A 288,358-nucleotide genomic window follows, 5' to 3' on the forward strand; every position below is an offset into this window, starting at 1 on the left:
GACAGAGAGAGAGGGGACAGAGAGAGTGGGGGGACAGTGAGAAGGGGACAGAGAGAGGGGGACAGAGAGAGAGGGCGACAGAGAGAGGGGGGACAGAGAGAGGGGTACAGAGAGAGGGTGGACAGAGAGAGGGGTACAGAGAGAGAGGGGGGCCAGAACGAGGGGGGCAGAGAGAGTAGGGAGACAGAGACGGGGTAACGGGAGAGGGGACAGAAAGAGATGGGGACAGAGAGAGAGGGGACAGAGTGAGTGGAGGGACAGTGAGAAGGGGACAGAGAGAGGAGGACAGAGAGAGGGGGCAACAGAGAGAGGGGGGACAGAGAGAGAGAGGGGAGACAGAGAGAGGGGGACAGAGATGAGGGACAGAGAGGGAGTGTCAGGGATGGGGGTGGGAGAGAGGGGAAGAGAGGGGGTGTCAGAGAAAGGGGGACAGAGAGAAGGGTCGACAGAGAGTGGGGGCGACAGAGAGTCGGGTACAGAGAGGGGTGACATCGAGAGGGCGAGACAGAGAGAGGGGGACAAAGAGGAGGGCAGAGATGGGTGATAGCGAGATGGCGGGGGGCAGAGAGGGGGGAAAAAGGTGGGGACAGGGAGAAAGAGGGATAGAGAGAGAGGAAAGTGAAAGGGGGTACAGAGAGAGGGGGCAGAGAGAGGGGGACAGAGAGAGGGGGTACAGAGAGAGGGGAGAGAGAGTTGGGGGGCAGAGAGAGTGGAATAGAGAGAAGGGGACAGAGAGAGGGGGCAGAGAGAGGGGCCCAGAGAGAGGGGGAGGGCAGGGAGAGGGGGACAGAGAGAGTGGGACAGAGAGAAGGGGACAGAGAGAGAGAGGGGGACAGAGAGGGTGAGACGGGGGGATAGCGGGAGGGGGGAACTGAGAGGGGTGACAGCGAAAGGGCGGGAAAAAGAGAAAGGGGTGACAGATTGGGCAGAAGAGATAGGTGGGACAGGCAGAGTCAAGGGTGGACAGAGAGAGGGAGACAGACAGAGGGGGGACAGAGAGAGGGGGGGCAGCGAGGGGTAATAGAGAGAGGAGGGTAGAGAGAGGGGGACAGAGAGGGGGACAGACAGAGGGGGACAGAGAGAGGGGGACTGAGAAGGGGTTCAGAGGTGGGGGACAGAGCGATTGGGACAGAGAGAGAGGGGAGAGAGAGGCGGTACGGCGTGACAGTGAGCGGAGCACAGGGATAGGGGGACAGAGAGGGGGACAGAGAGAGAGGGGGACAGAGAGAGAGGGGGACAGCGAGAAGGAGATAGAGAGAGAGGGGACAGAGAGAGAGAGGGAACAGAGAGAGGGGACAGAGAGAGCGAGGGGATAGAGAGAGAGAGGGGACAGAGGGGAGAGACAGAGTGTGGGGACAAAGAGAGGGAGCCAGACAGAGGTGGACAGAGAGAGGGGGACAGAGAGGGGTTTCAGAGAGGGGGGGTCAGACAGAGTGGGGACAGGGAGATTGGGAGAGAGAGAGGCAGGCCAGAGGGTGGGATAGAGAGGGGGAGCAGAGAGAGGGGGGCACAGAGAGTGGTTGGACAGTGAGGGGGCAGACAGAGAGAATGGGGACGGAAACAGGGGGTAAACAGAAAGAGGGGGACAGAGAGAGGGGGTGACAGAGAAATGGGAACAGAGAGAAGGGATGTAGAAAGAGGAGACAGAGTGGGGGGATAGAGAGAGGGTGAAGAGAGAGAGAGAGGGGACAGAGAGATGGAGACAGAGAGAGATGGGGACAGAGAAAGGGTACAGAGAGATAGGGGGCAGAACGAGGGGGGTAACAGTGAGATATGGGGGACAGAGAGGGGGGACAGGGAGGGGAGTGGACAGAAAGAGGGGGAAAGAGAGCGCGGGTGACAGAGAAAGGGGAACAAGAGAGAGGGGATAGAGAGAGAGGGGGCAGAGAGAGGGGATAGAGAGAGAAGGGGGACAGAGAGAGGGGGATCGAGAGAGAGGGGGACAGAGAGAGGGGATAGAGAGAGAAGGGGGACAGAGAGAGGGGGGGACAGAGAGAGGGTGACAGACAGAGGGGGACAGAGAGGGGATAGAGAGAGATGGGGGATAGAGAGAGAGAGGTGACAGAGAGAGAGTGGGGACAGAGAGGGGATACCGAGAGAGTGGGACAGAGAGAGGGTGGCAGTGAGAAGAGGACAGAGGTTTGGGGACACAGAGAGAGGGGGACAGAGAGATGGGGACAGAGAGAGGGGGAGATAGAGAGTGGGGGACAGAGAGGGGTACTGAGAGAAGGGGACAGAGAGAGGGGGACAGTGAGAAGGGGACAGAGGTTTGGGGCCACAGAGAGAGGGGGACAGAGAGATGGGGACAGAGAGAGGGGGACAGAGAGAGAGGGGGACAGAGAGGAAGGGGTACAGTGAGGGAGGACAGAGAGAGGAGTGACAGAGAGAGAGGCGACAGAGAAAGGGAGGGCAAAGAGAGGGGGAGAGAGAGGTGGGGGACAGAGTGGGGGGACACAGAGAGAGAGTAGATAGAGAGAGAGGGGACAGAGGGAGCGAGGTGACAAAGAGAGAGTGTGGACAGAGAGGGGGTACAGAGAGAAGGGGACAGAGAGAGGGGCACAGAGAGAGTTGGACAGAGAGTGGGGGCAGTGAAAAGGGGACAGAGAAATGGGGACACAGAGAGAGGGGGACAAAGAGAGGGAGGACAGAGAGAGGGGAACAGAGAGATGGGGACCGAGAGTGGTGACAGAAAGAGGGGGGATAGAGTGGGGTGGACAGAGGGAGTGGGACAGAGGGGGGGACAGAGAGAGGGGGATAGAGAGAGGGGGGGATGGTAAGAGGGGACAGAGAGAAGGATGGGTGCAGAGAGAGGGTACAGAGAGGGGTGAGACAGAGAGAGTGCGGCAGAAAGAGGGGGGACAGAGAGAGGGGGGACAGAGAGATGGGGGACAGAGAGAGGGGGACAGAGAGTGGGGGACAGAGGAAGGGGGACGGAGAGAGAGGGGGATAGAGAGAAGGATGGGTGCAGAGAGAGGGTACAGAGAGGGGTGAGACAGAGAGAGTGCGGCAGAAAGAGGGGGGACAGAGAGAGGGGGCAGACTGAGAGAGAGGGACAGAGAGGGGGTATAGAGGTGGGGAAGAGATAGGTGGGACAGACAGAGGGGCCAGAGAGAGGGGTAACAGAGAGAGGTGGACAGACAGAGGGGGGAGAGAGAGAGGGTGACAGAGAGATGGGGGAAAGTGAGTCGGCAGTGAGGCGGGACAGAGAGGGGGGAGAGTGAGAGAGACCGGGGGACAGAGAGATGAGCAGTGAAGGGGACAGAGAGGGGGAGGTCAGAGAGAGCAGAACAGAGAGACTGGGACAGAGAGAAGTGGCGGACTAAGAGAGGGGGGACAGAGTGAGGGTCAGAGAGAGGTTGAGAGAGAGAGAGGACAGAGAGCCGGGGGGACAGAGAGGGGTACGGGGGGAAGGGAAAGGGGGCAGAGAGTGGGGGACAGATAGAGGGGGAGAGAGAGAGGGTGACAGAGAGATGGGGACAGAGGGGGGGGGGCAGAGAAGGTGTGACAGAGAGAGGGGCGGACAGAGAGAGGGGGAAAGAGAGAGGAGGGACAGAGACGGGGGATAGAAAAGGGGGACAGAGAGGGGGGCAGATAGAGGGGGACAGACAGAGGTGGGACAGAGAATGGTGGGACAGGGGGACAGAGTGAGGCGGGACAGAGGGCAGGAAGGGAGGGACAGAGAGGGGGCACCGAGAGAGTGGGGACAGAAAGAGTGGGGTACAGAGAGAGGGGGACAGAGAGAGGGGGGACGGTGAGAGGCGACAGAGAGAAGGATGGATGCAGAGAGAGGGTACAGAGAGGGGTGAGACAGAGAGAGTGGGGACAGAGAGAGGGGGACAGAGAGAGATGGGGCAGGGAGAGGGGTACAGAGTGGGTGGACAGAGAGAGGGGGAGAGACAGAGGGGGACAGAGAGAGGGGACAGAGGGGGACAGAGAGAGGGGGTCAGAGAAAGGGGGAACAGAGAGGGGGGAGAGAGAGAGGCGGGACAGACGGTTGTCAGAGAATGGAGTACAGGGAGAGCGGGGGGGGCAGAGAGAGTGGGGACAGAGACGGGGGAACAGAGAGAGGGGGGACAGAGAGAAGGAGGCAGAGAGAAGAGGACAGAGAGAGGGGGAGAGAGACAGAGGGGCCAGTGAGAGGTGGGGACAGAGAGAGAGGCAGGGCAGAGAGAGGGGCGGACAGAGAGAGTGGGACAGAGAGGGGGACAGAGACGGTGAGAGAGGGGCACAGAGAGAGGGAGAACAGAGAGAGGGGGACAGAAAGGGGGGATAGTGGGGGTGCCGAGACAGGGTGGGACAGACAGTGGGGCCAGAGAGGGGGGACAGAGAGAGGGGGACAGAGAAGGAGGGGCACAGTGAGAGGGGCGACAGAGAGATGGGCGACAGAGAGGGAGGGTCACAGTAAGAGGGGCGACAGAGAAAGGGGCTAGAGAGGGGGACAGAGAGAGAAGTGTGACAGCGAGAGGTGAACAGACAGAGAGTGAGACAGAGAGAGGGGGGAGAGAGGGAGGGCGACAGAGAGATGGGGGACAGAGAGGGGAGACAGAGGGGGAACAGTGAGGGGTGACACAGAGCCGGTGGCAGAGAGAGGGGGGGGGGGGGTTGACAGAGAGAATGTGGACAGAGAGAATGGTACAGAGAGAGAGGGGGGCCAGAACGAGGTGGGACAGAGAGAGTAGGGGGACAGAGAGAGGTGCAGAGAGAGGCGGGAGACAGCGGGGGACAGAGAGATGGGATCAGAGAGGGGGTACATAGAGGGGGTACAGCGAGAGGTGGGGACAGAAATAGGGGGAGAGAGAGCAGGGGTGACAGAGACGGGGGGACAGAGAGAGGGCGGGACAGATAGAGAGGACAGAGAGGGGGGACGTGGGGAAGAGATAGGTGGGACAGACAGAGGGGCCAGAGAGAGGGGGGACAGAGAGAGGGGGGCAGAGAGACGGGAAGAGTGAGAGAGACAGGAGACAGAGAGGGGGACAGAGAGAGAGGGGGGCAGAGAGAGGGGTGAAAGACAGGGGGGACAGAGAGAGTTGGACAGAGGGGGGCAATAGAGAGAGGGGGCCAGTGAGAGGGGGGACAGAGAGAGGGGGGCAGATTGGGGGAAGAGATAGGTGGGACCGACAGAGGAGCCAGAGAGAGGGGTGTACAGAGAGAGGGAGACAGACAGAGGGGGGACAGAGGGAGGGTGGCAGAGAGGATGGACAGGGAGAGAGGGTGTAGAGAGAGGGGTACAGAGAGTGGGGACAGAGAGAGGGGGATAGACAGAGGGGTTGCAGAGGTGGGGACAGAGAGATGGGGACAGAGAGAGGGGGTGACAGAGAGAGGGGGACAGAGAGAGGGGACTTAGAGAGAGAGAGACAGAGAGAAGGGGGAACTGAGAGAGGGGACAGAGAGAGAGAGCGAGACAGAGAGAGGGGGGACAGAGAGAGGGTGGACAGAGGGAGGAGACATAGGGAGAGGGGTCAGAGGGATGGGCGACAGAGAGAGGGTGGACCAAGAGAGGGAGACAGAGAGAAGGGGGGACTGAGAGAGGGGGACAGAGAGAGAGGGGACAGAGAGAGAGCGAGACAGAGAGAGGGGGACAGATAGAGGGCGTACAGAGAGGTATGACAGCGAGAGGGCGAGACAGAGAGAGGGGGACAGAGAGAGGGGGAGAGTGAGGGGGGACGGAGAGAGGGGTGAAAGAGAGGGGGGACAGGGAGAGTGGGACAGAGGGGGGTGATAGAGAGAGGGGGCCAGAGAGAGGAGGACAGAGAGAGAGGGGATAGAGTGGGGGGAAGAGATAGGTGGGACCGACAGAGGAGCCAGAGAGAGGGGTGGACAGAGAGAGGGAGACAGACAGAGGGGGGACAGAGGGAGGGTGGCAGAGAGGATGGACAGGGAGAGAGGGTGCAGAGAGAGGGGTACAGAGAGGGGGGACAGATGGAGGGACTGTGAGAGGGGGAGAGAGAGAGTGGGGACAGAAAGAGAGCGGGACAGAGAGAGGCATGGACAGAGAGAGGGGGATGGAGAGAGGGGGACAGAGAGAAGGATGGGTGCAGAGAGAGGGTATAGGGGGGGGAACAGAGAGAGTGGGGACAGAAAGAGGCGGAACAGAGAGACGGGTGGACAGAGAGAGGGTGACAGAGGGGGGCGACAGAGAGAGAGGGGACAGAGAGGGTGGTGACAGAGAGTGGGGTACGGACAGAGGTGGACAGAGAGAGAGGGCGAGACAGAGAAAGGTGTGGACAGAGAAGGGTGACTGAGCGAGGCGTGGACAGGGGGGGGTCAGTGAGAGGTGGTACAGAGAGTGGAGAAAGAGAGAGGGTGGACAGAGAGAGGTACAGAGAGACAGAGAGAGTTGGACAGAGAGATGGGGGATGGGGGGGGAGAGGGGGACAGAGAGAGAGGGGGACAGAGAGAGGGACAGAGAAGGATACAGAAGGGGTCAGAGAGAGAGAGGGGCAGAGAAAGGGTTACAGAGAGGGTGGACAGAGAGAGGAGGACAGACAAAAGGGGCAGAGAGAGAGGGACAAAGAGGGGGGACAGAGAGAGGGGGGTCAGATAAAGGGGGACAGAGAGAGGGGGATAGGGAGAGGCGTGTCAGAGCGGGAATAGAGGGGTGGACCGAGAGAGTGGGCTCAGAAAGAGGAGGGACAGAGAGAGAGGGCGACAGAGAGAGGGGGGCAGAGAGAGGGGACAGAGAGAGGGGCACAGAGAGATGGGGACAGAGAGAGGGAGAGAGAGGCAGGACGGGGGGGACAGAGAGTGGAGTACAGGGAGGGGGGACAGAGAGGGGGACAGATAGAAGGGGGACTGAGAGAGGGGGACAGAGAGAGGAGGGACGGAGAGAGAGCGAGACTGAGAGAGGGGGACAGAAGGGGGGCACAGAGATGGGTGACAGCGAGTTGGCGGCACAGAGTGAGAGCAACAGAGAGAGGGAGAGTGAGGGGAGACAGATAGAGGAGTGAAAGACAGGGGGGACAGGGAGAGTGGGACAGAGGGGGGCGATAGAGAGAGGGGGCCAGAGAGAGGGGGGACAGAGAGAGAGGGGACAGAGTGGTTGGAAGAGATAGGTGGGGCAGACAGAGGAGCCAGAGAGAGGGGTGCACAGAGAGAGGGAGACAGACAGAGGGGGGAAAGAGGGAGGGTGGCAGAGAGGATGGACAGGGAGAGAGGGTGTAGAGAGAGGGTTTACAGAGGTGGGGACAGAGAGATGGGGACAGAGAGAGGGGGTGACAGGGAGAGGGGGACAGAGAGAGGGGACATAGAGAGAGGGGGACAGAGAGAAGGGGGGACAGAGAGAGGGGGGACAGAAATGGGGGGTGACAGAGAGAGGGGGATAGAGAGAGGAGACATAGAGAGAGGGGGACAGAGAGAAGGGGGGACTGAGAGAGGGGGACAGAGAGAGCGGGGACAGAGAGAGAGCAAGACAGAGAGTGGGGCAGACAGGTGTGACAGCGAGAGGGTGAGACAAAGAGAGGGGGACAGAGAGGGGTGTTAGAAACAAAACTCACTTATAAATCAGCCGGAGACAAAGCCATGGAAACAAGGACAATTTATTACAAAATTGCAAGTCTGGGCACCCCTACTGCTAGCCTGGCATGGAGTGCGAGGATATCAGTTATACAATCATTTTTGTAGTCTGTGTGCCACAAGCTCACATTCCTTACCCTATCATAATCATTTATTTCATTTCATTTTCTTATTCAGCCGAACCTTAAGATGATTACTTCACTTGTTTTTCTCTTTCCTTATCTCAGTAGCAGGTTGTCCCGTGACCTTGGATGTCTGGGTTCTTTGTCTTGTTACTACAAGCTTTATTGTGAAAATACCCTTACTTTCTGCTACAACATTCCATAGTTATTTTCTAGCTTAAAACTATTTTCTTTAAAACTACTTCTTTAAAAGACCCCCTATATTCAATAAAGTCTTAGCCTTAAGTATACTACATGCTACAAGAATTCCATAACCGTTTGGATAATGTCTCACCCCTCCCCATCTACAGAAATTTCACTCCACTTGCACTTACAACAATTACATTTCTATATCGCCTGCAGAAAACTACATTTCTTATTTCCCACAATTCCCACTCTTTTTTTCTAAAATCTGTAGTTTCTACACTTACTAAGTCTCCTTCAATGTATTTTCTAATTTCCTGCTCTCTTACGTTTTCTTGGCTATGAGGTTCACAATCTTATATATTGCAAGAAACAGCTTCAAATGCATTAGGCAGGTGAGCAATGAGCACTGAAACATGTACATAGTTATACCTTTGCGCTGTATGAGGTCACCTCTCCCAGCTACGTGACTTCCCTTTATCTAAATTAAACTCCACTTCTATTTTCTTTACTGCATCTCTAGTATAGTTTATTAATCTTTGTTGGTTATAAGAAAAATGTAGTTTATCCAATCTACATTTTAGTTAATTGTTACCCACCAAAATAGGGATGATTCAAAACCTGCTGCAATCTGGTTGCGGACCTTAAACTCGTCAGGAACCCCTATGGAGTCAAGATAAATCCTGTCATCAAAGGAAGTCCCCAATATCGATCTCTTGCTTCGCTCATCCTCCTTCACTACCTTCTCCTCTTTCACAAATGCCAAGTTAAATGGAATTGCCATTGTACAATTGCACTAGTGTCTCGCCAACTAGAGGGCATAGTGGGTCTTCAAATCTTCCCACCACAGTGCCACCACAAATCCGCTCGGGGTACTTTTAAGGCTGAATAGTTCCTTCCCCACTCTGTCTCGGAAACTGATTCAATTTCCAAGCATAGCGTTAGGTCTCCTAGAAATCGGAACTGGTCTGTTCCATTCCTCTGTACACAGGAGGTATGATTCCCAACCACATTCGCAAACATATGGGGAGTTTTTAATTCTCTCCCCTTTAGGGAAGGAAACACAGACAGCAATGACCGGCAACCGGGGTTTCTCCACGCCGTCTTATCCTGGTACAGGGCTATCATGCATAGTATACCGGTCATGTCTTGCTTCCACCCGCGCGGAAAGGGAACCATCCGAGCCACCGGTCCACCTGAGGCACATGCAGAGCAATTGCTTTTTTTTTAGATTACTTTAGATTAGATTAGATTAGATTACTTTACAGTGTGGAAACAGGCCCTTCGGCCCAACAAGTCCACACCGACCCGCCGAAGCGCAATCCACCCATACCTCTACATTTACCCCTTACCTAACACTACGGACAATTTAGCATGGCCAATTCACCTGACCTGCACATCTTTGGACTGTGGGAGGCAATCGGAGCACCCGGAGGAAACCCACGCAGACACGGGGAGAATGTGCAAATTCCACACAGTCAGTCGCCTGAGGCGGGAATTGAACCCAGGTCTCTGGCGCTGTGAGGCAGCAGTGCTAACCACTGTGCCATCGTGCCGCCCTTTATGCTTTTTACCGTATATTTCACCCATTCCATCCAGGCATTTGTATTCCTGTATTCAGTTTCTATTTCAAGGGTCTGTCTTAGTTCTTTGACCTCTATAACTTTTACCAGATTCGGGTCACTGTCAAGGATATAAGGTTCTTGTTCTTTTTGCTTTCCCTTTTCTACCATTATTTGAAAGCAGCAGCCAACAAAACACTTCCCAGGGTACCTCCCAGTCACTGCACCCCTACATATTTTCAGGGGGACCTCAGGGGCTTCCATTAAGATCATAAAGTTGTTGCTGAGGGGTCGACTCCCATTTTCACGGGGAGGAAGAAAGCGAGCAGGAAAGGATTCTTCAGAGGAGGTATTTTTAATAGTGAGGTATATCGGGTTGCATTTCTCATCAGTACATTCCGGGGACGGGCGGAAGGGATCGCTATGAATAATGATGCCAGGTGGCGATCCTTGTACACCAAATGTTTCCTGCATCTGCATCTGGAGACTGATGGATTGTAAAGGAACTATATTCTCTCTGATCCTTTACATCTCCACAATCTACTAGGCTGCAAACATCACTCTTTATTACCTGCGGGTATTCAGATTCAGGGATTTTTTAATAGTTTCAAACATGCCACCCCTATTTCGTAAAGCCTTAACACCAAGAGGATGAACTGGTCACTCTATTCATGGTGGAGAAAGTGAGGTCTGCAGATGCTGGAGATCAAAGTTGAAACTTTATTGCTGGAACAGCACAGCAGGTCAGGCAGCATCCAGGGAACAGGAGATTCGACGTTTCGGGCACAGGCCCTGAAGAAGGGCCTGTGCCCGAAACGTCGAATCTCCTGTTCCCTGGATGCTGCCTGACCTGCTGTGCTGTTCCAGCAATAAACTCTATTCATAGTACCTATTTGATAATAATACCCCCGTACTCACCCACCCCTTTCTCTCGCGTCTGGGAAAGGTGAACCCACACAGCACTTACAATTAATGGCAGCAGTTTTAAAAGTCTCTTATTTCAGTTCAGTCTTTCTGCTCAGCTTGATTTTCAGAGGTCCTCTGTAGGATTAACTTGCCACTCCGCCAAGGAAGAAGGAGCGTCCACCGAACCCTTAGCGCGAGTGTGATGGCTCCACCCTTTTTCAGCAGTTCGAATGGCTGTTTCGGTAGTGAGGAAGGTTAGGGACGGTCCCTCCCAGCTTGGTATCTTTCCAGGTTTTGATCAGGACCCATTCACCCGGCTGTATTCGATGTACGGAAAACTCAAGTGGAGGTGTCTGGGTCAACAGACCCTTCTTCCTAAGGACAGACAAAAAAATAACCCGTGTGTCACAATATAATTATTTTTAAAAAACTTATCATTGAACTCTACAGTTGGTAATTCCCCTCTTGCTTCTAGAGTGTTCCCCTTCTGATGCCCAGGTACATGGACAATAGCTATTTCCCGGAGTAATTCCAAACTTTTCAACATTTGTCCTATCAACTCTTCATGTATTAATTCCTTTCCCCGGCTATTGATTAGAACACGTTCTTGCCGTATTTTACCGAAGGTATGGACCACCCCGTAGGCATATTTAGAGTCAGTGTAAATTGTCCCATTCCGATTTTCTAATCGCTTTAAGGACTGGTTTAAGGCATATAATTTGCAAGTTTGGGCTGACCACGTCACCGGTCAGCCTCAACTGTGTGGTTTTCACTACCGTCTACTACTGCATATCCATTATGTCTTAGAACATTAGAACATAGAAGAATACAGCGCAGTACAGGCCCTTCGGCCCTCGATGTTGCGCCGATCCAAGCCCACCTAACCTACACTAGCCCACTATCCTCCATATGCCTATCTAATGCCCGCTTAAATGCCCATAATGAGGGAGAGTCCACCACTGCTACTGGCAGGGCATTCCATGAACTCACGACTCGCTGAGTAAAGAACCTACCCCTAACATCTGTCCTATACCTACCCCCCCCCTAATTTAAAGCTATGCCCCCTTGTAATAGCTGACTCCATACGTGGAAAAAGATTCTCACTGTCGACCCTATCTAAACCTTTAATCATCTTATACACCTCTATCAAGTCACCCCTAAACCTTCTTTTCTCCAATGAAAACAACCCCAAGTGCCTCAGCCTTTCCTCATACGATCTTTCTACCATACCAGGCAACTTCCTGGTAAACCTCCTCTGCACCCGTTCCAGTGCCTCCACATCCTTCCTATAGTATGGCGACCAAAACTGCACACAATACTCCAGATGTGGCCGCACCAGAGTCCTATACAACTGCAACATGACCTCAGTACTCCGGAACTCAATTCCTCTACCAATAAAAGCCAGTACGCCATATGCCTTCTTCACCGCACTATTTACCTGGGTGGCAACTTTCAAAGATTTGTGTACATGGACACCAAGATCCCTCTGCTCATCCACACTACCAAATATCCGACCGTTAGCCCAGTACCCCATCTTTTTATTACCCTTACCAAAGTGAATCACCTCACACTTAGCTACATTGAACTCCATTTGCCACCTTTCTGCCCAGTTCTGCAGCTTATCTATATCCCGCTGTAACCTGCCACATCCTTCCTCACTGTCTACAACTCCTCCGACTTTCGTATTATCCGCAAACTTACTCACCCAACCTTCTAACCCCTCCTCCAGGTCATTTATAAAAATGACAAACAACAATGGTCCCAAAACAGATCCTTGCGGAACACCGCTAGTGACGGCACTCCAAGATGAACCTTTGCCATCAACTACTACCCTCTGTCTTCTTCCAGCCAGCCAACTCCTAATCCAAACCTCCAACTCACCCTCAATGCCATACCTCCGTATTTTTTGCAGTAGTCTACCATGGGGAACCTTATCAAACGCCTTACTAAAATCCATATACACCACATCTACTGCTTTCCCCTCGTCCACCTCCTTAGTCACCTTCTCAAAGAATTCAATAAGGTTTGTGGGGCACGACCTGCCCTTCACAAAACCATGCTGACTATCCTTGATCACATTATTCCTATCCAGATGTTCATAAATCCTATCCCTTACAATTCTCTCTAAGATTTTGCCCACAACAGAAGTGAGACTCACCGGCCTATAGTTACTAGGGTTATCCCTACTCCCCTTCTTGAACAAGGGAACCACATTTGCTAGCCTCCAATCTTCGGGCACTACTCCTGTAGACAACGAGGACATAAAAATCAAGGCCAATGGCTCTGCAATCTCCTCCCTTACTTCCCAGAGAATCCTAGGATAAATGCCATCAGGCCCAGGAGACTTATCTATTTTCACCCTTTCCAGAATTTCCAACACCTCTTCTCTACATACCTCAAAGCCATCCATTCTACTTAATTGTGACTCAGTACTCACATTGACAACAATGTCCTGTTCCTGATTGAATACTGACGAAAAGTATTCATTCAGTGTCTCCCCAATCTCTTCAGCCTCCACACGCAACTTCCCACTGCTATCCTTGACTGGACCTATTCCTACCCTGATCATTCTTTTATTCCTGACATACCTATAGAAAGCCTTAGGGTTTTCCCTAATCATACCAACTAAGGACCTTTCATGACCCCTCCTTGCTGCTCTTAGCTCTCTCTTCAGGTCCTTCCTGGCTACCTTATAACTCTCAATCGCCCCAATTGAACCTTCACGCCTCATCTTTACATAGGCTGCCCTCTTCCATTTAACAAGGGATTCCAATTCCTTATTAAACCACGGCTCCCTCACACGACCCTTTCCTCCCTGCCTGACGGGCACATACTTATCAAGGACACTCAATAGTTGCTCCTTGAACAAGCTCCACATATCAATTACACCCTTGCCTTGAAGCTTACTTTTCCAGGCCACACATCCTAAGTCATGCCTCACAGCATCATAATTTCCCTGCCCCCATCTATAACTCTTGCCCTGTAGTGCACACTTATCCCTCTCCATCACTAGAGTAAAGTACTTCTTCCTTGTATTACTCTTGACGACCCATTTATAAACAGCCTACCTCCTTCATATAGGAGAATATCCTTTAAGTCTGCTCTTGTTCTGGTCTGATACTCGATAATATCTAAGCAGTCATGTTCTACTTCTCGCATGTCTAGGGGTTCTCTCTTCCACATGAAGGTGGCTGAGTTCAAACAAGCATCTGTTGTTAACACCAGGTCGTCTCTCTCCATAAGGGTAGCTTCATATTTTAGAGTTCTTGAGTCCGTCAACCATCTTCCTGCCTTTTGATTTAACACAGTTCTGACTTGATGGGGAGTGCTAACAACCAGCGCTCCTCCGAAGGTTAGTTTGTGGCTCTCCTCTACTAGAATGGCAGTGGCCGCGACCGCCTGTATGCACTCAGGCCAACCTCTCGAGACAGGGTCTAAAATTTTGTACAGGAAGGCTATGGGTTGTTTCTTTCCTCCTGTTTTCTGGGTTAGCATTCCTACTGCTGCTCTATTATTTACTGTCACAAAAAGGTGGAAGGGTTTCTCAAGGGAAGGGAGGGCTAACACGGGAGCTTGCATCAAGCTTCGTTTAATTCCTGATATCCCTCCTTTTCTTTTTCTGTCCATTGTAGTTTTTCATGTTCAGATTCTGTCAATTTGTAATATAACCCCTTCGTTTTCTGGGCGTATGCTTCTATCCATAATCTACAATAGCCCACTAGCTCCAAGAACTTCTGTAACTCCCTTTTGGTGGTCAGTAGGGGTAGTTCTGTTATTCCTTTAATCCTTTTGGGGTTAATGCGCCTAGTGCCTTCACTGATGAGGTGTCCTTAAGTATTTTACCTCTCTTTTTCTACATATTGTAACTTATTCTTGGATACTTTTAGACGCTGTTTCCCTAGGAAATCTAACAGTCTGTTGGTAGCCTCGCTCACCTCATTTCCGTTTAGTCCAGATACAAGTAGATCATCCACATATTGTAACAGTATCGTCCTCTTGGGCATTGTAAATTGTTCAAGGACTTGCTCCAGTACTTGTCCAAATAAATTAGGTGATTCCGTGAATCCCTGGGGAAGTATCGTCCAGCGGAACTGATGTTTTGTACCCGTGTATGGATCCTCCCATTCGAAACCAAACATGTCACGGCTTTCTGTGCTAGAGGACAAGCCCAGAATGCATCTTTTAAATCTATCACACTAAACCAGCGATGGTCACACAGTATTTTACCTAACAAAGTATATGGATTGGGTACCACCGGGTGCCGTGTTCGAACCAATTGACTTACTGCTCTAAGATCCTGCACCAGACGATAGGTTCCATCTGGTTTGCGGACAGGCAATATGAGTATTAAAGGGTGACATGCATGGTTCCAATAACCCAGTTTTTATCAACGAATCTATAACTGGTCATAGAACTATTTTATTTTCTTGTTTCAGCGTAATCCTTATCGGATCAATATTTAACCGACCTGGATTACCATCTTTTGCCCATACATCAGGATGGATTTGTTTTTCATCACTCGGTGTTAACATTGGCCATTTTTACAGTCCCATTATGATTTTCTACCTCTATTTTTAGGCCTAATTTAATAATCAAATCTCTACCCAGTAAATTGCTCCTGAGGTCAGGGATATATAAGAACTGTCCTGTTATTTCTTCACTACTTCCCGTAATTAAAGTTGGCTCAAAAATGGGTACTAAAAATGCTTCATCTTTTTTACTCCAAAAACCCTGATTCTTTGGTTAGTTAATTTAATGCCAGTAGGTCTAAAACTTAGGAATGACCGGGCCGCTCCCGTATCTACCAAAAATACTGTCTCCTCCCCTTTTGGTCCCACCTTTAGATTTACCAAGGGTTCCTGGTGGGTCTCAAGAGGAAGGAACCCCTGACTCCTCTAAACTTCATCTAAGGTCATTAGGGAAACCGCTTCCCTTTCTCGTGCTAATTCCAGACATTCCCGTTTAAAATGCCTTACTTTCCAGCAATGATAACACCCTGCCTGTTGCTTCCTTTCTCGGGTATCTGACCCTTGTCTTTCGTATCCTCCCCTATCCCTTGATCCCATTCTTCTTTTTGTCATTTCTTCTACTGCTGCCACCATCATTTTGGCTTTCTGTTTCTGCTTCTCATCTTCCCTTTACATATACACTTTCTGTGCCTCACGTAACAGTTCTTCCATCTGTCTTTCACTCCATCCATCTAATTTCTGTAATTTCTTTTGTATGTCTGGCCATGATTTAGTTACAAACTGGACATTTAAGAGCCCCTGTGCTACCGGATTATCGGGATCCATTCCCGAATACTTCCTTGTGGCCTCCTTGAGCCTTTGAAGAAATGCAGAAGGGGTTTCATCCTTCTCTTGTCGTACTCAAAGGGCTTAACAAAGTCTTGTTATCTAGGTACTGCCTCTTTAATTCCTAATATTACCATTTCTCAGAGATCTCGCATTGACTCCCTATCATCTCTGTCATTATTTTTCCAATGTGGGTCAACATTTGAGAATTTATGCTAAACTTTTCACTTTCTTTTTGAAGACCCTAACTTCACTGATGGTTAAGGGAGTATTTACATATCCGATTTCATCTTCCCCAATCGGAACCTCTCTTAAGGGACATAATTTTACATTTTACATTATCTCTGCCCCTCCTTTATGTGTGGTGGCTCGAGTGATTCTGAGCCCCCCCACCCCCCCCCCAGGTTCCGCATCTTTTAGCTCAGAGTCCGTTCCCCTTTCTATGTCTGGACTCGGTTCTACTTCAGGAGCTGTAGGCTCATTCCGGGGAGTAGTATATGGGGGCGGCAAACACATTAAGGGATCCCATTGTGGCTTCCCATTTTCATTCTTTTTCTTTTGTTCTTTCGCTAATTCCTCCGTATTCATGGGACATAATTTTACTCCTGCGCTCCCAATCCAACAAGCCGCATAATCGGACTCTTTTTGACTGTAGGTCCTTTTCGATTGATATATATATTAAAATCTTGACACAGCCAATCCTCATCAGACCCATACTTAGGCCAAAAAAAGAATACCAGGCGCCTTAATACTTTCTCTAGTCCAATCGAAACAACAATATTTTATCAACATTTAATTGTAAGAAAAGAACTGCTTTGAACATGTTGATTCTCTTTTGTCTTTTCTATTTCAACAATATTCATCACTGTACAATAATGACAATTATTATAATTCCTTTATGTACCAAATGTCATTGACTGCATCATTTGTTCACTTTCATGCTCACTTTCATTATCTATTAACTTTCTTCCAAATTCTGACACAAATGTCAGAACTCTGATCACAATATTAATCATCTAAATTAATATAATGTGTCTCTATGAGGAAACCATGTGATAGAAATTCATATTTTAGATTAGATTAGATTAGATTACTTTACAGTGTGGAAACAGGCCCTTCGGCCCAACAAGTCCACACCGACCCGCCGAAGCGCAAACCACCCATACCCCTACATTTACCCCTTACCTAACACTACGGACAATTTAGCATGGCCAATTCACCTGACCTGCACATCTTTGGACTGTGGGAGGAAACCAGAGCACCCGGAGGAAACCCACGCAGACACGGGGAGAATGTGCAAACTCCACACAGTCAGTCGCCTGAGGCGGGAATTGAACCCGGGTCTCTGGCGCTGCGAGGCAGCAGTGCTAACCACTGTGCCACCATGCCGCCCACCATATTTCTTGTGTTACCTGCATTTTTTAGTTAAGAAAGAAATAATTGTTCTATAATCAGTGATTGGTTCAATTTTTCTTCAATTCATAAAGCTAGTTATTATATTTTATTCCACAATTTACCAATTTTAATAAATATCCAATCAACATCACAGCAAAGTGTTTTTGTAATATTGAATCATTTTAATTGCTCATATAACAACATTAATTATCAAGTCATTGTCATGGTAATAATTGTGCAATTATTTAAGAAAGTCTTTTAACAAGTAAAGTGAGATTCACATTTTAATTTGACCAATTGTTTCTGAGTACCAACACTGCAATACGAAACTTTATTTTCAGGTCATGTTTCCCACACTGGATCCAAGGACTTCCCATCCAACATTAATTGTAAATGTCTAATGTTTGCTGATCTGAATGATCTCCGTAATCACAGACTTTAAATTCACAGACCTGCAATTACTTTTCACTGCAATCATTCCTGTTTGTTTGCACATATTCCTCAGTCACATAGCAAAACGAGATTTCTCATTATTTCTAAATTCATTGATCGAATTTTATATTTCAGTTGTTGCTCATACCTAATAATTACTCAATCCAGTTTTTACCGTAAATGTGGAATTACGGCTCTTTACATGAATAACTAAATATATTTTAGTGTACAATCTCTCAATCATTGTTAATATTAATTCTTATTTTACCTGCGGAAACATAGTTGAATTCATTTAAATATATTTCACTTCGATGCAAACATTTATTTTATTTCTAATCACAATAAGATTTAAATATTTTTCATGCAACAAAACGTAAAATTCTTGCGTTTTGTTAAGTCAAATGAAAAAGAATTAACAGCTCTGTATTGTCTTATTAAACAATGACAATGCATTTTGAATTTTTCGAAGTTGAGCATTTTTGCAAAGAATGATGTTGTCTTCAGCTGAATAATCGCATTGAATGACTAATTCACAGAATCTGCTGTTTATTCTCTTCGAGTTCCCAAGAAACCAAATTAACAAATTCTGCTGGGGTTCTAAATTCCTGGAAAGTATTTGAGAATGTTGCAGTCTTAAAGATGAAGAAGTCAATGTGATTGTACTGATTTTTTTTATTGGAAAGAGCTTAATTCAAACATTTCAGGCACATAAATCACTATTCTGCTGTGTTACAAAGATGAAAAGCAAGTCCATTTCTTCATTAGTAAATAAACAAATGTCACTTCCCGTTATTCTTAGCTAATTCCCAAATTTGTAATTAAACAATGCAATTCACCTGAATATTGTTGTGTCCTTTGATCATATTAATTTTCTAATTATTGTTCATTCATGATATGTTAGGGATTTTTATTTTTTGTTTTCCATTCACCTATTCATATTGAATGTAAGATTGATACGCTTTGGCAACATCAGAGAGTGTTCATTTGAAATTTGACTTTGCACGTCTCTCACTTATCTCACTTCTTGCATGGGGCTGTGCATTGAGAACAGAGGATCAGTGGTTAGCACTCGTGTCTTACAGTGTTATGCACTTGGGTTTGATTCCATCCTCGGCCACATGTTTGCGTGGAGTTTGCATGTTCTGGTTTTCTCCCACAATCCAAAGATATGCAGGTTAGGTAAATTGGCCATGCTAAGCTGCACGTTCTGTTCAGGGATGTGTAGGTTATGTGCATTAGTCAGGGGTAAATGTCCAGTAATCTGAGAGCAGAATGGTGCTGAGTGGATTATTCTTTGGAACGTCAGTGTAGACTTGTTGGGCCAAATGGCCTGTTTCCATACAGTAGGGATTCCATAAACTTTAAATTGTGTTTCGCTAAACATAACTGCCAATTTTTAAAAATGTTGCATTTAAAACTTATCTTTAACTGTCAATTGTCAATCTTGTAAAATATCTCAATGTTACTGAAATCAATGTTCAAACAAAACACTGCACATAAAGCCACACAAAGATCTTCATGACCATCTAATTACTGTTCAGTGGAATAATCACAGTAAAATTTTATTGTTTCTGAGATCAATCCCCACTATCACAGTAAAGATCTGGTTATCATTCCCTTCAATAAATGCAATCGTTGTCCCTCTGATATTTCAGTTCAGTAGTTATACACCACACTGGCTGTTCAAAGCATGGTTATTCTTTATTATGAAGGGCCAAGGGTTCTAACGGCAAGAGATGTTGTTCAATCTGATTTGTTGCATGTTCTCAAACAAGTTTTCACTATAAATATTGCAAAAAATGTGTTAATTTGGTCTTGTTCAACTGCTGATGCTAACATTTTCAGTTCATGTTCATTAAGCATATTTGGAGAAAGTGAGGAAAGCTGTGGTGTTGGAAAAGGGCAGGCACATTCAAAGAGCAGGAGTATCGAAAAGATTCCTGATGAAGGGCTCATTCCCAAAACGTCGATTCTGCTTCTCCTCGAATGCTGCCTGACCTGCTGTGCTTTTCCGGCACCTCGCTCTTTTGACATTAGAAATATTTGAATGAATATTCAGAGATAATACTAAAAGTTGCCTCTGTCAATTTAATTTACTGTGCGTTCTATTCCCTGAAGTTCTCATGTTAATTGCCCCTCTTCTTAAATCTGATACAAATCTCAAAATACAGAACATATTAAAATTCACATGAATTATAAATTTGCATTCTCGACAAGAAAACCAATGGAAGGCGATATAGAATTCTTGAACAGCCTACACATTTGAATGAAAAAGCAATTCCTTCCAAAAAATGTTTGCACGCCTGTATCTTTCTTTCAATTCAATAATCCTGCAAATAGTTTATAATTGTCAGTTGATCTCTCTGAATGAGTACCTAACCAATGTCAATGTATACAGCTGAAACATTAACAACAGATTGATGATTGGATGTTAAAGATCTTATTTGAAGTCAACAAATGTTTGGAATTTTCTAGAATTCCATGAGGAAACATTCTTGAATCATAAGAATGAGATATGTGAGAGATGTGCAAACCTTATTTTTAAATGAACACACTCCAATATTGTCAAAGCATTTCAACCTTATGGTCAAAATGAACAGGTGAATGGAAAAATAAAAACAATTTTCTGACTATTCATAATTTGGAGGAGAAAGTGAGGACTGCAGATGCTGGAGAAGGGCTCATGCCCGAAACATCGATTCTCCTGCTCCTTGGATGCTGCCTGACCTGCTGCACTTTTCCAGCAACACATTTTCAGCTATTCATAAATTGAACAATAATTACAAATTCACTTTGATCAAAGAACAGAGTATTATTTAGATGAATCACAACATTTAGTTACAAAGAAGGTAACCAGCTGACTGACAAGTAATAGGTGGTAGCATTTGTTAGTTTACTGAAGAAGATATCAACTTTATTTCAAATTTATAGCACGAGAGAATAATTTTTAATGTGTTTCAATTGTTTGGACTTTCCCTTTTGCAACAAAAAATAGATCAATCTCATTACTTAGACATCGTAATCTTTAATTCTGCAACATTTTCAAGTTTCTCCAGGAACTTATAAGCAACAGAATTAGAGACAGGTATCCACACTATCCGAAAGTAAAGCATTATTATGAAACGTTTTTTATAAGCTGTAAATGCGTAAATTGAAGAAGCATTAATTTATACGGGAAACATTTCCCCTTTTCTCGTAAAAGTGAAAATCCTCTTCAGATATCTTTCAGTTAGAGAAAACAGGGACAAATGTAAGTCTTTTGTAAAAGCAAAGTGGCTAAAGCGAACTTTCCAAAAGTGGGGGATACCTGTACACATATTTCTTGGTAACCTGTCACAAATAAGTATCAGATTTTGTGATTATTGGTATAATAGATAGCAGCAGATCTAATGTTGAATTGAAAAGCAATTCAATCTGTGCTTAGGTACTCTCTAATCAACATTCAGAGCGACTCTTGATATATTTCTGTTGAAGGTGTGATTTGAAACATTCCCTCAGGTCTAGTAATAGAGACACTGCCACAGCTACACAAGTTCCTTTCATAATGTTCCCACTCAGGACAGGCAGGACTGTAATATTATGTTTAATGTGTTACTCAAATGAAAACTAATCAGTTGTTTATTGTAGTAATTTGAATGGGAATTAATTAGGTAGTTTCTGTGTGTAATGGACTGGAAATTAAACAATATTTTACAATAACAATAGAATAAAGGAATGGTGGTCTTAAATAAACAGGAATCTCATGACAATTCTTTGAAAGACAAATTGACAAAACTGCGTGATCATTGTACTTTGATTTTAAAAATGCATCAGTCATTCAATGTGAATATTCAGCTGAAGACAATTTCCCTTCATTTCAAGAATGTACAACTTCCACAAATTCAAACTGAACAGTCATTGAAAAAGGAAGGAACAAGCAGATGTTAATTCTATTTTCTGTACATAAACGGGCGGTGAATTTTTCATAAGTTATATATATGTAAAAAGGAAACTCTTATTGTGGTTCGAAATACAATAAATGTTAGCATGAAGTGAACTATAATCAAATCAATTCAACTGTGTTCTCTCAGTTAAAATACAGTTCAATATTCAAAGTAATCGAGTGATTGTACACTGCAATATCTTTACATTAATTCAGTACTGAGACATAATTCCACATTTATACCCATTATAGTAAAGCAAACTACTGCCAGGAGTCAGAGCAGGTAGGGGAGATCCTTAATGAGTACTTGGCTTCAGTATTCACGAGTGAGTGGGATCTTGTTCCTTGTGAGGACAGCGTGAAACAGGCTGATATTGTCGAACAGGTTGATATTAAGATGGAGAATGTGCTGATCATATTGAAAAACCATGGGGATAGATAAGTCTCCTCGGCCAGAAAGGATATAACTTAGGTTGTTATGGGAAGCGAGGGAAGGGGTTACTGTGTTTTGGCGATGATCTTTGCATCCTCACTGTCAGCTGGAGTCATACCAGATGATTGGGGCGTAGCAAACATTATTCCCTTATTCAAGAAAGGCAATTGAGATAATCCTGGGAATCATCGATGAGTCAGTCTTACATTAGTTGTGGGGAAATTATTGGAGAGGATGCAGAGAGACTGGATTTATAATTATTTGGAAAAGCATAGATTGATTAGAGATGGTCAGCATGGCTTTGTGAGCAGCAGGTTATGCTTCAGAAACCTTATTGAATTATTTGAGACAAATTATGTGACAAACACATTGGTGAGGACAGAGCAGTGGATGTGGTGTTTATGGATTTTAGCAATGTGTTTGGTAAGGTTCCCCATGGAAGGCTTATTCAGAAATGAGGCACGGGATACAGGGTTATCCTGATAACATGATTCAATGTTGAGACATTTGTGTTATAGACTGCAAGGGGGTGAGTGAGAGAGAAATAAATAAAAAAAAGCAGAAAGGAAAGGAACTGGTGAGCAGAGGAGCTCCAACTAGTTTCTCATCCCGCCAACATCGTACTGGGTGAGCTGGAACGTAGACTAGTCAAGCAACAGCCTGACACAGTTACACACGTAGAATCATACCTTACAATGTCCCAGACACCACCATGACCATCCTTGTATATCCTATCCCACCAGCAGGACATGGATGTAACGGAAATGCTGGAACATGCAGGGCTATGGACTAAGGTCTGCAGAATGGGATCAATGTGATTTATTTGACATTTCTCCAGAATATTAAACTCCAGTCCAATTTGAAAATTTATTAACATCATCAGACTTAAACTCCAAATGTCAGAAAAAAAATCAGAAACTTACAGCGCATGTCGAGGTCACTTGGCCCATCCTGTATGTGTTTAGGCTTTACAACTTTCTCTACTCACCGATGAAAGCAACAATTTCAGACTGTGTACTCTGCCCTCTATGTTGTTATAATCTGTTTTTATAATGTATTTCTTTGACAGCTGCACACCTTGTTTCCTGGTTTCTTTCCCAGCCCTAACTCCATTCCCCGTGGCCTTGAGGGACTACCATTTCTGTTATTTAATCTCTCCTGCCTTCCCCCGTGTGACAGACTGTCTTTTTGTCCTTGTCTCACCCCTACCTTGCTCACAACCTGTTCCATTTCTGATGGTTCCCAGACCTCTGTGGCTTCACTGCGCCCCCTAGGTCAGTGGCGTGAGTTTTGAATTCTCTTTCTCCAGAAATAATTGGAAATCTTTCTGGCTGCAGTTTCCCCCAGATTTTATTTTAAAACACAGAGCATTTGTGTCAGGAGGAGGCCATTCATCCACAATTCCGAGCATTTGGATGTAATCTGTGACCTGTCCACAGATGTGCAGCTTCACTGGATTGATCATGTTAACATAGCCTGTAGTGTGCAGGTTTTGTGTGTTGGGTTAGCCATGATAAATGTGGGGTTATGGGGGTAGGGTGGGAGAGCAGTTCATTGTAGGCTCGATGGGCCAAATAGCCTCTTTCTGCCCCTACGGGATTCTGTGATTGTAACTAGTTGTGATTGTCGTCACATTTTCCTCAGCCAGGTTCATTCAGCTCAGGTACACACGCTGTCTTGGTGTTTCTGTGGGTGCTCACTCACTCCTTTCCTTCAGTTTTACAGCAATTTCACATGGTACGTGAGAGTGAGAATGAATTTGTAAACACAAATACTCCAACCAGACCCCCTCACAGGTCAGGAGCTGTTTCTGCTGCTAATGTCGCTTAAGGTTCAGTCATACATCTTACAAGGTTACAATCAACAGGAATGGCTAAACAGCTTAAAACTCTTTTCTCAAGAAAAGAGGAAGCTGAGAGACAACCTGATACAAGCAGGAAGCTTTGTGCCTGTGTTTTCAGAGAGTTCAAGTTGAAATAATTGATTTCGAAGCATGTTTCATTGCCCCAGAACATCAAAGTTGCTATCAAAATGTGCATATTTATTTCTGTCTATCTGTCTAAGTTAACAATCAGATGGACAGGTCAGTGTCTAAGTGTCTGAGTGTCTTCCCAAATCCCCGATTGAATCTGCCTCCCCCATAAACTCAGATGCCTCACCACTCCCTGGGTCACAGAGAAACTCTGCCGCTACAATGAGAGCTTTCTTTGCTGTCACCTCTCCTCATGCTTCTGCCTAATCCCACTTCCCTTCATTAAATCCCAGTTGCCTCTTGTCCACCCACATGGGCATGTTGAAGGGCATGACAGGAGATTGGATTGAAACTGAGAATTCAATAGCCAGAATGAAATAGGAAGAAGGAAATAAACGGGGTTTGTGGCTCTCAGGGATACAGTCTCCAGGCTGAGTCCTTTGTGGGCATTCCCGCAGTAATACGAGACAGCATTCCATGATGAGAGTTAAACCCGAATGGCAGGAGAGGGAGCCACTGAACATTAGCAGGTTTGGTTCAAACACAGGTTTGTTCAGTCAGTAACAGTGTGTTAGACATGGAGGTGAAGTTAGCAATGAAGGGAAATGTTGCCACAAGCTGCAGATGGACAACCTACATTGGAACAGGAGGAGGCCATTCAACCCTCAACCATCCTCTGCCATTCAATTAGATCATGGCTGATTTGTGGCCTAACTTACAATTTTCAAAACTCTCTGAACTCATCAATAAACTCCTCTGCAACAGACAAGATCAATATTGAAAAACTAAACATCTACAAATGCTGGGAAATCAGAAACAAAAACAGACATTGCTGGAAAAAGTTAGCAGATCTGGCAGCATCTGTGGAGAGTGAAACTTTGGGTCCAGTGATCAGTCAGGTGACCAGCTGCAGCTGACCATTCTGCCTTTTCTTTAACACTCTCTGGAACAGGTTCTGGTGCGAGGGGAATGAGATTGTCAATAACAACTGAGAAAACAGGAGGACGTGCTCAATCAGAATAAAATTCATTTTGGTCTTTCACTTTTAATTCAAAGGCAAACATTATTCATTATTATTTCAGAAATAATAGGCCAGAAATCAACTCTTCATGTCATTGGGTCTTGGAAACTGTGTTAATTCTGACCTGGTCCAGCCGACATGTGAATCCAGACCCTGAATAATGGGGTTGACTCTAAACCGTCTTCTAGGCAGTTAGAATGGATGACAAATGCTGCCCCAGCAAGTGATGCTGTGATCCCATGAACAAACAAAATAAATCCAATTGCTGTGGTTACTTGTGAACTCGCTGGTGTTTCATCAAGCTGGATAGCTGAGTGAATTGCTTTCCACACTCAGAGCAGGAGAATGGCCTCTCCCCAGTGTGTATTCGCTGGAGTACAGTGAGGCTGGATGGTGTTCTGAACCCAGTCCACAGTGAGAGCACCTGAATGGTCTCTCACTGGTCTCCTGTGACCGGGGGAGATGATATTCACCATCCTGGGGGATGGTGGGTACAGATACCTCCAAGAGGGATCCAGTGAGAGTTGATTGGGACAAACTGTTCACATTCATGAAAGAATCAATAATGATGAGGCACTGATGTAAAGGGATTGACAAAGGAAGCAATGGGACATGGGACAAAACGTTTTCATGCAGAGGAAGTTTATGGTCAGGAATGCACTGCCAAAGAGTGCAGTGGAACCAGGTACAATGAAGAGAATAGAATTGAACAGTTACTGGAAGAGGGCGAATGGGAAGATTTATGGGGTAAAAGTAGAAGAATGGCATTCAGTGAGGTGATCCTTTGGAGAGCCGATGAGCCAATCAGCTTCCTTTTGCATCGTAACAATTCTGTGAACATTTCATTCTGAGCCCTCTAAGGCCCTCTAGGGAAATATCAGGGCAATGTTTGGAAAGACGTCAAACTGAATGAGAGTCTCAGTGAACAAAAGCGAGGCACAGATACAGAGAGGTTTTAGGATAGATTGACTCAAATGTTACCAATTTGCACGGCCACCAACAATACAGCAGTTACAAATGGGAGTCAACAAGAGAGTGGAATTAGAGCAGCAAATAAATCTTAAACATTTATGCAGCTAAAGGGGATACTGGGTAAAGATACCGCAGTTGGTGCTTATTTCATTCCAGACACACCAGCCAGGGAGCACATCGTCCTATATCTATCCTATTGGGCTCTTGAAGAATTTTGTTCATTTCAAGTGTTTCATATTTCCGACCTCCAGAGAAGACAGCTTCATGCTCCTCAATCTCTCCTGACAGGGCAAAGGTGCTGTTAGAATTCAAATCACTGAGGCGTGTCACTGACTGCTTCAAGGATTGCAATTGGCAATTGAGACTGTAAGGTTACTGTATAAAATATCTTCAATTGTATTGGCAGATTGCTGGACACATGCGGGGCTTTAAGAAAAAGAACTTAACTTACAGGTATTGAGTGTCAGAGCACCTACTGTTGCATGGGCATCCTGTTTAGATACAATCTATTGATAATTGTTAGAATTGACTTATACTGACTCCATAGACGTGGTCAGAACATTATAACGGTCATCGAAGCTAACACATTTCCCATAGGTTAAGAGTCGCAAATGATAGCGTAGGAACAAGTTTGGCTAGTAAAGTCCAGTTATCCAAATCATTCAAATTTACTTTCAGAAACAAGTGAGAGAAAGCCACATTATTGCATTAGTCCAAATATAGAATTTCAGGAGAACTGAAGGAAGAGCTGGTGTTGGGAGCTGTAGTAATGAAGGAGATAAACTTGTTTTACAGAGAGAGAGTTCACAGATGGGAAACTCAGCTTTAACATCACATTTAACACACCCAATTCCGCAGGTCCTGAACATCATACATAACATGGAAGGGGAAAGCAGCATTTCCAGCCCAGAGAAACCATTCGTGTTGTGCATGTGGTTAAGGATTTAACTGGTCATGTGATCTAGGAAGACACCATTCTGACGGAACCAGGGTGAGGGTATGTAAACGTGGGGACTGTGGGAAGGAATTCACTTACCTCTCCCAGCAGGACACTCACTGACACAGTCACACTGGGGAGAGGTTGGTCACCTACTCCATGTATGGGAAGGGATTTACTCGCACTTTCAAACTGATGAGGCACCAGAGAGTGCATAGATGACTGAGATCTGCTCTGTATGAGAGAAAGGATTCATTCAAATCTTTCTCCTGCAGAGACACCAGTGCATTCCCATGGGGCAGAGGCGATTCACCTGCTCCATATGCGGGAAAGGATTCACTCAGTCTTCTGATCTGCTGAGACTCCAGCGAGCCCACACAGGGGAGAAGCCATTCAGATGCTCAGTGTGGGAGAAGGGATTCAGTGATTTATCCCGCCTGCTGAGACACCAGCAGGTTCACACTGGGTAGGAGCTGTTTCCCTCTCTGTGTGACAAGGGATTTGCTGAGTCTTCAACACGACTGAGAGCCCAGTGAATGCACACAGGGAAGTGGTCATCCACCTGCTCCGTGTGGGGTAGAGTTCACATATCACTGCAGGACTCTGATTCTGATGTTACTGTTCATCAGAATTAGGGCTGGACCTTGTTCATGATGACACTGTTGGAGTATTGATGTTGTTGTTGTTAATCACATTAACTGGGCTGGTGTTGACTGAATTTATATTGCCACTTTCTGAACCTCAGGGTGTCTCTCTGGGCACAAGGCTCCACAAAAAGCAATGTGACAATGAGCAGGGATCGTCTCTTTTGACTTAAATTCTGATTGTAGCACTGCTGCTTCACAGCACCAGGTATAAGGTTAGAGTCCAGCCTTGGTCAACGGCCTGTGTGGAGTTCCCACATTCTCCCCATGATAGTGTGTGTCCTCTCCAGGTGCTCTGGTTTTCTCGCACAGTCTTAAGATGTGCAGGTTAGGTGGATCAGTCGTGCTAAATTGCCCACAGTGACCAGGAATGTACAGACTAGGTAGATCAGCCATGGGAAATTCAGTATTACAGGGATGGAGTGCTCTGGGCGTGATGTTCTTCAGATGGTCGGTGGGGTTTGATGGGCCAATGCTCTCCTTCCACACTGTTGGGATTCTATTCTATGATTGAGGATAAAGGCTTCACAGCAGGGTGTCCTTGGAGAAGGAGCATGTGGTGTGTATCAATGCTCTCGATGCCTTTAGATAGAGGTGGGCACCGCAGGGGATACAGTGCTTTATCTCCACCGCTGCCCCCTCCTCCCCCCCAACTCTACTTTGATTTAGTCCCTTCTCACTCTGTCACTTGTAATGGTTTGCTTGGCGCGGAATGGGCTTTGTTTATAAATATTCAATTGGTAACACAAATGGTTTACTGCTGGTGATTATAGGTTAACAAAAAGAAAAATGATGTAATGATGATTTTGATGGTGCGAAGGTTGCTGTGATAACACTTCTGGGTAGGAGAAATGGGGAATAAAGAACACTCCACAGCTCACAGAATGAGAACTGAAAAGCAGTTAAATCAAACCAAAGGTTCAGACAGGGAGGGAATATTTCCCTGGAGTTTGAGTAACTGGAAAGTGATGGTGTCCGGGAAGAGACAGGATTTTGTTCTAAAGTGCATTTGAAATTTTAAAAACTGTTATATTCAGATATTTTCAATTCTTTTACATTTATTTATTGTGGAATAAACTTTAACACAAGCAAATTTTTTTTTTAAAATGTAAAAGACAAATTGTTAAATAAAATCCATCAAACCATCCCTCACTGAAAACTGATGTGGACATGCAATCTCCTGGAGAATCCCTGCCATGCCTACTTCTTCCTACCCAGGCTCCATGGCTATATATGTACTTGGAAGATAGCAGCAGGAGGTGGCCATTCGATTGTGCTCCACAATTCAATGGGAAACAGCTGACCATCCAGCTCAGTCTCCTGTTCCTGCTGTGCTCCAATCCCCTTTGATGACTTTACCTCGAAGAACTATATCTAAGTCCTCCTTTGGCTTCACTGCCTTTTGTTCTAGTGATGTTGCGGTGTTACTGTGTGGGTGTAGGCAGGGGTAATGTGATGGTGCTGCCTCCTGGAGGATGCACTCAGCATCCATCATCATCCTGCAGTAACATCAACCGGGTTTCAGCAACTAGAGATAGAAACCATTTCCAGGATATGGGCATCACTGGCTCAGCCAGCATTTATTCCCCATCTCTAGGTACCCTTAAGAAGATGGTAGTGAGCTGCCGTCTTGAACCAATCGCATCCATTTGGCGCAGATAGACCGACAATGCTGGGAGGTAGAGTGTTGCAGGATTTTGGCCGAGTAATTCCCCATCTTTGGTTTGTCAAATTCTGGATAGCTCAATCACGATTGGCACATGATTTTGAGATTTCAGTCTGCAAATCTTCACCATCTAGCACCCTATATAAATGAATAGGTACAGATTAGAAATTCAGAACAGATAATTCTAGTTTCTCTGGAATATTTTTCCCCTTTGTTCCTCCAAAGCTGTAACCCTCCAGCCCACTTACTCTCTCCCATCATTCTGACTCTGCTGCCCCTAATGTAAACCCTCCCCATTCTCATGGAGTTGTTGATAAACAGATCCATGCCACCACTTCCCGTCCCTGGTTAGACTCTGCACCCTTTCTGGGTTCAATTCCTTTCCCTTCAGTTGCTGCAAGTCAATAATGTAACAGCAGAATGAAACAAAAGGAAACAGAAAGGGAGGTGGCAGATTCTGGACAGAAGAGGAACCTTCAGTCTAGGAGAATGGGTCAGATCCTTCCTTGTTTCCCATTGGTCGATTCCCAGTGTTATGACAAGTTGGGAATGGAACTTGGTCCCATGTGGGTGTGCTGACACTTTGACTCCCCCAACAGATCAACAAGCAGATGAATTTCTTCGCCAGCCAATCAAAGTGTGAAATGCTTTCCGCTAGTTACCCCAAAGCACATGCTCCAAAACACGCCCATATTCTGTACATGTACAGTGCTGGGTTTCCCCACACACGTGTGGTCCCTGCCTCAAGGATTGTGGGAGTTGTAGTCCCCATGAAGCCTCTGGAGACCTGTCTCTGAAAAGTGAAAGAAAGTGTGGGGTGGAGGGTGTTTTGTATCGGATCACCATTCAGGTACACAGGATATGTGGGCTGTGACTGGGTTTTACTGAGACATCCGCTTAGACAACCCGATTTCTGACGTAAGAAATACAAATTCAGCCAATTGCGTGGTGGGGAGGTTAATAAAGGGCAGCAGATTTCAAGCAGAGGTGTCTCAGTGGCTAGCACTGCTGCCTCACAGCTTCAGGGACCCGGGTTTGATTCCAGCCTTAGGCAACTGTGTGGAGTTTACACATTCTCCCCATGTCTGCGTGGTTTTGTTCGGTGCTCCAGTTTCCTCCCACAGTCCAAAGATGTGCAGGTGAGGTGGATTAGTCATGCCAAATTGCCCACTGGGTCCATGCATGAGCCGGTTAGGCAATTAACAATGGGAAATGCAGGGTTACAGGGAATGGATGGGTCTAAATGGGATGCTCTTCATAGGGTGTGGACTCGATGGGTGAATACCCTTTTTCTGTACTATAGGGACTATTCTATTCTCATGAAGAAGAAGGTACCTATCTCGATGTGTTTGAATCTGTGGAATTCGCTATTCAAAATGCGGTGGATGCCAGGACATGAGAGCAAATTTAATGAAGAGATACAGATTTTTAATTTGCAATGAGTTGAAGGGTGAGAGAGAACAGGCGGGAAAATCCAGCTGAGACCGAGGTGAGCTCAATCCTCATGGTATTAAATGGTGGAGCTGGTTTGAAGAGCTGCATTGCCTCTCCTGTGCCCAGTGCTTATCTTCTTACGGTAATGACTGGAAAGCTGAATCCAAAACTCACCACCTTCACCAAAGATTTTCGGAAAAAGCAGGATAGTTAGGTGGATTAGCGTTCCAAACTTAGATAGTGAGGAAGCATGTAGGAGATAATAATTTTGCAATTTTAAACTGAGGGGAGACAGTGATTTATGGTTTTAGATTGTATAGGATATTCACAGCGTCCAGAATACTCCGTTGTGAATATTTATCCTGTACTTTATTACAAAGCCAAGGTCTCTGACAATGAAACCCAAAACACCCAGGAAACTTCGCCTCACCTCGTAATCTGATAAAAGACTTGTGATAAGTCTGGTTGAATTTAGAACACAGATGGAAAGCGGGAAGATTAAATCCAATCCCAAGAGCCTGTGCTTAAACAAAGGAGACTACAATAGGATGAGGCAGGAGTCGGTTAATGTAGACTGGAAGCAAAGACTTTATGGTGGGACAGTTGACAGACAGTGGAGGAATATCAAAGAATTTTTCGAAGTGCTCAGCAAAAGCACATATCAGTGAAAAGGAAGGACTGTCGGAAACGGAGTAATCTGCCATGGGTGTCTAACGAAATAAGGGAGTCTATCAAAGTGAAATAGAAGGTATACAATTGGCAAAGACACCAAGAAAAAAGTTAGGAGATTAGAAAAACTTCAAAGATCAACAGAAAGCTTGATGGGATTGGGGATAAAAAGCGATTATTAGCTATCCCCAGGGCAGGAATAGCTGTTTACCCTGCTAGAGGGAAACCTATTGTTTGGGGAACATATGGCCTCTGTAATTGTTGAAGCACTTAACTGTTACCACAGAGATAATCCTGATCAAGTTAAAACTCACAGCACACTCCAAAAGCTTGTACTTCCAAATAAACCTGTTGGACTATAACCTGGTGATGTGTGGTTTTTAAACTTTGTCCACCCCACCCCAACCCCGGCTCCTCCACATCAGAATCCTGATAGACAGCCCCTCTGAAACTGAAGCGCCTGTCAGGTACTTGAGGGAGCCAAGGGGTCGTGGGGGGGAGGGGTGTGTGGTTTAACCACAAAGAGCTGAACTGAACTAGACTTTTTAACTGCTGTTGTCATGGAGATAATTCTGAGAGACAGTCACTATACAAAGTTACAAATCACAAAAGTAGAAGAATGGGAGCCGTAGATTGGACCCGATGCTGCCGAAAGGCGTTTTGCACGTAAAATATCCAGGTAACTACCATGTCTCATCAATAAAGTCTCAAAGAAGACCTTTCAGAGTTCTGTGCCTAGTTATTCCTATCCAGCAGGGATCAGGAATATTATGACACAGCAGTCAGTCTTTACAGTGGAGAACACGAAGAACATGCCAGTAATTGATAAGGAGACTGAGGAAGGTGAGGACTTTGAAACAACCATTATCATGAAAGAGTTAGAGCTGGGCAAGTTAATGGAGCTAAAGGTACACAAGTCTCATTGCCCTGATGGAATACATCCCAGGATACCAACAGACTTAGTGGGAGAAATAGCAAATACACTTAGAGTTGTAGAATCCTACAGCAGAGACAGGCGCTTTGGCCCAAACTGGCCCATGCCGATCAGAATGTCCATCCACGTGAACCCCATTTCCCTGCACTTGGTCCATCTGCTTCCGACCCTTTGCTATCCATGTATTTGTCCAAATGCCTTTTACAAGTTGTTAATGCACCCACCTCAACCACTTCCACTGGCAGCTCATTCCATATACATACCACCCTCTGTGTAAAACAGTTGCCCCTCAGCTTCCCTTTTATTTTTTCTCCTCTAATTATAAACTGATGCCCTCCAGTCCTTGGTTCCCTGGGAAAAAGACTGAGTGTATTCACCTTACCCATGCCTCTCATGATCTTATACACTTCTGTAAAATATTCCCCCTCGGTTTCCTCTGCTCTAAACAAAAAGTTCCAAAGCTTGTCCAACCTCTCCCTGTAACTCAGACCCCTGAGCCCTGGCATCATCCTTGTAAATTTCTTCTGCACCTTTCCAGTTTAATAACTGAAACCTACACTGCACTCATCACATTTCCCGTGTTTCCCCACGGCACTAGAACCGACGTGACAACGCCAATGGATTACAATCCATGATCAATAATTCACTCCATTACAACAATCCCATTTTCATAGCTTTTTCCATGATGCAGGAATCCTTTTGTCTTTCTGGTTTCATGGTAAATTGCCCTCATACAAAACAAATCTGTGGCTTAACTGTTCCTGGGAAATGTGCCATGATTTTTTAGACTTTCAAAAACCAATGAAATCTCTCTCCACTGCCACCACGCTAACATGGACTTCGCTAACTCAGTACTTTTTTCCAGTCACACTGATATTTGAAATATTAATCCATGGGCAGAATGCACACCTGTCCATCCAGATGAAAAGGCCAATGATATTCAGATCGGCACGGATCCAGTAACATGAAATTCAATTTGAATTTCTCAACTACAAATCCCCCCTTTCAGTACTCTACAACAGAGAAAACAGAAAGTGCTGGAGATCCTCAGCAGGTCTGGCAGCATCTGAAATGGTGACAGATGCAGGAAACATTGCAGCCTTGAAGAAGTGTTTAGATGATCACACCAGGCATGTGTGCTTGATGACCAATATGGAGAAGACGGAGGCATTGTATTCAACAGTTTTATACCAGAGACTCTGACGCCATTTCATTCTGTATTTCTCCGAGATTCCCTCTTCTCAGAAGCAGGCAGGAATGGGAAGCAGTGGAGAATGTAAATGATGTGTGACCTTCCTAGTGAGAGGACTCGAGTACAGGAGCAGGGATCCCTTTCTGGAAGAGCCTTGGTGAGACCACACCTGGAGTACTATGTGTACCTTTTTCCCCTTTCCCAAGGAGAGCTATCCTGGTTATTGAGAGTGAGTAAAGGTGGGTCATCAGCCTGACTCCTGGGATGTGAAGATAGTTGAGGGTTGCAGATCCTGGAAGTCAGGGTCAATACAATGTGGATCTGGAAAAGCGCAGCAGGTCAGGCAGCATCAGAGGAGCAGAAAGGTTGATGATTTGGTCAGGACCCTTTGTCAGTCCCGATGAATAGTCCTGACCCGAAACGTCAACTTTCCAACCCCATCATGTTCATGCTGGTTATCAAGCTCCTATTTATTGTAGTCCCATGTTCTGGCACTCAGCGTGTAACTGATATTGTAGTGCTTGGTGTGACTTCTTCAACGCTGCAGTGTTTCCTGCATCTGTCACCATTTCAGATGCTGCCAGACCAGCTGAGGATCTCCAGCACGTTTTGGTTTTATTGCAGATTTCCACCATTTTGCTAAAGCACATGGAGACAGAGAGCTGTACAGCTCCAGATTTTGTTGACTCTGATTCCTGGGATGTCAGGACTGATGGATGAACAGGGACTCAATCTTCGTTTAATCCTCCTTTCCTTTGGCTTTCTGAGCTGCTGGCTACATCACTCATATTCTACCTCCCATTCCCTGACCTGAATCTGACCCATCTCAACCTACACTTTAATTCACATACCCCTGCCAGACTAGTTACAACCTCACCAATGGGACTGGCAATAGCCCCCACCAGGGGATTTCTCCCAGCTCTGCCCAGGGGTAACCGGTCAGGCTGGTACAGGTCCCACCCAGAAACAGTCCCAGTGCCTGAAGAATCTAAAGCCTTCTTTGGTACGCCATTTCCCCAACCACATATCCAGCTGATCTGCCCTCTCACTAGCACATGGCACTGGGTGCAAGTCTCGCGTTATTACGTTTCAAGAGCTACATTTTAATGCATCCCTGATCTCCCTATATCCAGCTTTCAGGCCCTCATCCCTTTGTTTAGCAATGTCATTGGTATCTATGTGTTCCACAACCACTGACTTTACCCTCCAGCTCCAGAATATCCTGCAGCCGCTCCATGATATCGCGGATCCTAGCTCCAGGAAGTAACGTACCATCCTGGATTCATGTCTGTGGCCACAGCAATGCCCGCCCTAACCCTGATCATTGAATCCCCTGTCACTATAGCCGTGTTTCCTCTCTTTCCTCCCACTCCGTGCAGCAGAGCTCTCTGTGGTGTCATGAACCTGGCTGTTGCTGATTTCCCGAGAAGCCACCCCACCCATTCCCACCCTTACAGAATCCCAGGCAGTATACAGTATCTGTTTGAGAAGAGGATGACCACTGGGAACTCCTGCACTCCCTTCCTGAGCCTTTTACTTGATCTGATGGTCATCCATTCCCTTTCTTCCTGTGTAACCCTCACCTGCAGTGTGACGGACTCACTAAACGTGCTGTCCATAACATTCTCAGTATCGCAGATGCTCCACAGTGAGTCTACTCACAACTCCAACTCTGAAAAGCAGTTTCCCAATAACTGCAGATGGGAACCCTTCCTGCACACATAGCCGTCAGGGACACTGGAAGCATCCCTTATTTCCCACATTGTGCAAGAGGAGCACACCACGGCTCTGAGGTGCCCTGTCACAACATCTCTCTACATTCATCTAGTTACTCCCATTAAAAGAATTTAAATGAGTGAGCAATCTTCCTTCACTTTAAACATGTCCATTAGAATAACAAAAAAAATCTTTACTTAAGCTGATATGTCATACTTTAAAAACTTAAATACTCCGCAGGTATCACTGACAAATTGGCTGTTCCCATTGGGACTGTGAATTTCTGAAAGGCCTGAACTAAAACGGAGTTTCAGCTTCACCTTCTCCCTGTCTCACCTCACTATTTACACCCAACTCCAAAACACTCTCATTGAGCCAAACAGCACTTTTAGTGCAGCCCTGCCATTTTCATTGTCTGCTCACACCTACACTTCCCTCAGCCTCCTGTACTGTTCCAATGCATCTCAATGGGAGCTCAGGACCAGTATTGCATCTTTCAATTCAGCCCTTTGTAACCCCAGAGTCAAAATGGACCAGCAGTTTCTGAATGAACAGACAGTTGTCAGAATCTGGAAAGTTCCACCTGAAATGGTGCTGGAATTTGAGTCCACAAGGAATTTCAATGAGAAATTTGCAGAGAATTGGAAGTAGGGAGTTTACAGATTAACATTATAAAGTGGATGATTGAGACTAAATCTGAAAGTTCCTGCAAAAAGACGAGGTGTAATTTGGATAAATCTGTGCTCTCTCTCAAGCCAATACCTCCTTCCACAGCTGCAGAGCCAAGAATTGAACACATACCCCAAGGGTGATCCAACCATGGACTTGAACATCTTTCTGCTTTTGGTTTGACAAAAATATTGAAGATATTTTCCCACAGACAGAACAGACAAACCTTTTTCCTTCCACAGTTTAATGCCAATGATATTCCGATCCTGATGACTCCGCTGACTGTAGAAGCTTGTTTATTGAGATCCCAGTCTCAATTATTCTCAATTAATATCCTATAAAATGAATTCACAAAACAAAGCTCACAGTCAGTGCAAGAACACTTCTCTTGGTATGTGTTTGATGTGTAAATGCTCCTCTTCAAATCACCCCTCCCCCACCCAGGAAGAGGACACGTGCATGCTCCTTGTGGTACATTACCCTAAATAAAGATGGCAGCCATAACCCAGGTCCTCACTGCCTGAGGCCCAAGCCATCTTCCCCTTTGCTGCAAACGTGGGACCAAGAGTTTCTAATTCAGACTAACGACCTGCACAGAGTGTAACTAAACCCTCCCAGTCTACACTGATACATTTCATCCGGTTTCTGCTGCCACTTTCCCCTTTCCGCCTCCTGAACACACCAAGGGTCATCATGGGTCCAGTGACCCTTCCTCAGAACCGATGACAGCTGGGAAAATTAGAATCCCTTCAGGAAACAGGCCCTTCGGCACAACAATTCCACACTCACCCTCCGAAGTTAATCCCACCCAGACCCATTCCCCTATCCTATTACTCTCCATTTCCCCAGACTAATGCACATCCCTGAACACGACGAGAAATTTAGCTGGGCTAATTCACTTGACCTACACATCTTTGGACTGCAGGAGATAGGGGTTAAAGAGTAACTAATAGGTGGGGACAGAGCCCAAAGAGAGACAGGAACATTTGGAAAGACAAAGGAGTGGGAAGTTGGAAAGCTGTTAATGGAGGAGACAGGAACCTTCTAGCATCTCAGTGGCGGTGGTGGAAATAGTGTCTGATGATCTACATTGTGCCTGCAAAAAAGATCCTGAGCTTCCAGTTGCCTGCTCTTTAACACACAAGACTGTTCCCTGTCCAACATTTCTGTCTCATGCTTACTGCAGTGTTCCAGTGAAGCTTGATGCAAGCTGGAAGAACACTTCATAACATACAAAATGGCTTCCTATTTCAAAGACTGCAATTTCCCCTCACATGTGGTCAACAATGCCCTCCAGTGTATCTCCTCCACTTCCCACACCACTGCCCTTGAACCCCACCCCTCCAAATGCAACAAAGATGGAATCCCACCATCCTCACCTTCCACCCAGATACAACGCATCATCCTCTGCTATTTCCACCATCAGATCCAACCACCTGAGATATATTTCCGTCCCCACCCCTTTCAGCATCCCACAGAGACCATACCTTGTGACTTCCACGTTAGATCATGCTCCCCACCAACCCATCCTCCACTCCAGGCACCTTCGCTTGTCACTGCAAGAGGTGGAAAACCTGTGCCCACACCTTCCCCTCACCTCCATCCAAGGCACCACAGGATCCTCCCACATCCAGCATAGATTTCCCTGCCCACCCAAACACCTCAGCTTTAGATTAGATTAGATTAGATTAGATTACTTACAGTGTGGAAACAGGCCCTTCGGCCCAACAAATCCACACCGCCCCGCCGAAGCGCAACCCACCCATATCCCTACATGTACACCTTACCTAACACTACGGGCAATTTAGCATGGCCAATTCACCTGACCTGCACATCTTTGGACTGTGGGAGGAAACCGGAGCACCCAGAGGAAACCCACGCAGACACGGGGAGAACGTGCAAACTCCACACAGTCAGTCGCCTGAGGCGGGAATTGAACCCGGGTCTCTGGCGCTGTGAGGCAGCAGTGCCAACCACTGTGCCACCGTGCCACCCACCTATTGTGTCCTTTGCTCTCAGGATGCCAAATTGTGGAATATTTCAGGGAACATTTCTGGGACACATGCACCAACCAACCCCATCGCCCTATGGCCAACCACTTCAGCTACTCGCCCCTCCCCCCAGCCGCCACGCTGCCAAGGACATGCAAGTCCTCCACCACAAAATCCAAGCCACCCGACAGCTGGACGAAGAATACCTTGGGAACTTTCAACCACACGGCATCAAGGTTTCCTCATCTCCCCTCCCCCACCTTATCTCAGATTCAACCCTCCAACTCGGCACAGCCCTCTTGAACAGTCCCACCTGTCCATCTTCCTTTCCAATTATCCATTCCACCCTCTCACCACTACCCCCATCTCACCACTACTCCCATCTACAACCATCTATTGCCTCCCTAGCTCCTTTCCACCAACCCCAAACACCCCTCCCTATTTATCTCTCAGCCATATTCCACCACCCACATTTCTGATGAAGTGCTGACATGCCCAATATGTCAATTCTCCTGCTCCTTGGATGCTGCCTGACCTGCTGTGCTTTTCCAGCGCCACACTTTAACATAAGCTGGAAGAACAACACCTCATCTCCCACTTGGGGACCCTGCAATCCTCTGGCTTCAACATCAAATTCAATAATTTTAGGTCCTGAACTCTCCCACGTCCTAGTATCTTTGCCCCCTACCCCACATACCAGGCCTTGTTATTACGTAGCCCTCCATTACACATTACCTATGGTTAGCCACTAACAGTCCCCATATACAGCTATTCACCCTCCCCCTCAGATCGTTATCCACTCCTTTGTCCAACTGCTCTTATCTCTCTCTTTGGACTCTATCCCCACCTATCATTTACTCCTTAACCCCTACCTTCTGCATAAAAAGCGATGTTTATTTCTCAGTAACGTCAGTTCCTGAGGAAGTGTCACTAAATCGAAAATGCGAACCGATTTCTCTTCACAGATGCTGCCAGATCTGCTGAGCTTTTCCAGTACCATCTGGTTGTTGTGTGTGATTTACAGCATCCACAGTTCTTTTGGTTCTAATTTACTCGGAGTATCTAATTCAGGTCCAGCAGACTGAAACAGTGTTTATCAATCTTCCCAATCCACACTAACTCCATCTCTCTCCCAGTATCTGCTGTCTCTCCCACTCCTTCACATTCAGTCCCCCCTCACAGTGACACTGCGCCTGGAAGACTGATGGTCATGTGTTGGCCTGCTGGACCCACCCCTCATTCAGTCCCATTGGCTGGAGGACCACGCCTATTGGTCTGAAGCTGTGTCAATCAGCCAGGCCCCATTGTGACCTGAGTGGTGGATCCTCCCAGGTGCATCAAAGGCTGAGGGGTGACCTCATAGAGGTTTATAAAATCATGAGGGGCATGGGTAGGATAAATAGACAAGGTCGTTTCCCTGGGGTAGGGGAGTCCAGAATGAGAGGGCATAGGTTTAAGATGAGAGGGGAAGAATTTAAAATGGATTTGTGGGACAATTTGTTTTCCCCCACTGAGGTTGGTGCGTGTATGGAAACTTCTGTCAGGAAGTGAAGGATGTTGGTACAATTATACCATTTGGCATCTGGATGGGTATATGAATAGGAAGGGTGCAGAGTGATATGTGCCAAGTGTTGGCAAATGGGTCTAGACTAGGTTGGGATATCTGGTCAGCATGGACCAGTTTAACCAAAGGGTTTATTTTCATGCTGTACATCTCTACGGCTCTGCCCTGTGATGAGCTTCATCATTCACAGTGAATGGGTCAGTATCACAGAGCACAGGGGCTGGGGGCTATTCCGCCCGTTGGGGCTGTACTCTCTCCCTCTGGAGATGGTGCCAGTCAGTCCCAACTCACCTCCCATTTGGACATAGACCTCCAAATCCTTCCTTAAAAATGTTAAATTTCAAATTTGTTTTGACAATAACTACTGAATCTGCATCCAGCTGTCTTTCAAACTGTTCCAGATGCTCAGAACTTAGTGAGTAAAATAATTTTCACATTTTTCTTTGCATTATTTGCCAGTTACCTGAAAATAGTTACTAAAATTTGTGACGTTAAAAATTTATCACTCTGTCTCTCTGTAAATGAAATACCCTGGAAACAAATCAACTCCTGGTCGAAATCACTGCTTAACCTTCTCAGCTCCAAGGAGAATTGCCTGACCTTCTGCTAACTCTCCATAAAAGAGAAACCTATCTTAATTTTAATTTATTAGTGTCATAGAGATGTACAGCACAAAAACAGACCCTTCAGTCCAACTTGTCCATGCTGACCAGATATCCTAAATTAATCTCGTTCCATATGCTAGCACTTGGCCCCATAGCCTTCTAAATCTTTCCCAATCACATATCCAATGAGATGCCTTTTAAATGTTGTAACTGTACCAGCCTCCACACTTTCTCTGGCAGCTCATTCCATACACATACCACGTTCAGCTTGAAACTTTGCCCCTAATATCCCTTTTCAATCTTTTCCTGCACGCCTGTGCTTTCTAGTTTTGGACTCACCTAAACAGGAATAAGACCCTGGCTGTTTACCCTATCCATGCCCCTCACGATTTTATCAACCTCTATGGTCACCTCTCAGCATCTGATTCTCCAGTGAAAACAGCCTCAGTCTATTCAGCCTCAACCCTGGCAACATCTTTGCATCTTTTCTGAATCCTTTCAAGTTTCACAATATCATTCCAATAGCGGGGAGACCAGGACTGAAAGCAGAATTCCAGAAGTGGCTGAATGAATGTCCTGTACAGCCGCAAAATGACGTCACAACTCCTGTACTCAATGCACAGACCAATAAAGGCAAGTACACCAAACACTTTCTTCACTACCCTGCCTATCTATGATTTCACTTTCAAGGAACTATGAAACTGCACTCCAAGGTGTCTTTGTTCAGCAACACTCCCCAGGACCTTCCCATTAAGTGTATAAGTCCCACCCTGATTTGCTTTTCCAAAATGCAGAACCTCACATATATCTAAATTAAACTTCATCTGCCACTCCTCAGCCCATTTGATCGGAGTCTCATTGTACTCTCAGGTAACTTTGCTGTCCATTGCACCTCCAATTTTGGTGTCTATTGTAAACCTACTAACCATAGCTCCTATATTCACATAGAAATCATTTATATAAATGGCAAAAAGCAGTGGACCCAGCACCCAGCCTGACAGCATATTGCTCATCACAGGCTTCCAGTCCAAAAAGCAGCCTCCACTATGACACTGACTACTCAGCAAGGTTAGAGCTCGTGGCATACAGGGAGAACCAACCATTTGGATACAGAACTGGCTCAAAGGCAGAAGACAGAGGGTAGTGATGGAGGGTTGCTTTTCAGACTGGAGGCCTGTGACTAGTGGAGTGTTACAAGGATCACTGCTGGATCCACTACCTTTTGTCATTTATATCAATGACTTGGATGTGAACATAGGAGGTATAGTTAGTGAGATGACACCAAAACTGGAGGTGTAGTGGACAGTGAAAAAGATTACCTCAGAGTACAATGGGATCTTGATCCGATAGGTGAATGGGCTGAGGAGTGGCATTTTGGGAAAGCAAATCTTAGCAGGACTTATACACTTAATGCTAAGGTCCTGAGAAGTGTTACTGAACAAAGACCTTGGAGTGCAGGTAGATAGGATAGTGAAGGTGGCATTTGGTATGCTTTCCTTTATCGGACAAAGTATTGAGTACAGGAGTTATGAGATCATCTTGCGGTTGTACAGGACATTGGTTAGGCCACTTTTGGAACGTTGCGTACAAATCTGGTCTCCCTCCTATTGGAAGGATGTTGTGAAACTTGAAAGGATTCAGAAAAGATTTACAAGAACATTGCCAGGGTTGGAGGATTTGAGCTAGGCTGGGGGTTGAATAGAGATTGAATATACTGGGGCTGTTTTCCCTGCAGCGTCGGAGGCTGAGAGGTGATCTTATCTATGTATATAAAAACATGAGGTGCATGGATAGGATAAATAGACAAAGTCTTTTCCCTGGCGTGGGGGATCCCAGCACTAGAGAGCATAGGTTTATGGTATGAGGGGAAAGACTTTAAAGAGACTTGAGAGGCAACATTTTCACACAGAGGGTGGTACGTGTATAGAATGAGCTGCCAGAGGAAGTGGTGGAGGCCATTACGATTGCAACATTTAAAAGGCATCTTCATGTGTATATGACTAGGAAGGATATGGGCCGGGTGCTGACAGGTGGGACTAGATTGCATTGGGATATCTGATCAGCATGTACTGGTTGGACCGGGTCTCTGTTTCTGTGCTGTCCATCTATGACTCTTTGACCTTCCAGCCAATTCCGTATCCAAACAGCTAGTTCCGCCAGAATTCTATGGTGTTGAACCTGCTAACCAGTGTGTTATGTGAAACCTTGTGTCTTTCTCAAGTCCAAGTTAATGATTTCAATGCACAAAGCCATGCTCCCTAATAATTTCTTGCTTTTCCACTGACATGTAAATCCTGTCCCTGAGAATCCCTTCCAACAACTTATCTGCCACTGACTTCAGGCTCACCGGTCTATAGTTCCCTGGCTTTTCCTTACCATCTTTCACAAATAATGGCACCAGTCTTCCAGCACCTCACCTGTGGCGATCGATGATACAAATATCGCAGCGAGGGGCCCAGCAAAAGCTTCCCTAATTACCCACAAAGTTCTGGGATACACCTGATCAGATTCCAGGGATTTATCCACCTTTATGCATTTTAATACATCCAGTACCTCCTCCTCTGTAATATGTACACTTGCCAAGTTATCACTATTTATTTCTCCAACTTCTCTAACATCCATACCCCCTTTCAGTAAAAACTGACATGAAATACTTACAGAATCTCTCCCACCTCCTGCTGTTCCATAGACAGTCTTGTTGATCTTTGAGGGTCGCTATTCTCTGCCTAGTTATTCTTTTGTCTTTAGTGTATTTGTAGAATCTCTTTGGATTCTCCTTAAACCTATTTCCCAAAGCTATCTCATGTCCCCTTTTTTGCCTCCTGGTTTCCCGCGAGTATACTCCTACTGCCCTTATAGTCCTCTAGGGATTCACACAGTGGTCTGTACCTGCTATATCCTTCCTTCATTTTCTTGACCAGAGCCTCAATTTCACAGGTCACGTAGCAATCTCAATGCCTCCCAGCCTTGGCCTTAACAGGAACATACTGTCTGTGTACTCTCATTGTCGCAGGCCTATGGAGGCAATGGCAGATGAGGACAGAGAAACAATCATTATCAGTAAAGAGGTAGTGTTGGGAAAGCTAACAACTCATCCTTATCTCTATAATTCCTCTCTAGCCTCAGAACTATCACTATCTCTGCATCAAAAACATCTCAATCTCTGCAACATCCTCCAATCTCTAATCTCCTCCAGTCTCAACACCCTCTCTATCTTTAATCTTGTCCACCCTCACAAATCTCTGTGATGTGCCTTTCTTTAATTCCAGCCTTCAGGATAACCTATTTTTATTTCAGATTCCTGCACCCAGAGCTCCACAATGTCCCGCTTAACCTCTGTCACATTTTCCTCCAAAAAACATTAATCAATCACGTATCATCTATTCTAATATCACCTTCTCTGACCTGGTTTCTATTGTGGCTTGTCATATTCCTATATTACGCGTCTGTGGTCTACATGACAGAAAACGGTTTTGTGGTCCATTGGGTTTATGGTGTAAAGAAATCTCCCAGCTAGCTATTTTAATCCCATTTTCCAGCACAGAACCCATAGACCTGTCAGCCTTGGCCTTGCAAGTGTGTTCCTAAATAGATTTTAAATGCCATCAGGATTTCTGTCTCTCACTCTCTTCCAGACAGTTTAGTGCAACTGTTGCTCTATGCTATCACCCACAGGGTTCAGAGCAGCTGGGTCTGCGTGAACCACAGATCGCCCACACATTGTGAAGGTTGGCAGGGTCCCTGAGAGGGGGCACAGGAGATTTACCAGGATGGTTCAAGGAATGGGGGATTTTAGTTGCAGAATTTGTGGGGCATTTTTAACATTAATTGTTCACGTGACATGTGTGTTGCTAATACACATCAAGAATAACCATCCACAATTAATGGACTCTCCTTTTCAACCTCTCCCCTTGCCTGCGCTGTGGTAATATTCAGGTTAACCACTACCAGACATCTCTGTCTAATGAGAGAGCAGTCCTATGGTCGGGTAGGACAATGCTGACTTGATCTTTTACACAGTGATGCCACTGTGCCTCGAGGGTGGGGAGAGGGAATGCTGAAGGTGATGGATGGGAAACCATTCAGGTACAGGTGTTTTATCCTGGAGGATGTTCACTTTAATATTGTTTGGGGGGGGGGGGGGGGGGGGGTGCACTGATGCAGGCAAGTGGAGAATATTCCAACACAACCCTGATGTGTACCTGATAGAGAGCAAACAGACATTGGGGGATCAGCGGTTTGGAAAAATTGAGATTGTTCTCCTTGTAGCAAAGGAAATTTGGGGAGCTGTGACAAAGCAGTTTACAAAAGTTACATGTTATAATAATAAACCTTACACCCATCAGTTCATTATGCAAGGATTACAGGACACATGTTGAAGATTTGGGAAGATCTATTGAGAGGATGGTTTGATTCAAAGGAGAACTTTTATTCAGCAAATGGTATTGATCTGGAACACAATACTCTCACACAATATGAATATCCAGGTCCTGATGAATGGAGTAATTCTGTCAGAGTTTGGCATTACAATGACTGAGATTATCATCTGAATATCTGCTTGTAGTACAAGTTTCTAAAATCCGTCACTGTCAGTTCAAGTTTGAAACTCATACAATCCCCTCCTCCTGGCCCAGGATGACTGTAGCAGGCACTTCAAGGGCAAATCTATGTGGGTTTCTATGAGTTTCCACCTTGGGACTTCATGTGACTGAACATGGGAAGAATGTCCCAAGATTCAGTGAGATATGGAGAGCAGGATTTGCTTCCTTTTCTTTCCTTCCGTTCTGCTGCTGTGCCTCCTCAATAAGACATGGGGTGTGAAAGGCTCATGCAGCTTGATGGGCAAGATGTCTCCATTCTGACCAATGGGCAGCAAGCTCCTCCCAGTCATGAAGCAGAGTATCCCTGAAAGATAGCAACTGCGCATGCTTCCCACTGCCCAGTGCTCACAGTACATGTTTCGAATAATGAGGGGGGAAATCTCCGAGAAAAGGCATAACAGGAAAGTTCCAAAAGGATTATAAATGGTTTACAGAGAGATATTCACAGGAAACGTGGGCAACAAGTTGGCAAATAGAGTATAACTTGGGATAAACTGTAGAAAGCTGCACCACAAAGGGACTGGGGGAAAATGAACAGGAAACACAGAAAACTAGCACATAGTTACAACATGGAATCAGGAAGGGGAATGGAATGCTGTCCCTTATTTCAAAGAGTTTGCAATATAAGAGTTTGGAGTATATACCTTAGAGCAACTAAACAAATGGCGAGTGAGACCACATCTGGAGTAACGTGAACAGATTTGGTCGCTTTAGTTAACGAAATAGAGCAGTTTATTGGAGGCATTTCAGAGAAGATCCATTGGGATGATCCCTGTTTTGAAGGGATTATCCTGTAAGCAAAGGCTGAATAAGTTGGGAATCTACTCACTGGACTTTGGAAGAATGAGAGGTGATCTCTTTGAAACATACAGGATTCTGTCGAGGTTTGACAGGGTAAAGATGGAGAGGATGTGTCCCATTACGGGTGAGTCTTGAACCAGATTCTGGGTCAGTTGCGGAATCAAGGGTTCTGTTTCAGATTTGTCAAGTTAAAGGCAACACCGACACAGGTTAGGGTTTCAGTAGCAATGGAGCTGGGGTGAGAAGGAGACAAGCAACGTTTTAGAGATTGGAATTCCTGGTGTTTGTGATTGTGTAGATGCCTGATCAGAAGGTCACCTTGGGGTCAGATATGAAAGCAATATTGTGAAGAACGTAGTTCTGCCTCAGACACTTCCCAGTGAGAGGGAGGGACACAGCAGTAAGGGAAATGAATTTGGAATAGCAACTGAAGGCATTGGGTTTAACAATTGCAGTGTTTCATTGGAGTGAATTGCAGCTAATCTAAGCATGGTAAGCAGTTTGATAACTGAGTAACAGTGGAGTAATGGAGACGGATGATGGGGAGGGAGAGCTGGACATTGTCAGTGTACACGTGAAACCTAACAGTGCTTTTGGGGGATGTTACCTCCTGGCTGTATATAGGTGAGAAACAGGATGGACCAAGGATAGATCCTGGATGGAGACCAAATACAAAGAACTCAGAAAGGAAAGGGAGAGTGGAGATGGAGCAAGATTTTCCAATGACGGTGAGGTCAAATATTAGTTTTTCGCAGAATGGGAGAGAAGGACATAACCAGAAAAGACAGACAGACAGATCATGGAACAATATCTGTGAATTGGCAAGGGGGGTGGGGAGGGGCGGTGACAAGCAGGAGGATGAGACAGAGATTTGGAATGTCCATGATTTAGCTACACTAGGGTAAATGGTCAAGCTGACCTCTAATAAGGCTTGACAAGAAACTCTAGGAAATGCAACTTTAGGACTATAATGAGGAGCACCCTTGTGAGGCAGTTTGGCTCGGTGGGCTAGTGGAGAGGGAGGGAAGAAACAGAGGCAGCTGATCGGATTGTCTCAATGTTATTGACAGAGAAACTCCATGTGCTCCTCACTCTTGTTGTTGGAGGGGAGGATGGAGGAGACACGATAATGGACATTGTTTTCGAAATAAAAAAATAAACAAAACCTGTGATAGTGATTCTAAAAATAAGTAAACAAACCTGTCGTATTTATCATTTATCAAGAATATTAAAATATATAACTGAAGTTCAGATTTGAATCTTAAATCAGTAGAGGGTGGCTCTGAAGTCAAGGAAAAAAAAACTGGAATGAAGAATCTACTATTTGCCATGGAACCATTGTCAATGGCAGAAAAAAACATCCCCAATGTCCTTGAGGGAAAGAAACCTGACAGTGGCCCACCCAATCACTCATTGCATTTATCACTGCACAGTCTCAACAAAGGAATGAAACTGGATGGACCACATTACATCTACAATGCACTGGAAAATACAACCACACAATCAGCCCTCTTGACCCTGCAACTTCCGCCTCACTGTGGGCCAACAACAGCAGCAGAACTGTACTCCAGCCCAATCTGAAAACTCACGACTTGGTATATCTCCCACTCAACCATTAACATCAAGCCAGGGGAATCAACCCTGGTTCAATGGTGAATGCAGGAGGGCATGCCAGCAGTACCAGGCATACCTAAAAATGAGGTGCCAACCTGGTGCAGCTACCAAACCTGCATGGCCAAACAGCACAAGCAACACCAAATAGAACTAAGTGATCCCATAACCAATGGATTAGATCTGAGTTCTGCAGTTCTGCCACACCCAGTCAAGAATAGTGATGGACAACAACTCACTGGAGGAAGCATCACAGATATCCCCACCCTTACCAATGGAGGGGTCTGACACATTCATGCAACAGATAAGAGGACAGCATTAGCAGTGATTTTCAGCCAGCAGAGCCAAGTGGATGAGCCTTCTCCATTGGTCCCTGACATCACAGATATGAATCAACTTGGTTGAAAACTCATTTCAAATCAGATCAAAAAATGGATAAGTAGTGTAACGGCTATGGGCCCTGCCAATATTCTGGCAATAGTACTGATGGCTGTGCTTCAGAATTTGCTGCCCACCAAGGCAAGTATTGCTCCAGCACTGGCACCTACCGACTTTGTGGAACATTGCTCAGGGATATTCCAACACAAAAACACAGGGCAGATCCAACTCAGCCAACATCCTTCCATCACTCCACACTCGCTCAGCAATGAAGTGATGGAAGGTGTCATCAACTGTGCTGTCAAGCACATGCTCAGCAATAACCTGCTCAGGTTCTGCCAAGGCCACTCAGTTCCTGAGCTTGTTACAGACTTGATTCACAAACTGACAAACAGCTGAATCCCAGAGATGAGATGAGGATGACAGGCCAGACCCCCTCCAAGACCACTACTTCGACTTCAGTGATATCACCTGACCTCACCACAGTCTCAGCTCATTTGCTGAAACTCTCATTCATTCCTTTTGTTAACTCTAGATTTCATTATCTTAACCCACTCCTGGCCAGCATCCCACATTCACCCTCCCGATAATCTCAAGAATATTGAAAACTCTACTGCCGAAGTGCTCACTTGCACCAAAATTTGCTGATCAATCAAAAGACTCCCATTTATAAGCAACAACAATTTACTTTCGCACCTTTGAATTAATTCCTGGCTGTAATCATTCCTATCTCCCTGCACCACACACCTTTTCATATCTCAATAACTCATTTTAGTTCAGACTCTCAATGATGTGTTTATTTTTGAGTTCACCTGTGTGACTGTTTCTATAGACTCCAAGGGAACATGGTCTGGAATCCCCACTCTAACCCTCTAAGATCTACTTTCTTCCTTTAAGGCATTCTTGAAAACTGCTTTTTTGGCAATGGTTTTGGTCACTGGACACAATATTCTCCATCTGTAGCCTTATGTCAAAAGTTCTCAATAATATTTTTGTGAAATTAAAACCATGATGATTTGTACAGATATCTTCTACTCTACAATATCGCTGAGTGAATAATCTGTAATGTCTCTTACCCAACCACGTTGTGGGAGCACCTTCACCATACAAACTGCAGCTGTACAAGGAAGTCAAACATCAGGAGAAAGTGAGGTCTGCAGAAGCTGGAGATCAAAGTTGAAACTTTATTGCTGGAACAGCACAGCAGGTCAGGCAGCATCCAGGGAACAGGAGATTCGACGTTTCGGGCACAGGCCCTTCTTCAGGAATGAGCAGAGAGTGTTCAGCAGGAGAAGATAAAAGGTAGGGAGGAGGGACTTGGAGGAGGGGCGTTGGAAATGTGATAGGTGGAAAGAGGTCAAGGTGAGGGTGATAGGTCGGAGTAGGATGGAGGCGGAGAGGTCAAGAAGAAGACTGCAGGTCAGGAAGGCGGTGCCGGGCTGGAGGGATCCGGCTGAGACAAGGTGGGGGGAGGGGGGATGAAGAAACTGGTGAAGTCCAAGTTCATCCCCTGCGGTTGGAGGGTTCCCAGTCGGAAGATAAGACGCTCCTCCTCCGACCGTCGGGTTGTTGTGGTTTGGCGGTGGATGAGTCCAATGACCTGCATATCCTCGGTGGAGTGGGAGGGGGAGTTGAAATGCTGTGCTACAGGTTGGTTGGGTTGGTTCGTCCGGGTGGCCCAGAGGTGCTCTCTGAATCGCTCCGCAAGTAGGCGGCCTGTTTCCCCAATATAGAGGAGGCCACACCGGCTGCAGCGGATGCAGTAGATGATGTGGGTGGAGATGCAGGTGAATCTGTGGCGGATATGGAAGTTTCCTTTGGGGCCTTGGAGAGAAGTGAGGGGGGGAGGTGTGGGCGCAAGTGTTGCACCTCCTGCGGTTGCAAGGGAAGGTGCCAGGAGTGGAGGTTGGGTCGGTGGGGGGTGTGGATCTGACAAGGGAGTCGCGGAGGGAGTGGTCTCTACGGAATTCAGCAGGAGGATATGATCACTGGTTTCTGTGGAAGGAGAAATACACAGTTGATGTTTCAGGGAGTGCAATATGAATTACAGGGAATGAAAATGGTGCAGAATTTCATTGTCAAAAATTGAAGGAAAATGCACTCACTTATTGGAAAAAAGAATTCTTGACTGTCAAAGATATTGTGGAAAAAATAACCTGATAATGGAACAGCATATGGTCAGGAGCCGGTGTGAAGAAGGGCTTATGCCCGAAACGTCGATTCTCCTGTTCTTTGGATACTGCCTGACCTGCTGTGCTTTTCCAGCAACACATTTTCAGCTCTGATCTCCAGCATCTGCAGCCCTCACTTTCTCCAGATTACTCAACGAGGCATTTTCCCATTTGCTGCAAAAACGGTACTGTAAGTTTCAAATTTGTATTTTCCGATGTGTACCAAATGATTGTAAAACCTCTCAGACCATAACAACACCATTTCCCTCCCGCTTCCTGCTGTTTATTTCTTTGCTTGCCGACAGCCCTCCGCACACACACACTCTGAACATCCGCGCCCACCGCGAGGATGATCACGTGGTTATAGTCTAGTCCCGCCCTCATTCACTAATTGGTCAGAGGACCAACTGCCCCGCCAGGTCCTCCAGCTCCTCCCCTGCCTTTCCATTGGTCCGCCGCTGATATCAATCACTTCTTCGGTCCAATCTGTCGATGACAACCAGATATCCTAACCTAATCTATCTAAATTAAATCCTATCTGCCACTCCTCAGCCCATTGGCCCATCTGATCAATATCCCATTGTATTCTGAGATAACCTTCTTCATTGTTCACAATACCAACTATTGGCTGGAGCTTGCGCACTACTGCTTCGTGGCTTTTGTTGCTGTTTCTCAGTTACAAGAGTGAGGGACAAAGTTAAAAATCACACAACCACCTGATGAAGGACCAGCAAAGTCGTGCTTCCAAATAAACCTGTTGGATTATAACCTGGTGTTCTGTGAATTTTAATTTTGTCCATCCTAATTCAACACCAGCACCTCCAAGTCCGAGAGAAGGAGGAATGCATAACATAAGAACAAAAGATCTTGGAAAAGGAGAAGGCCGTCCTGCCCTTCGAGCCTGCTCTACCATTCAATAAGATCTTGGCTGATCATTTTGTGGATGCAGAACCATTTACCCACGTTCTCACTGTATTCCGTAATTAATTATTTCTTTTTTTAAAAAACTAACTTAGCTTTAAAAACATTCATTGAACTAGCATCAACTACTTCCCTGGGTAATGCACTCCATCGAGATCAAGATGTTCCTTCTCAATTCACTCCTACATTTGCTGCCTCTAACCTTGTGGTGATGCCCTCTTGTCCTAGCTTCACCTGCCAGTGGAAACATCCTCTCTACTTATATTTTATTCATTCCATTTATTATTTTATATCTTTCTATTCTTCTGAATTCCTATGAATATAATCCCAATCTACCCAGTCTCTGTTAAGCCAAACCCCTCACCTCCGGAATCAACATAGTTAACCTCCTCTGCACCCCCCTCTAGTGCCAGTACATTCTTGAGCACGTAAGGAGATAAAAACTGCATGCAGTACTCCAGGTGTGGCCTCACCAGCACCCACTATAGCTAGAACATAACCTCTGCTTTTAAACACAATCCCTTTAGCAATGAAGGACAAAATTCAATTTGCCTTCTGAACTGATTGTTGTACCTGGTGACCAACCTTCCTGCAGAAGGATGTTCAGGTGCCTCTGCATAGCAAATAATGTAACTTTTTTAAAATTCAAGTAATAATCTTTTTATTAATGTTACTCCAATCAAAGAGTATGACTTTACATTTATGAACATAATATTCCACTTGCCAAACCATTGCCCACTCACACAATGTATCTGTTCCTCTGCAAAGTTTGCCAGTCCTCGGCACACTTTGTCCTGCTACTCATCTCAGTCTCATATGCAAACTTTGACACCCTATATGTGGTCCCCAACTCCAAATCATCTGTATCAATTCTAAATAATTGCAGTCCCAACACTGATCCTAGAGGCATACTACTAGTTACTGATTGCCAGTCAGAATAAGGCTTATTTACCCCACTCTTTGCTTCCTGTTAGTCAACCAGTCTTCTATCCATGCTAATACTCTATCCCATGCACCCTTATATAATGCAACAGCCACTTGCGTGGCACCTTGTTGAAGGCCTTTTGGAAATCCGGGTACACCGCATCCACTGGGTCCCCGTTGTCCACCTTGCTCGAAATGTCTTCATAGAATTCCAAACGATTTGTCAAGCATGACCTGCCTTTCATGAATCCATGCTCTGTCTGCCCAATGGGACAATTTCTATCGAGATTCCCTGCTATTTCTTCCTTGATAATAGACCCAAGCATCTTTCCAACTACAGAGAATAAACTAACTAGTGTAGAATTCCCTCTCTTTTGTCCACCGCCTTTTCTTACAGTCCTTCCTTTTCACTGGAATATGCCTTTGCTGAGCACTTCCTAAAATGTCTTTGAAAATCTTTCACTGCTCATCAACTGTCCCACCATAAAATTTTTGTTTCCAGTCTACTTTGTCCAGGTTCTCCCTCATTCTATTTTAGTTCCCCGTGTTCAAGCACAGGACCAAGATATTAGATTTTATCTTCACACTCTCCATATGTATTCTAACTTCAACCATACAGTGATCACTTCTTTCAAGAGGATCCCTAACTCTGAGGTCATTAATTATTCCTGTCTCATTGCACAGGGGCCAGATCTTGGATAGCTTGCTCCTTCTCGGTTACATTTCATACTGTTCAAAAAAACTATCATGGATACACTTAATGAACTCCTCAAAGCTACCCTGACTGAGCTGGTTCGACCAATCTACAATCACCCACGGAAAGAGACATGCCATTTTTACAGGCATTAGTTATTTCTTTGTTTATTGCCCATCCCAATGTGATGTTATTATTTGGCCTACACACTGCGCCTATCAGTGACTTTCTTGTTAGAATTTTGAAAGCATCATTCCTGTTTCTCCTAATGTACAGCAATAACAACAACTACTTGCTTTGTATGGAATCTTTCACAATGGCAAATCTCCTAAGGTGCTTCATGGATGATCAAAACATTGATTAAGGAGAATGATTTTAAAATACATCTTAAAAGAGGATAGAGAAGGTTAGGGAGGGTTTTCCACAGACTTCTGCCTTCGACAGCTCCAATTGTGGAGTGATGCAGGTGGGGTGGGTTGAAAAGGGAATGTGCAAAGGGGAAATGGAGGAGCGTAGGGCAGTGCATAAGGTCTTAAGGATAGAGGAGGTTTCAGACTGAGTCTGTCTGTCATAGACAGTATGGCTGCCTCATGGAATTTGAAGCACCGCAATGGGCCCATGCATGTCATGTTAGTCAAGGATAGTATAACGGTGGCTGAGAGAACATTTGATGAGGACTTGTCTACTGAAGTAGTGTGGGCTGAGGTTAGAAACAGGAGAGGTGAGATCACACTGCTTGGATTTTTTATAGGCCACCACAGAGTTCCAGGGAGGGGGAAGAGGGGATTAGCAAAATTACTCTGGGTAGGAGTGAAAGTAACATGGTGGTCATTATGGGGGAATTTAACTTCCCCAACATTGACTGGAAATGCTATAACTCTAGTACGTCGGATGGATCAGTTTTTGTCCAATGTGTACAGGAGGGTTTCCTGACATAGTATGTCAAAGGGCCGACAAGAGGGTAGGCCACATTGGATCTGGTGTTTGGTCATGAACTGGACTAGGTGTTTGATTTAGTTGTAGGTGAGCACTTTGGAGAGAGTGATCATAATTCAGTTATGTTTAGTTTAGCGATGAAAAGAGATAGGTACATGCCACAGGTGAAGACTTATCGATGGGGCAGTGGCAATTATAATGCAATTCAGCAAGAATTAGGATGCATAGGATGGGGTAGCAAAATGCAGTGGATGCAGACAATGGAAATGTGGAGCTGGTTTAAGGAACAGATATTGCGTGTCCTTGATAGGTATGTCCCTGTCAGGCAGGGGGGAAGTGATAAGGTAAGGGAACCGTGGTTTACCACAGAAATTGCATCTCTTGTTAGGAAGAAGTAGGAGGCTTATGTGTTGATGAGACAAATGGTACAGATGAGGCGATGGAGACTTACAGATCAGCTAGGAAGGATTTAAAGAGAGTTAAGAAGAGCAAAGAGAGGACACGAGCGGTCTTTAGCGAATAGAATAAAGGAGAACTCTAAAGCTTTCTATAGGTATGTGAGGAATAAAGGATAGGGTAGGAATAGGGCCAATCTAAGACAGACGTGGGAAGTTGAGTGTGGACACTGTGGAAATCGGAGAGGTGCTAAACGAACATTTCTCATTGGTTTTCACTCAGGAAAATTAGAATATTGTAGATAATAATGAGGTAGAAGATGTTAGACTAGAAAGGATCGAAGTTAGTTATGAACAGGTGTTATCAATTCTAGAAGGATTGAAAGTAGACAAGTCCCCTGGGCTAGATGGGATTTATCCGTAGATTGTCTGGGAAGCTATGGAGAAGATAGCAAAGACTTCAGCTTTGATATTGAGTTGTCATTGCCTACAAGTTCAGTACCAGAGGACTGGATGATTGCAAGTGTTATGCCCTTGATCAAGAAGGGCAGTAGAGATGACCCAGGTAATTATATACCAGTGAGCCTTACTTCTGTTGTAGGAAAGGTTTTGGAAAGGATTATAAGAGACACTATTTGTAATCATCTGGCAAACAACAATATGATTTCAGATCATCAATATGGTTTCGTCAAGGGCAGGTCGTGTCTCACAAACCTCATTGAGTTTTTTGAGATGGTGACCAAGCATATAGATGAGGATAGGGCAGTTGACGTGGTATACATGGACTTCAGTAAAGCATTGGTAAGGTTCCACATGGTAGGCTGTTAGAGAAAATGCAGTGACATGGAATTGAGTGTGATTTAGCAGTTTGGATTAGAAACTGGCTTTCTGAAAGAAGGCAGCGAGTGATGGAACATAATCAGCCTCCAGTGCGGTTATTAGTGGTGTGCCACAAGGATCTGTTTTGGGATCACTGCTGTTTGTCATTTTTATAAAAGTCTTAGACGCAGGCATAGGTGGATGGATTAGTAAATTTGCAGACGACACGAAAGTCGTTGGAGTAGTGGACAGTGTGGAAGAATGTTACAGGTTGCAGGGGGACTTGGATAAACTGCAGAATTGGGCTGAATGGTGGCAAATGGAGTTCAATGCAGCTAAATGTAAGGTGATGCACTTTGTGAAGAATAACAGGAAGGCAGAGTACTGGATTAATGGAAAGATTCTTGGTAGTGTAGATGTGCAGAAGGATGTTGGAGGCCATATACATAGATGCCTGAAAGTTGCCACCCAGGTGTACAGTACTGTTAAGGCGGCATACAGTGTGTTAGGTTTCATTCGTAGATGGATTGAGTTCTGGAGCCGCAATATCATGCTGCAAATATACAAAACACTGGTGTGGCCATATTTGGAATATTGTGTGCAGTTCTGGTGCCCATATTTCTGGAAGGATGTGGAAGCATGGGAAAAGGCGCAGAGGATATTTACCAGGATGTTGTGTGATCTGGAGGGAAGGTCTTATGAGGAAAGGTTGAGAGACTTGAACGTGTTCTCATTGGCAAGAAGGCGGCTAAGAGAGGATTTGATAGAGACATACAAGATGATCAGAGGCTTAGATAGGGTAGACAGTGAAAGTCTTTTTCCTAGGATGATGACATTAGTGTGTATGAGGGGGCTTATCTACAAATTGAGGGATGATAGATTTAAGACAGATGTCAGAGGCGGTTCTTTACTCAGAGTGGTTAGGGCATGGTATCCACTACCGACTAATGTAGTTAACTCAGCCACATTAGTGAGATTTAAACAATCCTTTAGATAAGCACATGGGTGATTTCAGGATAGTGTAGGGGGATGAGCTGAGAATAGTTCACAGGTTGGCGCAACATCAAGGATCGAAGGGCCTGTTCTGCGCTGTATTGTTCTCTGACTATTGTGCTACAAGAGATTTTTACTGTCTTAAACAGAGTGATGGATCTTGTATTGTGGGCTTACGAAGTGTCACTGATCTCTACCAAACATGTACGAGGCAGAGAATGCTGCCTGACCTGCTGCGCTTTTCCAGCAACACATTTTTCAGCTCTGATCTCCAGCATCTGCAGTCCTCACTTTCTCCATGTACGAGGTAGTCAGGGCAATAATAAGAGGCTGCAACAGGAGGGGGACAGGTAGTTCCATACAAAACCCGACTCCTTCTCAACTGTTTTCACCACAAAAACCAAGCGCCTTCCAGAAAAGCACCTCTACATCCCACCAATTTGCCCCACAATCGTGGTATCTGGCTGTGCGCTAAGAGGAGTGCAACAGTCTGTACTGGGACCCTGAAACGCTTGGTAAAGAGTGAAATAATCTGAGCATTGAGAGCCCCACCACATTGCATGCATTTTCTCTTGTTTTCACTCTGTTTCTGACTTCCCTTGGTTTTCCTAATGAACCTGTTAAAAGTTGTTATTACACACACCTACACAAGCTGTGAATTGAACCCAGGCCTCTCGGTCCAAGATTCGGGATATTTTCACCGCGTCACAAAACATCGACTCGAACTTCCTTTGTCCCTTGCCTGCTAAGTCACGCCTGAATCAACTCTGCAATTGGGAGGAAGGGGCGGAACAGGAGGACCGAGTAGCGGCCGGTCCTCTAACCAGAGTGAATGAGGAGAGGGGCCAAAGCATTCTCGGGAGTGAACGCTTCAAGATTGGTCAGAGAGCAAACTATTTTGCAGGATTGATCATTCTCACGACATAGTGGAGCATTAAACGTCTCTCATAAGTCAATGTAAGATTTTAAAAAATGCTGTAGTTGAAATGTAAATCTGATAACGTACAATCGATTTACACTACTCGAGTAAGAAACTTCTTTTCAAACTCCCAGAACGATTGGTAATTTACATACCTGGTCGGTATGGTTGATTTGGACCGGACAATTTGCGTGTTAGACATCGCTATGATTATAACTCGACAAAGCACTTGTTAATGACTATTATTTTACCCATCAGTCTGTGCAGATATGAATATTCTCTATAAACTCACTGATAACCTCAGACGCACGCGCAGTTTGGTTTCTATGCAGAGCATGCGCAGTGTCACATTGGTCAGGACAGAGAGAGAGAGAGAGAGAGACATTGAGCTGCTTTTTCCGGCAGTGGCTGCGATCGGCTTTAGAGAGCGGCGCTCAGAGCCGGTGTGTGGGAGCCTCGCTGGGAGAAAGGAGCGGAGAGAATTCACAAGTCCCGGATAAAGGTTAAAAAAACTCGGAAAAAACCCTCCAGGCCCGGGTAAAGAGGTGGCGGTCTCTGATCAGGGAAACGGCCGCCATTTGTTTGAGGGAAGAGGGAGCGCGGGCCTGAGGGCCGCCATCTTGAGAAGGTCAAGGTGCAGGAGGGCGGGCTATCGGGGTCTGTAGAACAATCAGAGGAAAGTGAAGACCCATTGTTACTGATTAATTCCACGGACACAGCGTCACTGGGCGGTCCCGCAGGAATATCCTCTCTCAGTCCTGCTGGGATGTTTCACCCAATCAGAACCAGCAGCTCTCCTCCTCTCTTAGCTCCCCTTCTGTCCTTCCTGCAGCATCTGTCCCCTGGAACATTGAGCTGCTTGTCCTGTCCCTCCCCTCCCTCAGCTGTGTTTCTGTAATACCTGTGATATCCCAGTCCCATCTTAGATTACTTCACTAAAGACAGGAATGCACCCGATGGATTTTTCTTAACATCAGCAATTGTTTAATATTCACTTACAGGTTTTTCATTACATCTTTTTTGAAGCATTTAATTCACATTCAATCATTTGTAATGGTGGGATTTGAACGTGTGTCCAGAGAACATTTGCTGAGTTTCTGGATAAATTGTCACACAATAACGCCCCTAGGCCATCACTTCGCCTGCTCACAGGTTCCACATTTCAGTGCAACATGAATCAAAACCCTTTCTTCCTGCACAATTGTTTAATCCTGCACTGTGGTGATATCACTCAGTACCTCTCCATGTGGTATCCCTCACTGTGTGGGTCTAATTCCTGTCTCTGTCAGCGTTTCTCACTCTTGCAGCTACTCCAGATTCTGAGCCAACAGAACTCTCCACTCCAGAGACATGAGGCAGCACAGGCCAGGATTGGAGACTGGGATTTTCCAGATCTCTGTGGGGCTCAGTGCCATTCTACATGTACAACCTTCACAGCATCATTCTCATTTCCCATTCTGCCTATTTCTGTGTTTTCTACAGATACTCAGGGAGTTCCTGACTCAATAGACTTGCCAACTGCTGGTTGGGAAGATGGTTGGTCAGCCAGAGAGACAAAGGTCAGAAGCCTTCAATAAATCCTGCCGTCAGGTAAGATCATTAACAATGCACAGAGCAGAGAGCAATGAGAGGGCTCCAAACATCAGCTAACAAGACATGACATAGACATGACATGGAGGGGGAGCATAGTTCAGACACACCCCAAGCTCAGGCACCACCTTTACTTTAAGGTTTGTTTTGTACTGAGACAGCATCGGGAATTTCCAGTTTCAATCCAGGCATGTGCTGATTTGGTGAGCAACGGGACAACAGAGGGGAAAGCAGGTCTCCCACGAGAGGGTGGTAATGCTTCCTGGGATCTTTCTGTTTCCTATTCCCTCTCCAATACTGTATCTGTGGCTTGTCTTGTGGACCGGTGTCTTCAATCATTCTAACTTCTATAACAGTTCCTATATCTGTCATCTCCTCCCCTCTCACCAATCACTTCACATATTTGAAAACCTCCAGTCCAGGCAACCATCCATATCGCTGTAACTTGCTTCAGTCTCTACAACATGCCTTTTCTCGATAGTCTCCTTCTCCAACAACTGGAGACATAGGGTCTGTTTCTGTGCTGCATGACTCTTCGGCCGAGGTTTCCTAAATGGAATGAGTCGGAATTGCCTGTGTTTGGCTCATTTCCATTCAAATCTTCTCCTCTCCATGTACCTGCCCGAGTGTCTTTTCCATGTTGTAATTGTACTTGTATTTACCATTTCCTTTGGCAGTCCATTCCATCTATGCACCATCCCCTGTGGAAAATGTTGCCCCTCAGCTCCCTCTTTAAATCCTTGCTCTCTCACCTCACATTTATACCCTCGAGTTTTGGACTCACCTACCTTATGTCGGCCCTTCAAACCTTTCCTATTCCTATTCTAATCCAAATGTCTTTTAAACATTGTAATTGTCCCCATGTTCACCCCTTCCTTGGGAAGTTCATTCCACACGCAATACACCGTCTGTATATCAATGTGTCCCTCATGTCTTTTTTTTAAATGTCTCTCCTCTTACACTTAGAAATGTAGCTCCTAGTCTTGAAACTCCCCTGTCCATGGGAAAAGACAACTCCCATTAACTCTATCTATCCCCCTCATTATTTTATAAACTTCTGTTGTGGTTCTGTTCGCCGAGCTGGAAGTTTTTGTTGCAAACGTTTCGTCCCCTGGCTAGGCGACATCATCAGTGCTTGGGAGCCGCCTGCGAAGCGCTTCTTTGATGTTTCCTCCGGTGTTTATAGTGGTCTGTCCCTGCCGCTTCCGGTTGTCAGTTTCAGCTGTCCGCTGTAGTGGTTGATATATTGGGTCCAGTCGATGTGTTTGTTGATGGAGTCAACCTGGAGGCAAACACATCGACCTGGACCCAATATATCAACCACTACAGCGGACAGCTGAAACTGACAACCGGAAGCGGCAGGGACAGACCACTATAAACACCGGAGGAAACATCAAAGAAGCGCTTCGCAGGAGGCTCCCAAGCACTGATGATGTCGCCTAGCCAGGGGACGAAACGTTTGCAACAAAAACTTCCAGCTCGGAACCACAACAACGAGCACCCGAGCTACAAATCTTCGCACAAACTTTGAACATTTATAAACTTCTATGAGGTCATCTGTCAACATTCAGGTTTCAATGAAAAAATGAGCTGAAAATGTGTTGCTGGAAAAGCACAGCAGGTCAGGCAGCATCCAAAGAACAGGAGAATCGACGCTTCGGGCATGAGCCCTTCTTCAGGAATGAGCCCTTCCCGAAGAAGGGCTCATGCCCGAAACGAGAATTCTTCTGCTCCTTGGATGCTGCCTGACCTGCTGCACTATTCCAGCAACACATTTTCAGCTCTGATCTCCAGCATCTGCAGTCCTTACTTTATCCTTCAATGAAAAAATACCAACCTATCCAGCCTTTCTTTATAACTGAAGCCTTCCATATCCAGCCACATCCCAGTAAATCTCATCTGAACCCTCTCCAGCTTAATAATATCGTTCTGATAACTGGACACAATATTCCAGAAGAGGACTCAACAATGGCCTGTATAATCTCAATCCGACTTCCCAACTCCTATATCCAAAAGACTGAGTAATGAAAGCAAGTGTGGCAAGCCCTTTTTTTTAACCATCCTGTCTCTCCATGTTGCAAACTTCAAAGAATTATGTACCTGAACCCTGAGGTCCCTCTGTTCTACAACACTACCGAAGGTCCTACCATTAATTGTATAAGCCCTGCCCGTGTTTGTTGTACCAACTGCATTACCTCGCATTTATTCAGATTGAACTCCATCTACAGTTTTTCAGCTGTTCACGCATTTCATCAGGATCCCCTTGTAATCTCAGAAAACCTTCTTCACTGTCCACAATGCCACACCCTCCAGTCTACCTGCCTATCACACATAGCTCTCTATGGTAGAAATATCTCTGCGAGGGACCCTACAATTTCTTCACCAGCTTCCCACAATGTCCTGAGATACATTTGATCAGGTCCTGGGGATTTATCTACCTTTGTGTTTTAAAACCTCCAGCACCTCCTTTCCTATAATGTGGACTCATTTCAAGACATTGAGTCATAGAGATGTACAGCACGGAAACAGGCCCTTCGGACCAACTCCTGCATGATGTATCTAGTCACATCTGCTAGAATTTTGCCAATCCCTCCCCCCCCCTATTCATATACCCATCCACATGCCTTTTAAATGTGTTTCTATCAGCCTTCACTATTTGCTCTGGCAGCCTATTCCATACACTCTGCGGGAGCCAGTTGTCCTTTAGATCCCTTTAAAAAGTTTCCCTCGGACTTTAAATCTATGCCCTGTTGGTTTGGAATCCCCCACCCTTGGGAAAAGATCTTGTCTATTGGCCCTATCAATGACCATCATGATTTTAGACACCTTCAGCAGGTAAGTCCTCAGCTTCCCATGTTCAAGTGAAAACAGCCCCAGCCTATTCAGCTTTTCCCTGTAGCAGAAACCCTCCAAGCCTGGCAACATTCTTGGTCATTTCTTCTGAACCCTTTCATGTTCCACAACATCCTTCCGATGGCATTGAGACCAGATTGCACAGTGTTCCAATAATAGTCAGGACAAACACTGTTTAGTTCCCTGAGTGCCCCAGGCCTTATCCACAGTAAGTTACAAAGTGAAATATTTGTTTTGGATCTTGTAGTTTCACACATCGTTGGCTTCATTGATCATTAAGGATACTGGTTTTGTCCCTTGCTCTTCTTTTTCCCTTAACACACTTGTAGAATCTCTTTGGATTCTCCTTAACTTTCTTTGCCAAAGCGATCTCGTGTCCCCTTTTTGCATTCTTGATTTCCTTCCTAAGTGTTTTTCTACAGCCCCGATGCTCCTGAAGGGATTCACTTGAGTCAGCCAGTTATATCTGACATGTGCCCCCTTTTCTTTCTTGACCAGAGCCTCGAGACTTAACCAGTGTTTCCTAATTCAGTCAGCATTAAGCTGCACACTAACAGGAACATGCTGGCGCTGAACGCTCCTTTTATCTCGGTTTTAAAATATTCCTACTTGCCAGACTTCCCTTTACCTGCAAATAGCCTCCCTATATCTACTTTAAAAATTCCTGTCTAATACTATCTTGCTCCCTTGAATAACTTGAACTTGTGGACCAGGCCTGTCCTTTTCTCTCGCTATTTTCAATCTAATAGAATTGTGGTATCTTTCCAAAGTGTTCCCCCACTAACACCTCAGTCCCGTTCCTTACCTTGTTTCCCAAGGGGAGGTCAGGTTTAGCCCCATTCTCCAGTTGGGCCATTTACATAATGACTGGGAGTTTTCGGAACACACTTAACAAATTCCTTCCATCTCAGTCAAGGTTTGGAAAGGTTAAGATCTCCTGCCGTTACAACCCTATTATTCTAACAAGTATCTGAGATCTCCTGACATATTTGCTCCTTCATCTCCCATTGCCTATCGCTGTAGTACGACTGTAGAAAACTGATGACCAATTTTTATTTCTCAGTTCCACTAACGTAACTGGGCGATCCTGCATGAATATTCCCTCTAGGTACTACTGGGATGTTTCCCCCAATCAAAACCACCAGTTCTCCTCCTGTTTTGCCTCCTGTTCTATCCTTCCTGTAGTATCTGTCCCCTGGAACATTGAGCTGCTGGTCCTGTTGCTCCCTCAGCTGTGTCTCTGTAATACCTACAACATCCCAGTCCCATGTTCCCATCCATGCTCTGGGTTCATCTGCCTTATCTGTCCGGCCCTTTGCATTGAAATAAATGCAATTTAATCCACCAGTTTTCCCTCATTGTCTGCTGTGTTTTTGCCTGCCTTGTCTATTTATATTGCTCTCTTGAACATTTGTACCAGCCTCAACTTTCTTTCTGGCCTTATGATTGTTTGGGGTCCCACACCCCTGCCAGATGAGTTTAAATCGTCTCGAGCAGATCCAGCAACTCTCACCACCAGGATATGGGTCCCCCTCCTGTTCCCAATTCAGGTGCCTTTCCCACCCTGTCTACCTGTGCTGACACCTTCAGACATCCAGGGACTTGTCCACCAATGTCCCTGTGTTCCTCAGTACTCCAGGAGGACCTACCATTCATGATGTATATTGTTCATTTATTAAACTTCCCACAGTGCATTACCTCACAGTGATCAGAAGTAAACTCCATCTGCCATTACTCTGCTCAGTTTATCATCTGATCGATATCAGACTACAGCCTGAGACCATCCCCCTCACTGTGGGCAACGCCCTCACCTTTCATGTCATCTGTAAACCTACTAATGATTCCTTCTGCTTTCATATCCAAGTTATTAATGTACATAATAACCAGCAATGGTTCCAGCACCGATCCCTGTGGTACATCCGCTGGACAAAAGCTTTCAATCACAAAAGCAACCCTCCACCAATTGTGAATACAATTTACAAACTTGCCTTGGATCCCATGGGCTCTTCCCTTTTGGACCAGACTTCCATATGGGACATTGTCAAAGACCTTAATGAACTCCATGTAAACCACATCATCTGCCCTGCCCTCATGAATATCAGAGGACAGTCCTCTATGAAATCCATACAGACAATCCATAATGTATTCCTGTCCTTTCGAATGTTGATTCATCGTGTTCCTCAGAATTGTTTCCAATAATTTCCCTCCCAATGCTGTCAGACTATCTGCTTTGTAATTTCCTGGCCTATCCCTGCTGCCCTTCTTGAACAAAGGAACCACATTAGGGATCCTCCAGTCATTCGGCACTTCACCTGTGGCCAGCAAAGTATCAACTATATCCACCAGGGCCCCAGCAATCTGCTTCCTTACCTCCCATAGCAGCCTGGGACATATTTTATCATTTCTGGGAATTTCTCCACCTTTTTGCCTGTGAAAACATTTAACGCCTCCTCCTCATTAATCTTAATGTGTTCCAGAACCTCACCATCCCCGGCTACAATGTATTTCTCCTGTGTGAATACAGATGGGATGTACTCATTGAAGACCTCGCCACCTTCCTTTGGCTCCATGCACAGATTGTCCCTTTGGTTTCCAACAGGCCCCACTGCTTAGTTGGGAATCCTCTTACTCTAACTATACTTACTAAATGCTTTGTGACTTTTCCTTAACATTATCTGCTAAGGATATTTTGTGACTATTGTTTGCCTGTTCATTTTTAAGCAACCCTTCCTCCCCACCCCCCCAACCCCGGCACTCTCTTTATTTTAGAAGCTCCTCGGCTGTTTCTTTATTGCACTGTATTTTCTTTATTAAACTCACAATATCGCTTGATCAGTATTTGCTAGATGTGCTGCCTGAGGCATTCACTCCTCGCAAAACACATTGGCTCTGAATTCTCACTGCATCACATTAAACATCTTCCGTGTTCCAAATAGAGACTCCAACAAGTGTAGTTCGTTGCAGTCTAGGCTTGCCAGTCTAATGATAATGATAACATCGAGTGATAGTGATAGTATAATGATAAATAGCCTCCCAAAGTTTAGATATTTAGCTTCTGCATTATCCTTATCTCTTTCCATAATGTCTGTAAAGCTAACAGTTATGGTCTCTGCTCAAAAAAAGCAGAGACTGGATGACTGAGATCTGCTCTGTATGAGAGAAAGGATTCATTCAAATCTTTCTCCTGCAGAGACACCAGTGCATTCCCATGGGGCAGAGGCGATTCACCTGCTCCATATGCGGGAAAGGATTCACTCAGTCTTCTGATCTGCTGAGACTCCAGCGAGCCCACACAGGGGAGAAGCCATTCAGATGCTCAGTGTGGGAGAAGGGATTCAGTGATTTATCCCGCCTGCTGAGACACCAGCAGGTTCACACTGGGTAGGAGCTGTTTCCCTCTCTGTGTGACAAGGGATTTGCTGAGTCTTCAACACGACTGAGAGCCCAGTGAATGCACACAGGGAAGTGGTCATCCACCTGCTCCGTGTGGGGTAGAGTTCACATATCACTGCAGGACTCTGATTCTGATGTTACTGTTCATCAGAATTAGGGCTGGACCTTATTCATGATGACACTGTTGGAGTATTGATGTTGTTGTTGTTAATCACATTAACTGGGCTGGTGTTGACTGAATTTATATTGCCACTTTCTGAACCTCAGGGTGTCTCTCTGGGCACAAGGCTCCACAAAAAGCAATGTGACAATGAGCAGGGATCGTCTCTTTTGACTTAAATTCTGATTGTAGCACTGCTGCTTCACAGCACCAGGTATAAGGTTAGAGTCCAGCCTTGGTCAACGGCCTGTGTGGAGTTCCCACATTCTCCCCATGATAGTGTGTGTCCTCTCCAGGTGCTCTGGTTTTCTCGCACAGTCTTAAGATGTGCAGGTTAGGTGGATCAGTCGTGCTAAATTGCCCACAGTGACCAGGAATGTACAGACTAGGTAGATCAGCCATGGGAAATTCAGTATTACAGGGATGGAGTGCTCTGGGCGTGATGTTCTTCAGATGGTCGGTGGGGTTTGATGGGCCAATGCTCTCCTTCCACACTGTTGGGATTCTATTCTATGATTGAGGATAAAGGCTTCACAGCAGGGTGTCCTTGGAGAAGGAGCATGTGGTGTGTATCAATGCTCTTGATGCCTTTAGATAGAGGTGGGCACCGCAGGGGATACAGTGCTTTATCTCCACCGCTGCCCCCTCCTCCCCCCCAACTCTACTTTGATTTAGTCCCTTCTCACTCTGTCACTTGTAATGGTTTGCTTGGCGCGGAATGGGCTTTGTTTATAAATATTCAATTGGTAACACAAATGGTTTACTGCTGGTGATTATAGGTTAACAAAAAGAAAAATGATGTAATGATGATTTTGATGGTGCGAAGGTTGCTGTGATAACACTTCTGGGTAGGAGAAATGGGGAATAAAGAACACTCCACAGCTCACAGAATGAGAACTGAAAAGCAGTTAAATCAAACCAAAGGTTCAGACAGGGAGGGAATATTTCCCTGGAGTTTGAGTAACTGGAAAGTGATGGTGTCCGGGAAGAGACAGGATTTTGTTCTAAAGTGCATTTGAAATTTTAAAAACTGTTATATTCAGATATTTTCAATTCTTTTACATTTATTTATTGTGGAATAAACTTTAACACAAGCAAATTTTTTTTTTAAAATGTAAAAGACAAATTGTTAAATAAAATCCATCAAACCATCCCTCACTGAAAACTGATGTGGACATGCAATCTCCTGGAGAATCCCTGCCATGCCTACTTCTTCCTACCCAGGCTCCATGGCTATATATGTACTTGGAAGATAGCAGCAGGAGGTGGCCATTCGATTGTGCTCCACAATTCAATGGGAAACAGCTGACCATCCAGCTCAGTCTCCTGTTCCTGCTGTGCTCCAATCCCCTTTGATGACTTTACCTCGAAGAACTATATCTAAGTCCTCCTTTGGCTTCACTGCCTTTTGTTCTAGTGATGTTGCGGTGTTACTGTGTGGGTGTAGGCAGGGGTAATGTGATGGTGCTGCCTCCTGGAGGATGCACTCAGCATCCATCATCATCCTGCAGTAACATCAACCGGGTTTCAGCAACTAGAGAGAGAAACCATTTCCAGGATATGGGCATCACTGGCTCAGCCAGCATTTATTCCCCATCTCTAGGTACCCTTAAGAAGATGGTAGTGAGCTGCCGTCTTGAACCAATCGCATCCATTTGGCGCAGATAGACCGACAATGCTGGGAGGTAGAGTGTTGCAGGATTTTGGCCGAGTAATTCCCCATCTTTGGTTTGTCAAATTCTGGATAGCTCAATCACGATTGGCACATGATTTTGAGATTTCAGTCTGCAAATCTTCACCATCTAGCACCCTATATAAATGAATAGGTACAGATTAGAAATTCAGAACAGATAATTCTAGTTTCTCTGGAATATTTTTCCCCTTTGTTCCTCCAAAGCTGTAACCCTCCAGCCCACTTACTCTCTCCCATCATTCTGACTCTGCTGCCCCTAATGTAAACCCTCCCCATTCTCATGGAGTTGTTGATAAACAGATCCATGCCACCACTTCCCGTCCCTGGTTAGACTCTGCACCCTTTCTGGGTTCAATTCCTTTCCCTTCAGTTGCTGCAAGTCAATAATGTAACAGCAGAATGAAACAAAAGGAAACAGAAAGGGAGGTGGCAGATTCTGGACAGAAGAGGAACCTTCAGTCTAGGAGAATGGGTCAGATCCTTCCTTGTTTCCCATTGGTCGATTCCCAGTGTTATGACAAGTTGGGAATGGAACTTGGTCCCATGTGGGTGTGCTGACACTTTGACTCCCCCAACAGATCAACAAGCAGATGAATTTCTTCGCCAGCCAATCAAAGTGTGAAATGCTTTCCGCTAGTTACCCCAAAGCACATGCTCCAAAACACGCCCATATTCTGTACATGTACAGTGCTGGGTTTCCCCACACACGTGTGGTCCCTGCCTCAAGGATTGTGGGAGTTGTAGTCCCCATGAAGCCTCTGGAGACCTGTCTCTGAAAAGTGAAAGAAAGTGTGGGGTGGAGGGTGTTTTGTATCGGATCACCATTCAGGTACACAGGATATGTGGGCTGTGACTGGGTTTTACTGAGACATCCGCTTAGACAACCCGATTTCTGACGTAAGAAATACAAATTCAGCCAATTGCGTGGTGGGGAGGTTAATAAAGGGCAGCAGATTTCAAGCAGAGGTGTCTCAGTGGCTAGCACTGCTGCCTCACAGCTTCAGGGACCCGGGTTTGATTCCAGCCTTAGGCAACTGTGTGGAGTTTACACATTCTCCCCATGTCTGCGTGGTTTTGTTCGGTGCTCCAGTTTCCTCCCACAGTCCAAAGATGTGCAGGTGAGGTGGATTAGTCATGCCAAATTGCCCACTGGGTCCATGCATGAGCCGGTTAGGCAATTAACAATGGGAAATGCAGGGTTACAGGGAATGGATGGGTCTAAATGGGATGCTCTTCATAGGGTGTGGACTCGATGGGTGAATACCCTTTTTCTGTACTATAGGGACTATTCTATTCTCATGAAGAAGAAGGTACCTATCTCGATGTGTTTGAATCTGTGGAATTCGCTATTCAAAATGCGGTGGATGCCAGGACATGAGAGCAAATTTAATGAAGAGATACAGATTTTTAATTTGCAATGAGTTGAAGGGTGAGAGAGAACAGGCGGGAAAATCCAGCTGAGACCGAGGTGAGCTCAATCCTCATGGTATTAAATGGTGGAGCTGGTTTGAAGAGCTGCATTGCCTCTCCTGTGCCCAGTGCTTATCTTCTTACGGTAATGACTGGAAAGCTGAATCCAAAACTCACCACCTTCACCAAAGATTTTCGGAAAAAGCAGGATAGTTAGGTGGATTAGCGTTCCAAACTTAGATAGTGAGGAAGCATGTAGGAGATAATTTTGCAATTTTAAACTGAGGGGAGACAGTGATTTATGGTTTTAGATTGTATAGGATATTCACAGCGTCCAGAATACTCCGTTGTGAATATTTATCCTGTACTTTATTACAAAGCCAAGGTCTCTGACAATGAGACAATGAAAGCTAACAGTTATGGTCTCTGCTCAAAAAAAGCTCCATAAATCCTTGTTACTATCATCCTATCCAGAACCCTACAGCCACACCCTGCTCTAACATTCTTCAGTCCTTACCAACCTCCCCATCTGTGTACCTTCCTCCAGCCTCTACAGCACATGATATCACTGTAACCTTCTCCAGTCCCCACAGCACTCATGCATTCACCTATTTACAATGGTGGGTTTTGAACATGGGCTGAGATCCTGGATAAATAGTGCAGCAATAATACCACCAGGCCATCACTTTGCCTTCTTACAGGTTTCCCATCCCTATATTCTGCTGATATCACTCAATATCTCCACGTGGTATCCCTCACTGTGTGGGTCTAATTGCTGCCTCTGTCAGTGTCTCTCGCTCTTGCAGCTACACCAGATCCTGAGGTAACAGAATTGTCCACTCCAGAGAGAAGAGGCCGCATAGGCCAGGGATGGAGACTGGGGTTTTCCAGGTCAGTATGACAATTATTACCATTCTCCATCTGTTTCCATCACCCTAATTTCAGAGTCTGTCTATTTCTCTGTCTCCTGTAGGTATTTAGGAAGTTTCTGACTCAGTAGACTTCCCAACTGCTGGGTGTCTCACCCATCACCTCATTGAAGATGGTTGGTCAGCCAGAGAGGCAAAAGGAAGGGAGATCTGGAGCCTTCAATAAATCCTGCAGTGAGGTGAGATCACTCAGTGCACAGAGCAGAGAGCAATGAGAGGGCTCCAAAGATTGGCTAAGAAGACATGACAGAGATACAGTGCTGGAGGGGGAGTACAGTACAGACACACCTTAGGCTTAATCACCACCCCACTGTAAGTTTTGTTGTACTGAGACAGTGTCGGGAATGTCACAGTTATCAATCCAGACCTGTGCAGTCTTTGTGAGCACCCGGGCAACAGAGGGGAAAGCAGGCCTCCCAAGAGAGGGTGGGAATGCTGCCTGGGATTTCTCTGTTGTGTATTTCCCCCTAACACTGTATCTATGGCATTTCTTGTGGACCTGTGTCTTCAATAAGTTTTAACTCCTATAACAGCTCTTAGCTCTGTCGTCTCCTCCCCTGTCTACAGTCCCTTCCCATAATTGAAACGTACTGCATTCCAGACTACCATCCCTATCTCTGTAACTTGCTTCAGTCTCAACAACATGCCTTGTCTAGATTGTCTCCTCCTCCAATAACTGGAGACATAGAGTCAGGCAGCATGGAATCAGACCCTTCAGCCCAACCTGTCTATGCTAACCAGGTTTCCGAAACTGAACGAGTCAGGTTTGACTACGTTTGGCCCATGTCTCTTCAAACCGTCTACTCTCTATGTACCTGCCCAAGTGTCTTTTCCATGTTGTAATTGTACTTGTTTCTACCATTCCCTCTGGCAGTCTGTTCTGTCTCTGCACCTTCCTCTGTGGATCATGTTGTCCCTCCACTCCCTCTTTAAATCTTTGCTCTGCCACCTCCTGCTTATACCCTCCAGTTTTGGGCTCACCTACCCTTGGCTATTCACCTTCCTTGTGGTCTGCATGGTTTTACAAACCTTTTATAAGGTCATCCGTTGCCTCCTATGTCCAAGACAAATATTGAGGGCAATATTACAAATAGCTCCAATTCATTCACTCGGTCCTTTGTCCAACGTATGGAACAAAGCACTCGCTAATGACAGCAAGTGTGCCAAATGCCGCTTTCCCCTCCCTGTCCACCTGTGATGTCACTTCCCAGGAACAATGTAACTGCAGCCCTTGGTCTCTCTCTGTCCGACAACACTGCCCAGGGCCCTACCCTAGTTTGCCGAAACAAAATCCAACACCTGAATTCAACTCCATCTTTCATTCCTTAGCCCATTGGCCCTGTTGATCACGATCCCCTTTGATAACTGTATTTACTGCACAGGAGACCACAAATTTTGGTATCCACAAACATAACAACAGTGACTCCTATATTTTCACCCAAATCGTCTATGTAGTTGATGCACAACAGTGGCCCCAGCACCAATCCTTACAGCACACTGCTGGTCAGAGGCCTCCAGTCTGAACAACAACCCTCTGCCTCCTCCTATCAAACCCATTGTGTATCCAGTTGGCTAGCTCTTGCTGATCCCATGTGATCTAACCTTACTAACCAGTGTACCCTGCTCAACCCTGTCAAAGGCCTTGCTGAAATCAGAAACAATGTCTATTGCTCTGCCTTCATCTATCTATCTTGGTCACATATTCAACAAAATCAGTCAAGTTTGTGAGATATGTTTTCCCACGCACAAAGCCACTCTAACTGTTTGTAATCAATCCTTGTCTTTCCAAATGCATGTAAATCCTACGTCTCAGAATGATTTCTGTCTGCTCAGTCTGCAGTTCCTTGGCTTCCCCTTGCAGTCTTTCTTAAATAAGGCCACAGCATTATTTTCATCATCATGTAGTCATACAGCACGGAATTTAACTGTTCGGTTGATGCCGATCATAATCTTAAACTAACCTTGTCCCTCCTGCCTGTTCCTGGATCACATCCCTTCAAACCTTTCCTATTCCTGTACTAATATTTTAAGCATTGTAATTGTACACACATTCACCCCTTCTTTGGAAATTTCATTCCACACACAAAACACACTCTGTAACAGTTTGCTCCTCATGTTTTCTGATTTTAAATCTCTCCCTTCTAACCTTAAGAAATGTAGCCCCTCATCCTAAAATGACCTGCTATTTGGATAAGACAAGTCACATTAACTCTATCTATACCCCTTCTTATTTTGTAGACTTCTATACGGTCACCTCTCAACCTCCATGCTCAAGTGAAAAATGTCCCAGACTGTACAACTTTCCTTTATAACTGAAACCTTCTATACCCATCACCATCCCGGTAAATGTGATCTGAACCCTCTCCAGCTTAATATCCTTCCTATAACTGGGCAGAGTATTCCAGAACAGGCCTTACCAATGTCCTGTACAATCCACACATGACTTCCCAAACTCCTAAACTCGAATGACTGAGCAATGAAGGCAAGTACCATTTATAACCATCCTGTCTCTCCTTGTGGCAAACTTCAAAGAACTACGTACCTGAACCCCAAGGGGCTCTCTGCCTTTATTCCTGATGAAGGGCTTTTGCCCGAAACGTCGATTTTGCCTGTCCTCGGATGCTGCCTGAATTGCTGTGCTCTTCCAGCACCACTGATCCAACACTACTGAAGACCCTACCATTAATTGTGAAAGCTCGACCCTTGTTTGTTGTAACCTAAATGCATTACCTCGCATTTACCCGAATTGAACTCCATCTGCAGTTTTTCAGCCATTCACGCATTTCATCAAGATCCCTTTGTAATCTCAGAAAACCTCCATCACTGCCCAGAATGCCACAAATATCACTGCTCAGGCCCCTACAATTTCTTCCCCAGCTTCCCACAATGTTCTGAGATACACTTGATCAGGTCCTGGGGATTTATCTACTTCTATGTTTTAAAACTTTCAACACCGCCTCTTCTATAATGTGGACTCATTTCAAGACATGGAGTCATCGAGATGTACAACACGGAAACTCACCCTTTGGTCCAAGTCCACCGTGACGTTTTTCATCCCATTTGCCAGAACTTTGCCAATATCCCTCTAAAATCCTCCTATTTATATACACATCCAGATGCCTGCTAAATATATTTCTGTCAGCCTCCACTGTTTCTTCTGGCAGCTTATATCATACATATACCAACCTCTACAGGAACCAGCTGTCCCTTTGGTCCCTTCTAAATCTTTTCCTCTCACCTTAAAGCTATGTCTTGTAGGTTTGGACTCACCCCCACCCCCCCACGACTGGAGAAAAGTCCTTATCTATTGACCCTATCCATGCTCATCATGATTTTAAGAAACCTTTATAAAATAACTCCTCAGCATCCCATGTTAAAGTGAAAATAATCCCAGTCTATTCAGCTTTTCTCTGTAGCGCAAACCTGCCAATCCTGGCAACATCCTTATTCATTTCTTCTGAACCTTTTCAAGTTCCACAACATCCTTCCGATGGCATTGAGACCAGAATTGCACACAATATTCCAATAGTGGTCTGGCCAAACAATGTTTAGTTCCCTGAGCGCCCCAGACCTTATCCACAGTAAGCTCCAAAGTGAAATATTTGTTTAGGATTTTATAGTTTCACACATCGTTGGATTTGTTGATCATAAAGAATACTGGTTTTGTCCCGAGCTCTTCTTTTGCTCTTAATACACTTGTAGAATATCTTTGGATTCTCCTTAACTTTATCTGTCAAAGTTATTTCATGTCCCCTTTCTGCATTCCTGATTTCCATCCAAGAAGTATTCCTACAGCCCCTATGCTCCTCAGGGATTCCCTTGATCCAGCTGGCTATACCTGACATGTGCCCCCTTTTCTTTGACTAGAGTCTCAGTAGACTGCCAGTGTTTCCGAAAGCTGCCAGCATTGAGCTGCACACTAACAGGAACATGCTGGTGCTGAACGGTCCTTTTATCTCACATTTAAAATATTCCCAATTGCCAGAATTCCCTTTACTTGCAAATAGACTCTCTAATCAACTTTTTAAAAAGGTTCATGTCTAATACAATCGAGATTTGTCTTGCCACATTTTATAACTTTAACTTTTGGACCAGGCCTGTCTTTCAGCAAAGCTATTTTCAAACTAATAGAATTGCAGTCACTTTGCCAAAGTGCTCCCTCACTAACACCTCAGTCCTATTCCCTACCTTGTTTCGCTCCTTTCTCCAGTTGGGCCATTTACATATTGACTGAGACCTTGTCAAAGGCCTTACTGAACACCATGATAACCACATCATTTGCACTGCTCACATAAATATTTTTAGATAACTTTTCAAAAAAACTCAATTGAATTCATCAGACAGGGTTTTCCTTTACAAAATCTGTCCTGAATCTATTCCTTCCTTTTCAATGTTGATACATCTTGTCCCTCAGAATTGTTCCCAATTTTTACCTAATATCCCTGTGGCCAGTAAAGTATTAAATAGATCCACCAGGGCCCCAGCAATCACCTCCCTTACCTCCCACTGCAGCCTGCGATACATTTCATTGGGCACTGGGGATTTCTCCCCCTTTATGTCTGTGAAAGCATTTAATACCTCCTTATTGATCTTAACATGTTCTCGAGTCTCACATCCCGACTGAAATCCCTGGCTACAGTATCTTTCTCCTGTGTGAATACAGATGGGAAGCATACATTGAAGACGTCAGCTACTTCCTCTGGCTCCATGCGCAGATCGTCCCTTTGGTTTCCAACAGGCCGCACTCTTTAGCTGGGAATCTTCTTACTCTGACTCTCGTCATAAAATAACTTGTAGCTTTTCCTTACTAGTGTCTGCCAAGGAGGTTTCATGGCCATTGAGTGCCCCTCATTTTTAAGGACCCCCTTGCACTCTCTATAGTTGTTGAAGGGCTTCATCTGGTTTTATTGCACTGTATTTTCTTTACCAAACTCACAATATCACTTGATTAGTATTCGCTGAACTTGGTGCCTTTGTCATTCACTGTTCATGGTACACGCTGGCCCTGAATTCTCACTGTATCACTTGAAAATACTCCCTTTTTCCAATTGTAGGCTCGACTGCAAATAGTTCCTCTGAGTCTATATTTTTCAAATCCTGTCTAATGCTAGTAATAATGATCAGTGATAGTGATAATGAAATGATAAGTGGCATTCCCCAAATTTAGACACACAACTTCTGCATGATCCTTAGCTCTTTCCATCATGACTTCAAAATGTATAGAATTATGGTCATTATCCCCAAACATTACCTTATCCTTATCTCTGTCAAAATGTCCAGTCCCTACAGCCCACCCTGTCTCTTTAATATCCTCCAGCCCTTACCAATCGCCCCATCTGTGTACCTTCCTCAAGCCTTTCCATCATATGATATCACTGCAAACTTCTCCAGACCCCACAGCACTCCTCCATCCTATCCTAAAGCACCTCACTCCCATGAACCTTCTACCATCCCTATAAACCTCCTTATCTGTATAAATCCCTCCAGCTCCCACAGTCTTTCCTGCCCATCCTCCCTTTGTGTAAATTATAAATCACGTGACCATTCCCCAGATCTGTAACCTCTGCCAATCTCTGCAATCTTATCTATCTCTGTGACCTCCTCCCATCACTACTAGCCTTCTTAACTCTGTAACCTCCTGCAGTCACTAAAATCATCCGTGAATGTGTACCATCCTATTGATGACTGTCACCTCTTCCAGTCCGAACAACTCTTTCTGCCGGTAACCGTGGCCAGTCTGAAGAGTCCTTGCTAACTCTGCAACCCTCAGTACTGATAACTTCATCCAGTCTCGATAACCGAGAAGAGAGGAATGAGAAGGCTCCAAACCTCTGTTAACAAGACATGACATCGATACAGATCTGGAGGGGGAATGCAGTACAGGCCCACCCCACGCACAATCCCCACCCCTACTTTAAGTTCTGTTGTACTAAAACTTGCTACACTCCAACACTGCACCTATGGCATGTCTTGTGGACCGGTGTCTTCAATAATTTTTAACTCCGATAACAGTTCGTATCTCTGTAACCTCCTCCTATCCCAACAGTCACTCCACGTATTTGAAACGTACTGCATTCCAGATTACTATCCCTATCGCTGTAACTTGCTTCAGTGTCTACAACATGCCTTATCTCGGTTGTCTCCAGTTATTGGAGGAGGAGACTGAGTCATGCAGCACGAAAATAGTTCCTTCGATCCAACTAGTCCATGTTGACCAGAGTCCCTGACCGAGTCGCATTTTCCTGCATTTGACCCAAATCCCTTCAAACCTTCTCCTCTCCATGTTTCTGCCCAAATCTTTTTTACATGTTGTTATTGTACTTTTCTCTACCACCTGCACCATCCTCTGTGTGAAAAATGTTCTCCTCCAATCCCTTTTAAGTCTTTCCCCTCTCACCTTATGTTTATTCCCTCTAGAACATAGAACATGGCGGCACAGTACCGGCCCTTCGGCTCTCGATGTTGTGCCAACCTGTGGAAACAATGTGAAGCCCAAGTAGCCAACACTATTCCATTCTCATCCATGTGACTATCCAATGACCGTTTAAATTCCCTTAAGGTTAGCAGATCGACTCCTGTTGCACGCAGTTTGTTCCATGCCCCTACTACTCTGAGTAAAGAAACTATCTCTGACATCTGTCATATATATCTTTCACCCCTCAATTTAAAGCTATCCCCCCTCAGATCACCATCTGAGGAAAAAGGCTCTCACTGTCCAATCCATTTCACTTTCTGATTATCTTAATGTCTCAAATAATTCATCTCAAACGTCTTCTCTCGAACAAAAACAGCTTCAAGTTCCTCATATCACATTCCCTCCATACCAGGTAACATCCTTGTAAATCTCCACTGAACCCTTTCCAAATCTTACACATCGTTCCTCTAATGGGGTGACCTATCTGCTCTGTAATTTCCTGGCCTATCCCTGCTGCCCTTCTTGAACAAAGGAACCACATTTGCTATCCTCCAGTTATTCGGCATTTCATCCGTGGTCAGCAATGTATTAAATATATCCACCAGAGCCCCAGCAATCTCCTCCCTTACCTCCCAAAGCAGATTGAGATACATTTCATTCAGAGGGAAGAGAGACCTGGAGCCTTCAAGAAATCCTGCAGCGAAATAGCACCTCTCACAGTGAACAGAGCAGAGACCATTTCAGCGATCGATCTTTGGTATGGAGGACATGACAGATACAGAGTTGAAGGGTGAACACAGAGTGTGATGGTCCCAGGCTCAATCCCCACTCTCTTGTTTACTTTCATCTCTGCTGTATTGAGCCTTCCTATCTTAATATAGGAAGTTGACAGTTATCAATCCAGGCCTGTGCTGTCTTAGTGAGGATCAGAACAACAGAGGGGAAAGCAGGCCTCCCCCAAGGAGATGGTTTTGAATCCTGGGATCTTTCTGTTCTATATTTCCCCCTATCACGCTGACTTCTGTCATGGGGTGGAGTCATTCATTAAGGAAACATACCTTTCGGTCCAACTCATCTGTGCCAGGATCTTGAATGCTTGTAATTCCCAGAAAAGTTCTTATTTCTGTAACCTTAACCCTGCCCACAATCCCACTATTAATTTGATCCCTACTCCAATACTGATGATTCTTCCTATTTGTAAATTGCTCCAGTCTTGATAACATGCCGAATCTCAATAATCTCATCCTGCACTCAGTACAATCATCATTATTTCTGTAGTTTTTCAAAATAACTACAGTTCACCCTGTCACTGTAAAATCCTTTTCAGACCCTTTTCCAGTCGCAACAATCCTGTGACCTGTGTACTGCCAACACTGTGTGTAAATAGTTCTGTGGCCAGAGGATGATCAATATTGTGTTGAATAATCCTCTGGCCTGATACTGGTCAATACTGTCTGTGAATAATCCTGTGGCCTGAGAAAGGTCAATAGTATGCGGGAATAATCCAGTGGCCTGAAGATGTTCAATACTGTGTGTGAATAATCCTCTGGCCTGCGGATGGTAAATACAGTGTGTGAAAAATATTGTTGCCTGAGAATGGTCAATACAGTGTGTGAATAATCCTGTGGCCAGAGGATGGTCTTCACTGTGTGTGAATAATCCTATGGCCTGACGATGGTCAATACTGTGTGTGAACAATCCCATGGCTTGAGGATAATCAATACTGTGTGAGAATAATCATGTGCCCTGTGAATGGTCAAGACAGTGTGTTCGTTAATCCTGTGTCCGTATGCTGGTCAATACTGTGTGTGAATAATCCTGTGGCCTGAGAATCGTCAATACTGTGTGGGAATAATCCTGTGACCTGTAAATGGTCAAGATAGTGTGTTCGTTAATCCTGTTGCCGTATGCTGGTCAATACTGTGTGGGAATAATCCTGCTGGCTGAGAATATTGAATATTGTGTGTGAATACTCCTGTGGCCTGAGGTTGGTCAATACAGTGTGTGAATGATACTGTGGCCTGAGCATGATCAATACTGTGTGTGATAATCCTCTGGCCTGTGGTTGGGCAATACAGTGTGCGAATGATCCTGTGGCCTAAGGATTGTCAATACTGTGTGTGAACACTCCTCTGGCCTGAGGATCGTCAATACTGTGTGGGAGTAATCCTGTGGCCTGAAGTTGGTCAATACTATGTGTGAATCATTCTGTGGCCTGAGTGTGGTCATATTTTGTGTGTGAAAAATCCTGTGGACTGAGGACGGTCAATATTGTGTGTGAATAATCCTTTGGACAGTGAATGGTCAATACCACGTGTGCATAATCCTCTGGCCTCTGAATCGTCAGTACTGTGCGTGAGTAACCCTGTCAACTGAGGATGGTCAGTACTGTGTTTGAATAATCCTGAGGCCTGTGAATGGTCAATGCTGTGTATGAGTAATGCTGTGGACTGTCAATGGTCAATACTGTGTGTGAAGAATCCTATGGTTTTAGGATGGTCCATACTGTGTGTGAGTAATCCTGTGGACTGAGGATGGTCAATCTAGTGTGTGAATATTCCTGTGCACTGTGAATGCTCAATACTGTGTGTGAATAATCCTGTGGCCTGACGTTGGTCAATTCAGTGTGTGTATAAGTCTATGTACTGAGAATGATCAATACTGCGTGTGATTAATCCTGTGGCCTGAGGATGGTCTGTACTGTGCATGATTAATCACAGGGATACAGGGTTAACGGAAGGGTCTTAGTGAGGTGGAGGAACAGAGGGATCTTGGGGTCTATGTTCATAGATCTTTGAAAGTTGCCACTCAGATGGATAGAGCTTGTAAGAAGGCCTATGGTGTATTAGCGCTCATTAGCAGAGGGATTGAATTCAAGAGTCGTGAAGTGATGTTGCAACTGTACAGGACTTTGGTTAGGCCACATTTGGAGTAGTGTGTGCAGTTCTGGTCGCCTCACTTTAGGAAAGATGTGGAAGCTTTGGAGAGGGTGCAGAGAAGATTTACCAGGATGTTGCCTGGAATGGAGAATAGGTCGTACGAGGATAGGTTGAGAGTGCTAGGCCTTTTCTCGTTGGAACGGCGAAGGATGAGGGGTGACTTGATAGAGGTTTATAAGATGATCAGAGGAATAGATAGAGTAGACAGTCAGAAACTTTTTCCCCGGGTGCAACAGAATGTTACAAGGGGACATAAATTTAAGGTGAAGGGTGGAAGGTATAGGGGAGATGTCAGGGGTGAGTTCTTTACCCAGAGAGTGGTGGGGGCATGGAATGCAGTGCCTGTGGGAGTGGTAGAGTCAGAATCTTTGGTGACCTTTAAGCGGCAATTGGATAGGTACATGGATGGGTGCTTAAGCTAGGACAAATGTTCGGCACAACATCGTGGGCCGAAGGGCCTGTTCTGTGCTGTATTGTTCTATGTTCTATGTTCTAATCGTGTGGACTGAGAATGATCAATACTGTGTTTGAATAATCCTGTAGCTAGAGAATGATCAATACAGTGTGGGCTTTATCCTTTGGCCTGAGAATGGTGAAAAGCGTGTGTAATTAATCCTGTTGCCTGTAGTTGGTCAATATTCTGTGTGAACGATCCTGTGGCCTGTGTCTGTTCAATGCAATATGTGAATAATCCTGTGGACTGAGGATGGTCAATACTGTGTGTGAATAATACTGTAGTTTTCAGATGGTCAATACTGTGTATGAGTAATCCTGTGAACTGAGGATGGTCAATATTGTGTGTGAATAATCCTTTGGAATGTGAATGGTCAATACAGTGTGTCAATAATCCTGTGGCCCATGAGTCGTCAATACTGTGTGTGAATAATCCTTTGTCTAAAGATGGGCAATCTTTGAGGAGAAAGTGAGGTCTGCAGATGCTGGAGATCAGAGCTGAAAATGTGTTGCTGGAAAAGCGCAGCAGGCCAGGCAGCATCCAGGGAACAGGAGAATCGACGTTTCGGGCATAAGATTCCTGAAGAAGGGCTTATGCCCGAAACGTTGATTCCCCAGATGCTGTCTGACCTAAAGATGGGCAATACTGTGTGTGAATAATCCTGTGGCCGTATGCTGGTCAATACTGTGTGTGAGTAATCCCGTGGACTGAGGATGGTCGGTAGAGTATGTGAATAATTCTGTGCACTGTGGATGCTCAATAGGTCATGTGAATAATCCCGAGGCTTGAACATGGTCAATATTGTGTGGGAATAATCCTGTGGCCTGAGGTTGGTCAATACAGTTTGTGTATAATCCTGTGGGTTAGGATGATCAATACGGTGTGTGGTTAATCCTGTGGATTGAGAATGATCAACACTGTGATTGAGTAATCCTGTGGAATGAGGGTGGTCAGTATTGTGAGAATAATCCTTTGGAATGTGAATGGTCAATACTGCGTGTGAATAATCCTGTGCACTGTGAATGCTGAATACTGTGTGAGATTAACCATTTGTCTAAGGATTGTCAATACTGTGTGTGAATGATAATGTGGCCCGTGGATGGTAAATGCAGTGTGTTAATAATCTGTGGCCTGTGGATGGTCAATTCTGTGTGGGAGTAATCCTGTAGCCTGAAGATGATCAATGATGTGTGTGAAAACTCGTGTGGACTGTGAACGGTCAATACTGTGTGAGAGTAATCCTGTGGACAGAGGATTGTCAATACTCTGTGTGAATAATCCTGTGGCCTGCAAATTGTCAACACAGTGTGTGAATAACCCTTAGCCAAAGAATGGTCAATACTGTGTGTGAATAATCCTTTGAATTGTGAATGGCAAATACACTGTATGAATAATCCTGCGGCCTGAGGATGGTAAATACTGTGTCTGAATAGTCCTTTGCCGAAGGATGGGCAATACTGTGTGTGAATAATAATATGGCCTGTGGATGTTCAATACTGTGTGATAATAAACTTGTGGGCTGTGGATGGTTAATACTATGTGTTAATAATCTCTGGCCTGTGCATGGTCAATACTGATTGCAAATAATACTGTGGCCTGTGGATGGACAATACTGTGTGTGAATAATCCTGTGGTTTGAGAATGGTCAATACTGGGTGTGAATAATTCTGTGACCTGTGAATCATCAATACTGTGTGTGAATAACCTTTGTCCAAGGATGGTCAATACTGTGTGTGAATAACCCTGTGGCCTGAGGATGGTCAATGCTGGGTGTGAATAATCCTGTGAATAACCTTTGCCAGAGAATGGTCAATACTGTGTGGAAACAATCCTGTGACCTGTAAATGATCAAGACAAAGTGTTCATTAATCCTGTGCCGTGTGCTAGTCAATACTGTGTGTGAATATTGCTGTGCCCTGTGAATGATCAATACTGTGTGTGAATATTGCTGTGCCCTGTGAATGATCAATACTGTGTGTGTTAAATATCCTGCTGCCTGAGGGTGTTCAATACAGCGAGTGAATAATCCTGTGGCCTGAGAATGGTCAATACTGTGTGGGAATAACCGTTGGGCCGAAGGATAGTCAATACTATGTGTGTTAAATATCCTGCTGCCCGAGGGTGTTCAATACAGTGAGTGAATAATCCTGTGGCCTGAGAATGGTCCATACTCTGTGGGAATAATCCTGTAGCCTGAGGATGGTCAATACAGTGAGTGAATAATCCTGTGGCCTGAGAATGGTCCATACTCTGTGGGAATAATCCTGTAGCCTGAGGATGGTCAATACAGTGTGTGAATAATCCTGTGGCCTGAGAATGGTCATTCATGTATGGGAATAATCCTGTGGCCTGAGAATGATCAATGCTGTGTGGGAATAATCCTGTGGACTGAGAATGGTCAATACCTTGTGTGAATAATCCTGTGGCCTGAGTGTGGTCATATTCTGTGTGGGGAAAATCCTATTGACTGAGGACGGTCAATACTGTGTGTGAACGATCCTGTGGCCTGTGTCTGTTCAATGCAGTGTGTGAATAATCCTGTGGCCTGAGGATGGTCAATACTGTGTGTGAATAATACTGTAGTTTTCAGATGGTCAATACTGTGTATGAGTAATCCAGTGAACTGAGGATGGTCAATATTGTGTATGAATAATCCTTTGGAATGTGAATGGTCAATACAGTGTGTCAATAATCCTGTGGCCCATGAGTCATCAATACTGTGTGTGAATAATCCTTTGTCTAAAGATGGTCAATACTGTGTGTAAATAATCCTGTGGCCTGTGAATGGTCAAGACTCTGTGGGAATCATCCTGTGGCCTGAGGTTGGTCAATACGGTGTGTGAAAACTTATGTTGCCTGAGGATGGTCAATACTGTGTGTGAATAGTCCTCTGGCCTGAGAATGGTCAATACTATGTGTGAAAAATGCTGTGGACTGTGAATGGTCAATACTGTGTGTGAGTAATCCTGTGGACGGAGAATGGTCAATACCATGTGTGAATTAACCTGTGGCCTGAGAATTGTGAATACAGTGTGTGAATAATCCTGTGCATTGTGAATGCTCAATAAAGTGTGTGAATAATCCTATGGCCCGTGAATCGTAAATACTGTGTGTGAATAACCCTTGGCCTAAGGATGGTCAATACTGTGTGTGAATAATTCTTTGGACTGTGAGTGGTCAATACACTGTGTGAATAATGCTGTGGCCTATGAATCATCAATATTGTGTGTGAATAATCCTGTGGCTTGAGGATTGTCAATACTGTGTGTGAATAATCCATGGCCTGAGGATGGTCAATACTATGTGTAAATAATCCTGTTCCTTGAGGATGGTCAATACTGTTCCTCACAAGTTAAGCTTTTCATCCCTGGAACCTTTCCTGTGAACCTCACCTGTACCCACTTCAAACCAATATAGCATTACTATAAAAAAAAGTTCAAGTATGAGAAAAAAACTAGCATTGAATATAAAAATAGAAAGTGAATTCTTCTATAAGTATATTAAAAGGAAATTAATGATGACAGAGAGCATTAGTCCCTGAGAGGATGGGACCAGGGAACTAATAATGGAAAATAAGGAAATAAACTTTGAACTGGTATTTTATATCTAACTTCACAGGAAAAGATTAAATAAAATCCTGAGAAACAGTAGAAAAATAGGGACAAATGGAAGGTAGGAACTTAAAATAATCACTCCTAATAGAGAAAATGTGTAGAAAACAAAATTAAGACTAAAAAGTGCCAAGCCCCCTGGATCTGATGGCCTGCACCCAAGGATCCAAAGGCTGCAAAAATGATCGATGTATTTCCTGTAGTTTTCCCAAGCTTCTGAGATTACGGAAAGTTCCCAGCTGATCTATAAGTGCAAATAGAATGCAACTATTCAAGAAAAGAGGAAGACAAAAATCAGGAAACTGTAGGGCAAATGATCTAACATCTGTCATTGGAAAAAAGGGAATTGTAGCAAGGAAATTCCAAAATCATAATACAAACCAACATGGTCAACATGGTTTTGTGAAAGGAAATGTATGTTTGAGAAATGTATCAGTGTTCTTTGAAGATGTAACAATCACGATGGATAAACAGATAGAGTGGGTGTACTGTATTTGCACTTCCAAAGGTAATTGACAAAGTGGCACATCAGGTCACTGCAGAAGGCTCATGATGTTGATGCTAATAAATTGGCACACATAGAAGATTACAGGAAACAGAGACTTGGCATAAATGGATCATTTTGAGAGAGATAAACTGTATTGGTGCTGTGGCCTCCACTATTTGCAATTTATTTTAGTGATCTGGATGGAGACACTGCCCACGTTTAATGCTACAAAAATAGGTAAAACATGCATTTCAGATGTAAAATAAAATTGGGGCTGCATCCTGCGGCAAGGATAAAATTTTCCAGCAGAAATGTGAGGTGATTTATACACTAAGTATTGGCTTAAACCTAATTTTTGGCATTAAAATGGTTGTCCAATACAAAAAGTTAACTTAAGCACCACGGTCCATCCTATCTTCCTATCTCAGGTATAGCTGAAGTTTGATCTTGCATTATGACATTTCAAAAATTGTGTCATTGGCTGTGAACTGCTTTAGTTATGTTAACATGCTTACAGATTATTTGCCTAAAGATTCAAAGTAAATAAAACTTTTCATGTTGTTTCTAGCTAACTGAAATATTTTAAAGAAAAATGTTACAAAGTAAAATAATCAGGAAAGAATCAGAATTTTCCTGAAGTGGGAATTCAAAAGCTCGTTTTAGGAAGTGGATTAAGAAAGCAGTAAAACTGTACTAAGTAATGTTCTTTTGTTTGGAAGGCCAATGCTAACAATCTAATAGAAGCGTAACACAATCTATTTCTCTTGCACAATCTGCTTAGGACACTAAAGTAATCAATATAATTGTTATGTGAACATCAAATATTGTAAAAGCATGAATAATGTTAGTAACAATGCAAACTATTATTTGTATCTCCAAGGAAAATGTTACACACAAAGGTGAGCCTATAATTTCCTTTTAAGGTACAGGTGATAGTATAAACGATTAAAACTCAAAATTAAGTAGAAATTTATAGCTTTGAACTTGAGTACAGCAGCCAATCAATGTATTGCAAAAATACTACATGCTTTCTTTATACTCTCAGTCACATTTTCTACCAAATATTTATGCAATATCCTTTAAAGTTACCTGAAGCTAAACTCTTAGCTTGCTCACCTGTCTTATTCGGAGTTTTTGATATGTCGGAATTTGTGCTCATGCCATAAAGCTTTCCATACCTTGAGCACAAGTTACATCTTCTCATCTGGGAAAACAGAACATTATTGTGAGGCACCCTCATCTCAGAATTCCTATAGTGAATTTGTATTATGTGATAAGGTATCCTAAAAGCAATCAATCATTAACATAGACATCTTAGAACATGTGATGTTTTGTTTTTGTTGGGGGGGGGGGGGGGGCAGCGGTGTTTGCTGTCCCTGTAGCCCATTACCTTTAAATCTCCCCTCGTTCTTTGAACCTCTTTTACATAACTCTTAATGACCCCACATTAACCCAACCAACTTATGAATTTGGAAACTTCAACGCACTCACTGGCTCTACATCCTCCCCACATGGATGCGAGAGTAATCCTGACCTGTTTACACCTCCCTCAACTTTCCACAACACCTTGCTTCCTCCCATTCACATGTGTCCCAACCAAGCATCTACATTTCCCCCCCTATGACCATTGCCTCAGATATTGAGTACAATGAAACAGAATTTTTCAAATTGCATAATTCCATTTCATCATCACTTAGAATTGGTAAAGAATTAATATTGTAGCCGAAACTAAAAGTTTCTTGAACATTAATGAAAAAGCCAAATGGGAAATAGGACAAAAACCTGGAAGCACTCAACAGGTCAGAAACATGGGTAGAGAGAGAAACTGAGTTAATGTTTCAGATTGAGATGTCCTTTAATCGGAACTGTCATGAGTTCTCATGCCTCCTGAAAAGTTCTGATGAAAGGACGCCAATCAGAAACATTAATATATTTCTGTGCAACAAATGTGTCTGTCCTGCTGAATATTTTCAGGATTTTGTTTTGTTTTTACTCTTGAACTTAAGTTTTCACATTACTCTGCACAGGGGTAGCAATAATAATTTTACTTTTCCTTTCACTTCAGCACTACATAATGAAGTGTGTTGATGAAGCCAGAGGACATTTATACAGATTTTATTGTGCAGGAGAGCTTATTTAAACTGCTATTTTTGTTTTGTAACTCTTTTCTTTTCCAAAGAAATGACATTAATTTTGAGTTAATTTCCACAAAGTATCCGTTTGACATCATCTAATTTGGATATTCGTTGCTTGTAACACCTTTGAAGAATGACCAAAAATATTTGATAATATTGAACTGGTGCCTTAGGATCTAGCAATATTATGAAGTCGACTCCCGGAATCTGTCAGCATTTAAGATGAAAAGATTATAGTCTCCTGTGAGTACTGCAGAGGAAGAATCTGATACCTTTGGTACTTGATCTATGGTCACTTGCAGGGATGCTTGAACTGGAAAACATTGTCTGAAAGAGGTGTTGAATTTAGTGGGGATCCAGAAAACACCTGCAATGTTACTGTGATGTTTGTGAACACAGAGGTATCTAAATGGGAGATGGGGAGCAGGCCCCTGGAATGTAGAAGGTATGAGAAGATAGATTTGAAACAATTAAAAGCTATATTTTAGCCTTTTCTGGGTACGGAGAGGGATTGGAAGCTCTGGTGCTTATTTTTGGCAAGATCATTACAAAGGCATTCAAACAGCTCTTGACTCATTTTGAAGCCATCCTTGCAGTAAGACTTCATCTTTCCTTCTTGTTCTTATCTTTCGGCATCTCTTAGCACAGTATCCATTGTGTTAGAATCCCTGCAGTGTGGAAGCAGGTCACGAGACCCATTGAGTCCACACCAACCTTCTGAAAATTATCCCATTCAGATCCAATGACCACCCCACCCCCCATCTTATCCCTGTAACCCTGCACTCCCTATGACTAATCCACCTAGCCTGCACATCCCTGGACACTATGGGCAATTTGGCATTGCCTGTCCACCTAACCTGCAAACCTTTGGTTGTGAGAAGAAACCAGAGCACCCGGAGGAAATCCACACAGACATGAGCAGAATGTGCAAACTCCACACAGTCACCCGAGGGTGGAATCCCTGGCACTGTGAGGCAGCAATGCTGACCACTGAGCAACTGTGCCACCCCAGTGTTGGTTAAAATATTTAGGCGGATATTGTCTTTTTAATGAATTAACAAGGATCTGCATAGTGGAGAAAGATGCATGTCACCTGATCCAGATGGATTTCCTTCTAAATTATAGAAAGAAACCAAAGTAGATATAACAGAGTTTGGACACAATCTAACAATTCTTATTGGATATCAGATTAGTGCTGGAGATCTGGTGGGTTTATACTTAAATTCACAAGAAGAGAGTGGGATAAATTGGGAAACTGCAAGCCAGTGAGCCTGACATTGATAATGGAAACCATTACCTGGAGCTAAATAAACTTTTGTTTGAGAAGGCATAGGAAAATCAAGGACAGCCAGAATGGATTCGTTGAAGACAAATTGTGTGGTGACTAATTGGATTAAATTTGTTGATCAGATAACACCAAGTTGGTTAAGGTAGTGCAGTAGATTTTGTATTATATGGACTTTAAGAAGATATTTGACAGGAGACTTTATTAAGAACATGCATGGCACAGTCACAAAATAAGCTTGGTGAGAGGAAGGAAAGCATAGATGTGCTTTAAAATGGGAGATGCTTTTTTAAGGATCAGTTTTGAGTGCACTCCTCTTCCATTATTATAAATGGCCTGAACTTATCCTTTATGCTGTTCCTTGCGTCTAATAAGATAGGAAGCTTGGCAACGTATTAGACATTGATGAAGATAAACTTCTACACTTAATGGTCAGATCCGAGGGAGAGTTGCTGAACAAAGAGACTTTGAAGTGCAGGTTTGTAGCTCCATGAAAGTAGAGTGGCAGGTGGATAAGATAATGAAGGCAGCGTTTGGTATGCTTCCTTTATTGGTCAGTGTTTTGAGTATAGGCATTGAGAGCTCATGTTGCGGCTGGACTGGACATGGGTTAGGCCACTGTTGGAATATGGCATGCAATTCTGGTCTCCTTCCTATCGGAAGGATGTTGTGAAAGGATTCAGAAAAGATTTACAAGGAGGTTGCCGGGGTTAGAGGATTTGAGCTATAGGGAGAGGCTGAATAGGCTGGGGCTGTTTTCACTGGAGCATCAGAGGCTGAGGGGTGACCTTATCGAGGTTTATAAAATCATGATGGGCATGGATGGGATAAATATACAAAGTATTTTCCTTGGGGTGGGGGAATCCAGAACTAGGGGGCATAGGTTTAGTGTGAGAGGGGAAAGATATGAAAGAGATCTAAGGGGCAACTTGTTCACTCAGGGTGGTACATGAATGGAATGAACTGTCAGAGGAAGTGGTGGAGGCTGGTACAATTGCAACATTTAAAATGCAGCTCGATGAGTATATGAATGGGAAGGTTTGGAGGGAGATGGGCCAAGTGCTTGAAAAAGAGACTCGAGTAGGTTAGGATATCTGGTCGGCATGGACGGGTTGGACCAAAGGGTCTGTTTCCATGCTGTTTCCATCTCTATGACTCTATAATTGTGCCCATTAGGTTAATGAAATATCTATTGAACTAATTGAAGTGAGCTGTGAAGTGATGCACTTTGCAAGGGTTAATGCAGAAAAGACAGTTTACTAAAAATGGTATAATTTTGAAACTCCTGGATGAGCAAAAACATTAACGTCCATTTATGCAAATCCTTGAAGAGCAAACTTTGATTTCTAAAGAAAAAAAGAGATTATTTTTGTTTATAAATACTTCAGTTACAAGGATAGGTTGGAAAAGTTAGGATATCTCTTAACCTTCTGTGGAGCAAGAACTTAGCTAATAGAGATGCTGAGGATGATGAGAGGTTTTGTTAGATGGAGATAAATTATTCCCTGCGATGAGCAGCTCAGTGACAAGAAATCATAGAATTGACATCACTGAGAAATGATCTAGAGGAGGGATGAGGAAAACTTTATTTTTCACTGAGAGCTGTTAGTATGTGGGACGTTGCCACTGAATAAATGGTGCAAGCTAATTTCATAAATAATTTGAAAAGGGAGTTGGACAGTTATTTGAGAATGATGAACTTCAGCTTTGCAGTCGAAAAGCAACAAGGTGAGACTAAGCACTGCTCTTTTAAAGAGCTAGCATAGATGTGATGAGTCAAAGCAGTTCATTGAGTGTGATTTCTGCAAGATGGATAATTTTTTCTGAAGGGCACTTTCAATCTATATGAGGGGCACAGAAACAAAATGTATCCTCTAGTGCTGTGCTGTTGAATGTGTCCAATACAATTAGAATAAATTTTAACAACTAATAAATACCTCCATAAAAAATTGAAAAGTTCATTTATGTAGTATCTAATTTCATATAAAATAATTGACATCCTTCCGAATTGGTTAAGGGGGGGGATTACTTTAATTGAATTTACAGCAACAATGAAAAGTAAGAATGTCAGCAAGATAACATCTGGTCATGCTTACAGAGGAGATGGACAAGGATGTTACCAGCAATGATAGATTTCCCTTCCAAAGTGATAAGGGGTTTTCTCTTCACTGTTTCTGTTTATCTTTGAGATACTTGAAACCGAAAAGCGCGATTATTAATATGTTTGTGGTTTTCTTCATTTGCTTGAAATAAAAGCTTTTGAGACTTGTGGAGAAGTAAATTATCCGAGAGAATAATAATAATCCCACCTTCTACCCTTCAGTTCCTGTTAATGTACAGATGAGATTTCAAGGAAATTCTGCAGAGAACACATGAGTCAGAATGCAGAGATGTGATTTCTGGTTGTTAACTTTAAACATCTTTCACCAAACCAATGAATGTTAGATTTGATTTTATTGTTACATGTACCCAAGTGGTAGAGTACAGGACTACAGTGAAAAGTGTAGAGTTGCCACTCTCTGGCACCATCCTATAATACAATAGTGAGAATTAAAAGCAAGAGCCAAAATTGCCGGCATGGTGGCTCAGTGGATAGCACTGCTGCCTCACAGCGCCAGGTACCTTGGTTCGATTCCCACCTCAGGCAACAGTCTGTGTGGAGTTTGCACATTCTCTCCATGTCTGCATGGGTTTCCTCCAGGTGTTCCGGTTTCCTCCCACAGTCCAAAGATGTGCAGGTTAGTTGAATTGGCCATGCTAAGTTGCCCGTAGTGTTAGGTGGATTAGTCAAGGGTAAATGTAGGGGAATGGGTCTAGGTGGGTTGCTCTTCAGAGGGTTATTGTGGACTTGTTGTGCCGAAGGGGCTGTTTCCACACTGTAGGGAATCTAATCTAATCTAAGAATCTAATCTAATTAAAGAAACAGAAACAAAAGGAAAAGGGAATGTCCAGATCACAATTGAGCAGGATTCAGCATCCCAACCTGCACTGGACCCGTCAACAATACCACTTTAAGTCATGTGCATCGCTGCTGCCTGCGCCAGACTAACCAATGTCAAAGTTGCCATGTTCTGTGCCATCAATCGTCACTGCATCCACCTCGCTGATGCCTCTGGCATCTTGGAATCAGTTGAATTATCAGAGTCCACAACCTTCCTGAACAAGCTAAAAAGTGATAAGTTACAATTCTGGGGATATGTTTGAACATAGTATTGTGAAACTCATAACTTTATTTTGTTTTAAACGGTACAGATTTCTTTGGGAAATATTTTTAGTGTTTTGTGGAAAGTAGATAATGCAACACCATCTGTTGACAGACTTCAGTAAGGCGTTCGACAAGGTTCCCCATGGGAGATTGGTGAGCAAAGTTAGATCTCATGGAATACAGGGAGAACTAGCCATTTGGATACAGAACTGGCTCAAAGATAGAAGACAGAAGGTGATGGTGGAGGGTTGTTTCAGACTGGAGGCCTCTGATCAATGGAGTGCCACAAGGACCGGTGCTGGGTCCACTACTTTTTGTCATTTACATAAATGATTTGGCTGTGAGCATGAGAGGTACAATTAGTAAGTTTGCAGATGACACCAAAATTGGAGGTATAGTGGACAGCGAAGAGGGTTACCTCAGATTACACCAGGATCTTGATCAGATGGGCCAATAGGCTGAGAAGTGGCAGATGGAGTTTAATTCAGGTGAGGTGCTGCATTTTGGGAAAGCAAATCCTAGCAGGACTTATACACTTAATGGTAAGGTCCTAGAGAGTGTTGCTGAACAAAGAGACCTTGGAGTGCAGGTTCATAGCTCCTTGAAAGTGAAGTCGCAGGTAGATAGGATAGTGAAGAAGGCATTGGGTATGCTTTCCTTTATTGGTCAGAGGATGGAGTACAGGAGTTGGGAGGTCATGTTGCGGCTGTACAAGACATTGGTTAGGGCACTTTTGGAATATTGTATGCAAATCTGGTCTCCTTCCGATCAGAAGGGTGTATTGAAACTTGAAAGAGTTCAGCAAAGATTTACAAGGTTGTTGCTAGGGTTGGAGGATTTGAGCTATAGGGAGAGACTGAATAGGCTGTGGCTGTTTTCCCTGGAGCGTTGGAGGTTGAGGGGTGACCTTGTAGAAATTTATAAAATCATTAGGGACATGAATGGGGTAAATAGATAAGGTCTTTTCCCTGGGGTGGGGGGAGTCCAGAACTAGAAGGTATAGGTTTAGGCTGAAAGGGGAAAGATTTAAAATGGACTAAGGGGCAACATTTTCACACACAGGGTGGTGCATGTATGGAATGAGCTGCCAGAACAAGTGGTGGAGGCTGGTAGACTTACAACATTTAAAAGACATCTGGATGGATACATGAATAGGAAGGATTGAGAAGGAAATAGGCCACATGCTGGCAAATGGGACTAGATTAATCTAAGATATCTGGTTAGCATGGCTGGGTTAGGCTGAAGGGTCTGTATGAGTGCTGTACATCTCTCTGACACTAAGTCACTGTTTCTTCTTGAGATTGGAACTCCCATTAGAAATACATGCCCTACATAAGTTTCCAGATTTTGTACTAATAATAGGGATAAGACTGTGTCACTGCTCATCTTTATTATAGAGAAGATCAGATAGCAACTTTGGGAGTATGCATGTTTGCAATTCACAGGAAACTCTGCTATTACTTAAGGAAGACTTGCAGTGTTGAAAAAAGAAATTTTCCTGGAGAGGGTAAAGACTGAATCGAGAGTGTGGTGCTGGAAAAGCACACCAGGTCAGGCAGCAGCCAAGGAGCAGGAGAATCGACGTTTCGGGCATAAGCCCTTCATCAGGAAATGTTGATTGTCCTGCTCCTCGGATGCTGCTTGTCCTGCTTTTCCAGAACCACACTCTCGACTCTGATCTCCAGCATCTGCAATGCTCACTTTCTCATAAAGACAGAATCTGTTTGACATTGAGAAGTAAAAAGAAAAGTGTTCGAGACTCTGGGTGTATCCACTGGACTTCCAAATAGTGAAAGTGAGAGGGATAGGCTAGCAAATCTGCATCGGAGTCTCAGATAGTGATTTGAATAATATGAATATAAAGGGTAAGCAAGGGTTGGACATTCTGAAAATTGTTCAGGAGAAATTTCTTGGAAACCTGAATGTTTTTTGGGTAATGGGGTAAAGCTTGGGTAAAAGTACAGGTAATCATCATGCCATAACATTTAGCAATGTACCACTTCTACACTGGAAGAAGGCTAACTTCAGTGGGATGAGAGAGGATCCAACTAGGATTAAATGAAGTTTAAGAGTGAGGAAAACTAGGATGATGTTCAAAGAGGAGAAAATCCAGCCTTGATGACATTAACCTGCCAATGGCTTTTTGTACCTGCACACGTACTTTCTAGTCTTGATCAATCCTTCTTTCCTTGTGTCTTGTTACAGGACAAACTTTTCTTCTTGATTATTTTACTACTTCACATCATAAAACTAATTTCTGTATTTTCCATTTTTCTTATTTCACACTCAGCTTTTTTATGCCTAAGTTTATTTGTGAAATCTGTTCAGCAGCAGTTTATAATGGCTGTTCAGTTCAGCAATTGTTATTTCTTATTAGTCTGTTGAACCACAGTTCTGTTCAGTGAAATAATTTCTATTGTAATTCCATATAAAAATAAACTCTTAGTTTAGTGAGCACGTTTAGTTCAGTAAAGTTAGAATTGGAAAGCCTAACACAGCTTTATATTTTGGTTGCTGCCCACTATTGCAAAAGGCCTTGTCAGTCCTTAGGCTCCTTTTTTGGCATGGCCATCATTGCACAAAATTAATGAACCTGCTATTTTGTATCTATGGAAATGAAATATGAAGCATTTTCCATAAAACAAACATTCCAGTATTAGCCATTCCATTTCTTTATTTTATCCTATGTGTGTGATCATAGAGTCATAGAGACGTACAGCATGGAAACAGACCCTTCGGTCCAACTTGTCCATGCCGACCAGATATCCTAAATTAATCCAGTCTCATTTGCCAGCATTGGCCCACATCCCTCTAAACCCTTGAAGTACCCATCCAGTTGCCTTTTAAATGTTGTAATTGTATCAGCCTCCACCACTTTGTCTGCCAGCTCATTCCAATCACTCACCACCACCCTCTGTGTGAAAATGTTGCCCCTTGGTCCATTTTAAATCTTTCCCCTTTCACCCTAAGCCTATACCTTCTAGTTCTGGACTCCCCCACCCCAGGGAAAATACCTTGCCTATTTACCCTATCCATGCCCCTCATGATTTTATAAACCTCTACAAGTTCACCTCTCAGCCCCCAACACTCCAGGGAAAACAGCCCTAGCCTATTCAGCCTCTCCATGTATAGCTCAAATCCTTCAACCCTGGCAACATTCTTGTAAATCTTTTCTGAACCCTTTGAAGTTTCACAACATCCTTCTGATAGGAAGGAGACCAGCATCAATTCTTCTGTTGCTTCTCTGGATGAGTATTCAGCAATTAAAATGTTTACAGTTTCATTTAATGTCATTTCATGTATGTCATTAAGCCAAGACTCATTTTACAGTAACTTGCTCAAGAACCAGCCTGACTAGTTTTCTAGAACTCTTTGAGGAGATGACAAGCAGGATAGATAAAGGGAATGTCTGGATTTCCATATATCATATGGATTTCCATATATCATATGGATTTTCAGAAGCATCTGATAAGGCTACTTTAGGCTACTTGCTAAGATAAGATCCAATGATGTTGGCTGTTGCATATAATCCTGGGTAGAGAATTGCCCAACTAACAGAAGACAGATTTGGGATAATAGCAACTCTTTCAGGATAGCAATCTGTAATTAGGGAAGTGCGACAGGGATCAGTGCGGGGCCAAAATTAATTTACAATATATATTAATGACTTAGAAGAGGAAAGTTATTGTATCATAGCCATATTTGCAGAAGACACAAATATAGTTGGGAAGGCCAATGGTGATGGTGACACAGAGTCTATAAAGGGATATAGACAGGTGAGTGGGCAAGAATTTGCCAGATGGAATATAAAGTGGGAAAATGAGAGTTTATGCACTTTGGTTGGAAGAATAGAGAAGTTGAGTATTATTTCAATCAAGACGAACTGCACAAAGTTACTGAACACAGAGATTTGGGCTTCTTTTTCAATGAATAACAAAAAGCCAGTGCCTAAATTTAGTGGGTGACAGGGGAGGCAAATGGAATATTGGTCTTTATTTCACAGGGAATGAAGAATAAAAGTAGGGAGGTTTTGCAAACATTAGAAAAGGCATTAGTCAGATCACAGCTGGAACACTGAACAGTTTTGGTTCTCTCATCTCAGAAAAGGGATTGATTCCCGACAGTATGGAAATAGGCCATTTTGCCCCATAAGTCCACACCGACTCTCTGAAAGGTAACCCACCCAGACCCATTCCCTTACCCTATATTTACCCCTGACTAATGCACCTAACATTATGGGAAGTTCAGCATGGCCAATTCACTTAACTTGCACATCTTTGGATTGTGGGAGGAAACCGGAGCACCCAGAGGAAACCCACACAGACACAGGCAGAATGTGCAACCTCCACATAGACAGTTGCTCGAGGTGGGAAGCAAATCCGGGTGCCTGGCACTGTGAGGCAGCAGTGCTAACCAGTGAGCCACCCTAAAGTTCAAAGAAGGTTCACTGATAGGGCTGACACCAGTTTGGAGGGACTGTCTTATGATGAGAGGTTGTATTCTTTGGTATGTAGAAGAATGAGAGACAACCTTTTGAAATGAACAGGATTCTTAGGAGAATTGACATGGAAAATCTGTTTTCCCTTGTGGGAAAGACTAGGACCAAAGGGCATAATCTCGGAATAAGGGATTGTACATTTACGACAGATGAGGAGGTATCTCTTCTCTGAGGGTGGTGAATCTGTGGAGTTCTTTACCACAGAGGACTGTTGAGGATACTCAAGACTGGCTTAATATGTATGATCAAGGCTGAGATAGATATGCAGATATTTGAATAAGTGAATCAAAGACAAATGGGGGAAAGCAGGAAAGTGAAATTGATTAATAGATCAGTTGTAATCTTGTTAAATGGTAGAATAGAATCAATGGACAAATGGTTTACTTCTGCTCCTTGCATTGAGTATATTGAACTCGGTGGAGTTGGTCTCGAACTTAGCTTGCCTCTTCATCCAAGACAGCTATTACTGCAGTGCTACATCATTTGCCTCAAGTGTAGCAGCTGAAAGGCTGCAGGTCTGATTTAGAAATCATTCTTCTCTAAGATGAGCTGTTGAGACTGAAGAGCCTCGTTTATTGAATTTTGAGAAGATTTGTGGCTCAGGTTGAGGTTCTGGATGGAAGTTTCCTCGCTGAGCTGAAAGGTTTGTTTTCAGACGTTTCGTCATCATACTAGGTGACAACATCAGAGAGCCTCCAGTGAAGTGTTGGTGTTAAGTTTCTCTTTCTATTCATATGTTTAGGTTTCCTTGGGTTGGTGATGTCATTTCCTGTGTTAATGCTGTCATTTCCTGTTCTTTTTCTCAAAGGGTGGTAGATGGGGTCCAAATCAATGTGTTTGTTGATAGAGTTCCGGTTGGAATGCTTCTCGGAACTCTCATGCGTTTCTCTGTTCGACTTGTCCTGGGATGGAATGTGTTGTCCCAGTCAAAGTGGTGTCCTTCCTCATCTGTGTGTAAGGATACTAGTGAGAGTGGGTCATGTCCTTTTTGGCTAGTTGATGTTCTTGTATCTTGGAGGCTAGTTTTCTGCCTGTTTGTCTAATGTGGTGTTTGTTGCAGTTCTTGCAAGGTATTTTGTAAATGGTGTTTGTTTTACTTGTTGTCTGTATCGGGTCTTTTAATTTCATTAGCTGCTATTTTAGTGTGTTGGTGGGTTTATGGGCTACCATGATGCCAAGGGGTCTGAGTAGTGTGGTAATCATTTCTGAGATGTCTTTGATGTAGGGGAGAGTGGCTTGGCTTTCTGGACGCGTTTTGTCTGCTTATTTGGGTTTGTTGCTGAGAAATCGACAGACTATGTTCACTGGGTAATTGTTCTTTTTCAATGCGCTGTATTTTCCTCTGCTCTTCGTAATTCCTCTGCACTGCAGTGTGTGGTGGCTCATTGAAATAATGTTCTGATGCAGCTTTGTTTGTGGGTATTGGGATGATTTGCTTCTGTGGTTCAATATTTGGTCCGTATGTGTTGTTTTCCTGTAGACGCTGGTTTGAAGTTCCCCATTGGCTGTTCGCTCTACTGTGACATCTCGGAATGGCAGTTTGTTGTTGTTTTCCTCCTCTTTAGTGAATTTTATGCCAGTAAGGGTATTATTGATGGTCTTGAAAGTTTCCTCTAATTTGTTTTGTTTAGTGATGACTAAGGTGTCATCCACGTAGCGGACCCAAAGTTTGGATTGGATTGTTGGCAGAGCTGTTTGTTCGAGTCTCTGCAATACTGCCTTTGCTAAGAATCCTGATATTGGAGATCTTGTGGGTGTTCCGTTTCAGTAACACTGACTACACTATTAGAAGGACCAAAGACGCATACACCACCAACCTCATCAGCAAGGACAACATTGTCACGCTCGTGGACTATGCCTTACCATCCACTTCACTTTCAATAACAAAACTTGCAGTCAAACCGATGGAGCACCCATGGGATCTCCGATATCAGGGTTTTAGATGTCACAGGAGAACAAACAGTCAATGGGGAACTTCAAAGCAGCATCTACAGGAAAATAACACATATGGACCAAACACTGAACGACAGAAGCAACCATCCTGACTCCCACAAACGAAGCTGCATCAGAACATTATTTCAATTAGCCACCACACACTGCATACAGAGGAACTATGAAGAGCAGAGGAGAATCACCTATACAGCATTTTCAAATATTATGGGTACCCAATGAACACAGTCCGCTGATTTCTCAGCAACAAACCCAGCAGACAATTTGCGCACAGAAAGCCTAGCCACGCTCCCCTACATCAAAGACATCTCAGAAACTTCCATCCAGAGCCTCATTTTTCTTTATCATCATGGACCTATATGTTGGCACTGTTTGTGTTCCTCTGCCCTATAACTGATAATATGTAGTTAATTTCTAACCAATGACAGGACTTATTCAGAGAGTGGATAGCAAAACATAGGGGATTTTGGGGTTCATGAACATGTTTTGAGCACACAATGAAGGTTAAGATATTATTTATTATATACTATAAAGCTCTGATGAAGCCACAATTAAAGTATTGCATCCATTTTGTTCACCACAAAGTAGGAAAGTAGGGTGCTTAGGAGAGTTACCAGAATGGTTCATAGGTCGGGGGATTTTAGATATAAGGTTTGTTTGGAGAAATTAGGTTGTTCTCTGAGCAATGGAGAGTAGAGGAAAGATCACTTAATCTGAACTATCAACATCTTTCCCCTCCTAACACTACACCCCCCCCCCCCCCCCCCCAATCTATAGCGAAAATGCTGCTTCCTCCACATTTCACTTCAGCTCTGATGAAGAGTTATCTCAACTCCGTGTTAGCTCGCTCTCTGCCCATGGATGCTGCCTGACCCATTGTGATCTCCAGCAGTTGTTGTTTTTAGTTGGGAAAGATTAAGCTGTGCAAAATTCTGACAGACTAAGGTATAGGAAACGTCGATTCTCTTGCTCCTTGGATGCTGCCTGACCGGCTGCGCTTTTCCAGCAACACATTTTCAGCTCTGATCTCCAGCATCTGCAATCCTCACTTTCTCCTATAGGTAAAAAAATGCACAGTTCCCTTTAGCTGATGGGACATAACTTCAAAGTTTTGGACAAGGGGTGGCGGTGTGAGAGAAAGAACTTTCTCATAGCAGCAAGTTTCAATTTATGAACATACACTATGAGGATAGTAGAAGAGAGGATGATAAATGATTTGAAAAATAAATTGGTTGGATGCTTGAAGGACAGAGGTTTATATGCCTGTAGATATGGGATGGGAAATACAAATGATTGGTTTGTTAAACAGAGAAATGGCATGGACCTGATGGGCTGAATAGCCTTTTTTATGCTGTGATGACTGTGATTCTAGTCAGAATGATCAGATTCTAAAGCAGCAATAGACATGAGCAAGAGGTAATTTAACAAGATGATCATTTTATAGTTATTGCTCTCAAACCCAGCACCATACAACAAGTGTTAAAATGTGTTTGTCAAGACAGACCAAGTGGGGCTTTAAGCAGGACTGGAGTTATGAAAAAATGATACAAACTGGACAACTAATGGCTGAAGAAATAGCATATTAGTTATTGCAGACACAATGGGCAAAGTGACCTCTTTACTGGGCTGTAGTAATTCTGAGATTCTGAAGAGGGATTAAGGTCTGCTAAAAAGGTTCAATAGCAACTATGTGGTGGGACTAGGCAGGAATTTGCATAGGATGCCTGTCCCTGCAGTACCAGTTAATGGAGCTTGAAGGAAATGGGCTTGAGGCCAACACTGATGCTTTGTCAATAGAGGCAGGAGAGATGGAAGAAATTGCAACTCAAAGTTAGCTGCAGGGCTTGGTCAGTGGAGGCATTGGAGCTTTGTAGGAGTTGGCTGAAGGCCAGTAGCAAGTCAAATAGAAAATGTTTGTTGTTAGCCAAGTTCGCAGCTTTGGGGATTAGTGAACAGAGGAAGTATGCTTATTAGTTTCCTGGTAGTAATTGTAGAAAACGACTTTGCAAACATATAGATATTTAATTAACAAAATGGTAACGGAGATGTAGAGAAAGCTTAAAGAAATTCAGGCAGCAAGAAGTAAGAGCCTGTGACTCTGTCATGGCATGCTGGGAAATGCTCACATGTTTACATAGCATTTACCTGTCATAAACAAATACATTGAGATATTCCATACTAACTACAATATACTCAATATCAGGGCAAATGAAGTAAAAGTTTAGAAACAAATGTCAGCTGAGTTTGAGTTCAAGGTGGGTGATGTTTGGAACGCGCAACCAGTTTTTCTGTGGTCTCTGTTCTGTCCTTGGCTTTTATTTATTGGTTTAATTTCTTTTTAAAAAAATTTGAAGGAAGTATTGTGGTCTAGATGAAGGCTGATGATTTCCAATCTCATGCAGTAACTCTAATTCCCCCAATGTTCTCCCTCAACTCCCCTTTCCCGAAAGTTCTGCAGATCCCAGCACTAGTGTTGTTGAATCACCCTGAGACTGCTATAACTCTTTATCACAACTAGGAGGGCTCATATCACGAGGATTACTTCAGATTGTCAGGGGGCCCATTGCCATAATGATTGTAAAAGTCAAAAATCACATGACACAGGGCTATAGTCCAACAGGTTTATTTGAAACGACAAGCTTTTGGAACCCTGCTGCCCGATGAAGGACTGGGGACTCCGAAATCTTGCGGGTTCAGATAAAACCTGTTGGACTGCAACCCGATGTTGTGTAATTTTTGACTTTGTCCACCCCAGTCCTCCACATAGTGGTTGTCAACTGTGAGATTGGTGCTTTGCAAGTCTGAATGTTACCGAGGTGACCCTCTAGCTTCTCACAACCAACATTTATAACAAGTCCGTTTTACAGTAATGTGTGTTTTGTCGACGTGAATTGGCTGTAACGCGATTGACAAATAGGGGACACTATTTCTGAAGCGTGAACTTTACAAATGCATGTTGGCTATAAAGCGTTTAGATCGCCAACACTCCAGGTGCTATTTGTATTACACAACTCTTGTATAGCGCGGAGTTGCACAAGACCGTGACTGTCATGCTATAGAAGAAACGATTGTACTCCAAAATATAAACCACAGAATCTCAAGCACTCTGTTTCAGAACCAACTCCCGCATGCCAGATATAGGAGTATCATTTCAATTTCACAGAAACCCTGGAATCAGCTATTCTCAGGAGTTGACATTTCTGCAAAGGTACAGAATTCATTGTAATCTGCAACAAGTTGCTCTCTTTTTATATGCAGGACCTAGAGTCCAATGGGACCATTCTTTGGCATTGGTGTTCTGGAGAGTCATTATCAATCAGAAACTTAACTAAACCCAAGAAAAGCAGAGAAGCTGAATACTCTGAAGAGTGGCTCAGCTCCTGATCAATAAAAATTGACACCATTTAAAAAGCTGAAGTGAGGAGTATGATAGAAGGTTCACCTGCATGGGGCAGCTATTCCAATAAGCCAAGACTGAGCCATCTGTTCAAACAGTGGTTCTACCACTAACTTGAAACATTCTCCCCACACTGGTACACTTGAACTTACTGCAATGCATCTTGTACATATACTGTAATTTTCCAATCATATTTTGACAATCTCCATGACTGTTTAAAATCAAAAGTAGCCTCCAGATCTGTGTCCAAGTCACACTCCATCCTGATTCCATGGGATGTTCCTTCCTAGTTGCTGCACCACTATTACTGGCCTCTTCAATTTTTCATGTATGCAGTGCAGAGCATAGTTATTTAAATACACGTTAATAAACAAAGAGCAAGGTTGATTACAGAGTTTGAATAAAAAGGAAAGAACAGATTGAGAAACAAAATTAAAGTGCAGTTGATTTTTCAGCAACTGGAAAGAACGATTCACATATTTGTCTAAACCTTTAATCAGAACTCGAATCTGAGACATAAGTAATTTCGTTTTTTCAAGATGATGAAAGGGAAAAATAACTGCTGCCCATTGGGAGAAGGATAATTTCTGGAGTAATTGTTTAACAGCATGAGGCCAATGGGTCAAGATGTAATGATGATGTATCATCTCATGACTGGGTGGGATGCAGAGAGGCTCTCTGAGTTGGTGTAGATCCATGATTGTGTGTAGCATTAGACTGATAATAAATGCAATTGTTAAAACGTACCTCAACCACAGCAGAGACCAGCAGACTTCCTATCATGCCAAGCAAAAGATGAGACAATCCACTGGTTTTGCCAACCATATTGTAAGGTAGTGAACAACCTGACAGCAAGTTTTCTGAAAATCTGTGAAGAGATTAAAATGCACCTGATGCATCACAGTTGGGCTTTGAAATTCAGCAACTAGGAAAATAACTGGAATTCGAAATGGGTGACAAGAGCACCATTATAGGAGGTATTTGAGCGAAGATGGATGTAATAAATAAAGGAGACAGTTAAGCTCTGAAGTTAGTCAAATTGTTCTTTCAAGAAGGACTACAGGAAGGCCTAATGGAAGATTTGAGAGACTTGCTTAGAACATTATAGAAAGCCAGAAATGAAAAATACCAGATAACAGCTATCACACATTTTTGAAGCATGAAGACTTGAAAGTAAAATTTCAGACTGTCACTTCTTGGCTCTTGTGAGAAAATTATGTACAGCTGGACATGATTGTAGATCAATGGTGTCTTTTCACTTGCTGTTTGGATGGATTATACAACTTAGACTGACGGATTCTTGTGATACTGTTTATTGGAAAACTGATTATTTGGTAATCTTTTGCCTTCTGTGGATTTTCTCAGATGTATTATGCTACCCTGAGAGAACAAAGCTTCCAGAAGTTTTGCATTAGCTAATTTTATTGGTGGTTCAGCATTTTTGAATAAGTGATCCAAACAGGCTCTGGCAGAAGCTATTAATACAATGCAAGCTTCTCCAAACTGCCAACTAATTCGACCTAAACCATCAAAAAAATTCTATTTTTAAGAACCGTTTAGTTGCTGCTACTACATTAAAAACATTGAATGTCACTAGATACACTGTGCTTGGGTGATGTCCAAATAATGTATACCAATTATTGATTTGTGCTACCTTTCCAAAATCATTTTCATTTTTGTTCTGTAATTTTGTTGTTCCAGAGAGATAGCCCAATTACATGTTCTTTGCCTTTCAGAAGTGCTTAACTCTGCATATGGGTATGAAACCTAAAAGATGTTGGTATATTTTCAACAGTCAAGGTTGTCTAGGTGGTCAATTGTACTGTTACATATGTATTGTTGCATTCTTGGAGTATCAAGCCCACTGACAAATTCCTTAAAGATTTCTATTACAGAGTCATAGAGTTGTAAATGTTATTTAATTAGATTAGTTATGGATAGCTTAGAAATTGTCACTGTAAAGTCAGCTTTTGGAACTACCTGTTTGTGCAAAGAGGTGACTTTGTCTGGAAAAATTTATCTTGGCTTTGCAAAACACGTTTGCAAGTCTGTCAAAGGTTAGTGCTGAGGGATTATATTATTGACTTATGTTATGATCTTGGGGGAAGACCAGAACATTTTTTTAAAATTCAAACTCCCAGCTTAACTGAGATTTTATATTTTAAAATAAAGTGACTCCAGGAGGCAAAGCAGATCACCTTGCAAGAGAAAAGCTTCTGACTTTCCTCTGAGTTCCTCCAATTTTGGTTGTGGCTGGTTCCTGATATTACATAACTGAAATGCTGGTGATGAGCCATGCATATATAATGATTTCAACTGGAAATGACAGAGTTGTTCAAAGGAATTGTATTTTTAGAGCCGCTGTGTTCAAATGTTAACCAGCGTAATGTAAAATGATTCTGTGACTGGCTTTGAGGATGCATCCGCACTCGCTCTGTTGGTCTCCCCACATTCCACCCATAGTGACATCACCACAGTCAACCCCACCTTTATTTCATGTTCATTGGTACTGGAGGCTGCTTCCTCTCCACGATGCTTTATTGCTGCAATATTTTGTGAACCCATTATTACAATTGCACACTTACTAGCAGGTCATTGAGTCAGGGAAGCACCAGCTGGATCGAGTTTTGTGAAACTAGTCTTATTTACAGACTCTATTTGCACTTTCTCAACATCAGAATAACTTTGCTGACTTAGTCACCTCTTTTGCTGTTACTCCTGGCTCTTTTGTACTGAATCAGTCTGGGACATGGATAAGCAGTGCTGACTGGTGCCTTGCACAATCTGTTTTGTGCCCTTTTGACCCTTGTATCTCCTATTTGCTGAGGATTTTCTTACTGCATACTCTCCTAGAGCTGATGTTTGAGCCATTTGCTGTCATTATAAAAATTTCTATGACTTCCCAAGGATGTCAGCTTCCTCCTGCACTAAGTTAAAAATCACACAACACCAGGTTACAGTCCAACAGGTTTCAGTCATAGAGATGTACAGCATGGAAACAGATCCTTCAGTCCAACCCGTCCATGCATACCAGATATCCCAACCCAATCTACTCCCACCTGCCAGCACCCACCCCATATCCCTTCAAACCTTCCTATTCATATACCCATCCAAATGCCTCTTAAATGTCGCAACTGTACCAGCCTCCACCACTTCCCTTGATAGCTCATTCCACATACATACCACCCTTTGAGTAAAAAAGTTGGCTCTTAGGTCTCTTTTATATCTTTCCCCTCTCACCCTAGACCTATGCCCTCTAGTTCTGGACTCTCCCACCCCAGGGAAGAGACTTTGTCTGTGTATCCTATCCACGCCCCTCATGATTTTTTAAACCTCTAAGGTCACCCCTCAGTCTCTGACACTCCAGGGAAAACATCCCCAGCCTATTCAATCTCTCCTGATAGGTCATATCCTCCAACCCTGGCCACATCCGTGTAGATCTTTTCTAAACCCTTTCAAGTTTCACAACAATTGGAAGCACTAGCTTTCGGAGCGCTGCTCCCTCATCACGTGGTTGTGATCCTTCATCAGGCAGTCCTCCTGCACACATGCTCTTTGCACCACCCACAGCTGATATTTGAACCATTCACTCTCCTTTTTCAATGTGGACTTTAAATTTATGGTCGCAACAGTGTGCACCCTCTGAAAGGTGCAATGCAGCAATCAACAAAGTTCTTTAGACAGCACTTTCCAAGTCCAAGAACTTGCAGTATACAGAGGAACCTCAATTATCTGAAAAGATGGGCAGGCACTATTTTGTCCGGATAATTGATTATTCGGTTAATTGATTCAATGCCTTTCCTCCGGGGCTTGGAGTTTTCTGTTAAATCCACTCCCTGTTCAGGATACTAGCTAGCAGCACACTGCGCACGAGCCCCCAACCCCTGCCTGCTCCCCTAACACTGCGCCCTCCGCCTCCCATCAACCCCGTCCAACCCCACCCCCCCCGCGCCTCAAACCCATCCAACACTGCCCAACCCCCCTCACCCCCCCACCACCCAACCCGCTCACCTCAACCCTATCCATCACCGCAAGCCCCCAATCCACCCCACTGGGCAGCCAGACTGGACACCAACAACAAGACCGCTGCAGCCGCCTTTTGAGGTGGGGGGGTGAGTCCGCTAATAGCGTGAGCGCGCACACACACACACTCAGCCACACACACAACCTTTTGACAGGTTCTACCTTTGCCCTGTACAGGACAATGTTGGAGAGATTATCTGGGAAAGGGGGTTTAGGGCACATCCCTGTGTAGAATTCCATGGAAAGTGTGGGGGGAGAGAGAGAGGACGGGAAGTCAGTCATTTGGAGATGTTGCCTGGACTCCCATCAGTTCAGGGTTGTTCTCAGCAGCATTTCAGGAAGCCAAGTTCACTTTTAATCACTGTAAACAAAAGATGCGATCAGCGTTGGAAACACGTCTTTGATGTAATGTTTCTATCGAGACCTCGAGATCTCCTTCGGATAATCCGATATTCAGATAATTGATGTACGGATAATCGAGGTTCCTCTGTATACCCAAGGCAGAGAGACCAGAAGGTTTCCAGTTCAGTCGTTTCTCTGCAGAATTACTGATGTCAGCTTAAATGGTCAGATCTCAGACTAAATAGTCTTGGCACCATGAATGGATAATGTCCAATCAGGGATAGTGGGCCCTGGGGGATCAAGGAGAGGCCTTCTAATACTCTGCTATCAGCAATAGCCACTGACCAATGGTGAAGATGGAGAGAGGTAGTAGAGGTCAGGTGAAACTTTGCTTTATTTGTTTTAACTTGGTTTGACTTGGTGACGATTCTGGAGAAGCACTGCCTCCAGGAGACAGCCAGCAGCTGCAGCCGAGGTCCAACAGCAGATCTGAATCAGGAAGAGCAGAGCATCCCTCATGCAATATCTCAAATCCCCAGTCCCTCCACATTCGCTCCCTTCCCACTTGCTGCCTGAACCCCATCCGCTGGCTTGAACATAGTGTGGGCTGATGTTGCCTGCCTACATTGAAAATTGCAATCAGCACAGGAACAGGCTATGGTGCTTATGAAGAACTGGCCTCAGCTGGCTATCTTGAGGAAGTGATGTATCATCAATACCGCACCATGGCCCGCTGATTGAAAACAACTTGGTATCAGAATTATGGTTGCAAACTAGAATCCACAAAATTGCATTCCTGCCTGCTCCGTCCCAGACCACACACAAATTTCAAAATCCTGATCCTACCCTTCCTTAGATTATTTATAGACCCCAGAGTGGCCAATGCTGAGGAATGATCATGGTGATAGAGGCCAGCAGCAACAGATGTTAATGGCTTCAGAGAAAGGGTGGGGGGTGGAATCCTTGTTGCCCTTTCACTTCCTTATTTTTCCACTAATGTTTGATAAAATCTCTGGAATATTAAGTAAAGATAAAGCACACTCAGATTATTGAAATACTTTATATAACAAAAGCAGAGCATGTATTTTTCTGATTTGCCATATCAATGCTGTAATTAAGACAGATCTACAGTCATGTTTTTGCCACAACAACAAAATAATTGTACATTAGCCATAAAAAGAATGATTTTCCTTCAGATTAAAATACAAAGCTGTGTTTTTCCTTTTAGAGCTCATGTTATAATGCCATGGAATCCAATATTGCATAAAATTATATTAAAGATGCCCTGTGAACAACTACCATTAATGATATTGTGATTTGTTTTAATTTAAAAGATGATAATCAGATTAGTTGAAATGTGTTGTGACACACACAAGCCAATAATCTCAAACTCTTGATCTAATAGCAGCCTATTTTGATATAACAGTACACTAACCCATTGTCATTTATAAAATTCATATTACCAAAGAATTCTTGCTATTGCTGATATAAAGACACATTTTGTTGAAGCTTTTTGTCTTGTGCTCATCAGGACAATTCACAAGAACACCAATTCAAGGGGAAAATCAACCATTATGTTGTGTGAGAGGAGATTGTGGATTGGTTGACAAATGAACTCAATTTGGTAGAGGCATTGCCGTGGAGAATGCAACAGATAATGACAGTAAAAGCCAAACATTATTTACTTCTGTCACTTTTTGGTCCTGAAAAGTGCACATTATACCTATGATTACCTGCAAAGTCAAGGTATCCTGAATGTTAAATGTGAAATATTCCAGTGTACAGTAGCAGTGAGAATTGGGTCTTCAGTATTTTATCATTGTTCTAAAAGATAAAAGGACCCATGTGGTAAGCTAATAAGTAAGAATGTAATGAGCATTCAGTTTACAACTAATTATAAAACATGAGGATATTATGCATTCATGCTATCAAGCACATTAAACTGAATGGGACTGGGTGAAGGACTATACAATCAAATGATTAAATCCCAAGCATCAGAATTATAAGTAGGATTTGCTAAAGTTGCCATAGTTCCAGAGGACCATTGGGCTGTCTTCTCATTAGAGAGACAAATGATGGTGAGTTAACCTGAGGGTCACCGTGCCTTGGGAAAGGGCCAAGGTTGAGAAGGCAGACCTTCATGGTGACTTTAGCTACGTACTGGACCCATGCTATTGGCATCATTCTGCGTTACGAACCAGCCTACGGGGCTAACGAGCCGCCTGTATACTACTGCATTCAATAAGAACATTTTTTGCTGGACAATTAATGTGGTAACGGAATTTGTAATGAAATGTCTAACTTCACTATAAATCCTTCTCTCTGACAGTAAAGACAAGACTGAATTTTTGTCGAAGAAGGAAGAAAGTTCCACTTGAAGTTAATATGAAATTTGTTGAATATTTTGAGTTTCCATAAAGATGTGTCATTTTCCTTTACAAAGTTGACACTGCAAACATCCTCACAATTTGTCACATCCGATTACACCTGGCACCAAGACTCTCTCAGGTTCAACAGCAACTGCATTTTTCTGACATTGCCCACAGGACTGGCCCCCTTATGTTGGATATAGGTTTGCAGGTGTTAGCTGGTGATATGATAACATGTTACTCTGTTCACTAGCACTACTTTTGCAAACAAGAAAACAATCTAAAAAAAGAGGTTTAAAAAGTGCAGAGTGTGACAGTTTCAGGTTAAGAGTAAATTGAATTCCAAGAGATTGCAAGGTGTCCTACGACAATCGGATTCCTTTCAATTTGAAGGTTTCTTGTGTTTTCAGGCAATTGTCTGGACTATTGCCTTCTGGTTCCTGAAAGGTAAAATAAAGAAATTTGTTTGTTGTGAAATGTATTTAAATTTGATTGTGCAATTGTTTGATGTGTTTTCTTCAATGACTAAAACAACCAACAGACTGAGGAACACATAAAAACATATACAAGAAAATCTAAAGGTATAGCATGGAGCCTTCATTGGCTTCTTGCAGGATCATTTCGAAGACATTTAGACATTCCAGTTAGAACGTAGTTGCTACTTTGACAAATTGTACAAACAAGCAAGATAGGCATATCACTCACCTGGATTAAACGTGCATTTATGAATGAAGTGAAAGTTGTACACTTAAAATAGATAGGTGTGACATACACCAAAATAATCCTTCAGTTTAGAATAGGAGTTAAAGGGGAGTAAGTGTTTAGGGAACATTTTTCATTCAACATCCTTTTTATGAAGAAAAGTATACATTGACTAAATTACTTTGTTCTTTAATAGTTTGAAAGAAATTTTATTAATCGGCTGAAGCCTCTCAAGAAGTATTTCCTCTACTATGCTGTTTCCACAATGTAAAGATCTCACAGACTGCAAATAGGTCTGAGGACTGTATCCCAACCAACTGATTTAAGAAAGCCACCCTACACACTAGAAAGAGAATCCAAGTTGCTTTGAAAAAAATGTCCTTCACTGTTTGTAATAAATTCACTCAACAGCATTTTGTTAGAATTGTCTGTTTGGGGGTGGAGGGGTGTAGATCACTTGCAATAAAATATTTCCTGACTTTAATATGGTAATTACGTTAGAAATGCAACAGGAAGTATTCCTTTGATCTGAGCACTTTCACAATTACTGTTTAAATAACAACCACAGCAAAATCATGTCAGCAAAATAAAACATTTCATAGAAGAACAAAGAAATTTTGTCAAGCTTTGTAGAATAGGGGGAATATTTAAAAAGTACTCCCCATATTAAATCCTCTTTCATGGGGAGATGAAATGTGTACTGCTTGAAAACAGTAATTAGACTGGAACAGAATGTATATTTTCACTTTGTGTATGCATCTGTGGCACTGTATTATCCAGACCAAAGTGTTTTATGAAGTTTCTCATCTTTTATAGTCAGGATTTCTGTGTCATATACAATAAACTGCTTGGAAGTAATCTGCTTGAAATTTGCCATCTGTTGCAAGATGAGGAATTGATTGAACTAGGTAGGATGGGAAATAGACTGCAAAGAATCGTTCAATAATAAATAATTTCTTCTGTTGAACATTCACATTTGTCATTTCAACATTTCACTGTAAAACAAACCTAGCAACCAACAATTTTCACCTGTTCAAGGAATTAAATTACTGGTAGCCTAAAGGCTCCATGACAGAATACCACCTGTGGGACCTACATCTGATCATTCAAAATGAGCTATTCCTGAAGAGTGATTTCCAGCCACGAGAATAAGAAGTTCCTGTTAATGTCTTTATGAACAGTAGAGGGTGCTGTTGCTATTTGGTTCAATGATCAACCACAAGTCAAGTTGGAGGAGAAACACCCAATAAAATTGAATTGATTTTCAGTCAGCTTACAGTGGAGTTGCGATTTCAAAGAAAATGTATAATGTGCAGTCAAGGAAGTGGAGCCGAATGGTGTACACTGTTCAAAAGGTTGTTGGGGCTTTGTCATTGTATTCATTAGTTTAACCTGTCTGTCCATATTTAAAATAGTTTGGAGTTTCTTCAACATAAAACATTGATCAAATTATTTCAACATTCATCTTAAAATGAATGTCTGATATTTTGCCTGCAAGTTGTCCAGAGTAAAGTATTCCTAACATTGAATAATTCCCAAGGTTAATGAAGGTCGGCTAATATATTCTGGCCTCTACAGAGAGACCCACATCCTGAGAATGAATCCAGAACCGCTGAATATATCCTAAAAGGATTTTAAATTGAATCCCCAGTCTTCATTTCCTTAATCAATAATTAAAACACATTTCTACAGCATTATTAATATGATAATTATAACCCACACCATTCTGCAATAGTCAACTTTACCTCATTTTTCAGTATTAAGCAGCATAAGAGCAGAGGTAAGAATAGAAAATGCTATCAGCACAGTGCTCAGTCGGTCAGGCAGCATCTGAAGAGTGAAGAGTAAAATTATCATTTCAGATCTGTGATCTTCCATCGGAACTCCAATACTCCTATCAGAAATCCCAACATTTCCTATTTTTCTTTCAGGTTCCCAGCACCTGTGGTATTTTGTTTTCACACAATGACAGAGGCTCTTGTTTCAATGAGTGTACCTTTTCTGCAGGTCTTACGACACAGCTGCTTGGTTTTAAAATTATTCCGATTTCCTCCACATCCACTGTAAGTAAAGGCCTGACAGTTGCCAATGGATTCATTGTAGAAATACTTAGTTATGGATTTATTACAATCACCCTTGTCTGCAGTGTCCATACAGAAATTTGGAAGATCTGAAGATCGCAAAACTGTTGACAGAAAGATAGAAATATCAGAGCAATTAATCCTGACTTGTTTAATGTCAGAAATTAACACAAACAATTTCAATTTCAAGATCAACCGTGATCGAGCTAATATTCTCCAAATTGCCATAAACATCTGCTACTCCCACAGTGCTCCATAAATGAATCAGCGATGCAGCATTTTCAATATCAAATGGTTTTGATGGAAATGACCACACAGCTCCCAGGAACAATCCGATGGTGTTTTCTTGATTCAATTGGAAGATTCCTTTTCTCCTCCCCCACACTAAACATGACCACATCGTTTTCTGGCTTTCGATTGTATGTTTAATTAATTCTACAATCTATGTTTCAGTGTTTTGTATCACAGGCTTTTAATACAGGGTGACAGAGTTGTGTAGAAGCTGAACATCCCAAGGCAGAAAGCTAACTGTACTGATTTAGACAGGACGATCTTAAAACCTTCACAAAGCTGTCAGGATAGAAATGTGCTTTCCTTGTCCTTTTATCCTGACTTGCCCTTTTTTATCCTTACTAGCCTCTGTCCCAGTCAACTAGCAGGGTCTCTATTTGTTTTACCAGCTGGCTTTCCCCTTGTTAAGTCCTCACAATCTTTAATTTTTCTCACATTCTTGGCAGTACATTTAAATTTCTTTTTGAATTTTTAAAAATGATGGAATGTATCAATGCACCCTAATTGGTGCCTAGGTTTTTGTCTTGTTTGCTTAAATAAAACCCTCAGTGTTTAGCCAAAATCCCACTCCAGTGAAAGTTGCACTCCCGATCTTAGAAGACAAAGCACACAAGTTAAGAAAAAGTGTGGCACAAGCCAGTGTCTTTTTTTCTGGTAGTGAATGGGCAGCTGTCTGGACAGTTTAATACTAACACTCTGTCGGCTTATACTGACCTATCCCCACCTTTTGAATGACAATGCAAGATAGTGCAGACAAGAACCATTTTGTGAAATAATGCTCCGTAAGTGGTGATGATCCTGCGTATTCAGTGATCCCAACCAGATCCTCAGAAACAGGAGATACTGCACCAAGACAGATGAATGGAGCTGAAGTTCAGTTCAGGTGGGAAAAGCTGTAAAGTATAAATGGCCTACTGCAGTTCCCATACTCTGATGAGGGAGCCAAACACCGCTAATGAGGAGATCCACTGGTTTTTATCAGAGCAGACAGTGAGAAACATTAAAGTAAAATAGAAAGCCCAAAAGTCGAAAGGAATGCCCTTTTTGAAGGCCATCAATAGGGCAGGGGAACAACGTACTGTTTCCTTTGGCTGGCAAAAGAGAGACGGAGGTTAATTACAGAAATCCTTTCCTCGCGGAACATTACGGTGCTTTACTATTGCTTTCCGAGGCATTTTGCCAGAGGGGAGGCAATGACCTCGTGGTATTATCACTAGACTGTTAACCCAGAGACCCAGGTAATGTTCTGGGGATTGGGGTTCGAATCCCATCATGGCAGATAGTAGAATTTGAATTCAATACAAATCTGCAATTAAAAGTCTAACAATGTCCATGAGTCCAGTGTTGATTGTTAGGAAAATGTCCTTTAGAGAAGGACTCTGCCATCCTTACCTGGTCTGACCTACATATGACTCCAGGTCCAGAGCAATGTGGTTAATTCCTGAGTGCCCTCTGGGCAATTAGGGATGGGCAGTAAATGGTGTGGCCAGCAATGCTCTCATCCCATGAATGAATAAAAAACTCACCCACCCTGATAAAGGAGGAGAAATCTCCAAGAGCAAGCAGTGGGTTGGATTGTGGCAAGTGGTGAGGGTGAAGGGAGAGGGAAAGCAGAGGCCTAATTTGCTGACATTTCAGAAGAAATTTTGCCAGGCCCTCGGAATTTGGTTTGAAAGTGGGCCATGGAGTGGGAGAGTGACACGGTTGGCGACATCATGAAAATTAAATGAACTAGGTTGGCTCTTTGATGGATCACTGCTTTCAGCTGATCGTCCCAATGCAGGCTGGGTCCAATGGCAGCAACTGGAACAGCAGGAAGACAGTGGAAGTGGGGAGTTGACTGCAAACTTCCAGTTTCATTGCCATTTCCAAGATTGGCATAGAATCCATATTTCATCAGGACCTGAGCAATGTGAGCATTCAAGGCTTATTAATTTTTATTATTATTCATTTTTACTGGCATAAAATATCCCAATTGATGTCTTCCTTTGTCAGAGAAGTGCCACAGCATGAACAGCTCCTGGAGACTGATGTCTGTGATAATGCTGGCTATGATGTCATCTGATTCCACTGCATGCATTCCCTGCAGCATTCCCATCCCAAACACTCATCAGACTTATAAAAGGCAGCACTGAATTCACCTTCCTTATAAGAATCTGATCCCAGACTCAGTTCTTCATTGATGGCCTTCCCGAAGCTGCGGCTGCAACTAGGGTGAGGACTCAGAAACAGTCCTGACAACAAAGATCTTCCACGTCTGGAATTATGCTGCCCTCTCTCCTTGAAATGCACTAAATTTCAGCAGGTCGAGGAGCAGCAGTCAATGTATTGTATCAAGCTGACCAGTGGGGGCCAATTGTCAGTGATTGAGGTTGCAGGTTCAAGCAGACTGAAATTGATCTGTCGGTCTTTGGTACAGCAATGCTGACATTGTGGTGCGCATTGGTGCCCTCCAAGAGGTTGACCAGTGCTCTATACCTCGCCATCAGTAGCATGGCTGAGGGTACTAAGGCATTGGATTAATGTCCCAGTCTCTTTGGAAGTGTCCATTCGAATCCTACTACTGTCAAAGTGTTTTGATAAACAAGTGACCACCTAGATTTAGCAAGCTTAATTATTGTGGTACAAAAGGAAATCTTTATTATAAATACAACTGCTACTTGGTCTTGCTTGGGGTGTTATACAGTAGCTTGTGTGCTATTGGTGTCTTTGGGTTTCATTGAAGCCAAAGGGCCTTTGTGTAACTTTGCAGCATTGTGTTATGACCCCTGTTGTTTATGTAAAACATGTGTTACACCTAGACCTCTTCACAAGGCTGAAGGCATGTCCATATTGAAACATAGGGCCAACAAACTGACAGTGGCCTGACTGACTAAAACTGCATGTTGAAAACAAAATCATACAATTAATTGGACACATTCTGACAGAGTTAGAATTCCTCTATACATTCACCAAAATAGTCTTGGCTTGCAAAAGCAAACAGTGGAATTTTTATAAATTTTCACGCACATTTTAATGAAATAATAAACTTAAAATTGTTGTCAGTTCTGCTATAGTGTTTCAAATGGTGTCCATTCGATTTTTGGAATTATGCTGAAAACAACAGTTCTAGAAGAGGTGCAATGAGGAAGTTTAGAGTTTACAAGAATTTTCTGTTAACCACAAAATTTCCTGTTTACTATCATCCACTGACTGATAGTTGACTTTCAAATATCCATCCCTTAATATGATATGAATGTGATGTGGTTATAAAAATGCTCCAAACTATATATAGTGTGATAATTGTGATCAGGAACAACAAGATTTAATTGCATGAATAAATCAGCTCTTTGCTGTAAGTCATCAAAGTATTAAAAACTCAATTCCATTTACAGAGGTAAGACCAGTTTGATCTCAAAGATGACCATAATACATATTAAACTGAGACTCATTTCCTTGATTTAAGGTACAGACAGCAAAAACGTAGTGGATATTTTCTTCAGATCAGATACCAACTCTTGATGATATTTGTAAGGTCTGGACCCAAAGCAATAAGCTTGAGGTGAGCCCCACAGTTCTTTTTTTTTTCATTTAGGTTACATACTCAGTGACACTGAGTGAAAGTAGATTAGAAGCAACAAGGGAGTTGGGAGCACGGATGATTGAAATGGCTGTGGTGTGAAAGGAAGGTTTCTGCTCCTCCTAGCTGCATGAGGAGATTTTTTACATTCATTGGTACTAAATACCCCTATGTTTATGAATAGCAGCTATTGAAGATTTGAATTGAGAGGACCCAACATTTGTCATATTCATTGCCTCTCAGTTTCACAAAATTGGCTTTATAACAGACAATGACTATTTAACATCAGACCAAGTGCCTGTTTCATATGACCACCAAGAATGTTGGAAACATGGCCTGAACCATAGAGTCACAGAGTCGTAGAGATGTACAACATGGAAACAGATGCTTCAGTCCAACCTGTCCATGCCGACCAGATATCCCAACCTAATCTAGTCCCACTTGCCAGCACCCGGCCCATATCCCTCCAAACCCTTCCTATTCATATACCAATCCAAATGCCTTTTAAGTATTGTAATTGTACCATCTCCACCACTTCCTCTAGCAGCTCATTCCATACACGTACCATCCTCTGTGTGAAAAAGTTGTCCCTTAGGATTCTTTTATATCTTTTCCCTTTCACCTAAACCTATGCCCTCTAGTAATGGACTTCCCGACTCCAGGGAAAAGACTTTGTCTATTTATCCTATCCATGCCCTCATAATTTTGCAAACCTCTATAAGGTCACCCCTCAATCTCCAACGCTCCAGGGAAAACAGCCCCAGCCTATTTAGCCTCTCCCTATAGCTCAAATCTTCCAACCATGGCAACATCCTTGTAAATCTATTCTGAACCCTTTCAAGTTTCACAACATCTTTCTGATAGGAAGGTGACCAGAATTGCATGTAATATTCCAACAGTGGCCTAACCAATATCCTGCACAGCCGCAACATGACCTCCCAACTCCTGTACTCAATACTCTGACCAATAAAAGAAAGCATACCAAACGCCTTCTTCACTATCCTATCTACCTGCGACTCCACTTTCAAGGAGCTATGAACCTGCACTCCAAGGTCTCTTTGTTCAGCAACACTCCCTAGGACTTTACCATTAAGTGTATAAGTCCTGCTAAGATTTGCTTTCCCAAAATGCAGCACCTGCATTTATCTGAATTAAACTCCATCTGTCACTTCTCAGCCTATTGGCCCAACTAGTCCAGATCCTGTTGTAATCTGAGGTAACCTTCTTTGCTGTCCACTACACCTCCAATTTTGGTGTCATCTGCAAACTTACTAACTGTACCTCTTATGTTCGCATCCAAATCATTTATGTAAATGTCAAAAAGTAGAGGACCCAGCACCGATCCTTGTGACACTCCACTGGTCACAGGCCTCCAGTCTGAAAAACAACCCTCCACCACCACCTCCTGTCTTCTACCTTTGAGCCAGTTCTGTATCCAAATGGCTAGTTCTCTCTGTATTCCATGAGATCTAACCTTGCTAATCAGTCTCCCATGGGGAACCTTGTTGAACGCCTTACTGAAGTCCATATAGATCACATCTACCACTCTGCCCTCATCAATCCTCTTTGTTACCTCTTCAAAAACTCAATCAAGTTCATGAGACATGATTTCCCACGCACAAAGCCATGTTGACTATCCCTAATCAGTCCTTGCCTTTCCAAATACATGTACAAGTTAGGATTCAACATTTTTCAAGCATGGATGTTGCTCACTGGCACTGACTATTTCACACATAAAAATATAACAAGGGCCATTTACTACTCCACCTCTTGTTTGAAATAGTGCACTACTATGTCCACTTACTCACCAATGAGTTTGTTGTTTACCTTTTTACATCATCACTTGCAATCACCTGCAATGCATTCTAACAAACAAGAGTATGCAAGGAAGTGTGAAATTTCAAACAAGATTTTAAAAATGGGTCTGGTTTCTAAGTAGAATAGTGAAAAAGCATGGTTAAAAGCTACAGGTGTGTTTTGCTAATCAGTCCACATTTGCAAGCAATTTAACTTTTTAAATGTTGCATTAGAAATTATTGCTCAAATATCTTTCAAACGATCATGTTTATTGAGTAAACTATGTATATTTGTTGATTTTGATGGTGTTGAGAGGCAAGCAAATACTATAACAGATAGCATCTCTACCAGCATTGATTCCTACCTCATTCAAATATCCAGGTGAAAATTATCCACAGTGAGTCCCAGCTTGCAAATATATTAACATCTCCATGTCTACAGTCAATAAAGGGCTTGTGGTGCAATGGTGGTGTTCCTATTTCTAGGCCAGAAGATCTGGGCTCAAGATCCACCTCAGGATGTCAGGGCCATTCGGAAGTGCCATAATACTTAAAAACAGACTGATTATAAATGGGTGTTTGGCTGTCAATAATGCCAACAGTGTGTGAATGTCTTGAAATATTAAGCAGTGATAACATAATTGGTTTATGTACGTCAAAGAAGCTGAATTAACAGCAGTGATAATTAACAACAGTGTGGAAACACAAACACCCCACAAGATGGGGAGCAATTCTTCTTTTTGAGAAACCAAAGCAAAGTTTCAAGGTGCAGAACACATGCAAAGTTGAAAATATAGGAACACAGGAGTTAGAAGCAGAAGTAGGCCATTTGGCCCATCAAATCTACTGCACCATTCTACAGGATCATGGTTGACCTAGTCGTGGTTTCACCTCCACAAGAGGAAGAGGAGGAGAGAAGCCAATACATTATCAAGAGATGATTTCATGTCTGAATACTAAACACATTGGGCATGCAAGAAAAGACAGAGCTCCTGGGAAAGAAGAAAACAAGATCTTTCTACCCTCAAGCAAGTGTATATAACCTATAGTGAACAATATTGAAAAGTTCAGGAGAGTCTCAACCACATGCAGGACAATCTATTTTTAAATACAAGATTTCAAAATGTTTCCGTGCACTATTTCGCAAGTTCCAACCTCAGTACAAGCAGATAATGGTGGAGGTCGCTGGGTGACTGAATGGGGAAGTAGCAGCTCAGGAGGACTACCTGATGCCATCACTCCCACTAGCAGCCCTTTCCCAGGGAGGCAGATCGGTCCGTTTTACATGGCTGCTGCTGGCTATTTCATTGATGGCAGGGTTTGAGCAGCCACCAGCTTCATGGAGGCAGCCTCCCTGTGGCAGCTGCAGTGAGCACCATTGGTGGTGCTCAATGCCCAAAGAAAGGCCTGTGGGCAAAAATGACAGAGCCCCTGGTAACCCAAAAAGTCCCCCTTTTTTTTTATTTCTCACTTACTTACACATGGAAAAGAATTGTGGAAAGAACTGGAACAAATCTGGAATCTGTGAAATGATTTCCACGTCCTGAGATGCTGCACAGGCACTTGTTATTAATGTCATGACCCAGACTAAGTTGGGAGAGCAGTTGAAGAATGTGCTGAAGCATCCCTTCCCTTGAATTGCTAAATTGATGAAATGATGAGATAAACGGTATGTTTTCCAGCATCTGAACTCATTCCTTTCTTAATCTGCTGTCTGATCCGCGAAACTAATAAATTAGTATCAGAGACAGCTCAAACTGATTAAAGTACAAGGCCAAGAATATCTTACATTACATTTCTTAGTACCAAACATAAATCACTATTGTGGTATGAAAATATGGTTTGTAATATTCCACCCATTTCAATGAAACTTTATGAATCTTCAGATTAAAAGAATCATGACATTTCCCTCTCAAAGAATGAGCAAATTTCTTTTAAAAATGCAACATTATTTCAGGTGGCTGAACATGCATATAAAACTGGTCAAATATCAGGATTTATTTTGCTATATATCATCCATCAGATTCCACAATTCCTCAGCTCTTTTGCTTGATCATATGAAAGCCAACAGCACCATGTAAAGTAGTGCAACAGAAGTGGGGGGGGGGGGGGGGCGGTCTGGCAGTCATGTACGGTACTATTACCAACTTATTACTGCATCTAACACCCAACAGATATGATCTAAACATATTGCAATGCCTAAGAGATATGTGAAGATTTTGAATTTATGTGCAGTTTATGGGGAATTGCATCCACGCTTGCATGGAGGAAAAGTTGGAGAATTGAACTATGAAGTTGTTGCCCTATCTCCATCCTGCCTTCAGTGTATATGAATAGTTTCCCTATTGAGAGAATGAAATCTCCATATAACCTCTTTGATGTCTTAAACTACAACACTCACTGACAGCCATGGCCGAACAGGTGGGCCTGAGTTACAGGGCGACAGCTTCAGACTCCACTCCAGAACAAATGCACAACAATCTCAGTACGGGATGGAGGAAGCACAGCACTGTTGGAGGAGCTGCCATTCAGACTAGACATTCAATAAGGCCCCTCTGTGAAAATAAAAGTTCGCATGAAAGAAACGGGGGTGAGGGCCCAGGGATATTATTGCTAGATTATTAATCCAGAGAGGCTGGTAGTGTTCTCGGGACCTGTTGTGGCAGACGGTGGAATTTGAATATATTAAATGTTTCAAATTAGGAGTCTAATGATAACCATGAAACTATTGTGAATTGTTGGGGTAACCCATCTGGTTCACAAACAAATGTGAGCACATTTGGAGGCGAAACAGCTTTAGCTTGAAACAGACATGTTTCCAATTGGCTTACTTTTCAACCCAGGCTACTTTAAGAAGTATCAACTACCTTCTTTTAAAGTATGTAACAGAAAAAGGTTGAAATTAGGCTGTGTAAATATTTTAGAACTTTTGTCATTATTTTGACCTTTTATATGTATTGATTTAATCTACTATGTTAATTCTTATATGTGTATCTTGTTACCCTAGTTTTAACACACTGGTTGATTTTTATACTAATCTGTGTAGATTTTGTTGAAACAACTTGTAGTCTATTGTTATTTTTAAGGTTTATGTTCAAAGTACCTACAGTATTAACAAAAATATATTGGTAGATTCTTCAATTCTCCAGAACATCTTGATATATCAATTTGACATTTGAGATAATATTAATCATCAGGAGGCGATACCAGATATCTTCAAGCATCCACATAAAACACATTGCCTTGCTTTAATACTAGGGAGTTATAAACTTAGTAAATTAAAAGGGAAAAGCATACTCCTACAAATGCCTGACATCTTAGAGAACCAGGAAGTGATATTCGCATGAGAACAGAGCTATCGCATTATATCAGAACCGACTGTACTCTTTTCTGCTTACTGTGATCAAGTTAATACAGGCTGAGAGATATGTGAAAACTATCTTATGCCAGGAATGCCTTTGTAATCAGGCTGAAAGACCTCTAAGAATTCAGGCTGTAGTTTAAATTGAAAGTTAAATTGAGTACTGCAGACCAGGCTTGACTAACAGGCAGCCTGTGGGCTCTAGGCTTCTCCCTGGCCTGAGGCCACTTTTCCAAATACAGGCAAGTACATGGGACAGAGTCTCCAATCAGACAGCATATCAGCAGCCAACCCAGGAGAGAAGCAGCCCCCGTGTGGAAGAGCAATGAGCTGTGCAAATTTTGACCTATTACTGTATTGTGTCTGAGGCCTGGACACCAGGAGCAGAGACTCTGCTGGGGGAAGGGGCAGGGGGGATGGCAAGATAGTTGCTGGCCAGGTGAGGGGAAGCAGGCTGGGGTGGCAAGCAGACCAGGGTATGAGGTTCTGAGTGGGTTGGAGGACCAGGTTCCACATGGGTCAGAGGACTGAGGCAGTGAGCAGTTTGTGGGAAGATGCGACAAGGAGATTAGAAAGAGATGCTGCAGAGGCCACAGCCACCTGAAGAGTTGCAGTCAACACGTTGTAGCTGGCTTCCAAAGAGAGATGGAGTTGGACAGAGGAGGGGAAGAGAGAGAGAGAGAGATTGTGAGGGAAAGAGCGTGTGTGAGGGAGAGAATGGCCCTCCTTTGCAGGGAGGAAGCTGGAGGTCCTGGTGGAGGGGTTGGTGTACAAGCAAGACATTAACTTTCTCCAAGACCAATAGTGGAGGTCAATGCACCAGACCATGCCAACCTGGTCCAAGATTAGAGTGGTGCTGGAAAAGCACAGCAGTTCAGGCAGCATCCGAGGAGCAGCAAAATTGACATTTCGGGCAAAAGCCAATTCATCAGGAATAGAGGCCGGGTGCCTGTAGAGTGGAGAGATAAATGAGAGGAGGGTGGGGTGGGGAGAAAATTGCATAGAGTACAATAGGTGAATGGGGGTGGGGATGGAGGTGATAGGTCAGAAAGGAGGGTGGGGGAAGGTAGCAAAGAGTACAATGGGTGAATGGGGGTGGGGATGAAGGTGATAGGTCAGAGAGGAAGGTGGAGTGGATAGGTGGAAAGGAAGATAGGCAGGCAGGACAAGTCATGGGGCCAATGCTGAGCTGGAAGTTTGGAACTGGGGTGAGGTGGGGGAGGGGAAATGAGGAAACTGGTGAAGTCCACATTGATGCCCTGGGGTTGAAGTGTTCCGAGGTGGAAGATGAGGCGTTCTTCCTCCAGGCATCTGGTGGTTAGGGAGCGACGGTGAAGAAGGCCCAGGACCTCCATGTCCTCAGCTGAGTGGGAGGGGGAGTTAAAATGTTGGGCCACAGGACGGTGTGGTTGATTGGTACGGGTGTCCCGGAGATGTTCCCTAAAGCGCTCTGCTAGGAGGCGTCCAGTCTCCCCAATGTAAAGGAGACTGCATCGGGAGCAACGGATACAATAAATAATATTGATGGATGTGCAGGTAAAACTTTGATAGATGTGGAAGGCTCCTTTGGGGCCTTGGATGGAGATGAGGGAGTACGTGTGAGTGCATGTTTTGCAATTCCTGTGGTGGCAGGGGAAGGTGCCAGGACTGGACGGTGTGTTGTTGGGGGGATGTGGACCTGACCAGGTAGTCATGGAGGGAACAGTCTTTGCGGAAGGCGGAAAGGGGTGGGGAGGGAAATATATCCCTGGTGGTGGAGTCCGTTTGGAGGTGACGGAAATGTTGACGGATGATTTGGTTTATGCAAAGGTTGGTAGGGTGGAAGGTGATCACCAGGGGCGTTCTGTCCTTGTTACGGTTGGAGGGGTGGGGTCTGAGAGTAGAGGTGCGGGATGTGGATGAGATGCGTTGGAGGGCATCTTTAACCACGTGGGAAGGGAAATTGTGGTCTCTAAAGAAGGAGGCTATCTGGTGTGTTCTGTGGCAGAACTGGTCCTCCTGGGAGCAGATACGGCGGAGGTGGAGGAATTGGTAATACGGGATGGCATTTTTGCAAGAGGTAGGGTGGGAAGAGGTGTAATTCAGGTAGCTGTGGGAGTTGGTGGGTATGTAAAAAATGTCGGTGTCAAGTCGGTCGTCATTAATGGAGATGGAGAGGTCCAGGAAAGGGAGGGAGGTGTCAGAGATGGTCCAGGTAAATTTAAGGTCAGGGTGGAATGTGTTGGTGAAGTTGATGAATTGCTCAACCTCCTCGCAGGAGCACAAGGTGGCGCCAATGCAGTCATCAATGTAGCGGAGGAAGAGGTGGGGAGTGGTGCCAGTGTAACTATGGAAGATGGACTGTTCTACGTAGCCAATAAAGCGACAGGCATAGCTGGGGCCCATACGGGTGCCCATGGCTACCCCTTTGGTCTGGAGGAAGTGAGAGGATTTGAAGGAAAAATTGTTGAGGGTGAGGACCAGTTCAGCCAAACGAATGAGAGTGTCGGTGGAAGGGTACTGTTGGGGACATCGGGAGAGGAAGAAATGGAGGGCTTGGAGGTCCTGGTCATGGAGGATGGCTGTGTAGAGGGATTGGATATCCGTGGTGAAGATGAGGCGTTGGGGGCCGGGGAAACGGAAGTCTTGGAGGGCATGGGTGGTGTCTCGAATGTATGTGGGGGAGTTCCTGGACTAGGGGGGATAGGACAGTGTCGAGGTTGGTAGAAATGAGTTAAATGGGGCAGGAGCTTGCTGAGACAATGGGTCGGCCAGGGTGGTCAGGCTTGTGGATCTTGGGAAGGAGGTAGAAACGGGCAGTGTAGAGTTCCCGGACTATGAGGTTGGAAGCTGTGGGTGGGAGATCTCCTGAGGTGATGAGGTTCTGTATGTTCTGGAAGATTTTGGGAGGTCTGGGGCTTTTGCCCGAAACATCAATTTTCCTGCTCCTCTGCTTGAACTGCTGTGCTTTTCCAGCACCACTCTAATCTAGAATCTGGTTTCCAGAATCTGCAGTCATTGTTTTTAACCAACCTGGTCCAAGGTAACCGCCCGAGAATGCACAAGTCTATATGAAGAAGGGGGAGGTGGTGGGGTACTGAAAATCTCACATGATTAGTAAGACAAGAAACTCAGGCTAATATTGAGTGGTGTATATATGGAATAGGCTGCCAGAGAAAGTGGCTAAGGCAGGTTCAATAGCAACATTTAAAAAACGTTTGGATAGGTATATGGATGGGAAGGGTTTAGAGAGATAAGGACCAATTGAGGGCAACTGGAACTAGCTGAGTGGGCATGATGGTCAGCAGGAACTGGTTTGGACTAAAGGGTCTGATTCCATGCTGTATAACTCCATGTCTCCAAGAAGGTCAATGACCTGCTCCATTTTGCCAGCATTAGGGACAACATCTTCTCTCTGATATCTCACATTAACACTCTCTCTGTCACTGTACCCACCTCCCATTCTCTATCGCTCTCACTATTCCTGCAACAGCTGTCCTCACTCACTGTCACTCCCTCAACACCACTAGCCCTGGATGTCCACCATGCTGCCTACTCCCTCACTCGGGGCATCTCTCCTCCTGCATCAAGAGTAGCAGCTGGGCCAACCACTTTCATCTCCCTTAAGATCTGCCTCTCTCCCATTCCAGTAGGAAACAGACTCCAATATGGTGGTGCGCTCTCTAACATGTGAGAGGATCCTGACTCTGACTGCCCCACGTGCCTGACTGACTGTGTCCAAACCTGAATTGGAATTCGAGGCTACCCTTGAATTACTGTGCCAGTGCTGCCTGAGTCAGAACTATGTATGTCTGTTGACTTGACCAAGCCCTGGTGATAACTGTGACAAACTTCCTGGTTTTACAACAATGTTAAACAGCACGGCTAGACAGAAGTAATGTGAGGTAAAAACAATGACTGCAGCTGCTGGAAACCAGATTCTGGATCAGTGGTGCTGGAAGAGCACAGCAATTCAGGCAGCATCCGAGGTCAGCCAAAATCGACGTTTCTGGCAAAAGCCCTTCATCAGGAATAAAGGCAGAGAGCCTGAAGCGTGGAGAGATAAGCTAGAGGAGGGTGGGGGTGGGGAGAGAGTGGCATAGAATACAATAGGCCAGTGGGGAAGGAGATGAAGGTGATAGGTCAGGGAGGAGAGGGTGGAGTGGATAGGTGGAAAAGGAGCTGGGCAGGTCGGACAAGTCCGGACAGGTCAGGGATCGAGTTGCTGGAGGTTAGAAGCTAGGATGAGGTGGGGGAAGGGGAAATGAGGAAACTGTTGAAATCCACATTGATGCCCTGGGGTTGAAGTGTTCCGAGGCGGAAGATGAGGCGTTCTTCCTCCAGGCGTCTGGTGGTGAGGGAGCGGCGGTGGAGGAGGCCCAGCACCTCCATATTTCAACTCCCCCTCCCACTCTGCCGAGGACACCCGCACCAATCAACCAAACCGCCCAGTGGCTCAACATTTCAACTCCCCCTCCCACTCTGCCGAGGATATGGAGGTGCTGGGCCTCCTCCACCGCTGCTCCCTCACCACCAGACGCCTGGAGGAAGAACGCCTCATCTTCCGCCTCGGAACACTTCAACCCCAGGGCATCAATGTGGACTTCAACAGTTGAAACTTTATTGCTGGAACAGCACAGCAGGTCAGGCAGCATCCAGGGAACAGGAGATTCGACGTTTCGGGCACAGGCCCTTCTTCAGGAATGAGCAGAGAGTGTTCAGCAGGAGAAGATAAAAGGTAGGGAGGAGGGACTTGGAGGAGGGGCGTTGGAAATGTGGTAGGTGGAAAGAGGTCAAGGTGAGGGTGATAGGTCGGAGTAGGATGGAGGCGGAGAGGTCAAGAAGAAGACTGCAGGTCAGGAAGGCGGTGCCGGGCTGGAGGGATTCGGCTGAGACAAGGTGGGGGGAGGGGGGATGAAGAAACTGGTGAAGTCCAAGTTCATCCCCTGTGGTTGGAGAGTTCCCAGTCGGAAGATAAGAGGCTCCTCCTCCGACCGTCGCGTTGTTGTGGTTTGGCGGTGGATGAGTCCAATGACCTGCATATCCTCGGTGGAGTGGGAGGGGGATTTGAAATGCTGTGCTACAGGGTGGTTGGGTTGGTTTGACCGGGTGGCCCAGAGGTGCTCTCTGAATCGCTCCGCAAGTAGGCGGCCTGTCTCCCCAATATAGAGGAGGCCACACCGGCTGCAGCGGATGCAGTAGATGATGTGGGTGGAGGTGCAGGTGAATCTGTGGCGGATATGGAAGTTTCCTTCGGGGCCTTGGAGAGAAGTGAGGGGGGAGGCGTGGGCGCAAGTGTTGCATCTCCTGCGGTTGCAAGGGAAGGTGCCGGGAGTGGAGGTTGGGTCGGTGGGGGGTGTGGATCTGACAAGGGAGTCGCGGAGGGAGTGGTCTCTACGGAAAGCTGGAGGTGCAACACTTGCGCAGGAGGTGCAACACTTGCGCCCACACCTGCTGTGCTGTTCCAGCAATAAAGTTTCAACTTTGATCTCCAGCATCTGCAGACCTCACTTTCTCCTCGAGGACTTCAATAGAAATATTTACAAATATTTCTATTCTTGAAATGTCATGCCTCTGTAGAAATCATTGACTAAGATGTACAATTGAATAAGTAGTAATTCCACATGAATAGGCGAAGGAAGGTTATGGAAGGTACTTTGGGCATTAACCAAGTTAATGAGGAACACACATATCTGCTGTCTTGCTAAACTGATAGAACAATGAATGATAGGATGGAGAAGATCAATCGTGTAGTGCTTTGATCCCAGCTAATGTTACTACTGGACAGGTCAGAACCCAGAATGAAATCTGGCTTGATAGGTCATATTTCCTTTTTTTTTAAGATATGTTAGACTCACTAAATCATAAGCATACCAGGTTGCAGATTTAGTTTCAACAATAAAACAGAAGTTTACCGCACAAAATAAATACAAAAATAATAAAAAAAACAAATGTTAACTATAACAGTTTGAATGATTTCAAAATCCAGAGCAAAGTAAAATTCTATCCAATCATCAAATTCATCACTTTTACAGTTAATCAAATTCCCCTTCCCTGTCCAATCTGTAAATTTGATTTTATTACTTCTACTCAATTCCTGTTATGGGAGCTTTTCCTTGGAATACTTACACAACTGAGTAGTTAGACTTTCAACAATCAGCAGAGTTCTATACAAACAATCATAGCCTGAAAGTTTCACTAAATTCTCATTGAGGTAACATTCACCTTTTCTCGGACAATCTATACTCGTTTCTGACCCCAATCCTTGGAACTGAATACACAAACTTTTTCACTAAATTAAACAAACCTTGCTCAGCATAGATTCTAATGGCTTAATTTTTTCTCTCTCCTTAAAAAACCCCAATATAAACAAACTTCCATTCATACTTTACAGTAACATGCTCTTGCTGACACATATTTGTTTAAAAGCCATAGTTTTGAAAGACTGACCTAATTAATTTTTAAACCCTGTCACAAAAATTGACTTACAACCATATGCCACTAGTTTAATATTCATGCTCATACCAACCACCTTGTGGACAGGTATACATAGTCTGTTGTTGCTATTCATTTAAACCTCTGTAATTTTGGTTTCTCCCTAACCTTTCAGGTCACACCAACAAAGATTGATTTGGAGATGCCGATGTTGGACTGGGGTGTACAAAGTTAAAAATCACACTACACCAGGTTATAGTCCAACAGGTTTAATTGGAAGCACACTAGTTTCGGAGTGACACTCCTATCACCTGATGAAGGAGCATCGCTCCGAAAGCTAGTGTGCTTCCAATTAAACCTGGTGTTGTGTGATTTTCAACAGAGATTGAGCTGCATGGGTTGTAATACTGATTTCAACTCAAACCTAACCATTGTTTGCCAAGTGAGTTCAGTTCAAACAATTCTCCTTGTTTTTGAACTTATTCAGCAAATAGTTCTGCAGTCTTTCCGACTGTTACGATTGCCAAGTGCAATAGTCCTCAATCAGAGCCAAATGTAACTTTTGGTCAGATTTCCATGTTTCTCAGCCCAAATAAAACAAGTAGTGCGTAGGTATTTTCTTTTTCCCTCTGCTTTTCTACTTTGCAAATGTTCATTCCTCACACACAAAATAAATCTCCTAACAAACTGAAGCTTGCTAAAAAAAACACTTTTTTCTTATGGATCTATGTTGAGGGTAATGGAAGTGGACTGGCTGCTCCTGATGCTAGCTGACTTTTGACACCCCTTTGCTGCTTTTCATCTACCTTCAAAAAGAGCAAAAGTCTACAATTCTTTCTTTGGAAGACCTAGAATGCCAAAGCAAATCTCAAACTAAAAATGACAATGCCAAACATTTTGGCACAAAAATGTTGCTGCTCCACAAGTTTTTAAAGGTCTAAATTTCTGAATGATAACTCGATCTTACATGTTGATAGGAAATATAACAACTTGTTGAGAATATCTAATCTATATGAATGAGCATCATACATATGCACTCATTCAAATGTGTGTGAATGCAATTCTAACATTTCATTTTAGCTATTACTGCTCACAAATATCTCTCAACCAGAAGATCAAAGAGAGTCGTAATATATTATGACACTGTCATAAGAGAAAACAGAATAAATCTAAAGGTAGGCATTTATTGCCTCAGGAGCTTCTTACAATTCATCAGTAACGTGCTACAAGGAGGAGACAATAAAACTATCATCAATAACATGTTCAGCAATGGTTGGCTTGGTTTCCAGCAGAGCCAACTAGTTCTAGGCCGCACCATAGCTCTCATGTAAACATTAGAGAAGCTGCCCTTCATTCCCTGAGTGACACCAAGCAGTAGCAAACATAAGTTTAATGGAATTAAAAAGGAAGAAGAGGTTCAGAAGCTGGAGTGGTACCTTAAACAAAAGAAGACAGTTATCAGTTGCAGCCTTGACAGAATTGTAAACGGTTCTCTGGAAGGTGTCCTCAATCTAACTGTGTTCAGTTGCTTCTGCAATAACTATTCATCGATCTTAAAATCAATTGGTCTGCTGATGATTCCTGCTAAACTCCTCTGATAATTTGCAGTCAGATCTGAATTGCAGCAGCCCTGAGACTGATAAATGGCAGGTGGGAATCCCAGTGCATACATGCAAGGTAACGACCATCTAACATAAGAGTAAACCCAGCCATTTAATTAGACTCTTCAATGGCATCACCATCACCATCACTGAATGCCCCAACATCTGCAATTTGAGATTGTCCCATTGAATTAAAGTTTAACTGGATCCATTCATATGATTCAATGGGCACAAGAGAGACTGAATATTCTGTAGTTTGTCGATCACATCAAAACCTCCAAGAACCTTTTCCCATCTGCAAAGCTCAATTTATCAAGTCCGATCACCGTCCTGGCTGCAAAAACACTAATGAAATTCAACACTAAGCAGAACAGGGCAGTTTGTTTCATTTGATTCCCCGACACTGGACTTCAGACCAACCCTTGTCATTATCTACCTATTGTGGCTACAGCATTTGCAAGATGCTCAGTAATACTCACTCACTCCTGTTCACCACAGAGAAGCAGCAACATCTGGCAGTGTCAGAAGCTACAAGATACCTTCCAAAAAACCCAATGTGACCATTTCCCCTTTTATCACTTTCAATATCGTGGATATCCCAAAAAGCACTATCACCACAAAGGTTTGCAGTACAAGGAGAAGGTCTCTCACTGCTCCTGAGGACATGTAAGAAATGGGCAAGAAATACAGTCAGATTGAACAAAAGGGAGAACAATCACAGAATGCCCATTCTGCCTGCTCAATACCAAGTGGTAAATAACTTCTCGTAATTTTCAACTCAACGCAAAGATTGACCACGAGGAGTATCTTTTGAAATTGGTGGAATACATCATTTTTGTTCTTAACACAAAACTTAGTTGACTTGCAAGCCAAACATTTCTTTAGGAGATGTTTTGAGCCCCACCCAAAATTCAATGTTGTACGAGATAGAAGCATAATTGTTAGGTTGGTTTTGAGTCACAGTATTGTTTGCAAGTGGATGGTATCACCATGAAAACAGTCTACAAAATATTTAGTCATATTTTTACAAAATGGAAAGAACAGTTATGTAATCCCAATGTATATACTGTTGTTATGGCACTAATTGAGGCTGATCCTGTTTTCACTTGTAATGAGGTATATGTTTAAGCTATCTATTTTACCCATCCTTTGCCTTGGGACATAAATGTTGAAGGCCATTAGGTAACCTGAATCTCCTCACATGTGATGATACGGCCAACGTTAGTAGGGTTTCCAAGGAAAAAGGAAGATGTCCCAAACCCTTTAGGTGCAGCAAAGTAAGGTACCTCATTCATGCTGACCATAACGTTTTCTGAAGCCTCCTTGCAGTGACTTCACTAAGTGCCAGGAGCTACTTCTTAGTTCCCCATTTATCTCAGCAGGTTTTTCTCACTTGGCATGGCATTCCCATTCGCCAAGCAGCTGTTTCTTCCCTCATTTCCACATGGATGGGAGGTAACATTATCTGGTTCCCATTTTACTGGGAGCAGGACAGTTTTTGCCACATTCCATGCTGCCCACATTCCATGCTGCCTAATTCCAGTCTCATGTTTTAACGGTGGCTGCAAATTTAAGTTCTGTGCAACAAATTTTGTTGTACCTGCAATTTTGAATTAGTGCGCGAGATCAGCACTTTTGATCAGCAATGTTGATCCGGTACAACAAGTTATGTTGCAATAAAAGCAAATTACTGCGGATGCTGGAATCTGAAACCAAAAAAGAAAATGCTGGAAAATCTCAGCAGGTCTGGCAGCATCTGTAAGGAGAGAAAAGAACTGACATTTCGAGTCTAACTGACCCTTTGTCAAAGCCACAGGGTCAGTTAGACCCTTGCTTTGACAAAGGGCCAGTTAGACTCGAAACATCAGCTCTTTTCTCTCCTTACAGATGCTGCCAGACCTGCTAAGTTATGTTGCAAGCTATTTGCAGGGAAATGATACGGTTACAAAACATGAACAGCATTGAGAGTAAAGGATGTTACTAAGAAAGCTGATTTCCCAATTAACAGATTGCTTGAAGAGAATGCATCTTAGAAACTGGCACATTCCTAAATCATATTTTTATATATATTTGAATGAACAATTATGTGTCGGAGCATCAGTCCTTATCCAATACTCTCAGGGAGCATTTTTTCCTGAATGGGAGTTACCAGCTATGAAAAATAATTGTAATTGCTCCCAAGGTATAGTTTGGTTGTACTCATTACCTTCAGTTATATTTATAACAGATTATTCAATCATTTATCTGGCACTGATGTTTATGAATTTGTTACCATCTTTTAACATTATTACAGCCAATATTCAATGGATTGTAAATCACTTTGAAATGTTGAAGTAATTTATAATGTTAGATCAAAGTTCTTTCTACCCTAAAGCCCAAATCAGAATATTACAAATGTAACACAGTTCCGGAATATATCTTTGCTGGAGTACCTTGTATCAGCCAAAGCTTTAATATTTTTGAATATCTTCAACTGTCACCAGCTGTTAAGAGAAAAAGCTTGAAGCAAAAAATGATTCAGGATGAGCTCACTTACGTTTTGGCCTGTGGCATGCATTTAGGCAATCTTTTTCAGTTCTGAATTTATTCTTGTTTCCAAGGCAGCCCCCATAGATAAATTGTTCACATTTTTTAGTCGTCTTATTATAGAAATACCGATGAAACAGCCCTCGACATGGTCCACTATCAGCTTCCAACTGACAAGGATTTCTTCGATCTGTTAAATGTATATATTTTTATATCATTAATATCATAGAACAAAACTTTTCTTCTACTATATTCAATTTCACAGAAATAACCAACAGTCAGGACAAATAATTTAGTTGAGGCTATGTACTATTTATTTCAGATGTGAAAGCAATTAAACCTTTCGCCAACTTCACCGCTTCAGACAGAATGACAGATGCTATGAACACTACCATCTGCAAGCTCCTCCCAAAGTTGCACACTATTGCAAATTGAAAATAAATCCTGCTTTTTCACCCCCACTATCTCAGTCAAAATTCCAGAATGCCTGTCTTAACTGCATTGTGGTCATATCGACAACACATTGACTGTTGTGTTTCAAAAAGGCAGATTACCACCATCTTCTCAAGAGCAATTAGGGAAGGGTAATAAATACTGACCCTGCAGCAATGCATGGATCCCAGAGACAAATAAAGAAACACAAACGCAGGCACATCACCTCTCAGTTTCAGATTACTTCCTGCAGATGGGTATATGTTTCTCAACAAAATGGAACAAAATATTTAAATAACATTTTTTAAAAAACACTTTTAATTGGAGAAAAAAAGATAATCCTATTTTACTGCTAATATATTTCCTGTGCACATTTTAAATGCTTCTGATTAAAAGATCATTTGAGACCACAGCAGTGACTTACATTAATAGAACATCTCAGGAAGAAAGAGTTTGGGGGGGGAGTTTGGGGCACATCCTTCCTATAGCAAAGAGACCAGAATTGCATGTAGTATTCAAAAAATAGCCTAACCAATGTCCTGCACAGTCACACATGACCTCCCAAGTCCTATATTCAATGCACTAACCAATAAAGGCAAGCACACCAAACACCCTCTTCACTATCCTGTCTACCTGTGACTCCACTTTCATGGAACTATGAACCTGCACTCCAAGGTCTCTTTGTTCAGCAACACTCCCCAGTACTCTACCATTAAATGTATAAGTCCTGCCTTGATTTGTCTTTTTATAGATTAGATTAGATTACAGAGTGGAAACAGGCCCTTCGGCCCAACAAGTGCACACCGAGCCGCCGAAGCGAAACCCACCCATACCCCTACATTTACCCCTTACCTAACACTACGGGCAATTTAGCATGGCCAATTCACCTGACCCTGCACATCTTTGGACTGTGGGAGGAAACCGGAGCACCCGGAGGAAACCCACGCAGACACGGGGAGAACGTGCAAACTCCACACAGACAGTTGCCTGAGGCGGGAATTGAACCCGGGTCTCTGGCGCTGTGAGGCAGCAGTGCTAACCACTGTGCCACCGTGCCGCCCTTTAAAATGCAACATCTCACATTTACCTAAATTAAACTCCATCTGCCAATCCTCAGCCCATTAGCCCATCTGATCTAGGTACTGCTGTACACTGAGGCAACCTTCTTCACTATCTACTACAGCTCCAATTTTGGTGTCATCTGTAACTCAGTTTCATCTATAATCTAACCTCCAGTCTGAAAAGTAACCCTCCACCATCACCCTCTGTCTTCTACCTTTGAGCCAGTTCTGTATCCACCTGGTTAGTTCTTCCTGAATTTGATTAGATTTAACCTTGCTAACCAGTCTACCATGAGGAACCTTGTCGAATATCTTACTGAAGTCCATACAGATCATGTCCATAACTCTGCCCTCAGCAACCCTCTTCAAAATTTCCCTAATCACTCTTTGCCTTTCCAAATAAATCCTATCCCTCAGGATTCCCTTCAACAACTTGCCCACCGTGATATCAGGTTCATTGGTCGATAGTTCCCTGGCTTTTCATTACCACCTTTCTTAAATAGTGGCACTACGTTAGCCAACTAGAGAAAGTGAGGACTGCAGATGCTGGAAATCAAAGTCAAGAGTGTGTTGCTGGAAAAGCACAGCAGGTCAGGCAGCATCCAAGGAGCAGGAGCCAAATAGGTCGATTCTCCTGCTCCTTGGATGCTCCCTGACCTGCTGTGTTTTTCCAGCAACATACTCTCGACTACATTAGCCAACCTCCAGTCTTCCGGCACTTCACCTGTGGCTACTGATGGACTCATTCATGCTGCCACAATCTTTATTATTCCCTGGGATTCAAACTTGCAATCATGTCTACATTGTGACACTTTATCAAGTGCCTCTTGGAGGCGCATATACATATCAACCACGTTACCCTTACCAAATGTCTGCTATCTCATCAGAAAGGACAGCCAAGTTTGTTCAACCCTAATTGAGTCTGTCAGCTATCCTCAATTAATCCACACTTGTCCAAGTGTCCCACAATTATCCTTCCACTGTAAAATACTCACAAATGGACTCCCATACCACTAAATCAAGACCTTAAGTGTACAATTTGTGCCAACTTAGAAAATTCATCTCAACATCATTGATATTAAACATGCAGAGAGCAGCCAATTGCCTTGTGGGAAAATCAAACCCTGACAGGTTTTCTAGCATACACCCCAGAGAGAGTTGTGTTCCTTCACAGACAAGCCCTCAGCACCTCTGAAGTAGCCCAGCATCATTAAGTAGAGAATCTGTTGTGATCAGCCTCCTACCCCTCAGCAGCCCCTCTCTTGTGAATCCTGCCTTCACTTACCTATGCACCAAGTCCCTTGTTCATCTTGAATTTCTGGTGGGTATGTTTCCAGCAGTTACCACCAATCCCCCAAGTTGCATTGCCTACAACAGTTAACTATCAGCCTCTGTTTGGCCAGAAACACCCGGGAGCTGGGATTTCCATACCCTGGATTCCTTGATCTTGGAAAAGGTCAACCACCGACCATGTAAACCCTCCCCAAAGGAAGTAATGCGGGGTTCTTGCTATTTCTCCAGTTGCCAGGTGAGATCCATGACTTTTACATTAAATATCACCTATCATTCCAAAAAGCTATCTCATGCTGAGATCAAACTGGCTATCTTGTAGCTGTTGTGTTTATGGCTAAATCAGTTGTCTGAAATATCCAATCAAATCTTCAACCTTTGAACTTGGAGAAAGTGAGGGCTGCAGATGTTGGAGATCAGAGTTGAGAGTGTGGTGCTGGAAATGCACAGCATGTCAGGCAGCATCCAAAGAGCAGGAAAATCAACATTTCGGGCATAAGCCCTTCATCTTTTGGAGTTGGCTAAGTGGAGTTGAGGGGCATAATGGAGTAACAGCCAGAGTGAGGGAGTAATGGTTTTATTGGGCCTATGGAAATTAGAATGAAGATGAAGGTGTGTTTGAGCAAATAAATAGTTACAGGATTGTCACAAGGATGAACAGAGGGTCAAAGGCTGGTCAGTTGAAATTTTGAAAGATTAAACTCCTGTTGTACATTCAGAATCCATAAGGTTATCTTGGAATGCAGAGATAACCCCTGGCTTCTTTACTGCAAAACATCTTCTGAAATGTCTTTCTTCTGATTCTTCAAATATCACCTTAAATAATAAATGCAAAGAGCTCATGGGCTTTTTTGTCAGTAAGACTGAGACCATCTGATCCACTACCACTGTAGTGTTCCTTTTTTCCATTGGTTCAAGGATGAAAGATGACTTAATTGAAGTGTATAAGATCTGAACAGTCATGAGAAGGTTGACTTACAAAGGATATTGCCTCTTGTGGGTGAATCCAGAACAAGGGGCACTGTTTGAAAATTATAGGTCACCCTTTTGGGACAGAGATGAGGATTTCTTATTGTCTCAGACAGTTGCGCAACTTTGGAATTGTCTGTCCACAAGACAGTGAAGGCAAGGGCATTGAAGATCTTGAAAGCAGAAGTCAAGTCCAATAAATCAAAGGTTATTGGGGGTAGATGGGAATTTGGAATTGGAAACACAACCAGATCAGCCTTGATCTTCTTGTATGGTAGAGTAAGCTCAAGAAGTTGAATGGTCTACCTCTTCCGCTATTTTGGATGTTCTTATATATGCTTTTCTATGATCAACCCTGCATTCACAACTTGCTCTAATTTTGCTCCTATCTACCTCATTTCCTCTTCCTCCTTACCTTGACCATGAGACCCACCTTGCTCAGTGTTATTCCTGCTAAGCTGCTGTCTACCCAATTCTCCTTCTGCTCCCTACATGAATTAATGCCATTATTTGTTCAGTCTTTTCAGGTATGGTCCTATGCCACTTCAAAATCAACTTCTCCTGAAAGTAACTTTTGACCCCACCATCCTTCAAAACTGCTGTTCTATCTCCAACCTTTCTTCCTTCTCCATGTTTGAATCCTTCCAATCAGCCATTTGCTCCTCACAGTATTAAAACTGTATTTATCAAAGTGGCAAATCTGTGACAGGGTGACTATGACAAAGGTAAACAATCCCTTCTCAAACTTTGTCAATTTTCCTCATACACCTCTCCATAGTTCTTCAATTGGTTGAAAGTACACTGGTACTATCCTCATCCCTTTCACTGTAGTCAATGTATCACTTGAAATGGCTTCTTTTCTTGCTCTGACATCATTTTCTCTAGTGGCCTTCAAGGTTTTATCCTCGACACCATAACACAAGCCCCCACCTATTTCTAATCAACCCATTGTCTCTCAGCAACATTATCTAGAAACAAAATGTTAATTCTAACATGTAAATAAAGGCTACCTGGCTTTATGCTACTGCCCCCTTTCCTGACTCCTTTACTCCTGTTAAAATATCAGATTACTTATCTGACATCCAGCAATTGATGAAGAAAAGTCTCTTTCAAATAACCATTGGAAATACCAAACTACAGGGGATCCCTAATTAATGAATATCTGACTTGTGAATGTTCGTATTGTCCTGCATTGTGTACAAATTGACATGTGAATGAATTCCAGAATGGAACCCTTACGGAATCCAGGGACTTTTTTCAGTCCCTGTCAGATCATCCAATCCAATCACAGCTATGAAATCTATTTCTCGCCTTATCAACAGAGTCTGCACCAGACTATTTGTGACATTCATGCCAGGATCAGTTTCTAAACACAGACATCCATTCCACCATTAGGATGGTCCATCTCGACCATGGTAACATCATCTGACTCTGCTTCTGCTTCAGCCAAATTGTTCATATCTGCCCTTGCTACCTCTTAACATTATTAATCTGATGTTCCTCTGGTCACAATCTACCTTCTATAAACTTAAGGTCATCTAAAATTCTACTGCCTGTGTTCAAACTCACACAAAGTACTGCTCACCCATCACCCCTACACTCACTGATCCAAATTGGCTGCTGGTCAAATAATGCCTTGATTTTGAAAATCACATCCTTGTTTTCATGTGTCTCCATTGCCTTGGCCCCATTTTATTCCATAAATCTCCTCCGGACCCATAAACATTCCAAATATAATTTGCACTCACCTAATTCTGGTCAATTCAGAATCCATAATTTTAATTGTTACTCCATTAGTGGCTGGCCCCAAGCTCTGGAATTCCCTTACTAAGTATGTCTGCCTCTGTATATTATTTTAAAATGGTCCGTAAAAGTTTCCGAATCCGGTGGGATGGCAGCAGTGTAGGATGCACTATCTGGAGCTCGTCCACTCCACCTGTTCTTTCTCTTCCTCTCTTTTCCTCGCTCCTTTTGGCCTTGGACACTCTGCCCTGGCTTCTGACTCCCGGCCTCCGAAGTGGGGTCAGTGACCTGAAGCGGGAACACCAGTGACTTGCGGCCCAGCACGGAATATGGCTGGAGCAGCCTAGTGGTCAGACCACGTGGAGACCCCTGCGCACGTCTGCTGTGGACTGCCCTTGGAAAAAGACTGATTTTTAAAATTTTCCTTCTTGTTTTTTTACCCTACATCTATACTGTGTACAGCTGTAATGTCACTTTTTTTTTCATTTCTCTATTCTGTAACTAAGGATTGTAACTAGGTACTCAGTACCTAAGTTGGGGCAATGTGTTGGTGACATTGTTACACTGCGATGATAAAGCTAATTCAATTCAAAAGCTTTTAGACAACCTTCCTAGTATTACCTTTTATGGCTTAGTATCAGATTGTGCATTCTAAGTCTTTTGTGAAGTGCCTTAGGACACTTTAAGACATTAAAAGATATATAGATATATATTAATGCTATACAAACAATTATAATTATTGTGAAGGGTTAAAAACAGCATGCTTTCAATTACTTTACTGACAAATCTCCCACAGGGGTAACTTAGATTAAAAGCTGAAGATTGCTGTTTCCAGAATTACAAACATGATCTCTCATGTTCTGTTGTACATTTTAATACTGTGCAAGAATCTGGAATCTGTATCGGGAATTGGGGGTATTCATAATAGTTGTCATCACTAAATCATTAGAGGCTGAGGCAGACCAGCAAATCAATGCCTTTCCCAGTTAGCATGAGGAAATTGGGAAAGATAACTTAACTCATGTCTGAGGAGCAGGCTATATCACTTTTGACTCAGCTTGTCTTTTGCAACAAATCTGATCTAGCATCAAATCCATAGGCATCAATGTGAAACATTAATTTTAAAAACAACCAATTAGATGAATGGCAGGTTGCTGGAGTAATGATGAATACTGACATGATAGCAAGGATTAGGAATCAATTTGTATTTGATTTACGCTCCAGGCGAATGATTTTAGCTTATTCATTCTCATTTCTTCAATTACTGTCTGTCTTTCCAAAGGAATAAATGTCAGCAAAATGATGTCGTTCAACTAAGAAGGAAATAACTCACAAAATATTTTGTAACCATGTTTTTAAAATTATGAATTTAACAACAATGTATGAAAACTGATTTTTTTTTAAAAGCTTGTGCTCTTATGTCTGAGATTTATCCAAAAAAATTATACTTCAGACAATTTGGAATTAAATTGGGTCGGTGTGGACATGTTGGGCCGAAGGGCCTGTTTCCACACTGTAAGTAATCTAATCTAATCTAATCAAACTTTAATCTAAATAGTAAGAAAAATGAAAAAGGACTGTAACTTAACTGACATTTGTGTAAGTTCAATTAATATGGAATACATTGAATAGCCAGTCCACATTTTATATTCAAAGTTGCTGGAACAGAACATGACCCACACCCTTCTTGGTCAAAGACAGTGAACCACAGCTTACACCAATGACAAAAACAATGAACTGTCTGGGAGCACTGACTAAGCCAATAAATTGCTTTCATTTTACCCCCTTCACTTGGTACAACTGTATTTCAGTTTAATAAGGGTCCTGCAGCTGCAACATTAAAACTGGAATTATCTTTTTTCTCCATCACATCTCCTGAACTATGTTTCGTTTTAATTGTGCAGCTTTTCCACAATTGTTAGGAAGGTATGCCGTTTAACTTCCAGGAATTTCTAGTGGTTGTCCCGCATAACTCTTTGTAATGCAGCGTAAGTTCATCAGAGATGCCACTTATGCCATGTAAGTGGGCTTTCTGCCAATCTTTTGAAGAAGAGTCATGCTGGACCCAAAATGTTAATTCTGTTTCTGTATTCACAGATGTGGGCAGACCTACTGAATTTCTTCAGCCTTCTGTGTTTGTTTCGATGATTAACAGAAATCAGAGTTTGTTTGCATAAGCACAGTTGAAATTTCACATGGAAAAATAAACATACATGTTCAAAATTTAGGATTGAAACAGAGTGGATCTTAGACTGCCTTCACTATTATTTAGCAATGTAGCTAGTGGCACATATAATGTGGAACTTAGTGGTTATTTAAGTTTTATCACATATCTATATCAGTAACACAAGCTGAATTTATGCCTTCAATCATGAACACCCTTACGAATTGTACAAATGATCTTAAGATCGCAATGAAGCAGAGATAGCCAGCTGTTAACTCAGTCAACTGACCTCAATGATCTGGGGTCAACTCATTTCAATAATTAGCACAGGTTGTCAATTAGCTTTGTGTTTTATATAAGCTCTTAATCTAATGTATAAGGTACGAGTCTGAATAGCAATTCAAATTTAAACCACTTAAAAGTCAACGAAGGCTTATTTGATAGCCCCAGAAGTAGTTGTGAGAATCATATGTGATTATGCACTGAATGTTAATGTTACCACAGGTAATACGCCTACTTCATATTGTCTATGTGTTTTAAATAAGATTAGTGCCCAGCCAACAGGAGTACTGTTAGTGCTATCGGATGCTTCGGTAGTGAGAAATATCGTGAGTAGCAAGCACCAGTCTGAATCAGCCTGTGCACCTTAAAGTGAGTTTGTACCTCTTTAAGGAGAAGAGTATGAACTCTGGAATCAAAGTTTGTGGTGATTCAGGAGATGAAGGTATCTGGAAAACAGCAAAGAATGGCACAAAGACAAGAGCACAGCCTCTGAGATTTTATAATGTTGCACTAGAAGCTTGATGAAGAAGGTGAAAAGTCAGAAAGCCATCGAGTATCTACATGGACCAAGGGAACCCTCCAAATACATAAACAAAAATCACTGAGGACAGATACCGACAGAACATATGTTCCAAGGAGCTGATGTAGTGACACAAGAAATATGATGCTCATATACCAGTCAAGGACAATGGATTTGTCTTCTAATATCCTATCAATTGTATCATTTGTCTCAAATACTACTAAAGTACCAAATTTCACAGCTTACACACACTGTCAACTATTGACTGAGAACCAAATGGTTGCATGGGTACTAATGGCTCAGGGAGAAAGTGAGGTCTGCAGATGCTGGAGATCAAAGTTGAAACTTTATTGCTGGAACAGCACAGCAGGTCAGGCAGCATCCAGGGAACAGGAGATTCGACGTTTCGGGCACAGGCCCTTCTTCAGGCCTGAAGAAGGGCCTGTGCCCGAAACGTCGAATCTCCTGTTCTACTAATGGCTCAACATTATAGCATGCAGCTTGACTCATTTCCTCACTTTCTCCTAGTTTATTTCATGTATGCACATATGTGCACACTATAAATACCATTTTGGTCCCCAAATTGCAACTGTAGCAGCTAAACAACAGACATTACCCAATTCAACAGCATGTCAAATGTTTGCATATGGGACAGATCAGTCTTTATAATAATTCAAATGAAATTTAAGCATTTCTTAGTACTGTACTTGAACAGAAAGGAAAGTCAGTGTGGAAGCGTTAAACAGAATCTGTGGCATATAGCAGAACGCATTACTTAAACCTATTAGATGGTTGACAAAGTTGTTATGTTGCTGCAAGACATTTCAGCAATGTTTTTATGTGTACCATGCTGCTTGGGGTTGCTTTATAATTTGCATATTGCACAGTTGTCATTGAGAATGCTCACTTTTGATTTTTTTTAAATTTCTCCCTTTTCACAGGTAAAGTAAGGCTATTTTCATTGCAAGCAGGGGGGGGTGATATCTGAGTAGTATTATCACTAGATTATTAATCCAGAGGCGCAAGTAACATTCTGGGGACCCAGGTTCAAATCCTACCATGGTATGTGGTAGAATTTGAATTCAATTTAAAAAAGAATACTAGGATTAAGAGTCTAATAATTGTTGCTGATTGTCGGAAATCCCATTTGTTTACTGACATCCTTTAAGGAGGGAAATCTTCCATCCTTACCCTGTCTGGCCTACATATCAACTACCCTCTGGGCAATTAGGGGTGGGCAATAAATACTGGCTTGGCCGGTGATGTCCACAGCCCATGACTGAATAAAAAAAATTTGCAAGCAATGTCTCTGTATGGTCTAGGTTTGCATTCATGCCTTGCAAGAACCCAGCAATCCAGTGACTTTATTATCATCGGATATCCAGATACAAATATCTCCTCAGGAGGTGAGGCAGTGGCACTGAAGACAAATCTCTCTGGCAAGCCCAGGAAGGACTGTGCAAACTGAGATGTGAACTCCAGAAAGGTTGGGTACAATATGCTCAAACTTTGATTGGACTTTCCTGCATCTTTAGCAACTCTTCTAAAGATAGCAAAATTAGTATAAGCCCCAAAGGAATACCTTTCCTACACATTTTGCTGCAAGTGAAGCAAGATCTAGAAAAAAAGACTGCTGCAAGAAGTCTAAGCAAAATTTGTAGCTACAACTGGGAATTGAAACAATATAATGAATTGAATAGAGTTACAGTAGCGTCCATTGGTAAGACAATTTTTAAAATTTAATTGTAAGCTACACAGACCTGTTAAACATGTGGGTTAATTCATAGTTGTTCCAAGAAGTTGGACTCCTCGGACTTTTAATGGGAGAAGCATTCCAGGTGATCAATATATTTTCAAGATTGATCGATGATTAAGTAGAACAAAGGTTAGATGCACTTCGCTCAGGAGTCTTCAGTGGCCACCAAGGACAGGCAAGTGGGAAAGATTTGTTGAAAAAACTCTTTCTAAGTCCAAGGGACATAACCATGTCTCTGACACAACCATGTCTCTGACACAACCAAACCCTCTACCTAAACCATCCAGGAGCCTCCAAGAATACATCAACTCTGAATCATTGACAAAATGCTAGCTATCTACACATTGGGAATAAAAGAGAAGTAGGCAAATGTGAGGACTGCAGACACTGGAGATCAGAGTCAAGAGTTAATAAAGCATGGAACAGAGATATTATCTGTATTAATAACTCATTTCTCAAAAGTTTACAATCATTTGGAGGATAACATTTGCACATTTTCAAGATTTATCTTTTGAGTATGAGAATGATACCCTAAAAACATGATGAGCCACATCAGTTGTTGGTGCCTGTTGCTCTGTGCTATCTGTGTAAAAATACTGGGCTGCTCTTCAAGATTTACAGCTGCAATGCATTTTAGTTGCCAAAATTTAAGTCATGCAGTTGAAAAGTTTAGTCATTGTGCCATAAATCATGCTGTTTTGCTCAACCAATTTCATGGAATGCAAGAAGAATGATCAGTTTCTGAATGTGTTGCCATGGGTTTCAGAGTTTGTGTTAATCTAGCCTCTCATGCTACTCTCATACTCCGGACCTTAAGTTCCAACTTTGTCCTGATTCAATAACCTTTTGTTAGCAGGGAGACAGTAAATGGTCAGCATAAGCAAGTTAGCAGTGCTATTTCTCTGGGAGGAGGCGTATATAGCTAGCTTGAAATAATCAATGTCTGAATAATTATATACTGTTCAGTCAGATGCATTCAAACATAACAAAACTAATGACTTCAACAAGACTTTTTGAGAGAAGTGTGCATTATATGCAATACTTCTGAAAAAGGGATGAAAGATTAGTAACAGATTCTTTTTTCCATTTGATATAAATGGTCTCATCACTTAAAAATAAATTTCAGTCATTACAGTGTTTATTCTCTCAATATCATATTCTATGTGGCCAGAAACATCTTCAGTACAACAAATTGAGGGGGAGAAAAGTATTTTTTGATTCCAACTATACTTTGTTATAACTGATGGGTTAGTCAACTAAGGCAACAAACATCTGATACACTTAGTAATGAGTCCCCGACAGTGCTGTTAGCAATGAAGCAAGGACAGTTATCTTGCATCCAGCGGAAATAAAGCATTTGAGACTTTCAGACAGTTATTCTGTTGTGACATGAATAGATTCAAGATGGACTGCATATGATGTCTATGGTTTGGTTACTAACAACAACATTGTACATATTGGACAGGCTGATAATGGAAATGTTAGAATTGATACCCTAATGGATATATTTAATGTGGAAGTTCATTTTATAGAAATTTTGCTGTTTGAAATAATAAACAAAAATTTGTAAGTCAATATTTTGCTGCTGCATATTACAGAGTACATAATTGTATTTAAAAAGAAAGTACGCATTTCAGTTTGAATGTAACATGGAGACAGACCATTTAGGTCACAGACTAGCATTTGGTTCGAAATAGCACCAACAGTTTGCTTTCCATTGCATCTGAGCTAGACATTTTAGTCTTTGTCCTGCCCCGAATAGTAGAAGGCAATGGCAAACCAACACTGACAAATAATATAAGAAAATACCTCTGGATTAAACCCCAGCAGGCAATGGGCCAATTCTGAGGCAAGAGAAGCTAAGACTTTCCTTGTAGGGTGAGCAAGAGCAATGTTCTGACATAACTGGGAAGACTTCCACACCCTTTTCAACAGCTCCTAGCCATTGATAAGATACATCTTATTGTGGAAATAGTAAGAATGTGGCACACTGCTGCATGATGGGATACTTGACCTAGGTAAAACATACCTTGGCTCTCAAGCTCTCAGGCTCTCAAGTAGTTGAAACATATTGCTAGAGATAAAGACTGAGGTTGTATAATTATAGTTTGATGAAATATAGGGAAAGTGTCTGAAGCTCTTTAGTTGGAGTGCATCTTGAGCTCATTAGTTTCTCTGCCCTTGAGCAACATCAAAGAACAAAGTTGATCGCTGCACTGTGCTTATCTTTATCTTGAATTATTGTAAAGTGCAGAATGTAAGCAGAGTTGTATATATTGCTGTCTAAGTATAGGCTGACTTTTCAGTTTGAGAGAGTGCTATGAGACAATGAAAACTGTAGCAGCCTCTCTGTGAGTTCACAAAAAATAAAGCTTCTTGAAACAAGTCTCGAAGTCTCAGACTAAGTAATTTCCTCGACACTCATCAACCCTAATTTTGCATAAATTTCTAAAGTCAGTTTGAGACAAGAGGACAAGTGGTTGGCAGGAAAGGATGAACAGGAGATAAGTAAATAGAAAGAGAACTTTTGTGCCAGTTAGGTCCAAGACAGCCAATAGACTGTTAATAGAGTAATTACAGATAAAGAGATTAACATGATTTCTTCTTAGATGTTTTTGTTTATAATATTAACTTTATACTTCTACACTTTTACTTCTTAATTTTCAATGTGAAAGAGACTGTAATTAATACATACCACATGGCTAAAAAGCATCAAACTATAATAGCCTCAAGCTGGGCTCTCTTTGGCAGGTCTAATTTGTATTTATTGTGTAAATACAGTAACTTCATACTATTTGACATATGTAATGGTGAGGCTGGCAAAGAAAATGCCTCTTTCACAAAGCTAATAGTTGAATGGCACAATTTGGACTGCACCTTCTGGACATATAAATTTAGCTGCACATCTGCCCCTCGCCTGATGTTTTTGCATGCATAACAGAGAGTACCAATAGACTCATCATTATTTTGCCAGCAAATCCTGGCCCACTACTTTCCAGCACCTCACATACCAAAACACCAATGGACTGATATTATGATAGAAATGATGATGACCTTTTAACATGCTCAACCACGAAACAGAAAGTCAGCTAGCAAATGACAATGATCAACATATAGAGCTAAACATTGAATCAGGAATGTTCTGTCTGCGACACACATTTCCTCGAGAGATTTCTCAAAAATGGCACATCACCCTTTGACTCACTATTCAAATGCAGTAAACGGTGTGAAGTTAAAGGACATGACAATTTGAATTAAGTACAGGTCCTTCTGTTATAATGCACATTTTGTTAACACAAATTCGCGATAACATGTTTGATGAATTGGGGACCCTGTTTTTAAAATGTGAAATTTTAAAGGGTGTATTGGTTATAACGCAATTCCATTAGCTTAAATGGTGCTGCTATTACACAACTTTCATAGAACACAGGATTTCACAAGAACAGAACCACTGCGTTATAGCAGGACTGACTGTAAGTCAGAAAGTAAACAGGGCCGACGTACCACCTACAAGGAGTGTACTTACAATTCTCCCCACTTGCCTGAATAAGTGCACCTCGATCAATACTCAAGAAGCTTGACATTGAAGGTCAAATTAGCCCACTTGATTGTCACCCGATTCACCACCTTCAACATTCAACATTGGAAAAGTAGGCTTCAAGGCAAGGGCGTAATTGATATGTGGAGCTTGTTCAAGGAGCAACTATTGAGTGTCCTTGATAAGTATGTACCTGTCAGGCAGGGAGGAAAGGGTCGTGTGAGGGAGCCGTGGTTTAATAAGGAATTGGAATCCCTTGTTAAATGGAAGAGGGCGGCCTATGTAAAGATGAGGCGTGAAGGTTCAATTGGGGCGATTGAGAGTTATAAGGTAGCCAGGAAGGACCTGAAGAGAGAGCTAAGAGAAGCAAGGAGGGGACATGAAAGGTCCTTAGTTGGTAGGATTAGGGAAAGCCCTAAGGCTTTCTATAGGTATGTCAGGAATAAAAGAATGACTAGAGTAGGAATAGGTCCAGTCAAGGATAGTAGTGGGAAGTTGCGTGTGGAGGCTGAAGAGATTGGGGAGACACTGAATGAATACTTTTCGTCAGTATTCACTCAGGAACAAGACATTGTTGCCGATGTGAATACTGAGTCACAATTAAGTGAATGGCTTTGAGGTATGTAGGGAAGAGGTGTTGGAAATTCTGGAAAGGGTGAAAATAGATAAGTCCCCTGGGCCTGATGGCATTTATCCTAGGATTCTCTGGGAAGCAAGGGAGGAGATTGCAGAGCCATTGACCTTGATTTTTATGTCCTCGTTGTCTACAGGAGTAGTGCCAGAAGACTGGAAGCTAGCAAATGTGGTTCCCTTGTTCAAGAAGGGGAGTAGGGATAACCCTAGTAACTATAGGCCGGTGAGTCTCACTTCTGTTGTGGGCAAAGTCTTAGAGAGAATTGTAAGGGATAGGATTTATGAACATCTGGATAGGAATAATGTGATCAAGGATAGTCAGCATGGTTTTGTGAAGGGCAGGTCGTGCCTCACAAACCTTATTGAATTCTTTGAGAAGGTGACTAAGGAGGTGGATGAGGGGAAAGCAGTAGATGTGGTGTATATGGATTTTAGTAAGGCGTTTGATCAGGTTCCCCATGGTAGACTACTGCAAAAAATACGGAGGTATGGCATTGAGGGTGAGTTGGAGGTTTGGATTAGGAATTGGCTGGCTGGAAGAAGACAGAGGGTAGTAGTTGATGGTAAAGGTTCATCTTGGAGTGCCGTTACTAGCGGTGTTCTGCAAGGATCTGTTTTGGGATCATTGCTGTTTGTCATTTTTATAAATGACCTGGAGGAGGGGCTAGAAGGTTGGGTGAGCAAGTTTGCGGATGATACGAAAGTCGGAGGAGTTGTAGACAGTGAGGAAGGATGTGGCAGGTTACAGCGGGATATAGATAAGCTGCAGAACTGGGCAGAAAGGTGGCAAATGGAGTTCAATGTAGCTAAGTGTGAGGTGATTCACTTTGGTAAGAGTAACAGAAAGATGGGGTACTGGGCTAATGGTCGGATACTTGGTAGTGTGGATGAACAGAGGGATCTTGGTGTCCATGTACACAGATCTTTGAAAGTTGCCACCCAGGTAAATAGTGCGGTGAAGAAGGCATATGGCGTACTGGCTTTTTTTGGTCGAGGAATTGAGTTCCGGAGTCCTGAGATCATGTTGCAGTTGTATAAGACTCTGGTGCGGTCGCATCTGGAGTATTGTGTGCAGTTTTGGTCGCCATACTATAGGAAGGATGTGGAGGCACTGGAACGGGTGCAGAGGAGGTTTACCAGGATGTTGCCTGGTATGGTAGGAAGACTGTATGAGGAAAGGCTGAGGCACTTGGGGTTGTTTTCATTGGAGAAAAGAAGGTTTAGGGGTGACTTGATAGAGGTGTACAAGATGATTAGGGGTTTAGGTAGGGTTGACCGTGAGAACCTTTTTCCACGTATGGAGTCAGCTATTACGAGGGGGCATAGCTTTAAATTAAGGTGTGGTAGGTATAGGACAGATGTTAGGGGTAGGTTCTTTACTCAGCGAGTCGTGAGTTCATGGAATGCCCTGCCAGTAGCAGTGGTGGACTCTCCCTCTTTATGGGCATTTAAGCGGGCATTGGATAGGCATATGGAGGATAGTGGGCTAGTGTAGGTTAGGTGGGCTTGGATCGGCGCAACATCGAGGGCCAAAGGGGCTGTACTGCACTGTATTCTTCTATGTCCTATGTTCTATGTTCACTCTTACCACACCAACGCACAACAGTGTATCAGTCATCTTGAAGAGGAGTAGATGGACATAGGTTGGCATGGATGGTGCACAGAAAGTGAAGGATTGAGGGAATGAATGATTGATTGATCACCCTGCCATCTTTAAAATCTTTACATGCAATGTCAGGGACCCCAAATAGGTTTTCCACCCAGCCTGGGGATTCCTAGGTCACTCAGACCAACTCCCATACAAGCAAACAAGCACCATATGTTAATTTTTAAAAATCTTTTCTTTCTGTATCGATTCACTCACCCATTCAACCTCAATCTTTCTTTCAAGTTATTTTGTTTTCTGTATTCATTTCAAACTTTAACTTCTTAGCCAGACTTTGCAGTTCATTAATATTTTTCAGACTGAGATACATGGTTGTTTTCACATTCATGTAAGTCCCAGATGTCCTTCTTAGATGGTTGCCTGACAAGAACCTTCAGTATAAAACCCCAAGAAAGTTTACAGGTGAGAATAACAAATCACTGGCATCTTTTAGATAGATAGATTCTCTACAGTGTGGAAACAGGCCCTTCAGCCCAACAAGTGCACACCGACCCTCCGAAGAGAAACCTGCCCATGACCCATTCCCCTACTTGTTTAATTAGTCTCTCAAATCAGCCCAATTTCTTTGATACTTCCAGATTCAAAAGATATGTTATATTTGAACAATCACAGTGAGGTTAATTAGCTTACCCTTTCCTTTACATTTGGCCAGACATTCTTTCATCGTTTCAAAGTTGTTTTCATTTCCACCACATCCACCGTAGATAAATGCTTCACATTTCTGTGTGAATATGTTGAAATAGTATCTTTTGTTTATAGCTTTGCAATCCCCACCGTCGGCTTTGTATGTACATATTTCATGGCCATATGTCAACTCCTTACGCTTATTTTCTGCAGAAGAAAAAGTATCAGTTAGTATGGTCTTTAGCACAATAAATATTGATTGCAAGTGGAAGTTATATAGGCAATTTTCACCATGATTAGGAGTCAATTTTCCTTCTTTTCTGCCCAATTTCAGAGTTTTAAATTGTGAAACAAACCTCTAAATATTGAGAGTGCACCATTTTTCCATTATGAATTTTATAAATTAGACCTATTCTGATCGCATACAATTCTGGTGACAAATGCCTGCTAATATGGTTGTAATTTGTTTCCACTTACTCTATTGTTGAGACACCTGCTGACTTCAAAATGGTCTATTTATGATCTCCTTTTTCCAGAATGTTACCAAATTCACTAGATAAACTTAATTCTTAATCTGCTGAATCAACTAGAATAGTATGTGCTTTAAGTTCAACATATGACATGAGGTCTGCAGATGCTGGAAATCAGAGTTGAGAGTGTGTTGCTGGAAAAGCACAGCAGTTCAGGCAGCATCCGAGGAGCAGGAAAAGCGACGTTTCGGGCTGGAGCCCTTCATCAGGAAATGGCAAGATAAGTATTTTTAGTACTGGAATGCAAAAATCTAATCAAGCAGTGAAAGGTTTTGAGCATGCTTGATCGCTTGTTGATACCACTATATGTGTAAAACTGATTTTTTTTTAAATTTTAGGCTCCAATTTTGAACAATGTCAAATCTATTCCAATATTGCAAAATAATATGACATAAATAAACAAGGTAAACATAATAAGGTAAACACTTGCAAAGTTCTTTTTACAATTTGAAAATGAAATGATGTGGCCTTTCCTTCCAAGAGAATGTCTTACATTCGTACATTTGTTACAAGGTATTAGGATTCTGAGATCAAAGAACTCTTCCAAATAGTGGCATTCCAGAACAAAGCAAGTTGTTGGGTTTAAAAAAAATACTCATCACTATCCCTCTTTCAAGATGTTTTGATGCTTATTTTAAAGGTTTCCTTTGATAAATGTTTAGTCCCTTCTTAGCAATGAAAGCTTTCCAAAGCAGCAACAGTAGTTATCAAAGAGACAGTCAAGTAATGTGAAAAATGAAACTAAAACATTTGAGAACAAGATCTCAGAGAGCTTGCTGAACTATGAAGCATTAGTCTGTGAGCAATTCCGACTAAAAAAGCTTATCTCACTTAAATTATAGATGGTCCTGAAACCAGCAAAGATCCCTTCAGAGCTGCTATAAAACTGCTTAGGATTACAGCATAAGGATTGAGACAAATATTTTTCATTCTAAAAGTCCCACTGCTTGATATATTAAATGTACTTACTACAATTACAGTACAAAAATATCGCAAAGATGCTACAATATTCGTTGATTTCTTCATTAGTTGGTATTTTGCAAGTCAGATATACTGCAGTAGAAATATTAAGAAAAAAAAGGTCTGCCTTTCACCATTTTTACTCTGCCATTAGTCTGACTAAATTTCTTGGTTTTTAATACAGTTATGCAGTGGGTTCCTAGTGAATACGTAACTCCTCAGAGACGGCTACATCAGGGTACTCTTTGCAATATCCTAAATTTGAATAGTTAAACTCGAAAATGGATAGGAATCCTTCATAAGACTTGCAAGAATTTTTGTGTACCTCCTGATGTTAGAAAGGCAAAAAAAAAGAGGAAACGCTAACCAGGTGTGCTCCCTCATTCAGGGTCTTCATGCTGCTATTGAGGAAGTACCACCATTAATGTTCCTTCTAATTTCTCTTTGCTGTTCAAGGCCCATTTGTTGCGTGCCAGGGCTTATTAAGATTATCATGCAACTACACATGGACAGATCTCTTAAATGGAGCTTCTGTTATGGGAGAACTATTTTCCCCCTGCAATGTTAGGTTCTGATTGATCTGTGAGGAGAAAGTGAGGTCTGCAGATGCTGGAGATCAGAGCTGGAAATGTGTTGCTGGAAAAGCGCAGCAGGTCAGGCAGCATCCAGGGAACAGGAGAATCGATGTTTCGGGCATAAGCCCTTCTTCAGGATTCCTGAAGAAGGGCTTATGCCCGAAACGTCGATTCTCCTGTTCCCTGGATGCTGCCTGACCTGCTGCGCTTTTCCAGCAACACATTTCCAGCTCTGATTGATCTGTGGCTGTCCTCATGATAAACTGAGAGGATGCAATAACCACTAGCCCTCCTTATTTACATAGCAAAGGTAGTATGCTACAGGAAGGCAGAGAATTCAAGTAATTTCCTTAACCCTACTTCTGGCAACAAGTTAATTGCTGTGACAATGTTGTTGCTTTAAGAGGTTACTTTCCCTGTTAATTTTAAGAGAGGTTATAAGGCAAAGGTACCAAGCAGTCTACCAAACGCACTGGAGAAAACAGCTTGGGAGGCCTTTGGCGTAGCCTTAATGGGAGTAGCCAGCTCTCACAGATCAGGATTTCTGGGTTTTGGTTTTTCAGTAGCATCAGAAGCTGTTGGGATCTCAAAAGAGTTGGAAGCTTCAGTAAATGGCTGCTACTTTCCCTGAGTTTTCTCTTGATTTTTTTTTCCCTCCTGGATTGGAGGATTGCATGTGATAATCTGTGTCTGAATTTAGCTTTGTGCCAAGGGGTGTGTTCATGGGAAGTTACTATATTGGAACAGTTCATTAGTAATAGTCACTGTATCTATTGTTCTGTTAAGTTTTCCAATACAGTTAAGTCATTCTAAATTCATCTTTCTTTGGTTGTATTTTAACTACTGTGTTTAAATAAACTGTGTGTTTTGTTTAATGTCAAGGAATTTGACCAGTCAATTTGTATCTGGAACACAGTACTTAACATTTGCCTTTAAAATAAGAAAGAGTTAGGATCTGGGCTACCTTCTTAAAACATTTTGAGGGGCCTGATCTGGCCCATAACAATGTAGTGGGCTGTTCAAAAAATGGCCAAGTTCCATTTAGGGAGGGTAGTAGAAGGCATGGAAAGAGTGAATTAGGGGGCAGATATCCAGCAGTACTCCTTCCTTCTCATGTTGTCTGGTAGTTCAGCTGCCTCAAATTAATATTTACGACATTCATTCAATAAACTACAATGATATCAAATATAGTTGGGAGCCATAAAATGTTTAGAAATTCCTTGCATTTTAATAAAAGTCGAGAGTCATGTTTTCCCACCACCTGTATGCTTCTCAGATCAACACTTTTAAATCAAGTTCTCCTAATGTAGCTTTTCTGAATAGCATACAGGCCTGGGCAAGCCAATAACTCACAAAACTAAAAAAAAGTATTCACTGTAATTTTCTACAGCTTACATAGTCTTTAAAGTTGTTTATGTGTTGGTAGCCTGACGCTAGTTTAAAAATTGCTTGCTCTAAAAGGTGGACACTAATCCGTACACATTTACATTTCAGGGGAAAAAAGAAAATCATTTTGGGAAAACTGATTTCAAGTTTACATATTTTCATTTGACAGTAGAGTCACAAATGCAGAACTGGCTTGTTCAATGTGACCACCAATTCTCATTCGTTTTCTAATTGCTGAGTGAGATCCCACCACACTTTAATTTCATTGCAGGAATGAGGTCATTGTCTAACTTCAAAAATGTTCTAATGCATTATGACAATGGTGTTCAGAAATCCTCATCATCATCTCAGGCAGTGTTTTTGTATTTCAGTGAATATCCAAAACCTATTTGTGCTCTGAAATATGTTCACCATGTGTAGCAATATCATAAAGGTACATTAATTTAAGATCTCTTGTGCTGGATTCTATCTGGATCAGCTTCAATGTACAAAATCTAACTAAGGATCACAGCAAAAGCATGCATTCTTTCACTATCTTATGATATCTCAAACCACCTAGAGAAGTAATGAAGTAATTTGCTGTTGTTAAGCACTTAATTAAAAAAGGTACAAATATCAGGGGCAGGAGTAGACCACTCAGTTCCTTCAGCATGCACCACCATTCAAATAGACCGTGGCTGATCTAATTACTCCACATTCCTACCTACCCAAGATAACCTTCCAATCCACTTGCTTATCAAGACTCTATCTACATTTGCCTTCCAGATATTCAAAGATTGCTTTTACTCCCTTTTAGGAAAGAGAGTTCCAAAGACACACAAATCTCTGAGAAAAAATAAAATTTTGCTTACTTCTATCTTAGATAGATGACACCCTACTGTTAAACACACTCCTAATTCTAGATTCTCCCACAAGAGTAAACAATTTCTTTACATTCACCTGTCAAGACATCTTAGGATTTTATAGTCTAGACGTAACCTGTCTGATCTGAAACTTTATTGCTGGAACAGCACAGCAGGTCAGGCAGCATCTAGGGTAACCTGTCTGATACAAATTGGCACATTAATTCTGCTTCTGTGGATCACCTGAAGTGGACAGACTTTACTGATTAGAGTGAATCCTGTATTTTGCACAGCTAGCATTTCCTAAATGTATATGTATATTGGATGTTGATCATAGCAGATGACATGTATAATTTATAGTTAGAAAAAGTAGAAGAATACAACTTATTAACTGCCCTCTTACTTTTTCCACTCAGTACGACATTGCTGTTGCCCTCCAAAATGTAGGACAGTTAGTAATATTTAATGTAACACGTATTTTCCACTGCTTCATTTGGAAAATAACTATGAAAATGTTTAAACTCCTATGCAAATAACAATGTATTCTACCTGCTCTTGCATGTTTGTCTTACAAAGTGATAACTCATAACATCGCGGCATTCAATTCTGATCCTTGTTGACACAATACTGGAATGGCAGCCAAAAATAAAATGATTTGGATCTTCCAACATATTAAACTCTTCCATGTCAATATACTTTTAAATTGAATAATACATAATGCTGAAAAATATAAAACTGAAAGATTTATTATTCTGAAATATAAGGGAATGTCCAGTCTTTACCTGTATTTCCTCACTCCGTGAATTTCCTCAATAATTCTGTGTAACTTTCCTCGACATTGATTCTTTGCTAATTCTGCAGAGCTCAGTAACACTATTTCTGCGACAGCATATTGATTTTGCTCTTCAAATTAAATATAATCTGTGACCCAAATTATTACATTAGCCCTCATACATTCTTAGATATCAAGAAACACTTCTGTGAAAGTTACAACTATTGCACAAATTCCATCACAACCTCTATGTCCCTGGGATCAACAATTTAATATTTCACCGAAAGAACAAGGAAACAAATTATGTTTGTCTCATTGCTACTGCACACACATGATGTCACATTGTATTTACAGAAATAGACCGTTTTTTAATTCCACGTGAACTTCTTCAGACACTACATCATCTCAACCTATGAACAAATCTTTTAATTCTTTTTCTTTCTGATCTATTGATCTAGCTTCCCTTTAATAGTTACCTCAACTGCCCCATGTTGTAGAATGTTCTACAGTGTAGCCACTCTCTGAGTGAAGAAAATTCTACCCAATTTTTTTTTGATTTATTGATAGTTATCTTATACTAATGGATGTTAGTTTGGACTTCTCCACAACAGGAAAGATCTTCTCCATGTTGAACTGCTTTACAATTTTGAAGACCACTTTTCAACATAGAAAACAAAGACTCAGCTTATCCAGTCTTTCCTTATTTTTATAATCATTCTGTTCTGATGTCCTTTATTTTTGGACTTTCACCAGTGCCTAAACATCCTTCCAGCAATGTAGAGACCATAACTAAGTGTCATCTAGCCAAGGTTCTATACAAGTTTAACATATACTTTACCACTTTTGAATTCTTGTTTCTTTAGAAAAGAACCTTATTTTATTATTCAGTAGCATTCTTTCAATTTAAATAATTTGTGAATTTATCCCTCTAGATCATGTTGTTCCTTTAACACATTCATCCTTTAGTTTCTAAGAGTGGTCCTCTCACTGCTCTTAACAAAGTGCACTGTTCCACACTGACCTATAATACATTCTGCACATTTGCTACAGTACCCTTCCACCGACACTCTCATTCGTTTGGCTGAACTGGTCCTCACCCTTAACAATTTCTCCTTCGAATCCTCCCACTTCCTCCAGACCAAAAGGGTAGCCATGGGCACACGTATGGGCCCCAGCTATGCCTGTCTCTTTGTTGGCTACATCGAACAATCGACTTTCCGTAATTACACCGGCACCACTCTCCACCTCTTCCTCCACTACATTGATGACTGCATTGGCGCCACCTCATGCTCCCACGAGGAGGTTGAGCAATTCATCAACTTCACCAACACATTCCACCCTGACCTTAAATTTACCTGGACCATCTCTGACACCTCCCGCCCATTCCTGGACCTCTCCATTTCCATCAATGACGACCGACTTGACAGTGACATTTTTTACAAACCCACCGACTCCCACAGCTACCTGGATTACACCTCTTCCCACCCTACCTCTTGCAAAAATGCCATCCCATATTCCCAACTCCTCTGCCTCTGCCGTATCTGCTCCCAGGAGGACCAGTTCCCCCACCGAACATACCAGATGGTCTCCTTCTTTAGAGACCGCAATTTCCCTTCCCACGTGGTTAAAGATGCCCTCCAATGCATCTCGTCCACATCCCGCACCTCCACCCTCAGACCCCACTTCTCCAACCGTAACAAGGACAGAACGCCCCTAGTGCTCACCTTCCACCCTACCAACCTTCGCATAAACCAAATCATCCGCCGACATTTCCGCCACCTCCAAAAAGACCCCACCACCAGGGATATATTTCCCTCCCCACCCCTTTCCGCCTTCCGCAAAGACCGTTCCCTCTGGTCAGGTCCACGCCCCCTAAAACCCACCCTCCCATCCTGGCATCTTCCCCTGCCACCGCAGGAACTGCAAAACCTGTGCCCACACGTCCTCCCTCACCTCCATCCAAGGCCCTAAAGGAGCCTTCCACATCCATCAAAGTTTTACCTGCACATCCACTAATATCATTTCTTGTAACCGTTGCTCCCGATGCGGTCTCCTGTACATTGGGGAGACTGGACGCCTCCTAGCAGAGCGCTTTAGGAAACATCTCCGGGACACCTGCACCAATCAGCCCCTCCGCCCCATGGCCCAACATTTCAGCTCCCCCTCCCACTCTGTCGAGGACATGGAGGTCCTGGGCCTCCTTCACCGCCGCTCCCTCACCACCAGACGCCTAGAGGAACAATGCCTCATCTTCGGCCTCGGAACACTTGAACCCCAGGGCATCAATGTGGACTTCACCAGTTTCCTCATTTCCCCTTCCCCCACCTCACCCTAGCTCCAAACTTCCAGCTCAGCACTGTTCCCATGACTTGTCCTACCTGCCTATCTTCTTTTCCACCTATCCACTCCACCGTTTCCCTGCCCCCGACCTATCACCTTCATCCTCTCCCCACTCACCTACTGTACTCTATGCTACTTTCTCCCCACCCCCACCCTCCTCTAGCTTATCTCTCCACGCTTCAGGCTCTCTGCCTTTATTCCTGATGAAGGGCTTTAGCCCGAAACGTCGATTTTACTGCTCCTCTGATGCTGCCTGAATTGCTGTGCTCTTCCAGCACCACTAATCCAAAACCTGGTTTCCAGCATCTGCAGTCATTGTTTTTACCATTTTATACTTGTCAGCCTTCCTCAGTGGTAACCATACTCTATCCCAACCTCACAATTCAAAACATTTTAGATGCTTCCTTGAAAGAAAATCAATAATGAAGTTGATAAAATGTGCAGCTTGCAAAAATATAGAAAACATAAATATTCACACTTGTACAAAGTACAAAAGGTTTAAATAAATTACAGTTTAATCAAGAGAACATTGACAAAATGAAACAGTGCCAAACACTAATGGAGCCAACAGCAGCGTGTTCAGTTCTTTCTGGAACACACGACTGAAAATGATTGCTTGAGTTTGTTGCCGAGAGGAACACTGCCCATCAAAGCACTTCATATGCCAACGTGGTGACAAATGCAAGATAAATTTATGTATTAAATTTTCTTTTCGTTATGCGCTTGTTATTAAGTATCATGTGGGGAGAGTGAGGTTAAACATCGAAACCATACAGCTATACTAATAATGAAGTATAAAGTATTGCACTGGTCCTAGTCCGTTAATCAGCTACCGTGGTACCATTCCTGTCTTCCATCAGAACCCAATGCCAACTTGCAACTTTTTGCCGTTCTATCCCTGCCTGTTATGCTTTCAAATCGGCGGAAATCAGTTGTTCAAACCTTTAATATAAACAGAAAATACTGGGAAAATACTCAGCAGATCAGACAACGTCCGTAGAGATACAGTACTAGAGTTAATCGAGTTTATGGATCCATTTTTCTCCAGATTTGCCGGGTACGCAAGCATTATTTTTCATTTTAAGCTTCCAGGATGCTAGCAGATGTGCTCTCTTTGCACATCCATCACTCCTGCCAAGGGGAGTTCACACTTAAACCAGCGATCCGGTCCAAACTTTCAGTGAAGGATTTACTGTACAGCCCTGTGAACTCTTTCACACACTGATTAGCCGCGGCTCTCGGATCTTCCTCATAGCATTTACTGGACTGTACCTGAATTCCGGGCAGCCGCTTCGCAATCCACACTCAGAAGGAGCACCGCCACTTTGAGCAGATTGAAGAGCATTGTTGGATTTCAGAGCCGGGTTGAACGCTGCTGTTTGCCGGGAGCTGATGTACAGCGATCTCCGCCTCCTCTTGCTCTGCTCTTAATCCCCAAGTTGTCTCAAGTCGGATCCCCGCCTACTTCCGGCTGCAGGGTGACTCCACACGATGGAGCAGGACTTCTCAAACCCGGCTTTATCCAAAAAAAAAGCCCGACATCCTGTGATACATGCAGGAATCATTACAGGTGAACATGACACCCGGACATGTCATCGATTAACCTTCCCGGATGACGAGTCAATCAATATCAATGCAATTGAGGTGGGGAAGGTCACGGAATAGTAGTGCTTGCCTGACGCAATACGTGCTTTTTTTTAAAAGATTGCATTCAAAGGGAGAAATTATTGGAAATTATTCCATGGCGACAGGGCAAGCATGCTCTTAGAACTGTCCAGGAGATTGCTGCTTTTATTCACTATATCCCCTTGAGGACCTAACTCTAATTTTAATTTCTAAATGGCAAAACGTCAGAGGTATAGGCAAGGAACATCTTGCTTTTATCAATTACTTTTATCATATTTTTGCTTATGTTATTTTAATTTTAAACTACTGTACTACAGAATCTAAATTTAACACAAAAACAAACACAGAAATTGCTGGAAATGTTCATCAGGTCTGGCAGCATCTGTGAAAAGTCAGAGTTAACGTTTCCGTAACGTTAACTCTGATTTCTCTGCACAGATGCTGCCAGACTTGCTGAGCTTTTCCAGCAATCCCCGAGTTTGTTTCAGATTTATAGCATCCGCAGTTCTTTCGGGTTTTATGTAGACTCAACACGGCCTCAAACACCCCAATTCATTTGTGATGGAAGTCTTCCAGTGACCTTTTGAATGCACAGTGGTTAGTTCAGCATTGAGCAAAAGACACGTCAGATTGTTAAATAATACCGTTGCCTTTCAGATGAACTAATTTCATTTTGCAGAGCTTTACGCTCCTGTTTGCGTAGATTATCCCCCAAGGATATAGATCTTGATCATGTGGTGCCAATGGAATTCTGAGGAAATGTGAGTCAGTATAACATAAAAAGGATGAATGGGCTACTGGACGATCACCAAAAGCGTGAAAACGGCTTAGAGACAGAATGTAATAGAGGCCTGAATGATGTAGGGTCTGGTGAGAAATCCGGCTGGATCCTGCACCAAGTCCGTAGAGGTCTATCTCATTGTCAGGAACATCTCACTGCACCTTTCTAACTAATTTTGAGGTATTGTAGCAGCAGTGAGCTGCCTATTCAGGGGGTACATTGCTTTTTAATGATCTTATCAATTTGCACATCTTGCCTTATTACTATGTAGCTTCCTATTCAAACACCCCAACAAGCAATCTAGAGATTGAGAATTCTCAGTGTGGAATTCAAAGTGAGTACTTGGTCACTTCAGCTCTCCACTTCAAAGAACCATATTGTGTACCAGGCACCGACATTTCAGGGTATCATAATGTGGAGGTGCCGGCACTGCACTGGAGTGGATAATATTAGAAGTCACACACACACACCAGGTTATAGTCCGACAGGTTTATTTGAAATCACAAGCTTTCAGAGCACTGCAGCTTCATCTGGATCAGAGTATCATATGCATTGGTCACATTCACCTCATATTTATGGACAACGGCATCTGACATAAACTAGCCTACAAGACACATCTTACAGTATATATTGCACTTCAATGCTGCACCTTGGGGTGCAATGGCAACAATGTATTCTGTGGTAAGGACACATTGTACTCAGCGACATGCACCTGGCTTATGGACTGGATCAGGCTGCATCTCCTGCCTATTCACTTGCTCTTTGTGCTTACTCATTTTAAGTGTACCTGGATTCTCGCAGGATCACTGCCTTGCCTTTCAGGCTGAGACGTCAGACTCACAGTACTGCGAGGTAAAAACAATGACTGTAGATGCTGGATCTGCAGTATTGCTGTACCATTTAACACAGAGACAGGAAATTTGTCAAGGTACTCACCAAACTTCAGTTACATCAAGCAAGATAGCCTTCGCTTGGCAGGTTGGGGGTCCTGGCACAGTACAACGAGGGCAGACTCCAATATCAGTCCAGACAATTGGACACACTTAGTCAGCCATTTCAGGATTCCCTCCAAATAATGGTCAAACAGCCAAATCTCAGGTACCTCCTGGAATGAGAGAGAGAGGCAGGTAATAAGGGAGATGAAATTGGGAAGGGGGGTGCAAGTGAGTGGCAGCACGGTGGTCATGCAGGGCTAGTAGTGTTGGGGTTTGGAGTGGGTGATAGTGTGTGAAGATGTTGCAGGTAGTGAGAGTGGTAGAGCATTAGACTGAGTGGGAGGTGGATACAATGGCAGAGAGAAAGCAAATGTGAGATATCAGAGGGAAGATGATGGTATTTACACTGTCTGAGTGGTGAAGGTCATTGACCTTCCTCCAGTGCTGGCCATTTCTCCAGATGGCTGAGACTTGCACTAATGCAGGTGACAAATGTGGTCTAGGCTGTCATGGTCTGCTATATGGCCTCGACTGCCAGTCCCTGCACAGCAGGGCACCAGCTCTCCCGGATCTTCAATGTCCATGGGAAATGGCAGGAACCATGCAGAACAGTTGATGGTACTTGTCCATGTGCAAAATGGTCATATCAGTATTGCACTGGCTCCAATCATATTGGCTATCCTGGTAGTGTTGAGCCATTCTGTGCGTGTTGAACAGCAGAATGGGGCTAGACTTGGGGAAGAGGGATGGGGTAAGGAGCTAATGAGGTGAATTTAGGAAGATACAGTGAGATAGTCTGCTAGGCCTTGCGGAGAGACTCAATGGAGCTGACATGTAGGCAAAAAGACTGTAAGCTTCTGACCTTGGTCATATTTTAGCGTAGGTTAACATGTTTTCCTCCAGCTGAAATGATTGCTACTATGCTATCCGGTTCTTTTTAATTTAGTTTCAATTTCAAACGTTCCCATAGTAACCTTGAGCATGACAATTAAAGTAGGTTTGGGCTAGGTCCATTAGTACCTTATTTACAGGTGCAATGAGTGCCTATAGATATCAAAAATTGTATCCACTGCATGCATATCCAATTTTGTGGTAAATGTATTGGAAGCCTTTTAATGAGGGCACTGACAGTGAAAACCTGTGAAAGTTAGCAGTGCATATCAATCATGACGTCAATCAATAGTGACATTAATTTGACAGCAAGGGTGCCATTTTAGACGTGATGTTTTAACTAATATTCTCTTTTCCTCAGAGCTGAACATCCATTCAGTAGCAGGAGGAAGACTCCAGCAATTGGTGAATAGACCACAAGAACTCTGCATTGCCATTGATTTGCAAAAACATGAAGGAAAACAGGCTCAAAGCTACTTGTAGCAATGCACCCAATGATTTGGCCAGTTCATATAGTGCAGAGCCATTGATATATAAGACAGAGTGTGAAGAACACTACTTTTGTGTGTCTTATTCCCAAATGCATATTCATCAATGTACCACTCAAAGAAAGCAGAGATATCTGCACTGCAGCATTATAACATGGTGATTTAAACTCACTACCATTGCAGAAATTAGAATTCATTGAATTTATGAACTTAGCCACTCATGCAGTCGAATTCAGTTTCAATGCCAAGGCATATGCCCAAATGGTTGCCAGGGATCCCTGCTAAAGTTCAGTTCTTGCAAATATCTTTGTTAGATTCCATGAGAAGTCATAGAGTCATAGAGATGTGCAGCGTGGAAACAGACCCTTCGGTCCAACCCGTCCATGCCGACCAGATATCCCAACCCAATCTAGTCCCACCTGCCAGCACCTGGCTCATATCCCTTCAAGCCCTTCCAATTCATATACCCATCCAAATGCCTCTTAAATGCTGTAATTGTACCAGCCTCCACCACTTCCTCTGGCAGCTCATTCCATACACGTACCTGACCCCTTGCATATTTTGGGTAAGTTGATGATACCTTTGCCATATTTGAATCCACATCTGCAGGCAAAAAGTTCCTTATATGTCTTTAATGGACACCATTCAATGCTCAACTTCATCTTGCAGATGAATAAGCTCCCTTTTCTCAGTTCCAGTTGAGAAATCAACCAGAGGGTTCTTTATTACTGTCTCCTTCGAAGCTACCTTCACTGGCTGGCGAACACTTTGGGATTCCCACAGTTCCACACACTACAAGATTGGTCTTATTCGCAACCTCGCAAATAGAGCCTGTGCCATTTGTTCACTCTGCAAAACCGATGCTAAAATAGGGCATATTCCCTTGGATAGTGGTTCCACTGTCAGATTATTTCTTGATATATATAGCGCAAACTCCTGGAAAGTTTGTTCTACCTGAAAAGTGCTCAATCCTATCAATACATCTACTAACTGAGGCATTGGGTATGAATCTGCTTTACTTTGCTATAATCAATGCAGAATCTAGTTGACCAATCAAATTTAGGAACCAATACCACTGGTGAACTCCAATTGCTTTGGTTACATTCTATCAGAAGAGGTGAAATATGTGTCCTTGGCATCAAGGTGACATTTGACTGAATCTGATATCGAAGACCTTTACAGAAACTGGAGTCAATGGGAATCAGGGAAAAGTTCACTGCTGGTTGGTGTTATACCTGGCACAAAGTGTTTGTTGGAAACTGGTCATCTCAGTTCCAGGACACCTCTGCAGGAGATGATCCCTGGTAGAGAGGGATTGCCTTATGAACAAAGCTTAAACAAGTTGGAACTCTACTTATTGGAAGTCAGGAGAATGAAAGGTGATCTCATTGAAACATTTGAATTCTTAAGATGCATGACAAGATAAAAGCTCAGATGATGTGTCCCCTAATGGGAGAATATAGAACCAGAGACGCAATCTCAGAATTAAGGACTCAAACTTAAGGCTGTGATGAGGAAGAATTTCTTCTTTCAAGGGTTGAGAATTTTTGGAATTCCTTGCCACAGAGAGCTGTAGAGGCAAAGCTCTTTGTGTATATTTAAAGCTGAGATAGATTCTTGATCTGAAGAGGAATGAAGAGTTATTGGGAAAGTTGGATCATCCATGATTGTATTGAATGGCAGAGTAGGCTCAAGAGGCTAAGCACCCTACCCCTGTTCCTATTTCTTCTGGTATTATGGTCTTATGGAGTTTGTCAGGGTAGTGTCCTCAGCCCAACCATCTTCAGCTACTTTATCAATGACTTACCCTCTATCATAATGTCACAAGTGGGGCTGTTTGTTTATTTTTGCACATTGTTCAGCAGCATTCACGCCTTCTCAGATATTGAAACTGACCATGCTGAAATGCTGCAAAACCTGGACAATATCCCGAATTGAAAAATTGCAAGCAATGTTTGCAATCACTTAAACCTCTACAATCAACAACCTGGGGGTTATCATTGACCAGAAACTGTACCGCACAAGCCATGTAAGTACTATAGTGACAAAAGGAGCTCAGATGTTAGGAATCTTGGAGCAAGTAACCCACCTCCTGATTGATCAAAGCCTGTCAGTCATCTACAAGGCACAAGTCAATAGTGTTATTGGAATGCTCCCCTCGAAACACTCAAGAAGCTTGACACTATCAAGGACTTGCATCACATCCAAAATATTCACTTCCCCCACCATTGACACTCAGTAGCAGTATACCATCTACAAGATGCAGAAATTCATCAAGGCTCCTTAGACAACACCTTCCAAACCCAGGACCACTACCATCTGGAAGGAAAATGGCAGCAGAGACATGGGAACATCAGCAAGGTCCTCTCCAAACCACTTATCACCTGTTGCTGGGTCAAAATCCTGAAATTCCCTCCCCTATGGCATTGTCGGTCTATGAGCACCAAATGGTTTGCAGCCATTTAGTAAAGCAATTCACCAAAAGCTTCTCAAAAGCAAAGAGGGAAAGGCAATATTTGCTGGCTTATCTAGCAACTCCCACATCCTTTGAATGATTTTTTTAAAAAATCACAATTTCTAGCATGACTTGAATTTCCATTTCCACCTGAGCTTGCTTTTGTAGGCTTAACCGATAAGGCTGTTGTATCATCAGTACTGATATGCTCATATCCATGTCATGTCTGACTAATATAGTCTGCCCACGTCTATCTCCATGGATGCTGTTTATGTTTTACGTAACCAAAGAGATCTTCCCATTGTTTTTTCTCTAAGTATGAAAATATGTTTTCTAACTGTCCCAGTATTTCAGTATTAGTTAGTCAAATTATTGGATGTTTGATTTGTAAACTGTCTACCTCTCCACATGCTTCACAGTCATAGATTCATAGAGGTTCACAGTACAGACAAAGGTCCTTTAGCCCATATAGTCTGCACAGCCAAAAACAGCCACCTAACTATTCTACTTCCTTTTCCCATCACTTAGTTCATAAACCTACATACTTCTTAAATGTTATGAGGGTTTCTCCTCTACCACACTTACAGGCAGTGAGTTCCAAATTCCTACCAACTTCTGGGTGAAAATATTTCTCATCACATCACGTTTAAACTTCTTACCTGAAATCTATGCCCTTGCTCCCTCTGCCAAGGGGAAATATTTCTTCCCCTCTACCCTGTCAATGCCACTCATAATTTTATACATTGCATTATGTGCCCCCTCACTCTCCTCTGCTCCAAGGAAAGCAATCCCAGCTGTGCAGTGTCTCTTCATAACTGAAATTCTCCGATCTAGTTAACATCCTAGTAAACAAATAAAATGACTGCGGATGCTAAAGATCTGAAACAAAAACAGATATTGCTGGGGAAATTCAACAGGTTTACCATGTTCACATGACATAACCAATTATTCTTCCTACAATCAAGATATTACAAGAAGTTCCAAATTCTTCCAATAGAATGTTTCATCTCAGGGGTTCACATGTGGTATTTAGTCCTACGGCCCGTGTCCACCTATCAAAATCAACTTTGCTTTACTCTTTCAAACTGAGTTGTTTCCTCAAATTATTTTTTTCTATGCTTTAGAAACCAAATCATACTTGCCCAGAATAGTCATTTATACAACGTCTTATTCCTTAGAATCCTCATCTGACAGTTGATTTTATGTGCTCAACCTGTCACCTTCACATGAGCAATGTCCAAATTTCTTTTGGTAAACTATTTCATTCTCCTATCTTTTTTAAAATTAAGAATACTTCTACATCCTTTTCTTCAAAGCTCAGTAGGGTCTATTCAAATGGAAACATTTCTTTACTGGACTTTAGATTACATCTAGGATTTTTATCATCAGAGCCTTCTTCAGCACCTAGCATCTCGTTTGTAACTGCATATCATATTAAGCCAAAATTCTAATTTCTCTCGTTTTCTCCCCCTTTTGCTTTTGCTTTCTCTTGCCTGAATCTTTAGTTCTAGCCTCCTAAATGCTCTGTCTTGATTATTCTCCAAAGTTCAAACTGAAGTTTGTTTTATGTTCCAGTGCCTGCTTAATTCAAACTACTTTAATTCTTTTTCGTATTCAAGCTGCTTTCACTGTAATTGAATCCTCACCAACTCAAGTCATTCACTGTACTGTTCACCTAGACCCTCCTGTATTCCCACCAATCCCAGATGCTTTGCCAATACAGGTCATTCTGCCATAACGCACATTTCGTTAACGCAAATTCACTGTATGTAACATGATTGACAAATTGGGGACAGTATTTCTAAAATGCAAACTTTTGAAACGTGTGTTGGTTCTAACATGATTATATCACCAACACTTTAAGCACTGTTTCTAATTTTTCTGTAATGGGGTGTTGCACAAGAATGCTACCATTGTGTTATAGAACTACCTGTATTTCAATTACCTTCGTCTTCTTGGCTGTGATAGGCAATTACAGCAATATAACTTCTGTCAGGTCTTGTGAATCCTTTACGGATTATTCATCTAACTCCAGGATGCTATCTTATTTTAGTATGAGAAACCTGGTATTTTTCCTTCTTTCCTTATGACTACGCTGACTTAAAATCCATTCTTACATTATCTTAATTCAATAGGCTCGGACCTCCAAGTTTCCAAAAGTTTATCATAACTAGGAACAGTGGTCTAATAATCTTCCCCAACCATTCCAGAAACTATCATAAAATTGATAAATGTACACAAAACAAACGTGAGCACCAAAATGTTAACCAGACAGATTATCTGCTACTCAGGATAAAAGAAATTCACACCAAGTTCCTTCAGTAACAAAAGCATAACTATTTATTGCAACACACATCATTTTATCAAGAACAGTGAAAACAAAATGCACAAGCAATTGGCACTAACTTCTTGTGCGCCACTGTCATTTTGGGGGACGTGCTCCAGAACATGTCAACTGATAGCAATCAGGAACAGAAGCGCTGGCTGTTTCTCTCTTTACCCCCTCACCTTCACAGACTAGGGAAAATAAACGATATTTTACCTCAGTATTAATGTGGCTGATCCAAACTTTCAGTTTCATAGGTTGCATAATACTTGATTGCTCTTTTAAATTCTATAAAACATTCTTTCCCGTTATACTGAGAACACAAATGAGGCAGTGTCACTATTGTTCTTGCTACCATCTGGTAATGTTTTACTTTCACTAAGAAAATACAAATTTTATCTGTGTGCTCTTCCTGTCTATATTTCCTGTTATAAATTTCGACGTCCACATTTATTAAGGAAACTGCCTGAGTAGGTTTGCCACTACTCACAGTGGAGCTACTACATGATTTTAAAATGAGGGCTGAATGATGGCCATATTCCCAAGTCCAATTATTTTTAACCCCTAGCTTGACTTTACTGATAACTTTGTCATAACTTCCCCTGTGCCCCAACGCACACGATCAACTGAAATATATTATGTTCTTCGAGTAGAAAGTTATCATGGATGTTGGAGACTTGAAATAAAAACAAAGTTCTGGAGACAATCAACAGGTCTGGCAGCACTGTGCAGAGAGAAACAATTGTATCCATCTTAACTCTCCTAGTTCCACTGAATGCAGAACTAAAGTGATTAAAATGTGATACTTTTGTACTGTATTTGACTCTTTGTTGAATGACTTTTTTTTAATCAGATGTCTAATACAAAAGACATTGCAAATGCCTATTGTTAACTGCATAATGGACTTATACCATCCTTATTTATTTTCATATACTGTGTGGAGTGAATGAACACAATATAATGTGTGCTTCATCACTTTATTCCGTCTTATTGAATTATACTCAGACATTTACAACACTGAAGGAGGCCATTCAGCGCACTGTATCCACCCGATCAACAAATATCTGACTTCAGGAATCTCACTTTCCAGCACATGGCCTCAACCTCTGGACACTATGGCAAGCCAAGTGAACATCTTACTACTGCTTAAATGTTATAGGAATTTCTGATTCAACCATGCTTTTATGCAGTGGATTTCATACTCCAACCATCTCCTGAATGATCAAATTTTAATTCAACTCTCCTCTTAGCCTTCTACCTTTTACATTAAATCTATGCCCCCAGAGATATTAATGTCTGTACTAAAGTGTCTTCCTATCTGCCTTACCTGTTCCTCTCATTATATTATACATCTGTCAGGTCTCCGCAACCTCCATTCTTCAAGAAAATCTATCTAATCTTGCCTCATACTTCAGATTCTCCAGCTGAGGCAGCATCTTGGTAAATCTCCTCTGCACCTTCTCTAGAGCATTCACATTCCTTCTATAATGCAATGACTGGAATTGCACATGGTGCTCCAGTTTTGGCCTAACCAGTTGTTTTATACAGTTCCAGCATAACTTCTCTGCTGTTGTTTTTATGTCTTAGCTAGTAAAGGCACGCACCCTATCTCTATAAATCAGGTGTTGTCATTCTTAATCCTTATTCAATGTTTAATTAATTTTACAAAAGTGCAAACTTTATTTTTCTTCTTTGTGAGTTGAAGCTTTGTTCCAGTTAATTTGTTTAATGCAGAAATTTTGTAGAATTTTGTCTCAAGACACCCAAGCACTATAAGAAACTCAGAGAGTCAGGGATGCATTTATCATTGTGAATTGATCTTTTCCATGATTCCTTAGCTCAGGCATGGCGGTGACAGCCCATTTTTGGGTTTCAACCCGATCAGGGATTGTAGGTGGGGGATGACCTGCCAAATTTCTCTCAGGAATGATTTCAGGGACCCCTGGCAGTTTCAGAAAGGCTAAACCATTCCTTGATTCCTGAGGCTTCAGTATTCCACAGAAGTGGAAACTAGACCTGAGAAGGCTTCACTGTAGGTGTCTCACTTGCACGTGAAATTTCTGCTGAGGTACTGAAGTGGGATGATGTTTCCCACAGACAGGAGATGAGGCCAACCTTTCAAGTAAAGTAGGCATGATGGAAGTTGCCAAGGAAGTGAACAGCAGGGATATGGTTCTTCAAACCTGGGAATGATGCACCCTCCTGTCAATACTTCCTGTTATAAATTTCGATGTCCACACTTATAATGCCTGTGTAGGTTTGCCATCTACTCACAGTGGAGCTACTGCATGATTTTAAAATGAAGGCTGAATGATAGGCTGAGGTTCAAGACCTCAGAAGGTCAAGAAAGGTAAGTGCTACAACATTTTCTGTGCCAACCCTCACACCCTAGCATTCTCCTGCACAGCACTTTCAGACTAAGACATCTTGTCACTCCCCTCATGGCTCATTTTCTCACTAAAAGTACCCAGTTTGTACTAAACTGAACAGCCAAAACTCTCACTCGGCCTCATCTGATTGATATTTCACAACAATTCCTCACAGTCAGCCTCCACAATTGTTATTAATCCCTCTGCTCCACAGAGCCCATTTATCACATTCATATCAAACTTCTGTCTCTTCTTGCAGGAGAAGAGAACAGAAAACTCCAGAGCTTGTAAAGAATTCTTCATGACATAATATCTCTTAGAGAACTATCAACAAATAGCTGTATTCGAACTGCAAGGTGATTGCTTTCCAACTTTCAGCTTTGGTGATAATTTGGCAGCTTTCCCAGAATAAAAAATGATTAGCCTTCTGCTATTTCATCTTGATTGTCACCCACTCCTGTTATTACTTCTGGCTTCAGTACTTTTTTTAAAGTTTTGAAAGTGTCATCTTGAAATGACTTAATATTTCTGAATTGTATTACTTTCCAAGCCTTCTGTCGATGCATTTTTCCAGTCTAAGATTACTTTTTATATGTCTGCATTGGATCTATTTAATTACTTGATCCCTTTGGCAAATGTCACAGCAGACCCAGCCTTTCTGCTGGTCTGCAACTGAAGTGGGCTGCTGAATTTCTCACTCATTCATGAAGTGTCTCAATTCTTCACACATGAACTGAGGGTCATCGTTGATCAATGTAATGTTTGGGACACCGTGATAACTGAAGTGTGCATTCAGGAATTCTACAATCTCACTAGTCGTCACTGATGTCAGAATCCAGATGTCTGAATTGTAACCACCATGATGAAGCAATCAGTTCCTGTGAGAGAATGAACAGGCCTACTCCAACTTTCATTCATGGTGTGCCTCGGGTATTATGAGTCATAAGTGACTCTTTAGCTTGCTTAACTTGAAATTTGTCACAAATATTGTACTGACTGATGTGGTTCTTAATCTTATTGCTCATGTCTGGTCAATTGAGCACTTCTTTCGTCTTCTTCAGACATGGTTCATTTACTCGATGGCTTGTGTGGTACATTTCAACATCTATGTTCTCATTTCATTAGGAGTACTAAAATTAGTCCCTTTGTACATGATGCTATTCTATATTCTCTGTCCCTTGATAGTTTCAGACCATCTTCTCATTACAACTTCTGGTGGCACTTGAGGAGCTCCATCTTGGGTTGACTTAGGTTAAGCAAGACACTTGCCTTCCCAGATTGCTTCAGAAGCCAATAGCATTGGTGTTGTGTGAAACACTGAAAATTTCTTAGAGTCACAAGAGTCATAGAACTGTACAGCACGGAAGCAGACCCTTCAGTCCAACTCGTCCATGCCAACCAGATATCCTAATCTAATCTAATCCCATTGCCAGCACTTGGCCTATATCCTACTAAACCCTTCCTATTCATGTACCCATCCAGGTGCCTCTTGAATGCTGTAATTGCACCAGCTTCCACCACTTCCTCTGGCAGCCCATTTCATACATGCACCACTCTGCATAAAAAAGATGCGCCTTAGGCCCCTTTTATATCTTTCTCCTCACCCTCTAGTTCTGGACTCCCCCACCCCAGGGAAAAGACTTTCATGATTTTATAAACCTCTATAAGGTCACACACTTAGTCTCTGATGCTCCCAGGAAAACAGTCCTAGCCTATTCAGCCTCTCCCAATAGCTCAAATTCTCCAAACCTGGCAACATCCTTGTAATTCTTTTCAGAACCCTTTCAAGTTTCACAACATCCTTCCTATAGCAAGGAGACCAGAATTGCGCATAATATTCAAAGAGTGGCCTAACCAATGTCCTGTACAGCTGCAACATGACCTCCCAATTCCTATACTCAACACTCTGACCAATAAAGGAAAGCATACCAAACGCCTTCTTCACTGTCCTATTTATGTACAACTCTACTTTCAAGAAATTTCTAGTACTTAAAGCATTACCTGTCAAAGTATTTGATTTGCTTCAACTGAGATGGCGGAGGAATGTTGCTTAGTGTCCATCTTCTTATATCTGATCATTTTGGATTTGCAACTTAGTTTGTCCTCTTGGAGTAGGAACCTACTTTCATGAAGCAACAAATGGACTTTCAACGGCTTCCTTTTTATAGGTCAATATCTAAACGCAAATTCAAAGAAGATGCATGAAGCTGCGTGTTGCACCAATGGCTGATACTTTAAATTCAGTTAAACACAAAACAACTGAAACAAACACGGAGAATGAGAAATTTGGCAGAATCTGGCAGCATCTGTGGAGGGAGAAACAGAGTTAACATTTTGAGTCCAGTATGACTCTCCTTTCAGACCTGAAGATGAGTTCTGAAAACTAGTTCTGAAGAAGTCATACCGGACTCAAAATGCTAACTCTATTTCTCTCTCCACAGGTGCTGCCAGATTTGCTGAGGAACTCCAGCATCCTACATTTCAAATTCAAATTGACGATCTCCTTCTGCAGTCATCATTTGAACGGTCACAAAGGTGATCATGACTTGAGTGTGTGAATGTGAGTGTGTGAGTGTGTGAGTGTGAATGTCAGGGACAGTTGGCATCAGATCTTTGGGTGATCATCCTCCAAAGCAGATCTCGGGACAGGCAAAAACGCAGAATGGCCGAGCAGAGGCTGATAGCCAGGTTTGGTACCCCTGAGGATGGCCTCAACCAGAACCTTGGGTTCATGTCACACTATAGGTGACCCCACTGCACTACACACTTTTACATACTCACACACACATGCAGACCCTATCCCACACACATGCTCTCTCTCAGACACATACATACATAAACACATATATATATATATATGTATATACAAACCGCACCCCCACCCCCTCCCCCAGAGGTGCACACACACAAGCACACTTCTATGGGGTGAATTTACATTTACAGAATTGTAATTACAGATACATTCTATTTTATTCAAAAAGCACAGAACCTGCAAGCAGTCAATCTATGTAACATTTTATAAATTCCTACTTTAGAAGTAGAATCAGTTTGAATCAAGATTGGGATACTGACTCTAACCTCTCACGTTTAATGCATTGTCTGAGCTGAGAACAATATTCTCACTCTCTGCCTCTTTACACTCTTGCTTCCATTGTATTCTCCTTCTACAAGAAACTATATGGTGCAAGTTGCTGGTGAGTCAAAGAGAGTAAGTGCCTAGCAGCACATTGAATGCCAGTCCCAGCCTTCATGCAGCTAGTTCTTCTGCACAATATCCCTGCATGCTCCAGGGTCATCATCCTCCTTGACATTTCAACCATGCAACTCCTCATCAGCAAACCACCAACTTCACCACAGCAACCTGCCTGCTCTCGGATCTATGTACTTCTGTCCGGTTGCTTGCCAAGCAGGAACAGCTATGTCTTTCATACATCTGTAAGGAACACTTTTGTGTCAACATGGACGCACCCATGTTATGGCTCTTCGCTTGCCTTCTTAACACTCACTCACGTGAGTGCTCACTTGGAAACTGCCAGCCTTTGCAGTTTAACTTGCTATTTAGTTCAGAGGCAGCACCTTATGGTGGTGGAGAGCACTGAAGAGTCAATCTGTCAGTCAGACTGAATGGCACAGTGTTTTAGCAATGTCAGAGCTGCATTTCCATGTTCCAGCAGTCTGCATGACAATAGTATTGCATATGCTTCAAAGAAATGGCAAAATGAGGTGATGGAGGACGACTTTAGGGGTACAGCTACCAGACAGTCAAGGGCTTATTTTGTACAACAGGAGATCAGCCACAGTCAGTCCTGCAAGTCTAGTGCAAGCAGTCGGAGGATTATTGGTTTATCAGATCAGGTGCTGTTGAGATGTCAGTCCAGGGTTTGGACAGTTTCTCCTGCAGTGAGACAAAAAGAGGGATGAAGTATGATGGAAGTAAGTGCAAAAGGAGTCAGTGATGGTGCAGGAACAGGAGAGGTGCTTAGGTGTCCCCAAGGGGTGCGTAAGAATCATAGAAGTCACTCGATACTAGTAGTCTGGAGGCGATTTGTCAGGATCTTTAATTGGACATGACGCATGCAATGCTGAGGGTTGTAGACCATGAGAATTGTTGAGGTGCATGTGTGACTGCTGGTCTTGTAAGTATGAGGTAGCAGAGGGAAGACAATGACACTTACTCATGAGGTCACAAATAAATGACCAGACCTTCCAGTGACCTTGCTGACTGTCCTGTTTAATTCGGATCACAGGACTGAGATGGGGGCAGATATTGCATCATGCTGATTGGGTCTGTAGGTGAAGCATCCTTTTGCAACCAGCAGGGAAAACTTAAAGGTTGTAACACATCTCAGCCTCCCAAACTACTAACTTTGATTGGCTTCTGCAATTCTTACCTATTCATGACGGACACCTCAGCACCTCTCCTGTTCCTGCATTACCACTAACTGACTTTGCCCTCCTCTACACCATCTCATCAACCAAAGATTCCAGCTCTCCGTCCTGTAAACAGAGAACTAGTTAGCTTTTCCTCTGAGACATTCTCAAGGGCAAGAACTGTGGTTTGAGATGTGGTTCACAGCTTGCACTTTCTACAGCTGGCCTTTAAACATGCAGCAAGAGATTTGGAAGTCAGAAGGTCTCACCAATGGTGCACAATTCCACCTCCCTGGCCATACGATTCCCTGTGAAATGCACACAGTTTGATTCATAATTAATGAGCTGAAAAGTAGAATAGTATGTGTAAAACATCACCGCGTGTCATGGAAGTCTGAACCCCATAAAGTTCCCTCAACACCACACTTCAGTTGCAACTGAGAAAGTTCTGCCCCATGTTTCTTGTGACGTGTAGAATGGCCATTGCCCTTAAACCTTTATTTACACATCTTGACATCAGAGGTCACATGAATATAAAAAGCGATAGCATCGATATGTATTTATCCAAATGGTTTAAAATGGGGTTCCACTTTCCCCAATAGGGTTTCCCCAACATTTTTTTTAAGAAATCCATTTGTACAAAGTGGGCAGCTTTTGTTGTCCATCTGTTATTGCCATTCAGAAGGTCACTGCCAACTCCCTTCTTGAAGTGCTGCAGTCCATGTTGGTGCTGTTGCAGTCTTCCCATAGGGCTATTACAGAGGGAGTTCCAGGATTTTATCCATAAACACTTATGTCATTGCAAGACCCAGCCTTTTGGGTCACCAGTAGCAATTATTGATGGCACAATTTTAAAGGGAAACACTTCCAATTTCTTTGTTCTTTTGGTCAGGAAGTTGACAAACAGCTTTCTCATTGAAGCCTGGCTCTTAAAATTGCTGCTTTGGCCAAGCAAGTGGCTCACTGAGTCACAACTAAAAATCAACCCGTGTCAAGTCCAGAAACTAAATCAAAATGTAATCAAAGATATGGAACGCTGAGCTTAAAATAAAGCTGTGTTTTTATGCCAAAAGCAAACTTTTATATCAGAGGTGATCATTTTGAAATACATTGTCATCTTCATCTCAAATATATTCTCTGGTCTTCATTTGAAATATGTCCTCTGGCGAGTCAATCTGTAAAGAAGATGTTTTCATTTATTTTCTTCAGTCTGCAAAATGTCATTCAACAATACTTTCCAACAATCAAAATCATTTTTTTGTTTAATGGATGCCAGTTGAGACCTGTGTATTAAATAACCACTACCTTTATGGGACTTGCTAACCCAGGTATCACTTTGAATAAAGCTGCTGTATCCTAGCTACTTAAATATCAATCACTCTGTCTTCATTTAAATACACCATTCATTTCTCCTTGAAGGGATGGATGGATCAGGATATTTTTATGCATTGGGAGCCAATAATCACAAAGACTTCAATTTATTTTTTGTCCCCAGCTATAAATATCTGAAGACATTTTCTCTCTCTACTTAAAGTCATATAATATAAAAAAAGGACAGAAGATTTACTTGCATCACAGATTGGATTATAGCAGAAATATAATTATAGCTTACGTCTTTCTGATGACCTTTACTAAATCAGGAAATTTCCGAATATTTATTCCCCAATATGCGTCAAATTGAAAACATTCTTCTGATAGCTTAGTCAATTTAGGCTGGGGTTAGCTGAGCTCTACAGATAAGCAGGGTACTACGCAGGAATCCTTCTTAATGCTGAGTTACTTCCTTTTGGATGAGACAGTGTAGGGATACTATAATTAATCAAACTATCCTGGATTAGGGAGTAGAGAATTAATTGTAACTTCTTATTGGCAAAATCCTATGGAAAGACTGTCCCCACAGGCTCCGCCACTCCTGCTGATGGAGAGCTTCAAGGTAGGACGGGCACTTATTCGGACATGATGTTGGTAAACCTGAACCCCACCATGCCCCTGTAAAAACGCCATCCCGTATCCCCAATTCCTTCGCCTCCGCCGCATCTGCTCCCAGGAGGACCAATTCCACTACCGAACAACCTAAATGGCCTCCTTCTTCAAAGACTGCAATTTCCCCTCCGACGTAGTCAACAATGCTCTCCACCACATCTCCTCCACTTCCCGCACCTCCGCCCTTGAACCCTGCCCCTCCAATTGCCACCAGGACAGAACCCCACTGGTCCTCACCTACCACCCCACCAACCTCCAGATACATCGTATCATCCACCGTCATTTCTGCCACCTCCAAACAGACCCACCACCAGAGATATATTTTCCTCCCCACCCCTATCAGCGTTCCGGAAAGACCACTCCCTCCGCGACTCCCTCGTCAGGTCCACACCCTCCACCAACCCCACCTCCATTCCCAGCACCTTCCCCTGCAACCTCAAGAAGTGCAAAACTTGTGCCCACACCTCCCCCCAAGGCCCCAATGGATCCTTCCATATCCGTCACAAATTCACCTGCACCTCCACACACATCATTTACTGTATCCGTTACACCCGATGTGGCCTCCTCTACATTGGGGAGACAGGCCGCCTACTTGTGAAACGTTTCAGGGAACACCTCTGGGACACCCGCACCAACCAACCCAACCGCCCTGTGGCTGAACACTTTAACTCCCCCTCCCACTCCGTCAAGGACATGCAGGTCCTTGGCCTCCTCCATCGTCAGACCCTGACCACACGACGCCTGGAGGAAGAGCACCTCATCTTCCACCTAGAAACCCTCCAACCACATGGGATGAATGTAGATTTCTCCAGCTTCCTCATTTCCCCTCCCCCCAACTTATCTCAGTCCCAACCCCCCGTATTCAGCACCACCCTCTTGACCTGCAACCTCTCCACCCCCACCCCCTCTCCGGCCTATCACCCTCACTCTCACCTCCTTCCACCTATCGTATTCCCAACGCCCCTCCCCCAAATTCCCTCCCCCCCTACCCTTTATCTCAGCCCACTTGGCACACCAGCCTCATTTCTGACGAAGGGCTTATGCCCAAAGCGTCGATTCTCCTGCTCCTCGGATGCTGCCTGGCCTGCTGTGTTTTTCCAGCACCACATTTTTCAACTCTGGTCTCCAGCATCTGCAGTCCTCACTTTCTCCCATAACCATCCTCTCAACTCCACCAGAAGTAAGCCCTGAGCAGAGAAGTCTATGATTGAGCTTCCTGTCCTTTTGTCTGTTAAGACATTTATGTGGTGTTATGAGCCTTGGCCTGCTAATGCTGGCATTAACTCAGCTGCAGGCAGGCCTGTTGCCATTCGTGCTGCCCAATAGATCAAATCCAATCAGAGACTGATCAAGGGACTGGGCTTTAGGTAAGAGGGTTGTTGCTGGGAGCCACCCCCCTGTGCTGACCTCTGACAACTTTATATCCTTTCCCCTCCACCACATTTTCCCCTCAACATAAGAATCGGCCCACCCAGCTCCCCACAATCCTGAGCCTCCATGGGTGCTCTTCTGGCACCTGCCATGACATCTTTTGTGGCACTGCTGAGTGCAAGTGCATCTGACTCTGATTGCCCAGCCAATCACACTGCCCCTGTCCAAGGCCGGTCAATCTCTGATTGGTGTAAGATTCTTGGACCATTCCCTGCAAGATGCAGCAGGAGTCTCTCATTGGACCTCCAGCTGGCTGCTAAGAAACCCACTGTCTCAATCAGAGTCCATTCTCTAAGTGGACATCAGGTCAGGGAAAGGATACATCCACAAATGTTTCCCACTGAGATTAAACAGCTGCGTGAAATGCACTTTCAAAGTTTACACATGAATAATTGCACACTTTAAAAGGGTGATCATATCCAGATAGTTGGGTAGTTCTGATGAAAGATTGTAACCTTTAATTTTAACTCTGTTTCTTTCTCCATAGATGATGCCTGATTTGCTGAGTATTTCCAGCATTTCATTTTCAGTAATTATTCAGGAGAATCAATGCCTGTGGAAAGAAGGGTGGGTTAAGTTCAGGAAGCAGAGGTTGAAATTAATAGATTTATAAAAGAATTTTAGACAATTTTGAAATTGCTATGTATAGTCAGCTGAGGAAATATTGTTTCCAACCAACCAACAGTGTATTTAAGTACAGATGACAACACATTTCCTAAATGTTGGAATTATCTTGTTTTGTGGAGATTCTTGGACACAAAACAGGAGAAAATTGGTCAACATTAAGTCATACAGCATGAGCACTCCCAGACAATTAAATGTTACACTTTATTTCTGCTGTTAGCCAAGATTAAAAAAATGCTGAACTTGGTAAGTGTTTCTCTACTGCTGGTACTGCTTAGTTGTGGTTTGCATTAATACGGAACTAATCTTCGAGGAGAAAGTGAGTCTGCAGATGCTGGAGATCAAAGTTGAAACTTTATTGCTGGAACAGCACAGCAGGTCAGGCAGCATCCAGGGAACAGGAGATTCGACGTTTCGGGCACAGGCCTGAAGAAGGGCCTGTGCCCGAAACGTCGAATCTCCTGTTCCCTGGATGCTGCCTGACCTGCTGTGCTGTTCCAGCAATAAAGTTTCAACATTAATACGGAACTACCACAGACTATATTGAATAAAACTGGAGCCACAGTTACCATAGTATCTGAAAACCTAGTCACTTGCTCTTGTTTGTGATGCAATAACACAAGTTTTCTACTACTTTCTTGAAGTACTTTAGTCAAGAGATTACAACAGTGAACTTTATACAGCTGTTATCCATTATGTTGTTTTCGACAGAAGGGAAAACCATGTTCTATTTTAAAGCAGTGTTCTCACCTCTTCCAGAACGTTTTGGTTAGGCTCATTGGCTCTAAAATCATTTGAGGAGATCTTCTTTGTTACCTGCCACTGTAAATTCGTCAGAGCAGAATTTTTCACTGAAAGTAAAATTTGAAACTGTGTTATGTATAACACAGAAGAAATTAGTTTGCACATGGAATTCTTCACAAAATCTCCACGGGTAACTGTTTGTGTGGATTTGCACATTCTCCCCGTGTCTGAGTGGTTTTCTTCCAGGTGCTCTGGTTTCTTCCCATAATTCAAAGATGTGCAAGTTAGTTGGATTGACCATGCTAAACTATCCTGTATTATCCAAGATGTGATGGCTAGATGGATTAGCCATGGGAAATGCAAGATTACAGGGGTGGAGGGTGGGTCTGAGTGGAATGCTCTTCAGAGGGTCAGTGTGGACTTGATGGGCTGAATGGCCTGTTTCCGCACTGTAGGGATTTTTTGATATGATATAATTCTGTGGAAATGGCAGTTGCACCATCATAGAGAAGTCAATGAAAATCTAACAGAGAGAAAAGGAATAACTTAAGCATTGATCTGGCCAGCACTTAGCATCCAACTCATTAGCCAGCCTCCTCGCCAGGAACAGTTCACAGTCAGAGGAAGCTCCAGCAAAATGAAGGACTGAAAATATTTGTTCTTCAATGAAAAATATCTCCACCTCCAAAAATAGTGAACAATTGTTAGACAGGGAGCACAGCCTCACCTGTGGAGGCAGTGGTGTAATGGTAATGTCACCGGACCAATAATCCACAGCACCAGGCTAATGATCCATGGGTAAGAATTCCAGTCCCACTATCGTTGGTGGAATTCAATAAATTTGTGACTTGTGTTACCACCCAGCCTCATCCAAATCACAGTAGTACAATGGCAATGAAAAATGGCTGCCACCACATCTGTATGCTTCAAGAGTAGTGTAATAGGTGGATTTGTCTGTCAAAGCATGCAGACTCTGCTTCTGAGTGATAAGGTCCTTCAAGGTTCAATTGCACAATACAGGTTCACAACATCTATGACCATCGAGTTCCCCATGTGAGACAAACTGTATGGGACACAAATTCTGGCCAAAAAGTAATCTTGATCATAGTCATCTCTGAAGTAGATGTTATCACAGGCAACCTTAATAATTGTCATCGGCAGGAAACAATTCACAAACGTAAATCCAAAGTCTCACGGGATGCATCGGGGCACAGAGATGGTCTCTTCTGAACTGCAAGTATTTGCCAAAATCCTCTTATGTGCAATGCTGCTATTCTCATGTAATGTATCAGAAAGGGGATGGCAGGTGAGGCAATGTTTCAGTAACCCTTTATATTTACAACTTCCTACCGTAGCCATGTGACATGACTCGTGCTGCATAAGTCAGAATAAGGTCAGCCAAGTCAAAAATTCCTGTGCATAAATTCCATGGCCCTCTTTGTTTGAGCCCTTCAATGTCCCACGAGTCCTTCAGTGTCCCACTGTATTAAGGACAATTCTAGATGTGTGTGTGTGTTTGTGTGTGTGTGTGTGATTTGAGTGCTGACTGCTCACATTACTGAAAACATACTTTTGATATTCCTCATATATGTCCATTGAAACTGTGGCCAATGGATCCAGCCACAGACTTCACTGCAATTAAGCCACAGAGAAACTGAAGTGGAACAAATGCAGGAAATATCATTGGGTTAACCTGCTGTTCATTATGTCATTTTATTACATTTTATTGAATTTATTCTGTAATTAAGGCTGTACTATTTCTGAATAAAGATATAAAAATTGCCTTTATTCTAAGTGGAATTGCACAGTTTCTCCAAGGAACACAGAAGCTGTTGTAATAAACTATGAAATCTTGCTGAAGCAGACCGCATTCCTGTTGATTATGTGACCGATCACGCAACTGAGAGACCCCTCTTGGGGGTCGAGATCTTCATGGTGAGGCCACACCTAGAATATGGTGTGCAGTTTTGGTCTCCTTTTCTGAGGAAAGATGCTCCTGATCTCGAGGGAGTGCAGCGATGGTTTACCAGGCTGATTCCGGGGATGGCGGGACTGACATTTGGGGAGAGATTGACTAGGTTAGGATTGTTTTCGCTGGACCTCAGATGACTGAGGAGGATCTTGTAGAGACTTACAAAATTCTAACTAGACTAGACAGGGTAGATGCAGGGAAGATGTTCTCGATGGTGAGTGTGTCCAAAACCAGGGATCACAGTCTAAGGATTCAGGGTAGGCCAATTAGGACAGAGATGAAGAGACACTTCTTCAACCAAAGAGTGGTGAGCCTGTACAATTCATTGCCACAGAAAGTAGTTGATGCCAAAACATTGAATGTATTCAAGAGGAAGCTAGATATAGCACTTGGGGCGAATGGGATCAAAGGTTGTGGGGAGAAAGCAGGGTTACGCTATTGAATTAGACAATCAGCTTTGAATTATTGAACGGCAGAGCAGGCTTGAAGGGCCAAATGGCCTCCTCCTGCTCCTATCCTTCTTTGATTCTATGTTTCTAAGACTGTTACCAATGCCACTGGTGCCAGATCACACCATTTCATCTCATTTGCCAGTGACAAGGTCACTGCTGCAGATTAGGCAGTAGGCTTTGCCAATAGGGCTAGCTTCCCCAACATGCTATAGTCTGTACACCCCTTGCATTGAGAGCATGATATCGACTCAGCTGATTTCAATAATAGAAAAGGATTACGTTTCCTCATGTACAAGTCGTCTGTGATGTGTACCGCAGAAGTCTGTAGCAGGCACTCTGGGAGTTACTGCAATGCCTATATAATTGAGAAGCTGATGGTTTTGCTCCATTTCAAAGGCTGAATGCTTAACAAGGATAGTTACTGGGAGACAAGGGCTACCATCTACAACCATGGCTGATGTGTCCATTAGGCAATCCCCTGCCAAGAACACACATAGATACCTGGAATGACAGGTCTAACATATGAGGAACGGCTGAGGATACTGGGATTGTATTCGTTGGAGTTTAGAAGATTAAGGGGAGACTTAATAGAGACGTACAAAATAATACATGGCTTGGAAAAGGTGGATACTAGGAACTTGTTTCCGTTAGACGAGGAGACTAGGACCCATGGACACAGCCTTAGAATTAGAGGGGGTCATTTCAGAACAGAAATGCGGAGACATTTCTTCAGCCAGAGAGTGGTGGGCCTGTGGAATTCATTGCCACGGAGTGCAGTGGAAGCCGGGACGCTAAATGTCTTCAAGGCCGAGATTGATAGATTCTTGTTGTTTAGAGGAATTAAGGGCTACGGGGAGAACGCTGGTAAGTGGAGCTGAAATGCGCATCAGCCATGATTGAATGGCGGAGTGGACTCGATGGGCCGAATGGCCTTACTTCCACTCCTATGTCTTATGGTCTTATGGTCTTATACTATGCAGTCCATTCATGGAGCAGATAGAAGGCCTCCTGAAGATGAGATTCAGATGGATGGATCAAATTAGTCGAGACCCAGTATTGCACTGCATACAGAATGTGCTACGTGGTACTTTCAAGCAGTGCCCTGCACTACTGATGCAGGCAAAGAATCGGTGTGATGGATGATGAGGAGCTGGGATTGTCTTCCAAGAAGGAGGGACATTACATTCACCATGATAGAGTGCTCCATGTTCAGGTGCAACAAGTCAGACAGGGTTGAATTGACATCCGTTCCAATAGATGTGAATAAAACGAATTGATCATTTCACTTACTGTAAATTAATAAAGGCCAGCAGCCTCTATTTCTTTCGAGAAGGAAGTGCACCTTTTGCTTGTTTTCTCTTTGCTTTTCCTGCTGTTCAATGAAAGTTAACATTTTCAACTATTTGAAGGCTTCCTAACATGTGACGTTTCCACAGTGAGCAACAACAAGATATTATGTCATCCATGCCACCTATGTGGCCTCAGAAAATGTTTTTTTATCATTCCACGCATACCCCCACCCATTCGAAAAGGACCATTCGAGGCTGACAGCGATTGACTTGGTGTACAACTAATCTTTATATATGCTGCTTAGGAAATCCTGGAAGGTCTTGGCTGTAGCAAGTCCTTGTGCTGTTTTTAAGTGGAGAGTATCTTGCTGAAAATGGCTGGCAAGTCTGACAAACATTTCTAAAGTAATAGAAGCTATTTCAATCTACTATTGTGGTGTTGAAATATAACCTTTTGTTCAAAGCACCAGGACAATTTGGAATACTTGATTGACTTTTAAATGTTTGAGATAATTGTACCGATTTTTGAAATGGCTGTTGCAGAGGATTAAAATGTAACAGAATGCATAAGGGCAGTGCCTCAAGCACCTCATTAAAACAATTACATCCTCTCCTTTAGTGATATACTTAAAACTTAATGGGCACATCATCACTTACTCATCTTAAGAGCAGTTGAAAGTAGTTCCTAAATATAAAATAACATTCAGCCATGCATTTCATTTAAATTGGATTTCTTGTGCCAATGCTTGAGTTGTTGGATTGTTTTAATTGAATCAAGTCAAATTTTGTTTTCTCTCCTATTTACTACATCGAATTCTAAAGCTTCTTAGACAAGTTAGAGTTGTTTCTTGCTTCCTGAGGTTAATAACTCCACCAGAAACAATAAATGATCATCTACTGCTCCATGGAGGGAGTAGAGACAACATGCAGAAAGAATCCTTCTGCACAATGCTTTAATTTCCGATGTTGTTTCAGATTTTAAGAAACAAATTTTAATTACTGTTATGTAACATTTGCAAATTTTTTTGTGAATTCTTAAGGAAAATGTTACAATATCGGATTTAAAAAATAACAATAGAACTTAATGAAACTATTATTCAAATGGAATTTTACTGGAGTATGAATTCTGTTTTCCCTGGCTAATCAGCTGCATATTTTAGATTAGATTAGCTTCCCTACAGTGTGGAAACAGGCCCTTTGGCCCAACAAGTCCACACCGATCCTCCAAAGAGTAACCCACCCAGACCCTCTGACTAATGCAGCTAACACTATGGGTAATTTAGCATGGCCAATTCACCTGACTTGCACATCTTTGGACTGTGGGAGGAAACCAGACCACCCGGAGGACACCCACGCAGACACGGGGAGAATGTGCAAACTCCACACAGACAGTCACCCTGGGACCCTGGTGCTGTGAGGCAGCAGTGCTGACCACTGAGCCACCATGCTGAATTGTAAGATACAAGCTGGCAATCTTGCTTGCTGTTTTTCAACATTAAAGTGCAATAGCATTCCACAAAAAGTGTTTAACTGCAATTAAAGATTAGAATTTGTAATTCAGCTTTTAATTTAACTAGTATTTGATTCAGTTCAAACAAATTCAAACATTCAAATCACCTGAAAGCTGAAAATCTGATTTGAGGCACTAAGAGCTAGTTTGTTTCTCTTTGCTTATAAAACAGGCATGTACAGTACTCAAATCCAATATGGTGGATGTTGTTATGTCCTTCCAACATCTCACTCAAACTTCATAAAAACTCAAGCATTCTCCATTTGTCCTGAAAAGTGTAAAACCTTATGTTAGAGTATAATTTATCTCAAGCAGTCAGCTGCATCTTTCTGTCAGCTATCATAGCTTTGAGTTTAACTTGACTTGAACTTTAATCTGATGATGGTAAATATGAGAATAGACCATTCAGCCCAATATTTCTATTACCATTCATAAGGGCAATAATCTCAGAAATATTTGTTATTCTTCTCCCAGTCCCCTTGTTTTTCTTTCTTCTGACCTGTCCTTAAATGTTGACATGGTCCTTCCTTCAATCATTCCACAGCTTTTTAACACTTTGGTCGAAATTGTTTCTCTGATTTTCTGTCTATTGATTTAATATTATGCCTGTGTTCCCTTATTCTAGACTCTTTGGAAGCAGTCTTGGGTTTACTTCAGCGATAAATGAGTTCTGTACTCATAAGTTACGCACCTGTTTGAAAGTCTGATTTCCAAGGTCTGTGTAAAGATTTTATCAGGAAATTTTGTCCTAATTGTTAACTAATTTGAACTTGCCTGGAAGTGCTAAAGCTTACATCCCCAAGTTCTCAAGTGCTTATTAGAAGTAACTTGGGTTGAGCAAGATGTTGGATTCCATTCATTCACTGTACTGAAGATGAGGGATGTGCTGGCTGGTGCATCTTGGCAGGCTTTAGGGTGACTCGGGAAGGAGGGGACATGCAGGTTCTTGAATGTGAACCTTCTTGAAACCGAACATCCGAGGGGAGAAGGTGCAGAAGACTGATGTACTGCACCTCCAATTGAGAAGAAGTCTGTTTTGACATCCTGTCTCTTGCAACAGCTGCTGCAACTCGGAACGGCCTTGTGTTCTCCTTCCCATTCCTCAGGCAAAGTTCTGAATTTCTGCTTTAAATGTTGATGAATTCTCCCAACCTGTTCAAAATCATTGGCAGCAACAGCTGGTTTTTGGTAGTAGAAAGCATTAGGTGAACTGCTATACACGAAAATATCTCTTTAAGCTGAGCTAGCAGGCAATTTAACAGTCCACCAACCCCCTAGTGTTCCTCCTGACAATAATTCCTCATGCACATTTAAATTCCTTTTTCAGGATGGTACCTTAAGCTAAGTACAGGTTAAATGAGAACTTCACCCCATGATCTCATTTTGGCCATCTCAAAGGTTCTTTACCATCTAAAGGAACTGGTAGAATAACTCCTCTTTTTTTAAAAAGCAACAATATTTCGTTCTTTCATTATTTTAGACTCTCATTAAATCCTTATATTTTTATTTGCTCGTAACAGACAGCATCCTCCTGAATCTCTGCCATACCGTACTTATTGTATCACATGTTTTCTTTATCCTGGAGGAAAAAAGATGTCAAGCTAAGATTTTGCTCATGTTTATATGGATTCGTGACTCTATCACAAGATTTATGTTTCATTATCCCCTCCATACTTTCCAACATTCCATTTGCTCTTTTTTATTTCCGACTTTATCCATTTGAGGTACTTTTTAGTGCCTTGACAAACTAAACTCCTAAATGATTTCGACATCACTGGCTTCTCCATTCAAAATCTAATTATTACAATTATAATGATGTTATATTATAAAATTTTGCACTTCACTCTGAACTGTTATTCACTTTCAATTTATAATCTGTGCCCATTTCAGTTTCTTACCATATCTTTATTTTGCTCTCAGAATTATTTTCTGTCCCTCCTAATTTAGAATCTTCTAGAAATATGAACAATACTGTCTTTAGCCTTCCATGCAAATCACTGATTTACAAAGTGAACTGGAGAATTCAGACATCAAGACCCTATGAGGCACCACTAATTAATTTCAGATACTTTCAAAAATTGCCCTTATTCCTGTCTCCTAATGAGAATTTAATCCAATTTTCTAATCTTCTCCAATTTACTAGTCTTCAATCTCCCTGCTGATGCTCTGTGCAGTACATTACCAAAGGCTTTCTGAATGCCCATGCACACCGAGCCAATTTGATTTGCATTTCTCATATGTACTATCTCTGTCATCTTCACAAACAAATCTGTTGCATATATCTACGACAAACTTCACTTTTGGAATTTAAGCTGCTTGGTCTAGTTGTTTTCTTCCCATCGAGAATTTTGTTTTTGTTTTTAATAAAAGTATCTCGGATGTGTCTCACCATAGATGTTAAACTAATATGCTAGTACTTTACCCAATTTACACTGCCTGTTGGAAATTTGTTGGCAATTCTCCAGCTCTACAAAACACATCAACTATCAATAGAACGTTGGGGTTCTTGTGGCAAAGTGGTAGTGTCCCTAACTTGGAACCCGGAAGCCCAGGTTTCAGTACCAACAGTTCCAGAAGTATGTCATAGCATGTCTGAATAGGTTGTTTTTAAAAACTCAAGAGAACTTTGAAATGTAATTTCTAAGATCTATGCTTTTTCCAACTTTACAATTGTTAGATGTTCTTATCATTGAGGGCTAGTTGAAATTTCAGTAATGCTTTCCTTTAATACATTATAATATATCTTGCCTCACTTTAACTAATTCAGGTTTTAAGTCTACCTAAAAATAATCTCTTTTGTAACTCATGTAGCTAAACATGTAATAAAAATTTCCTTATCCATAATATTGTCCTCTTCTCTCAAGTCACATTTCACAATCATCTTTTCATTGATACATTTGCAATCCTATTTTAAAAGGCTTATCCTCCAATTGCCACTGTGGAAAAGAGAAATTCGGCTACTTTGAAGCTGTTGTTGTCCAACTGATAAGGTATGTATCAATTAAAATACTTTCTGGAGAGGGGAGCAAGAAAGATTGTAGATTCCTTGATCTATCAGTTTTTGTTGACCAATTGAGACGGTAAATTTTGTGGTTATGGTAAAATTAATGATGCTTGTTTTTGTTTTAAATAAGTCTTCTATTCATTCTAAATTGCTTAACTCAGATTATCAAAAAAACTGAAATTTCGGATTTCAGAAATATATTTAATTTAACCTAGAGTTGACTATGGAGTTTTACATGACCAGCCAGTTTAAAAATGTTAAACTCAACTCCAAGATTTACTCCTGACAGATTGAACTTCGGTCCTTGAAAGTGAAAGTGGCAGGTAAAACGGGGCAGACAACAAGCTACTTGGCACGGTGGCACAGTGGTTAGCACTGCTGCCTCACAGTGCCTGAGACCTGGGTTCAATTCCCACCTCAGGTGACTGACTGTGTGGAGTTTGCACGTTCTCCCTGTGTCTGCGTGGGTTTCCTCCGGGTGCTCCAGTTTCCTCCCACAGTCCAAAGATGTGCAGGTCAGGTGAATTGGTCATGCTAAATTGCCCGTAGTGTTAGGTAAGGGATAAATGTAGGGGCATGGGTGGGTTGCGCTTCGGCATGTCGGTGTGGACTTGTTGGGCCGAAGGGCCTGTTTCCACATGGTAATGTAATCTAATCTACTTTCTCCTCGTCTTAACCTGATTAACGACTATTTTAATTTGCAACTGGAAAGGGCAGTGATTGAAAGATAGTGTTCTCTTTATTCAGATCAGATTTCTTTAATACCATCATGGCCTGATGCCACCTTAAACTGAGGTCAGTGCTTTATCTTGTGTGTTAAGCCAATACTGCTGCCTGTAAACTGAGAAAAAGGTCTGGATTATCTCTTGGCTGTGGTGCCTGGAAACCCCCTTGAGGCTGTTTGCTCCTTTTCTCAGACTCTTCAACTCCTTATATACTGTAGCACTCCTTTATTTCCAGCTGTACAGAATAGACTATCAAGTACAATTCCCTAGTGCTGTATTAAGATCTGTCTCTACACATGCCGATTCTTGCTGGTATCTAGGACATGTGATCAGTTGTATTATCATGATTTATATGGTTCTCATTATATCACAGTAGGAATGGGAGGACCAGAGCTAATTCTTACTGGTAAAGCCTGCCTGGATCTTGAAGGGACTAACTAGGGCAAGTCTTGACAGAACCTCATTTTTTTTCTGACCTTGTAGAAGCAAGCTTGTCTGTCCTGGTCCCAGAGGAAAACTTTGGGCCTCGCCTGCTCAGGATTCAATGCTCTCCTACAAACTCTGATCAGGATTACCTTCCTTGAGTATTCACCATCTGCTGGAGCCTAATCCCCTAGATCCATGGCATTAACCTAACTTCAATTCCACATTGATATTATGGCTGTTTTTGCTTAGGAAGTCATCAATGAGCATATAAATGAGACTTAGCTTTTAAATTTGCACTAATGCTCCCATTCCTGGTCCCATTCCTAGATGGGCTGGTTACTATATTCCATTCCTTCCCTGTAGTTAAAATTGCACTCAAATACTTCTTCCCTACTGTTAAATTCTCCACACACATTACTAATTCTGATCTTGCAGTGGGTCTCCAAACAAGATTGGTATCCTGATTCCAGGTTTTCCAATGAATTCAAAAGTACACCATGCCCATTTCTCACAACAGAGATTACTAGATAAGTAGATTAAGCATGTACAACCCTCCTATCAACTCTATAGATGAAAAATGCTATTCTGCTGAGTATAGGACAAAAATTACTTCTCCAGGCTAAATTACAAATGAACAAGTATGCAGAATGCTGTCACTGCCTAAAAGTCAGCAAGAACATGTAAGAACATCACAACTGGGTGCTGGGTACTTTTGACAGATGAGGGCTGCAAACTTTGTTACTGTAAACAAATGAACGTGCACTGACAATTATAACATTGTGGTTTAGCAGATCTCCATCGTAACCTTCTCCCAATTCCATGAAATCAGACATTACAATTAGCATAACAGCTATTAAACCCCTATGCTACATGCCCCTCCCAAGTGATTCATCCTACCCATAAACTATTTAAGATTTAATTCTACTTCTTCATTAAAATGCACCTCTTCCCACAATGCACTTAAAGTCACTGTCAGGGTCTCTGAGTCAGAGGCTGGGAACACAAGCATCCTATGGAAAAGGATATAAACAGCCCAGAATTATTCCTTTGGGCAGTCAAAGCCAGAAATGCAAAGATCACTTTCTATTAGACATTAAAACTGAGCAGGCTATGGTGAGTACTGACTAAGCAAGAATTAGATGAACGAAAATACTCCAAGTCCTACCTATGTTCTCCTGTGGATATGAAGAAAAGGTTTTATTTCAAAGACAACCAGTATTTTGACTTTTATGTATTTCTCTACCAACATAAAAAAAATCTGGTTACTGCCACTATCATTCGTCATGATTCCTGAGCAGAAATTGTCTGCCCTATTTTCTGCATTATAACCAGAACCACACTTCAAAGAGATTTAAATGGCTGATAAAGTCCTTTTGGAAGTTCTGAGAACATAAACGGTGTTATATAAACGTATGTTTTTCTTTCTTCCCCTCACCACATTGTCATTTCTCTGATTTAGATTCCATATTATGGAATTCTCTCTCTAAGCTCCTCCACCTCCGCACTTTGCCTTCCCTTTTAAAAAAAGCTTACATTTTAATTGGCTTTTAGTCACATTCACAAATTGTTTCCATATTATCTGTGGACTGTCCATTTTCCATATTCTTTTGTAAGGAGATTTGAAGTAAATTTTCTTGATTAAAGACATCAACTAAAGAACTTTGATTTGAATAATTTTGGTTCCCTATTCTGAACTGAAAGATCTATGGCAAACAGTATCTGTGAAGTGATTATTATGAAATGCTTTATTTAAACAATAGTAATGTATTTTTGTAGCAAATGTCAATATATAAGCTGCACAACGTATAATGAAAATTCAAAGCTCCATGTATACCAGGCAGTGTTTTCTTTGGAAGGAATGAAACATAGGCAACTTGTACAAATCAAGAAAAGAGACTGAACAAGTTCAACATCCACATTCTCAGACAATCACTGCGCATCTCGTGGCAAAAAGAAGTGCTGAATGTAAGCAAATGCTAGTGTGCGGAAATGCCAGTATATGTTCAACTTTTTTGAACTAGCGACAGCTACATTGGCTAGTTCATGTTGGGCGATTGGATGATAGCAGCCTCCAAGGTAAGGTAGCTATCAGTATGAGATGAATAGGTTGCACACATCTGTGATGCAAGGAGGTTTGCAAGCGAGACTCAAGTTGATTGGAACTGAAGCCAATGAATGAGATCTACTCGCTGCTGAGCAGATTATCTGGAAACAAGCAGTCGATAGGGGAGTTGAAAATCAGAGGACAAATGACCAGATGGTGAAAAAGAGAGACTAATGGAAGAAAAAAGAATCAGTCATCCCCAGGCCAACACTATCCATCTGTGCCATCTGCCACAGGGAATGTCACTCACGAATCAATCTCTGCAGCCACAACAGATGATATCTAAATCAATAATAATCTAGACCCTGAGTACTGTCCATCATCTCCTGAGACAGGCAAATGCCATCAAGATGCCCACAGCAGTAAAATATATTATAAACTTTATTTATGTATCAAAGACCAAAATATTCTCAGTGTTTGCATACAAATGTTCCCTGACTACAAATGTAATGGTGTAGCATCTTGACTTTACAGTATGTCATTCTGTTAGAGTTTTAGATAGAAGTTCCTGACTTAATTTCCAAACTCACATCTTCCCTGCAGATAAAGAAAATGACCTGATGACACAACTGTGAAACAATCACAAGCACTGACTAGCAACTGGTTAGAAGAAAGTATTGGCAGACTTTGGACAATAAATTGTCTCCCAATTCCCTGTTATGAAATGTAATTTGGGAAGGGATAGATTGTAAGTTAGAATGCATAGATGAAATATTGAAAATTAATTTAAAAGAAGACTTATGGAAGCAATTAGATAAAGTACATAACATATTGAGTAAATAGGCCTTTCTCAATGCCAACACTTTCAATATGATCTAATTTTTTTTTCTAAGTTAGTGTTTGCATGAATGACTGGACATTTTTGTAAGCAGGTTCTGTGGCTTGTAGGATATATGTATCACTTACACAGTTTATTACTTAATTTTTTTTGTAAAACTAGCATTCAATTATTTATTTCTATTGAACTGTAGTATTAAATATATTTATATGATTAAGGCTGTATCAGAGACTGTTTGGTTTTGTACAATATTAGGGCAATCTAAATGTTTTAAACTCCATGCCCTGTTATTGCCATTACAAATATCAATCTGTTAATTATTCACCTGTTACAGTTTTGCCAAGCTAATGCATTCATCACAACTTCAACAAATAAGATCAACACAGTTACACATTGTTGAGAGATAAAATGTGCATTAGCAACAGTTGGGTCTCTTTTTTTATTAATGTGCCATCCTTTTCATTGCCTTTAATTTGTGTACCAAAATGATACTGCATATCTTTAAAGTTTGATCACGCTTCAAGTAAACTGGTATCTGAGACCTTTATACCCTCAGGTCACATGCTATGACACAGTGATGATATCATGAGTGTATCCCTTAAAGGTACACTGACATAACTGACCATGAGAAATAGCACAACTCAATTCTCATGCTCTAATTATGGTTAGGAACAGAGTTCCATGATTTTGACTCAGCAACAATGAAGGGCCAGTAATATATTTCTGATTCAGGATGATGTGTGACTTGGAGGGGGACATCCATATGGTGGTGTCTCCACTTATTTGCATCCATTACTACTGTAGTTGGTAGAGCTCACAAGTTTGTAACATCCTATCGAGTGAGCCTTGATGAATGCATCTTGTAAATGGTGCACATTACTGCCACTGTTCTTCAGTGGTGGAGGGAGTGAATGTCTGAGCTGGTGCATGAGCTGCCAGTTGAGGGTCTGTTTTGTGTTGGACAGTGGCAAATTTCTTAAGTGTAGCTGGAGCAGTGAAAGTGAATTGTATTCTATCACACTCCTGACTAGAACCTTGCAGTTGGTGGAAAGGGTTTGGAGAGTGAGAAGCTGAGCTGTGCTGCAGAATTTTCCTTACTTGGCTTTTTCTGTGAGCACAGTAGTTATATAGTTGGTCTAGTTAAGTTTTTGGTCTGGTTGAGTTTTTGGTAAGTTTTAAATGCAGGGTGTTGATAACTTAATAACTCACTATTAATATTGCTCTCTCCTCCCTTGGGAAATGGCCATGTGAGAACTACTATCCTAACATATATAATAGTTCTCAAGCTATGACCTGGACCTTCTGGTCTCTGGATATTTAGTGGCCCAAGCCCTTCAACCACGTGGCACCATTACCCCTCATCCAGCCTATATCCTATCCCCTCACCCACATTCCACTTCTCCACTCCCAATGGTTTCCCAAAAACATTGTACCAACAGCCAAATGCTTCTCTATTGATACCTGACCAAATCCATACCATGACACCAGTAATCCCACTCCTACCCCAATAAACATCACCCTCCAACCCAAAATATGGCCTCACTCCCATATATGTGATCTAATCACCATCTCATCCACTTACCTGCCACCTGTATCACTGTATGCATCTCACCATTTTACCTTCTTACCCACCCATCTGCCACCCCTACCACCTCATCCACCTGCTGAACTACATTCTCACTAATTGCCATTCTACATTGTCAACCACCAGGCACTGTATACCAATACCCAACTTCCACCCGACAACACCAGACACCTGCCACCCATCTGACACTCTACTGCCTTAAACCACTGCGATTCTACTCCATTACCATTCTGTCACCTCACCCATCTGTCTGTTGGCACGATACTCTCTCACCCACCTGGCACTCTAACCTCTTGCTTCCTTGTCACCTTACCCCTTGCCTGTTTACTTTACATATCTTCTTTCTTCCAGTCATTGTTCAAGTTGTGTTGGGCCTTTTAAACTGTGTTTACTCACTGGAACAACACAGTCATTACTGTAAAAAGGGGGAGTGGTGGCTATGCTGATCCACTCTGATGCAACCAGCTAGTTTCCTAGACTGCTTTGTTGTGTCAGAGGTCTGGATGGACATATCCTGGAAGTATAAGAAGGCAACTATCTGTCTGATCTGGACTGGAAATATGAATTCTGACCCAAACAGAAGGTTCAAGCCAATGTAATCTTAGCAATAGAAATAAAAATGTAACATTGTGTAGTTAACATGAGTTAACTACACAATGCATCACTTGTGTAGTTAATGCATCACTTCTTTATCATTGCTTTCACATATAAATGTTGCCGTTTTACTTTGCTGATTGAAATTATTGGGAAATATGTTCAATAGATTTTGCTTTTGCTCCAATAGCTCTTTAATGTCTCCCCTCTGATATAAATCTGCATTTGAAAGGCAGGGATTGTATGAAACTACTGAAATGACTCCTTTACTTGCTACAAGTTTATTTTATCATCCTGAATTTGTAGAACTAAAACGTAGCACATTGTTTAAAGATAATCAAGCATTGCTTGCAGTAACTTCAGTCTAAGTCAAATTCCACTACAAATATTTTGTTCACATTTGTCTGAACTCCACTTTATTCCTTCTAAATAAGTACTCCAAATCTGGTCAAGTCTTACGTTGCGGTTCTTTTTTTTCTTCTACTCTCATTCTCAATCTTTATTCTTAATCTCTTTTATCGAAAAATAGCTTCTAAAACTCAGCCTTATCGTCTATCTTTAATGGAAGATAAGTCTGTAATTACACAGAGAATCATGGTTATAAATACTGGAATATTTTGCTCAGAAAATGTCCTGTAACTGTGGTATATTGGCAACCTTGAGCACAGAATTACGTGACTGTTCATCTGATCAATGTCAGAGAGCTCCAGCAAGGGCATTATTTGGCAGTAAGTGATTAAAGATCCAGCAGTTGAGAACATCAGCTTAGGTAGAGTGGAAATCAAGCTGGAATCAAATCAAGGTGAATGACAATGTGTCTATTCTGTGTGCCAAAAGATTGGCAAGCTGTACTTTTGACCAGTGAGTTATTGTACCATTAAACAGCAAATCCACTTTGAGAAAACCACCTGATGAAGGAACGACGCTCTGAAAGCTAGTGTGCTTCCAATTAAACCTGTTGGACTATAACCTGGTGTTGTGTAATTTTTAACTTTGTACATCCCAGTCCAATACCGGCATCTCCAAATCATAATTAAAGGAGTCTGTCTCCAAATTAAGTTAAAAATCACACAACACCAGGTTATAGTCCAACAGGTTTATTTGGAAGTACAAGCTTTTGGAGCATTGTTCCTTCATCAGATAGCTAGTGGGGCAGGATCATAGGACCATATTAGGTACAACTGCATTACTTTGAATCAGCTTTGAGTTGATTAACTATTATATGTGTCAAGGAATACTTAACTTAAAATATAACAGTCAGGTTTGGGAACAGGGGACTCCAACTTAACATGTACAGAGTCTGGGAAGAAGAGGTGTGAGTAGAATTTAATGATATAGAACTGATCTCTGATGGATAAAGGAACTTGATAAAGGGATGAAAAACAGAAGAGCTACGTTCAAATCATTTCTGGCAAGGACACTATGTTTTGTGCCAGAGGTGGGATATGAAGCAAGAGGGGATGAATAGGTATACAATTTTAGCAAATCCATCCCAACTCCAGAAATTTCTTGTGGAGTTGGGAGATGGGACCCAGAAGGGATTATCAATTTGCATATAACAGCGAACTGATCCAGGCTAATTCAATCCAATTAAAGGAAGCCAACTCAAAGTTTCTGTTTGATTTCCATGTTCCTGAACCAGCGGAGCCAGTTTAAGTGTCTATTGTCATGTATCTAATTCCTGACTGAGGGCAAGGTCCAGGATTTCAGGTGGTCTCATAGACCGTCTCTGCCTACTTGGGGGCAGTATCAACCAGAGGTGCTGACTGGGCTCTGCCTGGCCTTCCAACTTCGAAAGCTGGCCTGCCATCCTTAATTATAGAATCTGTCTCCATGACAATCAAAGGTAATGCTTTCATGAAAATCCCAACGCGTTACTGTGAGTCAGGGAGCAATCTCCTGTTTGGTGAAACAAAAACAACAAATCACAGAATCATTACTGTACAGAGGAGGCCATTCAGTGCATCATACCTGCATTGGTTCTATTACTGAGAGCCAATCTTCCCCCTTCCTATTCCCCTTTTTCACTCAAACCATTTTTATCGAAGTAATCATCCAGCCTCAGCTGAACATGCCTCTACCACATTTTTAGGCAGTGTGTTCTTTACCCTAACTATTCACTGTGTGAAAACATTTCATTTGCATGCCACTCTTGTAATAGGGGTATAAACTTCAGAACTTTAGTAATAAACATTCATGGATTGAAAGAATCAACAAAGAGAAATTGTTACACATTGAAAGAAGCAGCAATAATTCCACCTGGAATAAGCTGTTAAGGGACAAGGACAAGCTTACACAGGAATTGAAAGCAATTAGCCATGTCTGGAAGAAGAGGGAGTCAAAGCTATATGAACAAAATTGTTTTGACACCTGCTTGCTAACTGGCTGCTTTACACTACCAGGATAAATGACTGCCCTGATGATGAATTTAAAGAGTTAACTACAGGAAAGCTATGTCTTCCAACAGATAATTAAGGCCAACTATAACAAGAAAAAAAGAAATTACTTCTAATAAAGAAGCAAGTTTCATTCTCAAGGACTCCAAAACAATAAGTAATGTTTTGGATGTGAGGACTCCAAAGAATCATCAATAATATCACATCATGGACCTGAAGGATGGAAAACTGTATAAGAATCCAACACTAAAACCACCCTTAGCAGAACTCCAGAGAACAACTTTGCATAAGAATGGAGCCCTGGACATGTTCAGAGACAAACACTGTTGATTGGAATTGTGGCTAAATTCCACCATTATTCAGGTAAAGACCAAACCGAGTTGTGAGGCTTTATCCGCTAACTTGAGGGGTCTTATTTTGGTTGCTACATGCAGTAAACTTTAAATCATTGTGTCAGTACTTGATTGTCTGTGAGATTTCGTAATAAGTAGCTAAATTATAGGTAACTTTGGTGATTTACTCACACTTTAAATCCATGACCTCCTGCTGTTTTCTCTTTTAGGAGTGGGAACAGCTTTTCTGCATTCAGTCTAGTAATGATTTTGAAAACCTCTATCAAAGTGATATCAGTTTTCTTCTCTGCAAGGAACACAGTCGCAATTTCTTCAATCTATCCTCATGAGAGAAGTTTCTCATTCCTCGAGCCATTCTTGTAAATTGTTTCTACACTCTCTAATGCATTCACATCTTTCTTTTAAGATGGTGCCATGACAATGCATAATGCTCCAGCTGAAGTCTAACAAATACCTTGTAAAATGTCAGCATCACCTCATTACTCTTGTACCCTATGCCCTTACTGGGCCATAAGACATAGAAGGAGTATTAGGCTATTTGGCACCTTATGTTTGCTCTGCCATTTGATCGTGTTTGATATGTTTCTTAACCCCATTCTCTTGCCTTCTCCCCATGATCTTCTTGCCAATCAAGAACCGATATATCTCTGTCTTATGCACACTCAATGACTTGGCCTCCATAGTCTTCTGTGGCAATTATTTCCACAGATTAACCACGTCCTGACTGAAGAAATTGCTCCTTGTCTCAGTTCTGAAAGGTTGCTTTTTCACTCAGAAGCTCTGCCCTTGGGTCCTAGTCTCTCCTACAAGTGGAGCATATTCTCCATATCCACTCTATCCATGCCTCCCAGTTTGTAAGTTTCAATGAGATCCCCTCAACCTTCTAAACTCCATTGAGTATAGACACGTTGTCCTCAAACTTTCCTTACAAGACAAACCTTAATCCCTGCAATCATTCTTGTAAACATCCTCTGGGCCACCTCCAATGCCAGCACATCCTTCCTTAGATATGCAGCCCAAAACTGCTCACAATATTCCAGTGAGATCTGATCAGAACTTTATACAGCCTCTGCAATGCATTTCTACTCTTGTGGCCCTCTTGAAATGAATGTTAACATTGCATTTCCCTCCGAACTGCCAATTCAACCTATGTGTTATACGACTCCTAAGTCCCTTTGTCCTTCAGATTTCTGAAGCTTTTCCCCATTTAGAAGATAAATAATGCCTCTATTCTTCGTAGCAAAATGCATAGCCACATGCTTTCCCATATTGTATTCTATCTGCAACTTCTTTGTCCACTCTCCTAGCCTGTCCAATTCCTTCTGTAGCCTCCCTGCTTCCTCAGCACTACCTGTCCCTTCACCTATTTTTTATGGCATCTGCAAACTTAGCAACAGAAAGTCCTAAGTTCCTTTGTCCAGTTCTTTACTGTATAATGTGAACAGTTGTGGTCACAACACTAACTCCTGTGGAACTCTACTATTCATCAGCTGCCATCTGAAAAAGATCTCTTTATCTCAAATCTGTCTTCTGCTCATCAGCCAATCCTCTATCCATGCTAGTACCTTACCCCTAACACCATGGGCTCTTATCTTAATTAGCAGCATCCTTGAGGCACCTTGTCAAAGGCTTTCTGTTAATCCAAATAGATCACAATTTATAAATCTGAGAACCCTATATGCTCTATTAACTGCTCTTTACCTGTCCTGCCACTATCAATGATCTGTGTTAGTATACACTCTGCTCCTGCACCTGTTTTAGAATTGTATCCTCAATTCTATATTGCCTTTAAATGTTCTTCCTATCAAATCCATCACCTTACATTTCTCTGCATTGAACCTCATCTGTCATATAACCACTCACCCCATCAACTTGTCAATGTCCTATGAACTACTCTTCATAGTCTACAGTTCTTTCAAGTTTTGTGTCATCTGAAAACTTTGAAATTGTCCCCTGCAAACCAAGATTTAGATTATTAAGATACATCAGGAAAAACAAGGGTCCCAAGACCAACACCTGGGGAACTCCACTACTAAGCTTGCTCCACTCAACAAATATCCATTCACAAATATCCATCTGTTACCGTGATTGCAGGTATGTTTGCTGACCTGGGAAGTTGATTTGCAGACATTTCATCCTCTGTCTAGGTGACATCTTCAGTGCTTTAGAGCCTCCTGTGAAGCTCTGCTCTGCTGTGCTGTGTCTTCTCAAATTTATTTGGTTCCTTTCCTGCTGCTTCAGTTGCCGGTTCCGGTTGTTTGTTGCAATGGCCAGTATATTGGGTTGAGGTCGATGTGTTTGTTGATAGAGTCTGAGGATGAATGCCATGTTTTTAGAAATTCTCTGGCTGTCCTCTGTTTAGTTTGTCCTATGATCCTTGTGCTGTCCCTTTCAAATTTGTGGTCCGTGTCATCTGTGTGTGACTACTCAGGACATCTGGTCATGGCGTTTCATGGTTAGTTGGTGTTCGTTGATGTGGATTGCTAGTTGCCTGTCTGTTTATCTTATATAGTGTTTCATGTAGTCTTTGTATGGAATCTAGTAAATTACATTTGTCTTGCACATGATGGATGTAGGGTCTTTTGTTCTGGTGAGTTGTTGTCTGAGCTTGGCTGTTGGTTTATGGGCTGTCATGAATCCCAGTGTTTGGAGAAATCTGGCTGTCAGTTCCAAGGTGTTTTTTATATAAGGTAGAGTGGGTAGTGTGCTGGGTCATGGCATGTTCTCTTCGCGTTGTTTGTCTGTTAGGCACCTGCGGATGAAGTTGCGGGGATATCTGTTCTTGGTGAAGACTCTGTAGAGGTGTTCTTCTTCCCTTCACAGGTCAGGAATGCTGCAGTGTGTCGTAGCCCTTTTGAACAGGGACCTAATGCAGCTTCTTCTATATGTGCTTAGGTGGATGCTGTTGCAGTTCAGGATTTGGTCCATGTGTGTCTGCATCCACGAACACCAACTAGCCACTAAACACCACGACCAGATGTCCCTAGTAGCCATGCACACAGATGACACGGACCATATATTCAACTGGGACAACACAATGGTCAAAGGACAAGCTAAACAGAGGATAGCCAGAGAATTTCTAGAAGCATGGCACTCATCCACAGACCCCGTCAATAAGCACATTGACCTAGACCCAATATACCGGCCACTACAACGAACAACCGGAACTAGCAACCGGAAGCAGCAGGAAAGGAACGAAGTAAACTCCAGAAGACACAGTACAGCAGCGCTTCAAAGGAGGCTCCAAAGCCCTGAAGATGTCACCTAGACAGGGGACGGAACATCTGCAAATCAACTTCCCAGCTCAGTGAACATACCCACAATTGTGGCAACCAGTACCCCAGCTACTAATCCTTATGCAAACCCTGAATATCCATCTGTTTCATATCATTTTGGACAATTTGTTATCCACACTACTACTGCCCCTTTATAAATACCATGACCTATAGCTTCCCACTCAAGTCTGTTATATGTTTTCTCAGAAAATCTATAAGCTCATTGGCAGAAGAATTGAAGTTTTGGAAGGTTACCTGAGGAGTGAGAGAGGCAGCAGGAACTGTAAGGGACCAGTGCAGAACAGGAAGATTTAAATCATGGCTGAGATGTGAGGTCTACACTACTTACTTTGGGAGATGGAGAGGCACTGGGACCTATGAAGAAGCAGTTAGTGCTGAGTTTGAAATGGAGTAATAAAAGGTGACCTCACAGGAGTGACCTCACAGGAAAACTGGAAGTTCAGTGTTTGGTAAGAAGCTGTTATTGGGGATTGTCTACAAAGTGCTGTAATTTTTCAACAAGTAGCTGTAATTGGTTTTATCTGTGAAGGTTGAGACCAACTTGGTAAACTAATAAAAGTAACATGATTTAAAGTTAAGGCTTAAAGCTTGGCCTCCTAATCCTTTGTCAAAAACCGCACTACACTGGATTATAGTTCAACAGGTTTACTTGAAACCACAAGCTTTCGGAGCTCCCGCTTCTTCTTTGGGTAGCTAGTGAGAGAGAATCTATCAGATACAGAATTATGCACTCTCTCTCATGCACACACATTCTCACACATTTATATTCCTTGACATTCCCACACACTCCCTCTCAAACACACACACACACACCCTATGGGGTGAATTTGCATTTCCAAATTTGTATTTGCAGATACATTCTACTTTGTTCAAAAAGCACACAATCTGTAGACAGTCGGTTAATGTGGCATTTTACAAATTCCTACTTTGAATATGAAACCAATCTGGCTCCAGGTTGAGATACAAACAGACTTGAAACATGACCTCCCACCGAAAATGCATTGTCTGACCTGAGGTGTCACCTTTGTTTTGATAAAACCCTAAGTTATCATGGGTCAGTGACTTGAAAGGAATTCTGGGATTTACAAATTAATTAATCGAAACCTGCACCTCCATTCTAACTGATTATAAGACTTAATAGCCATCTAGGTTTGCAGAAGTTATATGAGCCTTTGATCTTTTACTTATAAATTCAGTGTCCGATGTATTCTCTCTCGCTCGCTGCTTGAGGAAGGAGCGGGGGCTCCGAGAGCTGGCGGTTTCAAATAAACCTGAAGTATTGTGTACAGTTTTGGGCCCCATATCTCAGGAAGAATGTTCTGGCCCTGGACCGTGTTCAGAGGAGATTCATGAGAATGGTCCCAGAAATAAAAAGCTTAACATATGAAGAACGTTTGAGAACTCTGGGTTTATACTCGATTGAGTTTAAAAGGATAAGAGGAGATCTAATTGAAACATACAGAATACTAAATGGCCTGAACAGAGTAGATGTTAGAAAGATGTTTCCATTATAGGAGAGATTGGACACAAGGGCACAGCCATAGAATAAAGGAAAGACCTTTTTGAATTAAAATAAAGAGAAACTTCTTCAGCCAGAGAGTGGTGAATCTATAGAATTTATTGATACAGAATGCTTTAGAGTCCAGGTAATTGAATAGATTTAAGATTGAGATAGATAGGTTCTAGAATACCAAGGTGATCAAGGGTTACAGGGAGAAAGTGGGAGAATGGGGTCGAGGAACTTATCAGCCATGATTGAATGGCAGAGCACACTCAATGGGCTGAATGGCCTAATTTCTGCTCCTATGTCTTATGGTCTTCTAGACTATAACTTGATGTTGTATGATTTTTGACTTTGTCCACCCCAGCCCAACACCAGCACTTCCACATCCTAATCCTCAGGGCAAGGACTTGCAGTGGGAGTGTTTGAAGTGAAACTGGTCCCAAAAATAATGATTATTCTTTCAAGCTTAATCTAAAAGGAAGTCACGGAAGCAGAGTTCAGACCCATGATATTCTCCTCCTGCGACCATATGTACAAGAATGAGTTCCAGCTGCAACTACTGGCTAGTTGCATTGCAGAGCTGGTGCAAAGGGATTGGATCACTCACTGTGGAGCATCTGCAAAGCTCAGATTGTTGCAGCCAGCACATTCAGTCAGGTGGTCATACTGCAGGTAAAGATGGAACAGGCAGAAAGGGAATAGGTAAAGAACCAGGCAGAGGAGAGGAAATCAAGCAGGAGACCAAGGAGGACCATTCCCTCTCTCTCTAATAGATATATCATTTTGGATACTGTTGGGGAGATGGCTTCTTAGAGGATAGCAGAGGGAGCCAAGTCCATGTCTTCACGGGTGGCTCTAAGAACAGAGGGGAAGAAGAATGGCAGGGCTGCATTGATAGGGGATTCAATACTAAGGGGACCAGGATGGAATCTCTGTGGCCACAGTAGGGACTCCAGGATGCCTCCCTGGTGCCAAGGTCAAAGGTATCTCGAAGCAGCTGCAGGGCAAGCTGAAGGGATAGGATGAACAGCCAGTGGTCGTGGCACATGGTGGTATTCACATGCACGAATTTGAAAAAGAATGATGATGCCATACATGCATGAAACAGAAAATCAGGATGTAAATTAGAAGTCAGACCTCAAAGATAGTAATCTCAGGATTACCAACAACGCCACATGCTAGCGAGAGTGAAAGTGACAGAATATAACAGATGACTACATGGCTGGAGAAATAGTGTAGGAGGAAGAAATTCAGATTCCTGGAAAATTGGGATAATTGTTGAGCTGAAGGGCCTGTTTCCACACTGTAAGTAGGGGAAGATGAGATAAGCAGTACAGATTGTGTCCAGGCAGTACCAGGACTGATGTCCTTTTTTGCAGGGCAGTTTGCCCAGGTTGTCAGGGCAGGTTGAAACTAGAATGACAGAAAAAAACAAGGGAAAGAAACAAATAAGCCTGTAGTGCAAAAAAAGCTAAGATTACTGGCAAGGTTGAAAAGACTAGTCCAAAGGCTTTTTGTGGAAATAAGAGGACTATTTGCCATAAAGTAGAAGAACTATCAGCCCAAATAGATGTAAGCAGTTGTGATTACTGAGACCTGGCTGCAGGGTTACAAAGGATGTGAACTGAATATCCAAGATATTCATTATTTAGGAATGAAAAACTAAAAGAAAAAGATTAGATTAGATTACTTACAGTGTGGAAACAGGTCCTTCAGCCCAACAAGTCCACACCGACCCGCCACCCACCCATACCCCTACATTTACCCCTTACCTAACACTATGGGCAATTTAGCATGGCCAATTCACCTGACCTGCACATCTTTGGATTGTGGGAGGAAACCGGAGCACACCCACGCAGACACGGGGAAAACGTGCAAACTCCACACAGTTAGTCGCCTGAGGCGGGAATTGAACCCGGGTCTCTGGCGCTGTGAGGTAGCAGTGCTAACCACTGTGCCACCGTGCCACCCACCAAAAAGGATAAAGGCAAAAAGAAGAAGCATTGCTAGTAAAGGATGAAATCAATGTAACAAAGAGGAATAATGTTGGCCTTGAAAGTCACAGCATGGAATCTGTATAGTAGAGATAAAATAAAATACACCAAGGGGCGAGAGATGTTTTTGAGGGTTGCATATAATCATCCAAACAGTAGTGGGGATGTAAGGGAAAGCATGAGAGAAGAAATCAGAGACACATGCAATAACGGTATAACTGTAATCACAAGTCACTTTAATTTACATTTGGACTAGACAAACTAAATCAGCAATGGTAACGTGGAGGAGGGTTTCATGGAGTATGTACACGATGCTTTTTAGACCAATGCATTGAGAAACCGACCAGAGAAGAGGCCTTCCTAGACTTCCTACTCTTCAATGAGAAATAAATAATTAACAATCTTGCTGTGTGGGCTCCCTTGCAGAAGAGGAACCATAAAATGTTACAGTTCTTCCTGAAGGTGGAGAGTGAGGTAGTAAAATCTGAAACTAAGGTCTTGACTCTAAATAAACGAAACGACGAGAATATAAGGCATGAGTTGACAAGGATGGATTGAAGATCCTTATTAAAGGGGCTGACAGTGGAGAGGCAATGCTTGCAATTTAAATGTGTACATGAATTGTAGTGATTAATCATTCCTGTTTGGTACAAAAATAAAGCAGGAATGGTGTCACAAAACCAGTCCCTTTCTTTTCTAAACGCTGTTCCTTGGCTCAAGGGGACACTGTCCTTAATTTTTTTCAGAGGGGCAATAAACCAGGCCAGGCTCCGATTAGTCTGGTTTGGTACAGAGATGAAAAGGATTTTGAGAGGCCTTTTGTTTGTATGTAAACAGATGAGACTTCAGGCCAAAGTGGTCATGTTTTAGAAGTGACCTGTATAACGAAGAGGAAGTGGTCACCTCTCTAGTTGAGCTGAGCTGAGCAGTTTTACTTCAATCTTGAACTGGGAAGTTCAACAGGGAGCTGTGTGGAAACTCTCTCTCTGTCTCTCAATTTCACCTTGTAAGCATGTGTTCCATTTATACTGTTTTTTTAAAGGGAGTTTGCTTATTGGGACAGTTATGTATATTCGGAAAAGCATAACTAAGTCTAGTTGGATAGGTTGAATTTTGTAGGGGTTGTTTATTCTGTTCTTTGTGTTTCATTGTGTAATTTTGTGAATAATTTTTTGTCTGGTTTAACATCCAGTAGTCAACCTAGCTAACATAATCCAGATAATTTTCACTGTACACTTACTGAAACAAATTGCAAAGTTATGGTCTGGGGCTGCCTGCTTAAGAATGTTTGGAGTAGTCTGACTTAGTCCATAACAGATTGGGGCTCTTTGCGGGATTTTAAACAGCAAGTGGTAACCTCTAGTGTCTTTATTTCGGGTGTTGGTTTGGTTGAGCAGACAAAGCTTCAGATAGGAATGGCTCTTTCAGTTGACAAAAGTTTTCTGGATGTGGATGCAGTGACTTTGGAAGTTTTGCAAAAAGTGAATAAGATCAAATTGCAAGAATTAACAGAGAAGCTGGAAGTGGAACTGGCTGCTTCTATGAGGAAAGGAGAGATAATTACATCAGTAGCTCAGCGTTTAAACTTGCTGGAGAAGCCATCCAAATCTATAGAGATGGCAAGAATTCAATTGCAAATGAAGCAGCTTGAGTTAGAGGTGAGAGATAAGGAAAGGGCAGCAGAAATGAAATAGTTTGAGTTACAATTAGAAGCAGAAGAGAGGGGGAAAAGAGAGAGCAGAGAAAGAAAAAGAGAAAGCTTTTGAACTTCATAAATTGACACTTAAGAAGGAAAGTCAGCTTAAAAGTCTGGAGATAAAGGCTGAAGGTAACCTTGGTGAGAAAGGGAGTGAGGATGAGCAAGCCCCTGGTGGTCAGAAGCCCAGTGAGAAACTGTTTATGTATGTTCAAGCATTGCCTAACTGTGATGAGAAGAATGTAGGAGCCTTTTTCATCTCATTTTCAAAGGTGGCTAAACAAATGCAGTGGCCAGTGGCAATGTGGATTTTGTTGATCCAAACAAAACTTGTAGATAGGGCTAGTGAGGTATTCAAATCCCTATCAGAGCAGGTATCTGGGGAGTATGGGGAGGTGAAAAAAAGCCATTTTATGTGCATTTGAGCTTGTACCAGAAGACTGTAAACAATGTTTCAGGAATCTAAGGAGAGACCCTGGTCAAACCTATATTGAGTTTGAGAGGATCAAACAGAGTAATTTCAGTGGATGGATAAGAGCTTTGAAAATCAAGCAAACCTATGATGCCCTTAGAGAGGCAATTATTTTGGGGGAACTCAATACTGCCTGAAGTAGTGCAAACTCATGTGGAAGAGCAGAGAGTTAAAACAGCAAGTTAGCAGCTGAAATGGCTGATGATTATGAGCTGGTCATAAAACTCGGTTTGGCTTCCAGAATCAATTTCAGTTCATGAGGGATAGAATTGGGGCAAAGAAATATCCTCACGGGGAAAGGGAAAGGTAGATCTCAGTGAAGATCATAAGGATAACACACCACAAGGTAAATAAGAAACCCTTAAGGGGGGACAAATAATTTAAAAAGCTCCAGTGTTTTCATTGTAATAAAGTGGGCCACATGAAATCACAGTGTTGGTGGGCCAGGAGAAAGACAGATGTAAGAAAGCCAGACAAGGCTGGAAGTTTTGTTGGATTAGTAACAAAAAGCACAAGGGAATTTAGATAACCCCCCAGAGTGTACCAGATGATCAGAGGTTGATTAAGGAGGAAATGACAGATCTGCTTAAAAATATAAATACAAGACTAAAGTTTATTCACATAGGCCAGGAGCAGTAAGTAAGGAGGTTACAATATTAAGGGACACGGGATCCTCTCAGTGTGTAATGCTGAAGGATAAGGAGATATGCACTGCTGAGAGACTATTGCCAGAGAAGGTACTGAAAACAGGAATTCATGGTAAGACAAAAAGTGCTCAGTTATGTAAAGTGAGGCTAGAGAGTCCAGAGAAGAGTGGAGAATTTGTGGTAGGAGTACAGGACAAACTCCCAGCTCCAGGAATACAATTTGTCCTTGCAAATGATATCGCTGATTCACCAGTAGGCGTGCTGCCTACTCTAGCTGAAAAGCCAGTGGAGATGCAGGCAACTGAAGATATGGAGAATGTTTATCCAGGAATTTTCCCTGATTGTGATCACAAGATCACAGACGCAGGAGAGATCAAAAGGCACAGGTAAGGAAGCTGACATAGTGTTATCTAAAACTTTATTTGACCAGGTAAGTGGAACAGAGAAGGAGCAGATATGTAAACATGCAAGCATCTTTAGCTCTACTCAGCTGATTGAATTTCAGCAGAAAGATGAAACAGTTATAACAAAGGGTATTTACAAAGACAGAAAGTGAATGCATTCCTGTGTGTTATTACTGAACAAATGATGTCTTAATGAGGAAATGGAAACCATCACACATTCAAGCAAATGAGACATGGGCAGAGATTCATCAAATTGTTTTGCCAGTAGGGTATAGAAAGGAGGTGCTGTGAGTGGTGCATAAGCTACCACTTGGAGGTCATTTAGTGGTGAGGAAAACACAGGCTAAAATACAAAGATATTTTTACTGGCCTGAACTACACAAAGATGTAGTTGAATTTTGCCAGATGTATCATACATGTCAGCCAATCAAAAAACCACAGGCAGTAATAAAACCTGCACCATTAGTACCTATTCCAGCATTTGAGGAGCCTTACACAAGAATCTTGATTGATTGCATAGGTCCTCTACCTCAAACAAAAAGTGGTAATAGGTATTTATTAACAATAATGAATGTGTCAATTGGATGTCCAGAGGCAACCCCATTATGCAGCATCACAGTGAAAAGGGTTGTAGAAGAATTACTTACATTTTTTACAAGATATGGACTGCCAATAGGGATCCAGTCAGATCAAGGATCAAACTTCACATCCAAACAATTCGAGGAGGTTATGGATAACTTGGGAATAAAGCAACTCAAATCTATTGCAGACCATCCGGAATCGCAGGGAGTGCTAGAGAGATGACATCAAACTCTGAAGACCATGTTGAGGGCTTATGGTCAGGATTATCCAGGTGATTGGGATAAGGGAGTTCCATTTGTACTTTTAGTGATCAGAGATATACCGAATGAATCAACCAACTCAGTCCATTTGAATTATTTTTTGGATGGAGTAAGAGGACCATTAAAACTGATTAAGGAGAAATTAATAAGTCAGAATTCAGAAACCATCCATTTGGACTCTGTGTCAAATTTTAGAGAATGATTAAATAAAGCTGGAGAATTGGCTAGACAACATTTAAAAGTACCACAGCATACAATGAAACAGGAAGCGGATAAGAAATCACAAATTTGCAATTTTGCAATTGGGGATAAGGTATTGGTTTTACTCCCAGTGACAGGTGAGCCTTTAAAAGCAAAGTTTAGTGAACCTTATCAAATTGAGAAGAAATTCAGTGAGGTGAACTACTTGATAAGGACTCCAGACAGGAAGAAATCTCACAGAGTGTGTCATGTGAATATGCTCAAAAGGTATTTTGATAGGGAAGGAAAGCAAGAGGAGAAGGTTTTAATGATTACAGCACAGAAGGAAGAACCAAGTTCAGAGGATTCTAAATTGGACATTCCTCAAATCAAATCGGACAATGAGGAAGTTTCAAAAATTGGGATAAATTATTGAGTTACCTTCCACAAGAAGCTCAAATTGACCTGAAAGACCTATTACTATCACATGGGGTGATATGCAGAAATAAACTGGGAATTACTAACTGAATTGTGCATGATGTACATATAGGAGATGCTGTTCCAAATAAGCAACATAACCCTCTAAAGTTGGCACAGATTCAGAAGGAGATAATCAAAGTGACTGGAGCTCACCCAGAGTCATGGTGCCAAAGCCAGATGGTACCCAACGGTTATGTGTGGACTATTGCAAAGTCAACGCCGTTATAAAAACCAATACAATATCCAATTCCAAGGTTGCAGGATTGTATTGAAAAAGTGGGACAACCAACTTACATTTCTAAGTAGGACTTGCTCAGAGGTTACTGGCAAGTACATCTGTCAGAGAGAGCAAAGTAGTACACTTTGTTGTGAGGAACAGAAAGGAAGTCTGTAATGGTTATGTGTTGGAAAGTGTACCTGTTCAGAAGGATCCGGGTGTCCTTGTACACCAGTCAATGAGAGTAGGCAGGTCGATGCAACAAGCAAATAGGAAGGCAAATGGTCTATTGCCCTTGAAAGAGGATTTGAGTTCATCAGTAGGAATGTGCCATTTTGGTTACCTTACCTAAGAAAGGAGTTCACGAAGCTGATACCCAGGATGGCAGAAATGCTGTGTGAGGAGAGATTGATTTAACTGGGCCTGTGTTCAATAGAGTTTGCAAAGATATGAGGATATCTGATGGAATATTTTACAGTTCAAACAGGGTCAGGTGGATTAGATGCATGGAGGGTGTTTCTCACGGTTGATGAATCTAGAACCAGGGGACATAGTCTTAGGATACAGAGTAGACCATTTGGGACTGAGATGAGGAAAACATTCATCACTCAAATAGTAGTGAACCTGTGGAATTTTCTTTCCCACAAGGTTGTAGAGGCCAACTCATTGAATATGTTCATGACCGAGACAAATACATTTTTAGGTTCTGGTGGGATCGAAGATCAGCAATGATCATATTGAATGGCGAAGCAGGCTTGATGGGCTGAATGGCCTATTCCTGCTCCTAGTTTCTAATTCCTTTATCCAGTGTTGGGTTTGAGATCCAGAAACTGTGCTGACTTCTTTTTCCTACCTTCCCAAAGAGAAACTCCACCCAGTGATGCAAATTATCATGACCTAAGTTGACAGTGCAAGCCAGGAAATGCAAGGACACATTTAATGGCGCTATACTGAATATAGATATCTCTAGTTTCAGTGTGATTCATAGGCATTACAAATATTGTACATTTGCATGAATGTAAATCATTGCTATCTGAAGACCAAACATTATGTGTAAAATATAAAATATGCTAAGATCCAGTAGAAAGTTAAATTTAAATGATTTATGACTATTGACTAAATCAACATTAAAGTTTATGATGTTTTTTGCAGTTGCACAAAGCTCATCTTCATTTTGAAATGTGACTCCTCTGGAAATCTTTTCATCCTGAAGTATACGTTTACTGACAATAACAAAATGCAAATTAAGTAGACAATCATTTCACATAAGATTAAGAGTGCTGCAGTTGCCTGATACAACAGCTGTGACATTGAAAGCAACAGCAATGATCGAAATTGATGGTAGACAAATTGCTTCCTTTCTCATTTTGACTTCGATTCATTGCCTGGAGATCACATATTTCACTACCTTTTTAGTATCTAAGGTATTAATCATAAGACATGTCAAGTACATTTAACACCACAGAGGGAAACAATAACTTTGGATGTTACCACTGCTTCGTTTATCTCTGCATTGTTTATAATTTTACCAGATCTAGATAAATCCAATTTAAATAAATTTCTAAAACAAAATGTCATTATAAAGTAATGAACAAGACATTGACAATGCATTTGCTGCTACAAAGGCACAAATAACATCTTGTGGAAACCAATCCAAAGGATGGCTTGCGTTATGAATAATTCATTTGCTGTTTTCTTCTTTGCCCCTAGCAATTGCAGAGCTTTTCTAAGAGGTATGAATCAACTTATCAGGCCAAGGGAAGTATTGATTGAAGAATAGCCACACGGACTACAAATCTTAATCATGATGGCTATGACTTAGTAGCCAGCTGTTCATAATGGGGTTGAATTGACTGCAGTACCCTAGGTACTAAACCACAGAGGGTAAATCACAGGGCAATTTGCAAGATTTGACCCTCTGACACCAGACTGCGCTGTACACGCTATTCAGCAGGCATTCTGCTAAAATTTGAAGGGTTGGCTAATTTAAATATCCATTGACAACTATCAATTCTATTATGCTGGGAAAGGAGACTGAGATGCCATTGAAACACAATACAAAGTTATCTGTCTCAGAGAACTGGCTGATGGGTACCTATCATAGATAGCTAATTTTTATGAATAAATTCTCTAACAGCCTCATGAAAATGAACGCTGTTCAGGTATCATTTGGATGGTGCTGTAGCTCTGTATTGTCACCATTCCCCTTTTCCATGATTTTGTCCATAAGTTCATTACATTAGAGTTGTAATGTAGTGCTACCTAAGAAGGATTTTGTGAAGAAGCATCTGACACTCAAAAAAGGGAAAAAACCTTTCACCATTCAGTCAGGTTACTCAAGTTGGAAAAGTTCCCAATGCAATGCACCCTCCTCAGGAATAAATACACTGAATGTTGCTCACTGCCATTGACACACAGTGAAGATGGGCACAGAAATTGCTGGTTGCCAAAGTACAGTAGAAAGGCTTATGCTCAAAATGTCAGATCTGCCCAACCGACTGTGCTTTTCCAGCACCACACTTTTCGTCTCTGATTTCCAGCATCTGCAGTCCTCACTTTTTCCATACTAGTTAAAAGCCTTGCCTCAATTCCCTGGCACTTTGTCACAGTTATTTTGTTAAATATTGGGTGCCTTAGCCTTCACCCTCATACCTCTTAACCTCACTAAAACTATCCCGACGTTAATAAAGGCTTCTCATGTCCTCCATACCAGCACATTCCTACGCTCAGCCCCAAACTCCCTTACATGTCCCCAACTATTCCTGTAGACCATTATAGCCCCAGTGCCAACTCATGTTTTCCCCTCCACTCCCCTTTTCCTCTAGTCCTTCCTTTGGAATTCACACCAAGCATGCTCAGATAAAATTAAGTTGAATGATCTATAACAACTTCAATATGTGGAAGATAACCTCATTCAATTCATTTAAACCCTTCAAATACAGTGTATTCATTCCCCTGCATCAAGGTAAACTACTTCTTTAACAACCACTTAGAACTGTCAATCAAACTGTACAAGCTTATCATTTCCATCCCGACCATCTCCTCAATGTGATATAATAAATTGTGATTATGGGCGGCACGGTGGCACGGTGGTTAGCACTGCTGCCTCACAGCGCCAGAGAACCAGGTTCAATTCCTGCCTCAGGCAACTCTCTGTGTGGAGTTTGCACATTCTCCCTGTGTCTGCGTGGGTTTCCTCCGGGTAATCCGGTTTCCTCCCACAATCCAAAAATGTGCAGGTTAGGTGAATTGGCCATGCTAAATTGCCCGTAGTGTTAGGTAAAGGGGTAAATGTAGGTGAATGGGTCTGGGTGGGTTGCGCTTCAGTGGGTCGATGTGGACTTGTTGGGCTGCAGGGCCTGTTTCCACACTGTAACTAATCTAGTCTAATCTAAAAAAAACAATAGTCGAGCAATGATGATGCTATGATGATTGCATGTCAAAAACATCCAATAAAACTGCTAAAGTCTAGCAGGAGTATTTTTCCCCAAATTTGCTGGACTTCCACATCTGGATTTCCAAATAATGTCTGTCAATTGTTTCTTCAAGGAACAAATACGTTCTCTGAAATGCTTGGCATACATCCCAGAGTTTGTATTGTCAATCCCTAACCTCAAGACCTGTGCACAATTTTAATGTTGAACATTTAGCTTTTCATCGAAAATCATGAGATTCAAGTTGTGCATGTAATGCTCGGTCCCAACTGAATAACTCATTGGCTTTGCATCAACCAGTTCTCTGGCATTACAGGGTTGCTTTTGTGTGAAGAGCTCATTTCACGCCACGTATTTCTGGTGTGGCCTCAGTGCACAATTTAAGAACATATACCTAAAATAAACAAAGTAAAGAGAATGTGCTGTCAGTTACCATCAGTGTGACCAGATATCCTGGATTTTTTGGGACCATTGAGTAATTTCATGTTGGATCCTAGATCAAGCCTTTCCAGGATTTTATTTTCAGGTTTCCTCTTGTTTAGAACATAAGGTTCTCCCTTGGTACGTTCCGTGTCTATATATAGGAATCAAAATCAGTGCAGCATTGCAGTTCTATGGTTCCACACTCAGTGGGATAGATGCTTCTTACAAACTTTGGTTCCAGCGCTGTTCTGCAGAGAAAAACAATAAAGGAAAAACTGATTAAAGAGAAAGCCCTCGAGTAATCAAACCATTCTTGGAGAGGAAGGTGATGAACTCAAAGTCTCTCTCTCATGTCCATCCATAGTGCACTCTGAGCCAGGGATATAATGTGTTAGACAATAGACAATAGACAATAGACAATAGGTGCAAGAGTAGGCCATTCAGCCCTTCGAGCCTGCACCGCCATTCAACATGATCATGGCTGATCATTCCTAATCAGTATCCTGTTCCTGCCTTATCTCCATAACCCTTGATTCCACTATCTTTGAGAGCTCTATCCAACTCTTTCTTAAATGAATCCAGAGACTGGGCCTCCTCTGCCCTCTGGGGCAGAGCATTCCACACAGCCACCACTCTCTGGGTGAAGAGGTTTCTCCTCATCTCTGTCCTAAATGGTCTACCCCATATTTTTAAGCTGTGTCCTCTGGTTCGGCACTCACCCATCAGCGGAAACATGTTTCCTGCTGCCAGAGTGTCCAATCCTTTCATAATCTTATACATCTCAATCAGATCCCCTCTCAGTCTTCTAAACTCAAGGGTATACAAGCCCAGTCGCTTCAGTCTTTCAGTGTAAGGTAATCCAGCCATTCCAGGAATTGACCTCGTGAACCTACACTGCACTCCCTCAATAGCCAGAATGTCTTTCCTCAAATTTGGAGACCAGAACTGCACGCAGTACTCCAGGTGTGGTCTCACCAGGGCCCTGTACAGCTGCAGAAGCATCTCTTTGCTTCTATACTCAATTCCACAAAGTTTGTGAGAAGATTTGTACCTCGGGTGCTCGTTGCTGTGGTTCTGTTCGCCGAGCTGGAAGTTCTTGTTGCAAACGTTTCGTCCCCTGTCTAGGTGACATCCTCAGTGCTTGGGAGCCTCCTGTGAAGCGCTTCTGTGGTGTTTCCTCCAGCATTTATAGTGGCCTGTCCCTGCCGCTTCCGGTTGTCAGTTTCAGCTGTCCGCTGTAGTGGCCGGTATATTGGGTCCAGGTATATGTGTTTGTGGATGGAGTTTGTGGATGAGTGCCATGCTTCTAGGAATTCCCTGGCTGTTCTTTGTTTCGCTTGCCCTATAATGGTAGTGTTGTCCCAGTCAAATTCATGTTGCTTGTCGTCTGCGTGTGTGGCTACTAGGGATAGCTGGTCGTGTCGTTTCGTGGCTAGTTGATGTTCGTGGATGCGGATCGTTAGCTGTCTTCCTGTTTGCCCTATATAGTGTTTTGTGCAGTCCTTGCATGGGATTTTGTACACTACATTAGTTTTGCTCATGCTGGGTATCGGGTCCTTCGTTTTGAGTTGTTGTCTGAGAGTGGCTGTTGGTTTGTGTGCTGTTATAAGTCCTAGTGGTCGCAGTAGTCTGGCTGTCATTTCAGAGATGTTCTTGATGTATGGTAGTGTGGCTAGTCCTTTGGGTTGCGGCATGTCCTCGTTCTGTTGTCTTTCCCTTAGGCATCTGTTGATGAACAGATGCCTAAGGGAAAGACAACAGAATGAGGACATGCCGCAACCCAAAGGACTAGCCACACTACCATAATCAAGAACATCTCTGAAATGACAGCCAGACTACTGCGACCACTAGGACTTATAACAGCACACAAACCAACAGCTACTCTCAGACAACAACTCACCAAAACGAAGGACCCGATACCCAGCATGAGCAAAACTAATGTAGTGTACAAAATCCCATGCAAGGACTGCACAAAACACTATATAGGGCAAACAGGAAGACAGCTAACGATCCGCATCCATGAACATCAACTAGCCACGAAACGACACGACCAGCTATCCCTAGTAGCCACACACGCAGACGACAAGCAACATGAATTTGACTGGGACAACACTACCATTATAGGGCAAGCGAAACAAAGAACAGCCAGGGAATTCCTAGAAGCATGGCACTCATCCACAAACTCCATCAACAAACACATAGACCTGGACCCAATATACCGGCCACTACAGCGGACAGCTGAAACTGACAACCGGAAGCGGCAGGGACAGGCCACTATAAATGCCGGAGGAAACACCACAGAAGCGCTTCACAGGAGGCTCCCAAGCACTGAGGATGTCACCTAGACAGGGGACAAAATGTTTGCAACAAAAACTTCCAGCTCGGCGAACAGAACCACAGCATACTCAATTCCTCTTGTTATGAATGCCAGCATGCTATTAGCCTTCTTCACTACCTGCTGTACCTGCATGCTTGCCTTCATTGACTGGTGTACAAGAACACCCAGATCTCTCTGTACTGCCCCTTTACCTAAATTGATTCCATTGAGGTAGTAATCTGCCTTCCTGTTCTTGCCACCAAAGTGGATAACCATACATTTATCCACATTAAACTGCATCTGCCATGCATCTGCCCACTCACCTAACTTATCCAGGTCACCCTGTAATCTCCTAACATCCTCATCACATTTCACCCTGTCACCCAGCTTAGTATCATCAGCAAATTTGCTAATGTTATTGCTGATACCATCTTCTATATCATTAACATATATTGTAAAAAGCTGCGGTCCCAGCACGGATACCTGCGGTACCCCACTGGTCACTGCCTGCCATTCCGAAATGGAGCCGTTTATCACTACCCTTTGTTTCCTATCAGCCAACCAATTTTCAATCCAATCTAGTACTTTGCCCCCAATACCATGCGCCCGAATTTTACTCACTAACCTCCTGTGTGGGACTTTATCAAAAGCTTTCTGAAAGTCCAGGTACACTACATCCACTGGATCTCCCTTGTCCATCTTCAGAGTTACATCCTCAAAAAATTCCAGAAGATTAGTCAAGCATAATTTCCCCTTCATAAATCCATGCTGACTCTGTCCTATCCTGTTACTACTATCCAGATGTGCCGTAATTTCATCCTATATAATAGACTCCAGCATCTTTCCCACCACTGAGGTCAGACTAACTGGTCTATAATTTCCTGCTTTCTCTCTCCCACCTTTCTTAAAAAGTGGTATAACATTAGCCACCCTCCAATCCTCATGAACCGACCCCGAATCTATCGAACTCTGGAAAATGATCACCAACGCATCCACGATTTCCCGAGCCACCTCCTTCAGTACCCTGGGATGTAGACCATCAGGCCCCGGAGACTTATCAACCTTCAGACCTAACAGTCTCTCCAACACCAAATCCTGGCAAATATAAATTCCCTTAAGTTCAGGTCCTTCAGCCACTGTTACCTCAGGGAGATTGCTTGTGTCTTCCCCAGTGAACACAGATCTGAAGTACCCATTTAATTCCTCTGCCATTTCTTTGTTTCCCGTAATATATTCCCCAGTTTCTGTCTTCAAGGGCCCAATTTTAGTCCTAATCATTTTTTTGGCTTGCACATACCTAAAAAATCTTTTACTGTCCTCCTTTATATTATTGGCCAATTTACCTTCGTATCTCATTTTTCCTCTGCGTATTTCCTTCTTAGTAATCCTCTGTTGCTCTTTAAAAGCTTCCCAGTCCTCAGTTTTCCCACTTATCTTTGCTATGTTATACTTTTTCTGTTTTAACTTTATATGTTTCTTAACTTCCCTCGTCAGCCACGGCCGCCCATGCCTCCTCCTGGGATCTTTCTTCCTTTTAGGAATGAACTGATCCTGCAACTTCTGCATTATACACAGAAATATCCGTCATAGTTCCTCCACGGTCATCCCTGCTAAGGTATTGCACCATTGAACTTTGGCCAGCTCCTCCCTCATAGCTCCATAGTTCCCTTTATTCAACAGAAGTACTGTCACTTCCAACTGTACCCTCTCCCTCTCAAATTGCAGATTGAAGCTTAATGTATTATGGTCACTACTTCCCAATGGCTCCTTCACTTCGAGGTCTCTGACCAATTCTGGTTCGTTACACAATACAAGATCCAGAATTGCCTTCTCCCTGGTCGGCTCCAGCACCAGCTGTTCTAAGAATCCATCTCTGAGGCACTCCACAAAGTCTCTTTCTTGACGTCCAATACCATCCTGATTCTCCCAGATTACCTGCATGTTAAAATCCCCCATAACAACTGTAGTAACATCTTTACGACAGGCCAATTTCAGCTCCTGATTCAACTTACATCCGACATCCAGACTACTGTTTGGGGGCATGTAGATGACTCCCAAGAGGGTCTTTTTACCCTTAGTATTTCGCAGCTGTATCCACACTGACTCTACATCCCCTGACTCTAGGTCCCCCCACGCAAGGGACTGAATATCATCCCTTACCAACATGGCCACCTCACACCCCCTGCCCGTCAGTCTGTCCTTACGATAGCACGTGTAGCCTTGAATATTCATTTCCCAGGCCCTGTCCACTTGAAGCCACATCTCAGTTATCCCCACAATATCGTATCTGCCAATTTCCAAAAGAGCCTCAAGCTCATCCATCTTTTGTCTAATGCTTCGTGCATTCATGTATAGTATTTTTAATTTGTTACTGCTCTCACCCTTCCCATCAACCCCTATTTCACTCAACCTTACAGCATGATCCCTTTCCGAGTTTTCTGCCTCGTTGATACAGTTGTCTTTCTTGACTTCTCTTGTTCTAACTTTCCCTTCAATTTCCTTTTTAAACATCCAGTTTGTCCCTCCCCCCCTGCTACTTAGTTTAAATGTAGCGGTGCTGCAGTAGAAAACCTGCCTGCCAGAATGCTGGTCCCGAACCTAACCGTCTCTCTTGTAGAATTTATGCTTACCACAAAGTATACCCCAGTGATCCAAGAACTTAAATCCTTGCTTCCTGCACCAGCTCCCCAACCACACGTTCAAGTCCATTATCTCCCTGTTTCTGGCTTCACCAGCCCGAGGAACTGGAAGCAAACCGGAGATAACCAGCTTGGACGTCCTGATTTTCAGCCTTCTTCCTAGTTCTCTGAAGTCCTGCTGTAGTATGTTCCTCCTCTTCTTCCCGACATCATTTGTGTTGGCGAAAAGAAAAATGAAGAACAGTTTGAAGGCAATTCTGGAAAAGAGGCAATGAGGATTTCTCCACTGCTCAACTAGGAATTTCATTTTCTGTCAGCTTTGGTATCTCTTCCACAATTGCTTTAGCACAAGGCTTCTCCTCAGCAAACATGTTCATAAGTCCATTCGAAAGTAGAAATCTATCACCTTCATCAACATTTTAAAAAACTTCTGGATCAGAATGGAAAACTGGACAAGAGCGAAATGTTCAGAATATCTCACTTGCCCACTGGACTTAATAACAATGGACTGTTTAGACTGTTTAGGTGTTTAGGGCTTCAGTTCTGCATTTTCAATCCCATTTATTTCTAATCCATTCTTTGAAACTTCATCATAATTCTGCAGGTGATCGCTGTCATTAACAAAGACTTGCTTTTTCATGACAGTTTTCTGCAAATTCTCTTTAATATTTTGTTCTCTTCTCCACACAGCACTTTTCAAATAGAAAATGATCATCCATTGACTGTAGCAGAATATTTTTTTTCACAGTTACTAATTCACTGTGAGATTTGAGCTCTGAAAATGGCAGTAAAGGAATGGAATAATCATTTATTGTCACTTGTATTTTTTTATCCAAAAATACAAAGAAAAGTATTTAAGTCACTCTACCATGTTGCCTATATTAATAACAGAAGGCATTGATAAGGTAGCATTTTAAAAACAAAATAAAGTCCAATTTAGCTTAATTTCTGGGCTCTTAGGTTACCACTGCAAGATCGCCATGTCAAGCCATTGTAATCCCAGGCCACAAGGGTAACTTCTTACTATGTCAATTGTGTTTGAACACCATTGAGGACAAATCAGCCTGTTTGATTGGCCCCATATATACAAAGATACACTTGTTCCAACTTTGATGCTCAACAGCAGCAGAGTGTACTGTCTCGAAGATGCACTTCAGAAATTCACTAAGTTTCTTTTGACAGCAAATTCCAAACACATGACAACAACAGCAGCAGAATGCCACCATCTGCAAGTTCCTCTCCATGCTATTCACTATCATTGACTTAACAATATATTGCCATTTGTTCAGTGTCTCGTGGTCAGATTCCTGGGGCTCCCTTCTTAACCGATTACAAATGGACTGTTGCTTCAAGAAGGTGACTCACCATATGTTCTCAAGGACAGCTACGACTGGGCAATAAATTCTAGCTTAGCCAGCGACACCCAAATGCCATGAATGTATTTTTAAAAATGGCTATCTTTGTATAGGACTCGGGGAAACTTTCTGTAATCTGTTCTTTTTCTATCTCTAAGGATTGATAGCATTTTGTGATGACCAACAGTCAGGCATTTAGCAATCTATTTCAGGTAGTTAGACTGATCCAAATATTGTTTACTTCTAACATTTTTGAGCTCCTTTAAAAGCTGGACTTTTAGTTTCTCCAAGATGTGTTTCATCTCTAAACCACTATAATTATAGTGTCTACTTGTTAACTGAAAAAGCATTTAGGTGTTTCCACATTTTGTTGACAAGACTCAGTTGTTAACTTCTGTTGTTATTAATGGACATAAATAATTTCTGACAGTACAATATTGGCACAATCCAATTTGGACTTAACCATATATTTTTCTCTGGATAGCTTGTTTTCCTCATTCCTGTAAAGACCTCCAATCTATAGTAATGAATCATTCATTGTGGCCGACTGATTTATTTGCAGCTTGGTTCATTCTGTGCTGTGGGCTTTTTCTGTGCTTTGTCAACATTGTACAGGGTTTTCAACTCCACAGTCTGGTGCCGTAATGGGCCCTGATTTCCTTCAATTGCAACACTATCCTGCCACTGGGCAACTCCTAGGATTTTATACCACTTCTATATTCGGATCACTAGGCTAGCCCCATCCTCCATCCGTCACCGTTGTATTACCACTGGGCTTCACCTTAGATACTGTTTGCCAAATGTCTCTGGTTTTGTGGATCTGGTCAGCATTTCCAACCTGTTGTCAGATCAGCTTTAGATTCAGTGATTGGACATTAACAGACTTTATTAAATGTGATTCTGTGCAACAGATGGTAAGAGAGCAATTTGCTGTGATCTTACAGATTCAAATCCTTGTTCCACTTAACAATGTCAGTGGTAGCGAACTCATACGCTGCCATCTTCCTGTCTCCACCTGAATTAGGTTCTGGACAGGAAGGTTCACAGTCAGCCTTTACATCTTGTCATCAATTGAAGGTCTTGGGTCCGATAAGGTTCTAATTACGGACCTCATTCTGCCATTACTAGGATTAACCAAGCTGCAGGAAGCTTTGTTACCATTCGGTGTGATAGCAGCTGAAACCTAGCTCTGTATCATGTCTCAGCGTGTGGTGGTGGATCCCAATCAAATGCTCTCAGGTGCTTGATCCAGAAAGTGGACAGTAGGTTGGGGATTGCTGACTATGAATCAACTCCTGCCCTTTCTTCTCAATCCCATGACCCCTCTTTCCATGATCCTTAAGCTGAGCACTTTGACTTCTGCATCAATTGTCTTTTGCCTGGGTTCTCCATGATCCTGGGACTTTGGGGATGCTTTTCCATAACTTCTGCTGAGGGCAGCTGCTGATTGACTGGAAGTGGTCATTAGATAGAACCTGCCCTGTCTGGGTCTTGATTCCAGTGGCCTGAGCACTGCCTGAGTGACATGTTTCAATGGACCATCCTTGGTAGAGATAATGGAGATGTCTCCCTGACTGTCCAATTGGCAGGTAAAACCCAATGCTTCAAGAAGAGTAAATGAAGTATAATGTGGGAAAATGTTCAAAATTATTTACTTTAGCAGGAAAAATATAAAAAAGCAAGTGGTTATTTAAATGGAGAACAACTACAGAATTCCTAAGTGTGGCAAGATCTAAGCATGCTACTGCACGAATTTAAAAAAGGATAGTCTGCAAGTTTTTCAGGTAAGTAAGGAGGTTAACAGAATGCTTTCTTTTATTATGAAAGGTGTTGAACACAAAAAGTGCTATGTTTTAGTTATACAAGATATTGATAAAGGCATATCTTAATTATTGCGCACAGTTGTAGTCTCTTATTTAAGGAAGGATACAAATATATTGGAGGTGGTTTAGAGGTAAATTACTATATTGATATCTGGAATGGATGGGCTGTCTTATGAGAAACGCTTGAATAGACTGGCCTTGTTTCCACTGGAATTTGTAAGAGTGAGTGGTAACTTGATTGACGTATATAATCTCCAGAATGATCTTGAAAAGCCAGGATGTGGAAAGGATGTTTCCTCCTGAGACTCAGCACAGAGCTAAGAGGGAGTGTTTAAAAATTAGGATACACCCTATCAGGATGGAAACAAGGGGAATATTTTCTCCCAGAGGCTGTTCAGTTTTAGGAATCTTTACCAGTGAATCCTTAGAAGAGTATAAAAAAGTTAGGAGTATACTTAAGAGGGAAATCAGGCTGGCAAAATAAAAGAGGACATGAGATAACTTTCGGAAATAGAATTAAGGAGAATCCAGAAGGGTTTTTACAAATACATTAAGGACAAAATGGTAACTAGATAGAGAATAGAGCCCCTCAAACATCAACAAGGCGGCCTTTGGGTGGAGCCGCAGAAAATGGGGGAGATACTAAGTGAATATTTTGCATCAGTATTTACTGTGGAAAAGGATATGGAAGATATAGACTGTAGGGAAATAGATGGTGACATCTTGCAAAATGTCCAGATTACAGAGGAGGAAGTGCTGGATGTCTTGAAATGGGTAAAGGTGGATAAATCCCCAGGACCTGATCAGTTGCACCCTAGAATTCTGTGGGAAGCTAGAGAAGTGATTGCTGGGCCTCTTGCTGAGATATTTGTGTCATCAATAGTCACAGGTGAGGTGCCGGAAGACTGGAGGTTGGCTAACATGGTGCCACTGTTTAAGAAGGGTGGTAAAGACAAGCCAGGGACTTATAGACCGGTGAGCCTGATGTTGATGGTGGGCAAGTTGTTGGAGGGAATCCTGAGGGACAGGATGTACATGTATTTGGAAAGGCAAGGACTGATTAAGGATAGTCAACATGGGTTTGTGCGTGGGAAATCATGTCTCACAAACTTGATGGGAGTTTTGGAGGAAGTAACAAAGAGGATTGATGAGGGCAGAGCGGTAGATGTGATCTATATGGACTTCAGTAAGGTGCTCGACAAAGTTCCCCATGGGAGACTGATTAGCAAGATTAGATCTCATGGAATACAGGGAGAACTAGCCATTTGGATACAGAACTGGCTCAAAGGTAGAAGACTGAGGGTGGTGGTGGAGGGTTGTTTTTCATACTGGAGGCCTGAAACCAGTGGAGTGTCACAAGGATCGGTGCTGGGCCCTCTACTTTTTGTCATTTATATAAATGATTTGGATGCAAGCATAAGAGGTACAGTTAGTAAGTTTGCAGCTGACACTAAAATTGGAGGTGTAATGGACAGCGAAGAGGGCTACCACAGATTACAACAGGCTACAATGGGCTGAGAAGTGGCAGATGGAGTTTAATTCAGATAAATGCGAGGTGCTGCATTTTGGGAAAGCAAATCTTAGCAGAACTTATACACTTAATGGTAAGGTCCGAGGCAGTGTCTCTGAACAAAGAGACCTTGGAGTGCAGGTTCATAGCTCCTTGAAAGTGGAGTCGCAGGTAGATAGGATAGTGAAGAAGGCATTTGGTATGCTTTCCTTTATTGGTCAGAGTATTGAGTACATGAGTTGGGAGGTCATGTTGCGGCTGTACAGGGCATTGGTTAGGCCACTGTTGGAATATTGCGTGCAATTCTGATCTCCTTCCTATCAGAAAGGATGTTGTGAAACTTGAAAGGGTTCAGAAAAGATTTACAAGGATGTTGCCAGGGCTGGAAGATTTGAGCTATAGGGAGAGGCTGAACAGACTGGGACTGTTTTCCCTGGAGCGTCAGAGGCTGAGGGGTGACCTTATAGATGTTTACAAAATTATGAGGGGCATGGATAGGATAAATAGACAAAGTCTTTTCCCTGGGGTGGAAGAGTCCAGAACTAGAGGGCATAGGTTTAGGGTGAGAGGGGAAAGATATAAAAGAGACCTATGGGGGCAACCTTTTCACACAGAGCTTGGTACGTGTATGGAATGAACTACCAGAGGAAGTGGTGGAGGCTGGTACAATTGCAACATTTAAGAGGCATTTAGATGGGTATATGAATAGGAAGGGTTTGGAGGGATATGGGCTGGGTGCTGACAGGTAGGACTAGATTGGGTTGAGATATCTGGTCGGCATGGACGGGTTGGACTGAAGAGTCTGTTTCCATGCTGTATATGGAAGGTGATGGAGTCATAGACTCCTTTAAGGCAGGCAAGATTCTTGTAGAGCAAGGGAATCAAAGGTTGGGGGGCAAATGGGGGCATCAAATTTAAAACAAACAGCTCAGCCACGAGGGATAATAAACATTAACCTGACACTAACATCCCATACACAAATAAAAAAAGAAGAGAAAATGATAAACAAAAACAGTCTGAACCAAAATTAACATTGAAAGATACTGAAACCAGTCAATTTAGTTACTTGTACTTAACACAAATTAACAATTTTGACTTACACCTGTCTGATAAATTTTCTATTCTGGAGATAAAAAGTACTACTACCTGCAACTATCAAGCTTTTAAGCAATGAACTGAGGCACAAATAAAAATACAAATAAGCTTGTAGTTGGGGGTGGCACAGTGGCTCAGTGGTTAGCACTGCTGCCCCACAGCGCCAGGGACCCGGGTTCGATTTCAGCCTCGGGTGAATGTCTGTCTGGAGTTTGCAGATTCTCCCCTTAGTTACGTGGGTTTCCTCCGGGTGCTCCGCTTTTCTCCCACAGTCCAAAGATGTGGAGATTAGGTGAATTGGTCACACTAAATTGCCCATAGAGTTAGATGCATTAGTTAGGGGGAATGGGTCTGGGTGGGTTAATTTTCGGTGGGTCGGTGTGGACTAGTTGGGCCAAAGAGCCTGTTTCCACATTGTAGGGAAGCTAATCTAACCTAAAGGAACCTCTTTCGCCAGAGCAGAATGATGGATGTTTGACAGCAGCCAGAATAAGCTGGAAAAAGTGTACTCTTGGGCTCTCAGAAAGGAACCTTGTCTAGTAATAGAAGAACTGATTGAAAAGGAAACATCAAAGAACACCAAGGATTCAAAAGACAATTAAAATATTCACTCATGCTGATGATTCCAGACATCAAACAAACAACTGTGGTCTCAAGTTAAAATCTTACACACAAAAGACATCTAACAGACTTTAAATTGTCCATTGATTTCATCTTTTTCATGTGCTGGACAGTATTCCTTTCTAACTTTTGTACCTGTGTGCATATATGCTTGATCCTGTGTGTCTGTTACTTTTCTTTGGATAATACATAATAAATTTGGTCTTTCTTTCACTCAAGAAAGCATTGTAATTGACTCCTCTCTGATGCAGCAGTCATTGGGTGACTACATTTTTTTCAAAGAGAGATACAACCAGAGAGAGATATGCTAGAAGAGAATTTTAAATATTTATTGAGACCAATTGAGACACTGAAAAGAGGAGTGCCAATTCATTCCTCCTCACCTTGACTTAATAAATATTTTAAAGTTGTTTTTAACTTGGCTCCAAATTTTCATTGTGCAAAGTAGAACATCCAATTGGGAAATAGAAATAAGCTTGACTGACATGTTATGACTGAAGTTGGAAAGATTGAACTGATTCCTTTCAGATTCCCATTCCTCCACTAGTCATACCTAAACTTATATTGAAGAAAGACAGTAAAATTGCCAGCTAGACTTTATTTACTTCATTATAGGTAACAATTCAGCCAAGATTTTTTTCAGTTAAACTAAAATAACAATATGTAAATTCTACAGACTATCATAGAGCAGTGCTTTGGCTAAGTGATAGATAAACTCAGAAGAAATTCATAAACTGCCTCAAATGTTAATCTGTGACCAAAGTCACATTTCAGTCACAACTGTTGGCACTGAGGTATCCTTCTAGATTAGCTGTGGCTGGCTGCATCCTTTTTGCTGGAGACCGATTCTAAAACCTTTAGGAATCTTTAACAAACAGCGAAATGGCCTCTCATGAGTTTTCAGCTTGTACACTTTGATGGCAGGAGTTTTCAGAGGACAAAGGACTATTGTTCTTCAAGCAAACTCTCCTAGATCTACTTATCTTCATTTATATAAATGATTTGGATGTGAGCATAAGGGGTATAGTTTGCAGATGACACCAAAATTGGAGATGTAGTAGACATCGAAGAAGGCTACCTCAGATTACAACAGGATCTTGATCAGATGGGCCAATGGGCTGAGAAATGGTAGATGAAGTTTAATTCAGATAAATGCAGGTGCTGCATTTTGGGAAAGCAAATCTTAGCAGGACTTATATACTTAATGGTAAGGTCCTAGGGAATGTTGCTGAACAAAGAGACCTTGGAGTGCAGGTACATAGCTCCTTGAAAGTGGAGTCGCAGGTAGATAGGATAGTAAAGAAGGTGTTTGGTATGCTTTCCTTTATTGGTCAGAGCATTCAGTACAAGCATTGGGAGGTCATGTTGTGGCTGTACAGGACATTGGTTAGGCCACTGTTTGAATATTGCGTGCAATTCAGGTCTCCTTCCTATCGGAAAGATGTTGTAAAACTTGAAAGGGTTCAGAAAAGATTTACACGGATGTTGCCAGGGTTGGAGGATTTGAGCTATAGGGCAAGGTTGAATAGGCTACGGCTGTTTTCCCTGGAGCGTTGAAGGATGAGGGGTGACCTTATAGAGGTTTAGAAAATCATTAGAGGGATGGATAGGATAAATAGACAAAGTCTCTTTCCTGTGCTGGGGAGTCCAGAACTAGAGGGCATAGGTTTAGGGTGAGAGGGGAAAGATATAAAAGAGACCTACAGGGCAACTTTTTCACACAGAGTTTGGTACGTGTATGGAGTGAGCTGCCAGAGGAAGTGGCAGAGTCTGGTACAATTGCAACATTTAAGAGGCATTTGGATGAGTATATGAATAGGAAGGGTTTGGAGGGATATGGGCCAAGTGCTGGCAAGTGGGACTAGATCGGATTTGGATAGCATGGACGAGTTGGGCCAAAGGATCTGTTTCTGTGCTGTACATCTCTATGACTCTATGATTCTGACCACTTGTGTTTTTTTTAATCACAAAAAACTGAGTCAAGTGATTTCTCTCTGAAGAAGACTAGATGGCTCCATCTTAATACCTGAAGGATTCCACCCGAAATGTTGATATCTCCACCTCCTGATGCTGCCTGGTTTGCAGTGTTCTTCCAGCCTCCTGCCTGTCTACTTTGGATTCCCACATCTGCTTTTTTTTCTCCATCTTAACACTTGGCTTCTTACATCGTCATTGTTGTAACAAGTGATCTCTTTTTACTTTGCAAAATTACCTTTTTAAAATGTTCATAGATATATATAAATCTTCACATACAAATGTCACAATCAGAATTCGAAATAGTCAATCAAAAGTATTTGCTGCAAACATAAAGGTGAAAGACCCAAATTCCTAATTCTTGGTCTCACACTATGTCTCCATCTAGAAGTATCTTGAATTCTGTGTGAGTCACTCTCTTCCACAGAAACTGTCTCTAAAATCACTTTGAATCTAGAATCAGGTACAACAAGCAGGATTGTTAGTGCCAAATTCTTTTTACAGCTGTCCCTACCACCAATGTTAGTTCATGTTTACCTAAGTTTGGCTCAGAAGGTGAAAGTCCAACAAGCTGTCTAATTAACCTATCAAAGAGCAATTGTCTGCTTTGGTGGATACCTTTAGGGCCTGTGCCAAATGTACACTGACAAGAAATGAGGCCCTTGAAGAAATAATCCAAATAAATGTTCTGTTTGATGACTTCTGACCCAAAAGCAGTAATAGTAAGGAAAACTTGTAAATTAAAATGCATGGGAAATCTTAACTGATTTTAAAAATACTTGAAAAGGAATTTCAAAAGTCTGTATCACACTTAAAGACATCAATAGTGATGCTCTTGTATATTAAAACACTGCTACATGTGACCTGAAAATTCTCGACTTGGATGTAGGAATGTTGTTAAGATATGTAGCTAGACAGAATGTATGCAGACCAGGACCAGAAAGGCTGGAGAAAAGATAAGAAGGTTCTGGAAGAGCATGTGTCATACAGAGAAAATTACATGGAGTGAACACTGTTTACCCATCCAGTCAAGGATGTTATTAAACTGGAAAAGGTGCACAAAAAGATTTTCAAGGATGTTACCAAGACTGAAAGTTTTGAGTTATAAGGACAAGCCGGATAGGCTGGGACCTTTTTCACTGGAGCATATGTGGTTACAAAGGTTCATGAGAGGCATAGATATGGTGAACAACAAAGGTCTTTTCCCTAGGGTAGGGGGGTTCAAAACTAGAGAGCTTAGGTTTAAGGTGGGGAGGAAAGATTTGCAAGGGACAACTTTTTCACTTGTTGCGTGTGTGTAACAAGCTGATAGAGGAAGTGGTACAGGCAAGTACAATTACAACATTTAAAAAACATTTGAACAGGTACATGTCTAAGAAAGGTTTAGAGGGATATGGGCCAAACACAGGCAAATGAGACTAGTCCAGTTTAAGAAGCCTGGTTGGCATGGGCAAGTTGAGCCAAAGGGCCTGGTTCCATGCTTGTATGAGTCTCTAATGGTAATTGCTACCCCTGGGGAATTAGTCACAGCTTAAATGGAATGGATTGGAATTCCACCTCCTATTTGTATGCAGCTGCAGTATCAGTTTGGCATCATTGTCCATCTCCATCGTCAAATTTGGACTCCTCCAAATTTGTTTCTTGACTGTCCTTTTAAATTTCTGCATACTTTTGTGATTGAAATCTTGGAAGTCAAATGAATCAATATAATTGAGTCAAGATTGCAGATTCTGATAAATTTTGCTTACTTTGGATTTCAGTTATACAATTCTATCCTCCAAGCCATCCCATGGAAGCTGCCTTCATACAAAATGTATATGCTTTGTTTTAATGTATATGCTTGAACTTATTTTCAACATATTTGGACAAATATTTGTCGAAGCCTTGGAAACATGGAATAAAATTATCAACTTCCATAAATAACAGTGCAATGCAAAATCCAAAGGCTTTGCACTCATTTAGCAGACACAAATGGTTGAGCTGTAGAGATGTTCTAATCAACCTGGAATTTTAGCATGGAGAATAAATGTACTACTGAAGCAGGTGGGACTTGAACATAAACCTCCTAGCTCAGAGGTAGTGAGCACTTCTCTGCAAGAGCCCTTATCGATCTTTCATGTTGAATTTATTCCCCAATGATGAATACTTTCAATTATCTGCACTATCTGCATAAGTGAAAGAAATGGCATTAGTAAAGTTCACAATAGTGGCCTACACCCAACAGGATCAATCCTGCCATCGAAGAACAACCCATCCCCTCCACAAATGGAATTTGAAGGACAGCCCAGCATGTGGCTATGGTTATTAGCTTCACACTGTTTAACACATTATGTATGAATATGGCCAAAGATTTACATCAAACTTCAGGTCATCCGCATTTCTTAACAATCCATTTAACAAAACATTGTGCTGTGAATGGGGTGTCTAACATGATCTTGTATTTATAAAGGTGCAAGATGTCATATGCAGGAAGGAAAACTATTATCTCTTCATATTTTTCATTATTTTCAACTATTATCTGTTAGATTTGTTTTCATTAGTACATTATCTGTAATTTGGCATGTTCTGTACTAGATGAAGAAACAATATTGAAACTGTAAGCAATAATATCTCTATTTTGAAAATAATGTAAAGATAATTGTTTTCTTACATAAACTGGACCAGACAAACATGTTGAGCATGATTTGGAATAGATTGCTAGGATTTATGTACTTAACTTTGATTGCAAAATGTTCTATGAACTAAAGCAAGTTGACTTGATGATTTAGTGATTAAATCTAGTGAGGTTGTGAATTTGTACTGGTGCCGTGAATGCCCAACATATAAAAATATTAAGTGGTTCCACTCTGCTGTTAATTAACTATTAATAAATGTTTACTTTAAATGCTAAGTGATCAGACGAAAATGATCAAAGTGAGAGTAACACTAAAGGGACACTTAGTGCTAAGCAGTTTTCCGGTTGTCAATAATTCAATAGTATTACTCTTGTCATCTCAAATCCAGCACTTGCTTGAAACTGTGGAGCTATCATTGTGTCCTGTTGAATGGATTTGTGATTTATGTCATGGTTAATAAATCCTGTTTCATTATTTTAAGTGTGAACACATGTTCAAAGTCATTGGTCAGTTTCTGAAGTTTGGTTTATTCCTGATGTATGGCATAGTTATTCAGTGGTTATGTTACAGGACAAATAACACAATAAGTTGCAATTTGAGTCATGGAGTCCTACAGCATGGAGACAGGCCCTTTGGCCCATGCCGACCAAAAATGTCCATCCATGCTAATTCCATCATACAACAGCTATTCTACAATCATAGTTTGGGAATTTGGATAAATTTCAATAAAATGCCAGGAATAGAAAGCTACTATTAGTAAAATTGACAATGAAGATAGAAAATTATTGCTAAATTCCACTTGGTTCACAGATATCTTTATAGGACAGATACAAGCTACTCTTACTGGCTAGCTTTCTAAATGACTCCAGTTGCATGCCAGTATTGTACACTCTTAACTGTGTTCAGAAGTGACCTCGCAAACCAACCATTTGCAAAAAGACAAAAGTGCAATAAATGCTGACTTTGCCATTAATCCCCTGAGTCTAAGAATAAGACAGATAGTGAAATAATTATTTTAAGTCTTCAGTTCAGAGGTGATTGTAAACGGGGAATTAAATACTGTGAATTTCTAAACTATCTTTTGCAAAGCAGTGGTTCATGTGGTTAAATGCAACCAGTTGGCAGTGTTAACAATGAATTACTTTTTGGAACTGAAAGTTAACTCTCCAGGGGCTCCATTAATTGAAACTAGCAGCTGACAAATTAAACTAATTTTAAAAAATGCATTGAATTGCGAATCAGTTGTGCCAAACCATGATGCAGGCTGCAGGGACTTCTTCAGTGTACATTTGTTCTCCATGCTAAAATTCCAAGCCTGATTGAGTTAAAATTATGGGCATCACAAATTCTCATTTGCATTAATATTAACAAACTTCCATGTTCATTCCCAACAGTGTTAAAGTTATTTTATGCTAACATATAAGCCTTCTCAGCGTCTGGTAATAAATGGATATTTACAAATAAACATCAAGCATAGAAAATATCCGTGGCAGATCTAATTATTAGCATTAATAAATTGCTCCATTTCAGACTTCTTTCTTGACCAGAATTTCTCATTACCAGCATTGTTTTATTGCATTACTTACTATTTGTGTTGGATCGATTTGCATGCTTGTTAGTGTTTGTTGGTGTGGGTGATGTAGCAATGTGTTGAAACAGTGGCATTAATTGATATTGGAGTTATACACACTACTAATAATTCACATCCTTTCCAAAGTTATATTCAGATGAGATTTCAAACTTGCTCCAAAGACCCTTGTATATCCATTAGCACATTGGGAAAATATCTGGAAAATCCCTGAAGACTCCACCGAAAAAGACTAAGTGCTACGTAATCTGTTCCCTGTATCAGATTGACATCTGAGAAGAGGGGAAAGGGACTACGTATCACAGGCTTCCTGCTTTGGGGTTCTCTGGCTTTCTGCAGGAATGGGAGAAGGACCTTAGGCCATGCAACACTACACTAGCTGCAGGAAGAGAAGAGGACAGAAAAGCACGATCGACACCTTCCTCTCTATGGTTCAAGGGTATCACCTCCATTAGGAAATTACAAAGAGTTGTGAATATAACCCAGGTGTTTCAGAAAAACCAGTCTTCCAACCATTGACTCTGTCTACACTTCCTGCTATCTCGGGAAAGCAGCCACCATAATCAAAGACCCCTTCTACAATGCTTATACTCTCTTCCATCCTCTTCCATCGGGCAGAAGTTACACAAGTTTGAAAACACATTCCAACAGGTTTAAGAACAGCTTTTTCCTGCTGTTATCAGACTTATGAACAGGCTACTCATAGATTACAGTTGATCTTTCTCTACATCTGAAACACTATATTCTGCATTCTCACAAACCCCTAGAGTGTGGAAGCAGGCCATTTGGTGTATCAAATCTACACCAACGTTCTGAAGAGAATCCCACCCAGACCCACACCCACTACCTTATGACCCTGCATTTCCCATGGCTCATCCAACTAGCCTGCACATTGCTGGACACTGTGGGCAATTTACCATGGCCAATCCACCTAACCTGCACATCTTTGGAGGAAACCAAAGCACTCATAGGAAATCCATGCAGACACAGGGAGAGTATACAAACTCCACACAGACAGTTGCTCAAGGGTGGAATCGCACTCTGAGGCAGCAGTGCGAACCACTGAGTCACCATGCTACCCCACATTCTGTTCTATTACCCTAATGTATTTATGTAGGGTATGATTGGTCTGGTTAGCATGCAAACCAATACTTTTCAATATATTTTAGTACATGTGGTAATAACATTAAATCAAACCAAATCAAAATCAGGAATCGCTGTGTGCCCTCTCACTTACATATATCTCTTAACCAATATGCCATACAATGTGGTCGGGTAAGTGGGTGACAAAAGCCCACATATATTGTTTCATGAAAATTTTGTACAGCTAATGCTTGAGTGTTTTGCCAGTTTCGGGTTTATCATTTCCAAGCAAATTCAAATTATGTCGATCAGCTAACAGGCCCGAGTAATAGTTTTAAAACCAGGCTTTCACATAGGTTTATCGTATGAACATCCACTTTTTGATTCTTTTCACATTTTTACCAGAATAGCTCCCACAAGACTTGCGCAATGATCGTTAATGTTCTACACATGTTTTAGTTAATTAGCAAACATGATCTAAGGTATATACACAGGATTGAAGGCAAGTGCTCATATAAAAATATACACAACTAACCCAAGGGAGATTTACTGATGGCATAAATGCATGAATGAGGAAAGTCAAATCAAACCAGGAAATTAGAGCATTACGATAGATGATTTTCCTCAAGAATTGTTCTAGAAATCATGCTCAGGAGATCAAGAAGTTCTTTCATGCATAAAGATAATCCCCATGTATTTTGCTGCGAAGACTATGAAAACAAATATGTGGTGACTTATCCTAACCTCATAACTCGTTTAACGTGTAGGAAATGAGGCAATTTCTAAGAATGGTATGTGTCAATCTGTGTAGATAGATTCACATAATTGGCAAATAATCAAATAAGCACAGTCACTTGGCAAAATTTGCTAATGCAATGGAAACATTTACCCAATTGACATTTTGCATTTCCAAATTTGTAAAATGTGCATCAGCTGATTTTTCAATCTCACAATGATTCACTAGTACTTTGTCTGCATATAAGAATATTGCTATTCAGATTCCTCAGAGCTGTCAATTAAAAGTATTACATTTTTTTGTCTTATCAATCCTCTCAGTTTTGATGTTATATAAAATGGTCTCACCAAAGGTATTTGCTGAATGAGAAACAGTGCACTCATCATTTAAATTAAGAAATTTGGCTGAGTTATTTCAAAAGCAGTAAATTTATACCTTGCTTTTCTATTCATATCCCTTAACATAAATTATTTTTTAATTCAATTTCTACAAAAGCAGTTTTGAATTGGTAAGAGCAAAGTTCAATGCATAGAAGAGCAAAATTAATTAAGATCAAGAAACGAAATGTATTTGCTGATATTGAAACCTTCACTCATCCAGACTACATTACAAATATCTTTAGATATAAGAAGACACAAATGATTTTGAGGTTTCTTATTATTTTAGTGGAGAGCTATAAACTTAGTAAACTAACCTGGGAAAACTATAATAAATCCCACAAGTAATTGAAATGTTAGGGAACCAGTGAGAAGATAGTGGAAAGTGATAAAAGTATTATTGACCATCATCCTTAATAAACGATTACAATTGGGCATGAGCCACCTAACCAATCTGGGACTGATCATGTGTTGTTCATGCATTCATATGTCAAGCAGAGCACAGAAATGCAACTGGCCATGCACAAATGTAGTGGATAACTCAGGTTAGAAAGCAATAACTCTTAGCATCGAGGCATACAGTAATAGAGAAGATAGAAAAAGCACTTTGGTTAATCTAAGACAACAGAATAGGAGACATGCACTCAGTCAGCTAGAAGTCATGAGCCAATATCCCATTGTGGACTGACGGAATCCACTACCTTAATCTTTTGTACTTATTATGCTAAACTAAATAAGTTCTGTAAAACTTTTGAAAACATGTTAATACCCATCCTGGTCTTGTAAAGCTAGTTAGCACAGAAAAATCTTTACATCAGCTCTCTCAACTCAATCTATGATTGTAATTGACTTAAGTCTTACAATTAGAGTTAAATAGAAAACTCTAAAACCTTACATGTCCACCATCACTAGAGTTAAATAGAAAACTCTAAAACCTTACATGTCCACCATCACACTTTCCAGGGTAAATTGGCAGAAAAGTAGAACATGGTTGAAAGAGTGGTGCTGGAAAAGCACAGCAGGTCAGGCAGCCTCCGAGGAGCAGGATGATTGACATTTCAGGCAAAAGCCCTTCATTTTTCTCTTGTAAATGGAAAGTTTGGAGTCATTCGTCATGGTGGGTGGATGTGTACAGGGACTGGATGTCTATGATGAAGATGAGGCAATGGGAGCTGGGGAAACAAAAGTCTTGGAGGAGGTGAAGGGTCCGGGTGGTGTCCTGAACGTAGGTGGTGAGTTCCTGGACTAAGACAGGACTGTATTAAGGTAGGCAGAGGTGAGTTCAATAGGACAGGCACAGGCTAAAACAATGAGTCGACCGGGGAAGTCAGGTTTGTGAATCTTTGGTAGGAGGTAGAATTGGGCAGTGCAGGTTCACGGACAATGAGGTTGGAGGCTGTGGATGGGAGATGCCCAGAGGTGATGAGTTTGTGAATGGTCTGGGAGATGATGGTTTAGTGATGGTGTGTGAGATCGTGGTCAGGTAAGCAGTAGGAGGTGGTGTCTATGAGTTGGTGCCTGGCTTCAGTGTGTAGAGGTTGTGGCGCCAAACTACCACTGCACTCCCCTTGTCTGCTGGTATGGTTGGGGTTGGAGCAGAGGGAGTAGAGGGCTGTGTGTTGTGAGGGTGGGAGGTTAGAGTGGGTGAGAGGGGTGGAAAGGTTGAGGCAGTTGATGTCACGGCAGCAGTTAGAAATGAAGAGGTCAAGGTTGGGCAACAGGCCAGCATGGGGTGTCCAGGTGGATGGGATATGTTGGAGGTGGGAGAAGGGATAGTCAGTGGGTGGGTGGGAGTCTTGATTGAAAAAGTGGGCCCAGAGGCAGAGGTGGCAGAAGAAGTGTTCAAGGTTGCGACATGTGTCAAATGCATTCGGGAGCATAGAGGGATGAATGTGAGGCCTTTGTTGAGGACTAAACATTCATCCTCAGTCAGGGGAGCTCTGCGGGAATAGTAAAGACATAGGAGGGGCTGGGAGCTAGAACCTGGGGTGAGGTTGGAGCTGGGTGTGGGGCGGAGACAGTCACTTGAGTGGGCATGATTGTAAGGTGAGGAGTGACGTCATCAACAAAAGTAATGCTCACAATGGGGACAGAGGTGGGTCTTACTGCAGCGTACATGGGGGTGGAAGTGACGTTGCACGTGATGGCAGCAATGTTACAGACTGGTTTTTGATGAGTGAAGTCATTGGTGGTGGACATGATGTTGGCGTTGAAATCATCCGTGTCCAGGTGACTGACATCTTTCAGGATGGAAGTGGCTATGGTGGCGGCAACTGTGGGGGTAGTTTTCCGTATCCATAGTATTTTGCTTTCATTTCAGAAACAAGAATGTTTGATCTAATGCCTATCTAGCAACTCATTTATTTGGTAATTAGTTTCTTGATGATAGTCCTCCAGGTAGTCATTCTGAGAGTAAACTTCAACCCATTTACTGAAATGATATTGACTCTAACTGCAATCTAATCTGCTGTTCTAGCTGAAAGGTCCATCTTGGCACCTCAGAGATTCTTCAGAGTCTGAGCAAGCCAACAGAAAACCATTCCCTGACTGTCTGCAAATCTGTAATAAAACAGAAGCAGGAGAAGTGATAATCACATAATCTACGTACACTTTATACCTGTAATATCACAACCAAGAAATGTACAGGTGAATACATTACTAAGAATAAAAGCAGTACTGGAATAACTCAGCAAGACTGGCAGCACTTGTGGAGAGAAATCAGTTAACTTTAAATTTCAAGATGAATAGAATTAAACTTTGAATGTTGTCAGAGTTCCCAAGAGAGTCATATTTTAAAATGTTAATTTTGTTTCTCCACAAGTGCTACCAGACTTGTTGGGTTTTCCTAGCATTTCCCATCTTTATTTCACTTTTCAGTATCCACAGTATTTTGCTTTCAGTTCAGGGACAAAAATGATTAACTGATAGGCTGAAATGAATGTTAAAATTACCAGTGAAACACCTAACTTATTAAATTTAATTAAATTCATAGTAGCTTGATTTAATCCATCGTTAAGGAGGAGTGAATAAGTCAAGGAAAACTAGCCAATCAATTTGGTCAACTTTCAGAACTGATCATTTACGAATAAGCCAGTTTATTTGCTTATAATTTTAAAACTTCAAAAAGTGAGAACAAAGACATGACAATTATGGGTCTTAAATACTAATAAATATATCAATAAAAGGAAAGCTTTGCTGAAACTGCAAATCTGAAATAAAAACAGGAAGTCCAGGAGAAATTCTGCAGGTCTTGTGTTCTGATCCGAAGAAGAGTCATATTGGACTCAAAATGGTAACTCTGTTTTTCTCTCTCCCCACAGAAGCTGCAAAACCCAACATGAATCTGTGTAATAAATTTGGTAATTAATGTTAGAGAGCTACAAAATACTTCTAAGATATAGGCCTATCTTTTTTGAAGATGGGAAAGAAGTAGTAGATTTTGATATTTGTCCAAACATGTTCAAATTCAGTAACAAAGTAGCTAGAAATTAGTTTGAAGTAAAAAAAACACAGGAAGTGCTGGCAAGTCTCAGCAGGTTTGTGGTATCTGTTGGGGGAGGAATCGGAGTTCTGAAGAAGATAGGACTTAAAACATTAACTTTGGGTCTCTCTCCAAAGTTACTTCCAGACCCGGAAATACTTTTTCCAGCACTTTCTCTTTTCATTTCTTCTGTCAGCATCTATAGTTTTTCGAGTCAGAGAGACATACAGTTTGGAAACAGGTCCAACTCGTTCTATCCTGATTAGACATCCTGAATAAATCTAGTTCCATTTGCCAGCATTTGGCCATTTTCCCTCCAAATCCTTTCTGTTCATATATGCATCCAGATATCTTTCAAATGTTGTCATTGTACCAGCCTGTACCACTTCCACTGGCAGTCCATTCCATACATGCACCACCCTCTGAGTGAAAAAGTTGCCCTTTAGGTTCCTTTTAAATCTTTCTCCTCTCACCTTAAACTTATACCCTCTAGTTTTAGACTCCCCTATCCCAGGGAAAAGACTTTGTCTATTTACCTTATCCATGCTCCTCGTGATTTTATAAACCTTTATAAGGTCACCCCTCAGCTGCTGACGCTCCATGGAAACATCCCCAGCCTATTCAGCCTCTCCCTATAGCTCAAATCCTCCAACCCTGGCAACATCCTTGTAAATCTTTTCTGAAGTTCAAGTTTCAAGTTTCGCAACATCCTTCCTGTTGCAGGGAGACCAAATTTGCATGTAGTATTTCAATAATGGCCTAACCAATGTCCTGTACAGCTGTAACATGACCTCCCAACTCTGATACCTAATGCAATGACAAATAAAGGCAAGCATACCAAATGCTTTCTTCACTATCCTTTTTACCTGCAACTCTACTTCCAAGGAACTATAAACCTGCAATCCAAGGTCTCTTTGTTCAGCAACAGGCCCCAAGACCTTACCATTAAATGTATACATCCTGCCCTGATTTGCCTTTCCAAAATTCAGCACCTCACATTTACCTAAATCAAACTCCATCTGCTATTCCTCAACCCTTTGGCCCATCTGATCAAGATCCCATTGTACTTTGAGGTAACCTTCTTCGCTATCCACTACACCTCCAATTTTGGTGTCATTTGCAAACTTACTAACCATACTGCTTATGTTCACATCCAAATCATTTATGTCAATGATGAAAAGCAGCAGACCCAGTACTGATTCTTGTGGCACACTGCTGGTCACAGGCCTCCAGTCTGAAAAACAACCCTCCACCACCACCCTCTGTCCTCTACCTTCAAGCCAGTTCTGTATCCAAATAGCTAGTTCTCCCTGTATTCTGTGGAATCCAACTTTGCTAACCAGTCTACCATGATGAACCTTGACGAATGCCTTACTGAAGTCCACCGCTCTACCCTCATCAATCCTTTTCAATGCTTCTTCAAAAAACGTAATCAAATTTGTGAGACATGATTTCCCACACACAAAGCTATGTTTGCTACCCCTAATCAGTTCTTGTCTTTCCAATACATATAAATCCTGTCCCTCAGGATTCCCTCCAACAACTTGCCCACCACTGACATCAGGCTCACTGGTCTATACTTCCCTGGTTTTTCCTTACAATCTTTCTTAAATAGTGGCAACCTCCAGTCTTCCAGCACCTCACCTGTGGCTATTGATGATACAAATATCTCAGCAAGGGGCCCAGCAATCACTTCCTTAGCTTCCCACAGAGTTCTAGGATATACCTGATCAGGTCCTGGGGATTTATCCACCTTTATGTGTTTTAATTTGTCCAGCACCTCCTCCTCTGTATTATCAACATTCTTTTTCAAAATGTCACTATTTATTTCCCTACTTTCTTTATCTTATAGAAGTTGGTTTAGAATTACATTCGTACAATGGAACATTTTGAATATCATATTTTTAAAGTGTCGTTTTCATGACAGATAGAAAGGATAGTTCTGTGCATTTCAATAAGAACACAGGAATCAGGAGATGATCATGAATTATATTAAGCTTACTCCAATATTCAATCTGATCTTGGCTGATCTACAATTCCACTCTCCTGCCTGTTCTCGATATTCTTTGATTCACTGAGAAAACAAATATCTGTCAATCTCAGCCTTAAATTTATTCAATGATGGTGCATCTGGTGTCAAGAGAATTCTGAAGTGAGTGAGATTTCTCCTTGCTTCAGTCAAAAATGACAAACCACTTATCCCAAAACTGTGTCCATGTCTTTTACATTCCCTGACCAGCAGAAACAAAGTATTCGTACCTACCCTATGTGGCCTCTTCATGATCTTGAATGCTTCAATGCAACCACCTCTAAATTCCAGAGAGTATTTATTTAGTTTCTTATCAGAGAATAAGCCCCTCATCCCAACATCTATTCTAATAAACCTGAGCTGTACTACCTCCAATGTAAGTATATCCTTCCCTAAATATGAACATTTTAAACAGTAACTCAAATGTGTTTTCACCAAACCCTGATACAATTATATCAGGACAGAATTATTCTTATACTCTAATCCCTTTGCAGTAAAGGTGATTGTGTCATTTGCTCCATTTGGGATGAGAGATTAACTTATTCTAATGTCCCCAATATATGCACAATGTAACGTTTACCTTTCATCGCCTTGATCTTATCTGTATCAATTATATATCTTTCTGTGTACCAGAAGGTTGTGTAATCATTTTAACTTTCCAGGCTATCTGCAATTATTCTTTTAAAAACTTGTTTTCTTTCAATCCATTTTTTACCATGTTTCACTTTCCATCTTCAACTGTGTTTGTGTTCTATCTTTAAAAAATGTATATCCCTTTAATTTATCTGCGTCTCAGTTATCTCTATGTTTTATCACTCACTGGTTCTTTGTTTATCGATCTTGTAGCTATTTATCTCTGCCTCGTGCATTTTTTGGCTATGTCTCCATCTTGTCATCACATCTGATTTTCTCTGTCCTTTTCTGTTTTCAATCTGTATCTCACCTTTGTATTTTATTTGTTTATTGCTTTCTCATATGTTTTACCTTTTATCTTGTATATCGCTAATTTGTTTTCTTGGGTCTTTTTTATCTTATTTCTGCTCTGTCTGAGCTATATCTTATTGTTTTGTATCTTCTTTGTTCTCCTCTCCATGTACACTTTGTCTCTTTTCAGAATTACATCTTTTCTTCAATGATATTATTTTTCCGTACCAGTGTCTCTTTTGTTATCTTCCCTCTTTTACTTACATATTGAATTAGAATCCCTGTGTGGAAACTGGCCCTTCGGCCCAACAAGTGCACACCAACCCTCCAGAGAGTAAATCCCCCTACATTTACCCCTGACTCATGCACCCAACCTACAATCCCTGAACACTATGAGCAATTTGACATGTCCAATTCACCTAACCTGCACATCTTTGGAGAGTGGGAGGAAACCAGAGCACCCGTAGGAAACCCAAGCAGACACAGGGAGAATGTGCAAACTCCATAAAGACAGTTGCCTGAGGCTGGAATCAAACCCACGTCACTGGCGCTGTGAGGCAGCAGTGCTAACCATTGAGCCACCGTATCACCCTTTTCTTTTGGACTCTCTTGTATCTCATTGTTAGTATTGCTTCTCTGCCACATCTCACATTCCATTTTCTTGTTCTTACCCATTCAAACGTTTTCTGTGTTAGAAAGAGTCATAGAGTCATAGAGATGTACAGCATGGAAACAGACCCTTCAGTCCAACCCATCCATGCCGACCAGATATCCCAATCCAATCTAGTCCCACCTGCCAGAACCGGCCCATATCCCTCCAAACCCTTCCTATTCATATACCCATCCAAATTTCTCTTAAATGTTGCAATTGTACTAGCCTCCACCACTTCCTCTGGCAGCATGTGCCACCCTCTGTGTGAAAATGTTACCCTGTGCCCTTTAGATCTCTTTTATATCTTGCCCCTCTCACCCTAAACCTATGCCCTCTAGTTCTGGACTCCCGCACCCCAGGAAAAAGACTTTGCCTATTTACCCTATCCATGCCCCTCATAATTTTGTAAACATCTATAAGGTCACCCCTCAACCTCCGATGCTCCAGGGAAAACAGCCCCAGCATGTTCAGCCTCTCCCTATAGCTCAAATCCTCCAAACCTGGCAACATCCTTGTAAATCTTTTCTGAACCCTTTCAAGTTTCACAACATCTTTCCAATAGGAAGGAGACCAGAATTGCACACAATATTCCAACAGTGGCCTAACCAATGTCCTGTACAGCTGCAACATGACCTCCCAATTCCTGTACTCAATACTCTGACCAATAAAGGAAAGCATACCAAACGCCTTCTTCACTATCCTATCATAGCTCCACTTTCAAAGAGCTATGAACCTGCACTTCAAGGTCTCTTTGTTCAGCAACACTCCCTAGGACCTTACCATTAAGTGTATAAATCCTGCAAAGATTTGCTTTCCCAAAATGCAGCACCTCATTGAGTAGTACAAATCAAATAGTTTATAAGTCTTGTGAACAATCCGTAATCAAAACACCAATAGACACTGGATTTTATAATATAATTTATTGCCAATTTGAAAATAATATATGAACTGATAAAATATTTCAGCTTGTATAATAACAATCATTTTAACTTACTCTCGTAAGGACAGAGAAGAAATAAAATAAGGGAATCAGATAAAAGAACAAGGGGTGAGAAATTTATATGTTTTATGACATGGGGGTTGCAATTCATGGCCCATCCATTTCATTTCCAATTAAGGTGAACAGCACGGGAATTTGATAAATCCCCCTTATTTGTTTCGGATGGCATGTGTTCAGCACAGACATGGTAGGCTGAAGATGTGTAGCTTAGGTGAATTGGCCATTCTAAATTGGCTATGGTGATTAGATTAGATTCCCTACAATGTGGAAACAGGCCCTTTGGCCCAACCAGTCCACACTGACTCTCCGAAGAGTAACCCACCCAGACCCATTTCCCTCTGACTAATGCACCTAACACCATGGGCAATTTAGCATGACCAATTCACCTGGCCCGCACATCTTTGGACTGTGGGAGGAAACCAGAGCACCTGGAGGAAGCCCACGCAGACACGGGGAGAATGTGCCAACTCCATACAGACAGTCGCCCGAGGCTAGATTCGAACCTGGAATCCTAGTCCTGTGAGGCAGCAGGTGCTAACCTCTGAGCCACCATGCCACCCATAGTGTTAGGTGCATTCGTTGGGGGTAAATGGAGGGGAATGTGTCTGGGTGCATTACTTTTCAGAGGGTCGGTGTGGACTTGTTGGGCCTGTTTCCATATTGTAGGGAATCTAATCTATTCTGGCCTTTATTTTTTGGGAGGGAACGGAGTATTAAAAAAGGAAAGTCTTGCTAAAACTACACAAGGCACTAGTGAGACCACAGCTGGAATATTGTGAACAGGTTTGGTCCTTTATCTACAGAATGATGTATTGGCATTGGAGAAGATTCACTATATACTAATCCTGGGTAAGGAGGAGACACTTTATGAGGAGTGGTTGAGTAGATTGGACTAGCATTCATTGGAATTTAAAAGAATAAGAGGAAATCTTATTGAAATACATAAGATTGTTAGGGGACTTGAAAGACTGTTGCCCTTGTGGGAGAGTCTAGGATCAGAAGGCAAATCGAAGATGAAGAGGAGTAAATTTGTGCATTTCTTTTACTGCAGAGGGCTGTAGAGTCTTAATTATTAAGTATATTCAAGGTTGAGAGAGACTGATTTTTAATCATTAAGGAAATCAAGGGTTATGGGGGAGAAATAAGAAAGTTGAGTTGAAGATTGCAATGTTGATTGCATTGATTGGCCTATCAGACACCAATCTATTATTATCAAAATTCCGGCACTTGGTCCACCTTGCATCTCTGCAGCTTTTGGTTGCAGAAAGATGGAGGAATACAGCCTAGACCCTTGTATTTAGTATTGCAGTACCACATCTGTTATGAAGTTGATCCATTATTGTTGTTTATTTTATTTATTTAAATACTTATTAAACAGTTCATTTGAAAGACTGAGGATTTGCCTGGACATTTTTTTATAAAAAGGTTATTCAAAGGACACCAAGCATTTTGTATTAGAAACATTTGCTATACGAAGTACTTTCCTATTATCTGGCATTCCATCCACCTGGCACACTATCCTGCTCTTATTCCCCTGGCACCCTAAGCCCACACTTACCTTCCACACTGTCAGACAGGAGCTGTCAACCTCTGGCTGTGATGCTGAGCATTTAAGTCACAGAACTCAGCACACTGAATGCTGCAATAGGAGGCATCGATGCTCTCTGCCGCTGGATGTGTAAATTCCTGAGGTAAAAACAATGACTGCAGATGCTGGAAACCAGATTCTGGATTAGTGGTGCTGGAAGAGCACAGCAGTTCAGGCAGCATCCAAGGAGCAGCGAAATCGACGTTTCGGGCAAAAGCCCTTAATCTGGACAGGTTGATAACAGGATAGCCCTATCCAGGAATCTCCACCACAGTGAACACCTAAAGGTAAATGGATAATTTTTAATCTGATGAGGGCTGGAAGTAGAGTTTTGACTCGGATTGAAATATCTGGCCCATGGTTTCATACCTTCCAGTATATGCAGGGAATACCCCTCGCTTACATCATTTCAGTCATGGAACACCACATAGGCTGTGTGGAAAGTGGGAGAGGGTGCATTGTGGCCCATTAAGGTGATACTCGAGCAGCATTACAGATTTCAGATACTTACTTGAGACCTTCAGCATTCACCTTATTTGTTTTCACTATGAGGCTCACACTCAGGAGCTTTACTTAGGTTAAAAAAAATCAGTGAGGAATAAAATCAATGGCGTTCCATGTGTTCAACTACAATTCCAGATTTGTTCTATTGCTTTTCAAAGTAAAAACTGTGCAAGAGCTCTTACAAAACAAAAAACCACCATCGACATAATAGTTACTTCTCCTAAAACAAGTTGAACTGATGAGCACCATAGAAAGTTGCAGGAGTTTCAATTTAAAGTTTGCTGACCTAATTCATAAAGTATGTGTACAAAAGTGAAATGCCTGATGGGGGTTGCCAAGAAAGTTCCTATTCATTTGATCATAGATAATCTAATTCAAAACAGATGAATACTTGTATAGGAATATTTGACACATTCTGGAGAAATCATTTGAGCAGCATTGATAATCTTTCTAATCCAAAGAACTTTTTGCATTTCTGTGAATGAGGCCATAGTGGAAACGATCAGTGCCAATAAAGTAAAGATTTGCTCTATTTTGTAAAATATATAACTTGCTTTTCAGCAAAATGGTGTAGAATGACAGAAAAATGATGTATAATTGATTATATTAATAAATATTACCTTTGCATAAAACATAGAGTTGGATTTTCACTAAATTGGCAGACTGACCTTGGCTTAAAGAGCCCTAATACACTCAACTGCTTTTTCAGGTGTGGGAGGATGGGATAGAGTTGGCCCTGCTAACCCCTGAAACAGCCACAGAAGGAGGTAAGTGCTGAAATGGGCTGCTTAGAAAGTGTGCCTTGACTATCTAGGATTCATCCTTAGTTATGTTAGATGGTGCTTGATCTTCTAGTCTTCATCCTTCACAACATCTCACCAACCCACCCACTCCCCATGTCTCCTCCATACTATCTCATGCCTCTGAGCCATTGTCTATGACACCTCCGTGGATAGATTAGATTCCCCACAGTGTGGAAACAGGCCCTTCGGCCCAACCAGTCCACATCGAACCTCCAAAAAGTAACCCACCCAGACCCACTTCCCTCTGACTAAGGCACCTAACACTATGGACAATTTAGCATGTCCAATTCACCTGGCCCGCACATCTTTGATTTCAGCACTAATGCCAAATGGTTGTGCTGAATTTGGGTTTCCCACCTGTGTGATTCACACCCCTCCTCCTTCCACCTGGAGACAAAAATAGGATCTATTGGCGTGGGATTTTCACATTCAGTTCCCATTCATCACGCTTAAAGGTTTGAGGAGGTCGACAACTTCATAAAAAAGCAGGCCCGCAGTTTCAGATACCCCTCAAGACCTTCTCATTAAAAATAGGCAGGAGAATCAATTTCTTTGATAATATCTTCCAGCTGCTGAATTGGATCTGTCAGCATTGTTGTGAGTACTTAATTTTAATACAGAAGTGAATCCTGCTGCATGCAACTTGAGCAAATGTGCGATGCTCTGTTGATTGCAAATGGAGCCATGCTGTCTGTTTACCTAATGCTGGGAAGAGAAATTCCAAACATAAAGGAGCTCTTAAAATGACAGTGTTTTGTTTAAGTGAACAGATTTATTCTGGCATTTTCTTTGCTGTTTCAATTCTTTTTTGTAAGGTATGTATGTTCATATATTAATTTTTTCCTCTAGTTTGCCTTTTTGTGAACATTTATGGAAATGATAATGGCTGAAAATTAACATAGAGAATGTTAACATACAGGCACTTAGGAAGTAAATAGCACGTTTACATTCCTTGCAAGGGGGTTGGAGTAGGAGCATAACGGCATTCTGCTAACATTGTACAGAGCTCCAATAGGAATACATTTGAAGGACTGTGTATAATCTTTGGTCACTTTTTTTTAAGGAGGAATGTATTTGTTGCGGAGGACAAAATGTAAAATTCATTGGAATGCTCCAAGGCTGATCAGGCAGTCCTGGGATGATGAATTGGGTAGAATGGACCCATACTCTCTGCAGTTCAGGACAAGGTGAACTGATCTGACTGAACCATGTATGACTTTGAGAGAGCTTAACAAGGGAGATGCAAAATGGCTGTTTCCCCTAGCTTCAGGACAAAAAGAAGGCACTCATTGGAAACTGAGCGGAGGAGGGATTTATTTACTTAGAGTATCAAGACTGCAAGGGAACAGAAGATGGAAAAAGACTGAATTCAAACAAAACATATTACAATATCAATTTTTCCTTAAAGAATGACATTTAAGCCTATTCCTCCCCAGTTCTTATGCAAAGTTACAACGTAACAAATAAACAATTGGGTTTTAACTTGTGCTTAAATTGCAGTAAAGGTTTATAAGATGATGGTCAAGGTTTTCTATTTTGTTGTTGAAGTATAGTAGTGAGCATCACAGGTGATGCCGGATCTACCAGTGCCTGGGGTGAGCTGTGTCATACAACCAAACATTTTTCAGCTCTCGATCCAGCTGAGGGAGAAGTTGTGTGAGGTAGTTGAGAATCTCAAGTGGTGAGTGAATCTGAATTCCTCACTGCTTTAGAGGTGAAAGATGCTGGCACCATATATAATGCTAATTAGGAAACACTTCACTTGCTGCAAGACAGGAGCTTCCCATGAGCTTGCCTTGGCCACCCCTAGAAACTTAACGAGAATCATAGAAGCCCTACAGTGTGGAAACAGGCCATTTGGCCCAACAGGTCCACACCAACCCTCCTAAGAGTAACCCACCCAGATCCATTTCCCTACCCTATTACTCTAAACTTACCCCTGATTAATGCACCTGACCTACACATTCCTAAACACTATGGGCAGTTGATCATGGCCAATTCACCTAATCTGCATATCTTTGGATTGTGGGAGTAAACCAAAGTGCCCGGAGGAAACCCACGCAGACACGGGGAGAATGTGTAAACTCTACACAGGCAGTCACTCAAGGCTGGAATTGAACCCATGTCTCTGGCACTGTGAGGCAGCTGTGCTAACCACTGAGCCACTGAGCCGAAGACTATGATGGTCAGAGGCACACCAACAAGGCTTTCAGCTTTGTTACCCACCACCATAGGGACATTTACCTCTAGCTAGATTAGACACAGGGACACAATCAAATAAGCAGTGCACCACACATGTCTTTGAAATTAGCTGCAAGTCACATGGCTGACTTATTGAGAGAGGTAAAGAACCTCAGGGAGCTATCCCCATGACCATCAGTGTACTGGAATGCGAGGTGTAGGACTCCATCCTCTTTCTCATGACTCCAGCATGCAAGCACTTGGCGACCTCCAGGGAAAAAGTAGCAACCCAGGTCTCCAGCAGAATGCTCAGTGACTGCCACATCTGTGCTCTGGCCCATACTCCATCACTCTAGCAATGGGATTTAACATCAATGGAAAGGTGAGGGGGAGAAAACACGTCAAACTCACTCCATGGTCCCTTCTTCTCAAGTAAGGGAATCCAGAGGGGGCTTCTTCTCACAACCGTCCAGAGGTGGCCTGTCACCTCCCCTCTGTCAGTGACCACACAGCCTTCAGCAGCTCAGACCAACAAAGCTGTCCCTGCACCCATTCAGGATGCTCTCAGCAGATCAGCAACCACCAGGCCCAGAGCCCCCAGCAGAGGCCTGCCAAAGATTGCAAAGTGACCAGTGCATGCCAGTCAGCTGTGGACATCAGGCCTGTTTCTGGGTGGAGTGGGAAGAAAATGGAAAGGTAACTTCTAACATCACAGTTGTGTCATGGGTGCTCAATCATTGCGTGTAACCTGCACTTTTGTAAATACAACTTCACTTAAACTGTACTAATGTCTCTTGTAATCTTACTGTCCCAAAAAGACATGATAAGCTTCTTTGAAATAATGGATGAGGTGGGAAATGGAAAATGGGAAAGTCACACGTCAGTTTATGATAATAGAAGAGGTGAATGGAGGGAAACGTCTTTAAGCAAAATGTGCTACATTTTAGCAGGATACCTTGGAACTGATAACTAGTGAGGTGGAGAACACAACTATCCATTGGGGATTGCAGTTAGAGTGCTACAGTTGAACCTCAGTGATATTGAGGAGAATAATAAGCGTGAGATGGTGGTGGTGATGGAACCAGGCCAGAATGTCCACTTGCTGGACTATGGACCCTGCGTATGGATCTCGTGGGAGCAGTGGTGGAATCTATCACAGGCCCCAGGAAAGAAAGGTCTGTCACATGTCTGGGGTTCTCAACACCTTGCTATCACATTTGTGACTGCAAGGTGGGAAACGGGAAATGGTAATTCATGATAATGGTGGAACTGTAAGGACAGGACAGGTCTGCACTTTTTACCAACAGTAGCGGTACCTCAGTGAGTTAGCTCTGGCATCACAAGGATTACAGCAAATGCTGGGATAGTGATGGTGTAAAGCGTATGAAGAAAAATCTCAGAATGTGGGACTAGTTGGCAACTGCTCTGCCCAAGACTGCAAGAAATTATAGAGATTTGTGAATGCAGCCCAGTCCATCGTAAAAACCAGCCTTTCACCCAGTGACTCTGTCCACACTTCCTGCTGCCTTGGGAAAGCAATCAACATAATTAAAGACCCATTCCACCCTGGTTATACTCTCTTCCACCCTCTTCCACCCGGCAGGAGATACAAAAGTTTGAAAACACATACCAACAACCTAAGATCAGGTTCTTCCCCACTGTTGTCAGACTTATAAACAGACCTCTCATATATTAGAGTTCATCTTTCACTTCTCTGTAGCTGTAACACTAGATTCTGTATTCTGTTCTTTAACTCTGATGTCATTATGTAACATATGTGGGCGGCACGGTGGCCCAGTGGTTAGCACTGCTGCCTCGCAGCGCCAGAGACCCGGGTTCATTTCCCGACTCAGGCGACTGACTGTGTGGAGTTTGCACATTCTCTCCATGTCTGCGTGGGTTTCCTCCGGGTGCTCCGGTTTCCTCCCACAGTCCAAAGATGTGCAGGTCAGGTGAATTGGCCGTACTAAATTGCCCGTAGTGTTAGGTCCCGTAGTGTTAGGTAAGGGGTAAATGTAGGGGTGTGGGTGGGTTTCGCTTCGGCGGGTCGGTGTGGACTTGTTGGGCCGAAGGGCCTGTTTCCACACTGTAATCTAATCTAATCTAAAAAAAAAATATGATTTGTTTGGGTGGCACAATGTTTTCCCTGTATCTCAGTACACACAACAATAATAAAATCAAATCATGATGTGACACGTATGTCTTTGGCACAAGGTCCAAATATCTAGGAGCATGAGGTAGAGAAGGTGTTCACTGTATAACAGATGCTTTAGCACTAATGTTGGTCCAGGGCACGGTTTGAACATGGACTTTAACATTGATACTGGTGAAGGTATCAGAGCCTAAGTTGAAGTTTATTGCATTGAGAATCAATAGAAATACTACTGAGTCATTGCAGGCAGAGTGCTGAGAGCCAGCAGCATGAATTAAATTCTAAACAAGAACTGAAAGTGTCTCAAGCAGTCTCAGTTGTGCTGGAAATGGGAAGCTATAAGGCTGTCTGCAGCCTCTCTCTCTCAGTGGAGTTCAAATCAGCCATGGTTTCAATGAAGAGTGGAGAAATCCTGATGGGCTGAAAGACCTACTCTTGCTGCTATGTCTCCCTCTGCCAGATCTGCAGCAGTTGCTGGCCGATGTTGGTGCTGCTGTTAAGATGGCAGGTACTTTATAGGAGTGCAGTCACAAGATTTCTGCCATGCCTCAGCTGCTATAAGCAGTAGTGTATTTATCCCTCACAGCAGTGTGGCCATTAGATTAGCTGCTAGCAGCCTGCATATGGAGGTCTGGTGATGTCAGCGGGCTGTGACAGAATCCAGGAATCAGCTGTGCATACATTGCTGCCCTCACCACATTCCATGCACAGTAACCCCCACACCAGGGCATGCACTGATTTCCACAGCCCACTCCTAGCTCCTCATGCCAATTCAGTCCAGAACGGCATCTGGGGAAGAGGAGCAAGCAGCTACTCAGAAGGAAGGGAAGCCTTAGTGAGCCAAGATTCTGGTGTCATGCCATGATACCAGCAGTGCTATATTAGTGACAAACACTGCTGACACTTGGCACTTTATAGTGGCATTGCACTGCATTGCTGTGTCCCTCCAAGTCAATGCTCATTGCTCCACCTGGTGGTCAAATTTTAAAAATCACACAACACCAGGTTATAGTCCAACAGGTTTACATGTATTTGGAAGCACTAGCTTTCAGAGGGCTGCTCCTTCATCAAGTAGCTGTGGAGCAGGATCATAGGACACAGAGATTATAGCAAAAGATTACATTGTCATGTAACTGAAACAATATATTGAACAAACTTAGATTGCTGTTAAGTTTTTCATCTTTTAAAATGGGTTGCAGGTTTTGGTTCATTAATATGTAAATCCCAGAACTTCTTTTAAGTCACATTCCCAAGATAACATAAGGTTTTATTTAAAAAAGGTAACATCTCAGCTCAGACAATGCATTAAAGGTATGAGGTTAGAATCCGTCTATATCTCCAGTTTATCAACTAAGCCTTTGGATGACTTTATATTCCAGCCCTGAACTCCACTCTGATTCAAAATATCTGGAAGGAGAAAGCACGCTAAGGTGCATCACACTTCTTGTCTATCTTTACCAAGGGTGAAAATGTGTTGCTGGAAAAGCGCAGCAGGTCAGGCAGCTTCCAAGGAGCAGGAGAATCGACGTTTCAGGCATAAGCCCTTCTCCATTCCTGAAGAAGGGCTTATGCCCGAAACGTCGATTCTCCTGTTCTTGGATGCTGCCTGACCTGCTGCGCTTTTCCAGCAACACATTTTCAGCTCTGATCTCCAGCATCTGCAGCCCTCACTTTCTCTCATATCTTTACCAAGGGGATGGGTACTACCAATTTCATAGTTATTCAAAGAAGTAGTTGGGAGAATTGATGAGGAAAACATAGATGAAGTGGAGCACCAGAAAGTAGGCTGCCCTTAAAGTTGGTACTCCCCAAGCCCAGCTGGGATACACTGGAGAATGAGGATGGAAGCAAAGGTGAAAACCGCAAAGGTACTGGTCCTAATTTTCCAACATTTCTGGGATACAGTTCCTGTGGTCTGAGGAGCTGTCAATGATATATCCTTGATCAAAACAGGGCAAAAAAGAAAACTATCAACTCGAGAAATAATAATTTGTGGTAAAAGCAACAGTCATTAGACAAGTGTGGATGAATTGAGAAAGCCAGAAGTAAATCATAGAATCAGAGTTAACAAAAACAGTTGATGCAGGCAATGTAGTTAATGTATGACTTTTTTTCTATGTCATGGTATGTGAGCAGAGCAGTTGCCCATCCCGAAATGTCATTGTGAAGGTAATGCGAACCTTCTTGGAGTCATTGCAGTCCAACTGGTTTCAGGACACAATGGTGCTGTTCAGATGGGAGGCTCAAATGTTTGACACAAAGGGCAGTGACATAGCGCAGCATTAGGAAACCACAAGGTGCTGGTATTCCTATGCATCTGTTACTATTGTTCTATTTGGTAGGATTTGAGCTTTTGAGAGGTGTTGTTGAAGGTTTGGCAAGTTGCTAGAGTAAGTCTTGTCCATGGCATACTATTGCTACTAATTTCTGGTGGTGAAAGGAATGAAGTTGAAGGTTGAGAATTGATGCCAATCAGGTGGACTGCTTTGTCCTGCATGGATTCAAGCTTCCTGAGTATTGTTGGCATTGCACTCATCCAGACAATAGGGGCATTTTCTATCACACATTCCACCAATCCCAGAGGATACTTCAATGGATTTCCAAAAAGCTTGTCAGCAAAATTGAAACTAATTAAATATAGACGTCAGTAGTGTATGAATAAGTTACAGGAAACATAGAATAGTGAAGAATGGCTGTATTTCAGACAGGAGAAAGGTATACAGTGAATTTCCACAGGGGTCAGGACTAGGATCACTGCTTTGTTTCATCTCTATTCATGACTTCAGCTTTGGTGTGCAATACACAACTTCAAAGTATGTGGATGAGACAAAAGTTGGAAGGAGTGTGAACTGTGAGGAGAATAGTGATGGACATCAAGAGAACACAGACAGCTTGCGATGAATATGTGACAGGTATAATTTAATGCAGAGCAGACCACACAGGACCCTGAGCTTTATAGAAGCTCAGAGACCAAAAGCAAGGAACTTAAGAAGAGAAGAATAATTTGGTTTAGCCTCCATTGGAGTATTTTATTTAATTTTACCCTTGAGGGAGGTTTCAGAAAGGTTCCAATAAAGAATGACAAAGATGGTTTTGCAGATGCAGGGCTTCAGTTACATGGGAAACTTGGAGAAGCTGTAATTTTCCTCACAGAAGAAAGGTTTGAAGGGAGATTTGATTGAGATGTTTCTCAATGTAAATTGAGAAAAGCTGTTCTCAGTGATGGTTGGGTCAAAAACCAGAGGGCTCAGGGATAAAGTGATTTCAAAGAAACCATCAACATCAGGAAAGAAGATTTGTTTTGCACAGTGGGTGCTCACAACTTGGAATGAAGTGCCTGGAAGCATGTTGAAAGTCGATTCACTTAAACCTTTCAAACAGAATTAAACAAACATCTGAAGAAGTTACACAACATAGAAGGGTGATGAAGAAGGATGTCAGGGAGTGGAATAAGATAAACGGCTGTTGCAGACAGCCAACAGATGAAACAGGCTGAGGAGCTACTTACTGAACTGTAACCATTCTGTGGTGGGAAAATATGACGCCATCATGCAACAGATACTCAAAGAAGACTTCCCTTTGTCATACTTTGGAGATGAGATTGACCTCATTTAATTTTCTATTTCAATTTATCCTCTCCCACACACTCTACCAATGAATTAAACTCAAATACGCATGCAATTAATTGAACGCAATTGCCACGTATGCTTACAGTAGAAATTGAGTAAAAGCTATCCTAATGCCATCCTAGATTGAAACCGACTAACTGATTTTGGATGAAATATATTTTAGGTTTCCAAGGGAAGAAATACTGGAGGTTCTAACTAAAAGGGGAGAAAAGGTAAAGTTGAAACTTTATTGCTGGAACAGCACAGCAGGTCAGGCAGCATCCAGGGAACAGGAGATTCGACGTTTCGGGCACAGGCCCTTCTTCAGGAAAGGTAAAGCTATATTCCCAAAACTGCTCTGTGCTTCAAGGTATGGTAATCGTTTGAACTTTGACTCTGCTTGAAGCTTAACTATTTCATACTTGGAATGAATGGAATTGAACCCCTTAGGAGAACACTCCTGGCAGAAGCACAACTGAAAGTGAATGAAATAGAAAAAGTTAACAGCTGGCTAAATTTTCAAATGTTTTATTTGCTTAGTAAAGCATTTTGCTAATATGATGGCCCATGGTTAGAATTTTATGTTTTTGGTTATGTGTTAGGTTTGCCAAGTTTCATGGATGGTTTCATTCTGCGAGGCCTAGCAAGATCTCTCACCGTATCTTATCCATAAACTCATACCATTAACTGCCTACCATATACGTACAATGTACCTCTCACTCATATTTAACCCCATTCTACCATCTGTCTTTCACTAGATATTTACCAAAAGATCAGCATCCCTAGGGTCAATGCCACCTACAAAAGGCTACTGTGTACCTGGACAAGCATTGGCAATCTGATGTTACCCTTCACTGGCAATATAATGGCACAACAGCCACAAAACCACACTGCGGATTGCTAACATGGCTGGCACTCCCTCATGCATACAGCTCCCATTCTCTCAGACTAATCCAAATAGGTTCCCTGTACTTATCTATATCCTATCTAAACACCAGTCATCACTACTCTGTCCATAATGCCCATTGGACACTCAAATCTTATTGTTGTTCAGTAAGGGAGCATCACATCCAGAATAGCAACTAGACACGTTCAAGCATATTGACAGTTAGTTAAAGCAAATACAATAATATGAATGAAAGTTTCAGTTCACCCCACAGTGAAAACCAAATAATGGTCAATGGCTATTTTACATTCCACGATTGCTTGTTGCCCCCAGCTGTCTTCTACTGGGGCCTGGTATCAATCAGACTCATGAGAGGTTGGCACTTCTCGAATGCCAATGTCTGTGGATGAGAGGTGAATGAGGCTGTGCCCTTAAATAATGCCCTGACATGCTGCTGGGTGGTGATCAACATAGAGATTCTTCACAGCCAGTGACAAGCTTAGGTCACCACATATCTGCTCTGATTTCCAAGTTGAGAATTCCCTGCATCTAGCTTGCTCGCACAGTGAATCATAGGAAAGAAATCTGGACACTAATGAAGTGAGATGTACAGTTAATAATCCTCAAACAAGTAATTTGCTGGTGCCTCATAAGGGTCTATCCTTGACATCTGGAATTTAATTTCAAGATGCAGCAAGTTTCTCCCAATGTAAAGAAAGGCTTTGTCAGATCTCTCACATGATTCTGTCACATTTCTTCACATACCCTCATGTCTCAAAACATTTCAATGTTTAGGCTATAAGGACCATTATTTTGTGCAAGGAAATGTAAATAACACATCTTTAAAAGCATTAGAAGGCATCTACATCAGAAGATATGACCTTTAGAAATATGAACATCTTGTTGTATATTTCTTAATTCACTTTAAGTACATTGACTACTGCAGAAAGATTAACTGTGGAAAATGTTCTGTCCTTATTATGGTCTACCTTATATTTGAACTTACTACAATGACAGATCAAAAGAAAATGTTGATTCAGCAAACAAAATGCTAGATAGTATCTATGTAGTTATTTTGATGAATTGATCAAATAATAGTGCACTTTATCCATACATTTTGAAGTATTCCAGTTATGTCATGAAGTGTTTGTGCAACAATGTGAGTGTGTTCTTTAAAGGACGGCATCATGTTGCAGAATTTATGAGAAGAAATCAAATAAAAACTGATGGAATTATCACAGATGCCACCAATACTCTTGGGAGTCAAGAAATATGGAGTCACTTAGGCATTTTATAAAGTTCTGTACAAAAGTTAAGGACACCATCAAGGTTCTTTGTAAGTTTTCAGAAATACTAAGAATACATTTCTGAATTTTGAATTATCTGATTGCACCTAAAAACATAGGTGATAGACACAGAATTGGTGACTAAGACTGTTTACATGAATTTATGAGATGAGAAATAGGCTTGCAAGCCTGTTACTAAGACATAAAAGCTGGTTACACTCTTTAACAGTCCATATAGGTGGATATAGACATTAACTGCTTATGTCGAATGAGTCTTACTTTTTTGTCGAAGTGTCAGTTTTGTCAAGTTTCATGGAGGGTTTCTCTCTGTGAGACCTAATGAGATTTCTTGCCACGACTTACCAAAACTTGCCTCATTCACTACCTGCCCCAATCCCATGGCATTCCAATTCTAGCCCAGTTCTACTACCTTGCTGAATGTAAAGCATCTTGTCACTGCTGGGATTTCCTGGAATGGACTGGCATCCCTGGCATTGGCATCATCTTTAGAAGGCCATTGTGTAACTGGTCAGACACTGTTAGTTCAGAGCTGCGTTACACCCAGTTTCTGACACTTGTCCTGGAAATTGCAGACAAGGGAAAATTTACTTTGCAGAGAGCTAGAGGTCCTGGTGAATATGGTGGTGCATAAACAGAACATCCTCTTCCCCCACGATGAGTAGAGGAAACCCAGGTCAATGCAGTACCAGTTGTCTGGATGAATGCAAGCATTGTAGGGGAAGGGTCAATGACCTTTAACTTGCACAAGTGTCTGTAGAATCATCGTTTTGTCCAATGCCTCACACTACTTTATCTCTGCTACTGTACCATCTCCCACCAAGAGCTTTGGTCTATCACTCTCACTATTAGCTGAAACATTTTTCCTTACTCAGGATCACTACTCCAACACCCATCATCAGCCAATCCTGCGTGACCTATGCACTGCCAATTCACTCACTTGAGCTAACTCCCCACTTGCAGCAATGTTAACAGCAGAGGTACCCATTTACATCTCCTTTAATACTTGACTTAATACCCCCTGACTGAAGGCTTTCTCCCTGACTTGACAGAGGACTGCTGGCAACCATGACAATCCTATTGGCTTTGTGTCTGTGCTAAATAGAAAGGCAAAACAATGGTACTGTGAGCCTGGTATCTCTGGATGAAGGGCGAGATAAGGCAGAGATGCTGTGACCGTCCAGGTAGGCTCTCACTGAGTGAGCAAGTGAATAACCCAGAAATGCAGCTTGGCCCAGTTCATGATATGAGCATGTGTCCCTGAGCACACAATGCCCTTCCAACAGCAGGTAAAGTCACTCTGATCCCTCTTTTATCACCATGCCTCAGGCAAGGTTGAGAATGCAGGACTTCAGCCTCTGCAGGGATTGAAGCCATGTTGTTGGCATTACAAACCAGCCATCCAGCCAACCAAGCTAATGAACCTTTTATTTCACACCAGCTTATCAAGCGGTCTATGGATTTGGTAAGATTTTGACTAAATAACATGAAATTGAGTCAATGAATGAGGAAGTTTAATCTGCTTCTGAATTTGTCTCATATTATTTCCAATATTTTTTGAGATCTTTTACCTCTTTGGCTGTCAGTTCTGATAATAAGTCTGTGCATAACGCCATTCCTAACTTGTAAGCAAATCACAATGTTTTGTTTTCCTGCATCAGATACACCTGAATCTAGAACTCACAGCTCTGAAAACTATTTAAACATTAACATTCTGTTCGAACATCTGCTGTGTTCCAATTTAATCTTTGTACTTTATGAATATCTGACAATAAGCCTCTAATCTATCCTTACTTGCTATTGATTCAACACACATACTGATCACTTATCATTCTCAAGTGAGCTAAACTGTCTTCTCAGTCAGAATTTTTCTGCTTACCAGGAGGCTGTCTCAAACACTTTAGATGGTCGACAATCTAAGATAGTCGACTATGTGTTTCACTTTAGAATATCTTGCTTTCTTACTACTCAAGCATCATAGGCTTCATCAGTACAGTGCTTTCCACTGCTGTTTACCATGTTATGTGAATGATGATGGTCTAAACAATCACTCATCTGGGAGTGATGAACTTCATGAGTTACATTATCTAAAACAGGAAAACACATTGCAGGTTATGAAGAAGACGTTATGGCAAACCAACTAATTTTTTTATTAGCAGTTTGCAGAACCAAGAATTAACTGCCAAGCAAAGTCACAACATTGTGTTAACACAGCACATGATGTTCTTAAAGGTGGACTCTGTTAAAGGCAAGGAAGTCATCCAACAGATTTTGGCGCATTGCAGTCCAAAAGGTAAGTCTTGTATGTGGATCAACACCACCAGGTATAAGTGGGGTGCAGAGAGATAAATGCAGATAGGTTGGCATATATGTAAACACCACAGACAATCAGGTTACAGTTGAGTTTTACTCCAAAAAAATACAAACTGCGACCATGGTGAAATGGAAAGCGCACCAGGCAATCTCCAGTCATTGGCTGGGGACATGGAAAGGTTTAGATGCACTATGGCACAGGACAATATCCCAGACTGGAACCTTTCCTTGCCATGATGGAAGAATTAGGTGTCAGCGAGCTGCTAACTCACTTCCACTTCTGCATAGGTAGGGGCCTCAGGAATTTTCAGATCCTCAGTGAAACCTCAAAACTGTGTAGAAACACTCACCTGCATTACACTGTGAGCAATAAAGTTGATGTTTTTACCCCTGCTTTAACTGAGGTCCCAGCTAACATTTGTCTTTCATGTAGCCTCCATGTCTGCTCCTAAGTTGAATTACTTTGTTTCTGTGAGCAAAAACACACACACAAAAAAAACACACTTTATATTCGTCGATCTGGAAACTACATGAATATTTAAATTATTTTTCAAATTAAATGGAAACATCCTCTCCCCACCAAGCTCAGAAGGGTCTTTCATTGTTTTAGTTCCACTTCCAAAGCTGACCTTATTAAATAAACACAAGCTGTTCTGCGAACTGTAAGTATCTCAGTTTTATTTATTAGTTCTTCAAATGGGTTTTTCCATTTACCTGCATTCAAATTCAATTCCCAAACTAAAGGTCATTTTCTAAACCATATGAATTATGGAACCAGATATTCACAGCACCCATGCGATACACTTATAAGAAGCTGATTATAAAGTCTACAAATGTCACCAGCAATCCCCGAAAGGAGCTGAATGCAAAGAAATTCATGGCTTTGACAAACTTGATGACCATGAGCAATGTGCATATACTTGGAAGAAGATTCTTCTCCCTACTGCAAATTTATCACAAATATCAAGAAGATATTGGTGTCAGTCATGTCCAGACCGCTTATTGCTTTCCATTGCCATAATTTTGTCCTCTTCAATTTCATAGCTTTCTGTTTTGTGTATTACCTCTACATAGACAAAGCACTGCTGGGACATTTTTCAATGCAGCATTATGATTCATAACCAGGAGGTGTGAGAAATGGACAGAAATAATTCTCTTGAATTTGTTTTCCTTGGTTATGAGAAAGTTTTGATTTCCACTTGTTCGTTCTCTCAAAATCTAAGTTGTTCTCCCCCAAGCCCATGAGGCATCTTCATGATGTATGGTTCCTCAGCCACTCTTTAGCTGTGGAAGATGTGATGACAAGGAAATCATGTTAATTACTTACACTATTAGTCTGTTCAAAACAGATGTTACAGACCATACAAACTTATGAAAAGTGATGGATAAGAAATAACATACAAGTCCATCCAGTCTGACCCATTCTGTTTAGAAGCTTTAAGCATTCTAATACCCACAGTCTCCCAGAGTTTCTGAGAGGAGCAGAAAGGGAAAACAGAACAAAAACAGTATAGCAATAAGTACAAGAAACACTGGTTAATTCAGCATCATTACAAAGATTATCAAGAACCAAGGAAAAAATGAATAACTCCATTGGGATCTAGAGCCGGACTGTCCCAAGATGTGGGACATCGTCAGATTGGGTGGTGCCTTATGCAGTCTTCAACCTTTCAGAACAGTGACCTGTTCCATAAGTCCACTATCCCCGAACAAGGAGCTTGATTATCAGCATGGGCAGAAAATAGCGCAGCATTTTAAAAGGGAAGACCGAGGGACTGATAAAACTCTTCAAACGTATGACAGTACTTGATTGAGTAGATATTTCACTTGTGGTTGAGACCAGAATTAAAGACCAGACATATAAGATAATAATACACCCATCAGGAAATTTAGGAGAAACATTTTACCCTAATAGTAGTTGCAATTTTGACCTCATTGCAGGAATGATTAAGGCAAACATGTTGGATGCATTTAAGGGAATACCAGATAAGGACATGAGGGAGAAAGGCACAGAATGATATACTAATGGGCTTCATTGAAGTGTAATGGGAGGATGGCAGCATGGAGCGTAACTCCACCATACTGCTATTGGGATGAAAAACCTGTTTCTCTGCTGTAATATTTTGAAATAACTTATGAAAACTGTTGTATTAGCAGGTGAAACATCTGAAAGGGTTAATGCTGAAGAGTGGCTGAAGAACCACACATCATGAAGATGCCTTATGGGCTTGGGGGAGAACAACTTAGATTTTAAGAGTAAGATATGCCATCTGGGTCTTCCTCATAGTCTCTGTAACAATATCTATTATATCAATTTAACTTGTACCTAATTGCTTTCATGCAATAAACTCCGTCTTGATTAAGACAACAGCCTCTTCTTGTTAGACTGCCAAGTGATTTCTCTTCACCACATTAGGCCAAGCAGACCCTATGGATTATTACCTTACAAGTGGATGGTAGCAGCAAATTAGCCAGATATTTGGCAACAGCACCGAGAGCTCATAAAATATGATGAGGCGTAGTACAGATTGCTCACATATTAACAGGAACTGTGTAGCTACAGCTCTTAAAGTCTACTGCTACTGTGTTGAGAGCTCAATATTTCTTGCTCAACAAGAACACCTCAGTTTGGTAATGGTTCATGTGCAAATTTTGTAACATAAGAGGGGTTCACAGTTAGGAATATCAAAGCAACAACCAATGAAATTGAAAGCAGTTAAGGAAAAATATCAGCCTAACATACCTGCTGAACTGAAGCTCAACCAGTATTGTACAATGTCAAGGAGATAGGTAAATTATGCATGCCACAATTGCTTAGCCCTTATGTTGCTTAGCAACAGAATTCAAGATACATGCCGAGGGGTCACAAAACAGTTTCACATATTTTTCTGTACTACAGCAGGATTCACTTCATTAGCATCACTACAAGCCAAGACTATTTTCTTTTAAGCTCATGTCCATCTACACATGTATAGGTTGTAGAGCAAAAAATTTAAGTTTAATTTTTGTTTCTCTTCCAATTCACAGCAGTTCATTACTTCTTTGCAAAATCTGGGGCTGCAATAACAGAATACTTAACAGCAGTTCCCCAAATTTTAAACTATTGAATCAGTCTGAACACACCATACTTAAAATCCTGGGTGTGAGAACAAAGGGAAGATGGTCCAGAGTGATGCTGACAGTTGCCTGAAGCAGCACAATAGTATCATCTTTCCTCTGTTCATTCAGTCTCTTATACACCTTCCAGCAGAGCTCCATAATGTATCTTATAAGCAATGCAACAGCTTATAAACAGATATTTTATAGCCTGCACTGTAATATATTTTCCTGTTCTGTTTCTGTAGGTTTACCCATTGGAGTTGGTGACTGTGCCTGCAGGGGCACAGATGTTCATATTGATGGACTGAAATTTGGGCTAATCTGCAAAAAGAAAACAAAATTTCTCTGTTTCTACTTCCTTGTCTACCTCTGTCACTTGTCCCCAGGATGATGATGGATCTATTCCTTGTGTTGAGCATTTCATTAATTGAATTGACTGACCTTACTCTGGAGGAAGAGTGAAATCATTGGAGGCATGAAAGTTTTGGGCAGTGGTTATTTTCATTGGTACCGGCAGTGGCATTCCTGTGCATTGTGGGCTCTCTATTGATTATCTTTAACCAGAGAGCACAACACATACATTTTTTTGTGTGGGCAATAAACTCTACAAAGGCTGTTTTAATTGGACATTGTATATACACGTGCCTGAGTACACAGACACTGCACTGAATCTTATGATATTTTGCTTACATGTCAGTTCCAGCAAGTTTCATAGAAAGTTTCTCTCCACAAGGCCCAATGAGTTTTCTTACACTAACGTCCCAATCATGCTTCATTAACTACATAACCCCTTACTGTGGCACCCCTCTTGTCCGATGCTAGTCCAATTCTACTACTTGCCATGTCCAAGGAACTCTCTGTAGCTGGGATATCCTAAAATAGACCTGGCATCCATGGCCCTGGCACCATATTTCTAACTCCATTACACATTCAGACAAGCATTGAAGTAACATGATAATGTGCAGCAACATGTCGACCCCCTTGACTAGTTACTGCTAACACTATGTGTCTGTAATGAAAGGAATGGCTTAGTCAACTACAGCAGGACAAGGTAAAGCACAGGAAGGAAAAGATGCTGTGCGCAAGGTCAGTGAATGGGAAAACTGCAATCAAGCATTCCTTTGATGCAGCGTGGTCCAATCCAATAGCTGGGCGCCTGTCCCTGCATACAAAATATCTTTGCAACAGCAAACAATGACATGTGCCAGGGAGCTCCAAATTGGAGCGATCAAATGCAGAGTGATACTGTAAGTGGATCAGAGATGTGCCATGATGGTGCAGAGAGGTTGCTTTGTGTGGGATGCCAAGATTCACTGACATGGGGTGGCCCTTGTGCTTGTAGCGTGCCCTGACATTGATGCCAGGTATCCAAGATAACAGCACTGAGAAGCTGGAATTGCTAGGTGTCTGCTTTGACTTCTATGTTAAGAATATTTGGCACCCAATTCCTGCTGGTACATTGTAGAATAGGAGAAAGCATATTCAACCATACGCATTTGTGTTTTTTTAATTAAAATAAGGTGCTTATCCTTTTGGATAAGTTAACTGTAGATTGGCAAATCACTAGTGAGTGGCACAGAATAAAGCCAGCAAAACAATCTCTACCTGAACTTGTGGCATCTTTTTGCCTATTCTGTGTTAGTGCCATTAGCCATATAAACAGAACCCATGCCCTGTTCAAATGCAAAATATTGGGGATTTCAGATATCTGAAATAAAAGCAAAGAGTCTGGAAATACTCTCCGGTCTGGTAGCATTTGGGGATTGAGAAACAGCTCCACCATTCAATGTTCTAATTCTAAAGCAATAGACTTATTATGGAGCCAGTTTCCATAAGGAACTAACTTCATTTAATACCTCTGAAACTTTAGCATGAGAAAATGTCTGAGAATGTCCAGGCACATTTTTCCAATTTATATAATTAATGCAAATATAAAAATTTGACAAAGGAAATGATTGGTTGTTTCAATTCAGTTGCATTAAACTGATTACTAGCCATATCGATGATCGTGGTCACTTGCCAAATTACATTCAAAACCACTAGCATGGCATAAAAATGTGACCAGGATTCACAGTAGCATTGCTGAGTAGCTGAACTCCTAGATTTATTAGTAATTCTTTTAATGGTTGAACTGTACAAAAATAAAAATAAAAATGAGGATGCAATTAACAAATGGCTCTTGACATACACCTTACCAATTATGTTTACTACTAACTTGCAGCAACATTTTATTCAAATAAATGTGTGAGATGCGGGTTTCTATACTAAGCAGGCATTGCGTGGAGAAGCAGTCAATATTGTAGTTTTCTGAACTGAAAAATAAGATTTGGGTTATGCCCATGCCATCACAATTTTCTGGATCCAGCTCCTTACATGTAGATTTGATTCCCGACAGTATGGAAACAGGCCATTTGGCCCAACAAGTCCACACCAACCCTCCAAAGAGTAACCCAGCCACACCCATTCCCCTACCCTATATTTATCCCTGACTAATGCACCTAACACTATGGGCAATTTAGCATGGCCAATTCACCTGACCTGCAGTTCTTTGGACTGTGGGAGGAAACCCGTGCAGACATAGGGCAAATGTGCAAACTCCACGCAAACAGTCCCCTGAGGCTGGAATTGAACTCAGGTCCCCGGCACTATGAGGTAGCAGTGCTAAACGCTGAGCCACCATACTATCCAGTACTGAAATACATTTCAATATTTTACAAAAGCTGATTTGGTATATTGCTGCTCTAGTGTCACAAAGTGTTAGGAGATTGATTTGTGCAACATCATTTGATAAACTCCATGAATTCTTGATCTGTGTGCAGCAGTTTATTACCAATATCCCACACATTTGAATAATAGAAGCAGCAGAAAGCTCAGTTTTGAAGTGGATTTGAGCAATAACCTATCACTGCAACAAATCACTTGCCTTAGGATAGACTTTCACAAGCCAGAATGAGAATTTAAATGATGGGTCTTTGTAGATCTCCTTCTTGTATATGAGGCTGATTATTGAATCTGAAAATAAAAAGTGGTTTAATGCAACCTAGAATGGAAAAAGGAAGACCATTTTCAGTTTTTGATATTTTTATTTTCTTCAGCAGAATTTGAGATTGAGCTATGTTTGAGAGTTATATTTTAAAATAAAATAAAATTGCGCATCTTAAAATGAAGGGTTACAGGGATTGATGATGCAATAAAGCCAAATGAGCCAGTTTTTGAACTGTCACAACTCCGTCTATTTCAAGCTGGTACAATGAGAATCTATCATTTTGTCAAGGCTGTTCATCTTAGCTGACTGGGAATATTAAGCAATTTATCATCTCATCTTGATTGGCCATTACCATTCCCATCTATTCTGATAGCGGTGATTATATCCATGCATCACGACACAAGTGTGTACAGGGATATATGCCGAAAAGTGGAAATAGTTTGTTTTTATAACAGTCTGATTGTGAAACCACGCTTGGGAAGATTTCAGAGATATCAACCATCTGAATCTTGTTGTCAGAATTAAACAAAATAGGAGGTCCAGAAACAGTCAGGTTTTGAAAGGAAATGTCAATAGTAACCTAAAAATGGGATAAAGTAGGTGGATTATTACTTTTGATGGAACAAGAATAAGAAGGAATGAAGTTAAGAAGAAACAGATTTTATGCAGAAATACAAATTGCAGTTGAAACAATGGATCCTTTTATTTTCTTTCTAGACTCCTTCTAGTACTCACATACATAATACACTTAATTGGAGAAAGTGCACAGTGCAATTCACAAGAGACAATAACGCTCCCTTTCATTATAAATGAGAAGCATAGCATGCTTCAATGGTGTGTTTTCAGAAGTGGAGACAACAAATATAAACACTACACTGTTGCAAATTCCAACTTTTGTGTTAATTTGGCTATGTACAGCCATGAAGTAAACTTGACACATTCTCCAGATATGATATAGATTACAATATTTATTCTTAGTTAAAAATCACACAACACCAGATTATAGTCCAACAGGTTTAATTGGAAGCGCACTATCTTTCGGAGTGTCGCTCCTTCATCAGGTGGTTGTCATGAATATTTATTCTGTTCTTTTTGAATGAGATTCGCATAACAAAAGTTCTGAGAACTTTCAGTGTTCCTTAATATTGTAAGGGAATATTTATGTATTCCTGACATGTATTATGTATTATGTTGACAAATGCTCCTGTATCTATTACCAAATAACCACGTCATACATAGCTGGTTGCTTTTGCCCAATGAGAGTAGAAAAGTATATTCAGAGCCATTCAGTTCTACAGTGGCTACATCTTTCACTCTCATGTGTATGTATACATGGCATCTTTCTGGTTGTAATGGTAAGTCATCCTCATTGGACATTACTCTGTATAACGTTAGAGTCACAGAGCCTTTCAGCATAGAAACAGGCTCTCTGGTCATCATTTATTTAAATGATTCGGATGTGAACATATGAAGTACAGATAGTAAGTTTGTATTGGAGGCATAGTGGACAGCGAAGAAGATTACCTCAGGGTACAACAGGGATGTTGATCAGATGGGCCAATAGGCTGAGGAGTGACAGATGGAGTTTTTATTTTAAGATTAGATTCCCCACAGTGTGGAAACAGGCCCTTCGGCCCAACAAGTCCACACTGAACCTCCGAAGAGTAACACACCCAAATTCATTTCCCCCTAACTAATGCATTGAACACAATGGGCAATTCACCTAACTTGCACATGTTTGGAATGTGGGAGGAAACTGGAGCACCCAGCAGAAACCCACGCAGACACGGGGAGATGTGCAAACTCCACACAGAGAGTCACCCAAGGCGGGAATTGAATGCAGATCCCTGGCACTCTGAGGCAGCAGTGCTAACCACTGAGCCACCATGTTGCCCTTAGCCTACTGCACCTGGCATTCCCAGGCAGTCTCCTATCTAAGTACTGACCAGGTCTGAGCCTCCGTAGCTTCCGAGATCAGACAAGATCGGGCTTTCTCAGACTAGTATGGTCATATTTAATTTAGATAAATGTGAGGTGCTGCATTTTGGAAAAGCAAATCATAGCAGGACTTATACACTTAATGGTAAGGTCCTGGGGATTGTTGGTGAACAAAAAGACCTTGGAGGGCCAGTTCAAAATTCCTTGAAAGTAAAGTCACAGGTCGATACTTCTGTTGTAGGAAAGGTTTTGGAAAGGATTATAAGGGATAGGATTTATAATCATCTAGCAAGCAACAATTTGATTTCAGATAGTCAACATGGTTTCGTCAACATGGCAGGTCATGTCTCACAAACCTCATTGTGTTTTTTGAGAAGGTGACGAAGCATGTAAATGAGGGTAGGGCAGTTGACGTGGTATACATGAACTTCAGTAAAACCTTTGATAATGTTCCACATGGTAAGCTGTTGGAGAAAATACAGAGGCATGGAATTGAGGGTGATTTAGCAGTTTGGATTAGAAACTGGCTTTCTGAAAGAAGGCAGCAAGTGGTGGTTGATGGAAAATATTCAGCCTGGAGTCCAGTTACAGGTGGTGTGCCACAAGGATCCGTTTTAGGACCATTGCTGTTTGTCAGTTTTATAAATGACTTAGACGCAGGCATAGGTGGATGGGTTAGTAAATTTGCAGACGACACTAAAGTCGGCGGAGTAATGGACAGTGTGGAAGAGTGTTACAGGTTGTAGGGGACTTGGATAAACTGCAGAATTGAGCTGAGAGGTGGCAAATGGAGTTCAATGCAGCTAAATGTGAGGTGATGCACTTTGGGAAAAATAACAGGAAAGCAGAGTACTGGGTCAATGGAAAGATTCTTGGTAGTGTGGATGTGCAGAGGGATCTTGGAGTCCATGTACATAGATCCCTGAAAGTTGCCACCCAGGTGGATAGTGCTGTTAAGAAGGCATATGGTGTGTTCGTTTTCATTCGTAGAGGGATTGAGTTCCGGGGCCGCAATATCATGCTGCAACTATACAAAACGCTGGTGCGGCCAGACTTGGAATTTGGGTACAGTTCTGGTCGCCATATTTGGGGAAGGATGTGGAAGCATTGGAAAAGGTGCAGATGAGATTTACCAGGATGTTGCCTGGTCTGGAGGGAAGGTCTTATGAGGAAAGGCTGAGAGACTTGAACCTATTCTCATTGGAAAGAAAAAGGTTAAGGGGGGATTTGATAGAGACATACAAGATGATCAGAGGATTAGAAATGGTAGACAGTGAAAGTTTTTTTCCTAGGATGATGACGTCAGCTTGTACAAGGGGGCATAGGTACTAATTGAGGGGTGATAGATTTAAGACAGATGTCAGAGGCAAGTTCTTTACGCAGAGAGTGGTAAGGGTGTGGAATGCCCTACCTGCTAATGTAGTCAACTCAGCCACATTAGGGAGATTTAAACAATCCTTAAGTAATCACATAGATGATTTTGGGATAGTGTTGGGGGACGAGCTGAGAATAGTTCACAGGTCGGCGCAACATCAAGGGCTGAAGGGCCTGTTCTGTGCTGTATTATTCTATGTTCTTTGTTCTATGATAGGATAGTGAAGAAGGTGTTTGCTATGCTTTTCTTTATTGGTCAGGCATTGACTAAAGGAGTTGGGAGGTCATGTTGCAGCTGTACAGGATGTTGGTTGGGCCACATTTGGAATATTGTGTGCAATTCTGGTCTCCTTCCTATCGGAAAGATGTTATGGAAGTTGAAAAGGTTCAGAAAAGAATTACAAGAATGTTGCCAGGTTTGGAGGATTTGAGCTATAGTGACAGGCTGAATAGGCTGTGGCTATTTTCCTGGACCATCAGAGGCTGAGGGGTGACCTTATAGAGGTTTATAAAATCATGAGGGGCATGGATAGGATAAGTAGACAAAGTCTTTTCCCTCGGGTGGGGGAGTCCAGAACTAGAAGGCATAGGTTAGGGTGAGAGGGGAAAGATATAAATGTGACCTAAGGGGCAACCTTTTCACACAGAGGGTGGCGCATCTATGAAATGAGCTGCCAGAGGAAGTGGTGGAGGCTAGTACAATAGCAGCATTTAAAAGGCATCTGGATGGGTATATAAATAGGAAGGCCTGAGAGGGATATGGGCTGGGAGCTGGCAAATAGGACTAGATTGGGTTGGGATATCTGGTTGGCATGGATAAGCTGGAATGAAGGGTCTGTTTCCGTGCTGTACATCTCTATGACTCTATGCCTTCACCAACCAACAAACACCAAACTTCACTAAATCCCATCTACCTGCACATTGTCTGTAGTCTATTTGCTCTGGCATTTTAAGTACTCATACAGATGCTTCTTAACTTGTTGTGCGAGTACCTGCCTCCAGTATATGCAAGTTCCATATTTTGGCCACTCTCTTAGTGGATTTTTATTTCTCAGATCTCCTCCAAACTACTTGCTCCTCACTATAACTCTTCCCCTCTTGTCTTAGACATATCAGCTACGTGGAAGAGATTCTCACAATCTACTCTGGCTGTGCTCCTCATAATTTTGCATTCATCAATGAGATCCCCTTAGCATCAAGAAAAATGTTAACCTACTATTTGTTCCAAAGCTTGTTCCTTTAAATTGCTCTGGCATTTCCAGTTTTGTGTATTGCCAATCACTGTGTCATCCTGCATTAGAATCATCAGATTGCATGAAGCGATTGCACCATGACAACTCCGAGCAAAACAGAGGTTTTACGAGTTTCACATTTGCCACATTACCCCACTGCTGCACTTCTAAAAATATTAAATGTATTGGTCAGATCAGCTCTGATAAATGAATCAACACATAACATGTAAATCTCCTTTCTTTTTGTCTCTAGCCATGTTATCACCGTTGTTTTCGATTATTCCGTTTGGTGGCATTTCTTTTCTGATCAATCTATCTTCTGATTCTGTGGCCTTAAATGTTGTAACATTTTCAAACATATTGAACGCAAGGTTGGAGATTCAAAGCATTAAATAAATTAATATCTTTGTCTTTAGAAAAAAAAATGCATTTCTTGCCTCCTCCTTAATTGAAATCAATGTCATCATTTCTTCAGCCTTTGAAACTGACAAGATTTCACTTCCAAACCAGATAGATGAACATACAAAGTAGCAGCTGGAGTAAGCTATTCAGCCCCTTTGTTCTGCAACTTAATAAAGTCATGGCTGATCTGATTGTAACCTCAAATCCACACTAATAACATTTTCACCCCTTACTTAATTAGAACATATTTACGTCTGTCTTAAAAATATTCACGGTCTCAGCTTCCACCACCTTTCAGGGATGGAGTTCCAAACACTCCAACCTTCTGAGAGAGAAAACTAAATAGCTAAAACTTTGTTTTAAATGGGCCACCTCTGATCCCTAGTTATGGATTCTCCCATAAAGGGAAACTCCTTTCCGAATCTACCCTGACAAAACTCTTCACGACTTTATATGTTTCAATCAAGTTGCCTTTTACTCTTCTAAACTCGGCTAGGTATAAGCCCAACCTGCCCAACCTGTCCTCAAAAGACATGCTGCTCATCATTTAGTAATCGTTCCCTGAACTGTCTCCAATCCCTTTACATCTTTCCTTGTGTAGGAGTATAAACTGCCTCTTACTGGGGATGGAGACTCAGGAGGAGAAAGTGAGGTCTGCAGACGCTGGAGATCAAAGCTGAAACTTTATTGCTGGAACAGCACAGCAGGTCAGGCAGCATCTAGGGAACAGAAGATTCGACGTTTCGGGCACATGCCCTTCTTCAGGAATGAGCAGAGAGTGTTCAGCAGGAGAAGATAAAAGGTAGGGAGGAGGGACTTGGAGGAGGAGCGTTGGAAATGTGATAGGTGGAAAGAGGTCAAGGTGAGGGTGATAGGTCGGAGTAGGGTGGAGGCGGAGAGGTCAAGAAGAAGACTGCAGGTCAGGAAGGCGGTGCCGGGCTGGAGGGATTCGGCTGAGACAAGATGGGGGGAGGGGGGATGAAGAAACTGGTGAAGTCCAAGTTCATCCCCTGTGGTTGGAGGGTTCCCAGTCGGAAGATAAGACGCTCCTCCTCCGACCGTCGCGTTGTTGTGGTTTGGCGGTGGATGAGTCCAATGACCTGCATATCCTCGGTGGAGTGGGAGGGGGAGTTGAAATGCTGTGCTACAGGGTGATTGGGTTGGTTCGTCCGGGTGGCCCAGAGGTGCTCTCTGAATCGCTCCGCAAGTAGGCGGCCTGTCTCCCCAATATAGAGGAGGCCACACCGGCTGCAGCGGATGCAGTAGATGATGTGTGTGGAGGTGCAGGTGAATCTGTGGCGGATATGGAAGTTTCCTTTGGGGCCTTGGAGAGAAGTGAGGGGGGAGGCGTGGGCGCAAGTGTTGTATCTCCTGCGGTTGCAAGGGAAGGTGCCGGGAGTGGAGGTTGGGTTGGTGGGGGGTGTGGATCTGACAAGGGAGTCGCGGAGGGAGTGGTCTCTACGGAAAGCTGATAGAGGAGGGGAGGGAAATATATCCTTGGTGGTGGGGTCCGTTTGGAGGTGGCGGAAGTGACGGCAGATGATGCGCTGTACATGGAGATTGGTGGGGTGGTAGGTGAGGACCAGTGGGGTTCTGTCCTGGTGGCGGTTGGAGGGGCGGGGCTCAAGGGCGGAGGAGCGGGAAGTGGAGGAGATGCGGTGGAGGGCATCGTCGATCACGTCGGGGGGGAAATTGCGGTCCTTGAAGAAGGAGGCCGTCTGTGTTGTGCGTATTCAAACCAGCTGAAGTTCCAACCCCAACCTCACCATCAAACCAGCAGACAAGGGAGGCGCAGTAGTAGTTTGGCGCACCGACCTCTACACCGCTGAGGCCAAACGCCAGCTCGCAGATACCTCCTCCTACTGCCCCCTTGACCATGACCCCACCCCCCACCACCAAACCATCATCTCCCAGACCATCCATAACCTCATCACCTCAGGGGACCTCCCATCCACCGCCTCCAACCTCATAGTACCACAACCCCGAACCGCCCGTTTCTACCTCCTGCCCAAAATCCACAAACCTGACTGCCCCGGACGACCCATTGTCTCAGCCTGCTCCTGCCCCACCGAACTCATCTCCTCCTACCTCGACACGGTCCTGTCCCCATTAGTCCAAGAACTCCCCACCTACGTCCGTGACACCACCCACGCCCTCCACCTCCTCCAGGATTTCCGCTTCCCCGGTCCCCAACGCCTCATCTTTACCATGGACATCCAGTCCCTCTACACCTCCATCCCCCATCACGAAGGACTCAAAGTACTCCGCTTCTTCCTTTCCCGCCGTACCACCCAGTACCCTTCCACCGACACCCTCCTTCGACTGACTGAACTGGTCCTCACCCTGAACAACTTTTCTTTCCAATCCTCCCACTTTCTCCAAACAAAAGGAGTAGCCATGGGCACCCGCATGGGCCCCAGCTATGCCTGCCTCTTCGTAGGGTATGTGGAACAATCCATCTTCCGCAACTACACTGGCCCCACCCCCCATCTTTTCCTCCGCTACATTGATGACTGTATCGGCACTACTTCGTGCTCCCACGAGGAGGTTGAACAGTTCATCCACTACACTAACACCTTCCACCCCGACCTCAAATTCACCTGGACAGTCTCGGACTCCTCCCTCCCCTTCCTAGACCTTTCTGTTTCTATCTCAGACGACCGAATCAACACAGACATCTACTACAAACCGACCGACTCCCACAGCTACCTGGACTACACCTCCTCTCACCCCGCCCCCTGTAAAACCGCCATCCCATTCTCCCAATTCCTTCGTCTCCGCCGCATCTGCTCCCAGGAGGACCAGTTCAAAATACGCACAACACAGACGGCCTCCTTCTTCAAGGACCGCAATTTCCCCCCCGACGTGATCGACGATGCCCTCCACCGCATCTCCTCCACTTCCCGCTCCTCCGCCCTTGAGCCCCGCCCCTCCAACCGCCACCAGGACAGAACCCCACTGGTCCTCACCTACCACCCCACCAATCTCCATGTACAGCGCATCATCCGCCGTCACTTCCGCCCCCTCCAAACGGACCCCACCACCAAGGATATATTTCCCTCCCCTCCTCTATCAGCTTTCCGTAGAGACCACTCCCTCCGCGACTCCCTTGTCAGATCCACACCCCCCACCGACCCAACCTCCACTCCCGGCACCTTCTCTTGCAACCGCAGGAGGTGCAACACTTGCGCCCACACCTCCCCCCTCACTTCTCTCCAAGGCCCCAAAGGAAACTTCCATATCCGCCACAGATTCACCTGCACCTCCACCCACATTATCTACTGCATCCGCTGCAGCCGGTGTGGCCTCCTCTATATTGGGGAGACAGGCCGCCTACTTGCGGAGCGATTCAGAGAGCACCTCTGGGCCACCCGGACGAACCAACCCAATCACCCTGTAGCACAGCATTTCAACTCCCCCTCCCACTCCACCGAGGATATGCAGGTCATTGGACTCATCCACCGCCAAACCACAACAACGCGACGGTCGGAGGAGGAGCGTCTTATCTTCCGACTGGGAACCCTCCAACCACAGGGACTTGGACTTCACCAGTTTCTTCATCCCCCCTCCCCCCATCTTGTCTCAGCCGAATCCCTCCAGCCCGGCACCGCCTTCCTGACCTGCAGTCTTCTTCTTGACCTCTCCGCCTCCACCCTACTCCGACCTATCACCCTCACCTTGACCTCTTTCCACCTATCACATTTCCAACGCCCCTCCTCCAAGTCCCTCCTCCCTACCTTTTATCTTCTCCTGCTGAACACTCTCTGCTCATTCCTGAAGAAGGGCATGTGCCCGAAACGTCGAATCTTCTGTTCCCTAGATGCTGCCTGACCTGCTGTGCTGTTCCAGCAATAAAGTTTCAAGATGGAGACTCAGGAGGCAGGCAGGATTCATGCAGACTTTATTGGGCTTTTGCCCGAAACGTCGATTCTCCTGCTCCTCGGATGCTGCCTGGCCTGCTGTGTTTTTCCAGCACCACATTTTTCAACTCTGGTCTCCAGCATCTGCAGTCCTCACTTTCTCCCAGACTTTATTCTTATTCAAGCAGCAACCAGTTAATGCAGGGGGAGGGCCAAAAGTCTTCCCCCAATCTGGCCTCGAAGTGAGAACCCAGTCATTCTTTGAATCTTACATGCAGATCAGAAGAGAGATCAATACACTCTCTGGTTTTTACAGTGAAATACAGCATTTTTATACATTTTGTGTTGTAATAATCACATACAATATGGGCACTGTGTTCTTCCCCGTATTCTATACATCCAATCGTATGAAACATTTAATTGACATCTCCAGGTTCCCATGATCTCATGGTGTTTAACAGACATTGTAATCTTCAGGCCTTGAGATCTTTCTATGTATCCTATTAATCCACATTCCAAAGTTACTGGTTATACTCCTTCAGACCTTCCCAGACTTGCTTATCTCTAAGGACTACTTGAATTCTGTTATTATCGTATTCCATGTGCTATCTCTATCAAATTCTGTTATTCCTCTTATATTTTGCACTTCCCAGTTATATATATATAATGTATATATATAAAAGAAAGTTGGTTCTAACTAACTGCTATAAGATTTGTAATATTAATTTCTACAGTTATATGTGAAGTTATACAGTTACGTCTACTGTTAGCACTTTTTAACTGCGAATAATCTATTTTGTTAAAAATCACAAGTACAAATAAATCCATTTGACTAGAACCTGGTGTTGTGTGATTTTTAACTGTCCACCATAGTCCAACACCAACACCCCCACATCATAGCTACAATCTACTTTGTGCCATACATTTTTGTTAAGAGATAAGGAAAGTGTTTCCTGAGATGAATTTTCACATCTATGTTTTAATGTTTTTCCTTTATGCTCCTATTATATTTTGGTTATATATGTATCTATAAATACGTTTCTGTGATTATCTGATGAATCTTTAACTGGAACCTATTTCTTATTATTGTGAGTAACTTCAAAGAAACAATTGCTTAGTACAAAACAATTTTTCAGCTGTTGCTTTCACAGTCAAGCTGACTGTTTCATGGACTGAGATTTATACCCCTCATTCCAACTTATGTTGTTCACCTAATGGGACAACATCCTTTTATTAATGAGGGTGTAATCAATCACTTATTATAGTTTAATGAACTTGCATCTATCCTTCGACATCTTTTTCTGAAACTGTCTCGGATAGTTGTTTGAAGTAACCCAGTTCAAAGGTACCATTGTGCTTCACTTAAATGCAGGAGCAGGCATTTAATTCTGTTTATCCCTTGTTGGCCATTTTGTGTTTTTCAAACATAGGCAGCCCTTACACCTTGAATAAGATGACCAATACTGTGCTCCCGGTGCAATCTCACCAGTGCCCTGTATAACTGAAATACAATCTCACCACTTCTTTATTTAGTTCCCCTCATGATCTATGATAACATTCTGTTCACATTTCTAAACAGCTTTTCTATTTGCATACTAACCTTTTGCAATTCATGCATGGCAGATCCCACTGCATTTCAGAGCTCTGTAATATCTCACCTTTTAGATAACATGTTTTTCTCTTCTTCCTGTCAAAATGGACAAGTTCACATTTTCTTACATTATATTATTTCCATCACATCTTTACCCACTAATTTAATTTTTTAATATATTTTTCAACTTCGTTTGTTTTCTCTTCACAACTTAATTGCGTACCTATCTAGCAACCATGTCTTCTGTCCTTTCTTCCAAGTCATGGAGTCCTAGAATTATGCAACATAGAAACAGACCCTTCAGTCCAACTAGTCCACGCGAGGATGTTCCCAAACTAAACTGGTCCCACATGCCTGCATTTGACCCATATCCCTCCAAACCTTTCCTATTGATGTATTTATCCAAATGTCTTTTAAGTGTTGTAACTGTACCTGTATCCATCACTTCCTCTGGTAGTTCATTCAACACATAAACCACTCTGTGTAAAAAAGTTGTCCCTCATATCCTTTTCAAAACTTTCTCTTCTCACCTTAAAAATATGCTGCCTAGCTTTGAACTCCCTGACCCTAGGGAAAAGACCTATGCTGGTCACCTTATTTATATTCCTCTCATTTAATAAATCTCTATAAGGTCATCCCTCAACCTCCTAAGCTCCAATGAAAAAAGTCCCAGCCTATTCCTCCTGTTCTTATATCTCAAACCCTCCATTCCCAGAAACATCCTGGTAAATCATTTGTGAACCCTCTCCAATTTAATAATATCCTTCCTATAGCAGAGCAACCAGAGCTACACACAGTACTCCAGAAGAGGCCTCACCAAAGTCCTGTACAAACTCAATATGACATCCCAACACCTATCGTCAAAGGTCTGAGTAATGAGTGCAAGCATGCTAAGTGCCTTCTTAACCACCTTGCCTAACTATTATTTAAATACATTGTAAATATTTGAGATTTCAGCACTGATCCCTATGGGATATGATTCATTACATCTTGACAATCTGAAAAAAATTTAGACCTATTCACTGCTTCATGTTAGGCAACCAATCATCTGTCCATATCAATATGTTGCCATCTACACTATGAGTTTTTTTAAATTTCCTGCAATAACTTTTTGATTTGGTACCTTATCAAATGCTTCTGAAACTCTAAGCACAGTGCATCCACTGGTTCCACTTTACAGCCCAATTACCTTCTCAAAGAACGATACAGTGGCCTAACATGATCTCCATTTCACAGAACCATGTTGACTCTGCCTGATTACTTTGAACTTAATCAAAAATCCTGTTATATGTTCTTCAATAATAGCTTCTAATGTTTTCCTTTTACAGATGTTATACTAAATAGACTTGCAGTTTCCTGCTTTCTGTGTCCCCTCCCGTGTTGAATAAAGGAGTTACAATCGCTATCATTTAATCTAATGGGCCCTTCACCAAATCTGGAAAATTAAAACCAATGCATCAACTGTCTCACTGACCATTTCTTTTCGGACTGTAGAATGAAGTCCATCAGGCCCAGGACTTTTGTCAACTTGCATCTCCAACAATTTACTCAATATCACTTCTCTGGTGATTGTGATGTTCCTGTGTTCCTGCCTTCTTTCCATTTTCTGATTTATTGCTGCTTCTGGGCTGTCACTTATATCCTCCATAGCGAAGACAGATGCAGATACTTGTTATTATAGCTCTTTCATTGAGTGATTTTTAGGACCACACTTAAGAGTTTGGTTTCAAGACAGACTGATCAAGAAGAAGGCAAAGACAAGCACTGTCTTCAAACCTAGGCTTTTAAATAAGTCTTGTTTAGTACATGTTAACACCACATACAATGCATAGTAATCTGAGATCTACCATATTCTGGTCTAAATGTTACATTGTTATGAGACTGTTATTTCTGTGTGCTGTCCTCTTCAAATCTAATTAACTCCTCCTATACTATTATATTCATGCCCGTTCCCTTTGACATCTTTGTAAGGATGTTAAAACATGCTAAACCTTGACACAACACCCCTCTGCAACCTTATTTTCCCTCTGTCACAAACATTGTTTAACATTTTTATACATCCTCACGAGTTACGTGATTTTGTTTACATTTGTTTTCACAATGTTCTTTTCTTTATGTATCACATCTCTCCCCAAGTCGTTGGCTTTATTCATCTGTGGTCACAGGTAGCCATTTAATGTCTATGACAGGGTATAAACATATATGAGGTAAATTTACTGATCTTTCTGTTCCTCTTCTGGTTTCCATTAGATATTTAATCAATCTGATAGCCTGATCACATGGCCTGAATGGGTATTCTTTGCATTGATGTGAATGCAGAAATATGTGGGTGGTTAGGTTGTTTAGACCATAAGACAAGAAGAAATGGGAACTGAAGTAGGCCATTCAGCCCCTTGAGCCTGCCCTGCCAATCAATACGATCATGGCTGATCTGACAATCCTCCTGTCAACTTTCCTGCCCTTTCCCCGTAACCCTTAATCCCCTGACTGATCAAGAATCTATTGGGTGAAAGTGAGGATTGCAGATGCTGGAGATTAGGGTCGAGAGTGTGGTGCTGGAAAAGCACAGCAGGTCAGGCAGCATCTGAGGAGCAGTAAAATCGACGATTCAGGCAAAAGCCTTTCATCAGGAATCTGAGAATCTATCTCAACCTTTGATATACATAAGGAATCTGTCTCCACAGCTGTCTGTGGCAAAAGTTCCAAAGACTCACAACTTTCCGAGAAGAAATTTCTCCTCATTTCAATCTTAAATTGGCATCCCTCCATTCTGAGACTATGCCCCTGATTTAGATTTTAGATTTTATTTTCATGTGTACACAAATACAAACGTGTATAATGTTGCCACATCCTAGGTACCTTGACCTAGGTAGAAAACAAAGTAATAAGAGAAATGAGAGTTAAAAAGTTAATCACTACTTCATAAAATAGTAGAAAAATTAAAGAAATAGGTAATAGTTTACATTAAAATCTTTCATAGTTTACACCAGGAAAACAATGGAATAAGTTAAAAGTTCAACAGTCTTTGATGAGTCCTCTGCTTGTCTCACTATGATGTCTGTTAATAATGTTCTCTGGTCCTAGACTTTCCCGTAAGGGGAAATATCCTCTCAGCATTACCCTGTCAATCCCCTTAAGAATCCTATATATTTCAATGAGATCACCTCTCATTCTTCGAAACTCCATTAAATAGAGCCCCAACTGCAGCAGCATGGTGGCTCAATGGTTAGCAGTGCTGCCTCACAGCGCCAGGGACCTGGGTTTGATCCCAGCCTCGGGTGACTGTCTGTGTGGAGTTTGACATTCTCTCCATGTCTGCGTGGGTTTCCTCCGCGTGCTCCAGTTTCCTCCCACAGTCCAAAGATGTGCAAGTTAGGTGAGTTAACTGTGCTAAATTGCCCATACTGTTCAGAGATGTATAGGTTAGATGCATTAGTCAGTGGTCTGGGTCTGGATTGGTTACTCTTCGAGTGTCAGTGTGGACTTGTTGAGCCGAAGGGCCTGTTTCCACACTATAGGGATTCTATAAATAAAACCTGTTTAACCTTTGCTCATAAGATAATTCTTTCAGACCAGAAATCTTCTCAATGAACCTTCTCTGAACCACCTTAATGAAATGATGTCTTTTTTAGATAAGGGGTCCAAACTGCCCACTGTACTCCAGATATGGTCTCACCAGCACCTTATGCCATTACATTAAGATGTCCTTACTACCATGCTTGAACCCTTTTGAAATAAGGGTCAATATTTCATTAGCCTTCCTGAGTACCTACTGCCTATGTAGGCTGTCTCTATGTTTTATGCTGACCCCTAAGTCCCAAGTCCCCTTCTACTGTTATTCTTTTTCCAGTTAAATAATAGCCTGTTCTTTTGTTCTCCCTTCCAAAATGAACAACTTCACATTTTCCCACCTTCTATTCCATTTGCCAACATTTTGTCAATCTATTTAATATTTCTCTGTAAACTGTTTGTATCCTTCTTACAATTCATTTGCCACCTGGTTTTGTGTCAGGTGCAAATTTGACTACAGTACACTCACTTCCTTCCTTCAAGTCATTAATATGTATTTTAAACCGTTGCAGCAGTTTCTTCTTCATCATTAGCATCTAGATCAGTTGATGGTGTTACTCCTGCAAGAAAAGAGTGATGTTATTCATCCATAGGTAGTTGTTCCCATATGCCCCATTATAGTAATGACTTGTTCTTTAAGATTCTGTTCCAATGCACAATTATACATGTTAGCTTGGGAACTATTTAGCTCAATGTTTATGTATTCTTTAGGCTGCAGCACATCTCTGAGAAGTAATCTCCTTTCCTGCATTAAACACCTTGTTGGACTAAAGCTGAACAATTTCTGACTTCATTGATGTGAAATTTTGCAACTACACCTGTGACAGGATACTGTTACATTGACTTGCTTAGAACTTTGAATGCAAATTCTCAGACACAGTATATTTTTGAAACATGAGTTCTGTTTCCTCTGGTCAAATACTCTATTGTTCTTCAGTCAACTCTTTCTGTAGAACGTGTGGAAGATTTGGTGTATAATACTTCTTGAACAAAGTTCTAGACTCTGTATCCACTGATATTTGAACTGTTCATTCCAGAGTAGATCCTTTGTTGACTGAAAAAGTTAAGTGATAGATTTATCTAATTAATCAAACATGATTTTATCATAAATAAGATTGTCATATGTATCCATGCTTACATGGTTGAATGGTACACAAAGTTCATTGATTAAGCTATCCACAGTTTATTTAAGAGTGGTATTTGTTAACTATGATATCACCAGGGTTAGCTTCATTCTTGATGTGAAAAATTGATCAAAAGCTGTTATGAGACTGTTAAATGATATTTGCTTCTCACTGGTCTATTGCTTGTGTAACGCAGGATCTAATATTCTTCCCATATAATGGAGAAGTGGGCTAACCTGTTCTGCCTTTGATTTAGCATCCAATTCTAAAGCTGTCCAAAACATGAGGAATTGAGCTTTCCTTATTTGTCAAGTTGCTGTTTTATCTCATAGAGTCACAGAGATATACATGGAAACAGGGCCTTTGGTCCAATTCGTCTTTACCAACCAGAAATCCCAAATTAATCTGGTCGCATTTGCCAGCAATTAGTCCATATCCTTCCAATTCATATAAACATCCAGATGCCTTTTAAACATTATAATTATACCAGCCTCCATCAGGTCACCGATCAGCCTCAGATACTCCAGGGAAAACAGCCCCAGCCTATTCAACCTCTCCCTATTGCTCAAACCCTCCAACCCTGGCATTCTTGTAAATCTTTCTGAACTCTACCAAGTTTCATAACAGCCTTCCCATAACAGGGAGACTAAAATTGCACACAAAAGTGGCTTAACCAATGTCCTGTATAGCTGCAAAATGACTTCCCAACTCCAAAACCCCTCAATGCATTGACCAATAAAGGCAAGCATACCAAATGCCTTCTTCACTATCCAATGTGCCTGAGACTCTACTTTCAAAGAACTATGAATGTGCACTCCAAGATCTCTTTGTTCAGCAAATTCCCCAGGACCTTACCATTAAGTGCATTAAATGAATCCAATATCTTGGATTCCTCTGATGATAAGATTGGTACTGGTGAGATTTGCTGATAGTAGCACAACTCCCTGGGGATACTGTGCTGTAATTTAGTCCCCACTCTTCCTTGAGACATCCACAAATATGAAAACTTGTTTAAACCACTGGATTTCCCAAAACTACCTCGCTATTTTTGGTTAAACATTATGCACATAAGATTTTTTTTCCATTTACAAGTAAGTAACTGATTACTACAATTTTTCTTAAGCATTAGCAAAACATAGACAAGTTAAATTGCTAATCTATAACTGTATAGCTGAAATTTTACACCTTTTAAAAATTCCCACACACCTATGGAGAGATGGAATGTTCGGCTGAAATATCTTTATTGGTTTTTTAAGTTCTGATGAAAATGAATACATGACACATGCGTTCTCATAAAATGCAAATTTATTAGTTTCAACTACTTAATTTATATTAAGATTACTTACTAGCTTAATAAAGTGATTACTTTGATATATCCCATGTGATAGCCAGCACTTGGAGCTTGATACGAATTTCCACAGCATCAATCACCAATCACCCAGTCCGATAGTGAATTCCGACAAACTGTCAAAAGTCCCTGATATTAATAGTATACTGGATTAGATACTGAATTGCCCGTTGGGAGTACTTTTCCCAAGCATTTCTGGTGTCATGCACTACAACAGACACACAAAGGTGGACAAGACATAATATTATAGTGGATGACAAAACAAATCAGGGAACAGCAGCTTGAAGTATCATGGTGATTGAGTGGTTAGCACTGCTGTCTCATAGCACCAGGAACCAGAATTCAAATCCTGGCTTAGGTTACCTAGTGTGGAAACAGGCCCTTTGGCCCCACAAGTCCCCACACAGATCCTCCAAAGAGCAACCCACCCAGACCCATTTCCCTCTGACAAATGCACCTAACACTATAGGCAATTTAGCATGTCCAATTCACCTGACCTGCATATCTGTGGGAGGGAACTGGAGCACCCGGAGGAAACCCGCACAGAGAGAATGTGCATACTCCACACAGACAGTCACCCGAGGCTGGAATCGAACCTGGGACACTGGTACTGTGAGGCAGCAGTGCTAACCACTGAATCACCGTTTGACTCTGGCTTAGGTGACTGTATGTGTGGAGTTTATACATTCTCCATGTGTCTGCCTGGGTTTCCTCTGGGTCCTCTGCTTTCCTCCCATAGTCCAAAGATGTGTAGGTTAGGTGAGTTGTCCATAGTGTTGGTTGCATTAGTTAGGGGAAGGGGGCTGGGTGGGTTACACTTCAGAGGGTCGGTGTGGACTTGTTGGATCAAAGGGCCTGTTTCCACTCTTTAGGTAATCTAATTATTTCAGATCACAGATATTGATGAATTATTTCCTTTTGCTTTCTTTCAATTCTTTCTTAAATGTTGCTGATGACATGAGGTTGTTGCTACCCTGATTCTTGATTTTCCCTTTACCCATTGACAATTGACACTTTCAGTGCCTCTGAATGTGGTTTTCCCTTTGCCTTGTGACAGAGTATTTGCAGAGTGAGTAGCTTACAGAAGGAAGGTAAGAGAGAGTAACTAGCTGCTAGGGATTTTCATTTAATTTGCCGTCCAGGAGGGAGAGAAGGAGAATTGCTGCTTTCTCTTTCCACACCAGGTTTTTCTACTTCATTGTCCACACAAAAGGCTGTGTGTCACCTTCCCAGAAACTAATCAGGAAGTTGTTACTATGTTGAACTCTCATAACCCCACAACAACTGGTGCTAATTGAAAAGCTAATCAAAAGACCGACTCAGGACAGAGTCACACAAACACACGCAGGTACTGCCAACTTGTCCGGAAATCTCCCTCACTGTTTCAGTAAGGTAACATTATCGATAGAACTCACAACGTGCTGCAGTAACTTGTTTTCTTTAAACTGCAGTTATCTTCTGACAGTTTCCTTGGCTTAAAGCAGAATCATTTTTCATTTTTCACTCTACGATCCAAAAGATAAACCTTACTTGAGGTTGCTGATTCGTTTCTGGATTAGAAGATGATTATTAGAAATTTGATTTCCTTGAACTATGTTAATTTTATTGCATATGTTTGCATTTTTTGTGGATTAAAGGTATTTTTATAAAGATTGTTGCTGACGTACTAAAGGTGAAAGTCGTTGAAGCTTCTGTTCATTTAAATGCTGTTAGGTAAAGGTATCTTTCCATCTTTCCTTTACCAAAATGGTGTCCTCATAGAGATGGATAAAGATATTCCTTTTAAAAGATGTTACAGGATTTTCAAAGGCTCGGTGGGTAGAATTTCTCAACATGGCTTCAATCAATAAAATTCATAGACATTTTCAGGAAATCGCAGACAGTTACCATGACTTCAATCACACCATTATTTTCTAATCTGATATATTTTTGCACCGAGTTCAGCACAATATGATCAGATCAATGCTGTGTTTGTTTGTATTCAGTGCAGTTTTATAAACAATTAAACTTGATAAACTCATAACTACTTGTTCAAAGTTTGTGCGAAGATTTGTAGCTCGGGTGCTCGTTGTTGTGGTTCTGTTCGCCGAGCTGGAAGTTTTTGTTGCAAACGTTTCGTCCCCTGGCTAGGCGACATCATCAGTGCTTGGGAGCCTCCTGCGAAGCGCTCCTTTGATGTTTCCTCCGGTGTTTATAGTGGTCTGTCCCTGCCGCTTCCGGTTGACAGTTTCAGCTGTCCGCTGTAGTGGTTGGTATATTGGGTCCAGGTCGATGTGTTTGTTGATGGAGTTTGTGGATGAATGCCATGCCTCTAGGAATTCCCTGGCTGTTCTCTGTCTGGCTTGCCCTATGATAGTAGTGTTGTCCCAGTCGAATTCATGTTGCTTGTTGTCTGCGTGTGTAGCTACTAAGGATAGCTGGTCGTGTCGTTTCGTGGCTAGTTGATGTTCATGTATGCGGATTGTTAGCTGTCTTCCTGTTTGTCCTATATAGTGTTTTGTGCAGTCCTTGCATGGTATTTTGTACACTACATTCGTTTTGCTCATGTTGGGTATTGGGTCCTTCGTTCTGGTGAGTTGTTGTCTGAGCGTAGCTGTTGGTTTGTGTGCCGTTATGAGTCCTAGGGGTCGCAGTAGTCTGGCTGTCAGTTCCGAGATGCTCCTGATGTATGGTAGTGTGGCTAGTCCTTTTGGTTGTGGTATGTCCTCGTTCTGTGGTCTTTCTCTTAGGCATCTGTTGATGAAGTTGCGCGGGTATCCGTTTTTGGCGAATACCTTGTATACAGGAAAGCCACACACACAGACCAAGTCCTAAACTATGAAAGTAACCACCCCAACACACACAAACGAAGCTGCATCAGGACACTATTCAGAAGGGCCACAACACACTGCAGTACACCAGAACTGCAAAAAGAAGAAGAGGAACACCTATACAAGGTATTCGCCAAAAACGGATACGCGCGAAACTCCATCAACAGATGCCTAAGAGAAAGACCACAGAACGAGGACATACCATAACCAAAAGGACTAGCCACACTACCATACATCAGGAGCATCTCGGAACTGACAGCCAGACTATTGCGACCCCTAGGACTCATAACGGCACACAAACCAACAGCCACGCTCAGACAACAACTCACCAGAACGAAGGACCCGATACCCAACATGAGCAAAACGAATGTAGTGTACAAAATACCATGCAAGGACTGCACAAAACACTATATAGGACAAACAGGAAGACAGCTAACAATCCGCATACATGAACATCAACTAGCCACGAAACGACACGACCAGCTATCCTTAGTAGCCACACACGCAGACAACAAGCAACATGAATTCGACTGGGACAACACTACTATCATAGGGCAAGCCAGACAGAGAACAGCCAGGGAATTCCTAGAGGCATGGCATTCATCCACAAACTCCATCAACAAACACATCGACCTGGACCCAATATATCAACCACTACAGCGGACAGCTGAAACTGTCAACCGGAAGCGGCAGGGACAGACCACTATAAACACCGGAGGAAACATCAAAGGAACGCTTCGCAGGAGGCTCCTAAGCACTGATGATGTCGCCTAGCCAGGGGATGAAACGTTTGCAACAAAAACCTCCAGCTCGGCGAACAAAATCATAACTACTTGCATCCTTCTACCCAAAACCTTGAACGTTAACAATTTAGCTCGCTTCACTATTAAGGCTTTAATAACTTCAGTCTTGCAAACAATTTTTACTTGCAAATTTTCTTCAATCAATCAATCAATGTACTTTACATCTGTCACTGAATAATTTTCCCGACTTGCTTATAAATTTTCCATCAGACAAATAGTCTAAAGCCATTAAATGACTACTAAAATCCTTACCTGTACTGCCCAGACTAGTTTCTTGTGTTCTTCTGTAAGGTTGGTCTAAAATCCTGAAACCGCAAAGCAACACACCTCCCCAAGCTTTTTTCTCCCTATCATAAACAAGGCTTAAGCTGCAAAAAATGTTACAAATTGGAAGGTAGTTTCATAGATATTTTCCAGTTCTCTACCCACATAGTGGAGAGATGAAGACGTTTTCATCTCTTCTATGATTGCAAATTGTGCCATTGTGCTTTGAAGTATCATAGCTACTTTTGCCAATATGAGAACACAGATGATTGGGCTCTTAATGCACTTCAAAATGTGATAGATATGTGATAGTACCACTTTGATCAGCAGTAGAATGATAGAGCATGATCAAGGATCTAGGATTGCATTACTTTAAAAGAAACATTTCTCTGTAATGATCTGAGATATTTCTTTTTCCAATTAGATGGTTATTTTTATGAAGGGCTGTGTGTGTGTGCGTGTGTGTGTGCGTGCGTGTATGTACACACTCTGAAGGCCTATCCTGTTGTTCAACCCCAGCTGGAGTGCCTCAGGTGTGTGGAACGAAGTGGCGAGAGCTGCAAATTGTTCCCAAAATTCCCAGTTTAAAACAATGTCCTCAGAAACACCATCAAAACATTTTAAACCTTCAAGTAATGTTCCATATTTTCACAATGTTCTTCACCATTGTGTAGTTTTTGGGAATGATTCAATAAGAGGCATTCAGGAACAGAAACAGACTCCCCTCACCTGTACATGTGTACAATAGATTTAAATAGACAAGTCCACTGTACACTACAGAAAGTAAAACTTTAAATTTTCACCACCTTAGGATATTCCAAAGTGCTTTAGAACCAAGGAAGTTCTTTTGGAGCATAGTCTCTGTTGAACGCAGTACAGTGGCAAAGTTGCAGTCAGCAAAGTCACACAGACAACAAGCTAAGACATCAAGTGAAGTTGACACCTCACCCATAAAATTGCACATCAACATATCTGTGAGGCAAGGGAAGAAAATCAGAAATAGAGGGTAGATAAACGTGCACCAATCTGAATTTTCCTGCATTAGTCACAATCCTGACATTAACCTTAAATCTGGTTTGAGAATTTGGAAATGACCATGGCAGATCTTCACTTCTGATCTTTCTGGGTGTGGCCAATTCTAAAGTTGCTCCCAGATGCTCCATCCAATTCAAGCTGACCAAGAAAATAGGAGGTCCTAATGGAGGGACTGCAGCAAAGACCAGCTGCCAGTCTGACAGGTGTTATGACTATGGCAACGAACCCTTCTGTTAATTAAAGTAAACACCCAGAAAAGCTCACCTCGCCTCATAATCTATTAAAATATGAAAGACAGAGAACTCCCAAATTCCACTATTTGTAGAAAATAATCTCAATTTATTCTTTACCTCCAAAAGTGAACATTAAACAACAACCATTCACAAATCTAAGCCCCCTTCCCCACTTTCTGTTAACTACTTATTACCTGCCTCCAACTCTACAACACTGTTCCAACAAAATGCTTACTAAAATTACATCAACTTGATTTCAAAGCCAAACAGCAGCTGTCATCTTTGGTGTTTGTCTTCTTTCAGCTGAAGATCTCCCTGGGTTGTCTTCTTTATTTTTACTGGGAAGATGTTTCATATGAAAATGTAACTTTGATAGAGAGTGCTTCAATATTTTGGGCCTCTCTCTTGAAAGCAGTGAATCCTCAATGGAGTTATTCTGTCTGACTTACAAACTACCTGCCTATTTTATACTCCAATTTCAGATCGTCTCATTGGTTTGATGCTGACAAAACAATAAATTCAAACTCGATTGGGTTTTAGTTTCCTGGGGCATAATTTAAATAGATTGGTTAAATTTGAATTGTTGAAACAGCAATCAACTCAGGTATCTATTTCACAGCCACATATTACATATTTTCAATTTTCCAGGACACTCTGAGACTGCTAGTTAGTCATATGACAGGTGCTTGTCAGCTCGCAGTTCAAAACAGCATTCACTGTCTCTTACAGGTACAGTACACGCCTTCAACTTCATTACACATGGAACAGTGGCTAATATCAAGACAGATTCAAGATTGTGAGGGTGCCTTAGAGTTAAGGTGAAGTATGCGGCAATGGGGAGAAATTTAAACAATACATAGCCATAGCTGTTAAGCCATTATAGTTCAGGGACTTGCTGTTGGAGTCCTCATGTTTCAATAAGTCTATCCTGTGGTGAGTGAAAGGAGATGTCAATGATCCTATAGCCAGTGATTGGGAGGCCACGGCAAGTTAATTGGAACCAGTCCAGTGGGAAGCTCATTCACCGTTCATAAGTTCCTTGTGGAACAATGGCCTTATAACAAGTGGCCAGTTAATGGGCCTAATTAGCTACCTGGCACGGTTGGGCACTTAACCACTGTCACATTGACCCGACCACTGGCAAAAACCTCTTGAAATGGAAATGTGTTGGATGGCTGACTTGTTGTTTTATTTTACAACTTTGCTTCCAGTCCTGCCTCCAAACTGACCTTCCCAGGTTGGAAAATTGCAGCGAGCAGTTTCTGTTCCAGTTGTCATGCTCTAGGATGATTTAGATTTTTTTTGCAGAAGGTATGTGCTGCCATTTGTTATTTCCAAAATGTGTGAGTTCGTCAGGGACATGGATGATCTAGTGTTCATGAGGATCACCAGGATCCGGTCTAACAAAAGGAGTTTTGTCAAGTACACAAGGTGTCATTTATTGCATCCTTGTGAGTATGTACAGGTTATGAGAATTGGCTCAACATTACCACAAAAACTATGAATCCTCAGACATTTGAGAGGTAGTTAATGTGTTTGGTGCAAGTAGTTTTTCCAGCAGTCCGCTAAGTAGTTTGTGAACATTAGGGATAATAACATTGGGAGCGTTTTATTTTCTGATGTTTGTGCACTGTACCAGTCTTAGGTCTGCCTCTCTCGAAATCCTACTCTACTTTCCCCCATCTCATCACAGTAGGTGGTGCATATTGTAATCAGACTCTTTCAGATTCATATACAATTGGATGTGGTGGAATATGAGCTATTTTAAAGTATATGTTGAACTGAATCTTAATGTGCTTAAGTTCACAGGACAGCCCCATAGTGGGAAATGAATCCACAGACATTTGAAAGGTAGTTAATGTGTTTTGTGCAAGTAGATTTACAGCAGTCCACTTATGTGTCCATTAGGGATAATAATGTTGGGAGTATCTTATCTCCTGATGATTGCATACTGTCTGAAATTAGGTAGAGTCTCAACACTGAAAACATATAACCTAGAATTTGGAAATGGAAGTGCTCAGGAAGGCAGTGCAGTAGAAAAGTTTAAAAAATAAGAGGCACAAAAGATATAATTCTGTCATGGGCTGTAGGACAAAATACAAAGACATTGTCCCAGATATTCTGAGCTGGATTGAAAACCCTATTCCAATCCTGGATTGGATTAAATTTTACTCACTTAACCTTTGGTGACTTCTGCGCAAAAGTGTCCTGGACAGGGGCTTTCTGTTATAAACCTACCCAGGAATCCAAAACAGAATTAGCCTAACTACTATAGCTTTTGCAATTGTCCATGTACACAGTTCTGCAATTTAAATATCCAGCAACACAGCCAACCACTTTGAAAGCTCCTATGGTGGTGTTGGGTTCCAATGTGGTAGAGATGGGAGAGGTATCATCCAGTGTGTCTGTGTGTGTGTGTGTTTGTGTGCACGCATGTGTGCATGCATGAGTGTGTGTGTGCGTGTCCTCAAGAGTGTGAGGTGTGTGTGCAAATGTGTGTCGTCGTGTGTACATGTGTGCGTCTGTGTGTATGTGTGCGTGCATGCATGGTTGAATAGTGAATGTAATGTTTAGTTTAATAGCCACCCAAGGGTTAGACTAGGTTTTCAATCCTGTCACCTTTTCTGGGTAACTAAAAGTTTAGGTGCATCTGTGCCCTCTCTATGATTCACTTGGTTGGCTCCATATATACAGACGTCTCCCATCGGAGTCAGCTGCATCTTGGATTCCTAATGCTACTGATGAACAACCATTCCATGTTGCAGACAAAACTCTCTGCCCTTTGGAATAGCTGGGTCCATATTTTCTCAGAATTAAATGCAGTAGACCATCGAGATGGTTCAATCTTCTCTCTCTTTTAGCTACATACATTGTTCCAAATAAACTCAAAGAACTGCTAATGTGAGTGAGGCAAGAGCAGGCTTTGGGTTAATCCTGCCTTTTTTTAGCTTAACTTGAGCATATTTCCAGGTGAATGGGAACTCATTTGGAAAGTTTGAAATTTTTACATCCCAAATTAACTCAGGATTCAACTCCAGTTTCTGGCTTTAATAGTTAGCAGAGATTTTTTTTTTTAGATTCCCTACAGTGTGGAAACAGGCCCTTCGGCCCAACAAGTCCACACTGACCCTCCGAAGAGTAACCCACCCATTTCCCTCTGACTAAAGCACCTAACACTATGGGCAATTTAGCATGGCCAATTCACCTGATCTGCACATCTTTGGACTGTGGGAGGAAACTGGAGCACCCAGAGGCAATCCACACAGACAAGGGAAGAATGTGCAAACTCCACACAGACAGTTGCCGAGGCTGGAATCGAACCTGGAACCCTGGTGCTGTGAGGCAGTAGTGCTAATCACTGAGCCACCGTGCCCCCCCCAAAAGATTTGCTGAGATGTGTAGAAATTACCTGGATCAATCAGGTGAGTGCAAGGTGGAAAAATGCTTCTTCAATGAAACTGACACGTTGGGAAGCCTTTAAAGAGTGAAACTGAATAACTTCATCCCTGTTGTGGGAGAGTCTGTTACGACAGCACTTCTTCTGAGAGTGTTTTCACTGCTTCACAGTTGTTTTCTAGCTTTTTGGAATTCACTTTAGACTTCACTCACCCTGATCTGACATTTCCTGTATTCAGCCTTCACTGTCCCGTGGCAGTAGATTATACAGCTCAATGTTGGACTCTGATTAAGAATTAGAGGAGCAGCCACAGCAGCAGCACCGACAATCCCAGAAGAATTGTAGCAGCCTTCTCCTCAGGCAGATGATGTTCTATCGGAAAAGGAATGGGACAGATATCCAGCTCAGAAAAAGTGAAATTCCCCAACACAGAGTCTAGCCAGAGGATCAGCCCCCTTAACATGTGCACCTATCAGTATCTCCAAGGCATAACCTTCCATGGCAAAGTGGCACCTGCAGCCATCTTCCCAATGGACCTGGAAGGCAAGTGTTGCCAATTTTTTATCATTATGGCAATAACTGGGGAGCCACTAAGCCAGTTACTCTCCATGGATGTCTGCAGTTTGACCTCCTGGAAGGAGAGAAAGCTGAGAGTTGTGAGTACACTAAATAGATTCTGTGGAGAGCAGGGATAAACAGAAGTCAGGGAAGGTGACTGTTGAGCATGGGTGTAAGATAGCATAAAGATGGGATTGATTGTGACTGTTGGAGAGAGATGAATGAATGGAGCTATACAAGTTGTTGTCCTGCTATGTGGGAGTTATTGGAGAGGTTAGGGTGAGAAATGATACATTAAAATGGCATGCCAAGCATCTTTCCAACTCTCCTGAGATCTCTGAATCTCTAGCAACACTACATATGTAAAAATAAAGTTTTAAAATTTATGCAGCACATTTATGACTACCGGTTGTCTAAAAGTGCATTATAACCAATTACATATCTTAATTTTAGGTTATAGTTACTGTTGAAATGTAGGAAATGTGGTCACTAATGATTGCTAAGTAAACACTCAGAATCTAAGGGTCTATTTCTTAATTGTGATAGCCTGAATCCTGGAGATAATAAGTCAGGGTAGTCAGGATTTATTGAGAAAGCCAGCAAGTGGGACACTAATGCCTGACTGCGTTTCAGTGTCATGACAAAGCTTGTTTTAAGTACAGACAAATTTTCTATCTGACATTGCCCCACATTCCACTGGCTATGGTGGATCGATGAGAAGAGTCACAGTCCGTACAAATGTTCCACTCCAAATGTAATCTGTAGCCTTCAGTGGTACCTTGCCCCATTCATGTCTGTACCTTTATTCATTTCCCCTGTGAAGAGAAGAAGAAAGGGAAGCCAATAAAATTGGACAATAAAAAGTGACAAGTTAAGACGAGTGAAAAAGTAGAGAAAAGAACAAAAATGACAGCAACCAAAAGACATTGTGTCAATGAGAGATTGACACATACAATGTCATGGGAGGTGGACTAGCAATAAGTCATTTTAATTACACATGAAGAAAAATTTAAGACAAATGTAATTAATCTAACAGTGGTGTAACAGTGATTCATAGTTCCACAATGAATAATATCCTGGAACTATGAAGATGATATTTCGCACACCTATACTCAGGTTACCACTGAAATTATAACAGTGGTCATTTTTTTATTTATTCATCGTTATAGCTCACTTTGAACAGTGAGATATCACCTCGCACTAACTGAAAATACTCTACAGTGCCACAATCATCTATTAGAAATCACAAAGAGCAGAACATTTTGCTTACTCCTTGATCATAGGTCCTTGTACCACTTTGACATTTTCCTGCAGACCTTTGAAGAAGTTGCCAGCAATATAAACCATTTAGCAACAATTTACACGAACCAGTACTCCAGCAGAGTGAGTGCATCTATTGTCATAAACATGGAAATGTTCTCTTTGAATCTCCACAAAAATTATTCATTTTTTCCCATTTAACTTCTCTTCATTATTTGATTTGACTTAAATATTACAAGATGGACTAGCATTTGTTGTCAATCGCAAATTATCCTTTGAGAAGAGGATGATGAGTTGCTTTCTTGAACTGCTGCATCCATCTGAGGCAGGTATCCCCACAGTGCTGCTAGATGGGGATCATCAGGGTTTTGTTACCATAACTGTGAAGGAACAGTGATATGGTTCCACATCAGAGTGGTTTATGGCTTCAAGGGAACATGCAGGTGGTGGTATTCTTTTTAATTTGCTGCCCTTGTTCTTCGAGACTATAAAAAGAATGGGTTGGGAATATGCAGATGAAGGAGCCTTGCTGAGTTAATGCAGTGCATCACAGGTATGGTACACACCCCTATCACTGTGCATTGCTGGTGGACGGAATAAATGTTTACAGTCCTGGATGTGGTCTTAAAAATGTGTTGCTGGAAAAGCGCTTGGCTTATGCCCGAAACTTCGATTCTCCTTCTCCTTTGATGCTGCCTGACCTGCTGCGCTTTTCCAGCAACACATTTTTAAGCTCTGATCTCCAGTATCTGCAGTCCTCACTTTCTCCTAGTCCTGGATGTGGTGCCTATCAAGCAGACTACTTTGATTTGGAATGGTGTCAAGCTTTTTGAGTATTGCTGGAGTTACACTCATCCAGGCAAAAGGACAGTATTCCATTATAATTCCTCACATGTGTGTTAAAGATGGTTAACAGGCTTTTGGGGTCACAAAATAAGTACTTGCCTTAGAATTCCTCGCCTCTGAACCTGCACTTGCAACCATGCCATTTACATAGATGGTGCGATTCAATTTCTGGTCATTTAGAAAGCCCATGATGTTAATACTCAGGGATTCAATGATGGTAATGCTATTGAATGTAAAAAAAGATGGTTAGATATTGCAGAGGATTATTGCCTGGCTCTTGCCTGGCTGATTTGTCAAGCTACTCTTTGGGATTGGGGGCTGCAAGCTGAGAGGAGGCCATGGGTGACTAATGTGAAGGGCATCAGCAATATCTGCAAGGGGGTGATATGGTAAAGCATGGATGGGAAGGGGCATGCAGAAGGTGGGGGGGGAGGGGGAGGGGGGACTCGTCCACAGTCAATTGGAGCCTGGCTTTAAGGGGGTGAGGTAATGAATTTGGCATGGCGATCTTATATACCAGGAAGGACATCAGCCCTCCTTTGCACCACCATCTCGATCATGATTTCACTGTCTGACATATTAAGAACCTGTTCATGCTTGAGCAGGTCACCTTTCTGATGAGGAATCATTCTGAGTGCTATTAATCTTCAGTCACAACACTGGACAGTTTTCCTCCATAAAAAGCATAAGACAGAGGAGCAGACGTAGGCCACTTAGAAATCTTTGATCTTTGGAATCAAGGGTTTCATTTGTGCCACGTAAATACATACATATGCATCATATTTCCATTGACGATTACCCATTCTGATAAACATTTCTCAGCTTTGGGTCAGTGGTGGTCCCTGTTCCCATCTGCTTTTCAAAACAGACAACTTCTTCAGGACAGATTTCTTCTTCCATTTAAACACTTTTGATTTACGAACACAAAGATCCCTCACTGCAGAAGTTATTAGACAAGTTAGTAAATGCTGCGACCTCCAACTGGAAACCAAACTTCACACTTCATGCTTTTTGCCGGAGAATGTCATAAGCCACATATCAATCTTCTTGCCAACACAGCCTGTAAGTGGCATGCCTATGGCAGTTCAGTATTGAGTGCAATGAAACTGAATGCTTAAATCTAGAAATTTGTTAAATAATGTAAGTTTGCAAAGTGAAGGAACTTGGAGGGAGGAGATCCTATTCTGACCTTTTACAGAAAACAGTGGATTGGGAGAGAGATAAAAGAGATAATGACACCTGAGAACTGAAGCTCATAGGGACAAATTAAGTGTATAAGATGATAATTAGTGAGTTGTAAATTTTCTTTCCTTTTCTAAAATTGGGCAGTATTTTAAACTAGAACAGAGGAGATATACTGAATGTTTAAACTAATACTTGAACAAGTTATACTTCATTATATATCTATGGATAATCATTGAGTGATATTCTAAACTGCAATCCAATTAGTGAAATAAATATAAAATAAAAATGGCAGGTGACGTGATATGATGCACGTTTAGCATGAAAGTCCCAATGGACTTTTCACTATTTATGCGCCTATAGAAGACTTTATTAGCTGCCAGCACTTTTTCATAATGTTTCTTTACTTTTCTTCTTTGCTTTTTTCTGAAATTCTGTATTCAGTTTGAATCTAAATTGTATTTTCTACCTGGCACCTGTCAAAAGCATATATTTTCTTTATCTTCATCTCTATCTCCTTTATCAAGGAAGCTCTAGACTTGTCTGGTCTTCATTTCCTTTTTGAGGGAGCATATATTGACTGTATCTAAATTGTCTCTTCTTAAAGAAACCCCATTGTTCAGCTATGGTTTTACCTGCCAATCTTTAGCTCCAGTCTATCTGGCATGTCTTAGTTATTGAAGTTAGCTCTCACACAGTTAATCATTTTTACTCTAGGTTGTCCATTGTACTTTATCATAGTCATTCTAAATATGATTGAATTATGACTCTCCCCTAAATGTGCTCCTATTGACACCTTATCTACTTGGTCCACTTCATTCCCAAAAACCATGTCTAATAATTATTTCTTTCTCGTAGGACTTGACACTAGTTTATGGTCTGTATACTACAACACACTCTGATCTCCAGCATCTGCAAACCTCACTGTCTCCTCAGTGTTAAGGACCTAACCTGTGGTGTAGCTCAATGGATAAATTGTTTTCATTCTGAATAATTGGTAGCAAATTCCTCACAGTCATGAACGCCAACTATGTCAAACTTCTGAGGGAGGTTTAGAGTGTCTTAGAAGTGTTTTCTTTGTCTTTCCCTGAAACGTTACAAAGATGGTTTTGACATTCCAGACACAGCCTCCAGTTCATCATTGCAGATTTTGCAATGATTTTGCAAAAACATTTCTCCACATGAACTTTTGTGGAGCTGGCTTCAAGAAGGACACTAGCATTTGTGTGATGGTCCTCCCATTGAGCTAGGAAAATGTGGTAGGAGCAGTGCTGATTGATCTTCTGTAGGATACACTATAAATCAAGAAAAAAATGGGGTTTTGCATAATCCTGGGAGAATTTAACTTCGTACAAAGCGTATTGGTAAAAGTAGACTGGAGGATGAGCTCATAGAGTGTATTCAGGACATTTTCTCAGAATAATATATTGCAGAAGCAACCAGGAAACTAATAATTTTGGACCTGGTAACTATTAGACAGGATTAATACATGTTCTTATAGTAAATGGCCCTCTTGGTAAGTGTGCTCATAACATGATAGAATTTTAAATTCAGTTTGAAAGCGAATGTATTAGTCTGAAACTCACATCTTAAATTTAAATAAAGGCAATTACAAAGGTATGAAGACAGAGTTGGTTGATGTGGTTTCGAAAAAACGCTCATAAGAGGTTAAGATAATGAAGAAGCAAAAGCATAAAAATAAGGGACTACTCCATAACTCTCAACAAAAACACATTTTATTGAATAAGACAACTCTGAAAAGGATATACCATTCATGACTGACCAAGGAAGATAAGAATGGCTAAGATTGAAAGAAAATATTAAAAATTAGTGATAGAAGATTGAGAATAAGACCATAATACATAGGAGCAGAAATTATGCCATTCAGCCCATTGATTCTGCTCCATCATTCAATCATGGCTGATGCATTTCTCCACCCCATTCTCCTGCTTTCTCCCTGTAACCCTTGATCCCTTTGACAATCAAGAACCTATCTATCTCCATCTTAAATATACTCAATAACCTGGCCTTCACAGCCTTTTGTGGCAATGAATTCCATAGATTCACCACTCCTCCTTATCTCCATTCTAAAAGGTCTTCCCTTTAGCCTAAGGCTGTGGTAGGAGAGAATTTTCCTAGTCTCTCCTACCAATGGAAATATCTTCCCGACATCTACTATGTCCAGGCCATTCAGTATTCTGTAAATTTCAATTAAATTCCCCATCTTCCTTCCCAACTCCATCAAGTATAGACCCAGAATCCTCAAATGTTCCTCACAAGTTAAGCTTTTCATCCCTGGAACCTTTCCTGTGAACCTCACCTGTACCCACTTCAAACCAATATAGCATTACTATAAAAAAAAGTTCAAGTATGAGAAAAAAAACTAGCATTGAATATAAAAATAGAAAGTGAATTCTTCTTTAAGTATATTAAAAGGAAATTAATGATGACAGAGAGCATTAGTCCCTGAGAGGATGGGACCAGGGAACTAATAATGGAAAATAAGGAAATAAACTTTGAACTGGTATTTTATATCTAACTTCATAGGAAAAGATTAAATAAAATCCTGAGAAACAGTAGAAAAATAGGGATAAATGGAAGGTAGGAACTTAAAATAATCACTCCTAATAGAGAAAATGTGTAGAAAACAAAATTAAGACTAAAAAGTGCCAAGCCCCCTGGATCTGATGGCCTGCACCCAAGGATCCAAAGGCTGCAAAAATGATCGATGTATTTCCTGTAGTTTTCCCAAGCTTCTGAGATTATGGAAAGTTCCCAGCTGATCTATAAGTGCAAATAGAATGCAACTATTCAAGAAAAGAGGAAGACAAAAATCAGGAAACTGTAGGGCAAATGATCTAACATCTGTCATTGGAAAAAAGGGAATTGAAGCAAGGAAATTCCAAAATCATAATACAAACCAAAATGGTCAACATGGTTTTGTGAAAGGAAATGCATGTTTGAGAAATGTATTAGTGTTCTTTGAAGATGTAACAATCACGATGGATAAACAGATAGAGTGGGTGTACTGTATTTGCACTTCCAAAGGTAATTGACAAAGTGGCACATCAGGTCACTGCAGAAGGCTCATGATGTTGATGCTAATAAATTGGCACACATAGAAGATTACAGGAAACAGAGACTTGGCATAAATGGATCATTTTGAGAGAGATAAACTGTATTGGTGCTGTGGCCTCCACTATTTGCAATTTATTTTAGTGATCTGGATGGAGACACTGCCCATGTTTAATGCTACAAAAATAGGTAAAACATGCATTTCAGATGTAAAATAAAATTGGAGCTGCATCCTGCGGCAAGGATAAAATTTTCCAGCAGAAATGTGAGGTGATTTATACACTAAGTATTGGCTTAAACCTAATTTTTGGCATTAAAAAGGTTGCCCAATACAAAAAGTTAACTTAAGCACCACGGTCCATCCTATCTTCCTATCTCAGGTATTAGCTGAAGTTTGATCTTGCATTCTCACATTTCAAAAATTGTGTCATTGGCTGTGAACTGCTTTAGTTATGTTAACATGCTTACAGATTATTTGCCTAAAGATTCAAAGTAAATAAAACTTTTCATGTTGTTTCTAGCTAACTGAAATATTTTAAAGAAAAATGTTACAAAGTAAAATAATCAGGAAAGAATCAGAATTTTCCTGAAGTGGGAATTCAAAAGCTCGTTTTAGGAAGTGGATTAAGAAAGCAGTAAAACTGTACTAAGTAATGTTCTTTTGTTTGGAAGGCCAATGCTAACAATCTAATAGAAGCGTAACACAATCTATTTCTCTTGCACAATCTGCTTAGGACACTAAAGTAATCAATATAATTGTTATGTGAACATCAAATATTGTAAAAGCATGAATAATGTTAGTAACAATGCAAACTATTATTTGTATCTCCAAGGAAAATGTTACACACAAAGGTGAGCCTATAATTTCCTTTTAAGGTACAGGTGATAGTATAAACGATTAAAACTCAAAATTAAGTAGAAATTTATAGCTTTGAACTTGAGTACAGCAGCCAATCAATGTATTACAAAAATACTACATGCTTTCTTTATACTCTCAGTCACATTTTCTACCAAATATTTATGCAATATCCTTTTAAGTTATCTGAAGCTAAACTCTTAGCTTGCTCACCTGTCTTATTCGGAGTTTTTGATATGTTGGAATTTGTGCTCATGCCATAAAGCTTTCCATACCTTGAGCACAAGTTACATCTTCTCATCTGGGAAAACAGAACATTATTGTGAGGCACCCTCATCTCAGAATTCCTATAGTGAATTTGTATTATGTGATAAGGTATCCTAAAAGCAATCAATCATTAACATAGACATCTTAGAACATGTGATGTTTTGCTTTTGTTGCGGGGGGGGTAGCGGTGTTTGCTGTCCCTGTAGCCCATTACCTTTAAATCTCCCCTCGTTCTTTGAACCTCTTTTACATAACTCTTAATGACCCCACATTAACCCAATCAACTTATGAATTTGGAAACTTCAACGCACTCATTGGCTCTACATCCTCCCCACATGGATGCGAGAGTAATCCTGACCTGTTTACACCTCCCTCAACTTTCCACAACACCTTGCTTCCTCCCATTCACATGTGTCCCAACCAAGCATCTACATTTTCCCCCCTATGACCATTGCCTCAGATATTGAGTACAATGAAACAGACTTCAAACATATGTAGCTCCCAGGGCTGCTCATATTAAGACCATTATCAACCTCACCCCAATATTTTTAAGGTGAGAGGAGAAAGATTTACAAAAGACAAAAGGGGCAACGTTTTTACACAGAGGGTGGTTTGTATGTGAAATGAAATACAGAGAAAGTGGTGGATGCATGTATACTTACAACATTTAGAAGATATTTGGATAGGTTCATGAATAGGTAAGGTTTCGAGGGATATGGGCCATGTGCAGGCAGGAGGGACTAATTTAGTTTGGGATTATATTCGACACGGACTGGTTGGACCGAACGGTCTGTTTCCATGCTGTATCACTGTATGACTCTATAACT

At 42.2% G+C, this 288,358-nt stretch overlaps 1 protein-coding gene and 2 long non-coding RNA genes across 7 annotated transcripts; 1 reads left to right on the plus strand and 2 right to left on the minus strand.

The window, feature by feature from the left end:
* Positions 1 to 28,382: 28,382 nt before the first annotated feature.
* Positions 28,383 to 43,319, minus strand: LOC148149538 (uncharacterized). Its single transcript, XR_015757512.1, has 3 exons — positions 42,637 to 43,319; positions 35,814 to 35,922; positions 28,383 to 29,111 (listed from the first exon to the last, which is right to left on the minus strand). It is a non-coding gene; the product is annotated as an uncharacterized LOC148149538 (long non-coding RNA).
* Positions 43,320 to 56,294: 12,975 nt separating this feature from the next.
* On the plus strand, positions 56,295 to 105,142 carry LOC148149539 (uncharacterized). 3 transcript variants are annotated; one of them, XR_015757567.1, is made up of 5 exons: positions 56,295 to 56,412; positions 57,393 to 57,500; positions 67,711 to 67,900; positions 67,983 to 68,117; positions 105,009 to 105,142. It is a non-coding gene; the product is annotated as an uncharacterized LOC148149539 (long non-coding RNA). The 3 variants fall into 3 exon arrangements; XR_015757568.1 differs by having other exon boundaries at positions 67,816 to 67,900; XR_015757569.1 differs by lacking the exon at positions 67,711 to 67,900.
* Positions 103,721 to 152,894, minus strand: LOC122556847 (carboxypeptidase inhibitor SmCI-like). Of its 3 annotated transcripts, none has more exons than XM_043704092.2 (5): positions 152,735 to 152,892; positions 144,064 to 144,264; positions 127,390 to 127,569; positions 107,747 to 107,935; positions 103,721 to 105,488 (listed from the first exon to the last, which is right to left on the minus strand). In XM_043704092.2, exons 1-5 carry the CDS (start codon positions 152,805 to 152,807, stop codon positions 105,472 to 105,474), a joined length of 660 nt encoding a protein of 219 aa, XP_043560027.1. In that variant the 5' UTR covers positions 152,808 to 152,892; the 3' UTR covers positions 103,721 to 105,471. The 3 variants fall into 3 exon arrangements, with proteins under 3 accessions (XP_043560027.1, XP_087844770.1, XP_087844769.1); XM_087988643.1 differs by lacking the exon at positions 103,721 to 105,488 and adding an exon at positions 107,518 to 107,580; XM_087988644.1 differs by lacking the exon at positions 127,390 to 127,569 and having other exon boundaries at positions 152,735 to 152,894.
* Positions 152,895 to 288,358: the final 135,464 nt, after the last annotated feature.

Source organism: Chiloscyllium plagiosum, unplaced genomic scaffold (assembly GCF_037043375.1).
Source record: "Chiloscyllium plagiosum isolate Xiang-an unplaced genomic scaffold, Cpla_swu_hap1 HiC_scaffold_7, whole genome shotgun sequence".
Taxonomy (NCBI): Eukaryota; Metazoa; Chordata; class Chondrichthyes; order Orectolobiformes; family Hemiscylliidae; genus Chiloscyllium; species Chiloscyllium plagiosum.

What these genes read in the sequence shown, in the direction of transcription:
- LOC122556847 (XM_043704092.2), bottom strand. Translation starts at nt 152,807, where the DNA reads ATGCTCTTCAATCTGCTCAAAGTGGCGGTGCTCCTTCTGAGTGTGGAT. An exon ending in AGCGGCTGCCCGGAATTCAG is followed by an intron (nt 144,265 to 152,734) that starts GTACAGTCCAGT and finishes TTTCTTCTGCAG; the next exon opens with AAAATAAGCGTAAGGAGTTG. An exon ending in GGCCAAATGTAAAGGAAAGG is followed by an intron (nt 127,570 to 144,063) that starts GTAAGCTAATTA and finishes TACATTTAACAG; the next exon opens with ATCGAAGAAATCCTTGTCAG.